The sequence below is a fragment of the Vicugna pacos genome, chromosome 9 (genome assembly GCF_048564905.1).
Source record: "Vicugna pacos chromosome 9, VicPac4, whole genome shotgun sequence".
In the NCBI taxonomy this organism is placed as follows: Eukaryota; Metazoa; Chordata; class Mammalia; order Artiodactyla; family Camelidae; genus Vicugna; species Vicugna pacos.
The window spans coordinates 12,302,447-12,525,416 of NC_132995.1; the positions used below are offsets into that span (position 1 = coordinate 12,302,447).

General features: G+C 48.7%; 16 protein-coding genes, 3 long non-coding RNA genes and 1 other non-coding gene across 36 annotated transcripts; 16 read left to right on the forward strand and 4 right to left on the reverse strand.

Annotated features, from left to right (window-relative positions):
• The first annotated feature begins 1,500 nt into the window (after positions 1-1,500).
• LOC140697996 (F-box only protein 27-like) lies at positions 1,501-8,138 on the forward strand. Its single transcript, XM_072966404.1, has 7 exons — positions 1,501-1,563; positions 5,178-5,365; positions 5,441-5,817; positions 6,032-6,143; positions 6,224-6,319; positions 6,492-6,627; positions 7,299-8,138. The coding sequence occupies exons 1-7, from the start codon at positions 1,501-1,503 to the stop codon at positions 7,440-7,442; spliced, it is 1,116 nt and encodes a 371-aa protein (XP_072822505.1). The 3' UTR covers positions 7,443-8,138.
• Positions 8,139-17,469: 9,331 nt separating this feature from the next.
• LOC140697997 (F-box only protein 27-like) lies at positions 17,470-22,180 on the forward strand. The gene is made up of 6 exons (XM_072966405.1): positions 17,470-17,561; positions 17,786-18,151; positions 18,294-18,363; positions 18,483-18,578; positions 21,220-21,358; positions 22,037-22,180. The coding sequence occupies exons 1-6, from the start codon at positions 17,555-17,557 to the stop codon at positions 22,178-22,180; spliced, it is 822 nt and encodes a 273-aa protein (XP_072822506.1). The 5' UTR covers positions 17,470-17,554.
• Positions 22,181-29,336: 7,156 nt separating this feature from the next.
• On the forward strand, positions 29,337-32,941 carry LOC116282274 (F-box only protein 27-like). 2 transcript variants are annotated; one of them, XM_072968790.1, is made up of 6 exons: positions 29,337-29,402; positions 29,661-30,014; positions 30,175-30,286; positions 30,371-30,469; positions 31,324-31,459; positions 32,141-32,941. In XM_072968790.1, the coding sequence occupies exons 1-6, from the start codon at positions 29,396-29,398 to the stop codon at positions 32,282-32,284; spliced, it is 852 nt and encodes a 283-aa protein (XP_072824891.1). In that variant the 5' UTR covers positions 29,337-29,395; the 3' UTR covers positions 32,285-32,941. The 2 variants fall into 2 exon arrangements, with proteins under 2 accessions (XP_072824891.1, XP_072824890.1); XM_072968789.1 differs by having other exon boundaries at positions 29,661-30,026; positions 32,141-32,940.
• Positions 32,942-45,617: 12,676 nt separating this feature from the next.
• LOC140698080 (uncharacterized) lies at positions 45,618-58,211 on the forward strand. Its single transcript, XR_012075520.1, has 2 exons — positions 45,618-46,704; positions 57,578-58,211. It is a non-coding gene; the product is annotated as an uncharacterized lncRNA (long non-coding RNA).
• Positions 52,902-57,545, forward strand: LOC140698079 (F-box only protein 27-like). The gene is made up of 6 exons (XM_072967113.1): positions 52,902-52,974; positions 53,233-53,598; positions 53,742-53,853; positions 53,934-54,029; positions 55,692-55,827; positions 56,506-57,545. Exons 1-6 carry the CDS (start codon positions 52,968-52,970, stop codon positions 56,647-56,649), a joined length of 861 nt encoding a protein of 286 aa, XP_072823214.1. The 5' UTR covers positions 52,902-52,967; the 3' UTR covers positions 56,650-57,545.
• Positions 58,212-71,836: 13,625 nt separating the features above from the next.
• LOC102546010 (F-box only protein 17) lies at positions 71,837-93,615 on the forward strand. 3 transcript variants are annotated; one of them, XM_072967118.1, is made up of 7 exons: positions 71,837-72,065; positions 83,633-83,785; positions 87,504-87,869; positions 88,586-88,697; positions 90,662-90,757; positions 91,554-91,689; positions 93,095-93,615. In XM_072967118.1, exons 3-7 carry the CDS (start codon positions 87,521-87,523, stop codon positions 93,236-93,238), a joined length of 837 nt encoding a protein of 278 aa, XP_072823219.1. In that variant the 5' UTR covers positions 71,837-72,065; positions 83,633-83,785; positions 87,504-87,520; the 3' UTR covers positions 93,239-93,615. The 3 variants fall into 3 exon arrangements, with proteins under 3 accessions (XP_072823219.1, XP_072823218.1, XP_031537623.2); XM_072967117.1 differs by having other exon boundaries at positions 71,837-72,049; XM_031681763.2 differs by lacking the exon at positions 83,633-83,785 and having other exon boundaries at positions 71,837-72,049.
• LOC140698081 (uncharacterized) lies at positions 88,706-89,551 on the forward strand. Its single transcript, XR_012075522.1, has 2 exons — positions 88,706-88,843; positions 89,446-89,551. It is a non-coding gene; the product is annotated as an uncharacterized lncRNA (long non-coding RNA).
• Positions 93,616-94,417: 802 nt separating the features above from the next.
• On the reverse strand, positions 94,418-97,433 carry MRPS12 (mitochondrial ribosomal protein S12). 4 transcript variants are annotated; one of them, XM_015248543.3, is made up of 3 exons: positions 97,353-97,433; positions 96,990-97,057; positions 94,418-95,053 (listed from the first exon to the last, which is right to left on the reverse strand). In XM_015248543.3, exons 2-3 carry the CDS (start codon positions 97,036-97,038, stop codon positions 94,683-94,685), a joined length of 420 nt encoding a protein of 139 aa, XP_015104029.1. In that variant the 5' UTR covers positions 97,039-97,057; positions 97,353-97,433; the 3' UTR covers positions 94,418-94,682. The 4 variants fall into 4 exon arrangements, with proteins under 4 accessions (XP_015104029.1, XP_006215109.1, XP_015104030.1 ...); XM_006215047.4 differs by having other exon boundaries at positions 97,349-97,420; XM_015248544.3 differs by having other exon boundaries at positions 97,344-97,404.
• A 134-nt stretch (positions 97,434-97,567) lies between these two features.
• Positions 97,568-105,382, forward strand: SARS2 (seryl-tRNA synthetase 2, mitochondrial). Its single transcript, XM_006215046.4, has 16 exons — positions 97,568-97,933; positions 98,569-98,664; positions 100,131-100,160; positions 100,705-100,845; positions 100,933-100,987; positions 101,377-101,440; positions 101,683-101,788; positions 102,516-102,563; positions 102,811-102,919; positions 103,234-103,279; positions 103,363-103,450; positions 103,534-103,643; positions 104,410-104,503; positions 104,611-104,703; positions 104,823-104,888; positions 104,974-105,382. The coding sequence occupies exons 1-16, from the start codon at positions 97,667-97,669 to the stop codon at positions 105,115-105,117; spliced, it is 1,557 nt and encodes a 518-aa protein (XP_006215108.2). The 5' UTR covers positions 97,568-97,666; the 3' UTR covers positions 105,118-105,382.
• A 141-nt stretch (positions 105,383-105,523) lies between these two features.
• Positions 105,524-109,509, forward strand: CCER2 (coiled-coil glutamate rich protein 2). 3 transcript variants are annotated; one of them, XM_072967115.1, is made up of 6 exons: positions 105,524-106,336; positions 107,059-107,179; positions 107,431-107,471; positions 107,635-107,722; positions 108,063-108,568; positions 109,176-109,509. In XM_072967115.1, the coding sequence occupies exons 2-6, from the start codon at positions 107,113-107,115 to the stop codon at positions 109,263-109,265; spliced, it is 792 nt and encodes a 263-aa protein (XP_072823216.1). In that variant the 5' UTR covers positions 105,524-106,336; positions 107,059-107,112; the 3' UTR covers positions 109,266-109,509. The 3 variants fall into 3 exon arrangements, with proteins under 3 accessions (XP_072823216.1, XP_072823217.1, XP_072823215.1); XM_072967116.1 differs by having other exon boundaries at positions 107,074-107,179; XM_072967114.1 differs by having other exon boundaries at positions 106,238-106,336; positions 106,962-107,179.
• Positions 109,510-109,580: 71 nt separating this feature from the next.
• NFKBIB (NFKB inhibitor beta) lies at positions 109,581-117,064 on the reverse strand. Its single transcript, XM_006215048.4, has 6 exons — positions 116,800-117,064; positions 112,131-112,236; positions 111,715-112,048; positions 110,848-110,936; positions 110,492-110,755; positions 109,581-109,725 (listed from the first exon to the last, which is right to left on the reverse strand). Exons 1-6 carry the CDS (start codon positions 116,976-116,978, stop codon positions 109,630-109,632), a joined length of 1,068 nt encoding a protein of 355 aa, XP_006215110.3. The 5' UTR covers positions 116,979-117,064; the 3' UTR covers positions 109,581-109,629.
• Positions 117,065-117,281: 217 nt separating this feature from the next.
• On the forward strand, positions 117,282-134,186 carry SIRT2 (sirtuin 2). Of its 3 annotated transcripts, XM_006215050.4 has the most exons (16): positions 117,286-117,448; positions 118,263-118,309; positions 121,199-121,250; positions 121,509-121,622; positions 123,984-124,025; positions 124,182-124,288; positions 124,407-124,463; positions 125,021-125,089; positions 129,501-129,630; positions 131,579-131,638; positions 131,987-132,042; positions 132,185-132,261; positions 132,352-132,403; positions 133,044-133,114; positions 133,260-133,326; positions 133,447-134,186. In XM_006215050.4, exons 1-16 carry the CDS (start codon positions 117,322-117,324, stop codon positions 133,600-133,602), a joined length of 1,284 nt encoding a protein of 427 aa, XP_006215112.2. In that variant the 5' UTR covers positions 117,286-117,321; the 3' UTR covers positions 133,603-134,186. The 3 variants fall into 3 exon arrangements, with proteins under 3 accessions (XP_072823226.1, XP_072823225.1, XP_006215112.2); XM_072967124.1 differs by lacking the exon at positions 121,509-121,622 and having other exon boundaries at positions 117,284-117,448; XM_072967125.1 differs by lacking the exons at positions 118,263-118,309; positions 121,509-121,622 and having other exon boundaries at positions 117,282-117,448.
• TRNAA-GGC (transfer RNA alanine (anticodon GGC)) lies at positions 130,044-130,116 on the forward strand. Its single transcript has one exon. It is a non-coding gene; the product is annotated as a tRNA-Ala (tRNA).
• A 358-nt stretch (positions 134,187-134,544) lies between the features above and the next one.
• Positions 134,545-143,299, forward strand: RINL (Ras and Rab interactor like). Its single transcript, XM_072967123.1, has 12 exons — positions 134,545-134,683; positions 135,606-135,694; positions 135,899-136,058; positions 137,192-137,294; positions 138,259-138,331; positions 138,418-138,482; positions 138,761-138,910; positions 138,996-139,403; positions 139,788-140,105; positions 140,370-140,501; positions 140,672-140,835; positions 140,923-143,299. The coding sequence occupies exons 2-12, from the start codon at positions 135,645-135,647 to the stop codon at positions 140,983-140,985; spliced, it is 1,686 nt and encodes a 561-aa protein (XP_072823224.1). The 5' UTR covers positions 134,545-134,683; positions 135,606-135,644; the 3' UTR covers positions 140,986-143,299.
• LOC140698082 (uncharacterized) lies at positions 141,732-156,634 on the reverse strand. 2 transcript variants are annotated; one of them, XR_012075524.1, is made up of 3 exons: positions 156,459-156,634; positions 153,944-154,032; positions 141,732-141,797 (listed from the first exon to the last, which is right to left on the reverse strand). It is a non-coding gene; the product is annotated as an uncharacterized lncRNA (long non-coding RNA). The 2 variants fall into 2 exon arrangements; XR_012075523.1 differs by lacking the exon at positions 156,459-156,634 and adding an exon at positions 154,127-154,998.
• On the forward strand, positions 154,691-168,945 carry HNRNPL (heterogeneous nuclear ribonucleoprotein L). Of its 5 annotated transcripts, none has more exons than XM_006215052.4 (13): positions 154,691-154,744; positions 159,146-159,264; positions 159,851-160,088; positions 160,201-160,286; positions 161,309-161,405; positions 161,492-161,564; positions 164,919-164,990; positions 165,102-165,382; positions 166,446-166,567; positions 166,875-167,076; positions 167,757-167,814; positions 167,919-168,014; positions 168,574-168,945. In XM_006215052.4, the coding sequence occupies exons 3-13, from the start codon at positions 159,864-159,866 to the stop codon at positions 168,630-168,632; spliced, it is 1,371 nt and encodes a 456-aa protein (XP_006215114.1). In that variant the 5' UTR covers positions 154,691-154,744; positions 159,146-159,264; positions 159,851-159,863; the 3' UTR covers positions 168,633-168,945. The 5 variants fall into 5 exon arrangements, with proteins under 5 accessions (XP_006215114.1, XP_072823223.1, XP_072823221.1 ...); XM_072967120.1 differs by lacking the exon at positions 154,691-154,744 and adding an exon at positions 156,754-157,276; XM_072967122.1 differs by having other exon boundaries at positions 154,716-154,744; positions 164,919-165,382.
• Positions 168,946-170,998: 2,053 nt separating this feature from the next.
• ECH1 (enoyl-CoA hydratase 1) lies at positions 170,999-179,828 on the forward strand. Its single transcript, XM_006215103.4, has 10 exons — positions 170,999-171,134; positions 171,512-171,719; positions 171,848-171,936; positions 177,643-177,767; positions 177,853-177,901; positions 178,050-178,114; positions 178,717-178,787; positions 178,879-178,950; positions 179,211-179,361; positions 179,545-179,828. The coding sequence occupies exons 1-10, from the start codon at positions 171,083-171,085 to the stop codon at positions 179,647-179,649; spliced, it is 987 nt and encodes a 328-aa protein (XP_006215165.1). The 5' UTR covers positions 170,999-171,082; the 3' UTR covers positions 179,650-179,828.
• Positions 179,829-179,953: 125 nt separating this feature from the next.
• Positions 179,954-188,300, forward strand: LGALS4 (galectin 4). 2 transcript variants are annotated; one of them, XM_006215053.4, is made up of 10 exons: positions 179,954-181,061; positions 181,376-181,464; positions 182,825-183,029; positions 185,137-185,271; positions 186,882-186,908; positions 187,037-187,075; positions 187,232-187,261; positions 187,557-187,645; positions 187,832-187,997; positions 188,079-188,300. In XM_006215053.4, exons 1-10 carry the CDS (start codon positions 181,017-181,019, stop codon positions 188,223-188,225), a joined length of 972 nt encoding a protein of 323 aa, XP_006215115.1. In that variant the 5' UTR covers positions 179,954-181,016; the 3' UTR covers positions 188,226-188,300. The 2 variants fall into 2 exon arrangements, with proteins under 2 accessions (XP_006215115.1, XP_072823227.1); XM_072967126.1 differs by having other exon boundaries at positions 187,832-188,300.
• Positions 188,301-194,378: 6,078 nt separating this feature from the next.
• On the reverse strand, positions 194,379-196,882 carry LGALS7B (galectin 7B). The gene is made up of 4 exons (XM_072967127.1): positions 196,729-196,882; positions 196,236-196,324; positions 195,243-195,444; positions 194,379-194,562 (listed from the first exon to the last, which is right to left on the reverse strand). The coding sequence occupies exons 1-4, from the start codon at positions 196,741-196,743 to the stop codon at positions 194,449-194,451; spliced, it is 420 nt and encodes a 139-aa protein (XP_072823228.1). The 5' UTR covers positions 196,744-196,882; the 3' UTR covers positions 194,379-194,448.
• A 12,661-nt stretch (positions 196,883-209,543) lies between these two features.
• Positions 209,544-212,066, forward strand: LOC140698083 (galectin-7-like). The gene is made up of 4 exons (XM_072967130.1): positions 209,544-209,698; positions 210,103-210,191; positions 210,983-211,184; positions 211,886-212,066. Exons 1-4 carry the CDS (start codon positions 209,684-209,686, stop codon positions 211,997-211,999), a joined length of 420 nt encoding a protein of 139 aa, XP_072823231.1. The 5' UTR covers positions 209,544-209,683; the 3' UTR covers positions 212,000-212,066.
• The last annotated feature ends 10,904 nt before the right edge of the window (positions 212,067-222,970 follow it).

Sequence of the window (222,970 nt, forward strand, 5' to 3'; positions counted from 1 at the left end):
GTACCTGGACATCAAAGGATCTCACCTCCCAGGATTGAAAGATAAGCAAATACTGAAGTACCTCTTCTGAGCCATCATTCTAAATCTTCATTCTATAACTCACTTGTGTCCATGAATTTTGTAACACATTTTTCAATCAAATCATCTCCATAGACAGGGACTCCACAGGGAAAAAATTTGCCTGAGAGCCCACACATCCTCAGTGGGGCTCTGCAGCCCACACTCAATTCTCCACCGATCCTGTCAGCTCCACTTACCGATCTATCCAGAACCCGTCCACTTGTCCCTTCTCCAATGGCCCTGCCCTTGTCCAGACCCCTCCTCCCTGACACCCGTATCATCCAGCATTCTTCTTCCTCTGCTCCCTTCCTCCTCCTGCCCCCAGGTCTTCCCACAAGAAGCAGAGGGCACCTGTGAGCACCCTCCCCTGCTCTGAGTACTCTCCTGACTCCCTCTTTCCAAAGGGCAAAGGACAAAGCCTTTATATAAGGATTCAGTAAGGGGAAATATTAAGGCTCCCACAGGCTGTCCCCATCAGCTCTCTGAGTGCATTTCCTACCACTCTCCTGTTTGATCCCTATGCTTCGGCCACATTGGACTTCTTGCTCCTTTCTCCTGCCACAGGGCCTTTGCACTTGCTGTGCCCCCTTCCAAGAGTCTTTCTCCCCCAGATATTGATATGTCTTAATTCCTTATCCCCTTCAGATTCACCCAAATACCTACTTCTCAGTTGCCTGAAATTGCAACTTTGTTCCTAGACTTTCTATGCCCCTTCCCTGCTGCATTTTTCCCCCATAATACTTACCACCCTCCTATATTCTATTATTCACATCTTTACTTATTTAGTGTCTGTTTTCAGCTCCAGGAGTGTAAATGCATTACCTGCTGCATTCATTCTTGTGTCCCCAGTACCTAGCCCAGGGCCTATAAACAATAAATGCTCAGTAAATGCTTGTGGAACACATGAGTGAATGTAGCACTTTCTCACAGGGTTACATTTCCATTTTAACTAGATTCTTCTATAGGGGGAGGGGCTGATGAGTCATGACAGTTATGAACCACATCAGGAAATCGTTGTCCACCTCTGGGAACAAAGGTGATGGCTCGCATTTAATTCAGGAAAAAATTGAGCTTCTGATAGAAGACGTATGACTTGCCCAGTTCAGGAGGGGTGGAGCTGTTTGCCTCTGACTCTAGATCTGATGCTTTGAACCCCGGCACTGCGCCGCCTCCTGGAGAGGTTGCTGTTAGTGGGGATGTGATTGTCACTGCTCTGGAGAAGTGGGTTTCTGCTGGGAACTCTGTCTCTGGCATGAGATGGAAAGGTCGCTGGCTACTGAGATTCTCCTTGATGATGGCCAATGCTTCTTAAGCCCTTCCACCCAGGAAACATGATGATAATAATAATAACAGTGTCCCATCCTAGGCACTTTGCTGAATGTCTTAGGAGGACTGTTTCATCAGCTCCTCTCAACTCCCATTCCATTTTACAAAATGAACATGAAGTTTGGGAAGGGCAGCAGCCTGCTCAAAGTCACACAGCTGAACAGCGTCCACGGCAAGGTGACTGCTGATCCCTCCTCTTACCTGCCATGCGGGGCACCTGATCAGGGCAGTGACTTGACAGAGTTCAGTCTCAGATAGGAGCTGGTTCTCGGGGTGCAAGTGGAGGCAGGTGCCCTGAGCCCCTGGCCCTTCTCCACCTGCAGTCCATGAACTTGGCATTGAGCCTAGAGAAATCGTTAGCATCAATTCCAAGCCCAAGACTGCCAAGGTTTCAAATCAGAGCTGTGACAAACCAAACATTCCATATCTGCCCCCTCCCTCCAGTCCCATCCCTACCCCCACCCCTAGGTGGCTTTAGTGTTGTAGGTTAACGCCTGTCCTGGTATAGGCTTAGTAGGTGCTGTCAAACAATTCTGCAATGTGGTACTACCACCCTCGCTCCCACAAGCTGTAACAGAGCTCCAACCAATTGCTCCACACTCTCAATAACACTGGTTGTTTTTGTTTGTTTATTTTGGGTATGATGTTGGGGTTTTGTTTTTTTGGTGGATGTGTAGTGGTTTTAACTTGCATTTCCCTGTTGATTAAGGAGTTGAACACCTTTCACGTGGTCAATCTTTTTTTTAATTTTTATTTATTTAGAGGTGGAGGTAATTAGGTTTATTTATTTACTTATTTTCTTAATGGAGGTACAGGGGATTGAACCCAGGATCTAGTGCATGTTAGGCATGTGCTCTGCCGCTGAGCTATACCCTCCCCCTGTGGTTAACCTTTTTAAAATCTATACCTCCACCCATCCTCCGAAGGATTATTCTAATGCAATCTCAGACAGCCTATCATTTCCTCCAAAAATACTTCAGTGTATATCTCTAAAAGATAAGGTCTCCCCCTTATTAAAGGGAATTGAAAGATCTTTGTCACACTTAGGAATTATTAATGTCTTTTTGACTATATGGGATGAACTTTAATTACAAAATGGGCCATCAGCGGTATGCAGTAATGCTACTGGGCGTGGTACACCAGATGCCACAGCCCTGGCTGAAGCCCTTGGTAGGGATGCTCACCTGGTCTGCTGTTTTGGATATTCTGGCTAGACAGTCCTGAGGGCATTAGGTACGGTGGATTCCTCTGGAAGGAGGCAGCCCCTCAGTACCCTCCAGGGCCATCTCCCCCTCCAGGGAGGGCTCTCCTACCCCTCACCTTCCACTTTGTACAGATCTTCCCTACTCACTGCTGTCCCTCCAGGCCCTCCTTGGTCCTTCCAGCAACTTGTCCCTCTCAGCTCTTTCTTTTCAAAGCCTGCTAAGTGTGTGTTCCATTGGAACAGGCTGGTGTTTTGATCTTTAAAGCCTCTTCTGTTGCTGTTGTGTTTAACCTAGAAAATTACCTCTGGCCAGAACTTTTCTTAAGGTCTTGATTATTTCTAAGTGTAGCTTCAGTAGGAGGAATTCCTTTTTTAGGGCAAAGAAGTTTTGTGGGGGTTTGTGGCTCTTTCCTGTTCTTGACCCCCAAGAGGCTGGGTTGGGTGGGGAGCTGAGAGGGTTTTACCTGAAATTCCATCTCCCCACCAATATCCACACGCCACGCCCCCTCAAAGGAGAGAAGGGCCTGCCAGGGCTGAATTGCCTGGGGGAAGGAGCTAGATTACCAACACCCAGGACTGTCCAGACTAAATCCTACCTCTAGGAAGTTAGCCTTCTTTCAAATCTGTCCCACCCTTCTGAAAGAAGAGATGTGTTAACTAGTTACCTGCTCCCTCCAAACCTCCCTCTACACACAGGGCCCATTGCCAGTCCAGTTCCTTTCCTGGAATGAAAACACCGTGAAGCTTGCCTCCCCACTCCTGTTAACAGGATAGGAGAACCGAGGGCAGGGAAGCCAAGTTGGTGGAGCTTCTAATGTCCTCGGAATTATTTGTGTATCCTGCCTCCCAGTGCTCTGAGGCTCAGGAATTTTCTGCTCCTGCAAACCAGACAGGTTTTACCAAGAAACAGCAGTCTACATCCGAGGAGGAAATTCAAGAGTGGGACAAGACACTCACTTGTCAGTATCTGAACTTGTATCTTACTTGAGGTTTTTTAACTTTTTAAAAAACTACTTTTTAAACTCATAGTTGGATCATAATCAATTTTCATAATCTTATTATCAAAAAGATTCTTCCAGTATACACATTACATTAAAAAAAAAATAAGTACTGCTATGGACAGAATGGTATGATTTCTAAGATTTGCTTCAAATTGCCTGGAGGACCAAGTCAGGTAGGGGGAGTAGAGATGAAGGCAGATTGGTCTGGAGTGAACTGTTGGAGCCAGTGCTCTTACCTTGTTCCACTTTGGGATCCATTTGAAAACCTCAATAGTCAACATTTTCTTGAAAATTCATGCATTGAAAAAAAAATTAAGCCCATGTAATAGTCACTCCATCTCTCAGAATTCAGGGTCTCCCCACCCAGACTGCTTACCCCTCATTCCCTTCCCTGCTCTGCTTTCCGGCAGCGCTGATCCCCTTCCAACACACCACATAATTTACACTTCACGTCTACCGCTCACCGTGGCCCATGTGAATTAGATTAGTCAGACTGTAGTAGAGAATAACCTTTGTTTTGCTGGAGGTTTACAGGGACACCATGACCTAGCCCACGGGGAGGGCTGCAAGAACAAAGAATGCCTGCAGCAAGAAGATTACAACAATCAACCACACCCTCTCCCTTATTTTTTGTATAAAAAGAGGCTGTATTCTGACTAGAGCTGGATGGTTCTCCAAGACATTAGTCTGCCATCCTCTTGATCTGCCGGCTTTCCGCATAAAGTCGCTATTCCTTGCCCCAACCTCATCTCCTGATTTATTGGCCTGTCGTGTAGCGAGCAGAATGAGTTTGGATTCAGCAACAAGATTTAACACTTCTTCAATAATAAAACTGTTTCAATCTTTTCTACATTTGTGGAGAGGATTTCGGGGAAAGGGTGTTGGCATATTTTATGTTTAATGATTTCCCCAACAGTATGTAATTGGCTTACTCTGCCTCCTGTTCACTGTGTCTTTCCCCCTGTAAGGTAGGTTCCATGTGGGCCAGAATATACGTCTCATTTTACTTGCTGTTATTTAAAATTGTATGTGTAGCTTGCATTTTTAGGGAGTCAAATAGAAATGCACTTGAATCCTGCTGGGGCCCGTTTTCTCCTGTGAAGTAATCTCCCAGCCTTTAAAGGTGATGGGAATTTTTGCAGGAACTAACAAATATGAGGACTCCCGCCGAAGCCTGATCAAAATAACAGCAGCTGTTCAGCACCAAGCACCTTACAGGGACACTCCAAGGGGCCACTGGTATGGACCAAGAGTGACAGACTCTGGATCCCGGTGCCCCACCTCTCTCTTCTGAGGCTTCCGATTAGGTTGGGTAGTTACTCAGTGGTCTGAATACCGTCCCAAGGAGGGGCTGTCTGGAGAATGGGGGCGAGGGAATGGGTCCGGGAGGGGCTGATTGGTCAGTCTGGGCAAGGCGGAGGGAGGGGAGGGCAAAGACTGGGAGGTCGAGGGAGGATGGGATCAGGGGTTAGATAGTGCTGGGAATTAAGAGGGAGAGGCTGGCGAATACAAAGGGCAGAATTAGAGACTGGGGCGAGTGAAGCAATGTGAAAGCCCACTGGCGAGGACTGCTGGCTGACATGTAGGTTAGACCTCGCGGTTCCCTGAGGCCACGGAGAGGGTCGGCTGCTGGGGTCTGTGGTGAGCACAGTGGGAAGGAGTTGAGATGGGTGGCTGGCAAGGACCAGCTGCGAGACTGCGGACTTGAGGAGAGAATTCGAGGTGGTGAGGATACGGAGGTGGCTGATAGCGTTTGGGAGCTGACAGTCTTGGGGTACGGCTGGCAGGGGAGGGGTTGGGGGACGAGGCGCTGCAGGTCCCTGACGTCTTGACACTGGATCTCCAACAGGGACAGCCTACCCTGGCGAGGAGATCATGGGTGTTTTACCCTCCAGGGGCAGGCTGATCGGGGTTCCCCCGTGGTTTCCGAGCCCAAGGAAGCGCTGGGCCTGAGCCAGCTGCCCCCGGAGCTGCTCCTGGCGGTGCTGAGCCTCCTGCCCCCGCGCACGCTGCTCGGCCGCTGCCGCCAGGTGTGCCGGCGCTGGCGCGCCCTGGTGGACGCCCCGGGCCTGTGGCTGAAGATCCTGGCCCGGGACCACCGCGCCCTGTGGCCGGTCGTCCGCAGCTGCCTGCCGCGCGCCGACGCCGCCAGTGCCTGCCTCCTGGGCCGCTTCTGCGCGCGCGGACCCATCGGACGCAACCTGCTGTGCAAACGTGAGAGAGAAGGTGGGGAGCCCAGGAAAGGAGTCCCTCAAGCCAGCCCGCCGGAGGGGGCGAGGGGCGGGGCCGGAAGGATTTGGTGGGCGTGGCTGCGCCGGAGCCAGTCGGAGGGGTCGGAGGGGCCGGAGGGGCGGGGCCTCTGGGAACCTCCCCGAGACTTATCCCTGTGGCAGCAGTAGGCAGGCCTGGAACTTGGGCACAAACTTTTTGAACTTAACAGATGGCTTCCAGAAATGGATGAGGCTGAGCGATGGGGACGACTGGCCAGAGGAGGAAAACTGTCAGGTCATTCCTGGACTCCCTTATCTGACCTACCTCCTATCTGCCTACAGGTAAATGGGCCTATTCCCAGGGGCCAGGGCCATTGTGAGTCCTTATCCTGTTCTCATTGACCTTTCTTCCCCTTTCCTAGGTGTTGTTACAACAAGAAAGTATTGGACTTGGAGGAGGAGGGTTTCTGGCCAGAACTCCTGGATAGTGGCAAGATGGAGATTTACGTCTCCCACAGGTGAGTGGGGTGATAAAAACAGCCCTTTTGCTGAACCCTGACCTTTGCTTGAGTGACTTCACTTACGCCTCCTAACAACCCCTTAGGATGCAGCAGGTCAAGAAATGACTTAAGCACCATCGCAGCTGCACTGGCAGCAAGCCCAGCCCCCAGGGTCTCCCTTCTCCCACAGGTGGACAGACCAACAAGGCACGAACTGTGTCTATCAGCTAATTGCCCAGATTCTTGATGCCAACCACGTCATCTTGGACCATTTCTCTCCTAAACCTTATCCCATCCGGCAGTGTAGAAACAATGTCATCTTTGAGGTGAGTCTCTGACAAGGGTGAGGGGGAAGGTCAGTGGAGTCTATGATGAACTATTGCTGCATAACAAATTGCCCCCAAATTTAGTGGCTTAACATCAACAGCAGTGATTTTATCACCTCTCCTGGTTCCTGAGTGGGGCTCAGCTGGGAGCTTCTTGCTCTGGACTCTCACATAGCTGCATTTAGACACTAGCTGGAGCTGGGGGCAGGGTGGGTGCAGTGTGTACACAGCAGCTGGTGGTTGGCCAGTATCTCCTGGTTTAGTATCAGAGCTTGGCCGTGGGACCTGTCTGTGGTCTAGTTTGGACTTCCTCACAGCATGGCGGCTTCAGGCCAGTCAGACTACTTCCTAGGGGCTCAGGGCTCCCGCATGAGGGTTCTGGAGAAACCAGCAGAAGCTGCATTGCCTTTCTGACCCAGCCTTGGATGTCACTTGGTGAAAGTCACTCTACCACACTCTTGGTTACAAGCAAATCCACCCAGATTCAAGGAGGTGGGAGGTGATTAGATACCACGTCTGGATGAGGAGTGGTCTGATTCTAGAAGTACAGGGGGCACTGGAGGTGCTGTCGCAGCCATTTGTGAAAAATTCCTCCTGCCAGAAGGCCCCAGCCTCACCTTTTGAGGACAAAGCCATGGCACAATGGGACTTACCTCTTTCTCTGCCTACAGGTCAGCCATGTGTTCTCCAACCTCAAGACGGGCGTCCGCTTTGTGTCTCTTGAACACTGGATCTGGGATATGGAGCTCTACTCTGAACATTGTGGAATCTATTTGCCCGACTCCAGTGTGATCGTGCAGGTCCGTCCGTCCTAGTCAAAGGACTGTCCTTGCAAAACCACCTGACTGTGCCTTCCAGGAGCTGCGACCATTGGTTGGGACATCCTATTTGTTAATCAAGGGCTTGTAGCTCCCTGGCATGCTGGGATCTCCTGGGTCCAACTGAGGGTCCTACTGGGCCCTGGCTTCTGGTTCTGGAAGCCACTAGAAGGGAGTTCCTACATCAGTTTTACCTGCTGCTGCTGTTCTAAGGCAGCCCCTGTCCTTCTGAGTGGAGACCTCCAGGTGAGCACAGGGAAATGCTGGAACTGGATGGATCCTCACTCTCCCTCCGAGGCCTTCTGTTTCGGCCCCAGTCCCCTGCCCTTGTCTCCTCTGTTTCTGCTCAAGAAAATTTACCGATGCCTTCTGGGAAGCCCTCTCCTTTGGTCTGAACTAGAACCTCATCCTTATGGCTGAGAAAGTTCCTGCCCCCTTGGGTGGTGAACTTAACCTCCTGAGATTTCAAGACTGGGACCAGGACTCACAGCTGAAAGTCAACTACCTCAAAACAAGTTTGGAGTCAGATGTTTCTGCCTACCCTGTGAAAAATGAAGTGGTCCCCTGAGCCCAACCATACCCTAAATTATATGATGTATAAAATTGTTGTACTATTTTGAAATTCTTTTCAAACTTGGAGAGAATAATCAGCAGCAATCTATCTGCCAATCATGTGTAATAAATGTATTATTTTGCCAAAAATGCCTCAGATCTTTTTTCCCCATTATTCTTTCTCTTTACTAGTTTTCAGAAGATCCTCCTATTAGCTCATATATAAATGTGTAAATATACACACATGATTACTACACATAACCCACTTCAGAGCTGTCGTCTATAAATCCCTTTGCCTTCCACATTCATCTGCCAAGGTCCTGTCCATCCTTTTTCTAGTTTCTTAAGGTGAAATCTGAGTACCCCCTGCAGGACCCCTCAGGGAAGGGAAAAGGTGGAAGGAAGAGGCACATGGATTCTTATCTTTGTCTGTGTGTTTTTCTCTTAGGATTCAAACGTGCATCTTTCCTGCACCACTGTGGTGAGTCTCAGGAGTGAGGACAACTCTACACTGAGCCCCCCGAGTCCCTCTGGCAAATATCTGGGCGTGGGGGTTGTCTTGGTCATACAAACAAACAGTGGTGGCAGTAGTGGGACTACTAGGAGCATCCTGGCCTCCTAAAATATGGCTCCATTATTTGGGGAAAAGGAAAGGGGTGGGGAATGGTGAGATCCTACTGCAGCTGGCCATGGAGTTGCCCATGGTTTGGCATAGCATGAGCTGCTCTGTTTGTGACTGAGTCCCACTAAAGCCGAGTTCTCCAGCTGAGTCTATGATTAACCTCTCCATCCACAACTTCATTTCCTTTCTTGTTCCCCTCAAAATTGAGAAGCATTAAAGAAAGGGGGTGGGAATTGAAACTGAGCAGCGTCATGGGGGGCCCTCCAGGTTGTGGAAGCCTTTCCATGTCTCCCCTTCTTCATAGGAAAGGTTCCCTCTCCTAGACTTTCCTGGAAAGAAATTTTCACATCCTCAGGTATGGGGAAGTCATTCTGGATTATACGTGATTTAACTCAAGTTTTATGTAACTAAAACAGCCTGTGTGTGGCCTATCAAACATATGTTGTACGTCTGCTTTGATCATTAAAGAAAAGGGTGCAGTGATCACAGTTAAGGAATGTTCATGTGAAGAATAAAGATGAAATGCCTCCCTTCCTGGGATGCCAGTGCTGGTCCTCCCTGCATGAACTCCCTTCCCAGGAGCCAAGGCCACACTGACTTACTGGGTAAGTGTTTGTTTTTATAACCTTAAAGGAATGTTTCCCTGACTTGTTTGATGGTCTTTGTTCTGTCTTTTGGATTGTAATCCTCAGTTTCCCTCAGATAAAACTCTTTTCTATTCCTATAAGAGATTGTTTAATCATTATTTTCATTGACATTGCTATCGACATTGATCACACAAAATCCCACCTGAGGTCTACTTTGGACTGGCCCTCGGTACCAGGCATGGGCCCCTTGAGCAGCTCGGCTTCACAGCTCCATTCAGGTGTCTCAGTGAGTGTTTCCTTATATTCAGAGCTCCTTGTATTAGGTGGTGGTCCATGACTTTTATTTGAACGGTGATCTTAAGACTTCTAGACTTGAGAGAGTACTGATACATCTCCTAGGTGAAGAGGACTAATGGTTCCTCACTTGGTGTGGAGCCAATACTTGCAAGTACTTAATCTAACCCTCAAATGGTCAGGATGGAGTGCTTTTGACATTCCCAAACTGATTTTTGCATGCACAGTTAAAAGAAGCCAGCTTGATAAAACATCTTTTCAAAAGAGAAATAGGACTCCTGGGAGACAACTTGAAGTTATAACCCTTTCCACGTCCTTGAAAGGCAGACACAGCCCATGTTGCCTGAGAGGCTGCAGCCTTGGCTCAATTAGAAGAACTTGATACCAAAAAAGAATTAAAAATAAAGGGCAGGGGTTAGAGGGAGGAGGAAGGCCTTTTAAAACTCAAGCAGGAAAACTATGAGGTCTCTGTCTGTGTCTACCTGGATGTCTGTCTGTCTGCGTGTACATTATAAATATGATATATTTGTACATCCAGATAATATTATCAAAATTTCATTTGTAAAAGAGCTCTAATTGACTTCAAAGTAACCACTTAAAAATCAAATATTTCTGAACATTACCCAAAACTAACTCAGAGTTTTAAAGGATCACGTGCTCTAGGATTCATCTTCAGTAAGTGAAACAACTTTGAGTTATTGGTTTGATTAGTGTGGAGTTGTCTTTAGAGTCATCAGCATTAAACATAATACATTTACTTGGCGCCTAGGTTTACTATAAGTCAGTAAATTCATGTCATCTCTGCTACGAAATTTGTCAGTAAGAAAATCAAGTTGGTATGATGATATTTTCAAAAATAATGAGACAGAGATACATGGAATAAAAGTCTATAAGTGAACTCTTTAAGAGTGATTGTTTTATGGAAGAGGAGTTCTTCCTCCTGCAACATACGCACAAAATTCCTGTGCATAAAGTTATTCATTGTAGCCTATTTGTAATTGCAAAATATCGGAAACCATCAAAATATCTATACATATGAGGTGGCTCTTGATCCTGCCTCTTACCTGCTGTGTGGGACATCTGATCAGGGCAGCAACAGGACGGAGTCAGTCTCAGGAAGGAGCTGGCTCTTGGGGTGCAGATGGAGGCAGGTGCCCTGAGCCCCTGGCCCTTCTCCACCTGCAGTCCATGAAGTTGGCATTGAACCTAGAGAAATCGGTAGCACCAGTTCCAAGCCAAGACTGTGAAGGCTTCAAATTCGAGCTGTGACAAACCAAACACTCCATATCTGCCCCCTTGCTCGGCTTCACAGCTCCCTTCAGGTGTTTCAGTGAGTGTTTCCTTATATTCAGAGCTCCTTGTATTACTTTCTCCTTTTTCTACGTATGTTTGTCCAACAATTATTGTAGAGCATTGTTTTATGTCAAGTGGTATGTAAATGTGATATCATACTCACCAACCCACAGCTTCACATTTGCCTTGAGGACATGCTTTTGGATTCGTCCATGTTGCTCCTCCTGGAGATCCTGCCCTCTTGCGTGCCAATATCTAACTTTTCTTTAATGGTCTTCATTCAAGTTTTATAAATTTCTTCCTAAAATATTGCATATCTTTCATTGGATTTATTCTGAGCCTCCTTACGATTTTGTAAACAGGGTTTTAAAAAATTATTAATAGAAATTCTTAATTGGCAAAATGTCAAATTTACCATCTTAACGACTTTTGAGTTCTGTAATGGTAAGTATATTCACATTGTTGTGGAACCAATCTTCAGAACAGTTTTCATCTTGTATAACCAAAACTCTGTACCCATTAATCAGTATCTCCCTGTTTCACCCACCCCAGCCCCCAGCAACCACCATTCTATTTGGCCTCTATGAATTTGCCTCCTCTAGAACCTCATAGAAGTGGAATCATACTGTTTTTTTCTTTTTGTGTCTGGCTTATTTCACTTAGCACACTCTCCTCAAGGTCCATATTGCAGCATGTATCAGAATTTCTTTCCTTTTTAAGACTGAATACTATTCCATCGTGTGTAAACAGCACATTCTGCTTATGCAGTCATCTGCCAATGGACACGTGGGTTACTTCCACATTTTGGCTGTTGTGAATAATTCTATGAACATGGGTGTACAAAGATCTCTTGAAGGGGTCCTGCTTTCAATTCTTGTGGGTAGATACCCAGAAGTAGGATTGCTGGATCATATATGAAATTTAAATTTTTTCAACTTAAGTATTCTTGACAAGGACTGATCGTCTTTTCTGAGTTGTCCAATATGACTTATGCCAATCTCCAACCAATATGACTTATGCCAGCCTCCTTATGTATGTACATTGTGCATGCCCATTATTTTACATAGAACTATAGATATGATCAACAATTTCAAGTCATTTAGACATCATTATTTTAATTGGAATTTTGAATAAACATCGAGAGGCACAAGAAATTGTTACTCTATAAATAGAACACAATCAATACAGCCAATAATTATAACAAAGTCAGAAGCAAAGATTTAAGCCATAAAGCCTCAGAACTGAACTATATACCTAAGATTTTATTGAGACTAGAAAGGAAATCCTTCAATGCAGAAATTTTTATTTTCTATGTGAGTCATTTGATGGTTATATCAAGGGATTCATCCAATATGAAAGCACAACATTCTGTCTGGATTATTGCACAAGTTTCCCCCTGCAAAGCAGTTTTTAAAAAGCAAGAACCATTTGGTTTTGCAACATCACTTTCTCATCATAGAAATTTCGGAATTAAGTAAATTAATTGAAGGTAGTAAACAAACATATGCTAAGGGGGACATTTTTTGTAGATCATGGGAACATCTGAAAAGTCAGTGACAGGAATTATGAAGCGCTACTATTGGCCTTATATTGATCAAGGAATTTGATGACAGATCCAACAACCAGTTAAATTGCCCCCGGTAGCTATACTTTCTGGTAGTGTTACCACAGAGTTTTCTTTTCATCCTAAACACTGGGGCAAAAACATAGCTAGAAATAAAACAGTAACTTTTCATTTTGATAGTGAGACAGACATTTGGTAAACAGTGCAATTGAACCAGTAACATGGGTCTTATAGACCTGGTCCAGCCTCTCTTCTCAGTTGTCTGTTACTGTCTTATCCTAGCTTGGTGATTCTTGCCTTAGTTGAAGCCAGGTGCTAGAGACAGCGGTCAAAGTCCATTATACCTGAATGAAAAATCAGCTGATAACCTTATGGGAGTTCCTTTGTATGTTATTTGTTGTTTTTCTCTTGCTGATTTTAATATTTTCTCCTTAGCCTTAATTTTTGTCAATTTGATTACAATATGTGTTCCTCTTTGGGTTGATCCTATGTGGTACTCTCTGTGCTTCCTGGACTTGGGTGACTGTTTCCTTTCCCAAGTTGGGGGAGTTTTCAGTTATTATCTCTTCAAATAATTTCTCAGGTCCTTTCTCCCTTCTCTTTCTGGTACCCCTAATGTGAATATTAATGTGCTTCACATTGTCCCAGAGTTCTCATAAACTATCCTGATCTCTTTTCATTCTTTATTCTGTTCTGCAGTAGTGATTTTCACTAATCTGTCTTCTAGCTACTGATCCATTCTTCTGCCTCATTTGGTCTATTCTTGCTTCCTTCTAGCATATTATTCATTTCAGTAATTGTATTCTTCAACTCTGTTTGGGTATTCTTTATATTTTCCAACTCTTTGCTAAAAACTTCACTCTGTGCATTTATACTCCTCTTGAGTTGTCTGACAATCTTTGCCATCATTACTCTAAACTCTTTCTCAGATAGATTGCCTATCTCCTCATCACTTATTTCTTCTTCTGGGATTCTGTCTTCTGCCATGGCCTGGAAGATATTCCTATGTCATATCATATTGTCTATCTTTCTGTTTGTATTTTTAGGTAGCTTAGTTACATTTCTTGACCTTGGAGAAGTAGATGTCTGTGGGAGACGTCCTATGCATCATTCCAGCAGTGCACTCCTCTCTTATCACCCAAGAGCCAGAGTCCAGCTGGTCCACAGGCTTTGGGATTGTTGTTTTCTTATTTCTGGTATCTGCCCCCTGGTGGTTGAGGCTGGACTAGAGGCTTATGCGGGTTTCCTGGCAGGAGGAGTTGGTGCCTGCTCACTGCTGGGTGAAGCTTGGTCCTGGACCTCTGGTGGGTAGGGCCCTGTCTAGAGGCCTTTGGGTTCAGGAAGGAGTCTGCTGATGGGTGGGGCTGAATTCCCACCCAGTATGTTTTTTGGCCTGAGGTGTCCCAGCCCTTAAGCTTACAGGCTGTTAAGTGGGGCTAGGTCTTGGTGCTAATGACCCAAGCAAGATGTCAGACTCCAGGAAAGCTCATGTAGAAAAACACTCTCGGAGTGTCTGCCACCAGCTTTTATGTCCCCTGAGTGAGCCACAGCTGTCCCCTAACTCCCCAGGAGATCCTCCAAAACCAGCAGACAGGTTCTGGCCCAGGTTCCTATGAAATCACTGCCTCTACCTTTGGACCTGGCATACACAAGATTCTGTGTACCCTTCCCAAGACAGTGAAGTCTGTTTTCCCCAGTCCCGTGGGGCTTCTGGAATTAAGCCCCACTGGCCTTCAAAACCAGATGTCTTGGGATCTCTTCCTCCTCCCAATGCTGGAACCCCAGGCTGGGGAGCCTGTTGTGGGGCTTAGAACTCTCACTCCTGTGGGAGGGCCTCTGTGACTTGTGGGTGGCCTACCCCCAGGGCCTAATTATATCATAAGCACATGCCTCCTACCATCCTGCTGTGGGTCCCTCTCTATGCTTCCAGTTGAAGACTTTTTTGCTAGGTCCTGCTCTTTTTTTTTTTTTTGGTGGTTGTTTAGCAGTCAGTTATAGTTTTGTTGTAGTCATGAGAGGCAAGCTTGTGGTCCTACTACTCTGCCATCTTGACTGGAAAATCTAGATTGTATTCCACAGCAGCACTACTGACAACAGCCAAGACAAGGAAGCAACCTAAATGTCTATTGACAGATGACCAGATAAAGAAGTTGTGGTATATATACACAATGGAATACTACTCAGCCATTAAAAAGAATGCCATTTGCAGCAACGTGGATGGACCTGGAGATCGTCATACTAAGTGAAGTAAACCAGAAGGAGAAAGAAAAGAAAACATCATATGATATCACTTATATATGGAATCAAAAAAAAAAGGCACAGAATGAACTTATTTACAAAACAGACATAGACTCACAGACATAAAAAACAAACTTATGGTTATGCGGGTGGGGAGAGATAAACTGGGAATTTGGGATTTGTAGATGTGAACTAATATATATAAGATAGATAAACAAGGACCTACTGTATAGAACATGGAACTATATTCAATATCTTGTAGTAACCTCTAATGAGAAAGAATATGAAATGGAATACATATATATATAATATATATATATGAATCACTCTGCTGTACACTAGAAACTAACACAACATTGTAAATTGACTATACTTCAATTAAATAAATGGGGTGGAAAAAAGAATAAGAGAACTGAGGGCAGGGAAGCCAAGCTGGTGGAGCTTCTAAATGTCTTTGGAATTATTTGTGCAGTCCGCTTCCCTGTGCTCCAAGGTTCAGGCATTTTCTACTTCTGCAAACCATCAGACTGGCAGGCTTTCCCCGCAACTTCCCAACCACATCTCCAGCAGAGATGCACCTGCATCCCAACATTCCGTGGCCACCCTGGTTACTTCTCTCTGTCAGAGCCAGCCACCACACTCCAATTTGCAGCCTCTACTATCTCGAAATGAAATGCTTAGATCATGAAACCTCCACTGAGAATTCTTTAAGTGTTAATAAAATGCCCGCAATACACATATAGTGTAAAGGTGAAATAAAAGGAAGAAATTTACTATTAAAAGACTATCTATTTCAATATGCAAATGATGCTTGGGCTTGGTCCCAATAAGACTCAGCTACTCAAAGTGTGAAGCTCCCTAAGTCCCATGGCTGGCATTGCTTTGATGAAGAGATTCTGTGGTTTTCAGAATTGGAGCACAACTAATAAAGTGCCAAAAAAGCCAAGGACAATCTTCCAATTGACCCAGTAGTCATATTCCTGGAGCATCAGCGTCTATTAATACACTTTACATTTATATGCAAACTGGAATTGGGTTCTAGGCTCAGATTCATAGGCTTTCCTCCTGAAAACACACAGAACTTTGACTAGGAGAAGGTATCCAGGAACATTCTCCCCCGGGTGGCCCTGTCCTAGGCACAGCTTCCAAATAGCATCCCATTACTGTGACACCAAAATGCACGTACAACTTTTCCCAAAGGCCCCTGGGGTGCTTTGTACACCCTCCTCTACTGGGAACCATTATCCTCTAATTGTTATCTTCTAGATGGTAAGCCCTTTTGAAATCCAATTATATTTGTTTTTCTTTTTAATCAGAGTACAGCTTTGGTTGTAATCCCAAGAATTAACGGAGATTGTCTCTGAGAAGGAAATTGAAGAATGGAAAAGGAAAATCACTTGTCAGTATCTGCCCTTTTATCCTACTTAAGGTTTTTTTTAACTTTTTTAAAACTACTTTTTGAACTCATAGTTGGGTCATAGTCAATTTCCATAATCTCATTATCAAAAAGATTCCCACAGCTTACACATTACATTAAAAAATAATGTATTGCTATGGACGGAAGGGTGTGATTTCTGAGATTTGCTCACATTACCTGGGGGAGCAAGTCCATGGGAGTAGAGATGAACTGTTGGAACTGGTGCTCTTACCCTGCTTCCCTTTGGGATCTGTTTGAAAACCTCGATAGTAACCATTTCTTTTTAATTATTTTTAATTTTTTTTCCTTAACAGAGGAACTGGGGATTTATCCCAGGACCTTGTGCATGCCAAGCACCTATCTACCACTGAGCTGTATCTCCCCACTCAGATGGCTTACCCACCATTCCCTTCCCTGCTCTACTTCCCCACAGAGTTGATCACACCACATAATTTACACATCACGTCTACTGTCACCATGGCCCATGTGCTTTATAGTCTGATTTAATGCTTCTTCAATAATAAAAGTGTTTCATTCTTTTCTGCATTTATGGAAAGGATATTCAGGGTTCACAGGAGATTTTTCTTTTAATGGTTTCCCCAACAGTACATAATTTGCTTACTCTGCCTCCTGTTTACTGTGTCTCTCCCCCTAGAAGGTAGGTTCCATTTGGGTCAGAATCCATGTCTGGTTTTACTTGTTGATACTCAAAATTATATGAGTAGGTTGCATTTCATTTTTATTGGATAGAGTTAGTATAGAGGTTAAAAGCAGGATTCTAGAGACAGCCAGGCTAGGTTAAAATCCCAGTGCTGTCACCTTGGACAGGTCACTTGGCCTCAGTTTTCTCACATGTGAAATGATGACATAGCAATTCCTACCTCAGGGACTTGCTACCCTGACTAGTAATAAAACTCTCCATGAGGCCGGCTGGGGTCATTACTGGTTGGAGCACTCATTTAGGAAGTCAGATGAAATACATTTGTTTCCTACTGAAGCATGTTTTCTCCTATGCAATGATCTCAGGGACAGTGATGCCCGGTTCTTAAAGGTGGCGGGAACTTTTACAGAAGGGAACAGATATGAGGCTTATGCAGGAAGCCTGACCAAAATAACTGCAGTTGTTCAGCACCAAATGCCTTACAGCAGGTTAGGGACACTCCAAGGGGCCACTGGTCCCAAAGACTAGTGACAGATTCTGGATCTCAGAGCCTCTGCCCCCTCCCTCCTCTGCCGCATCTGATTCCTACCGTAGTTACCCAGGGGTCAGAACATACCCTGAAAAGGGGGTGACTAGAGAGTATGGGAGAGCAGGACGGGGAGGGGCTGGCTTGTAAGATTGGGCAAGGCAGAGGGCGGAGGCAGCAGGGTAGTAAGAAGGGAGGGGCAGGCAGAGACTGACTGGTAATAGGGAGTATTGGGAGGGAGGGTGGGGGCTGGTGCTGGGTATTAAGAAGGGAGGGCCTGGCCAATTAAAAGGGCAGTGGAGATGGGGGCCCCTGAGTCAAAGTGAGAGCCCCCTGGCGAGGAGCACTGGAGGAGATGCAGGGTAAGACTGGCGGTTGGTGAGGCCACGGAGGAGGTTGGCTGCTGGGTTTGGTGGTGCACATGGCGGAAGCGGGGCTCACATGGACTGCTGGCAAGGTCCGGCTGGTAGTGGTGAAGTTGGGAAGCCAGCTGACGGAACTTAAGGGTTGACAGTGTTGAGATGCGGGTGGTAGGGGTGGGGCTGGCGGAGGCTGCAGGTCCCTGATGTTGATACTGGCTCTCCAGCAGTCAGAGTCAGGCCTGGAGAGGAGACCATGGACGCCTCGGCCTCCAGGGTACCCCCGCTGGAGACGGAATCTGAGAACGTGCTGGATTTGAGCCAGCTGCCCCCGGAGCTGCTCCTGGCGGTGCTGAGCCTCCTGCCCCCGCGCACGCTGCTCGGCCGCTGCCGCCAGGTGTGCCGGCGCTGGCGCGCCCTGGTGGACGCCCCGGGCCTGTGGCTGAAGATCCTGGCCCGGGACCACCGCGCCCTGTGGCCGGTCGTCCGCAGCTGCCTGCCGCGCGCCGACGCCGCCAGTGCCTGCCTCCTGGGCCGCTTCTGCGCGCGCGGACCCATCGGACGCAATCTCCTCCGAAATCCCAAGAGCAAAAGTGGGGAGCCAGGGGAAGGGGTCCCTCACGGGAGCCGGCGGGAGAGGCTGGAGGGGCGGGGCTGCACGGGACACCCATGAGACTTATTCCTGCTCTGGCAGGATTGCGGGGAGCTCGGACATAAACCTTTTTTATTTAACAGAAGGCTTCCGGAAATGGACCGTACCGGGCGTTCAGGATGGCTGGTCTCTGCAGGATAAAGCCGGGCTCACGTATGTGTTCCCTTTTTTGAGCACCTTTGTGCCCTCCTACAGGGAATGCCCCTACTCCCCAAGAGCCAGGGCGTTGTGAATCCTTGCCTGTTCTCATTCCACCTCTCCATCTTTCTTAGGTGTTGTTACCGGAAGAAAGTGTTGGACCTGGAGGAGGAGGGTCTGTGGCCTGAACTCCTGGATAGTGGCAAGGTTGAGATTTGTGTCTCTGACTGGTGAGTGTGATGACAAAAACAGCCCTTGTGCTGAGCCCTGCCCTTTCACAGGTGACTCCTTTCAGGCCTCCTAACAACCCCTTAGGATAAAGCAGGTCAGGAAATGACTTAACCACCATCAGAGCTTTAGGAATTAGCAGAGTGCACTCCCTGAACCCCTCTCCTAGCCCCCAGAGGGAACTGCATTGGAAGATGTCAGAGGGGGTCCAATGCAGAGCACTTGGGCCTAACTTAGACTTGTCTGTGGATGCTCCCTGCTTTAGGAGGAGGCAATACCGGATCATGGGGTAAGCATTCAGATTCTGGAGCCAGAACTCCCAGGTTCACACCCCAGCTTTGCAGCTTTGTGGTCCTGGGCAAGTCAGTGTGCCTCAGTTTCCCTGTCTTCGTAAGACAGATTTACATGACAAGCACACAGCCAGTGCTTTGAAGTGTGACTGTTTTAGGAAACCCTCATGATCCATGATCCTGTGGGAAAGTGTCTTTGAAGACCTCGAATTGTCAAGCTCAGGAAGGCGAGGCGACTTTCCCTGGTGGCACAGCTAGGGCTTGGCAGGACCTGGCATTAGGCTCATAGCTGTCTGACTCCAGGGCTTGTGGTCTGAAGGGATGGTCTTGAAACTGGGGCCCTTTGATGACCCTCCAAGGGATACATGACCCAGATGATTTTAAGGGAGGCAAATTCCAATTTTTCCACAGTTTTATGTTCCCTGTTATAAACTGATCATCTACCGATGCAGTCTTTGTTGGAAGAATGATATGGTTATGCTTTCCCAATTCCTATGTCACAGTCCTCCTCCAGTTTTATAGAAATAAAGCCCCTCGCTATTGCATACAGGCTGTAAAGAGTACTGGTGACACAGGCCAATTGACCATGTGAAATTTTGGTCTTACCAGATTCACTTTCAATCAAGACTTCATAAACCTCCTCTCTCTGAAAGCCCATCTCATTAGCAGATGTATTTACAATTAACTTCTGTTTTTAACTCAATCCTTTTAGCAAAGAATTATAGCATGTTTGTGTTGCTTTGAGCAATGGTGTGTCTTTTGTAATAGTGATTCCCAAATTTTACCATATATCACCCAGGGCCATTTAAAACTCCCAATGCCTGGGTCACATTCCACACCCATTAAATCTGGGGTGAGAGAGCCAGCCACCAACATCTTTCAGAATTTTGCAGCCAACTACAAAGTCGGAGGGCACAATCCCAAGACCACCTTCCAATGGCCAACGTGGGGGGCTCCTGCAACCACCCTCAGGCGCAGTAATTGACTAGAAAGACATAGAACTCACGGAAAACTAGTATACATGTAGTTTATTACAGGGAAAAGGTAGATGAAAATTATCCAAGGGGAAGGTCACTGGGAAGCAAGTCATACTGGTCTTCCTGGAGTAGCTAGCCCCTATTGTAAGATCATCTGTGTCAGTGTAGCCAGCCGCCACCAAATCACATTGGCATGCTCCTCAGTATGACCCAAAGTCCCCAGGCAAAGATACTCCTGTCAGCAAAACATTCCAAGGGTCCAGAGATTACCTTCAAGAAGCGAGGAGGACAAAGACCATACCTTTGGACAAGGCTAAATCCTTTCCTAAATATTTTCAAGATTCCTGATTATTCCAATCTGCAGCAATCTCTGGGAACCACTAGTAGGTTATAATTCAATCCAAAAGTTTTAACATTTGAGTTTTATGGTCTTGGGAAAATTTTTTTATGTGTTTGGTGTTGTTGGCAGAGAAAACTGAAGTCAAGGCAGAATATGAGTAAACTATTACATTAGGACAAAGTCCTGTGTGAGAAGTAGAGTGGACGTCCAATACTAAGAAGTGGAGTGATATGAAGTCTCTGTAAAAGAAGATATTTGTGTATTTGCAGCCCATTACGTATGTTACATCCAGAACAGTATGTGTCCACAAAGCCCGCCCTCAGCATCCATCATGTCCTTTCCCCATCACTACGGACCCAAGGCTAGGACTATCTGAATTCTGTTACCATAGATGAGTTTTGTCCATTTTCCTTAATATATACGGAGCCGTACAGTAGATAGTTTGTATCTGGCTTGTTTTACCCAATAACATGTTTGTAAATTTATCCATAATTGTTGCTGTAGTTAATTTACTTTCATGGCTGTATAATATTTCATTGTGTGAATATTCTATAATTTATCCATTTACCATTGATGAATGTTGACTGGGTGTTTCTTTGAATGTTCTTGAATGAATATTCTTTGAATGTTGCTGGGTATCCCATCACCAATTTAGATTCCCCTGGATGCTTTTAAAGGACTGATAAGAAAAATGTATCTTGAAACATCAACATTGGACTTGTTGGAAGTGACATCGTTTGCCACCACTGAAACATAGAAAGAGAAGTAATATGGGAGGAGGTCCCGTGAAGAGCACTGCTCTAGGTCATCACTTTTGAAGAGACTGTACCTGCAGACCAGCAGGGAAGCTTGTTTAATGCAGATTCATTTTGTATGCAGTGGAGCCAAGCTCCCAAATGACACTGATGTCGCTAGTCTGGGGACCACAGTATCATTTTGGATTTGTATACATGGGGAGGCCAATCAGGTGGAGGAGGCAAACATCCAAAGAGATGGGGCAGCAGGTCCAGCCTTCAAGGTCTCCCTTCTCCCGCAGGCTGATAGGTCGACGATGGGGCAATAGCTGTACCTATGATCTAAGTGTCCAACTTCTAGATGCCAACCAGGCCATTCTGGATCAATTTTCTACTATGCTTTTTCCCATCTGGAATGGGAGACACACTTCCTTCTTTGAGGTGAGTCTCTGACAGGGGAGTGGAGAAAGGATGCTGGAGCTTGTCATGAACTATTGCTGCATAACATTGCCTCCAAGTTTAGTGGCTTAATACCAACAGCAGTGATTCTATCACCTCTCCTGGTTTCTGAGTGGGGCTCTGCTGGGAGCTTCTGGCTCCAACTCTCACACAGTTGCATTTAGACACTGGCTGGAGCTGGGGGCAGGGTGGGTGCAGTGTGCACACAGCAGCTGGTGGGTGGCCAGCATCTCCTGGTTTAGTCTCAGAGCTTGGCTGTGGGACCTCTGTCCGTGGCCTAGTTTGGGCTTCCTCACAGCATGGCAGCTTCAGGCCAGTCAGACTGCTTCCTGGGGGCTCAGGGCTCCCCCATGAGGGTTCCGGAGAAACCAGCAGAAGCTGCGTTGCCTTTCTGACCCAGCCTTGGAGGCCACTAGGTGAAAGTTACTCAGCATCATGTCTACCACACTCTTGGTTACAAGCAAACCCGCCCAGATTCAAGGGGAGTGGGGATTAGACGCCACCTCTGGATGAGGAGTGGTCTGATTGTAGAAGTACAGGGGGCACTGGAGGTGCTGTTGCAGCCATCTGTGGAAAATTCCACCTGCCAGAAGGCCCCAACCTCAGCTTTTGAGGACAAGGCTGTGGCACAATGGGACTTACCTCTTTCTCTGCCTACAGGTCAGCCATGTGTTCTCCAACCTCAAGAAGGGCGTCCGCTTTGTGTCTTTTGAACACTGGATGTGGGACTTGGAGTTCTGCTCTGAGCAATGCGGAGTCTATCTGACCAACTCCAGTGTGATTGTGAGCATCCGACTGTTCTAGCTGAGGATTGTTCTTGTGAAACAACCTGACTGTCCTTCCAGGAGCTGCGACCATTGGCTGGGACATCTCATTCGTTAGTCAAGAGCTTATAGCTCCCTGGCATCCTAGGATCTCCTGGGTCCAGTTGAGGGTGCTTTTGGGTGAACCTGTCTGCAGGTTCTGGAAGCTACTAGAAGAGTTCCTCCATCAGATTTAACTGCTGCTGTTTCTCTAAGGCAGCCCCTGTTCCACTGAGTGGGGACCCCCGGGTGAGCACAGGGAAATGCTGGAACTGGAGACGACTCCTCCCCCTCCCCCCAAGGCCCTTCTGTTTCAGCCCCAGTCCCCTCTGCCCTTGTCTCCTCTGTTTCTGCTCAAGAGGCTTTATCGCTGCCTTCTGGGAAGCCTTCTCCTCCTCTCTGACTGGAGCCTCGTCCCTATGGCTGAGAGAATTCCCGCCCCCTTAGATGATGAACTTAACCTCCTGAGGTTTCAAGACCGGGACCAGGACTCACAGCTGAAAGTCACCTACCTCAAAATATTTTTAGAGACAGATGTTTCTGCCCACTCTGTGAAAAGTGAAGTGGTCCCTGAGCCCAGCTGTACCCTGAATTGTATGGTGTATAAAATTCTTTTGTTATTTTGAAATTCTTTTGAAATATGGAGAGAATAAGTCAGCACTATATCTGCCAACCATAGGCAATAAATGTATTGTTATTTTGCTTAAAGATTCAGATCTTTTTAATAGACACACAATGTTACTGCCTTGATGAATACTTGGTTCAGAGTAAGGAGTGTCCCAGTTGAAGAGGGGAAACTCTACAAAAGAAAACACCAATAGAAGATGTTCTCCAGTGGAAAGAGTGGAAGAGTTAGACCCCTATTTCCCAACCCCTAAGGAAAGCATCTCAGCAAAGGTTATCAATCAGGGTTAAAAGCATTAGGCAGGTGGCAGGTGTGGGTACAGTGTCACAGCGACACCACATTGTGAGTTTCTAGTCCTGAAGGTGAGAGAGAATCAGGCACTAACAGGCTGTCCCCACCCCAGCCCAGGGGCCATGACCTCACTGCTGCTGGATCCCTAAGAAGCTCCAGGTCTCCTAATATGATGCAAATGAGGTGTGCTGTGAGGTCCCCACCCTGAACTGCACCCCTTACCTTGCAGACGCACCCTGAGGGGGAGATTCTCTGCCAGGATCATCCAAAAGGGACTGTGACAGTTGAAACAGATTTAAAAGTCTTGACCACATCTGTGTGGTCCTGGAGTAGATACTGGTTTGGACAATTCAACTCTGAAGGATTATTTTTGGGCCAACTGGAGGAATTTGGATATGAGGAGTATGTGATGAAAGACATTTACAGGAAACAAAATGTGGGGACCATTGCCTGAGAGAAAAGCCACCACATAAGTTAATTTTGACACATATGTATTCCTGTGTGTTATATTGTTATATTGTGCATATATGTAGGTGGTTGTATATATATATATGACCAATCAATATATATTTTTATATATATCCTTCATATTCTCAATTACCTTCTTGATATATGTATTCAGAAAAATAAGAATATGAACTAAAGGGTTACAGGGTTATTGCAAAACTGATCGGTGGATAGTGGTGATTTTTGTACTTCCTGATTTTGCTTATCTGAGTTTCTCATTTTTTACATGTATGTTTGTAGAAATACAATGCTATAGACAAATATGAAGCATATGCCAATGCAATCTCCCTTCCTTTCCAGAAATAACCACATTTAGAAGGCATCTTGCCTGACAGGGTATTTTATTTTGTTATGGAAAATTCTAGACATACACAAATGCAGAGTATTGTAACCTCCATGTATCTATTACCAAGAAGCAGCTATCAACTTGTAGCTAGGCTTTTACCCATATTCCCATAAGTCCTCTTCTATTCCATATATTATTTTTATTTTGACATAATCTGAAACTTAAAGAAAAGTTGTAGGTATAACATATAGAGCTCCCCTCACCCCTGCTGAAACATTTAGTACATTTCCGTTTTGCCACTTCACAGATATCTTATTGACGCCTCACAGGTCTCACTAATATGACCCTTTTGACCAGATGAGGAGGCTGAGGCCAGAGAGGTTTAGTCATTTGCCCAAGGTCACACAGCAGGTAAGCTGCAAACTTGGAATTAAAACCCAGGAAGTCTGGGTGCAGGGGGTCCAGAGTCCAAGGTCTTACTACCTCCATGCACCAGCAACCCAAGATTGAGGACCAGGAGGCAACTTTGTGGGAACACAAGGAGCAATCACAGAACAAGTGAGGACAACAGCAGCCCCCTCAGGAGAGCGCTAACTATAGGCTGGGTACCAGAGTCATTTCCCACACAGCCACATTCACCACTGCTGATAATCCCCGTTTAACAGAGGCGGACACCTGAGGCTCAGGAAGAACAAGCCACTATTAGGGTCCCACAGCCATTCGTGTGGGGTTCCTGAGCCCCCAGGTGACTGAACTGAATTGCTGGGGAAAGCCCAGGGAGGGTGGAAGATATGTACCTGGGTAGGACAGGCCGTCTTGCTTGGGGGCTTCACTGGGAAACTTTGAGTTCCCCTGGACTCCCAGGGAGGAAAAGAGGAGTGGGCGGCAGCAGGACCAGCAGAGAGGAAGGGAGAGCGTGGTCCGGCAATGGTGGAGAGCAGAGAGGGGAAGGGGAAGGTTCCAGAGTGGATCATTTTCCTTGAGGGACAGCAGGTGGGGCTGGGAGGATGGGGGTTGGAGGGGGATCCAGCAGCCTGACAGGGAGGGAGGCAGGATGGCAGGGAGGCCTTCACACGGATGGTTTTCCAGATGCTGCAGAGAAAACAAAAAACATCATCAGTACCAACAGGCAGGTGCCCTCTGAGCCTCACTGGGTGCTAAGTACTTTGCATAGATTAACTCATGGGAGCCTGATGACATTCCTACATGTGGTGGCCACTGTGATCACCGGCCCCATAGCACAGATGAGGAAGCTGAGCGATGGAGTGCTCAGTGCAGGAGGTTTGGGAATGGGGTCGGGGGAGCTCACTGTGGGAAGTTGGCTTTGACGATGGCATTCCCAGTATTCCACCCTGCCCTCAGAGACCTCAGCATCTCCATCCTCCATCATTCCATTTCCGTCTTGGTGACCCCAATCCCCCAGCTCCATCCCATTACCCCAAGAATTCCATCCTACCTGGAGAGCCCTCTGCTCCCTCCTCAGCAATCCATCCTGCCTTAGTGACCCCAATACCTACCATCACTACCTGTCTCGCTCACTCTACATCTTCTGTGTATCCACCCTCTTCCTCCCCAGCCCTTCCCGTCCCACTCCCATTTGATCTCCAGCTTCCTGAGGACCTCCTGCCTGAGCAGAGCCAGGCTGAGACACTCATTCCAGGAGCCAGGACCTGGGGCTGGGACCCCTTCCTGGTCCCTGGCTCACTCTGGGAGCACCAACTGCCCATAGACACATCTCCTGCCACCAATGCAACCCCACTACTTGTGAGTTTGTAAGCTCCAAAGCATTCTGCCACCAACAGTTGTCCCAGCCCTGGGAAAGCCTGCCTTCTCCAGGTGATAGCCTCCCCAGACAGCTAGGGCCCCAGTTCCCACGTCTGGTGGAACCTAGGCACTGCACACCCACCCGCCCCACCCCCAGGGCTCAGCGACATCAGGAGGACCCAGGACAGTTTGGTAACCCAGCCACCTCCACTGACACCTCCGCGTTGGCCGTCAGGTGAGCTCTGGGGCAGCTGGGTCTGAGCAATGCAAACAAATTAAGCAAGAATTAGCCCTGGGGCTCCCGGGCTAACTTCCAGGCTAGCATAACTGATGCAGTTATGGGCCATGTCAGGAAATGTCCACCTCTGGGAACAAAGGTGATGATCCAGATTTAATTCAAGAAGAAATTGAGCTTCTGATAGAAGACATATGACTTGCCCAGCTCAGGAAGGGCAGTGCTGGGCGGGTCTGACTCCAGATCAGATGAACACCGGCACTGTGCCGCCTCTGGAGGGGCTGGGGTCAGTGGGGATGCGATTGTCATTGCCCTAGGGAAGTCAGTTTCTGCTGGGGACTCTGTCTCTGGCATGAGATGCAGAGGATGAAGGCTACGGAGATTCCTGGTGGATGATGGACAACCTTTCCTGAGCCCTTCCACCCAGGAAACATGATGATAATGGCAGTAACAGTAATAACAGTGCCGTGTCCCAGTTCAGGCACTTTGCTGATTCTTTTAGGAGCACTATTTCATCAGCTCCTCTCAACTCCCTCTTGACTTGGGCCTTGCTCCCATCCCATTTTACAAAATGAGAAAATGAAGTTTGAGGAGGGCAGCAGTCTCCCCACACAGTGGAATCCGATCCACAAGGAGGAGGCTCCAGCTACATCCCTGCAATTATTTGTGCCGGATGCCTTCCAGTGCTCCAAGGTTCATGAATTTTCTTTCTGCCAACTGGACTAGGATCTCCCCCCAATTTCCCAACTACATCTCTGGCAGAGAGATGCACCTGCATCCACACAACACATCTGTGGCCATCCTTGTTGCCTCACTCTGTCAGAGCCAACCCCCTCAAAAATATATATAGTAATTAATTCTCATGGAGCCTTTACCATTTTGAAATGAAATATTAGATCATGAAACCTACCACCAATGAGAATTATTTAAATGTTAATAAAATGCCCCCAACACATATGTATAGTATAGAGGTGAAATAAAAGACAGAAATTTATAATTAAAAGAATATGCATTTGAAAATGCAAGTGATGCTCGGGCTTGATCTTAATAAGATTCAGCTACTCAAAGTGCAGTCCACGGAGGGCAGAGATCAGCATCCCTTGCGAATTTGCTACAAAATGCAGACCTGATTCAGAGTTTGGATTTTTAAATCTTCCCTGGGAATTTGATAGACCCCCCTCCAAGATGTTTGGACCTCTCTGTGGATCCCTAAAGCTTCATAAGACCCACAGTGGGCACCGAGTGATGAAGAGATTCTGTAGGTTTTCTCACTTGCAGCACAAGCAGCAAAGAGCCAACAAAGTCAAGGACAATCTTCCGATTGACCCAGTAGCTGCATTCCTGGAGCATCCGTGTCTATTAACACACTTTACATTTACATGCAAGCTGGAATTGGGTTCTAGACTCAGATATACAGCCTTCCCTGCTACATGGAAACACACGGAACTTTGACTAGGAGGAGGAATCCTCCTAGTTCTTGTTCTCCCTGGGGTGGCCCTGCCCTGGGCACAGCTTCCAAATAGCATCCCATTACTGTGACACCAAAATGCACCCACAACTTTCCCCAAATGCCCCTGGGGTGCTTTGTACATCCTCCTTTTCTGGGAACCATTACTCTCTAACCATTATCTTCTAGGTGGTATGGACTTTTGAAACCCAAATGTATTTGTTTGTTTGTTTGTTTTTTGGAGGGGGAGGTAATTAGGTTTACTTACTTGTTTCTAGAGGAGGTACTGGGAATTGAACCCAACCTCTGGCACGCTAAGCATGCGTTCTACCACTTGAGCTATACCCTCCCCCTCCACCTGCATTTCTTTTTCTTTTTAATCAGAGTACAGCTTGGGATGTAATTCTGAGAATTAACAGAGATTGTCTCTGAGGAAATTGAAGAATAGAACAGAAAACTGGCTAGTCTGTATCTGCCCCTTTATCCTACTTAAAGTCTTTAACTTTTTTTTAAAATCGCTTTTTGAACTCATGATTGGATCGTAATCAATTTTCATGATCTCATTATCAAAAAGATTCCCACAGCTTACACATTACATTAAAAATAAAGTATTGCTAATGGACAGAACGGTGTGATTTCTAAGATTTGTTTCAAATTCCCTGGGCGAGCAAGTAGTGGGGAGTAGACATGAAGGCAGACTGGTCCAGAGTGAACTGTTGGAGCCAGTGCTCTTACTCTGTTCCACTTTGGGATCTGTTTGAAAACCTCAATAGTCAACATTTTCTTGAAAATCTATGTATTAAAAAGAAATTAGGCCCATGTAATAGTCAATACATCTCTCAGCATTCAGGGTCTCCCCACTCAGACTGCTTATCCCCCATTCCCTTCTCTGCTCTACTTCCCGCAGCACTGATCATGCTCCAACACACCACGTAATTTACACGTCACGTCTATTGCTCATTATGGTCCGTGTGAATTACAATCAGATTTAACACTTTTTCAGTAATAAAACTGTTTCAATCTTTTCTACATTTGTGGAGAGGATTTCAAGGAGAGGGTGTTGGCAGATTTTATTTTTAATGATTTCCGCAACAGCATGTAATTGGCTAACTCTGCCTCCTGTTCATCATGTCTCTCCCCCTAGAAGGAAGGTAAGTTCCATGTGGGCAGGAATCCATGTCTGGTTTTACATCCTGATACTCAAGATTACGTAGGTAGGTTGCTATTTTATTTTTATTGGATAGAGGTGATACAGAGGTTCAAAGCAGGATTCTAGACCCAGCCTGGCTAGGTTGAAACCCAGCTCTATCACCTACTAGCCTTGTGACCTTGGGTAGGTCACTTGGTCTGAGTTTTCTCACCTGTGAAGTGGGCACATACCATTATCTACTACAGGATGTTGCTACCCTCACTGGTAGAATAAATGCTCGCTGAAGGCTGGCTGGGGTTATCACTGGTCAGAGCACTCAATCAGAGAATCAAATAGAAATGCATTTGGTTCCTGCTGGAGCCTGTTTTCTCCTGTGAAATGATCTCAGGGATAGTGATGTCTGTCCCTTAAAGGTGACGGGAATTTTTGCAGGAGCTAATGGGTATGAGGCCTCCCGCTGTAAGCCTGACCAAAATAACAGCAGTTGTTCAGCACCAAGTTAGGTGCTTACAGCAGGGTTAGGGACACTTCAAGGGGCCACTGATGTGGACTTAGAAAGGACAAACTCTAGATCCCAGTGGCCACCGCTCCTTTCCTCTTCTGCCGTGTCCTATTCTGTTGGGTAGTTACCCCACAGTCCGAATACACCCCAAATGAGGGGATGTCTAGAGAATTAGGAGGGCGGGTCAGGGAGGGGCTGATTGGATTGTGAGTCTGGGCAAGGCCGAGGGAGGAGGGGTCAGGACCGTGAGAAGGGAGGGGCCCGCAAGACTTGGGGTCACAGGGAGGTTGGGGGCGGGGCCTGGCAGTGCTGGGTATTAAAAGAGGAGGGGCGGGTGAATAAAAAGAGCAGAAGAAATTTGGACACATAAGGCCACGTGGAGGCCCACCAGCGAGGAGCACTGGCTGAGATGCAGGGTAGGACTCGGGGGTCCACGAGGCCGCAGAGGGGGTTAGCTACAGGGAGCGGTGGTGCTAGTGGTGAAAAGAGCTTTAGTCGGCCAGCAAGGACTGGTTGGGAATCTGGGGACTTGAGGACCGGGCGGGGGTCGGGGGGCGGTGAGGATGGGGAGGCAGCTGACGGGGTTGAGGCTGACAGTCGTGGGGTGCGGGTGGCAGGGACCGGGCTGGCTGAGGCTGCAGGTCCCTGACGTCTTGACACTGACTCTCCCGCAGGGGCACCCGGGCCAGGCGAGGAGCCCATACGTGCCTCTGCCTCCAGGGGCAGGCCGGCGCCGCAGCCCGAACCCGAGGAGGAGCTGGGCCTGAGCCAGCTGCCCCCGGAGCTGCTCCTGGCGGTGCTGAGCCTCCTGCCCCCGCGCACGCTGCTCGGCCGCTGCCGCCAGGTGTGCCGGCGCTGGCGCGCCCTGGTGGACGCCCCGGGCCTGTGGCTGAAGATCCTGGCCCGGGACCACCGCGCCCTGTGGCCGGTCGTCCGCAGCTGCCTGCCGCGCGCCGACGCCGCCAGTGCCTGCCTCCTGGGCCGCTTCTGCGCGCGCGGACCCATCGGACGCAACCTGCTGTGCAAACGTGAGAGAGAAGGTGGGGAGCCCAGGAAAGGGGATCGTCCTCAAGGGAGCCGGTGGGAGGGGCTGGAGGGGCGGGACCACACGGGAAACCACTGGACTTCTCCCTGGGACCGCGGGCAGCTGGAGGACGAGTAACCGAGACAAATATTTTTCTTTAACAGGAAGCCTCCAGAAATCAATGATGGTGCAGGATTTGGGCGACCTGGCTATGGAGGAAAGCTGGGAGGTTATGCCTAGGGCCCCTTTGCGGGTCTGCTTCCGGTCTCCCTACAGGTTAATACCTTTTATCCCCCAAGGGCCAGCGGGTTGTTTGTGAGTCTTTGCCTAGTCTCATTCACCTTTCTCCCTCTTTTGTAGGTGGTATCATAAGAAGAAGCAAGTGTTGGACCTGGAGGAGGAGGGTTTCTGGCCTGAACTCCTGGATAGTGGCAAGATTGAGATTTGTTTCTCTGACTGGTGAGTGTGATGATAAAAACAGCCCTGGGCTGAGCCCTGCTCTTTTACAGGTGACTCCTCCATCCAGGCCTCCTAACACAATCCCTTAGGATAAAGCAGGTCGGGAGATGACTTAATCACCATCAGAGTTTTAGGAATTATCAGAGTGCCCTCCCTGAACCCCTATCCTATCCCCCAGAGGGAACTGGATTGGAAGATATCAGGCAGGGTCCAATACAGAGGACTTGGGCTCAACTCAGACTTGTCTGTGAATGAGACGATTCTTACTTCAGGACGAGGCAAGATAGGATCGTTGGGTAAGAGTTCAGATTCTGGAGCCAGACCCTCAGGTTTGCACCCTGGCTTTGCAGCTTTGTGGGGCAAGTCAATGTGCCTCAGTTACCCTATCTTCATAAGACAAGGTTATATGTCAAGCACACAGCCAGTGCTTTGAAGTGTGAGCTGCTTAGGAACTCCTATGTTCCGTGGGTGGCTGTTCCCTATTGTAAGACCATCTATGTGGGTGTGGCCAGCAGCCACCAAATCACATTGGCAGGCCATCCAATATGACCCAAGGACCCCAGGCAAACAAAGATACTCCTGTCAGCATAATATTCAAAGGGTCCAGAGATTACCTCCCCAAAGCAGAGGGCAAAGACCATACCTTTGGACAAGCCTATGGGGGAAGTAACTTGAAGAGCACTGCTAGTTCATCAGTGCAGGTGAGCCAAGCCCCCAAGTGACAGAGATGGTGCTAGTCCCTGGGACCACATTGTGGATTTGCACACATGGGAAGTCCAGCCAGGTGGAGGAGGCAGGCCCAGCCAAAGAGATGGGTGGTAAGTCCAGCCTTCAAGTTCTCCCTTTTCCCACAGGTGGACAGCCCAACAAGACATTAACTCTATATATCGGCTAACCATCCAACTTCTAGATGCCAACCAGGCCATTCTGGATCAATTTTCTACTACTCTTTTCCCCATCCGGAACAGGAGACACACTTCCTTCCTTGAGGTGAGTCTCTGGGGTGAGGGGAAAGGAATGTGGGGCTTACGATGATCAATTTATTTCTCCATAAAAAATTTGCCCTAAAGTTTAGTGGCTTAATACAAACGGCAGTGATTCTATCACCTCTCCTGGTTTCTGAGTGGGGCTCTGCTGGGAGCTTCTGGCTCCAACTCTCACACAGTTGCATTTAGACACTGGCTGGAGCTGGGGGCAGGGTGGGTGCAGTGTGCACACAGCAGCTGGTGGTTGGCCAGCATCTCCTGGTTTAGTCTCAGAGCTTGGCTGTGGGACCTCTGTCCGTGGCCTAGTTTGGGCTTCCTCACAGCATGGCAGCTTCAGGCCAGTCAGACTGCTTCCTGGGGGCTCAGGGCTCCCCCATGAGGGTTCCGGAGAAACCAGCAGAAGCTGCGTTGCCTTTCTGACCCAGCCTTGGCGGTCACTAGGTGAAAGTTACTCAGCATCATGTCTACCACACTCTTGGTTACAAGCAAACCCGCCCAGATTCAAGGGGAGTGGGGATTAGACGCCACCTCTGGATGAGGAGTGGTCTGATTCTAGAAGTACAGGGGGCACTGGAGGTGCTATTGCAGCCATCTGTGGAAAATTCCACCTGCCAGAAGGCCCCAACCTCGGGTTTTGAGGACAAGGCTGTGGCACAATGGGACTTACCTCTTTCTCTGCCTACAGGTCAGCCATGTGTTCTCCAACCTCAAGAAGGGCGTCCGCTTTGTGTCTCTTGAACACTGGGTCCGTGAAATGGAGTTCTGTTCCAAACATTATGGAATCTATCTGCCCAACTCCAGTGTGATCGTGCAGGTCGTTCTGTCCTAGTCAAAGGACTGTCCTTGCAAAACCACCTGACTGTGCCTTCCAGGAGCTGCGACCATTGGCTGGGATATCTTGTTCGTTAATCAAGGGCTTGTAGCTCCCTGGCATCTTGATCTCCTGAGTCCATTCAAGGGTCTTATTGGGCCCTGTCTTCAGTTTCTGGAAGCTACTAGAAGAGTTCCTCCATCAGATTTAACTGCTGCTGTTTCTCTAAGGCGGCCCCTGTTCCACTGAGTGGGGACCCCCTGGTGAGCACAGGGAAATGCTGGAACTGGAGACGACTCCTCACCCGCCCCTCAAGGCCCTTCTGTTTCAGCCCCAGTCCCCTCTGCCCTTGTCTCCTCTGTTTCTGCTCAAGAGGCTTTATCGCTGCCTTCTGGGAAGCCTTCTCCTCCTCTCTGACTGCAGCCTCGTCCCTATGGCTGAGAGAATTCCCTCCTCCTCGGGTGGTGGACTTAACCTCCTGAGGTTTCAAGACTGGGACCAGGACTCACAGCTGAAAGTCAACTACCTCAAAACAAGTTTGGAGTTTGACGTTTCTGCCTACTCTGTGAAAAATGAAGTGGTCCCCTGAGCCCAACTCTACCCCAAATTATATGGTGTATAAAGTTCTTTTGTTATTTTTAAATCCTTTTGAAATACTGGCAGCACTATATCTGCCAATCATAGATAATAAATGTATTATTTTGACAAGTGTCACAGATCTTTTTAATAGAAATACAATGTTGCTGTCTTTCTCTGACTATGGGTTCAGAGTGAAGAGTTATCCCAAATGAGGAGGGAAAACTCTACAGAAGAAAACACCAAGATGGTCTCCAGTGGAAAGAGTGGAAGAGGTAGAACCCTATTTCCTAAACCCTAAGGGAAGCATCCCAGCGAAGGTTATCAATCAGGGTTAAAAGCATTAGGCAGGTGGCAGGTGTGGGTACAGTGTCACAGCGACACCACATTGTGAGTTTCTAGTCCTGAAGGTGAGAGAGAACCAGGCACTGACAGGAGCAGGCTGTCCCCACCCCAGCCCAGGGGCCATGATCTCACTGCTGCTGGATCCCTAAGAAGTTCCAGGTCTCCTGATGTGATGCAAAGGATGTGAGGTCCCCACCCTGAACTGCACCCCTTACCATGCAGACGCACCCCAAGGGGGAGATTCTCTGCCAGGATCATCCAAAGGGGACTGTGACAATTGAAACAGACCTAAGAACCAGGACCACAAGTGGTGTGAGTCTTCTAGGAGTAAATACTGGTTTGGTTTGGACAATTCAGCTCTGGATGACATTTTTAAAAATAGTTTATTTTCTTTTTTATTGACATATAGTCCGCTTACAATGTTGTGTCAATTCTGGAGGATATTTTGGGATCAACTGGAGGAATCTAAAAGATAGGAGAGGCATTTCCAGGAAGAGAAAGGTGGAGACCACGCCTGAAAGAAAAGCCACCACATAATTTTGAGATAACCCTTCTGTGTCCTATTGTACATAATATGCATATATGTAGGTATGTGTGTATTACATATAGCAAATTAAATTGAACGGACATACTTATATATATTTGTATGTATCCTTGTATTTGTATTCTGGATTACTTTCTGGAGATACATATTCAGTAGAAAAAGAATATGAGTTAAACAGTTACAAAGTTATCCCAATGGTAATTGGTGGATAGCGGTAATTTTGTACCTACTGATTTTGCGTGGGTACTTAACAGATTAACATCAGGGGAAGGGGGATGAAAGGTGCACAGAAACTCCGTACTACCTTTGCAAGTCTTCTGTAAGTCTAATTTTATTTCAAAATAAAAAGCTAAAATAGTGTTAAATTTTAATTTTTTAATTGAAATATAGTTGATTTACCATGTTGTATTAGTTTCTCATGTACAGCACAGTGATTCAGTTATACATGTATATATTCTTTTTCATATTCTTTTTCATTTCAGGTTACTACAAGCTATTGAATATAGTTCCCTGTGCTATATAGCAGGACCAGGTTGTTTATCTATTCTGTACATAGCAGTTTGAATCTTTCAATGCCAAACTTCCAATTTATCCTTACCCTACTTTGTCTCTTGGTAACCATAAGTTTGTTTTCTATGTCTGTGAGTCTCTGTTCTGTAAATCAGTTCATTTCTATCTTTTTGTTTTGTTTTGTTTTAGATTCCACATAAAAGTGACATCATATAGTATTTGACTTTCTCTGACTTACATTACTTAGTACGATAATCTCTAGTCCATCCATGTTGCTGCAAATGGCATTATTTCATTTATTTTTATGGCTGAGTAGTATATATATATATATACATGCCACAACTTCTTTATCCAGTCATCTGTCGATGGACATCTAGGTTGTTTCCACGTCTTGGCTATTGTCAATAGCGCTGCTATTAACATTGGGGTGCATGTATCTTTTTGAATTAGAGTTTTCTCCAAATATATGTCAACAATGGGATTGCTGGATCATGTGGTAAGTCTATTTTTCATTTCTTAAGGAGCCTCCATACTGTTCTCCATAGTGGATACACTAATTTACATTCCCACCAAGAGTGTAAGAGGGTTCTCTTTTCTCCACACCCTCTTCAGCATTTATTATTTGTGGACTTTTTGATGATGGCCACTCGGCCTGGTTTGAGGTGATACCTCATTGTAGTTACGACTTGCATTTTTCCAATAATTAGTGCTGTTGAGCATCTCTTCCTGTGCCTGTTGTCCATCTGTATGTCTTCTTTGGAGAATGATCTCTTTAGATCTTCTGCCCATTTTTGGATTAGGTCGTTTGTTTTTGTTTTTTATTTATATTGAGTCGTATGAGCTACTTGTATATTTTGGAAATCACTCCCTTTGGTCTCATCATTTGCAAATATTTTCCCCCATTCCATAGGTTGTCTTTTTGTTTTCCTTATTGTTTCCTTTGTAAGAGCAAAGAGCAAAGCTAAAACAATTTTAAAGAGAGAAAGAAACTACTGTGTGCTGAATTTTGGAGCTGTAGCAAAAAAAGGAATAGCCACAATTACCTGAAACTCCTATTAAAATCCTCCTCCCTGTTTCAACTGTGTCTATGTGAGGTGAAATTTTCTACATGAACATCAACCAAAGTGACATATGGAGACAGACTGGAGCAGAACCAGATGTAAAGGAGAATGCCTGTCAGCAAAGAGACTTAAAAAGATGTAAAACGATGCCACTCTTCTCACTCCATTTCCTTTCTGTGTAGATTGTAGTTATTTACCGCAAAAAATGTCATTTAGCTTATTATTGAATGGGTTTATAAACACTCATTTTTAAATTATTTAATCAATAGTTTCAAATGCCCCCTTTTTAGTTTCTGACATAGTGACTATTACAAATGAAACTCACATAAACTAAGCTCTCTGAGGTTATAATCTTTAGCTGTGCAAAAGCTTCCTGAACAAAAACCTGTGAAAACCATGCCACACACCATGATCTGCTTTGCTGCCTCACAGGTAGTATCTCATTGACTCCTCACAGTTAGGTCTCACTAATATGACTCCTTTGATGAGAAGCTGAGACCAGAGAGGTTAAGTCATTTGCCCAAGTTTACACAGCAGGTAAGCAGTGAAGCTGGGATTAAAACCCAGGAAGTCTGGGTGCAGAGGGTCCAAGTCCAGGGTCTTACTACCCCTGTGCACCAGCACCTCAAGATCAAGGACCAGGAGGCAGGTTTGTGGGAACACAAGGAGCAATCACACAGTGAGTAAGGACAACAGCAGCCCCCTTAGGAGAGCGCTAACTATAGTCTGGGCACCAGAATCATTTCCCACACAGGTGGATGCACCCATTTAACAGAGGCAGATAATTGAGGCTCAGGAAAACCACCAACCTAGGCTCCCACAGCAACCAGTGTGGGGTTCCTGAGCCCCCAAGTGACTGGACCTTGCTGGGAAATGCCCGGGAAGGAGTGGAAGACACTTACTTGGAAAGGGCAGGTGGATTTGCACCAGGGCACCTTGCTGAGAGCCTCTGGGGACCCCAGGACTCCCAGGGAGAATGAGAGGAGCAGACAGAAGCAGGGCCAGAGGGATGAAGAAAGCACCTGGTCAGGGGGGTTGATGGGGAGGAGGGAGGGGAAGGGGAAGATTCCAGAGTGAATCAGATTTCTTCAGGGACAGCAGGAGGGGCTGGGAGGATGGGGAAGGGAGGGGAATCATGCAGCCTCACAGGGAAGGAGGCAGGATGGCAGGAATCACAATTCCAGGAGAATTTCTTCTGCAAGAGAAAAGGAAACCACACTAATATGGAATCAGAAGGCCAGAAAGGGGAGCTCTTATGCAGGCACCCCGCCATGTCAATACAAGGAAGAGACCTACCTTGCATCTCTGGAAGTGATGCTACTACAGCCAACAGGAGGACAGATTTTCTTCTTGCCTGGCAACAGCTCAGCCAATAAGAGACTGTCCCACCTCGGCCAATGAAAAACTTCTACACTCAGAGCATCTCCTTTTTTGCAATGAATTTTTGTTTATAACAGTCCCTTCAAACTTTCCCTCTCTTCATAAAAAAGTTCTCTCCCTTGCTTTAGGGGGCTTGTATGTGGTTCACCATTGTTGCACATCCCAAATTGCAATTTCTTGCTGTTTCTGAATAAGCCCTGTTTTGCTGATAAAATAACTGGTGATTTTATAGTTTTAGGTTAACACATGTCATGTTGTAGGCATACATTCATCTCTATCAGGTGAAGCCAAACAATTCTCTAATGTAGTACGTTCACCCTCACACCCACAAGCCATGTAAGAGAGTGCCAATCAATTGCTCCACACTCTCGCTAGCATTAGTTTACTTGTGTTTGATTTGTTCTTGTTTTTTTCGCTTTTTGGTTTCAACCATGCTGGTGGATATGTAGTAGTTGTAATTTGCATTTCCCTCTTGATTAAGGAGGCTGAGCACCTCTTCACGTGTTTATTTTAATTTGTGGTCAATCTTTTTTTGTATATATATATATATATATTTATTGAAGTACAGTCAGTTTACAATGTTGTGTCAATTTCTGGTGTATAGCATAATGCTTCAGTCATACATGAACATACATATATTCCTTTTCATATTTGTAGTCAATCTTCTTTTAATCTATATCTCTACCCATCCTCCCAGGGGATTATTCTAATGTAATCCCAGACAGCCTATCATTTCCTCCAAAAATACTTTAATATTATCTTTAAAAGATAGAGTCTATCCCTTTTTAAAGGGAACTGCAACAACTTTGTCCACTTGGGAATTATTAATGTCTTCTTAACTATATGGGATGACCTTTAATTACAAAATGGGCCATCAGCGGTATGCAGTAATGTTACTGGGCGTGGTACACCAGATGCCACAGCCCTGGCTGAAGCCCTTGGTAGGGATGCTCACCTGGTCTGCTGTTTTGGATATTCTGGCTAGACAGTCCTGAGGGCATTAGGTACGGTGGATTCCTCTGGAAGGAGGCAGCCCCTCAGTACCCTCCAGGGCCATCTCCCCCTCCAGGGAGGGCCCTCCTACCCCTCACCCTCCACTTTGTGCAGACCTTCCCTACTCACTGCTGTCTCTCCAGGCCCTCCTTGGTCCTTCCAGCAACTTGCCCCTCTCAGCTCTTTCTTTTCAAAGCCTTCTAGGTGTGTGTCCCATTGGAACAGGCTGGTGTTTTGATCTTTAAAGCCTCTTCTGTTGTTGTTATGTTTAACCTAGAAAATTACCTCTGGCCAGAACTTTTCTTAAGGTCTTGATTATTTCCAAGTGTGGTTTCAGTAGGAAGAATTTTTTTCTTTGGGGCGAAGAAGTTTTGTGGGGGTTTGTGGCCCTTTTCCAAGAGGCTGGGTTGGGTGGGGAGCTGAGAGGGTTTTACCTGAAATTCCATCTCCCCACCAATATCCACACGCCACGCCCCCTCAAAGGAGAGAAGGGCCTGCCAGGGCTGAATTGCCTGGGGGAAGGAGCTAGATTACTGAAACCATCTAATAAATCCTACCTCTAGGGAGTTAGCCTCCTTTCAAATCTGTCCCACCCTTCTGAAAGAAGAGATGTGTTAACTAGTTACCTGCTCCCCTCAACACCCCCTCCCCCGCCTTTCCACATACGAGGCCCATTCCCAGTCCAGTTCCTTTCCTGGAATGATTACACCGTGAAGCTTGCCTCCGCACTCCTGTTAACAGGATAGGAGAACGAGAGGCAGGAAAGCCAAGGTCGTGGAGCTTCTAATGTCATTGAAACTATTGATGCAGCCTGCCTCCCAGTGCCCTGAGATTCAGGAATTTTCCACTTCTGCGAACCAGACTGGCAGGGTTTTTCCCCCAACTTCCCAACCACACCTCCAGCAGTGAGATGCACCTGCGTCCCCACTCACCTGGCCATACTGGTTGCTTCTCTGTCAGAGCCAACCAACCCCTACCACCGTAGGTAGTAAATAATGTCTCGTGCAGCTTTTACTATCTTGAAATGAAATACTTAGATAGTGAAACTGCCTCAACTGAGATTCTTTAAATGTTAATAAAATGCCCCTCATACATATATAGTGTAAACGTGAGGGAAAAGGAGAGAAATTTATAATTAAAAGAAAACATATTTCAATATGGAAATGATGCTTGGGCTTGATTCCAATAAGATTCAGCTACCCAAAGTGTGGTCCACAGAGTGTAGCCATCAGCATCTCTTGTGAATTTGTTACAAATGCAGACCTGATTCAGAGTTTGGATTTTTAAATCTCCCCTGGGAATATGATAGAGCCCCAGGATGTTCGGACCTCTCTGTGGATCCCTAAAGCTTCATAAGACCCGCAGTGGGCACCACTGTGATGAAGAGATCCTGTGGTTTTTCTCACCTACGGCACAAGCAGCAAAGTGCCGACAAAGTCAAAGACAATCTTCCGATTGATCCAGTAGCTGCATTCCTGGAGCATCCGTGTCTATTAACACACTTTACATTTACATGCAAGCTGGAATTGGGTTCTAGACTCAGATTCACAGGCTTTCCTCCTTCATGGAAACATACGGAACTTTGACTAGGAGGAGGAATCCAGGAACATTCTCCGTCCAGTGGCCCTGTCCTGGGCATGGCTTCCAAATAGCATCCCATTACTGTGACACCAAAATGCACTCACAACTTTCCCCAAAGGTTCCTGGGGTGCTTTGTACACCCTCCTCTCCTGGGAACTATTATCCTCTAATTGTTATCTGCTAGGTGGTAAGCCCTTTTGAAATCCAATTATATTTGTTTTTCTTTTTAATCAGAGTACAGCTTTGGATATAATCCCAAGAATTAACAGAGATTGTCTCTGAGAAGGAAATTGAAGAATGGAAAGGAAAATCAACTTGTCAGTATCTGCCCTTTTATCCTACTTGAGGTTTTTTAAACTATTTTTGAACTCATAGTTGGGTCATAGTCAATTTCCATAGTCTCATTATCAAACAGATTCCCACAGCTTACACATTACGTTAAAAATAAAGTATTGCTATGGACAGAATGGTGTGATTTCTGAGATTTGTTTCAAATTCCCTGGGGGAGCAAATACAGGGGAGTAGACATGAAGGTAGATTGGTCTGGAGTGAACTGTTGGAGCCAGTGCTCTTACCCTGTTCTACTTTGGGATCTGGTTGAGAACCTCAATAGAAAACATTTTCTTGAGAATCCATGTATTGAAAAAAAATTAGGCCCATATAATTGTCAATTCATCTCTCAGAATTCAGGGTCTCCCGACCCAGACTGCTTACCCCCCATTCCCTTCCCTGCTCCACTTTTCCACAGCACTGATTCCCTTTCAACACAGGACATAATTTACATGTGACGTCTACACTCACCATGACCGTGTGCATTACAGTCAGATTCAACACTTCAATAATAAAACTGTTTCATCTTTTCTATGTTTGTGGAGAGGATTCTGGGGAGAGGGTGTTGGCAGGAGATTTTACTTTTAATGATTTCTCCAACAGCATATGATTGGTTTTCTCTGCCTCCTATTTACCATGTCTCTCCCCTAGAAGGTAAGTTACATGTGGGCAGGAATCCATGTCTGGTTTTACTTCCTGATACTTAAAATTGTATGTATAGCTCACATTTTACTTTTATTGGGTAGAGTTGGTATAGAGGTTAAAAGCAAGGATTTTAGAGGCAGCCTGGCTAGGTCTGAATCCCAGCTCTGTCAGCTACTAGCTGTGTGATCTTGGGTAGGTCACTTGGCTTCAGTTTTCTCACCTGTGAAGTGGGCACATACCATTATCTACTACAGGATGTTGCTACCCTCACTGGTAGAATAAATGCTCGCTGAAGGCTGGCTGGGGTTATCACTGGTCAGAGCACTCAATCAGAGAATCAAATAGAAATGCATTTGGTTCCTGCTGGAGCCTGTTTTCTCCTGTGAAGTGATCTCAGGGAGTGATGCCCGTCCCTTAAAGGTGAAGGCAATTTTTACAGGCATTGACGGATATGAGGCCTCCTGCCCGGATACCTGACCAAGGTAACAGTAGTTGTTCAGCACCAAGAGCCTTACAGCTGAGTTAGGGACACTCCAAGGCACTACTGGTGGGGAGTAAGAAGGGTCAACTCTGGAAACTGGCCATCCCTGGAATCTGGCCATCCTCACCTCCACCTTAGTCTATGCGGTTAGATTTACCCTGTAGGCCAAATACAGCCTGAAGGAAGGGGTGTCTGGGGAATAGGAGGATGGGTCTGGGAGGGGCTGGCTTGGCAGTCTGGGCAGGGTGGGGGAGTGGATGGCAGGACAGTAAGAAGGGAGGGGCAGGCAAATAAAAAGGGCTGCGGAGGTCATGGGAGCAAGTGAGGCAAAGTGAAGGCCCACCAATGAGGAGATCTGGCTGAGATGCAGGGTTAGGACTCGGGGGTCCGCGAGGCCACAGAGGGGGTTGGCTGCTGCCTGCGGTGGTGCGCGTGGCGGAGAGGGGCTGAGATAGTCCGCCGACAAGGATGGGTTGGGAATCTGGGGACTTTAGGGACTTGAGGACCGGGCTGGGAGTGGTGAGGATGGGGAGGCAGCTGGCGGCGTTAAGGCTGACAGTCTTGGGGAGTGAACGGCAAGGGCGGGACTGGCTGTGGCTGCAGGTCCCTGACGCCTGGACTCTGAATCTCTCCCACTGGCAGCAGGGGCTGGTGAAGAGAACATGGACGCCTCGGCCTTCACGGGCCATCCCGTCGGGGTCCCCGCGCCAGAGCCGGAACCGGAGGAGGCGCTGGGCCTGAGCCAGCTGCCCCCGGAGCTGCTCCTGGCGGTGCTGAGCCTCCTGCCCCCGCGCACGCTGCTCGGCCGCTGCCGCCAGGTGTGCCGGCGCTGGCGCGCCCTGGTGGACGCCCCGGGCCTGTGGCTGAAGATCCTGGCCCGGGACCACCGCGCCCTGTGGCCGGTCGTCCGCAGCTGCCTGCCGCGCGCCGACGCCGCCAGTGCCTGCCTCCTGGGCCGCTTCTGCGCGCGCGGACCCATCGGACGCAATCTCCTCCGAAATCCCAAGAGCAAAAGTGGGGAGCCAGGGGAAGGGGTCCCTCACGGGAGCCGGCGGGAGAGGCTGGAGGGGCGGGGCTGCACGGGACACCCATGAGACTTATTCCTGCTCTGGCAGGATTGCGGGGAGCTCGGACATAAACCTTTTTTATTTAACAGAAGGCTTCCGGAAATGGACCGTACCGGGCGTTCAGGATGGCTGGTCTCTGCAGGATAAAGCCGGGCTCACGTATGTGTTCCCTTTTTTGAGCACCTTTGTGCCCTCCTACAGGGAATGCCCCTACTCCCCAAGAGCCAGGGCGTTGTGAATCCTTGCCTGTTCTCATTCCACCTCTCCATCTTTCTTAGGTGTTGTTACCGGAAGAAAGTGTTGGACCTGGAGGAGGAGGGTCTGTGGCCTGAACTCCTGGATAGTGGCAAGGTTGAGATTTGTGTCTCTGACTGGTGAGTGTGATGACAAAAACAGCCCTTGTGCTGAGCCCTGCCCTTTCACAGGTGACTCCTTTCAGGCCTCCTAACAACCCCTTAGGATAAAGCAGGTCAGGAAATGACTTAACCACCATCAGAGCTTTAGGAATTAGCAGAGTGCACTCCCTGAACCCCTCTCCTAGCCCCCAGAGGGAACTGCATTGGAAGATGTCAGAGGGGGTCCAATGCAGAGCACTTGGGCCTAACTTAGACTTGTCTGTGGATGCTCCCTGCTTTAGGAGGAGGCAATACCGGATCATGGGGTAAGCATTCAGATTCTGGAGCCAGAACTCCCAGGTTCACACCCCAGCTTTGCAGCTTTGTGGTCCTGGGCAAGTCAGTGTGCCTCAGTTTCCCTGTCTTCGTAAGACAGATTTACATGACAAGCACACAGCCAGTGCTTTGAAGTGTGACTGTTTTAGGAAACCCTCATGATCCATGATCCTGTGGGAAAGTGTCTTTGAAGACCTCGAATTGTCAAGCTCAGGAAGGCGAGGCGACTTTCCCTGGTGGCACAGCTAGGGCTTGGCAGGACCTGGCATTAGGCTCATAGCTGTCTGACTCCAGGGCTTGTGGTCTGAAGGGATGGTCTTGAAACTGGGGCCCTTTGATGACCCTCCAAGGGATACATGACCCAGATGATTTTAAGGGAGGCAAATTCCAATTTTTCCACAGTTTTATGTTCCCTGTTATAAACTGATCATCTACCGATGCAGTCTTTGTTGGAAGAATGATATGGTTATGCTTTCCCAATTCCTATGTCACAGTCCTCCTCCAGTTTTATAGAAATAAAGCCCCTCGCTATTGCATACAGGCTGTAAAGAGTACTGGTGACACAGGCCAATTGACCATGTGAAATTTTGGTCTTACCAGATTCACTTTCAATCAAGACTTCATAAACCTCCTCTCTCTGAAAGCCCATCTCATTAGCAGATGTATTTACAATTAACTTCTGTTTTTAACTCAATCCTTTTAGCAAAGAATTATAGCATGTTTGTGTTGCTTTGAGCAATGGTGTGTCTTTTGTAATAGTGATTCCCAAATTTTACCATATATCACCCAGGGCCATTTAAAACTCCCAATGCCTGGGTCACATTCCACACCCATTAAATCTGGGGTGAGAGAGCCAGCCACCAACATCTTTCAGAATTTTGCAGCCAACTACAAAGTCGGAGGGCACAATCCCAAGACCACCTTCCAATGGCCAACGTGGGGGGCTCCTGCAACCACCCTCAGGCGCAGTAATTGACTAGAAAGACATAGAACTCACGGAAAACTAGTATACATGTAGTTTATTACAGGGAAAAGGTAGATGAAAATTATCCAAGGGGAAGGTCACTGGGAAGCAAGTCATACTGGTCTTCCTGGAGTAGCTAGCCCCTATTGTAAGATCATCTGTGTCAGTGTAGCCAGCCGCCACCAAATCACATTGGCATGCTCCTCAGTATGACCCAAAGTCCCCAGGCAAAGATACTCCTGTCAGCAAAACATTCCAAGGGTCCAGAGATTACCTTCAAGAAGCGAGGAGGACAAAGACCATACCTTTGGACAAGGCTAAATCCTTTCCTAAATATTTTCAAGATTCCTGATTATTCCAATCTGCAGCAATCTCTGGGAACCACTAGTAGGTTATAATTCAATCCAAAAGTTTTAACATTTGAGTTTTATGGTCTCGGGAAAATTTTTTTGTGTGTGTGGTGTTGTTGGCAGAGAAAACTGAAGTCAAGGCAGAATATGAGTAAACTATTACATTAGGACAAAGTCCTGTGTGAGAAGTAGAGTGGACGTCCAATACTAAGAAGTGGAGTGATATGAAGTCTCTGTAAAAGAAGATATTTGTTTGTGTATTTGCAGCCCATTACGTATGTTACATCCAGAACAGTATGTGTCCACAAAGCCCGCCCTCAGCATCCATCATGTCCTTTCCCCATCACTACGGACCCAAGGCTAGGACTATCTGAATTCTGTTACCATAGATGAGTTTTGTCCATTTTCCTTAATATATACGGAGCCGTACAGTAGATAGTTTGTATCTGGCTTGTTTTACCCAATAACATGTTTGTAAATTTATCCATAATTGTTGCTGTAGTTAATTTACTTTCATGGCTGTATAATATTTCATTATGTGAATATTCTATAATTTATCCATTTACCATTGATGAATGTTGACTGGGTGTTTCTTTGAATGTTCTTGAATGAATATTCTTTGAATGTTGCTGGGTATCCCATCACCAATTTAGATTCCCCTGGATGCTTTTAGAGGACTGATAAGAAAAATGTATCTTGAAACATCAACATTGGACTTGTTGGAAGTGACATCATTTGCCACCACTGAAACATAGAAAGAGAAGTAATATGGGAGGAGGTCCCATGAAGAGCACTGCTCTAGGTCATCACTTTTGAAGAGACTGTACCTGCAGACCAGCAGGGAAGCTTGTTTAATGCAGATTCATTTTGTATGCAGTGGAGCCAAGCTCCCAAATGACACTGATGTCGCTAGTCTGGGGACCACAGTATCATTTTGGATTTGTATACATGGGGAGGCCAATCAGGTGGAGGAGGCAAACATCCAAAGAGATGGGGCAGCAGGTCCAGCCTTCAAGGTCTCCCTTCTCCCGCAGGCTGATAGGTCGACGATGGGGCAATAGCTGTACCTATGATCTAAGTATCCAACTTCTAGATGCCAACCAGGCCATTCTGGATCAATTTTCTACTATGCTTTTTCCCATCTGGAATGGGAGACACACTTCCTTCTTTGAGGTGAGTCTCTGACAGGGGAGTGGAGAAAGGATGCTGGAGCTTGTCATGAACTATTGCTGCATAACATTGCCTCCAAGTTTAGTGGCTTAATACCAACAGCAGTGATTCTATCACCTCTCCTGGTTTCTGAGTGGGGCTCTGCTGGGAGCTTCTGGCTCCAACTCTCACACAGTTGCATTTAGACACTGGCTGGAGCTGGGGTCAGGGTGGGTGCAGTGTGCACACAGCAGCTGGTGGGTGGCCAGCATCTCCTGGTTTAGTCTCAGAGCTTGGCTGTGGGACCTCTGTCCGTGGCCTAGTTTGGGCTTCCTCACAGCATGGCAGCTTCAGGCCAGTCAGACTGCTTCCTGGGGGCTCAGGGCTCCCCCATGAGGGTTCCGGAGAAACCAGCAGAAGCTGCGTTGCCTTTCTGACCCAGCCTTGGAGGCCACTAGGTGAAAGTTACTCAGCATCATGTCTACCACACTCTTGGTTACAAGCAAACCCGCCCAGATTCAAGGGGAGTGGGGATTAGACGCCACCTCTGGATGAGGAGTGGTCTGATTGTAGAAGTACAGGGGGCACTGGAGGTGCTATTGCAGCCATCTGTGGAAAATTCCACCTGCCAGAAGGCCCCAACCTCAGCTTTTGAGGACAAGGCTGTGGCACAATGGGACTTACCTCTTTCTCTGCCTACAGGTCAGCCATGTGTTCTCCAACCTCAAGAAGGGCGTCCGCTTTGTGTCTTTTGAACACTGGATGTGGGACTTGGAGTTCTGCTCTGAGCAATGCGGAGTCTATCTGACCAACTCCAGTGTGATTGTGAGCATCCGACTGTTCTAGCTGAGGATTGTTCTTGTGAAACAACCTGACTGTCCTTCCAGGAGCTGCGACCATTGGCTGGGACATCTCATTCGTTAGTCAAGAGCTTATAGCTCCCTGGCATCCTAGGATCTCCTGGGTCCAGTTGAGGGTGCTTTTGGGTGAACCTGTCTGCAGGTTCTGGAAGCTACTAGAAGAGTTCCTCCATCAGATTTAACTGCTGCTGTTTCTCTAAGGCAGCCCCTGTTCCACTGAGTGGGGACCCCCGGGTGAGCACAGGGAAATGCTGGAACTGGAGACGACTCCTCCCCCTCCCCCCAAGGCCCTTCTGTTTCAGCCCCAGTCCCCTCTGCCCTTGTCTCCTCTGTTTCTGCTCAACAGGCTTTATCATTGCCTTCTGGGAAGCCTTCTCCTCCTCTCTGACTGGAGCCTCGTCCCTATGGCTGAGAGAATTCCCGCCCCCTTAGATGATGAACTTAACCTCCTGAGGTTTCAAGACCGGGACCAGGACTCACAGCTGAAAGTCACCTACCTCAAAATATTTTTAGAGACAGATGTTTCTGCCCACTCTGTGAAAAGTGAAGTGGTCCCTGAGCCCAGCTGTACCCTGAATTGTATGGTGTATAAAATTCTTTTGTTATTTTGAAATTCTTTTGAAATATGGAGAGAATAAGTCAGCACTATATCTGCCAACCATAGGCAATAAATGTATTGTTATTTTGCTTAAAGATTCAGATCTTTTTAATAGACACACAATGTTACTGCCTTGATGAATACTTGGTTCAGAGTAAGGAGTGTCCCAGTTGAAGAGGGGAAACTCTACAAAAGAAAACACCAATAGAAGATGTTCTCCAGTGGAAAGAGTGGAAGAGTTAGACCCCTATTTCCCAACCCCTAAGGAAAGCATCTCAGCAAAGGTTATCAATCAGGGTTAAAAGCATTAGGTAGGTGGCAGGTGTGGGTACAGTGTCACAGCGACACCACATTGTGAGTTTCTAGTCCTGAAGGTGAGAGAGAATCAGGCACTAACAGGCTGTCCCCACCCCAGCCCAGGGGCCATGACCTCACTGCTGCTGGATCCCTAAGAAGCTCCAGGTCTCCTAATATGATGCAAATGAGGTGTGCTGTGAGGTCCCCACCCTGAACTGCACCCCTTACCTTGCAGACGCACCCTGAGGGGGAGATTCTCTGCCAGGATCATCCAAAAGGGACTGTGACAGTTGAAACAGATTTAAAAGTCTTGACCACATCTGTGTGGTCCTGGAGTAGATACTGGTTTGGACAATTCAACTCTGAAGGATTATTTTTGGGCCAACTGGAGGAATTTGGATATGAGGAGTATGTGATGAAAGACATTTACAGGAAACAAAATGTGGGGACCATTGCCTGAGAGAAAAGCCACCACATAAGTTAATTTTGACACATATGTATTCCTGTGTGTTATATTGTTATATTGTGCATATATGTAGGTGGTTGTATATATATATATGACCAATCAATATATATTTTTATATATATCCTTCATATTCTCAATTACCTTCTTGATATATGTATTCAGAAAAATAAGAATATGAACTAAAGGGTTACAGGGTTATTGCAAAACTGATCGGTGGATAGTGGTGATTTTTGTACTTCCTGATTTTGCTTATCTGAGTTTCTCATTTTTTACATGTATGTTTGTAGAAATACAATGCTATAGACAAATATGAAGCATATGCCAATGCAATCTCCCTTCCTTTCCAGAAATAACCACATTTAGAAGGCATCTTGCCTGACAGGGTATTTTATTTTGTTATGGAAAATTCTAGACATACACAAATGCAGAGTATTGTAACCTCCATGTATCTATTACCAAGAAGCAGCTATCAACTTGTAGCTAGGCTTTTACCCATATTCCCATAAGTCCTCTTCTATTCCATATATTATTTTTATTTTGACATAATCTGAAACTTAAAGAAAAGTTGTAGGTATAACATATAGAGCTCCCCTCACCCCTGCTGAAACATTTAGTACATTTCCGTTTTGCCACTTCACAGATATCTTATTGACGCCTCACAGGTCTCACTAATATGACCCTTTTGACCAGATGAGGAGGCTGAGGCCAGAGAGGTTTAGTCATTTGCCCAAGGTCACACAGCAGGTAAGCTGCAAACTTGGAATTAAAACCCAGGAAGTCTGGGTGCAGGGGGTCCAGAGTCCAAGGTCTTACTACCTCCATGCACCAGCACCCCAAGATTGAGGACCAGGAGGCAACTTTGTGGGAACACAAGGAGCAATCACAGAACAAGTGAGGACAACAGCAGCCCCCTCAGGAGAGCGCTAACTATAGGCTGGGTACCAGAGTCATTTCCCACACAGCCACATTCACCACTGCTAATAATCCCCGTTTAACAGAGGCGGACACCTGAGGCTCAGGAAGAACAAGCCACTATTAGGGTCCCACAGCCATTCGTGTGGGGTTCCTGAGCCCCCAGGTGACTGAACTGAATTGCTGGGAAAAGCCCAGGGAGGGTGGAAGATACATACCTGGGTAGGACAGGCCGTCTTGCTTGGGGGCTTCACTGGGAAACTCTGAGTTCCCCTGGACTCCCAGGGAGGAAAAGAGGAGTGGGCGGCAGCAGGACCAGCAGAGAGGAAGGGAGAGCGTGGTCCGGCAATGGTGGAGAGCAGAGAGGGGAAGGGGAAGGTTCCAGAGTGGATCATTTTCCTTGAGGGACAGCAGGTGGGGCTGGGAGGATGGGGGTTGGAGGGGGATCCAGCAGCCTGACAGGGAGGGAGGCAGGATGGCAGGGAGGCCTTCACACGGATGGTTTTCCAGATGCTGCAGAGAAAACAAAAAACATCATCAGTACCAACAGGCAGGTGCCCTCTGAGCCTCACTGGGTGCTAAGTACTTTGCATAGATTAACTCATGGGAGCCTGATGACATTCCTACATGTGGTGGCCACTGTGATCACCGGCCCCATAGCACAGATGAGGAAGCTGAGCGATGGAGTGCTCAGTGCAGGAGGTTTGGGAATGGGGTCGGGGGAGCTCACTGTGGGAAGTTGCCTTTGACGATGGCATTCCCAGTATTCCACCCTGCCCTCAGAGACCTCAGCATCTCCATCCTCCATCATTCCATTTCCGTCTTGGTGACCCCAATCCCCCAGCTCCATCCCATTACCCCAAGAATTCCATCCTACCTGGAGAGCCCTCTGCCCCCTCCTCAGCAATCCATCCTGCCTTAGTGACCCCAATACCTACCATCACTACCTGTCTCGCTCACTCTACATCTTCTGTGTATCCACCCTCTTCCTCCCCAGCCCTTCCCGTCCCACTCCCATTTGATCTCCAGCTTCCTGAGGACCTCCTGCCTGAGCAGAGCCAGGCTGAGACACTCATTCCAGGAGCCAGGACCTGGGGCTGGGACCCCTTCCTGGTCCCTGGCTCACTCTGGGAGCACCAACTGCCCATAGACACATCTCCTGCCACCAATGCAACCCCACTACTTGTGAGTTTGTAAGCTCCAAAGCATTCTGCCACCAACAGTTGTCCCAGCCCTGGGAAAGCCTGCCTTCTCCAGGTGATAGCCTCCCCAGACAGCTAGGGCCCCAGTTCCCACGTCTGGTGGAACCTAGGCACTGCACACCCACCCGCCCCACCCCCAGGGCTCAGCGACATCAGGAGGACCCAGGACAGTTTGGTAACCCAGCCACCTCCACTGACACCTCCGCGTTGGCCGTCAGGTGAGCTCTGGGGCAGCTGGGTCTGAGCAATGCAAACAAATTAAGCAAGAATTAGCCCTGGGGCTCCCGGGCTAACTTCCAGGCTAGCATAACTGATGCAGTTATGGGCCATGTCAGGAAATGTCCACCTCTGGGAACAAAGGTGATGATCCACATTTAATTCAGGAAGAAATTGAGCTTCTGATAGAAGACATATGACTTGCCCAGCTCAGGAAGGGCAGTGCTGGGCGGGTCTGACTCCAGATCAGATGAACGCCGGCACTGTGCCGCCTCTGGAGGGGCTGGGGTCAGTGGGGATGCGATTGTCATTGCCCTAGGGAAGTCAGTTTCTGCTGGGGACTCTGTCTCTGGCATGAGATGCAGAGGATGAAGGCTACGGAGATTCCTGGTGGATGATGGACAACCTTTCCTGAGCCCTTCCACCCAGGAAACATGATGATAATGGCAGTAACAGTAATAACAGTGCCGTGTCCCAGTTCAGGCACTTTGCTGATTCTTTTAGGAGCACTATTTCATCAGCTCCTCTCAACTCCCTCTTGACTTGGGCCTTGCTCCCATCCCATTTTACAAAATGAGAAAATGAAGTTTGAGGAGGGCAGCAGTCTCCCCACACAGTGGAATCCGATCCACAAGGAGGAGGCTCCAGCTACATCCCTGCAATTATTTGTGCCGGATGCCTTCCAGTGCTCCAAGGTTCATGAATTTTCTTTCTGCCAACTGGACTAGGATCTCCCCCCAATTTCCCAACTACATCTCTGGCAGAGAGATGCACCTGCATCCACACAACACATCTGTGGCCATCCTTGTTGCCTCACTCTGTCAGAGCCAACCCCCTCAAAAATATATATAGTAATTAATTCTCATGGAGCCTTTACCATTTTGAAATGAAATATTAGATCATGAAACCTACCACCAATGAGAATTATTTAAATGTTAATAAAATGCCCCCAACACATATGTATAGTATAGAGGTGAAATAAAAGAGAGAAATTTATAATTAAAAGAATATGCATTTGAAAATGCAAATGATGCTCGGGCTTGATCTTAATAAGATTCAGCTACTCAAAGTGCAGTCCACAGAGGGCAGAGATCAGCATCCCTTGCGAATTTGCTACAAAATGCAGACCTGATTCAGAGTTTGGATTTTTAAATCTTCCCTGGGAATTTGATAGACCCCCCTCCAAGATGTTTGGACCTCTCTGTGGATCCCTAAAGCTTCATAAGACCCACAGTGGGCACCGAGTGATGAAGAGATTCTGTGGGTTTTCTCACTTGCAGCACAAGCAGCAAAGAGCCAACAAAGTCAAGGACAATCTTCCGATTGACCCAGTAGCTGCATTCCTGGAGCATCCGTGTCTATTAACACACTTTACATTTACATGCAAGCTGGAATTGGGTTCTAGACTCAGATATACAGCCTTCCCTGCTACATGGAAACACACGGAACTTTGACTAGGAGGAGGAATCCAGGCTTGTTCTCCCTGGGGTGGCCCTGCCCTGGGCACAGCTTCCAAATAGCATCCCATTACTGTGACACCAAAATGCACCCACAACTTTCCCCAAATGCCCCTGGGGTGCTTTGTACATCCTCCTTTTCTGGGAACCATTACTCTCTAACCATTATCTTCTAGGTGGTATGGACTTTTGAAACCCAAATGTATTTGTTTGTTTGTTTGTTTTTTGGAGGGGGAGGTAATTAGGTTTACTTACTTGTTTCTAGAGGAGGTACTGGGGATTGAACCCAACCTCTGGCACGCTAAGCATGCGTTCTACCACTTGAGCTATACCCTCCCCCTCCACCTGTATTTCTTTTTCTTTTTAATCAGAGTACAGCTTGGGATGTAATTCTGAGAATTAACAGAGATTGTCTCTGAGGAAATTGAAGAATAGAACAGAAAACTGGCTAGTCTGTATCTGCCCCTTTATCCTACTTAAAGTCTTTAACTTTTTTTTAAAATCGCTTTTTGAACTCATGATTGGATCGTAATCAATTTTCATGATCTCATTATCAAAAAGATTCCCACAGCTTACACATTACATTAAAAATAAAGTATTGCTAATGGACAGAACGGTGTGATTTCTAAGATATGTTTCAAATTCCCTGGGCGAGCAAGTAGTGGGGAGTAGACATGAAGGCAGACTGGTCCAGAGTGAACTGTTGGAGCCAGTGCTCTTACTCTGTTCCACTTTGGGATCTGTTTGAAAACCTCAATAGTCAACATTTTCTTGAAAATCTATGTATTAAAAAGAAATTAGGCCCATGTAATAGTCAATCCATCTCTCAGAATTCAGGGTCTCCCCACTCAGACTGCTTATCCCCCATTCCCTTCTCTGCTCTACTTCCCGCAGCACTGATCATGCTCCAACACACCACGTAATTTACACGTCACGTCTATTGCTCATCATGGTCCGTGTGAATTACAATCAGATTTAACACTTTTTCAGTAATAAAACTGTTTCAATCTTTTCTACATTTGTGGAGAGGATTTCAAGGAGAGGGTGTTGGCAGATTTTATTTTTAATGATTTCCGCAACAGCATGTAATTGGCTAACTCTGCCTCCTGTTCATCATGTCTCTCCCCCTAGAAGGAAGGTAAGTTCCATGTGGGCAGGAATCCATGTCTGGTTTTACATCCTGATACTCAAAATTACGTAGGTAGGTTGCTATTTTATTTTTATTGGATAGAGGTGATATAGAGGTTCAAAGCAGGATTCTAGACCCAGCCTGGCTAGGTTGAAACCCAGCTCTGTCACCTACTAGCCTTGTGACCTTGGGTAGGTCACTTGGTCTGAGTTTTCTCACCTGTGAAGTGGGCACATACCATTATCTACTACAGGATGTTGCTACCCTCACTGGTAGAATAAATGCTCGCTGAAGGCTGGCTGGGGTTATCACTGGTCAGAGCACTCAATCAGAGAATCAAATAGAAACGCATTTGGTTCCTGCTGGAGCCTGTTTTCTCCTGTGAAATGATCTCAGGGATAGTGATGTCTGTCCCTTAAAGGTGACGGGAATTTTTGCAGGAGCTAATGGGTATGAGGCCTCCCGCTGTAAGCCTGACCAAAATAACAGCAGTTGTTCAGCACCAAGTTAGGTGCTTACAGCAGGGTTAGGGACACTTCAAGGGGCCACTGATGTGGACTTAGAAAGGACAAACTCTAGATCCCAGTGGCCACCGCTCCTTTCCTCTTCTGCCGTGTCCTATTCTGTTGGGTAGTTACCCCACAGTCCGAATACCCCAAATGAGGGGATGTCTAGAGAATTAGGAGGGCGGGTCAGGGAGGGGCTGATTGGATTGTGAGTCTGGGCAAGGCCGAGGGAGGAGGGGTCAGGACCGTGAGAAGGGAGGGGCCCGCAAGACTTGGGGTCACAGGGAGGTTGGGGGCGGGGCCTGGCAGTGCTGGGTATTAAAAGAGGAGGGGCGGGTGAATAAAAAGAGCAGAAGAAATTTGGACACATAAGGCCACGTGGAGGCCCACCAGCGAGGAGCACTGGCTGAGATGCAGGGTAGGACTCGGGGGTCCACGAGGCCGCAGAGGGGGTTAGCTACAGGGAGCGGTGGTGCTCGTGGTGAAAAGAGCTTTAGTCGGCCAGCAAGGACTGGTTGGGAATCTGGGGACTTGAGGACCGGGCGGGGGTGGGGGGGCGGTGAGGATGGGGAGGCAGCTGACGGGGTTGAGGCTGACAGTCGTGGGGTGCGGGTGGCAGGGACCGGGCTGGCTGAGGCTGCAGGTCCCTGACGTCTTGACACTGACTCTCCCGCAGGGGCACCCGGGCCAGGCGAGGAGCCCATACGTGCCTCTGCCTCCAGGGGCAGGCCGGCGCCGCAGCCCGAACCCGAGGAGGCGCTGGGCCTGAGCCAGCTGCCCCCGGAGCTGCTCCTGGCGGTGCTGAGCCTCCTGCCCCCGCGCACGCTGCTCGGCCGCTGCCGCCAGGTGTGCCGGCGCTGGCGCGCCCTGGTGGACGCCCCGGGCCTGTGGCTGAAGATCCTGGCCCGGGACCACCGCGCCCTGTGGCCGGTCGTCCGCAGCTGCCTGCCGCGCGCCGACGCCGCCAGTGCCTGCCTCCTGGGCCGCTTCTGCGCGCGCGGACCCATCGGACGCAATCTCCTCCGAAATCCCAAGAGCAAAAGTGAGGAGATTTAGAAAGGAGCCCCTCAAACCAGCCACCGGGAGGGTGCGGAGGGGCGGGGCGGCCCGGGAAACCCATGAGACTTATCCCAGGGCTGGTGTTCCAGCCAGGAACTTGGGCACAAACTTTTTTTTATTTAACAGAAGGCTTCTGGAAATGGAAGATGCTGAGCGATGGGGACGACTGGCCAGAGGAGGAAAACAGTGAGGTCCGGCCTGGGGCCCCTTTCCACACGAGCTTCCTGCCCGGCTACAGGTACATGACCCTACTCCCCAGGGGCCAGGCTGGTCCTGAGTCCTTGCCTGTTCTCACTCACCTTTCTCCCTCTTTCCTAGGTGTTGTCACAACAAGAAAGTGTTGGACCTAGAGGAGGAGGGTCTGTGGCCTGAACTCCTGGATAGTGGCAAGGTTGAGATTTGTGTCTCTGACTGGTGAGTGTGATGACAAAAAGCCCTTGTGCTGAGCCCTGCCCTTTCACAGGTGACTCCTTTCAGGCCTCCTAACAACTCCTTAGGATAAAGCAGGTCAGGAAATGACTTAACCACCATCAGAGCTTTAGGAGTTAGCAGAGTGCACTCCCTGAACCCCTCTCCTAGCCCCTAAAGGGAACTGCATTGGAAGATGTCAGATGGGGTCCAATACAGAGCACTTGGGCCCAACTTAGACTTGTCTGTGGATGCTCCTGGCTTTAGGAGGGGGCAATACCGGATCATGGGGTAAGCGTTCAGATTCTGGAGCCAGAACTCCCAGGTCCACACCCTGGCTTTGTGGCCCTGGGCAAGTCAGCGTGCCTCAGTTTCCCTGTCTTCGTAAGACAGGGTTACATGACAAACACACAGCCAGTGCTTTGAAGTGTGACTGTTTTAGGAAACCCTCATGATCCATGATCCTGTGGGAAAGTGTCTTTGAAGACCTCGAATTGACAAGCTCAGGAAGGGGAGGCGACTTCCCTGGTGGCACAGCTAGGGCTTGGCAGGACCTGGCATTAGGCTCATAGCTGTCTGACTCCAGGGCTTGTGGTCTGAAGGGATGGTCTTGAAACTGGGGCCCTTTGATGACCCTCCAAGGGATACATGACCCAGATGATTTTAAGGGAGGCAAATTCCAATTTTTCCAGTTTTATGTTCCCTGTTATAAACTGATCATCTACTGATGCAGTCTTTGTTGGAAGAATGATATGGTTATGCTTTCCCAATTCCTATGTCACAGTCCTCCTCCAGTTTTATAGAAATAAAGCCCCTCGCTATGCATACAGGCTGTAAAGAGTACTGGTGACACAGGCCAATTGACCATGTGAAATTTTGGTCTTACCAGATTCACTTTCAATCAAGAAAGACATCATAAACCTCCTCTCTCTGAAAGCCCATCTCATTAGCAGATGTATTTACAATTAACTTCTGTTTTTAACTCAATCCTTTTAGCAAAGAATTATAGCATGTTTGTGTTGCTTTGAGCAATGGTGTGTCTTTTGTAATAGTGATTCCCAAATTTTGCCATATATAATCCGGGAACATTTCAAAGCCTGGGTCACATTCCACACCCATTAAATCTGGGGTGAGAGAGCCAGCCACCAACATCTTTCAGAATTTTGCAGCCAACTACAAAGTCGGAGGGCACAATCCCAAGACCACCTTCCAATGGCCAACGTGGGGGGCTCCTGCAACCACCCTCAGGTGCAGTAACTGACTAGAAAGACATAGAATTCACGGAAAACTAGTATACATTTAGTTTATTACAGGGAAAAGGTAGAGATGAAAATTAGACAAGGGGAAGGGTCACCAGGCAGCATCCAGGGAAGAATCCAGTTCCAGACTTCCGTTGCCCTCTTGGGTAAGCCTATGGGAAGAGCAGTGCTCGGACCTACATCACTTCTGAAATGACTGCATGCAGACCACCTGGGGAGCTTGTTTAGGGTAGACAGATTCATTGAGTAGGCACTGGGGCCACGCTCCCAAGTGACACTGATAGTGCAAGTTGCAAGGACCACAGCACCATTCTGGATTTGCATGCATGGGAGGGCCATTAGGGTGTAGGAGGCAGACACTCAGAGATGGGGCGGTAGTCTAGTCTTCAAGGTCTCCCTTCTCCCACAGGCGGACAGACCGACAAGGCACTGACTGTATATATCAGCTAATTGTTAGACTTCTAGATGCCAACCAGGCTGTCCTGGATCACTTCTCTCCTAAACCTTTCCCCATCCGGAAGTGGAGAAACAGTGTCTCCCATCAGGTGAGTCTCTGACAGGGGAGTGGAGAAAGGATGCTGGAGCTTGTCATGAACTATTGCTGCATAACATTGCCTCCAAGTTTAGTGGCTTAATACCAACAGCAGTGATTCTATCACCTCTCCTGGTTTCTGAGTGGGGCTCTGCTGGGAGCTTCTGGCTCCAACTCTCACACAGTTGCATTTAGACACTGGCTGGAGCTGGGGTCAGGGTGGGTGCAGTGTGCACACAGCAGCTGGTGGGTGGCCAGCATCTCCTGGTTTAGTCTCAGAGCTTGGCTGTGGGACCTCTGTCCGTGGCCTAGTTTGGGCTTCCTCACAGCATGGCAGCTTCAGGCCAGTCAGACTGCTTCCTGGGGGCTCAGGGCTCCCCCATGAGGGTTCCGGAGAAACCAGCAGAAGCTGCGTTGCCTTTCTGACCCAGCCTTGGCGGTCACTAGGTGAAAGTTACTCAGCATCATGTCTACCACACTCTTGGTTACAAGCAAACCTGCCCAGATTCAAGGGGAGTGGGGATTAGACGCCACCTCTGGATGAGGAGTGGTCTGATTGTAGAAGTACAGGGGGCACTGGAGGTGCTGTCACAGCCATCTGTGGGAAATTCCTCCTGCCAGAAGGCCCCAACCTCGGGTTTTGAGGACAAGGCTGTGGCACAATGGGACTTACCTCTTTCTCTGCCTACAGGTCAGCCATGTGTTCTCCAACCTCAAGAAGGGCGTCCGCTTTGTGTCTTTTGAACACTGGATGTGGGACTTGGAGTTCTGCTCTGAGCAATGCGGAGTCTATCTGACCAACTCCAGTGTGATTGTGAGCATCCGACTGTTCTAGCTGAGGATTGTTCTTGTGAAACAACCTGACTGTCCTTCCAGGAGCTGCGACCATTGGCTGGGACATCTCATTCGTTAGTCAAGAGCTTATAGCTCCCTGGCATCCTAGGATCTCCTGGGTCCAGTTGAGGGTGCTTTTGGGTGAACCTGTCTGCAGGTTCTGGAAGCTACTAGAAGAGTTCCTCCATCAGATTTAACTGCTGCTGTTTCTCTAAGGCAGCCCCTGTTCCACTGAGTGGGGACCCCCGGGTGAGCACAGGGAAATGCTGGAACTGGAGACGACTCCTCACCCTCCCCCCAGGGCCCTTCTGTTTCAGCCCCAGTCCCCTCTGCCCTTGTCTCCTCTGTTTCTGCTCAACAGGCTTTATCATTGCCTTCTGGGAAGCCTTCTCCTCCTCTCTGACTGGAGCCTCGTCCCTATGGCTGAGAGAATTCCCGCCCCCTTAGGTGGTGGACTTCACCTCCTGAGGTTTCAAGACTGGGACCAGGACTCACAGCTGAAAGTCACCTACCTCAAAATATTTTTAGAGACAGATGTTTCTGCCCACTCTGTGAAAAGTGAAGTGGTCCCTGAGCCCAGCTGTACCCTGAATTGTATGGTGTATAAAATTCTTTTGTTATTTTGAAATTCTTTTGAAATATGGAGAGAATAAGTCAGCAATATATCTGCCAATCATAGATAATAAATGTATTATTTTGACAAGTGTCACAGATCTTTTTAATAGAAATACAATGTTGCTGTCTTTCTCTGACTGTGGGTTCAGAGTGAAGAGTTATCCCAAATGAGGAGGGAAAACTCTACAGAAGAAAACACCAAGATGGTCTCCAGTGGAAAGAGTGGAAGTGGTAGAACCCTATTTCCTAAACCCTAAGGGAAGCATCCCAGCGAAGGTTATCAATCAGGGTTAAAAGCATTAGGTAGGTGGCAGGTGTCACAGTGACACCACATTGTGAGTTTCTAGTCCTGAAGGTGAGAGAGAACCAGGCACTGGCAAGTTCAGCCTGTCCCCACCCTAGTCCAGGGTCATGACCTCATTACTGCTGGATCCCTAAGAAGCTCCAGGTCTCCTGATATGATGCAAATGAGGTGTGCTGTGCGGTCCCCACCCTGAACTGCCCTCCCACCTTGCAGACACACCCAGAGGGGGCGGTGTTCTGCCAGGACCATCCAAGGGGACTGTGACAGTTGAAACAGACCTAAGAGTCATGACCACACGTGATATGTGTTCCTGGAGTAGATACTGGTTTGGACAATTCAGCTCTGGAGGATGTTTTGGGGCCACCTGTAGGAATTTGAATATGAAGAATGAGATAGGTATTTATAGGAAGCGAAAGGTAGAGACCATTGCCAGGAAAAAAAGCCATCATATAATTTTTTTTGATATATATGTACTCTTGTGTGTTATATTGTACAGTATGCATATATGTAGGGGTGTGTATATATATGCCAAATTAAACTCTCCATATATTTATTTAAATATATTTATGTATTTCTTTGTTTCATATTCCGGATATATGTATTTAGAAGAATAAGAAATAAAGTGTTATGGGGTTACTGCAATGCTGATGGGTGGATAGTGGTGACTTTTGTCCTTCCTGATTTTGTTTATCTGAATTTCTCATTTTCTACCTGTGTGTTGCTCATAGCTGGATTGGCTGCAGGGTCTCTGAGGTTGTTAAGGACTTGAGCCCAGCTGCTCCCCTGACACCCAAGCTGGTCAATTCCAGACTGGTGGCACCCTCCACACATCCCACTGACATAATAGTGAGAGCTGATCCATCCCAGGGACAATCTACAGATCGCTGATCTCCCATCCCTGCAGGACCCTCCAAGACCTCCCTGTTCATCTCTGGGTCATAATTCTGACTTCAGCCGGGCCAGGAGCAGAGAGGCAAAGAGATGCTAAGCGAAGGCATTAACACACTGCATATCATTTAACTATCTCCAGAGGTTGTGGCCAAGCCCAACAGTGAGACTCAGGAAAGAACGCAGAATAGAGCTGGGCCATAGACAGATGAGCTGACGCCAATCCAGCTGTGAGAAACTCAGGTAGCCTCACAGACTTCCTCTGATTTCACTGGGGAAATGGTACACGTGTGAGGTGATGTTGCACCCTACCAGGGATGCAGGCCAGGGGACCAGAACTTGGTAGCCTGTGAAGCCACTTTGTTTTGGTAACTATTTTAAAGAGGCCCAGTGGATCTTTTCATAACCAGCAAGTCAGAGCTCCTGTTCCAGACCCAAATCTCTGGCCAAGAATTAACCTCCCCTCACTAGTAACATTTTCCTTAGGAGCGTTTTTTAAATATTCAATGGTAAGAAGGCTTACACTAGAGAAAGTTAATTGAGCCCACAGAATTAATACATTTGTGTTATGTTTAAGAATCCTCTGGGATAATTGGCAATTAAACATTTGAAATGTTTAAGAGAATTTGGCATGGGGGAAATGTGACAAATTTGTCCTACAAATGTAAGCCTTCCAACATAAAGTGCATAATTGAGTAATTCATTATTTTAGACTTGTAATTTTTCACTTAGATGTGAAAGAGAATTTTTTGAAGTGAGTAAACGGTACTAGAATATTTAAAAGATCTTGATAGTCTTGTAATTTATTAGGACAGTGAAGTATGTGAGATTTGCTTTTTAGAAACTTCTGTTAAGCATCTGAAGAAAATTGAACAGTTGAAATTTTTGAAAGCAGAACATTTAAGGAAATTTAATTAACAGATTTTTTTTTCTTTTACTGTTCTCCTTTTTATAATATAAAGGGTTTTTTTTCGGTTTTGTTTTTGTGTTTTAGTGGAGGTACTGGAGATTGAATCCAGGATCTCATGCATGCTAGGCATACATTCTACCTCTGAGCTATACCCTCCCCCTTAATTAACTGAGATTCTAAATGGGATGTGAGGCTGTTAAAACTGGAGTTGGTTGAACATTAATCAAAGATCTCCCTGAAAGTGACTGTTAAATTTTACTGGATTTATAAATAGATTAATATTTGGAAGTGGAGATTTGAAGCTTAAAGAAGACAATATTTTTAATTGGTAGCTTTAATACATTGAAGAATAATTTATTTTGTTTTGTTTGTTTGTTTTTATCATTTTTCTATTGAAGAATAGTTTAAAACATGAAGTAATCAGTCTTTTCCATGCACAAATGTCTCCCCAAAGACACCAGAACACACGCATGAACACTCTGTCCTTCTTTGGTGCCTAGAAGCCATTCCCCTCACTGGTATAAGTTACTGCCTTTCCCTTTGAGAAACAGTGCTAGACACAGCTAATTGTCCCCCAAATTCACCACCTCTTGGTCCATAGTTGTAGGACAGTCCCCAAAGATCCCTGCCTCCTCGTGTTTATCCTCTGCGCAATCTCCTCTGGAGGATGGGCTGGACCTAGTGACTGGCTTTGAACAAACAGAAAATGGCAAAAGTGCTGGGATGTCATTTCTGAGATTAGGCTACAAAAGGACTGTAATTTCTCACTTGTGTGCCGTCTCTCACCCTCTTTCTTGTTTTCTTGCTCAGAGGGAAGCCAAGCTATGAGCTGCCTGGTGGAGGCCCACATGGCAAGGAACTGGTGTCACTGGCCAGCAGCCAGTGAGTACCAGGGGCTTGACAGCAACCATGCCAGGAAGCTTGGAAAAGGATCCGCCCTCTGTTGCTCTGAGATGACTGCAGCTCTGGCCAACACCTTACCTGTAGTTTGGGGAGAGACTCTGAGCCAGAGGCACCAGGTTCCTGACCCTAGAAAATGTAAGTGTTATTGTTTAAGTCACTATGTTTTTTTTGGAGGGGATGATTTGTTACACAGCAGTAGCTAACAAATACAATAGTAATTGACTCTTATTGGGCATAAGACCCTCCAGAAAGAAAACCTATATTTCCCACACTCCCTTGCAGCCAGGCATGGTTATGTAGGGTGTGGTAGTGGTGACAAGCCACCTGACCATACAGATAAGACCAACACCTGGCAGGAAACAATATCCCTGTCCCTGACTGACTTCATGGGGCAGAGCTGTTTTATCAGCCTGGAGATAAATAGGGAGAGCAAAATAAACTTCTTTTTTGGGGGGTGGGGTTGCGGGAGGTAACTAGGTTTATTTTTATTTGGTTATCATTATTATTTCTTTAATGGAGGTACTGAGGATTGAACCCAGGAGCTCATGCATACTAAGCATGAGCTCTACCATTTGAGCTATACCCTCACCCCAAAACAAACTTCTGACTTGGATCTCTGTTAGAACAGCTAACTCTCAGCTTTTCCCAGCCTCTCACATTATCTTTTTTTTTTCCACAAGTTTTTTTTTAACTGACGTATAGTTGATTTGCAAAATTGTGTTAGTTTCAGGTGTACAGCAGAGTGATTCAGTTATACATCTTTTAATCAATCTTTCATTTTTTTTAAAAATTTTATTTAATTCATTTATTTTTAATGGAGGTACTGGGGATGGAACCCAGGACCTTGTGCATGCTAAGCACTCGCTGTACCACTGAAATATACCCACCAGCCCCCAAATCAACCTTTTAATCAACACACTCTGTTTCTTTCTCTCCCTTTTATATTAGCCTTTTTTTTTGGAGGGGGGAGGAGAGAGATAATTAGGTATATTTATTTATTTATTAATGGGAGCACTGGGGATGGAACGCAAGACCTTGTGCATGCTAGGCACATGGCTCTACCACTGAGTTAGACCTTCCCCCTTTCTCTCTCTCTTTTCAAATTAGCCTCACTCTCATCAATGATAACTAAGACCTTATAGTTCAATGTGCTTGATATCTGTTTTTAGTTTTTTCTCCCCAAAACTTTACGGCTGTTAATAAATACATATTCTCTCCCATGAGTCATTGGGCAATTCATCACTAGCACACATGTCATTAGTCACATAAATGCTGCTTGTCTCTTTGCCCCAGGGAGGTATTGCTTATGAAGGCGAGATTCATTTGTTTCTTTTCAAATTCTGTTCTCATGGGTCAGCAACTCTCTGGTAACCCCAGGGCTCCTGGTGCCTCAGCTGGCCAGCATGACAAAAGCTACTGGCTGCCTTTCTTCCTAAGCCTGGATCTTCAAAAGTGATCCAGGTTACAGACAGTTGATATCTGGCAAACACTGCCTTAGAGAAAACCATGCCCAGCGATCCCCGAGAAGTACGACTTGTGTCGGTGTGACCTGAGCCCAGGGCTTTCAGAGATTCCCCATGGTATGCCTGGCACCAACAGGTAAACCCACTGTCCTTAGTTCTCAGATTCAGCAGGGCCTCTCCTGCTAGGGGCCAGGGGTAGAGGTGGGGGGACAACTTCACATAATTATGGCAGGAAGTGTTTGTGGAGAGGCCACCACAATGAATCAGTTTGCAAGACTCAGTGTACACAAGGCCTTAGGAAACCTCTGCCCAGGGAAGGAGGCATCTGGGGGTAACTGTGGTTCTCATGCTCGGAGATGGGTCAGCCCAGAATGGTGATGAGAATGATGGGCTCCTGGGTCAGATCCCGGCTCCCCCAGCTCTGTGTTGTCTTCACCTGTATCTTAAGGACAGCAATGGTACCTGCCTCCGGGGGTTGCTGGGAGGATTAGATGAGATGACATACCTAAAGCCCTTAGCCCAGCACCTGACATGAAAGAGTCATAATTACAGAACATTATGATGTAATATCGATTGAAATGATGACTACAATTACAATAAAAGAGCCGTGGGTAAGGCAGAGCCGTGATGTTCCGAAATGAGGTCCTTGCCGCAGAAGCTGGACCCCAAGGAGATGAAACCGAAGATGTGAGAGGATGAGGTCTCCTCCATAGGGAACTTCCCCATCTATGTGGTCCTGCTGCGAGTCACTCCTTTTATCTTAGAGAAATTGGACCACCTATGAAGAGTGGGCATCACGTGTGAATGCTTATGATATGAAAGCACCTGGTTACAGTTTCCACTCCCCGTGTGCAAATAAATAGGCCCAGAAAGATGTAAGAAGACTCTGATTGAATGGGACATAAAAATTCTACTTATTAAGAACAAGTTTGGCTCTGGTAACTGACATTTGTAGCTAAAAGGCAAAACTACTTGGAAAGTGTGAAAAGACATTTTTTGGAATTAATAGACCCTCATGCCTGTAATAGCCAGCCTCTGTGAATGCTGATGTCACTGTAAATGATGCCAAACTCCATTGTCTAGCAAGTAGTAATTATAAGGGAATGATGTCTCCCCAAAATTAAATTAATTAGTGAATTAATAAAAGAACTGTGGCTTGTGGTAGTCTGAATAAACGGCTCCCAAATTATTTAGGTCCTCATGCCTGGAATTTGTAAATGTTATTTCCTATGCAAAAGGGGCTTTACGGGGTCTTGAGATGGGGAGATTATCCTCAGTTATCCAAGAGGGCCCTCAAAGTGTCCTTATAAGGAGGGAGGCAGAGGGAGATTAGACTGCAGAAAAGTAGAAGGCAGTACGATGAAGGAAACTGAGGTTGGAGTGATGCAACCACAAGCCAAAGGGTGCTGGCAGCTGCTAGAAGCTGGAAGAGGCAAAAAACCCCAGATTCTCCCCTAGAGCCTCCAGAAGGAAGGCAGCCCCGCCAATGTCTTGACTCTAGCCCAATGAAGATGACATTGGACTTCTGACCTCCAGAACTCTAGAAGAAGAAATACGTGTTGTTTTATTTTATTTTTTTTATCATTGTTATGCAATTTTATTTTATTTTATTCCCTTTAATCAGTATGTACATATGTATGTATATATGTATTTATTTTATTTTTTAAACTTTTTTCATTGAGTAATGGTCATTTTACAATGTTGTGTCAAATTCCAGTGTAGAGCACAATTTTTCAGTTATATATGAACATACATATATTCATTGTCACTTTTTTTCCCTGTGAGCTACCACAAGATCTTGTATATATTTCCCTGTGCTATGCAGTATAATCTTGTTTATCTATTCTACATTTTGAAATCCCAGTCTGTCCCTTCCCACCCCCCACCCCCTTGGCAACCACAAGTTTGTTTTCTATGTCTATGAGTCTGTTGCTGTTTTGTATTTATGTTCTCTATTTTTTCTTTTTTAGATTCCACATATGAGAGATCTCATATGGTATTTTTCTTTATCTTTCTGGCTTACTTCACTTAGAATATCATTCTCCAGGAACATCCATGTTGCTACAAATGGTGTTATGTTGTTGGTGTTTATGGCTGAATAGTATTCCATTGTATAAATATACCACATCTTCTTTATCCAGTCATCTGTTGATGGACATTTAGGCTGTTTCCATGTCTTGGCTATTGTAAATAGTGCTGCTATGAATTTGGGGTGCAGGTGTCTTTTTGAATTAGGGTTCCTTCTGAATATATGCCCAGGAGTGGGATTCCTGGGTCATGTGGTAAGTCTATTCCTAGTCTTTTGAGGAATCTCCATACTGTTTTCCACTGTGGCTGCACCAAACTGCATTCCCACCAGCAGTGTAGGAGGGTTCCCTTCTCTCCACAGCCTCTCCAGCATTTGTCATTTGTGGACTTTTGAATGATGGCCATAATATGTGTTGTTTTAAACCACTAAATTTGTGGCAGTTTGTTCCAGCGGCCATAGATGATCCTCCAGGGAGATGACGTTAGGGGATTTGTGTGGGGCAGAGGGAGGGAGAGGATGGACACGTGATACTTTGGCGGCCTTACAAACTCCAGCGCCAACTACCCACAGCAATGACATGGGCACCCACACTTCTACCAGTAAAGAAGCCAACCCGGCCCAGGCTGTGCAGACACGTTCTCTCCGGGTGGTGTGTGCACTGAGATTACTTTCTCGGTGTTTACTCCATGTGTGTACTTACAGATCTGTGTGTGTGTTTCTGTCTGTATCTGAACCTGAGCACGTGTGCCTATACTTACACCTACATCTTTACCTACCCCTAGACCTATCCTTTTACCTCTGTCTATATTTTTTGTGCCCCACGTTCCCCAAAATGGGTTTCTTGTGTCGGGGAGGAAAAAATTTTCCTTGACCCTAAGAGGGTCCCCAGTCTGAAAATTAAACTGACAAGGACAGGTCAACAGGAGAAAAGCCCACAGTTGATTTAAGTTTTCTGTGACCCAGCCGCCATCATAAGGAAATGATGCCCCAGAGAGGCAGACGGGTGGATTCTTATGCTCAGTGTGACAAAGAGAGGGTGGGCATGGAGGAACAGGACGGGTTCAGGAGTGTGAGGTGATTGGAGTAAACTGGGGAGACTTAGCAAGTTCTGCTTGTTAGAATTCTTCGTGTTCTCCCTTTGTCCTCAGACATAAGGATGCTCCTTTTCTAAGGCGTGGGGAGGGCACCTCTCACAGAAGGGCTTTATGGCGTGTTTTGGGGAAGAAGGGCAAAGAGGGGAGGAGGTCAGAGTGATCACTCGGCTTCTGTTTTCTCAGACTCCTTCAGCTTAAACTATTCAGTCTACCAAGGGGTCGTATTTGGGGGTAGTGTGTCCTGATCCCCATCACCTGCAACTTTCCTTTCCTGCTCCTATTTTCTTATCGGAAATGTGCTTTCATTTTAACTCTTTGCCATCCAAATTGGCACATCATCCCCATGCAGATGTGTTTCTAATTTATTAACTGGTCTCTTAGCCGGCATCACTAAGACGAAGCTGGCCAGGCTTGTTTTTGAGATTTCGTTCCTCCTCCAACAGTTGTCTGCAGGGCCAGGCTCTAGGCTGCGTGCTTGGAAAGGATGATCTCAGGAGCTGTCATCGCACATGCCCACGGGGCCATGCAGGTCATGTGACAGGTGATGGTTCCAGGCAGAGCAGAATGCAGGTGGGGGACCGTGTAGCCCTCAGAGCAGCCTCTCTGACAGCCCCTCCCTGCATCTGAGAGTGCAGGCCGGGAAATGGAAGCCTTTCCATTTCCAAGAGAAGCTGGGAAATTAGGTTCTTCTGTGACATCACCCCTGCGGTTTTCCAGTGTTTGCAACAAACGCACCATTTTTAAAACACACCACATGACCAGTAACCACAGGAAAGTAGGCAAAGGTTGATGAACAGACAAATCATGGGAGAAAAGAAATGTAAGCGACTCTTAAACAGAAGAAATGATGATCGACTTTCTCATCAGAAGAGAAATGCAAAGTAAGACTGGATGAGTTACCATTTTTCACGTCTTAGGCAAAGATTTAAAGAATTAATCTTATTTTATTTTATTTTGGCAGAGGGGGGCAGGTAATCAGGTTTACTCATTTATTTACTTACTTTTAAAATGGCGGTACTGGGGATTGAACCCTCATGCATGCTAAGCATGTGGTTTAGCTCCACCCCAGATTTAAAACATTTGATAACACACTGAATTGGCAAACACGTAGGGGTTTAACATCTCACATCTTGATGGTTGAGAACAAAAGCTGGGGCTGTATACCACTTCACACCTACTAGGGTGGCCGTAATAATAGTAAAAAATGGAAAAGAAGTGTTGGCGAGGATGTAGAGAAATTGGAACCATCATACATTGCTGGTGGGAATGTAAAATGGTGCAGCCACTGTAGGAAACTGATTGGTTGGTTCTCAAAAAATTAAATGTAGAATTACTATAACTGTATGACCCAGCAATTCCATTCCTAGGTTCATACCCCAAAGAACTGGAAACAGGGACTCAAGCAGATACTTGTGGGTGAATGTTCATAGCAACTTTATCTACAATAGCCAAAAAGCAGATACCAACCAAACATCCATTAACTGATGAAGGGATAACCAAAAGGAATTATATCCAGCCAGTGGAATACTATTCAGCCATGAAAAGAATGCAGTATGGATGCACTCTCTTCAAGACGAACCTTGAAAACAGTATGCAGAGTGAAATAAGCCAGACACAAAAGAACAAATACTGTATGATTCTACTAATATGAAATACATAGAATAGGCAAATTCATAGAGACAGAAAGGAGTTTAGAGGTCCCCAGTGACTCGGGGTAGGAGGGAGGAAGAATTACTACTTAATGGGTACAGAGTTTCTGTTTGAAGTGATGAAAAATTGGGGAAATAGAGAACAGTGATGGTTGCAAAGCATTAGGACTGCAACTAATGCCACTTAAAGGGGGCTAAATTGGCAGATTTTGTGTTATATATTTTTTAACACGATAAAAAAATTGGCACAACATTGTAAAATGACTATAACTCAATAAAAAAAATGTTTAAAAAAAAAGCTGGGGTTTTATTAAGCCACACTGACAAAAGGCTTCAAATTTAACTGGATGGAAACAGGTCCTGCTCAGAACAAAGAGTGGCAGCCTGCACTATCTAAGAAGATGTCAAAACTCGTGACTCTGCAGGGGTGGGAGCGTGACCAGAGCCATCAATGAAACCTGTCTGCTTGTTCAGAACCTATCCCGTGGACAGTTCTGAGGAACAACCACGTCGGTGGGCTGCCGTGTTGGGTGCTCCCCCATCTCCTCACTGGTCCTGAATCATTGGCCATCCTGAAACTGACTCCACCTACACCCCAAACCTCAGTAGCTTTGAGGCAGTAACCCTGACTCTTTACACTGGGTGAGTAAAATCTTACTCCCAGCGGGAAGGAAAACAAATTGCAACAGCCATCATAAACAAATTCAAACCCATGGTGTCAGCACATTTGTGACGTGTGTCATCACAAGTAATTAGTTTTATAATCATTATCATATCACACGACTGCCTTGTCTATTTGTCACAGTATTTACAACATTTGCAGTCATCTGATATCAGACTTGTGGTGGGCTTAAGTGACTGCATTTGGAAGGAATGTTTGAATATAAATGGTTAGGGAAATCTGATATAGGAGAATAACTGTTTAACGATTTTATCAAAGAACAAGTTATAACATAGTTAGTATTCTTGTCCATACAGAAGTCCCACAGATGTTGGCAAATCCAGCAGCATGGAAAAATGTCTGCTCGAATATATTACTGGTGAGTCATGGGTAATTCTGCAGTCACTGATGAAATCTTATGCTCATACCTTTTTTTAAGTAGCGTGTTTTTTATTGAGATATAATTAACATAACAAAACAATGAATCATTTTAAAGGGTGTGAGTCTGGGATTTCTAGGATATTGACAATGTTGTGTAATCACCACCACTATCTAATTCCAGAATATTATCATCACCCCATTGTCTGCAGTTCCCCCAGCCCCTGGCAACCACTAGTCTACTGTCCGCCTCTGTAAATTTGCTTATTCTGGTCATTCCCAAATAAATGGAATCAGTACATCATGTGGCCTTAAGTGTGTGGCTCCTTTGACTTATAATGATTTCAAGGCCCATCCATGTGGTAGAATATATCAGTACTTCATTCCTTTTTCTGGCAAAATAATCCCATTCCAATAATTCCATTGTACAGATACATCACATTCTGTTTATCTGTTCATTCGTTTATGGACATTGAGCTTGTTTCCATCTTTTGGATGCTATGAATAATCCTGCTATAAACACTTGTGTACAAGTGTTTGCATCGACATACATTTTCATTTCCCTACAGTATCTACCTAGGAGTGGAACTGCAGGTCTTACGGGAACTCTACGTTCTGCTTTTTGAGAAACAGTCAGGCTGTTGTCCAAAGCAGCTGCACCATTTTACATTTTCCCCAGCAGCAGTGTAGGAGGGTTTCAATTTCCCCCACACCCTCAGCCACATTTGTTATCATTCCTTTTTAAAATTATAGCCGTGCACATATCTTGTGACCCGGCCAAGCCGCTTTTAGAAATGTCTACTATGATGACACACGTGGTGCACGGCAGTGCTGTTTGAAATAACAAAATATTAGAAATACCCTATAGTTCCATCAGGAAAGGACAAGAGAAAAACATCAGGTATAACCATACAAAAAATAAATAAATAAGGAAGCTCTCTGTAATAATATGGAAAAATCCTCAAAAATATATTAAATGAAAAAAACCATATTTTAAATGATAAAAGCAAAGTGTCAGGGGGAGGGTGTAGCTCAGTGGTAGAGCACATGCTTAGCATGCATGAGTCCTGGGTTCAGTCCCCAATACTTCCATTAAACAAACAAACAAACAAACCTTAAAAAAATCTGTTTCACTGGGCTAAAGTCTAGGTGTTGGCAGGACTGATTCCTTCTGGAGGTGCTGAGTGGAGAATCTGTGTCCTTGCCTTTTGCAGCTACTAGTAGGCTTATGGTCCCGTTATTCTGGGCTTGTGGCCCCTTCCTCCATCTTCAGAGCTCCTCACTCCCATCTCTGTTTCTGCCATCACACTGCCCTCCCTCTGACTGACTCCTCCGATCTCCCTTTTATAAGGACCATGGGGACCGTTGTTCACAACCCATCCAGATAATGCTGGCTAGTTTCTCCAGCTCAAGGTCCTTAACTCAATCACATCTGCAAAATATTTTTTGGCCACCTTAGATAACATTCACATGTTCCAAGGATAAAGGGCATGGGCATCTTTCAGGGGTCATTATTCAGCCTACCACAGAGACATCCACACCTGAGAGATTCCAACACGCTTCTGGCAGACAAACCGGGTAGAAGCCTGGGGGCATGAAGCGGGGTGAAGAGGTCACTGCATTCAGGAGAGGGCGGCAGGGAAGAGGGAGCCCAGCACCACGCGGATTGTAGGGAGCAGGCAGGAGTGGGAAAAGATAGCCAAGGCTCCCATAACAGTCTGTCCTTGCTTCCTGTACCTTCGCCTCCCCTGTCCCCTAGGGCACAGGCCATCCAAACTTCATGGGCAATAAAACAAGAATCAAAGGGTGGTTCCCTAAAGAGATCCAGCTCTCTGCCAGCTTGCGGTGCTAACTAGGCTAGGTGCCGGCTTCTGGAAAAAGCCAGCAGTATTCTGGCACTTGTGGAAGAGGGAGGGGGAGGGGCAGCCGGAAGTGGGGCTCCTGGCCCCGCCCCCACTCACACGTGAGGCCCGCGGGGCGGCAAGCCGCGCACCCCGACACAGAGCTCCCATTCAGGCCGCGGCCGGCGGGGAGAGCAGGCCAATATTTATAACAGGAAGCACGCTCCCCTCACCTCCAGACACCAGCCTCGTCTCTCAGTTGAGAATGGCGAGCAACAAGCAAGCTCACCAGCCGGGAAAAGAAAATCGGCCCCGAGCAAGACAGCGCCCAAAAGAAATGGCCAGATCGGGCCCCAGTCAAGGTGGACGCCCTGTGTCTGGTTGTTAGGCCTCTTTGGTCTCTTTTTTGGTTTTTCATGTTGGCTTTTTTGAAGAGTCCCGGTCAGTTATCTTAGGTATAGCCCCAATGTTCACTACTGATTATTTTCTCATTAATAAATAGGTTTAACTCTTTTTTTTTTTTAATAAGAATTCTGCACAGGCAGTTTTGCGGACTTCCTGTAGTGTCACATTAAGAGACTCTTGAAGACACTCTGCCCCACTACTGGGGATATTGTTTGATCACTTGGTTAAGAGAGTGTCTGCCAAAACCCACCTCCCCCCTCTAGGTAGGTACATTCTTCCCCTCTGTAATGAGTAAGTCATCTGTTGGGTAACAATTCTGAACTGTTCTCCAGCAACCTTTTACCAATGGTTTTAACATCCTTTGATCATCCAAGTATTTTATTGGGGACGCCCTGTGTTCTTTCTTGATTCTTTTTTCTTTTAACTTTTCTTTCTCTCTCTCTCTCTTTTTTTTTTTTTTGGTGTTCTTTCTAATTTATCTGTAATAAACTGGTATTATGCGTTGAAATAAATTGTTTAGTGCCTGTAGACCTACATAATCTATGCAGTCTGCATCTGGTTCACTGTATCTATTTTGATAATGGTATCATAAAAAAAAAAGCATTGCTACAGTTTCCTATCCAGAAACTTTCTTCACAATTTAGGCCCCAAACTCTTTAAGCAGTAAGATCTGCCTGAATCGACATCAAGTATTTATAACCATTCCACTAAGTGTGTTTTTCTCTCTACACATGCTGTGAAGCAGAAATACCGTGATCATGGAGTGCTGCCCTGACCCTGGCTGGGAGTACTGCGGAACACTATAGTGTTACGCATTCTACTGCCTTCTAAAATTAAAAAAAAAAAAATAAAAATCCGGAATCCAAGACATCTAGTCCCAAGCCTTTCAGATAAGAGACTTTGTGAGGATCTATACTAAAATTGCTACCAATAATACGATAATTTTACAACGCCCAACAGAAAATGCTTCGAAAGGTGGATGGTACCAAAAATGAGAGGTAACATTTGCTGGGCGCTATATGCGCAGGATCTCATGCCGTCCTCACGATGGCGCTGTGGTGCCTTTCTGAGGTTTCCAGCGGAGGGGGACCTGGGGAAGCCATGCTGAAACCCTTTCTTGTCTGACCCCTAAGCAAGAACTTGAACCTCGTGCATTGACTCCGTATCTCTGGGCCTCAGTTTCTCAGGAGAGGCATCCATGGAGTATCGCATATAAAGCATTTAGCACAGTGCCTGCGATAAGTGAGCGCTGGGGTAACTGGGACTGGCAACTATTTCCTAGGGTGTGGGAGGCCTGGAGTGCAGAAGATTGGCTCTGGGATGTCTAAGGTCTCAGTCCTTGAGGTCCCTTGGGCAGTCTAGGGCAATCAGAAAAACAAAAACCAAAAAAACAAAAAATAACTGTGAAGGCCTAAGGGCGGGGGTCAAGGGAGAAATGGATCGTGGCCCCATCGTTACTATGAATCTCGGATTAATTTCCTGTCTGTAATTTAGGGGAGGGGCGGATTTCTAATGCAGGAGCGCCCAGCGCCGCAAGGGATTACAGGTGTCAGAGAAAGTCGATTTAAGAACAGGCCTGGACCTCTAAGACACTACTCTGGGGACACAATGTAAATTCGAGAGAATCCCTGCAGACCGAAACTTCTAGTGTTTCACACCAGGCCCGGGGTCAGAGTCACTGCTCAGTCGTTTACTAGTGGTGGACAGATGGTGGGAGATGTTTTGAACGGCCGAGGCGACTGTAGGCAGGTGGCTGCAATAAGAAAGAATGACGGGATTTGGGGGGAGGGGGCAGCTAGGACCGGTCCCAGCGCAGGAGGTGGAACTCGCCCTTTGGAGGAGCCTGCGGTGAGCACTGGGGAACGTGGGTCTCCTGACCCAGGCGGGGCGCCTGAGCAGCAAGTAACCACGTGGAGAAAGCGTAGACTCTCCGAGGAGCGGGCCCCAGATCCAAGAGCTCGGGGGCTGGGTCCCCTCCGCGTCAGCCCTGGGCAGCTGGGCCCTCCCCCCGGCGCCTGCAGCCTCCCAGACCCCGCCCCTCCCTGCCTCTGGCCCAGCGCTGCCGCCCGCCCGCCGGATCTCCCAGCCGCCCGCCCCCGGCGCCAGACTTCAGCCACCACCCCCGGGAGAGGACAGCCTACCCAGAGCGCCTGTCCCGGGGCTCCCTGGGCCGGGCGGATCCCGGGGAGCCCCCCGACTGCCTCCCAGAGCAGGGTGGGAAGAGGATCCTAGCCCGCTGCCGCCTCCAAGCAGGCCTCCAGGTGAGCGCCGGGACAGGTAGGGACCCAGGTCCGGACCCGCGTCCTGTTCCCACTCGCAGCTGGGGCGCCCCGGGAACGATTTCCGCCCCAGGCCCTGCCGGGAGGGGCATGTCCCGGGAGTCCTGTGCCCAGCGCCCCTTCGCCAGCCCTCCTCCAGTCGTAGGCTGCTCCAGCCAACTTCTGCCCCTTTAAGTCCATAGTTAAACAAATGAACATTTGAAAGCCTCAGATCGTACGGAGTGGCTTTGGTAAAACTGATCCTTTAAAGCCCACCCACGCCTCTCCGCCCGGCTGCTGGTCTGTGGAGGCCACCATTAAATAAATCCCCCTCCAATACGTACCCGATCAACACGTGTTCACAGCAGCGGGTGAAAGGCCAGATTCCTTTTTACCAGTTCTGGATTTTGTTTCCTCTGGCTGGCAGGAAAAAAAAAATGTGAATCAGAAGATCTTAGGGCACCGTTTCTTGATTTAGCAACTTGGGCACAGTATGTTTTTAGCGGCGGCCGCTCCACCCAATTTCAGTTTTGTTCTAAGTTAACTTTTGCAATGTTATGTAAAATTTGTTACCGCTCCGTATCCTGTTCCTTCAACATTAAACAGCAGCTCTTTACCCCCTATTTTGAAAACTGCAGTATTACCAATCTACTTTTAAAAGAAATAATACTTTTTTTAATGTCCCAGTAACAAGAATAAGACACAAATAGGACAAAGCTTTGCATGAAATATAACAGTTCTTTAAACAGCGCCTCCCCTAACGCAGCCAGTTAAAAATTCTGTAATTAAATTACTCTTCAAAAATGGCAAAAGTAACTTGTGATCCGTGGTGCATCATTTTAATCCTTTTTCTGCTTTTTATTCCACTGGTAGATGCAAATCTTTAAAGCAAACTCTTCCATTGTTACGTCTTAGTTTATCAACTTTTAGATCATGTCTGTTAATCCTTTGCTAAAAATAGTTGGAGACAGCTTTCATCATCTCCACAATTTCCATCCTTCCTATATGATCACAACATTCCTTTTCGTTTCTGTAGGCACTTTTGTAACATAAAATAATTTTTGTATACTTGTTTCTTGTTCCATTAAATACATATATATGTATATATATATGTATTATAATCTGCTGATCCCCTTTTTGTAAGGCTTGGCTGAGGAATCTGCTTAAAAATAGTCTCAATAAAGGGGGAGGGTATAGCTCAAGTGGTAGAGTGCATGCTTAGCATGCAGGAGGTCCTGGGTTCAATCCCTGGTACCTCCTCTAAAAATAAATAGACATAATTCCCCCCACCAAAAAACTTCTTAATAAAGGTTTTATATTTTTTAAATGCTAATTTTTCAATCCAATCAAGTTATACATATAGTTCACAAATCAAATAGAAATGAGTCTATCTAATTTTTTTCCTGTGATAAAAGTAATATAATTGCAGGGGGGAGGATCTAGCTCAGTGGTAGAGCATCTGCTTATGAGATCCTGGGTTCAATCCCCAGCACCTCCGTTAAAAATTAAAAGATAAATAAATATAGAAATCGAACTACCTCCCCCCACCAAAAAAAGATTTGAAAAAAGCAATATAATCTCTTTAAGAAAAATGGAAAAGGCAGGGGTGGTGTTTTAGATTAAAAGTGTTTAAAGAGACATGAGCACCCCTAGAAGTGTGTAAGCCCCAACTTTGTTAGGAAGAAACAGCTCCAGAAGACCTTGGGATGATGGGGAAAAGTGTCCATGGACTGAATACTAGAGAGCAGAGTGGATTTCTCTTGGTGGGTTAAGCGGTAGTGTAGACCTATAGAGGTGTCATATGGAACATACACTCATTTAAACTATTTTCTCAACTTTTCTATATGGTGACATTTTTATGGTAAAATCTGAGGAAAATAAACTAAGACAATTTAGAAACTAGGGTTGAAGACTTGCACAGTGGCACAAACCCTGGAGTCCAACACACCAAGGTTCAAATCCCCCGTCTGCCACTTGCTTGCTGGGTAACCTTGGGTCCGTTGCTTCCCTTTTCCAAGCCTCAGTTTCCCCAGCTGAAAAACAGAGCCTACCCCATGGGGTTGCTGGTGAGACTTGTGTGAGATCTTGTACAACACTTCTCACGGGCCGAGAGCAGTTAGTGCGTGTTAACAGTAGCTGTTAGTATTTTGTGAAGGATTTTTCTTAACTACATAGTCTGCTCACCAGGAATAACTGTTCTTAACATCATAACTGCTACTGGGCCCTTCCTTCTACCTCTTTTTGTCTAGAGATAGATTTTGAAGTTGGCCTTTTCTTTTCCTTTTTTGAATTCACCCAGTGGCTCTGATCTGGCCAGTGGTGAAATTTTGTGTCCTACTGTGTTTCATCCCATTACTTCCGCAGCACGTCTGCCCTGGGCACACATTCCTGCAGTCGTGGTTTCAGTGGCTGTTTAATTCTGACCGAAGGAGGTGTGGGCACAGACTCCCTGTAGCTGGATGTTAACTGCTAATCATTGTCACAAAGTTCACAGTGACAGCTAACACTTGTTGAGGACCAAGCCTTGATCGCGTTTCATTTCCCCATCACCACGAAAGGTGGGAGTTACAAGTCTGCAGCATCTTAGCTAAAACTTTTGGCGTCTGATGCGTTTGGGAATCCAGACTTTTTAAATATGAGGCAAGCCCTAGGGAACCCATCCTGTACATTACATGAGACCCCCTAGTGGGCTAGGGAGCATCGTGTAATCAGACACACGGATATCTCTTCAGTGAAATGCATGTTCATACCCAGTGGGATAAACAAAACGTTACATCAGCTCCAGTCAGCTCCACCACCAAACAGGTCTGGGAAAGACTTGGTTTTCAGAGCTTTTGGATTCGGGGATTGTGGAGAGGAAATGTGGACCTGCGCACTTCTCATTTTCTGGAGGGGAAATCTATGCTCAGAGATGGAAAGCCATTTGCCCAAGTTCATGAAGAAGTTGGAGTTAGGGGGGCTGGGGCTATCCCAGGCTGACTGATGTAGAACTGGCAATGTGTCACCTCTCCCCAGTGCCACCTCCTCCACAGGCTGTCGCCAGCAGTTCCCCAAACCAATGTCCCTTGCCAGCCTTGTGATGCCCTAGAAATGTCAACACTGCCTCCAGGGAATGAGATGATGCACACAGAGGATCTTCCAGGGCGCCTTACACAAAGAAAGCATTGATAAGTTTGAATTATTAGTTGCATTAAGATGCCGTCAGACTATTTCCTTCTTGGACTTAAATAATCGTGGTGTTCGTTGATAGCATTAAGAATTTTTAAATTGTGAGATATAACAATCATACAGAAAAGTACATGAAAAATATATGTACAGTTTAACAAATAATTATAAAGCATGTCACGAGCACACAGGTCAGCAAGGAAAACATTGCCAGCCCCCAGATCTTTCTCTGATTAATAGCCCTCTCCCTCCCCACAGCAGGAACCAGCATTCTGACTTTTTTGATGCTCATGTCCCTGCTTTGCTTTTTTTTTTTTAAATATGGTGTTAGTATCCTGTGTACATTTGTAGATAATATTATTTTAGCCTGTTTGTGAACTTTCTAAGAGTAGAACCACTGGTATGAGTATATAATTTATCATCCAAACCAGGAAATTTTGGAAGGAATAGGGGTCACTATTAATAATTACCTTAATTATGCTGGAACACAAAATGTAGACAAGGACTGCCCCCCGGCAACCCAGGATGTCAGGTTGTCCTGGGACTCACAGTCTAGGTGACTTGTTATAACTGGCATCTTTCACCCAAAACTCCGGTTCAGTTTCCTCGGGGCTGTTGTGTTTACTTGTAGTTAAATCCTTCTTATTGCTACGTGGCATTCCATTCTGTGACTGCTTTAATTTATTTATACAACCTACAGTGGGTGGGCACCTGGATTCTTTCCAGGCTGGAGCTTTTAGGAGAAAAGCTGTCGTGAACATTCTAGTCTGTGTGTCCTGGCTCTGGGGTCTGAGATATTGGGTTATAAGAAAAGCACATTTCTGTTTTTCTTTTTTAATTACTTTATTTTGGCAGGGGGGGAGGGGAGGTAATTAGGTTTATTTATTTTTAGAGGAGGTACTGGGGATTGAACCCAGGACCTTGTGCATGCATGCACTCTACCACTTGAGCTATACCCCTACCCCCTGCCAAAGGCACAGTTCTAACTTGAGTTAAAAAAAAGCCCAACTAGTTTCCAAAGTGGTGAGACTAATTTATACTTCCCTTAGGAGCGTGTGGGAGCTCTCACTGATGGCATTTTAAGTAAATTATGGTGATATTGCACTGGCTGGTTGATTTTTTTAAAGTATGTTCTTTAATATACATGATGTTCATGATGTTTAAACTAGAATATCCCCCAAATCGAAGTAACTTTGCCTCCTACTTCACCCATGATGTGGCCCAGAAGGCCGCTGAGTGACTGTGAGGGTGATGACAGTGAAATAATAGAGAAATAAGGAGATTCAGTATCATCTGTTACTGTCTGCCATGAAAGATGGTCTTTAATCTACTGTGTGTGTGCGCCATCGATTTTTTAATAATTGTACTTTTTAAAGATCATTTCTTACTTGCCTTGGTAACTTCAAATTTTATGCTTCGCTTGTATTTTTTTATTCTGGCAACTTCAGATTCCCATGATACTAAGTAAGTGAGAGAAGTCTCAGCTCCCCCTCCCCCCCACGTTTCATTTTCCATCTTTTGTCAGCTGTACATTTGCTTTCACACTGTCAAGGTTGATTACATCCACAGTCTGTTCTGTTACCATATTTAAGTCTTCCATGCTTTAACTGTAACGTTTGCAGGGTTTTTGGAGGGTTTTTTTTTTTTTGACAGCTTTATTGTGGTGTAATTTACATACCGTAAAATTCAGCTCTTTTAAGGGTACAATTCAGTGATTTTGTGAGTTTACAGAGTTGTCCAGCCATCACCCCAATTTTAGAGCATTTCTATCACCTCCAAAATATCCCTTCTGCCTATTTGTAGTCATTCCTGTTAACATCCATCCCCAGTCCCAGGGAACTACTAATCTCTCTGTATCTTGAGATATGCCTTTTCTGGATATTGCCTATGAATACATCATACAGTATGTGGTCCTTTGTGTCTGGCGATTTCACTTAGCATACAGTTTTGGGGGGGGTCATTCATATTGTAGCATATACAGTACTTCATTCCTTTTATTGTTGAACCGTATTCCATCGTATGGATGTACCACATTGTGTTTATCCACTCAGCCGCTGATGGACATTTGGATTGTTTCCAAGTATATCACACTGCTGTGCACTTTTGCAGTCAAGTCTTTGTGTGGAAGGATGCTTTCTTTTCTCTTGGGTAGGTAGCCTAGTAATAGAATTGCTGGATTTCATGGAAAGTTTCTGTTTAACTTTTTTTTTTTTAATGTTCAACTTGTAAAGAAATAGCCTGTTTTCCAAAGTGGCTGTACCATTTTACATTCCCACCAGCAACGCGTGAGGATTCCAGTTCCTCCGTGTCCTCTCCAAGCTTTTGAATAATAGCCATTCTAGTGGCCATGAAATGGTGTCTTGTTGTGATTTTAATTTGCATGTCCTTAATGACTAATGATGTTGAGCATCTTTTTGTGTACTTAACAGTTATTTGTATATCTTCTCTGGTGAAATGTCTAGTCAAAGCTTTTGTCCATTTTTTAACTGGTTTGTTAGCCTTGTTATTGAATTTTAAGTGTTTCTTTTTTAATATTCTGGATAGAAGTCCTTTATCAGATATATGATCTGCAAATACTTGCTGCCAATCTAAGCTTGTCTTTCCATTTTATTAATGGTGTCTTTTGAAGTGCAAAAGTTTTAAATTTTGATGATGTTTAATTAATCCATTTTTTTCTTTTATGAATCATACTTTTGGTGCTATAGCTAAGAAATCTTTGCCTAACCCAAGATCATGAGATGTTCTCCCATTTTCTTCTAAAATGTTATAGTTCTAATGCTTAGATTTAGGTCTGTGATTCATTTTGAGTTGATGTCTGTGTATGGTGTGACGTAAAGGCCTAAATTCATCTTTTTGCATGTAAATTTCCCAGCACCATTTGTTGAAAAGACAGTCTTTATGCTAAGAGATCAGATCCTAAATGTTCTCATCACGAAAATAAATGAAAAGATACAAATGCACTTATTTACAAAATAGAAACAGGCTCACAGACATAGAAAACAAACTTACGGCTACTAGCAGGGAAAGGGGGTAAGAAGAAATAAACTGGGAGTTCGAGATTTGCAGATACTAACTATATAAAATAGATAAACAGCAAGTTTCTACTGTATAACACAGGGAAGTATATTCAATATCTCATAGCAAACTATAATGAAAAAGAATATGAAAAGGAACATATGTAGATATATATATATATATATGTATGACTGAAACATTATCCTATACACCAGAAATTGACACAATATTGTAAACTAACTATACTTCAATAAAAAAGGAAAAAAAAAGAGAAATGGAGGGGAGGAAGGTACCATTAAATTAAGAAGCATTAGTTCTTGAAAAAAAAGAAATGATAATTATGTGACATGATAAAAGTGTTAGCTAATGCTAGGGTGGTAATCATATTACAATATATAGATGTATCAAATCAACACATTGTATACTTTAAACTTACATGATGTTCTATGCCAATTATATCTCAAAAAGTCTTTTTCTCATGAAAACCAATAAACAGGACTAATGTAAGAAAAATACCTCTAGCCTCCAGGTCAAACAGATTCCTTATACTTTGTCAAATAGACATAATATGGATACAGTTTAGTGCATATCATGTTTGGACCATGACTTTCTTAAACAGTTTTTTGTTTCTTTATTTCTCATAGCTTTATTTTTTCCCTTTTAAAAGAAGGATTTTCCTGTTTCTAACCCATCCAATATATTTCTTGGAATTTTTTTTTTCGTCTTGAAGACATTCCTCCTTTTATAATCTCTTGTTTTGTTTTTTTGTTTTGTTTTGGTTTGGTTTTGGTGGGAGGAGGTAATTGGGTTTTTATTTATTTATTTTTAATGGAGGTACTAGGGATTGAACCCAGGACCTTATACATGCTGGGCATGCACTCTACCACTGAACTATTCCTCCCCACCTCCTGTTCTTGTTTTGTTTTCAATTTCTTCTCAAATCTAAGCGTACCCAGGACCAGCTGTATAATTTTCAGGGCTTAGTGCAAAATGAAAATATAGGCCCCTTGCCTAAAAACACTTAAGAATTTCAAGATGGTGACAGCAGAGCATTAAAACAGGCTTGGAGCACTTCTAAGTGTGGGACCATGTGTGCCTGCCCAGGTCACAGGTCCATGAAGCCTGAAGCCAGCCCTGAGTGTACTAATTAGGGTTTTTCTTTTCCTTTGTGTTCTTTTGGCCATCTGAGTTGTCTCTGTTTCCTCTGGGGTAAGTTCACTCTTGCTCTGCCCATTTACCTTAATGCTTCTCTTTCAGGCTGCTAGTTTCCTTCAAGCGTCTAATGATCCTTGCTTGTCCAATCACATTTTCCAACCAACAAGGGTCTGGGTGACTTTTTTAAAGCAACTGGTATGAGATTTGGGGCTGCCATTAATATAGTGCTGCTTTCCCTCTGGCCTCTTTGTCCTGTTGAAGGGGTAACTGAGAACCTTGTGTTTTGGGGAGGCAGCACTTGTTCGTGATGACACGGAGGAAGCCAGTCTTTGCTGGGAGCTCACTCCCAGGTGCCAGAGCGGGGAGGGCTATACTCAGGACCACTCGCAGCCTGCACACCTCCCAGACACTCCATGCCTTTTTTCATAGAACAATTATCCAGTATAGTTTTGTTTTTCCTGTGTGTGTTGGGCAACCAGAGATCTGTGTGGCAAAGCATCGGGGAGGAAGGTGAGGGAGCAGGGTGCAAATAGGCATTGATTTTTCAAAGATGGACTGACCTCTGTCCTCACTCTGCCCTCTCAACTCCTAACCTGTACTTCTACCCTTGACTCTGGGCACAGAGCCTCTGGGGGTCCTTGAGGCTCCGTTGTCCCCACCTTGGGTTCTATCCTAGCCCCTCCACTTCAGTCTGCTTTCTCTTTCAGAAATTTATCGACGTTTCTTTTTTTGGTGGTGGTGTCCCTCCTGTTGACTTTGCTTTTTACTTTCTTTGCTGTACATCGAGAGGATGCCCTTGGAGAGGGAGATCAGATTGCCCAGATCCCCACTGCCACTCCACTTCTGACTGCTGTGTGACCTCGTGTGAGTGGTTTTGCCTCTCTGGGCCTCAGTTTCCTCATGGTGTGAAGGTCACCTGGGATAAGACAGAAGCCACAAAAGGCCACCCTCCGTCAGTTCCCGGGGCTGCAGATCTGTCTCATCTAACCCACACTGTGCTTTAATTTTTTTTTCTTTAAATGCATTGCTAACATTTAAAAATTGGGTGATTTCATATGAAAAATGCAGATTTCCAGTCTCTTGACAAACCGGAAAATGAGGCCAAACTGGGCCCACCTTCCTCCTTGGCAGTTAATCAGCCCAAGTGAGCACGGGTGCAGCCTTGGCCGGGGCAGTTCTCTCCGGTTTGCTCGAGGCTCCACCACTCCCTGTTTCCTTCCACCCAATCGGCCTCATTTAGGATATGGCCCGTCTCTTGCAGCCGTTTGAACTTGAAATTCCTGGGATTCTGTTTTGAGAGCATCTAGCACAGAACCAGCTGTTATTATTACAAGGCCAGCCAGGGTGTGGTATGGGTGGTCGCTCACATCCAGCCCTTTCTCTAATCACCAGGCTTGCATTCACCCAGAAAGAGTCCCTTTAAAAAAAAAAAATCTACTTAAAGGCTCTTACAGTCTAGTACAGGCCCTGGTTATCAATAGCTCAGTCTGCCTTCTTGAAGGGGAAGGCACATCGAATCTTTGAACACGCAAATAATTCTAAAGAGCAAAGAATGTAAAAGCTTTGTCTTATCAATGATTTTTCTGTAACCATTTGTTGCAGGTTAGAAACAACACTGGCACCATAGCTCAAGAATAAAGAGTTAAAATTAGTAAGGGAGAATGTCAGGTAGAGGGAACTCTCCCAAAGGCATGAAAAGGAAGCCACTCTGTCTAAAATTTTAAAAGACGAACAGTACAAGGTGCTGGCAACTGCAACTCTCCTATGTTATTGATGGGAACGCACATGGCACAATCATGCAGAGAAAACGATTGGCTGTTTGCTTGTAAAGTGAAACACACACTTACCATGTGATCCAAGACTTCCACTCCTAAGTATTTCCTCATGAGAAATGAAAACATACATCCACGCAAACACTTGTACATGAATGTTCACTGATGCTTTATTCATAATAGCCTCAAACTGGAAACAACCCAAATGTCCATCACAGTGACTGGGTAAACAGATTGTGGTTTATCTGTTCAACAGAATACCACTCAGCAATAAAAACGAGTGAACTCTTGATGATCCAGGCGACAATGTGGATGAATCACACAGTGTAGATGCTGAAGGAAAGAAGACACAGGGAGCATATACCATATGTATCGGTCAGGGTCCAGTCAGGAGATTGAAACTACCAGTAATTTGAAGGGAGGATGTTAAAGATACAGAATTATTAATCATATATTTTTTACTGTGATAAAGAAGGAGTAAGGTTGATCCGAATTTTGTAACCTTGTTAATTTTCAGGGGAATATTTTTGCAGGGCCAAAAAAAAAAAAAAAGAATTAGTAACCATAGCAGGGAATTAGAGTTAGATGGATTAGCTAGTAAGAAATAAAGAGAAAGCTAATGAATATATAAATAGCAAATATAAGGAGCAGCCACTACCCCTAAGATCTAACAGAGAGAACTTGAGAAAGATGAGAGTCCTAGGCTGTCCTTGACAGTCCCAGAAATCCTGATGTGTTTGGAGAACACTTGGACGTGGCTCACTAAAGGGTAAAGGAGTCCCTTTGGTGCCACACCTGTGGAACTTCCTGGAAATCCATCCTCTGGAACCTGCCAGAAATTGGTCCTTTAGAACGCGGAGGGAAAGCCGTTCACAAGGGAGTACCTCACTAGAGGCACTCAGCTAGGAAACCCCCTGCGACGGGTGCCAGGGGAAGGTGCTGGCTGAGGGATGCCAGCCACTGGAGAGGCAGGCACACCCCGGGAGCGTGGGGAGAAGCTGCCTGCCAGGAGGGAAGACTGGAAGCTGGAAGCGAACCCCCTTCCTTCTGCCACGCCTCTCTGGCTCCCTCTACTGGAAAAATTTAACCTGTCAGCAGGCAAAAGAAAGACTTAAAGGATCAAACTTCAATTTAACAACTTAGAGCTGTGAGGCAGTAAATTGATAACTATATGATTCCATTTATATGAAACTCTGAAATTGAAAACTCAAATTTATAGTGACAGGAAGCATATTAATGGTTGGGGTTCAGGTGAAGGTTGACTGAAAAGGGGTAAACCTTTTAGAGTGACAGAAATGCCCCCTGTCTTGGTTGTGGTGATGGTTGCACAGATGTATACAGTTGTTAAAATTCAAATTGTAAGGGGGGAGGGTATAGCTCAGTGGTAGAGCATGTGCTTAGCATGCATGAGGTCCTGGGTTCAATCCCCAGAACCTCCATTAAAATTAATAAATACATAAAACCTAATTACTCCTCCCCTCCAAAAAAATGAAATTATGTTATTTTTTATTTATCAAGAATGACTACTCTGGGGAAAGTGTACTCTAGCTGGAGAGACCACGTGGAGATGGAGAAATGGGGGAGCCCCCAGGAGTTAGACAGAGAGCCGCTGAGAACTGCTCAGCTGAGCCATCAGGGGATGCGGTGCAGGTGCCCACGGGCAGTGGTTGGGGCGGGCTCATTCGCTCCTCCGCCTAACACCTGAGATGGGGAGACACATAGCTGGGGGTCCCCAAGCATTTCTACCTTCATGTGGTCTCTCCACCGTTATGACTTCAGGGCAGCCAGTCTTACATGGTGACTCGGGCGGTGGTGTCCTGGAGTGGGCTCGCAACCAGCTGCTGAGAGCAGATGGTGGACTGCTCTTTCCAGCTCCAAGGTTCAGGGTCGTCCTTTTGGTAGCTTGCTCTCAGCCGTGGTAGGTGTATTTACACCACAGAAATCAGCAAATGCTGCAAACTCAGATTCTTTTCCTTTTTTCCCCTGGAGAGCCAGTTGTCAAACATTTAGAAGCACAGCACTGAAGTGGGGGCTTCTGCATCCCCATAGAGTCAGGCAGAGGCTGTATTCTTTTTGATGACCCAGCCTCCGAAGTCCCTTACTGATGTCACTTCTGCGGTGCTCTGAGAGGTGAAGCAGTCCCAAAGGCCTGCCTATGTCAAAGAGAGAGGTATGGTCTCCACTTAATGGAGAACGGTCAAGTCCCAGAAGAGCATGTCAGTTGGATATGTTGTTCTAGCCATTTTGGGAAGATACAGTCTGCCATGCATCATGGGTCCCTGGAATTGAATACCAGTAGCATCTCCCAGTCATTGTGACAACCAGTAAATACAATAGCCTCCCCACTAAACACACACACCCTGGCAGCAGGCAGTGCCATGCCGTCTGTGTCCCAGTCTGACCCAGCCAGTAGTTGGCATTCAGCCATGCGGACATGGCCCTCGGCAGAGCATTGCAAATAAGTGCTTTGTATACCCAGGGCTCATCGGTACATCACTTGAAGTTCCTTGCTCCTCAGTGAAGTCTGGCTGCCCTCATTGTGTGAGGGGACCAACCCCCAGCTCTGGAGATCTCCTGTTCACCAGTGACCCCCACATTCCCAAGGAGAGCCAACCCAGGGGACTACGCTCTGGTGAGTGTCACATCCCTGCCTGGCAAGCTGGCGAGCTTGCTTGTAAATCACAGCTAATTATTAATGCAACTAACAACCTCCTGGGGCAAAGCACACCTGGTCTCTAAAGCCTGTCTCTACAACTTCAGTCCTCTGTAGTAGGGTCAACGGGGAGTCAAGCTTTTTATCATATCCATAGATCACTTGCCTGATTCGTGCTTAATTCTTAGCAAGACCTTAATCAATTTGTTTAAAAATAGTAACAGCTGGCATGAACCGAGCACTTACTGGCATTAGATAGCATAGCAAGCATTAGATCATTGAAGCCTCTTAACCCAGGGCAGCCTTGGAGGATGTTTGCTCCATTAAAACATGTTGATGGGAATCAGTGCAATGATCAGCTTAAATGCTCAGCACAGCGGTTTAGTAAGGACTCAATAAATGTCACCAGATAAAATATCATAGCTAAATGGTTGCTCGTGATCTTTTTATGATGTATAATAATAATAGCAACTAACATGATTTAGTGTCTAATGTTATATTAATACCACTTTTATTTATGAGACACCAGTGGTTTTTCTTAAGTGCTTTACGAATATTAACTTGTTTCATCTCCCTGTGAAGTAGGTATGGTTAACATCTTCATTTTCAGAAGAGGAAACTGAGGCAGAGAGAGATCAAATGACTTGCCCTTGGTCATATGACTAGCAAGAGACACAGCGGGGACCTGAACCCAGGCTGGCTGGCTCCAGGCATGAAAACTTCCCCTACTTAGGCTGTTGCTGCTGGATGGGGAAATGAAACAATTTTCTCACTAGGTCTTGAACTAATCCCTGAGTTCTTGTTAAGTAAAGGTGTTTCACCTTCCCATGCCTCAGTTTCTTCATCTGTGCAGCAAGTTTCTGTCGTGATGATGCATTCGAGTTTGTTCACTTAGCATCTCTTTATTGAACACTTACTATGTGTCAGGCACTGGTGTGGACACTGTAGTGCGCCATATGCAGAAGCAACAACAGTTCTTCCCTCGTGGTGATTACAATGTGGTTGGGGGACAGACAATAAGGAAGATTTACTTAGGTAATTTAGATACTTCTGTGGGGGGAAGTATGTAAGAAGGTAATAGGAACTTTAGAGAAGAATATAGTAAGGAAAGAGGGAAGGAGGAGTAGGGGATGATCGTGAGGCCCTGAAATTGTAAATAAGGTGACCAGGGAAAGTCTCAGGGAGAAGCTGACACTTTGAGCAAAAATTTGAAGGGAAGTATGGAGGTGAGCAAAGAAATCCTCTGGATCCTGGTAGAGGAAATAGCCTGTGCAAAGGCCCTGAGGTATGGAGACTGGTGTTGCTGGGGCAGAGTGAGTGAGGGAGAGAAGAGGGCAAGGAGGTGACGAGCACAGACCGTATGGGGCTTGTTGGCTGCAGTGAGGACCCTGCCCTGACCCTGAGTGAGGTGGAGCCACAGGAGAGCTCAGCACAGCAGGGACAGCACCTGACTCAGGTGTGGGAAATAGACAATTGGGGAATGGAGCAGGGAGAAAATGAGGGTCCAGATGAGAGGTGATAAGAGTGGACGAGATCCCCAAGGGAGGGAGTATGGATGGAGAATAGAGGAGGTTCGAAGACTGATCCCTGACACTGTGACATCAGAGGGAGGTAAAAGGAACAGCTGAGGAGCCTGACTAGGAGCCATGAGGCAGATGGGAGTGCTCCAGAGGAGTGTGGTGGCCCAGAGCCAAGTGAAGAGGGGGTCACCCCGCTGTGTCAGGTGCTACTGACAGAGGACTGAACAGTGACTGTTGGCTCAGCACCGAGCAGAGGTGGAGGAGGTGGTTGTAGGGGGAGGGTGGGGATCATTGGTGACCTTGACATTTCAGGATGGGGAAGAGAAGCAAAGCCTGATTAGAGAAGATTTAAGGGAGAACAGGAGTAGAAAATATGGAGGCAGTGAGTGTAGACAACTTTTTTGAGAAGTTTCACTATAAAGAAGAGCGAAGAGATGGGGCCATAGCTGGAGGTGGGGAGCGGAGTCAAGAAAATTTTCTTTTGTTTTCAGATGAGAGATGGCTCTGTGAGGCTGACGAGGATGATCAGGGGACACTGATGGTGCCGCGGAGGGAGGGGAGAACTGTGAGACCATGGCCAAGGGTGGGCAGGACGGGTGGGAGCAGTCACGATGGGAGAGAAAGCATGGGACACGGAGGTGGTAGATGGGGCAGTGGGGAGAAGTTCACCTCTCATCAGTTTTATTTTTTCTGCAAAATAAGAAGCAAGAGGGAGAGCAAAGAGGTGGAAAGAGGTGTGATGTATTAGAGGACAGGGAAGAAGGGTGAAGTTGTTATCTACAGAGAGGAAGAGCGAGTGGTTAAGAGAAATGTAATCTGATTGACAGGCAGCGTTAGCGGCACGTTTGAGGGTGAAGTTCAGAAACTTGAAGTGAGACCAGCCAGTGGAGTTGTGTTGTTTTCAGCTGCTTTAAACTGTGTGTACAAAGCGGAGGGTATAGCTCAGTGGTAGAGCACATGCTTAACATGCACGAGATCCTGGGTTCAACCCCCAGTACCGCCTATAAAAATCAATAAATAAAGCGAATCCACCCCCCCACAAAGCCCCCAAAATTGTGTGGGAACAGGCCCAGGTAGGTGGAGGGCTAGCTTTAACCAGAGTCATGTGTAGGAGGAAGCCAGAGGAGGCCAAGGTGTATGCAAAGAATGTTTTTAATGATTAACCAAGGAATTTAGGCTGGATAGGAAAGAAATGAGGACTCCAGGGGGTGTGGGGCAGTGAAAAAGAGGTAGGGACAAAGGGGAGGTCATAGTGGGTTGGAAGGGTTGGTGGGGGGAGGTCTAGGGCACTGGAGGGAGAGAGCTGGAAAGAAGACATGTTGGGAGAAGAATGAGAAGCCTGAGACTGAGGCTCTAAAGGAGGCAGTGGTTGTTGAGACAGGTGTAGCTGTGACTATGGGAGGAAAGGGCTAAGAGGACACACAGCAGGTCAGGGAACAGAGAAGTGGGGTGGCAGAAGGAAGGATCACCCATCTGGATATGGAAATCACCAAGAATGAGTGGTAGTGAGCCTGGAGCTGAAATCATGGCGAAGTGAGGAGTATCGATCTGGGTCAGCAGATGATGCACAAGGTGGCAAATGATCTACTCTGATAACGAGATTGATAGCTGGGAATTTGGGGGAGGAGGAGGGAAGAATGGTCTGAAAGCAGCACCATGGAGCAAGGAGATTTAGCCACTTGGAAGGGCCACAGGAGAGCTAGATTCTGGTTAAAAGCAAGCAGGTGACAAGAATGTTTAGTGAAGAGGTTGAGGAAACAGATTTTGCTGAAGACACGTCATGGATTCCAAAGGCCTGAGAGTTGGGACAGGTTGGGGGATGCGGTGGAAATGGTTTCCTCCTGGGTGGGTTTTTTTTTTTTTTTCAAGTCTTCAGTGTGCCTGTGGTCATATATAAAGTGCTTACCCTGACACAAGCGCACCGGCCAGGGATGGAGGCCCTGGTTAGCAGTCCTGGTATGGTCGTGATCAGGCCAGCGGGAAAGGTGCGGAGAAGCCGGTCGCCTCCGGAGCCAAGTGGCAGGAAGTAGATGCCAGATTTTCGTGGCGGTGGCAGTTCCCTTGGATGCTCGTGTGCCTGGTGACGTCACGGTCAAGCCGCAGGGAACTTGCGTCCTGGGAGGAGAGGAGGAGGGAGGCCAGACTGCCCTGACCCGCCGAACCCTCTCGACCTGCAGGACTCCGGCGGCGGGAGATGGGCGCCCGGCCTTCGCGACGGCGGCTGCCCGCGGACCCGCCCATAGCCTTGGACGCGCTGCCCCCGGAGCTGCTCGTACAGGTGCTGAGCCACGTGCCACCGCGCGCGTTAGTGACGCGCTGCCGCCCAGTGTGCCGCGCCTGGCGCGACGTGGTGGACGGGCCCACCGTGTGGCTGCTGCAGCTGGCCCGCGACCGCAGCGCGGAGGGCCGCGCACTCTATGCGGTGGCCCAGCGCTGCCCGCCCAACAGCGAGGACGAGGAGGAGTTCCCGCTCTGCGCACTGGCGCGCTACTGCCTCCGTGCGCCCCTCGGCCGCAACCTCATCTTCAATTCGTGTGGAGAGCGTGGGTGCTGGGGCGGGGCCTAACCGCAGGGGGCGGGGCCGGGGCGGGGCCCAGAGCCAAAGGATGGGCAGCGAGGGGGCCAGGAGAGGCAGAGTGAGTGGGGGTGTCCAGGACGGAGGAGACAGGGGCGGGGCCGGGGGCCAGGGTACTTGGAGGAAAGGGGCCGTGGGCAGTGGAGGGAGTCGAAATGGATGCGTGGAACAGAACAGAAGGAGCCAGGTGGCGGAGCCGTGGCAGGAATGACTTTCGCAGCAGCTGTAGACTCCGTGGGCGTGGCTAAGGGGAGGAGCGAGGGGAGGGCTGGGGAGAAGCCGACTGGGTGATGGCGGGGGCGGGGCTTGCCTAGAAATACGAGGCTGCCTTGAGAGGCTGTGAGGAGGGGAATTGAGCGAATGGGCGGGACTAGGGAGGGAGGAGCCCCGAGGCTTTGGTAGGAGGGAGTATGGCCTTGGCGAAGGAGCCCGGGGAGGGGCCAGAATCTGAAGCCCAGTAGTTTCGGAGAACTAAGGGAAGAGAACCGGCAACGGGGCTGAGTGAGGCTGAGGAGAAGCTGGATACATAGGCAGGGCTGAGTGACACGGTCGTTGGGTGGGACCAAAAATGCAGGCTGCTAAATGGGAGGAACTGGGGGGCAGGACAGATTAGGTGGCGGCGGGGTCTCTGCTGGGCGAGCTGGCAGGTGAATCCCTTGTGTTCAACTCTGTTATATTCCACAGAGGGCTTCAGAGGCTGGGAGGTGGAGCACGGCGGAAATGGCTGGGCGGTGGAAAAGAACCTAACACTGGTGCCCGGCGCTCCTTCCCAGACCTGCTTCGTGACTTCTTTCGAGTGAGTGGCTCTTGATCGCTGGGGCAAGGGCCACGAGTAAGAAAGGGGAGCCTACGCCACCGTCTTCACCCTCACCCACCTTCCCCCTCTTCTATCCTCATTCATTTACTCAGTCAATCAACTAATATTTGCTGAGGACCTGCCAGGTACCTGTCACTGTTTTATATGCCAGAGATACAAGAAAAATTTAGGAAGCTCAGGAACCTGCTCTTTTTTATTTCCCTTTTAGATGTAGGGTTAACAGTAAAATAAAAACAACAACATAGCAAACATTTAGAGGGCTTACTGTATGCCAGATGCTTTACATATAATTCCTTTAATCCTGGCAACAACCCTATAATACAAATACTATTATTATCTACATCTTTTAATAGGAAATTGAGGCACAGAGTGTAACTAACATCTAGTAAGTGGTGGAACTGGGATTTGAGCCCAGGTGATCTGACTTTAGAGCTGGTGGTGATAAATGCTATGAAGATAGCAAAATAGTCTGAATGATTGGTTGATTCTTTAATCCTCATACCCCATGCCCATTTTCCTTGTCCTCTCCTCCTACAGTCAATTATTCTCATGTGACATTATCCAGCTTTCTAGTAGTTACCAATGTGTTTGGCGTGAGGTGATAGATATCTTGTTGCTATTTTAATTTGCATGTTTCGGTTTACTAATAATTAAGCATCTCTTCATGTGTTTGTTAGCTTTTTCATTTCCCTCTTTTGTAAATTAACTGTTCATATTTTCTATTAAGGTTGAGCTCTTACTCTCATCGATACACAAGAATTCCTTGTATATTCTAGATGTCAGTGCCCTGCCCATCCTGGACATTGCCAAAATCTCCCCGTCTACTATCTGAATTGACTGTGTCCCTGGTGTTATGTTATTTTCCATGTGATCAAATTCAACTTTTTGCTTTAGAATTCATTTTTGAAATGCTGTTTAAAAAATCCTTCCCTACCCTTAGATCCTAACAGTATTCTCCTATATACTCTCTTCTAGTCAACTCATAGTTTAATCTTTCACATTTAGAGCTTTGATCCACCTTTGAATGTGATGTTCAGTAAGGATCCAGTTCCCCTCCTCCCCCAATATATTGAGCCAATTTTCCCAACACTATCTACTAAAGAATCCATCCCTTCCTTACGGAATGGCAGTGCCACATTTATTAATTTATGATGTTCCCAGATATACCTTGGTCTGTCTGTCCTTGTGCACTGTGTTCTGTTCTGGTCAGTTTATCAGTTCTTCTGAAAAAACACTATTTCTGTTATAATGGCACATTGAGATTAGAGGAGATGGACTCTTTACAAAGGTGTAGGCAGAACACAAGATACTGCAGGACCAGGCTAGTAACAGTATGGGGAAGGGACATTACCATCCTAGGCTTGGCAGGGGTAAGAGGAGGAAACAGTTACTGAAACGTGAAGACAGAGAAAGCTGTGAGGAGAGGGCACTATGGGGTTATGCCTTTTTGTTGAGAGACACAACAGTTCCCTGATGGTTCCCTTGGGAGGGAGCCAGCAGAATAAATGTCCTGATCTCACATTCTTCTTCTTCCATCTCCTGCTGGAGCTTCCCATTGGCTGACCCAACAGGAAGCAGAGGGTGAGGGAGGCCTGCCCACACAGGCAACACAAACTTGTTGTCAGAGACCCCAGAATTCCCTGCTCAGATGTCTAGTGTGTGGCCCTCCGTTTGTACTCATGTCCCGGTCCCCACATATTAGGGGCAGGCCTGCATACGGTCAGCTTCCTGGAGCCCAGAGCAGGGTGGAGAATGGTGGAGAGGATCTGAGAGGCCAGTGGGGATGCCCAGCTCATCATACATCTTGTCTGGTAGAGCAACCCTGAGGAGCTGCTTTAGACAAGGTGATCAGGGGAGGCTTCTGGGAGGAGGTGATTTCTGGGCTGTGACTTGAAATATGGGACTCTGCCGCCCCGCCTCCTCCCACCATCCGTCCTTCCCAGATGGTGCTTCAAGAGGCAGCTTGTGGACTTGGTGATGGAGGGGATGTGGCAGGAACTGCTGGACAGCGCCCAGATCGAGATCTGTGTGGCCGACTGGTAAGTGGAGAATGGCGACCTGCCCCCAAGCATCAACGGTGATGGCAGCAGTTCAGCAGAAGGGGTTCATTTCATGTCCCCACCAACCCCACAGGCTGGCTGGCATTGCTACTGTGCCCCCTTCATAGTGAGGCTGAGAGCGGGGAAAGCGATGCTTTCACAGTAGCAGAGCCAGGGAGGGGCGGCCCCTTGGTGAGCCCAGAGTCCCCACTCTGCTCTCTTCCCCACCCTCTTTGCAGCAGGGGTTGTCGGCATAGGGGCCACTGACTGGCTTGACTCAATCTGAAACAAGCATCCCCCTCTCCCAGGACAACTCAGCCCTGACCCTAGACCCAAGGCCTGAGAAGGGTTGGGAGCTTTGTGCCCTGAGAGTTGGGATGAGGCACTGGCTAGTTTCAGAGCCTGTGGGCTCACAATGAGCACCCTCCATTCCAGAGCACCCAGGTTGTTTCCCAAAGTGTTTGGGTGCTTCCCTCAAGATCTTGTTCCTCCACAGAAAATCCAGTTTCTTCCGTGGGGCTCTGGCTTCTCCCCAGAACTGTGGCCACCCCAGAGCATCCAGCTTCCCACACCCACAGGCTCCTCCCCCAGGTTGTGGTTCCTCCTCAGATGCTGTATTCCCACAACACACACCTGACCCAAAGCCTACAGAATCTGACCCAGGAGCACCCAGGCTCCTTCCCCTAGGTTCCCAGGCCTGATCTCATCCTTTTGGGGAAGCCCAGCCCTCAGCCTCCCTCCCCCTGAGAGACCTGAGTAGGTGGCGGGGGCATCAAGGCTCACCACCACCTGGCAGGTGGGGCGCCCGGGAGAACTGTGGCTGCATCTACCGACTCCGGGTCCGCCTCCTGGATGTGTACGAAAACGAAGTGGTCAAGTTTTCGGCCTCGCCCAACCCAGTCCTTCAGTGGACTGAGAGAGGCTGCCGCCAGGTGGGTCCAGACCCTCTTCCACACCACCCCTGACCTGCCCCAAGGCACACCCACCTCCCACCCTGCTCAGATTCTGTTCAATCACTGAGCCCTTATTACAGACCTGTCCCAAGAGTTTCACCCATTAATTCATTTCATTAGCCCAACAGCCTAGTTCTTCAACATACATTTATTGAGCACCTACTGTGTGCTGGGCCCTGCTCTGGTTGCCGGGAATGTAAGTCCCTGTTCCATCCCCCTACTTGAGTTGAAGAAACTAAAGCAGGGAGGTTTGGTGACTCACCCAAAGTCACACTGAAGCGTGCAGGGCCCGAAGCAAGCCCAGGCTGGGTCTTGAGCATAAGTTGTCCCCATAATCATACCTCATTTATCAAAGTAACCTTTTTTGGGGGAGGTCTTCCAGTTTCCACTTCTGATCTCCTCCCACCCACCCCCAGCCCAACACACAGACTCAGCATCTAGAAAGATCCCATTAAAAAGTGAGTCAGATCACACACACACCCCTGCTTGTAGCCCTCCCGTGGCTACATCTCAGAGCAAAAGCCAATGTCCCGTCCTGCCACTGTCAAAAGGATGGAAGTACAGATTCATGCTGCAACACCAGTGAGGCTTGGAAACACTGTGCTAAGTGGAAAGAGGCCATACACAAAAGCCACATATTGTATGGTTCCACCTATATGAAACGTCCAGAATAAGTAAAGCCATAAAGACAGAAAGCAGACAGATTAGTGGTTGCCAGGGGGGAGGGGAAGGAGGAATTGGAAGTGACAGCTAATGGATTCAAGGTTTTCTTCTGGGGTGATGACAATGTTCCAGAATTAGACAGTGGTGATGGTTGCATAACATTTCAAAAATACCAAAAAACCACTGAATTGTAGTTTTAAGTGGTACATTTTACAGTGAGGTGAATTCTCTCTCTCTCAATTAAAAATTATTGCAAAAGATAAAAAGCCCGGAAGTCAAAGCCCTTCTGTGGCCCAAAGGGCCCCACATGATCTGCCCCTTACCTCCCAGACCCCATCTCCTACTTCTCCCCTCACCCTGCTCTAGGCACACTGTCACCACAGGGCCTTTGCACTGTTTATCTCCCTGAACACTTTTCCTCCAGATCCCCAAAAGCCTCCCCCACTCCATGTCTCTGCTCAGATGTTATCTCAGTGCAGCTCTTACTCACTGTACAACCCCACCCTCCTGCAGACTTCCCTCTGCCCTTCCCCCATCTGTTTTCAGGGTCCGAGTCTCCTACTAGATGGTCAGCTTCACCAAAGCAGGATCTTTTTGCTGCTTTCTTCACTGCTGTATCCCCCACACTCAGAGTAGAGCTGGGTACCACCTACTCGGTGCTGGGGAGTATCTGTCGAGGAGCCCTCAGGACCTCAGCCTCTTGCTCTCCTTCCCGACCCAGGTCTCCCACGTCTTCACCAACTTCGGCAAGGGAATCCGCTATGTGTCTTTTGAGCAGTATGGGAGAGACACGCGATCCTGGGTGGGACACTACGGCGCCCTCGTGACCCACTCCAGCGTGAAGGTCAGGATCCGCCTGTCCTAGCTAACCAGCCTGATCTGGCCTCTGGGGACATGCTGCCACCTGCCAGTCACTGATGTCAATCAAGTGCAGCTTTGCAGCCAGGATCCAGAGGATGCCAGGGGACAGTGGCGGTCCCACGTGGACTGTTGCTGGCACACCTCCAGGGAAGCCCACTCTCTGCTGCTTCAGCATAGTGACCCACATGCTGTTCAGGAAACCAAGGATCAAACCCAGCTGGCCACTGCTTCCCCAGCTTCCAGGGGTGGGGCTGCAGGGGGCATCAAAGAATAGAGACCTGTACTTTACCTGCACGTTTTTTCTCATGTGTGGATATCAGTTGATAGACTGAGTCAAAAACAAAGGCCAGACCAGGATTTCTAATAGAGGGGGAAAGCTGCCGACAGTCCGGGCCAGTCACTCGTCAGCATGTTTTGGGGGTAAGGCGATTGCTGGCAGGGTGCAGAGGTCAATCAGGACAATCTGTCCTTGAGGGGACCAACAGGGGCATCAAAGGGAACTCTCTTGCTTTGGGGAGTCTTTGGGGTTCAGCTGCAGGGCCGCACAACCTCCCCCAGAACTGCCCATCAGCCCCCGGGTCCCATGGCCAGTAAGTAGGGGAGGCCAGACTTGTACCAATTGGGTTCCAGGGCCTGGTGATAATAGCACAGCTCCCAAACCTTAAAAATCTAACATGGCCAAGCAGGGGATGGCGTGAGGTCAGCATTACCCTCAGTCCCATTTTCCAAGGTAGGAAACTGCAGCCTGAACGGGGAACAAATATACCCAGAGTCATAGAACAACGAAGAGGTGGAGTCAGGATTTGAAGCCAAGTGTGTGTGTCTGAGAATAACGGAGAAGAGTCACACACCCCATCCAATCCTTTCAACACCCTTTCCTTGCTGGCATTACAATTACTGCCACTTTTCTGATGAGGAAGCCTGACAGCGGGGCCTTCTTGCCCAGGCCCTCCCTCCACCTGCAGAAAGGGGAACTGGGCCTCGGTGCTGCCCACCTGAACGGAGTAGCCATCGCACGTGTTAATGCACATAAAGCGTCTAGTTTACTCCTTATCAAATTCAACAAAGGGGATACTGCAGGTGGGACTATTTTTCCTGGAGGAGGAAACTGAGGCCAGAGGGGATGTCAGTTGCCAAGACCACACGGAGAACGAATACCATGCAAGGAGGGTCCAGCCGCAACCATGGGGGTGGTCTGTTTATTAGAACCCCTCGCCAGCAGATGGCAATAAAGCGTCTTGTCCAAGGGTGTTGGGAGAGGGGCGCCTTTTTCTGATTCATACCCAAGACCACTATGGGTTAAGGGTGGCTCTGACGGAAGAGGTGGCCGGGGTTTGAGCCAGGACCGGCTACTTCTAGAGCTGGGCCAGCTCCCCGAGGATGCTGCCGGAGCCCCGAGGGGAAGGGTCCCGTTCTGCGTGAACACCCACCCTCCGTGTCCCTCGCAGTCACTTCTTCTTCTGCACGTGGCCGCAGTCGTACTTGCCGCGCACGATGGTGAGCTTGACGCCGGGCAGGTCCTGCGTGCGGCCGCCCTGCACCAGCACGACGTGGTGCTCCTGCAGGTTGTGGCCCTCTCCCGGGATGAAGCAGACGGCCTCACGGCCCGTGCTGAGCCGCACGCGGCAGCACTTGCGGTTGGCCGAGTTGGGCTTCTTGGGCTTGCGGATGAACGTGCGCAGGACCACGCCCTTCAGCTGCGGACGGCCCTCCGTGGGGCCCAATTTCCGAGGCGGAAACTTCGGAGGCCCCTTGCGGTGTATCTGGTTCAGGGTGGCCATGGGGCGCGTGGCCCAGGTCTGGGGGACCAGGGCTAGTCCTGGAGAGACACAACCGGAGAGCAGAGTGGGGTCCGTTATACCAGTGAACAGATAATAGCATCAGCCACTCCGTTCTGGTGTTCTGCGGACCGGTGTAGGCACATCGCGGGGATGCATGTGTGTACATCCAGCGGTAGTCACGGGTAAGAGTAATAACAGATCCCTCACGTGTCAGGTTCTATTTTAAGCATTTTACATGGATTAACTCATTTTATTCTGCAGAGAACATTTATTTATTTTAATGTTGTTTAAACATAATAAACACAAACAGGCTCACACTGCGCGCTGCACTGTTCTATGCACCATACCTGCATTAACTCATGCCGCCCCACAGTGCCCCTATGGGGTATCCCTGGGTCTCCTACTATCGCACCTCGCCCCACTCCCATCCCCGTGAGCAGATCCTGTCAACGGAACCTTCAAAACTGATCGGAATCCCTCTTTTCTTGCCCCACCCCCCCCACTAGATCCACCCTGGTCCTGTCCACCCTCGTCTCCCAAGCCTTCCTCCTCCTACTGTGTGCTCCCCACATGCAGCCAGAGGGGCCCTGTAGACACCTGGATCAGATCACACCCCTCCCCTGCTCAGAGACCTCCTGTGGCTCCATCTCAGTCAGGGCAAGAGCCAAATCCCCACACCCACCCCCTGCCCCAGCCAGGGGCCCATGAGGCCCCACAGGGTCCGCCCCTTAATTCTCTGACCTCATCTCCCCACTCGCCTCCTTGCTCTCCTGGCTCCAGCCTGTGTCCACAAACACACCAACAGAAAAGGAGAGCAGTGTGGCTGCTGGTTGGGGAAAGGGGAGGGAATAGGTTTCTACGGCAGACGACAGCACTTGCTCGTGGACAGTAAGTAGGATGTAAGAAAGCTCAGAGATAACTGACTTCTTTTCCAGACATTCATGGAGCACTTACTGAGTCCTGGCCCCAGAAACGGAGACACGGTGGTGATTGAGACAGCCCTGGGCTGTACCCTCTTGGAGCTCCCAGACCAGGGCCTTGATTTCTTTCTTTTTTAAATGGAGGTACTGGGAATTAAACCCAGAACTTTGTGCATGCTAAGCATGTGCTCTACCACTGAGCTATACCCTCAACCCAGAGAGCAGGGCTTTGAGGTGCATCCTCTCTCTCTGTCACTAGCACGGATGCCCTCTCCCACCCAAACTTCACACTCCCCTCCATATCCAGGGCAGGTCCTGGCTTTGCTCTCCATTTCCATGTGTCTTTATGCCTCAAGTTACAGCAGAATCCTCAAAGGGGAGGAGATGTTCCTAGAAGTGTCTTCCTAATGGTGTGCCCTCGAGCAAGACTGTTCATGTCTCAGTGCCTCAGTGTCCTCATCTGTCTGGTGGGCACCATAATCACATCTCCGTCCTGTGTGAGGCTCCCATGAGATATGCAAGTCAAGCTAGCCCAGATCCCCCAAGCAGGGCGCAGGTCTGTCTTGTCCAGCCCTGTGACCCTAGGTGAGTGTCAAAAAGAAGATGTTTAATAAAGGTTTCCAGAGTGACTAAGAGAGTGGAATATTTCACAAAGGTCATGGCCCATGAAAAGTATTTGATGTTTGTGGGGGAAAAATAGGTTCATAAAGTGTCCCACACAATGCCTGGCATGTACTAGGCTCTTGAAAAATATCAGTTGAATGAACGACTCCAACGTCTTGCCTGGTTGTCTCACCCACAGGAAGTATTTAACATTATTTGCTGAAGATATAAGCTACCCAAACTCATGATACCCACCTGACGCACAGTAGCCCTCAATACAACCACTTCCCACCTCTTGCACTTGCAACCCCAGCTCCGCCAAAACCCACTGTGTATCCATTCCCGATTTAAAACCCTGATTCCCTCGGGGCCATGGCAGAAGGACACATGTCCGGGGGAGGGGGTTAACCCTCACCCAGCCTCGTCTCTGCCGTCCAAGCCCTCCACTTACCATAATTTAGGGACGTGCTGAGGCCACGGAGAAGGCCGGACCAGGACATTACGCCGTCTGCAGCGTCCCTGCGTTATGGGTAAGAGACTCAGAAAGGAGCAGGAGGGGAAAGCGGCTGTCGTAGGGGAAGGGTCCAAATTCTCCCCATCCCACTCTCGGAGCCTTCTGGTTAAATCTAAGGAGTTTCCTGACCGCGTTACCACAACCCCTAACGCTGCCTACAGAGTCCCTCTGTAAGTTTAGCCTCGCTAAGTAGGCTCTCGGGAACCCAACCGCCCCCGCCCACGTACAGGAGGTACAAGGAAACTGAGGGGAGGCCGGGGAAAGTTTAGAGAAGGCAAGAGCACTGTCGACCTCACCGACCCCAGCAAGGTCCGTAGACACGCGGAATCGGGCCTCTAGCCGGGTGTGGGGATTATCCCGGCAGGGATTGGCTGGTTCTGCCTCTCGCGTAAACTAAAGGGGCGGGGAACAGGCGACGATTGGGCAAGGATAGTGTCAATCTCGAACAACTGTTCTCACTGAACTGGCTTTTTTCTTTTTTTTAATGCATAGAAGGGGATCACCCCCTTCCAGGGTCTGATTGGCTCTTTCCGAGCACAATAGCGGCTTTGCAACTGGTCTAAACGCATAGTGGGCGGGACGAAGGGTGCGTAACTCTTTGTCCACCTTCCAAGATGGCTGCATCCGTAGTGCGGCGCTTGTGTCTTCTGGTGGCTGGTCGAGGCCTGCAGCTCCGGGGAGGCTGCACCTGCAACCAGAGCCCAAAGAGGAGTTTCGCTACGGAGAGAAGAGACCGGAACCTCCTGTACGAGCACGCGCGCGAAGGCTACAGCGCGCTTCCTCAGCTAGACATGGAGCCGTTGTGCGCATACCCGGAAGAGGCCGCGCGCGCCCTGGAGCACCGCAAAGGGGAGCTACGGGCAGAAGATCTGCCCGCTATCGTGAGTGCGCTTGCGCCGGCCCGGGGTCGCGGAGCCGGGTAGCTTTGCCTATTGGCTGGTTGCTTCACCGACAGAGTAGGCTTGTAAGATACTCTTCAGCAGGGGGCAGTCTTACCGCAGGAATTTTTGCTCCTTCCCAGGTTTACCAATGTGTTGTCCTTGACAGCCATGTACGTGCCTGTTATCCACGGAGTGCTAAGGCCGTAGTGTCTAGAAACCCATAATGCTCCTGTTCCATAAAGTTTGCTGGGTACCCATTCTGCGCTAGGATCTGCCAATGTCCTACGTCCTTCAACCTCATGCCAGGCGTACCCTAAGGCCACAAAGGAAAACGGGGAACAGGCATGTGAATCAGAGGTGAGGGGGGCCTCTTGCCTTTGGAGAGTGAGAGGTGGAGTTCTGCACCTACCCCACAGGTAGCAGGCAGGTAAATGGTGTTATTTAATGAATGAATGTTCTACTGAACAGATATTTAGGGAGCGTCTATATTATGTTCCAGATGGCCTCTGGTGGCTGGTTGAAAATAAGGCAGTGAATAGTAATAATAGTAGTAGGGGGCAGTAGGGTGAGGCTCCAGCCAGAAGATGTAGGGGACAGTGGCCACCTCATACCTTTCCTCTGTTGTCTACCCCCAGATCTCTACGTGGCAGGAGCTGAGGCAGCTGCGGGAGCAGATCCGGAGCCTGGAGGAGGAGAAGGGGGCTGTGACTGAGGCAGTGCGGGCCTTGCTGGTGAACAGGGATCCTGGGGTGGGAGGGGTTGGCGGTGGGATGCCCCTGGCTGCAGGTAACAGGAAACCCAATTTCAGGAATTTGAAGGATGGGGACACTTATTATCTCACAAAACAAGCCATTCAGGGTCCCCTCCAGCATCCCGAGCCCTGGTTCTTTCCCTCTGTCTCCACCTGGAACTTCACTGTGCTGACCTGTTTCCCCTCTTGCAGTTCTAAGGTGGCTGCTGTGGTTCGCCATCTTTTGGCATGACTGCTGGAGACAGAAAAGGAAACTTCTTCAGCTTGAGTGCCTTTTCCAAGAGCAGGGAGACCTTTCCTGAGGCATCCAGCACAGTCCCCTCATGTCTCATGGGCTCAGATGCCCCACACCCACACCAGTCAAGGGCAGGAGGCAGGGCCTGTGTTCCCTGAAATACAGGAGGGTGAACTGAGTCAGAGGTCTTAGGTTAGAAGGAGGAAAGAGGGCAGACGGTCTAGGGTTGGACAGCCAACTGCTTTTGCTACAGAGGGCTGACAGACAATCGTCCTCATCCCAGCAGACATTTATACAGCCGTCGCTGTGTGCCAGGCACTGTTCCAGGTGCCCTCCTTACTCTCAGGTTCACAGCTCTGTGAGGAACAGTACTGACCCAGATCTACAGCCAAGGAAACTGAGGCCTCAGGAAGTTAAAACATGCCTAAGTCTCACAGCTGGGAAGTAGGAGAGGTGGGGTTTGCACCCAGACATTTGGGCTACTTTTCACCACTCTGCCCGAAGGCCTCCCCCCACCCCCTAATTACACCTCCCAGTGACCTACTGTGTCTTGCCAGGCCCAAGGCTACATGCATCACAGGCGGGCAGGTGGCAAAAACAACAGAACTGATCACAGTGAATGTTCAGTGAGCACTGGTTCATCTTCTCGGGGAAGCCGTGCAGCAGCCCTGCTGGGGAGCTCCTATTATCAGCGCATTTCACAGGCTGGGATACCGAGGCTCAGAGAAAGGAAGAGGTTTGCCTAAGGGCACACAGCCGGTAGACACCCAACATTCAAACCCAGATCTGTCTGATTCCCTCTGGTACTCAGGACCGTAGAAGGTTCCAAGTATCAGAGGTCCTTGGTCTCAGGCGTCCAAATACTTGCTCAGACTTTACCTTTCCCAGCCTCAAGTTTTCTCATCTACAAAACGGGGATCACAGTGATGCCAGCCTCATGGAGTGATGAAGAAATAGGATGAGTAAGAGCCTTCTGCACGGGGCCAGGCAGGATATTTGGAGCTGCAGGCATGATTAGTATTATGTTATCTTATCTCCTGTTAGCTTTGCTGACAGAGAAACTGAGGCACAGAGTGGAGGAGGGTCTAGCCAGGTGCTGGCAGAGCAAGGAATTCAGATCCCCTGGCCGTGACCTTTCATCCTTCCTTTTTCTCCCCCATCTCACCCTCAACTTCATCAACCTAATCACCCCTCATTCTCTTTTCCACCAGGTAAATCAGGACAACAGTCAAGTGGAGCAGGTACTACAGGGAGTTTATATCCTGTCCCAGTAGGGGGTGGGCAGTGAGGATACCATATCAGTCATGAATTCTCCATTGTATGTGGTAGAAAACATAGCTCAAATAGGATTAAGGAAAAAAACAACAGGCTCTATTGATTCATGAAACTAAAAATACTGGCTTCGGGTACAGCTGGATCTAGGTGCTAGCTTCATATTTGGTTCTTCTTATTCCCAGACCAGCTTTCTCCCATTGGGAGAAGGGCAGGCAGGGTTTGGTACAGAGAGAACCATTCACATAAGTTCGGCTTGGGTCTTCTGCCTGTCTTTGAGCCAATCACGATGGCCAAGGCAAGGGAATGTTCTAAGAGGCCAGGCCAGAGTCATATCCCCATGGACATGCCACATGGTGATAAGGGGAGGTTCCCAAAAGGAAATTCAGTATGTTGAGCCAAAAGAAGAAGCAGTGAACATCCACCCCAAAGGCTATGGTAGCCAGGATCAAGATCAAACTGGCTGAGGGACCCCACTCTCTCCTGAGCTGAGCCCACTTGCCCCACTCCCAGGACCCGCAATATCAGAGTCTGCGGGCACACGGCCGGGAGATCCGGAAGCAGCTCACGCTCCTGTACCCCAAGGAGGCCCAGCTTGAGGAGCAGTTCTACCTGCAGGCGCTGAGGCTGCCCAACCAAACCCACCCAGATGTGGTGAGTGCCATGCTGGGCGGCCGGGGAGGCCAGGAGCCCGCCTAGTGCCACCTTCCTGGTGATGCCCAGCCCACTGTCTCCCTGCAGCCCGTCGGGGATGAGAGCCAGGCCCGAGTGCTCCATGTAGTCGGAGACAAGCCAGGTGGGCCATAGCCCAGGTGCCAGGGGGGTGGAGGGGAGGGGAAGGGTGCAGGCTGGGGTCTGGACAGAAGCTGGAGCCCAGAGAGCTCCTAGTGCTGCGGGAGGCGGCCTGGCTGGGCTTTAGCTGTCTCTGCAGGCAGTTCTCAGTTTTCATTCTCTCTCCCCTCACCTCACCCCCTCATCAGGCTTTCTTACTTGTCTTTGTATATGTGTGTGTGTGTGTTTCATGGGCATGTGCCACCACACACTTTTAAGTATCTCTCTTCCTCTCCCCTCTCTCCCTCCCTGCATCTACTCTCTCTCCTTTCTTTGTCTCTCTAATCCTCTTTCTCTCTGTCCCTGTTCCCTGTCTGTCTCTCCCTCTTACTGTTGCTTTCCATCCACATACAGCTTTCTCTTTCCAACCCCGGGGCCACCTGGAAATAGCCGAGAAACTCGACATCATCCGTCAGAAGTGAGCCCCCCTCCTGGCCCCCACTGCCCAGCCCCCCACCCCCACCCCAACAGCTGGCTGCCGGCTCTGGCTCACCGGGCTCTGCATGGGATATGGAACCGCCAAGGCCTCGCCCGGCATGAATGTTTGATGCCCGGCCCCTCGCCTGGCAGCTGGGCCTCTGCCCTGGGGTGCTTGGGTCTCCCCTCCCCCCACCAGTCCTGGCCCACGTGCCCTACCCTGTCTTCCCATCTATCTCTCAGGCGTCTGTCCCATGTGTCTGGCCACCGCTCCTATTACCTGCGAGGGGCTGGGGCCCTCCTGCAGCACGGCCTGGTCAACTTCACACTCAACAAGCTCATCCGCCGGGTATGGGCCAGGATTGGAGGGCTGCCTGGTGGGGGTGGCATGGAAGCTGCGCTCTGAAGGCTCAAGGTGGAGAGGAAGGGGTGACCTCCACTCCAGTCACTGTTTTCAGAGCTTTACATGTATTATTGGTGTATTGAATTCTTAGGGCGATTTTCTGAGCTGAGTGCTGTTATTACCTCTTTTAGGGATGGAGGAATTGAGGCCTGGAGAAGGGAGTATCTAGCCAGGGTCTCCCAGCTAGTATGTGGAGCTGGCCCTGGAGCCTGAGTTTGTAACCACCGTCTCTCACTACCTGCCTGTGGTGTAAAGGGAGTGTTGGGGAAATACAGCGTCTGTTGAAACTGGAAGGGTGGACAAGGGCCAGATGCACGTGACATTGTCCATGGTGAGGGACACAGACATTTCCTGAGGGCACTGGGGAGCTACAGGTGGCTTTCAGCAGGGGAGGGACATGTTCAGATCTATACTTTGGATCTGCACCTCTGACTGCCTGTGGTATGTGTGAGTGAGGAAACCATGAAGCACCCGCAGAGAGGGCCCCAGTGACAGGGACACCAGGACTCCGGGGCCAGCTCCAAGCCCACTACTCGGGCCTGCCTCAATTTCCTGGGAAGTGAAATGGACTTTGGAGTGACAAGAGGGAGCCAGCATCCTTTCTTCAGGCCTGAGCTTGGGATCCAGTGGGGGTCCTGGCTGTTTTCTTTACCCCTTCCCTCCTTCTTCACAGGGCTTCACCCCCATGACAGTGCCAGACCTTCTGCGAGGAGCCGTGTTTGTGAGTGAGGATTCTGTTCCCCGCGTCCCGCTGTGTGTCAGGCCCCAGTCTGGGGGCCTCACACTGGGACACCAGGCTGTCTTCCCTTAGGAAACTGCCCTGGGGGTGGGTTGAGGGGGTCAGGCCATAATAGGGAGCCTAGGGTGATTCCAGAGGCTTCCAGGGGAGGAGCAGGGGTTGTGACTACAAAATGGGGGCCACCAAGGTTACCTGCCCTCTGACCTCTGTGGCCTGGCCTCTTCCCCAGGAAGGCTGTGGGATGACACCAAATGCCAACCCATCCCAAATTTATAACATCGACCCTTCCCGCTTTGAGGACCTCAACCTGGCCGGGACAGCAGAAGTAGGGCTTGCAGGTGAGTACCTACCTGGGGGCAAGACCCGGGTGAGGATACCTCCAGTGTCTGCAGAGCAGGAGGGATTGGAAGGGGACAGTCAGAGCATCCTGGGAGATGACAGCTCCCTGCCCAGGATAGCTCAGTGACCCCAGGGCCAACATGTACAGTTGTGTAGGTTGTTTACTGCACAACAGTACAGTGAGGAACCAGCCATATATCCTGACATGAGGTGTGTCCACCAGAGGGATAGCTTTTCTAATTCTCATAAAGGTTTCCTGTGGATGGATGATGGCCCTGGCTGACCCATCTTGTCCCCCTCTGCTTGTCCCCAGGCTACTTCATGGACCACTCTGTGGCCTTCAGGGACCTGCCAATCAGGTGATGCCCAGTTCCTTTAGACCTTGTCCCCACTTGTGACATTCCCTCTCCCCTCACTGACCCCACCTACCCTATCCCTGCAGGATGGTTTGTTCTAGTACCTGCTACCGGGCGGAAACAGACACAGGGAAGGAGCCGTGGGGGCTGTATCGAGTGCACCACTTCACCAAGGTCAGTGTAGCTAGGACTACGGAGGGGGTGGTCACCCCAACAGCCTAGGGCCTTCTGACTCCTGTGCCCTCGTCCTGCCCCAGGTGGAGATGTTTGGGGTGACAGGCCCTGGGCTGGAGCAGAGCTCACAGCTGCTGGAGGAGTTCCTGTCCCTTCAGATGGAGATATTGACAGAGCTGGGCTTGCACTTCCGGTGTGGAGAGGGGTTGGGGTGGAGGCTGAGGTGGGTGGTGATGGGGAGGGAGGGGGGGAGGAGTGAAGGTTGGCTAAGTGCTCTCCCATCTTGCAGATCCTCACCACCTCCTCTCCCTCTGCCATCTTTTGCCTGTGTTGGGTAGACAGACATTCTACATATAACCCTGTCAAAATGCTGTGTGAGGTTATAATGGCAGTGTATGCGGCACAGCGTACTGCAGCGTCAAGACCAGGCCCCTTCCCTCCTGTTGCTCCCCGTCCCTAGCGTGCTGCCTCAGCTGCCTGGTCCAAGATGGCTTTTCACCATCCAGTGGGAAGGGGTGGTGGGGGGAGCACACCCCTTCCCTTTAAGGGATGACTGGACGTCGCAAGTCCCTCCTCTCTCACCATCAGTCACATGTAGCTTTAAAGACAGGCTGAGAAATGAGGATTTTTTTCTGGGTGACCCAATACAAAATTCTGGGGGCACACTTGTTATAGAAGGAAGAAAGGCAGTGGTGAACAGCCCGGAGACTCCGCCACGTGCCCTTCCTCCCCACCTCCATCAACCTCTTCTCTGCCTTCCCTTCCTCATACCCGCCTCTCCATCACCACCTCCTGCCTCACCTCTCCCTTTGCCACTATCATCTCTATATCTCCCATTTTCCTCTTTTTGGCCACCTCCTTCTCCATCGCCTCCATTTCCTCCTCTTCCTCCCCCTCACTCCTCCTCCTCCAACACCTCTCACCTGCTGCCCTTCACCATGTCTTCCTCCTGGGCGCAGGGTCCTGGACATGCCCACTCAGGAACTGGGCCTGCCTGCCTACCGCAAGTTCGACATTGAGGCCTGGATGCCAGGCCGCGGCCGCTTTGGCGAGGTGAGCCCCCACTGTCCAGCCCACCCCAGTGGGGCCGCGGGGTGGGAAAGAGGATGACCCTGCCCCCCACAGCCCATCCTCTCAGCCCACCCCGCCCCCACGCCCAGGTCACCAGTGCTTCCAACTGCACAGACTTCCAGAGCCGCCGTCTCCACATCATGTTCCAGACGGAGGCCGGGGAGCTGCAGTTCGCCCACACGGTCAGCCCGCACACCTTCGCCCACCCTCCCCAGTGCCCCCCCTCCCTGAGACCCACCACCTCAGCCCCTCCCCAGGCTGGACCGACTGGTGCCTGGGTCTGAGCAGGTCCCTCTCCCAGGTGAATGCCACGGCCTGTGCTGTCCCCCGCGTCCTCATCGCGCTCCTGGAGAGCAATCAGCAAAAGGTGCGGGGGTGGGAGGATGGCCCCCAGAGAGGTGGAGGCTGGAGGGCTGGGCAGGGCAGCAGCCTGAGGCCTGCTCTCTCCCCAGGACGGCTCGGTGCTTGTGCCCCCTGCCCTCCAGCCCTACCTCGGCACCGATCGGATCACGACCCCCACCCACGTGCCTCTCCAGTATATCGGCCCCAACCAGCCCCAGAAGCCCAGGCTCCTGGGCCAGCCTGCCTCCCGCTGAGGACTCATCCTCATTGACCACTAGGGTTGTCACTGCTTCCTGGAGCTTGGGGGCCCCTGGACCCCAGGGTCCACCTCTCCTACTTCCCTTCTTCCCCAGGATCAGTCAGACTCTTGTCGTTGGGGGTCCCAGCCTGCACTAGGATACAGGATGTCTGGGAACTCAGAAGTCCTAGGGATGGGGGAAAAAGAGGGAGAGGAGTCCTCCATTCCTCCTTCCTTCTTCTCTCCCTCAGAGAAAGGCCCCAATAAACGGTCAGAACAAAGGCCTTTGTGGATCTGTGAGCAAGGGAGATGGTGTGGCCAGCTTGCGGGGATGCTGGGCATTTGCTCAGAGTGCTGAGTCATCCAGGGGTATGTGGCTGCAGGGATCATGCTGGAAGTGTCCCGCACCCCCCAGAGCATGTAGAGGGGAGCTTGGGGGCCACCGAGGGAACTGAGAGGATGCCAAGGCCTCTCCCCTTACTCTGGGACAAGTGGCATCTCGTGCTGACCCGTGTCAACCTCACATCTCGGTCCCCAGCTCCAAGCAAGGGTCTGGTAGGCAGCCCAAACTTGGTGACACCAGAAGTCACTCTTCCCCAGGTGTGCCCATCTCAGTCCATGGAACTGCTTTCCCAGCTCCTCGGGCCACAGCCCTGCCAGTCATCCTCAGCTCTTCTTACATCCACATCCAGTCCTTCAGCAAACCCTGGCAGCTCCTCCTTCAGAATATTTCCAGAACCTGCCTTTGCTCTCTCGTCCCCGGCCCGTCCCCAGTCCTGTCCATCATTATCTCCCATTTGGAGTTGTGGCAAACTCTCCCTACTCCCTGTCCCCCCACAAAGTGAGAGGGACCCTGTGGACACCTGTCCCCCCTCCCCCGCTCAGAGCCATCCTGTGGCTCCACCTCACTCAGGGGAAGAGACATAGTTGTCACCATGGGCCACAGGGCCCTACGTGACCTGCCTCCTGCCTTCATCTTCAGCCCACCTCTCTCTCTTGCTCTGACCACCCAGCAACCTGCCTTGCTGTCCTAGCACTCAAACTCAGATCTTTGCACTTGCTAGTCCCCTCCCTGGCTACTCTTCCCCCAGATCTTGTGTGACTGTCTCCATCTTATCACTCAGGCCTTAGCCCAAATGTCACCTCCTCAGAGAGGACTTCCCTGACCACCCTGGCCAAAGTAAAAACCCCAGCACTCAGTATCTCCACTGCTGCGCTCACGCGATGCACCACAGGTGATTCCTCCTTCCGCACGTAACGGGTCTTTACTTGAGTATTGTCTGCCTCCCCCTTCTCAGATGTCCACTCCGAGAGGCCAGGGAAGTCTGCCTGTAGCCCAGGGTGAGGAAGAGGACTGGGCATACAGTGGGTGCTCAGTAAAAATGACTGGAATGAAGGTGCTCAGATCTGCGGCTCCCAGTGCCGGGGTGCTGCCTAAGTTAACTGAGACACAAATTTATTTAATCCTCACTATCAAGCTGTGGAGTAGGTTGTCACCAGCTCTTTTTCACAAATAAAGAACAGGTCTTAAGATTAAGCAGTTGTCCCAGGGCTGCACAGCTGGTAGTGGTGGAGCTGGGACTCAGGTGGAGCCCAGCTACAACCCTGAGGAAGTAGATTTAGGAAACCCATTTTCCAGATGAGAAAACTGGGGCCAAGGAAGGGAAGGAGTTGCCTGAGGTTAGTCTGTAAGTGGCTGCCTCTGAATTCTAACCCAGGTCCGCCTCCCAGTGGGGCGTTAAGCTCATCAAACCCTGGTTTCTCTGGGAAGAGAAGCCCCCACCCAACATGCTGGAGCCCAGGGTCTGGAAGCTGGAGGACTGGGGGAGGGGGGCATGAATAATTAAGGGTCTCTGGCAGATCGCCGTCCCGCAGCTGTTGTGCCACGGGCAGGGATAGGGTGGCAGTGACATCACTTCCTCTCCCCTGTGGGGCCACTGGGGCGATGGGTTATAAGGAGCTGCCACCCCAGCCCGCACAGCGCCAAGGACCCTGGTCTGGACACCTCACCATGCAGCGCCACGGGCCCACCTCCATGCTGCTGCTGCCTTCCCTGCTAGTGCTGCTGCTCAGGGCAGGTGAGCGCCAGAAACCAGGGCGACTTAAGCAGCCAGCCTGGGGAGCAGGGAATTGGGTGACCAGGGTCAGGGATGGTGCACCCAGCGCGGTCAGACTAGAGACTTCATGGGCCAAGTGTCCAGGTAGAGACGATGCAAGTGGGCTGGGGTAGGGGATGTACCCACAGGTCCCTGGACGACCTCGGAGCTGGAGTCAGCACCAGGGACAGCCCCTGGGGTCTGAGCCCAGCACCCATGTCCTTCTTCCACAGCCACTGCAGTTCCCCTGGCACCAAGACCCTCCAAGGAGGAGGTGAGGAATGTGGCCCCCTTGCCCAGCCTCATCTCCCTGGGGCCCTGCCCCTGGCCCTCCCTGCCCAGCCCCCTCCATGATCCTTGTCTCTCCTCCAAACCAGCTGCTCTCATTCTCCCCATCTGCCCTGCCCTCAACCTCCCCTCTGACCCTTCACCCCCAGCTGACCCGCTGTCTGGCAGAGGTGGTCACAGAAGTGCTGATGTTGGGCCAGGCCAACCGAGGCCCCTGCATGGCTCTCCTACACAAAGGTAAGGAGGGCCCAGGCCCCCTCCTAGGAGCAGCCACCCCACCAGGGTTTGGCCCAGGGCTTCCTGGAGGAAGGGGTGTCCTCTTATCCTGGAGCCCCATCATCTGGGCTGGCACGGCACTGCCCAGTGCGTCCAGAGAGAAGGAGCCTGCACCCCCCAGCCCCACCCTTGGAGCTCCCTGCAGAGGTACAGGATGGGGACGGAGACTGTCTCCTGGCACCTGGCCCTCCTCTCCCAGTTCTGGGCAGTCCCCCTGTAGGACCTCGGGCAGGCCCCAGAACTCGCCAGGTCTGCTTCCTGATTGACTGCAAAAACAGAGAACATCCTTTCTTTCCACTAGAAATGTGTGAGACAGAGCCCTACGGCTGTGGGCCCGCCGAGGAGAAAGGCCTGCTGGTTGGGGATTTTAAAAAGCGAGAGGCTGCAAAGACAAGGTCCAGCCAGGAGGTGAGGGACGAGGAAGAGGACGAGGCAGGAGAAAGGACCCACAAGTCCGAGGTGCACGAACAGGCCATCCACGAGCAGCTCCACAGCCGGCTCCACCAGGAGGAGGAGGAGGAGAAGAGGAGGGGGCCTGTGGAGACCTTTGAGGGCCTGTGGAAGCAGCATCGAGGAGGTGGCGGGGGCCCCGGGAAGCAAGTGGCAGAGCAGACCAGTGATGAGGAGACGGCTCAGTTCGAGGCAGAGGAGAAGGGGTTGCAGGTGATGGGCGGGGGCCGCAGCCTGTGGCAGGGGGCTGAGGCGGGTGGAGGAGAGAGGCACGAGGACTCTCCGCACCACCACCATCTCCACCAGCCAGCAGCTGAGCCCAAGCAGGAGGAGAAGGAAGAGGCTTGGGACAGGGAGGTGAGTGGAGGAGGCAGTGGGGGAGTGGGGCGGACCAGATGCCAGTGGACTTAGTACCAAACAGCTACCAGTGTTGGGCCATAAGCAGCAAGGCCCACCCCGAATGGGTCATTGTGACCAGGACTGACACCAGGACTAGGCAGCAACATCTAAGCAGGGTCTCTACTTGACCAGGGTGGCCCCCGTTACTGCACAGAAGCGTCCGAGTTAGTCTGTAACCAGCAAGTTGGCCACTGTGAAGAGAGGCTACTGTGAAGAGAGGCTGGTGTGCCTGGTTCATTGGGATACAGGTGGACACCATTGCTGGGCTATGGAAAGTAAAGATGTCACCGTGATCAGTGGCAGTTACTAAAGTGGCCATCACCTCATGAACGGGTGGAGGCATCCAAGTTGAGCACCTTGGCTAGTCCTCCGTCTGCTGCTGTTGGCCGGGGCAGACACCATGGGTCATGTTAGCTGACCTCTTTCAGGCTTGTGGCAACCAGTATGGTCACCATCGCAGCCCATGATGGCTAGGATGACCACAGTTGGCTGCCACTGTGGGCGACCACTGAGGTGGCCCACTTTTGAGGGTGGGTGCTGAGCACACCATTTCTGACCCCACCAGGAGCATGATGTGGAGCGGCTGGAGCATGTGAGAGATGAGCTGAAGAAGGCGACGGAGATGCTGGGCGAGGAGCTCAGGAGAGAGGGCTGACCCCGGACCTCAGGTCCTCCTTCCCGACACACCCTACGGCTCAGGCCTGTTGACCCCCAACACAACACCCCCCCACAACCTGGCGCCCGACTCTGCTCCCCAATTTGCCTGAGTGGGGAGAAGGGTGTGCCTTGGAACCAGGCCTTGAGGGGCCAAGTCTGAGCTCAGACTGACTCAGGAAATAGCCCTGACACCGTCTAACCCACTCCAACCCTCCCGAGTGAATAAAGCACGAAGAAAACCATTGGGGCTTACTGCGCCGCACTTGAGTTTGGAGGGACAGGAGCTCAGGAGTAATCTCGATCTACACACTGGTTGTCAGAACTGGGATTTTATTAAACTGGAAACTCTATTAACAATTAAGTCAGATGGGGTCGTCAGGGAGCAGTTTTGAGGCTGGGGTGGGAGGTAGCTGGTTTGGCCTCCGGCCACTGTGGACCACGATGTCGTCGTATTCATCCTAGGGGCAGAGGGGGCCAGGCAGAGGGGCTCAGGCGGCTGCCACCTTGCCCACTGCCCAAGTTCTTCCACCTACCCTGAGAATCGGCTGTTGCCTTGAAGCCCGAGTTCCTCGCTCCTGCTTCAACCTCACTACTCCTAGTTCTCAAACCACCACTTTCAAGGTCGCCTGCGTTCTCCCAGCACTACTGCCGGGGCCCCAGCCCTGCTGCCTCTCCAGTCCTTCAGCCACCGAGGTCTCCCCCTCCCCCCCTCCCCCCAGCCTTTCCCACTTTCCTCAACCCCCACCGCTGAACGTCAGCCCCTGCCCACAGCAGTGTCTCTGCTGCCCGGGTCTCCAGGGAAACCTCACCGCAGGCTCAGGTCTTTCCCCACTGCTGCCAGTGTTCAAATCACTGCTGCCCAAGGTCATATTCCCGCAGCCTGAGTTCTCCAACTCTTGTTCTCCAAAACAACTCCCCTTGCTGCCGCCTGCTGTCGCCCATGCTTCCCAACCACTACAACCAAGGTGTTTTCTCTACCTCTGCCTGAGTTCTCCCTCTGCCGTTGTCTTAATTTCTCAACCACCACTGCCTGGGTTCTCCCCGCCACCCCTGTCTAGGTCTCCCTTGGCCGCTGCCTGATACCACTTGCACTGCTGCCTGAGTTCTCTAATCACAGCAGCCCAATATAAGTATCATTTCCTTAATTTCTCTTTTCCCCCTTCCCACCTGCCCATTTACCCTGACCCCCCCAGCTGGGCCTCCCCGTCTGTCCTCCTGACTCACGCCCTCGTCCCCGCTGTCACTGTCGCTGTCGCTACTGCTGCTGCAGGGGCCGGGCTTATCCTCATCCTCGGGTTCAGGGGCTCCGTGTGCCCGGAGGAGGCGGGCAAGGATGGGGTTGGGCCGAAGCGTGGCGCTGCCGAGTGGGGTGCGGCCACCATACATGCGGGCAGCAGGGTCGGCACCGGCCTTCAGGAGAAGCTCTAGCACATCAGCTGCTTGGGCCTCCACTGCCAAGTGCAAGGGGCTTCGGCCACACGTGGGCTCCTGAGGAGTGCAGCAGAGAGGTCAGAGGAGACCCTGCCCCAATCTGCGGGACACCGCCCACCCTGCCACACCTTCTCCCTGGAGTGCCTCACCGGTTTGTTGAGGTCAGCTCCGGCCTCTCGGAGCAGTCGGACCATCTCTGCATCTTTGTGGATGACGGCCACATGGAGTGGGGTGTGGCCTGAGGACAGAGTGACTGATGTCAGATGACAGGGGTGAGGAGCCTGGGCCCCCAGTGCCACGATCCTGGGGATGGGCCTTCTGGCCTCAGGGTGATGGAGTTTGGGGTCTGGCTCCTGAATTCCTAGGTATATCCAGGAGGCCCCCGAATCCCAAATGCCTAAGTCTCAGGCAGTGCCAGGGCTGGGTTGTGGGATGTTTGGAGCCTATGAGTGAAGAGCCGGAGGGCTGTGGACAAGAGGCCTGGATCTTGGGCCAGGAGACCTGAGTCTCTGGTCTCACTTTACATAGAACCAGAACCCCAAATTCCTGGGTCCTGAGTAGCTGAAGGGCCTGTACCTTAGGGGGTGGGGTGGGCCCTGAACACTGGGCCCTGGATGACGTCAGTTCCTTTGTGGTGTGGCCTGGTCCCAAGTAGTTGGGCTTAGAGATGAGGGAGCTGAGACTCATATGCCAGGGTCCTGGGTAGACAGGGTCTTTTTCCCCAGGAGGCCTGGCTGAGGAGGGCTGTCCCTGAACCCCAATGTCAATCTCTGGGAACCCAGGCTGCCAGAGTCTCATAGAGGTCCTGGGCCTTGAATTCCCTCATCCTGGGTGAGCTGGGACCTGTGGTTCTCAGTAATCTGGGGCCTGAGCAGGAGTCCTTGGTCCTGCTGCCTGCGTTCCTGGGGCCTTGGTGTTATTTCCTAAGGGCTTTGAGTCAGGAGAGCTGAGCCCAGAGCCAGGTGCTTTCGCCCTGCCTGGGAGCCCGGCCCTTCCCCATGACTGAGGACCCTCACCCTCATAGTTTTCAGCCTCCAGCTGCAACTTCCAGTCCTCTTCACTCTCATCCTCTTCCTTCTCCAAGTCAGGTTCAGAGTACAAGGCAACAGGGCTATGGTTGGCATCAGGAGTATGGTCAGAGCCCTGGGTGAGGTAGGTGTTGGGGACTCCCCTGGGGCGCTGGGGGCGAGGCTGGAGCAGCACGCGAGCACAGGCATGTGACCCGACGCGGCAGGCCAGGTGCAGTGCCGTGTGTCCCCCACGCTCTGCCACCAGTAACCCGGCACCTGCCATGTACAACTTCTCCACTGCGGATGCCTCCCCCAGGATGGCTGCCAGATGCAGGGCTGTCTGTAGGAGCAGAAGGCAGGGGTTAGGGGGTCACACTGAGAATCCTGGCTCCCAAGCCCAACACCGTCCACAGGTGGCTCACCTGGCCCAGGTCATTCTGCAGATCCAAGTACTCAGTGCCAGCCGCGAAGCCTAGGAGGAAATCCAGGAAGGGCTCATGCTGATGAATTACCGCCAAGTGCAATGCCCTGAGGACAAGGACAGCAGTCAGAAGGCAGCAGTCAAGTACTCTTACATGTATTCATTCAACAAACGTGGAGCACCTACTGTGTACTAGGCATTATGAGCACAGTTCTAGAACCCATTGTCAGGAGTCTGGAGGGTCTGGTCAGAGTTAATTCAGCAAATTTGTTTAATTAATGCTTATTAAGTAGGACTTCTACTTCCTCCCAAGATGAAGTAACATGGACCAGATTTCACTCCCATCTGAATCCACCAAAAACTCAGACAAAATACAGTATGTGAAACAACAGTTCTCAAGTTACTAGATGTCATGCAATGAATGACAGTGACCCTGAAGGACAGGCAGCAAGCTCACTGGGCCCTTCATTGACTGCCACAGCTTACTGTCTGGAGAGTTTCCAAGCCATGATGCAGAGAGGCAGAACCCAGGCAGATTGCCTGAGGTGAGGAGACAGAGTTGAGTCTTGGGAGAGCAGAGCAGCTGGAGTCACAGGACAGGGAACCAGAGAGGAGAGAGCTGCACAGGAAGAGACCCTGGAGATTAACAGAGGGGCCTCCGGAGTATTTAGGAGAATGCTGGTCAGTGCATGAGTGTAAGGAAACCACCCTAGCCTGGGGGAATACCATACAAAAGGATTAGAGAGAGAAGCCCCAGTGCTCTTACAGCACGAGGACTAGAAAAACCCCTACTTCACAGGATAATGGGTAGAATACTCAGAAAGGACTTGCCTCAGCAGTGGGAATAATAAACTCTAGATCAGATGGGTGCTCAGGACCCACCTAACAAATGATAAAAGCAAAACCCAAAAGGATCAAACTACTTACGAGTAACTTAACTGCACCCCAGAACAACACTCAAGCATATTTATAGGAATACCAAACTAGCCAGCCTAACAAGGTAAAAATCCACAATGTCTGGCATCTAATCAAAGACTATCAGGCATGCAGAGAAACAGGAAAACATGATCCATAATGAGAATAATCAATCAAATGACAATGACCTAGATGGTAGAATTATCAATCAAGGACATTAAAACAGTTCATTATAACTGTATCTCATACCTTCAACAAGTAGAGACATAGATGATAAAAGGAAAAGACTCAAACTGAACTCCTAGAAATAAAAACTACAACACGTGAAATGAAAAATACACTGGATGGGATTAACAACAGATGAGACACTGCAGAAGAAAAGATTAATGAACCTGAAGACTTCACCACAGCAACTATCCAGAACAAAACACAAAGAGAATATTTTAAAATGAAAAGGACACCAGTAGGCAATTGGACAACTTCGAGCAGCCTAATATCTTTGTAACTAAAGTTCCTAAAGGAGGAGAGGGATAGAAAAAATATTTGAAGAAATCATGTCTGGAAATTTTTCCAAATTTGATGAAAACTATAAACCCACGGCTCCAAGAAGCTCAATGACTCTCAAGAATGAGAAATATGAAAAAAAAACTACACTGAGGCCCATCATAAAAAATCTGTTCAAAGGCAACAATGAAGATGAATTTATTGTCTTTAATAAATTAAATTATTGTCTGTTCAAAGCAGCCAGAGGAAAAGACACCTTAAGTACAGTGAAATAAAAATAAGGAGGACAGCAGACTTCACACAGGAAATAATCCAAGAGAACACAATGGAGCAACAACTTAAAAGTACTCAAAGATGGACCATCAATTTAAGAGTTCTTTAACCCAGCAAAAATATCCTTCAAAAACAAAGACAAAATAAAGATGCTTTCAACTATACAATAGCCGAAGGAACTCATCACCAGGAGACCCACATCACAAGAAATGTTCAAGGAAACCTGTGAGCAAAAGGAAAATGATATCAAATGGAACTATGGATTCATACAAAAGAATAAAGAACAGTGAGAATAATAACTATATGGGTAAGTACATAAGATTTTCTTTCCTGGGGGGTAGGAGATAACTCAGTGGTAGAGCACATGTTTGGCATGCACAAGGTCCTGGGTTCAATCCCCAGTGCCTCCATTAAGGGGGAAAAAATAAAATTAAATTAAAAAGGTTTTGTTTCTTACTATGTAAATCTCTTTAGAAGACAATTTTTAAAAAAAGAATTGACTGCTTAAGCAAAAAAGTAAGAACAATGTCTGGTGGAGTTTGTAACACATGTCAGTAAAATCTATGACCACAATAGCGTAAAGGCCAGGAAGAAACAAAAGAAAATATACTAAAGTTCTTTTACACTATAAGAAGTGGCATAGTATCACTTGAAGATAGACCATAATAAGTTAAAGTGGTGCCCTATAAGCCCTAAAGCAGGAGTCAGAAAATTTTTTTCTGTAAAAGGCCAGATAAATATTTCAGGCTTTATGGATGATGTGGTCTCTCTTTTATCTACTCAGCTCTGCTGTCAGGATGCAAGAGCAGCCATTGGAGATATGTAAATGAGTGGGCATGGCTGGATTCCAAAAGAACTTACTTTATCGAGTCTGAAATTTGAGTTTCATATAATTTTCACTTGCCACAAAATATTATTCTTCTTTTAATTTTTTCCAACCATTTACAGATGTAACAACCATTCTTAGCTCCCAGCCAGACAAAAGCAGGTAGTTGGCCAGATTTTGCCTGGAGGCCATCGTTTGCCAACCTCTGTCTTTCAGAGCAACCACTAAAATAAAAAACAAGGGGGAGGGTATAGCTCAGTGGTAAAGTCTATGTCTAGCATGCAGGAGGTCCTGGGTTCAATCCCCAGTACCTCCATTAAAAAAAAGAAGTAAATCAATAAATAAACCTAATCACCTCACCCTTTCAAAAAAAATTTAAAAGGATTCAAGTTATACAATGTTCTCTGTCCATAACGGAATTAAATTTAAAAACCAGTGAAAGGAAGATATCTGGAAAATCTGGAAACTAAATAACATACTTCTGAATAATCCACCAGCCAAAGAAGAAATCAAAAGACAAGTTATTTTTATTGTTGTGGGGGAGGCAATTAGGTTTATTTTTTATTTATTTAATTATTTATTTATTTATTTATTTAATGGAGATACTGGGGAATGAACCCAGGACCTTGTGCATGCTAAGCATGTGTTCGACCACGGAGCTATACCCTCCCCCTTCTCTTTTCTTTTGGCTGCTTTTTTTTTGGGGGGGGGTCCAGTTTATTTATTTACTTATTTAAATGGCAGTACTGGGGATTGAGGTACCCAGGACCTCATGCATGCTAAGCATACACTCTACCACCCCCTCAAAAGAGAAATTAAGAGGTACATTGGATTAAGTGAAAATAAAAACACAGCACTTCAGCACATCATACTGCTAAGGCACTACTCCAGGAAATCTATAGCTTGAAACACCTAAACTAGAAAAAAAGAAAAGGTCTCAAATCAAATGACCTCTGCTTCCACCTGAAGAAACTAGAAAAAGAAGAAAAAATCAAACCCAAAGTAAGCAGAAGGAAATAATGAAAGAACAGAGACCAACAAAACAGAAGGCAAAAACAAATTTCTAAATTAAAGATAAAAAACAAAAAAACAAAAAACAAAAAACAAAATCACCAATAGAGAAAATAAATGAAACCACAGCTGACTCTTTGAGACCAGTGTTTCTTGAGCGCCTCCTATGGGTCAGGGACTGTTTGGTCACTGGGGATACGGCAGTAAACACCACACAAAAACCCCAGGTACATTCCCTCACTTGGGTCTTTACAACGTTGTTCCTTCTACCTGGAATGCTCTCCCCAGATCATCTACTTGTCTCACTTTTCTGCTTTATTTTTCTCAAAAGAACTTACTCTCTTCTGACATACCATTTTTCTGTCTTTCTTCTTAATTTTTTTTTTCATTTTCTGTCTTTGTTTCTTCCTGTCTTTTCTTCTCTCTCTTACTTTGTGTCTATGTATCTTTCTGTTTCTTTCTTTCCTTCTCTCTCTTTTTACCTCCTGCCCTTCCTCCATTTCTTTCTGTCTGTCTTTCTGTCTATAAAACCCCACTAGAATGTATGCTCCACAGGGCCTAAGTTTTTGTGTTTTCTCCACTGCCTTATCACCAGCATCTAAAACAGGGCCTGGAACATTGTAGATGTTGGGTAAATATTTATTTAACAGATGACTCCCTGCTGTCACGAAGTTTATATTTTCTCTTTGAATGTAAGATTTGAAGATTAGTGTTCAGAAAGTGGGATCTTAGAGTCAATAGCCAAGTATTAATTTCGGAAATCAACATCTAAAGAGCTAAGGATCAAAGATCATATTTGGAAGTTAAAGATCAGGAAGAGCCTGTCTGAACCACTGTCCTAACAGAGGTCTCAGGATTGGGGTCAGGAAGTTCAGATCGAGTTTTGGATGTGGCATCCATCAATGGATGTGGAACAATGAGAACCAGAGTTCCACAAAAGAAGGTCAGAAATTACTGGGTTAGGATCAAAACTAGATAGGAAATTGGTTTTATCAAAGGTTAGACTTGGGGTTAGAGGTCAGGAAGTCAAGCATTGGAAGACAGATTTAGAAGTGAGAGGTTGGGAAGTCAGGATCCGAGATTAACAGGGAATCAGATGTGGGATCCTAGGGCCCGGCTTGGCCGACTAAGGTTCACTCACGTGTCGCCATCCTCAGTGACGAAGCCGAAGACGAGGGGCGCCCACGACAGCCCCGGGCCCAGCTCTGCGCCTAGTCCCGGTCCTCCGGGGGCCGCCGCATCCGGACCCAGAGAGCCCAGGCCGCTGTCGCACCATTCGTCGGCGTCCGCAGCTTTCCCCAAGCACGCGACCCCGGCCATGGCCCCCGAAGCCTCAGGGGCCCCCAGCGGCTGCCCGCCTGTCTGGGCTCTGCCTGGAATTCCGGCACTTCCGCCCTGCGGGGAATTCCCCAACACTCCCCCCTGACTCATCCAATCAGAGTGGGCTAAATTGTACACGCCCCGCCCCCATATCACACCGTGACCAATCAGAGTGTTCAGATGGGCAGCGGCTCTCTACCCTTTCCCACATTTTCCGGGCGCCCTTTACCAACATGGCTGTGGGCGCGGGGCACTCTGGGAATCGTAGTACGGCCTTTGCGTGTCTTCCTTACCTCAGAGGGGCGCGCTCTAGTCGCCGTGGGAAATCTTGTATGCAGCCGCGATGGCTGCTGGAAGTTGTAGTTCTCTGCCCTATCTCGGCCCCCTCCTGTTTCCGGTGCCGTCACGGGACAGAGCAGTCGGTGACAGTCCCGAGGGCCCCCGCCCCGCGCCCATGGCCGAGCCGGATCGTGAGTCAGGGGCCCCAATGGGAGGGTCGGGCCGCGCTGGGGCCTGACTGAGGGCTGCAGGCCCCGGGGCCCGAGGGCGGGCGTGGTGGGGTAGGAGATAGGGGGTATTTGGGGGGAATGGGATTCGGGGGGCTGTCGCCAAGTGATCCAGATTGCTAGATTGGTGGGTTTCTGGGTCGCGAGGTTTTAAGGGTCCGTTTGCCACGTCCCACAAGTTTCTAATGATCGCGTGTTTCTCGCACCTTAGTTGCTAAAGACCCTCGTTGCTAGGGACTTAGGATGCCGCAGTCCCAGTTGCTAAGGGTACCTGGTGGTTAGTGGCAACTGTAGGATGCTAGGGGACCCTTCGTGTCCCCTATCTCTTTCTTCCTCTCCTAAACCTACCATCCCCCGCACCACCTCTTCTCCCAAACCCGCCTCCAGGCGGAGTATCTCTTATCTTCTCCTTTTCTGCACTTCGCTCTGCTTGTAAACCTAATCCTCCCAGCACACACTCACACACTACCATGTCCTTCCTGACTCCTCCTAAGTCTCTTATGCCCTGTATGCTTTACTTTCTCCTCCCTCTCCTAACTTTTCCTGGCCCAGCCTCTTGTCCCTCACTAACTCACTCTACTCTCGGCACTCGCCATTCTAAGATCTGCTTTTCCCCCATCCCTTCCCTCCCTCTACTTGATTTTTACCCCCACTCCAGTATAACTAACTTGGTGGGTCTTTTGCCCGCCTCTGCCCTGCTGCTTTGAAGCCCTTCATTCCCTCTTAACCACTCCCTTCACCGTAACCTTAACGACGTCTGCTCCCCCTCCTCCCCCAGCCTCTGACCCTGTGGAGACCCAGGCAGGGAAGGTGCAGGAGGCTCAGGTGAGATGGGGGAGAGGGCGGAGGGAAGGAGAGAAATGGACTTCTCACACCCCACACCCCACAGCCCACACAGGGGGGAGGTGGCAGAGGGGAGACAGATTCCCCCAGGGTCCTCAGCTCACTGCCCTAGTCCCTCACCCCACCTCTGGGTTCAGCCTCCCTGGGAATGGTGGATTCTGGGTACTGCCAGGGAAGGGTGTGCAGCCTCAACCCCAGGCCAACCCTCCCAAACTTTCCTCTCTCCTTGCCCTCCCTCTATCCCTTCTGAACCTCATTTGAGCTAGGCATGGGAGAGATTTGGTCCCTGAACTCACAGATCTCATGGAGAAGTGACCCTACAGGGTGATAATGAAAAATAGCTCAGGGCACTTTGGGAGCCCAGAGTAAACTTTGTAGGGTCACAGAGATTTCAGCCAGGCCCCTCCCTGGAGGACTCCACAGGCTGATCTAGGAGTCAGGTTGAGATACAGACCCATGGTAGTAAGTGTAGGAAAACTTAGAATTTTCTTCGGCAAGGTGAGAAATGGTGTCCCACGCAGAAAGTACAGCTTGTGCAAACCCTGGGGGGCATGAAAGAGTGTGCCGGGTTCAGTAGTGGTCAGCTAATTATATTCATGATTAGCATTTTTTGAGCACTTAACTGCAGCTGGGTACCCTGGTTAATGCTCCACAAGCGTCATTTCATTTCATTTCATCTTCCTGGTATCCCTGTTAGGAGTGAGGCCTATTTTGGCCGTTTTAGAGATGTGAAATTTGAAGCAGAGTTAAGTGACTTGCCCTCTCTCCCTTGGCTAGAAGAGCAGGGGTGGGTTTGCAACCCACCCTGCACCCAGCACATTGCCTTGCGGACACTTCATTTCAGTCTCGCAGAGGCCTGACCGGCACCTCCAGCTCCCCCTCAGGCCTAGTTGTTCCCACGTGCTGGGCAGGGCCCTCAAATCCTTCTACAGAGCCTCACTGTCCGCAACCTGAAAGCGTGCCAGCGCACCCACGGACACAGGATCGCGGTTCAGATGGAGGGCAAGGCAGGGGCTGTGATACCAGCATCCTGTAGATGCTCGGCAGAGCCACACAGAGGGTGGAAGAGCTTCCCGTCAGGCCGGGCTTCTCCTTCGCCTGGCTCCCAAAGCACGACCACTGTCAGAGAAAAAGGTCTCATGGGAAAAAGGGATCCTCAGTCCCAAAGAGAGAGATTCAGGGATGTAAACTACAGCATTGTCTGTGATAGGGCAAAACTGGAAACTGCCCAAACGGCTGACAGTTACTGACAGTTGACAGGTTAAATGAACTCTGGTGCCTCCTTACAATGCAACACTATGTAGCTGTTTAGAAGAACGAGGTGGGTCTGTTGGATATTGTTCTGTGCAAAATGCAAAGTGCAGCATCAGACTGTGGTATGACCCATTTCTGGTGAAACAGAAGAGGTCTGGAGTAATTACTGTTGTACTGTTAATAGTGGTTCTCTTGAAGTGGGGGGTTGGGGGGCAAGGGAATTATGAGGCAAGTGCCCGCAAGTTATACACTGTCTAATGGTCAAGCTTTTTGTTCAGCTCATACAATCTTAAAGTAACAAAAGGCTTTACATATGTTTGTAAGGGAGGTTCCTATTCAGAGACGTTTGGAACCAGAGTAGTGAGTGATGGCGGAAAGGGGTGTTGGAGGGGTTTGAAGCAGGAGAGTGAGTTGGTGAGGACTGTGTTTTTCTGAGGGCCATTGCAGGGCCCAGGCCTGGTCCAGGACACAGTAGATGTTCATTTGTTCCATTCTGCATGGTTCTGGAACCCCTACCCAGTGCCAGACCCTAGTCTTGGTGCTGGGGATCCAAAGGGGACTAGGAAAAATCCCCGCCTTTTTGGAGCTGCCACCAAGGTGGACTCTGGATGTTTGGGATCAGATTAGACCGGAGAAGCCAAAGACTTTTGAAGGCAGGGAAGCGGGCCAACCCGGACAGGCCATTGTGCAGAGGGCAGTAGAGTAGATCAGAGGTGGAGACTGAGCCTAGGGAGGAGGCCAGGACAGGGCCCCTGGGGGGAGCACCTGGACCAGGTGGAGCCCTGGAGAGGGACTACATCAGGGCAGGAGAGCAGGGGAAGGAGGCGGAAGCCACATTGAGATGGGGCTGGGAAGAAGGAGCATGTCTGGGGGAGATGCTAAGGCCAGTTTAGGACACTGTTTGGGAGTGAGGGGCTGGAAGTCATTTAGGGGGAGGCATCCAGGAGGCTGCAGAAACCCTGGATCTGGGGACAGAGGGGTGGCATCATCAGTGACTAGGCCGAGACCTCTGCGTGGATGAGGCAGCCAACCCAGGGAAGGTGGATGGAGAAGGTTGGGAGGGCCCAGGACAGAGTCCCAGACCTGCAATCTGGCTGAGGGGAGGAGTCAATAAAGGAGATGGAGGGGTTGGAAAGGTGGAGTTGGGAGACTGAGGCAGGAGGGTGAGGACCAAGGGTTTCTACCAGCATTATTCACGGTAGTGACTTAGATGAGGAGGGCTGCTTGGGTGGCAGGCCCACACTACAGGGGACAAGAGGACGTGGACACAAGGGGGTGACGATAGCCATAGCCAGCCCCCTGGGCTGTTCTGAGCACCTCACAGAGGTGAAGTCACTTCATGGCACAGTAGCCCTCAGAGGTGGGGTGATAAAGAATGCCAAGTCACTCCCAGGAGACAGTGCTCCTCGCAAGTAGCAGGGCTGGGTTTCTACCACAGGTAGCCTGTCCCAGAGCCCACATCCTGGCCCCCAGTGCCCGCTGTCCCCTACCACCCCTCCCTTCCTGGGGCCCACCTCCCAGCCTTCTCCCTAAACCCAAGTGTCACCCTTCCTCCGACTTCTTTCCGTCCCTAACCCCGCTGCTGGGGCCTGGTCACCCCACCCCCACCCCTTCCAGGACTCGGATTCAGACACTGAGGGAGGAGCGGCCGGTGGCGAGGAAGCAGAGAGTGAGTATCTTCCTTGGGCACACAGTTCTGGGGGCCAGTTTAGGGCCGGGATCTGGTTGCTCACCTCCACCTGGGGTGATCTTCAAAGTATGTAGTAATGGATGCAGTGCCAGCACCTGGAGGCCCCTGACCAGGCCAGGCAATGAGCCTTGAGTCATGAGCAGGTGGGGGATCCCGGAGCTGGGGCAGGGATACTCGGGGCCTCTGTGCACCCCAACCAAATGCCCGCCCAGCTGCTGTCTCTTGTTTTTTGGCCAGTGGACTTCCTGCGGAATTTCTTCTCCCAGACACTGGGCCTAGGCACCCAGAAGGAGCGTCTGCTGGATGAACTAACCCTGGAAGGGGTGGCCCGCTACATGCAGAGCGAGCGCTGTAAGTCCCCTACCTGCATGTGGCCCCCTGCCCCAGCCTGGTCCCCAGTGACTCCTCAGCCCCAACCAGTCACAGCTTTCATCTGCAAGTGACAAGAAACCCAACTCCAGCTGGCTTGTGCCCCAAAAGGAGTATGTTGACTCTGTAACTAAAACCCCCGGTTTAAGCAGGGCCAGATTCAAGGGCTTCTGTGTTGTTGTCAAAAATCTTAACCCTCTCCAGTGCTGCTCTTCTCTGTGTTGGGGTGAAGGTGGCATCTGGCAGCTAAAAGCAAGTTCCACCAGCCTAGCAGCTCCCACTGAAGAGAACATCTTTCTCCCAGTGGTTCCAGCCAAAGAGCCGAGGTTGGCTCCGATTGGCCAGGTTGGGTCACATTCCTGCCCTTGAACCAATCACCACATCTCTGACTGAGCAAGCCTGTGTGAAGAATTAAGATGCTACTAATAGTAACTACCTCATCGGGTTATGAGGGGGTCAATAAATGAATAGATGTAAATGCCTGGAACGGGGCCTGGAGCATAGCAAGAGCTATGTAAGTGTTCTCCGTGAAGATTCTTAAAAGAGGCTTGTCTCGGGGTTGGTGGGCAGGTGCCCCTTTACTGGGTCACTATGTAATTTATATTTCTTGCTGGGAGTTGAGGTCACCAGAGTCTGAGAAACGGAGCCCTCGGCAGTCCTCAACTAGAACAATCGACCCTTTGAGGGTCCTGAACAGCCTTTTGTTGAGGACGTCTTCTCCGGTTTCCCTGGCCTCCAGCTGCTGCCGTCTCCCTCCTCTGGCAGCCAGGCCCGCCGCCCCAAGCCCCCCTCTCCCGGGACAGGCTGGCGGCTGTCTGCAGCCATCTTCTGGCCTGAGTGGGCCCCAAAGAGAACACAGCGGCTACAAAGCTTTCGTTCCTTCCGTCCTCCTGCCCTGGGTTTTAGGATAATTGGCTCATGAGAGTGCCTAGGAGGGGATCGTAGTAAGTGATAACAGTTCATCGAGCTCTCACTATCTGCCAGGCACTAGGTGAAGCACTTGACAGGCGTCCTCTCATTTGATCTTCATATGATACTCGTGAGGTCATCACAGGAGTCATCTGGACAGAGAAGGAAACTGAGGCACAGAGAGGCTGTGACTTGATGCGGGGTCACACAGCTGGCGAGAGACAGAGTCACGGCTCAACCCCAGGCTGCCTGAATCCAGAGCACACACTCCCTTCCACATGGCCCCTGTGAAGTGTCATCCTAAGATGAAGCCAAGGGCTGAGGCAGTGGCAGGCCACAGCCCTTGTCACCCTTGCTGTCTGCCTTTGCACAGAACACCCCAGAGGCGCCCAGTTCATGAGGACTCACACTTGTGTCTGTCCATCAGTGGACGGACAGTTGCCAGGGTACCATGTGGCAGGGCGGCCAGCCATCCAGCCCCTGAAGAGGCAATTGGGCTATTTCTGCACAGCCCCATGTGCTTGTAAAATGAGTCCACCTCCTATCTCATCTTTCCTTCTTCTTTTCTGAAAGCTGGTGACAATGGGGCAACAAAGATCATCTAGGTATATGAATCGTGGGTCTAAAGAAGTTGAGTACAATTGACATAAAGAATAATTAGTGTCGGGCTCTGACCTAAGCTTCATATGAATGAATTCATTCTCTCAATAGCCTTGCGAGGCCAGTGCTGTAATTATGCCCATTTTACAAAGCAGGAAACTGAAGCCTGGAGTGGGGATCTGAACTAAGACATCCCCTGCCCCCACGCAGATGTGCGGGAGAGCCCGGAACGTAAGCCCTCATCCGCTCTGCTGCTCACCAGGTGTGGGCAGGCTGAGAGCAGTGAATCTTTGGCCTCCACCTGAAAATTACCAGACTTTGGTGGCTGATATGCATTTGATTATGGGGGGAAGGATGTTTAGAATATGCTAGAAATAGATGGCCATCCAAGATTGTGTCCACAAGATGAGAGGTGGCCAGGGATTTTTTTCACAATAACCTGCAGCTCTTCCAGGGAAACCCCTGTCCCTGCCCGCTCACTGAGATCTCATGCGTTTTTGTCCAGTTCTAGCTAGGAGAAATTTCTCTCCATGCGGCCTTCTCTTGAGTCTTTCCACATTGGTATAATTTCAAACCCTTGGATTCTTTGACCCCATACTGGCTCTTCCACCAGTGGACTGTGTGGCCTCCTCCCCCTATCTGAGCCTCAGGTTCCTCTTCTGTAAAATGGGGTGTTAACAGTACCGGCCTTGAGATGGGTGGGAGGACTATTCATGGATCTGAAGTGCTTGCCCCAGGGCCTGGCATGGAGTAACTGGCTTCAGGGGCTGGGATGGGTGGTGTTACCTGGGGGCTAAGCAAACCATGTCATGTGATACATAAACTCTCCTCCAGGTCGAAGGGTCATCTGTTTGGTGGGAGCTGGAATCTCCACATGTAAGTGCCCCCCTCCCCGTATAGCTGCCCCCTGACTGCGGTGCTGCTTTGAGGGGCTGGGGAGGAGCTGTGAGTGGGTCCTCACCTGGGAGGGTTGGTGTGGTAGAGACGGGGCCGAGATCCCTGATCAGTTGCCCCCTGCCCCTCCTCCGCTAGCCGCGGGCATCCCTGACTTCCGCTCCCCAACCACGGGCCTCTACGCCAACCTGGAGAAGTACCATCTTCCCTACCCAGAGGCCATCTTTGAGATCAGCTACTTCAAGGTGCGTGTCCTGCAGGGAGGAACGTCTGTAATGATGGGAATGGGGCCACATGGCCCCAGCTCTCATCTCACCAGGAGCATCTGGGCGCCTACCTGCCCTCTGGCTCTCTCTCCCACAGAAACATCCAGAGCCATTCTTTACCCTCGCCAAGGAACTCTATCCAGGGCAGTTCAAGGTGAGCTCTTTTTCACAGGGGTGATGGGCAGGGGCAGAGGAGGAGGAGGGAGGGACAGGAAGGAGGGAGGTTGGGAGACAGCAGGCATGGGAAGGCCCCTTCTGCGGCCCTTCAGAGAAATATCATATAACCATTAAGTACATGGGCTCCGGGCCCAGTCTGCCTATGTCCAAGTCCTGGTCCTTCATTTCCTGCTCTTGTGTCCTCAAGCCTCAGTTTTTCCATCTGTAAAATGAAGCTGGTAATAGTGCATGAAAAGGGTTGTCGTGAGGCTTAAATGAGTTAACCACCCGGGTAAGAGCCCAGACTCGAGCCTGGCTGCTCTTGTGCTCATCCCAACTCCACATCTTACCAGCTGTGTGACTGGCAAGACAGTTGACCTCCCTGTGCCTCAGTTCCCTCATCTGTGAAATGAGGATAACGATGGTCTGCGCCCACGAGGTCCACGGGGATGATTCCGTGAGGGAAAACAGGCACAGTGCCTTGAACGGTTCTGGCACGTGGCGCGCGTGGTGTCCTCCGCTGTCCTCAGCCTTGCTGTGATTGCTCCCCTCCAGCCAACCATCTGTCACTACTTCATCCGCCTGCTGAAGGAGAAAGGGCTGCTTCTGCGCTGCTACACGCAGGTAGGCAGGGCCATGGGCATCCGGGGAGGAAGAGGGCGAGCTGGATGTGGCCGGCACCCTGGTGCCTAAGAGTTCAGGGCACCAGAGAATGAGACTGCTTCTCTGTCACATGACTGGCAGTGAGTCACTTTCCCTCTCTCAGCCTCAGTTTCCCCTTTCTATAAAGCAGAGGCCAGAACAGCCTCGCCCCCTCGGGTCTGTGGCTGTGAACTCCCCTCAGGGCCATACCACGTGGGCTGAGAGAGGACCCCTTCTCTGAGAAGACACGATTTTGCAGATTTCATATTTGTTAGGGTTTTCCAGCAGATGACACCAAAGTGACTTGGCCTAACGCAATCAGGGCACCCTGGCAATTTTCCAGCTGGTGGTTATAAAGTCTTAAGGAAGGGATACCTTTTTATCATTTGCACAAAGGCCTCAGATGTACCAGGGGGCTCATCCATGTCAAGTGCTCAACCAGGGGCCTCACCCCAGGGTTCTCAGGCAAGGACGGCTCCCATTGTGGGTTTCTGAATTAGTCAAAAACGTTTGCCCTTCTACCTTTCTTTTAGGAACATGTATTGAAATTACATGCTGTAGCATGGCGGTGATATCATTCATGCTCTAATTCCCAAAATTATAAAATAGAGAACACATGAAATAAAGTGAAATAAAGCGATGTTGGAATAGCTTGTGCACCTGGCAGTTGGGAGCCTGCAGCCCCAGACACTGCCACCAGGGGGAGGATGAATTCTTTTTAGGTTCTTAAATGGGGACCCGCGCTCTCACCTAAGGTGGGTGGTGGCAGCCAGGGAAGGGATGGCCTCCTCCTTCCAGGAGGAGCCCCAGCTCAGGATAAACCTGGCCTTTCTTCCCAGAGAGTCAGAGAGCCACAGGACGTGGCTCAGGCTTGATGCAAATGGCTCACCTGAAGCCAAGCGCCTTCTGCGTGTGCGGTCATAAAATCCTCACTACGGCCCTGCTGGCAAACCTGTTTGTCAGTTTCTGTGACAGTGTTTACTGAGTGCCAACCCTGTGCCAGGCCCTGCAGGCAGCGAATGGAGCAGACATCCCTGCCCTCCTGGAGCTGACGCTCTAGTGTGGGGAGAGACGGGGGACAAGCTGGATGAGTGGCATCTCCAGTCTGTCAGGTGGTGAGAGGCCTAGGGAGCATGATTAAGCAGGAAAGGGGAATCAGAAGCTGTGTGTATGTGGGTGTGTCTCTGTGTGTGGGTGCAAGGAGTGCTGTGTTGTTGTAAACAAGGTGTCAGGGAAGGCCTCACTGAGAAGGGGGACTTTTTTTTTATTCATATTTTTTATTGAAGCGTAGTTGATTTACAGTGTTAGTTTCAGGTGTACGAGAAAGTGATTCAGTCATACATAAATATACATAATTTTTTTCCAGATTCTTTTAGACGGGGAACATTTAAACAAAGACCTGTAGGAGGGGAAGGAGGGAGCCATGGGATTATCTGGGGTGGTTGGGAAGTGCATCCAGGCAAAGGTCCTGGGGTTAGACTATATTTGGCGTGATCAAGAAGTTGGATCTGAGTGAGCGAGGAGGACAGTGGTAGGAGAAGATGGAGGAGACAAGGTCAGGGAGGTGACAGATCAGGGAATACAAGGGTGGACTGTATGGGGCCTTGGGGGACACAGAGAGTGCTCTGTCCTTTACCCTGAGTGAGATGGAGCACTGCAAGGCTCTGAGCAGGGCAGGGACATGATCTGACCCAAGTGTTCACAAGGTCCCTCTGGCTGAGCGTGGGGGCCAGACTGTGGGGGCGGGCTGGGAAGGTTGGTACAGAGACCTGGGAAGAGGTTGCTGTGATGGTCTAAGCAGGAAAGGATGGAGGTCAGACCAAGGAGGGAGCTGTCGATGGGGAGACGTGGGCAGGTTATGATCCCATTGTGAAGATGGAGTTAACAGGACTTGCCAATGATTCGTGAGAGAGAGGCGTAAAGGAAAAGGACGACCGGACAGCTCTCAGCCTGAGCACTTGCTGCTTTTTACTGAGATGGTGGGACGTGTCAGTGTGGGGGGCAGAGGAAGAGTTCAGTTTAAGGCCCGTTGAGGGTGAGATGCCCTGTGGACAACCACGTGGAGATGTGGGCAGACAGCTGGACCCTGGAGTCTGGACTGAGCTGGAGAACAGCATGTAAACGATGTTTACACTCTCCAGACAAGATGAGATGAGATCACGGGGGTCTCGGCATGAGAAACCCAGGCCCAGGACGCAGTGGCCCATCAGGGCTGCTCAGAATGCTGCTTCCCAGCTCTGCTGGGGACGAAACCCCCACCCCTAACCACGAAAGCCTACCAGCTGCATGCTATTTTTAAACAAACGCCAACACGAATCTGCTCTGGGGTCTGTATAAAATGCTGCAGCATTTCCACACTCCTTGCAATACTTACTGCATGGATTTAACTACCCATACGTAGTCAAGATGGCATATTAAATGAAATAGACAGAGGTGGAAAAAATTTTTCCACCCTCACGTTTCATGAAACTATTTATTTTTTTTTCCCCTAAACTTGTCACCCTCTTCTTCAACCTCAACTACTTTAAGTCACTGACCCAGTTTTCTGGAACACACTGTCTTCACTTGTTTCTGAATTGTGACGATGCAGCACTTTTGAAGCTTTGCAGATGCTATTTTTATCTCAAGACACAAGTATCCATTCAAACCGGAGAACAGTTGTCTCCTTCATTCAAGTCACTGTGAGCTCCGCAGCAAAACGGTTTACAGTTCTTTTCAATCGATATCTATGGCATTGACATTACCCACGGGGTTTGGACTTGGCTATCTTTCACTTCAGCCTGTATCCACATCCCCGTAGCCACCTCACACTTCTTAAAATCATGTCCATCTGAGACGCAATGTTTTGAAAACATAAGTGAACCAAGGTTTAAAAATCAATAGGTTGCACTGAAAATCCACAGACTTCAGGCTCCTCTTAAAAGTTGGGAAAAGCTGGCTGCACCCTGGGTGGCTTTCCCAGAGGAGAGTGGTTGGCCGAGGCTGAGTGGCTGCTGCCCACCTTACGTAGTGACCACCTCCTCGGGGTCCTATTTCCTGCCCGATGCCAGGGTCAGCCATCAGTCGCTGTGCATCGCCCTGAGTTCATCGCTGCTTATCCTTCGTGGAGAGTTTCTTGGGCCACGTTCCCCAGTCCCAGCTTTCCTCCCCGGGGGCTACTGCTGTTGCCTGCTTCTTAGGCCTCCTTTGAAGATACTCTGTACTTAAGCAAGCAGGTACACAAATTCACATACTTCTTTTGCCACATCCTGGATACACTGCCTCTTCATGCTCTGGCCTTCTGATATCTTGAAGAGATTACTTCATATCAGTATTTACAGGTCAGCCATGTTTATCTTTGTGGTTTCTCCATCAAAAGTGGCTTCAAAGGGTAACACGGAGGCATTTAGGTAGACCTTTGATGCGCCATTTAGTTATCAGCACACACACTGCTTACCCATGTGTGAGGGAGTCGGTAGACTGAGTCAAATTACAAAGGCAAAACTGGCGTTTCTAGTGGGCACGGGGAGCTGCAGGGAGTCTGGGAAAAGTGACTCTTGTCCGCATGTTCTGGGGATAAACTGATTGCTGGCAGGGAGCAGAGAGGGCAGTCGGGGCTGTCTACCCTTGAAAGGGGTCCCTTTCTTTTGTTGATGGTGTCTCCGGGAAACCTTGTCTGGTCAGCTGTGGGCTGCACGTGACCGGCCACCCCTGGAATGTCTGTGTCCTCCATCACTGATCTCAGCAGCATTTCCCATGGGCAAACGATAGGATTGAGAAAGCACAAATGTCTTTGTTGAAGAGAAGAATATTCTCTCCTATTTAATAAGGAAAGTCTCTCCGTCTTAAAAGAATACAAGTTAGCATACTGTCTATGCCACAGATCAGAGCAAGATCCCTGACTGTTAAATGGGAAAACAGTGTGATTACAACCAAAGAAACCCTCCTGGTTCATTTATTTTATGTTAATACCTGGCTGGGGCTGCCACGTACAGCTGTGCAGGTTGGAGCCTGCAGAAGGATGCTGTATCTGCGTTGGCAGTGGAGACATTGGAGATGTGTCCATTTATTTCAACACATTTCTGGCAGGTGCCACGAGAGTGGTTGGTTCTAACAAAACAAATTTTCAGCAAAGCGACCCAGATTTACAGAAAAATGCCAGGGCTGGTTGGTGGCGGTTGGTCTGGGCCCATAGACATCTGAGTTTGGGCCCCTGCCTTTAAGCATCCATGACTTTTAGCTTTTCAGTGGCACCATCAGAATGGACAGAAGAGTTTTAGACACACCCTCCCTTTGCCTTCCCTCCCTCCTTTCTTGCCCCTTCTCACTTGCTTCTCTTGGCTCCAGGCTCTGCTTTCTGCCCCTGAGGGGCGTGGCTCACTCCTGACCCTCTTCCCTCCATCTCTCCCTGCAGAACATAGACACACTGGAGCGAGTGGCGGGACTGGAGCCCGAGGACCTGGTGGAGGCCCACGGCACCTTCTACACGTCGCACTGCATCAGCCCCGTCTGCCGGCAGGAGTACATGCTAAGCTGGATGAAAGGTGAGGGGCTGGAGGTCATCCACGACAGCGGGCCTCCCGGTCTCCAGGCACAGACACCAGTCCTGTCCTGCACAGCTCTGTGGCTCTTTTTAATAGATAATGGCAAAGATTTGAGGTGGTGGTGGGGGTTCATTTCCCCCAACCCCGCCTCACAGCCCGGTTATAACAGATGCAAACGCTAGACACAGAGATGTGCATTAGCCCACAGGCCCGCATGGTTATGCAGCCACGAAACTGTGTGGTTATGAAACCCTTGCTCTTTGTCCCTTGAGTGCTCTGACCCTGTCTGACATGAGGGGCTCATCAAAGGCAATGCGACTACATTCTAAGAAGAACAGAGTGTCTGATAGAACTTTCTGAGGTGAGGAAAGTGTTCCGTGTCTGCACTGTCCAAAATGGCCGCCACTTGTGGGGGAGGGTGTAGCTCAGTGGTAGAGCACTTGCCTGGCATGCAGGAGGTCTGGGGTTCGATCCCCAGTACCTCCACTAAAATAAATAAATAAACCTAATCACCTCCCCCACCCCCCAGAAAAGAAAAAAAGAGCAAAATGCAGTCACTTGTTACACGGGGCCATTGAGCGCTTAAAATGTGGCTAATGTGACTGAGGAATTGAATTGTTAATTTTCCTTCATGTTTATTAATTAAAATTTAAAAGCCACATGTGGCTCTAAGTACCAAATTGGACAGCCCTGTGCTCGAGGCACAGGATTCAACTGGCCCCCCAGCCAGATTCAGGCGAGCAGTCCCTGGAGTATGAAGCTGAACACTGCCCCAGCTAGGAATGAAGGCTGGGGCTGTCCCTAAGGGTGCAGCCTCCAGGGCTGGCTGAGGTCAGCATCTCTGTTCATGTGAAGGCAAAGTGTCCAAAAATGAAAAAGAGAGAGAGAGAAAAAAATTGCAGCCAATCTACATTTCTTGAACGCCAGGGAGAGCCTGTTTCTGACATCTTTTGTGCTGATTAAGAAGCCACTTATTTCACTCGTGGAAGCCCATTTCTGACATTCTTTATGCTGGTTTCACAAAGCCTCTGGTGTCCGTGTGAGATAAGGACAGCTGCAGCACTTAGAGCAGGGCCTCTGGGGTGTGGCCCTTCTGAGAAAATCCCAGCTGAGCGCCCCTGGGGCGAGGATGGCTGAATAGCCCAATGGCAGGCAGCTGGGGGCCATGTACAATTGACATTACCTCATTCTGTTTTACCAGCATAAGTCTCACCCACAAAATATCATGCTGTCAATGCAGAAATAGTCTAAAGTAAACTACAGACCTTAAAACAGTGCTCTGTAAATATTCGTTGAAGGAATGAGTGAATAGTTGAATGAGCCAGCTAGGATTCTGTGGGTTGCAAGTGACAGAATGCTTTCAGGCTTCCTTAATCAATAAGCAGTGAGGACGAGGATTATCATAAGCACGTGTGTACGTGGCGGGGGTGGGGGATCTGCCACAGAGCCCAAGGGTGGGAAGCAGCTGGGCCTAAGGCTTTGTCCCCATCTCAGGATCATCTGCATAATTCTTCCTTCTTTCTCCACCACCAGGCCTGGGACCTACCAGGCCTCTCTGAGCCACGGTGAAGTAGGGCTGCCCTCAAAAACCCACTGGAAGAGAGCTTCACTCTCGAGTCCAGATTCCACAGGTTGGAGGGTGTTTGGGGGAACCCAGTTGCCCCTATTGGGGGCAAGTTTTTACCTATTTGTGGTTTCATTTAACAGCTATAGCCTGGTGCTGGGAGCCACCCCAGGAATCCTGGGGGTCAGGGGGGAGGGGCAGCTCTCTAAGAAAGGAGGTCCTTCCTGAGCAGGGCCAGCAGCCCAGTGGGCTCCCCGCCTCCCTCTGTGACTGAGACATGTTTGTGTTGACAGTGAAGGAAGGGGCTGGGGGTGGGGGGCAGTTCAACTACAGTCCGGGCACAAAGCCCCTCACCTCCTTCTCTCCCTCCTTCCCCACGCCCAGAGAAGATCTTCTCGGAGGTGACCCCCAAGTGTGAGAAATGTCAGAGCGTGGTGAAGCCTGGTGAGCCTTGGGGCCAGGGACCAACCGTAGATCTTAGAATCGTAGATCAGGGCTGGGACCTCCGCCCCCACTCGCCCCTTCCTGAGAAGGCTGTGCTCCCCATCCACCCCCATCCCGCCACCCTCTCTCCCCACCACCAGTGCCCGGAAGCTGCCCCAGGGAGAGTGGGTTCCAAAGCTCCAAGCCTTTCCCCACTGCCCCGCCCTCCCACCCCAGCCCTCCCACCCCAGCCCTCAGGTCTGCCTTCTGCCCCTACCTGTTCTCTCTCTCCCTCCCTGCCTCTGTCTCGCTGTTTTTCACCCCCTCTTTCTGTCTCTGTGTCTGTCTATCCGTCTGTCTCCACCTCAGACATCGTGTTCTTCGGCGAGAACCTCCCAGCGCGTTTCTTCTCCTGCATGCAGTCAGTAAGTGTCCCCACCCGGTCCCGCCCTGGGGAAGGTCGCTTCCTCAACTAGCTGAGGGTGGGCTTGCGGTGGGGGACAGGGGACAGCAGCCCAGCCAGGCTGTGCGGCCCCTGAGCCCTCACTGGTCACTCCCTCTTTGCAGGACTTCCTGAAGGTCGACCTCCTCATCATCATGGGCACCTCCCTGCAGGTGCAGCCCTTTGCCTCCCTCATCGGCAAGTAGGTCGGGGGTCAGGGCTGTGGGGAGCTGCTGGGGATGAGGGTGGGGAGCCAGGACAGGCCCTCACCACTCAGCTCACCATCCCCCAGGGCACCCCTCTCCACCCCACGCCTGCTTATCAACAAGGAGAAGACTGGCCAGGTGAGTCCTTTCACCTGTACCCTTTGCCCTCACTCGGGCCCCGTGCGGCCTCTCCCGGCTTCCTCGCAAACCAGGACACAGGTGGCTGGGGAATCCCAGTACTTTGGACCCCTCAGCTCAGACCTAGGGATTCTGGAATCCACAGGGGTCAGATTCCAGGCTGCCCCGACTCTAGGATGCCACAGGCCCCTGGGTCATTCACTGTTTTGAGGGAGCGACAGGACCCCAGCTCAAAGCGGCATAAGCCAAAACAGGAGTGTTGGGCTTCCCAGGACTGAAGAGGCCCGCAGCAGTGCCCTGGGGAGTCACCTGCTCTCTCTCTTGGCTCCCTTTTCCTGAGGTGGCCTCACTCCCAGGGAGGGGCTCCCTCCTGCGGATGGATGTTTCCTCTAACAGGCAAGAACTACCCTGTGTCAGACACTGTTGTTCTAAGCATTTTCACTGTATTATTAACCCACCGACAGTACAGCCCTCGGAGTGGCTTAGCTGATTACCCCCACTCCACAGAGAAGGAGACTGAGGCTCAGAGAGGTCAGGCCACTTGAACAAAGTCACAGAGCTGGGATACAAACCCAGGCCACCTGGCTCCAGGGTCTCTGCTCTTAGCTCCCCACACCCCTCCCCCACCCCTCCCCCGCAGACTGACCCCTTCCTGGGGATGATGATGGGCCTCGGAGGAGGCATGGACTTCGACTCCAAGAAGGCCTACAGGTGAGGCCCGGCTGTGGTGGGGGGTGGAGCCTGCAAGGGGCAGGGCCAAGGTGGGAGGGAGGGAGGGCATGAAGGCACGGGGACAGGGCAGAGCCAGTGGGGTTCTGGGACAAGTCTGGGAGCTCTGACTCTCCCCCACCCGCAGGGACGTGGCCTGGCTGGGTGACTGCGATCAGGGCTGCCTGGCCCTTGCCGACCTCCTCGGATGGAAAGTGAGGCGCCCGAGCCACCCCAGCCCACCCCAAGCCCAGTCCCTGAACCCCCGCCCCACAGGTCCTATGGCCCTCTGACACATGGTGACCTCTGACGTCTGTGAACTTTGCCCCCTGCAGAAGGAGCTGGAGGACCTTGTACGGAAGGAGCATGCCAGCATAGATGCCCAGTCGGGGTCGGGGACCCCCAACCCCACCACCTCAGCTTCCCCCAAGAAGTCTCCGCCTCCCGCCAAGGATGAGGCCAGGACCACGGAGGGAGAGAAACCTCAGTGACAGCTGTGTCTCCCAGGCAGGATGCCCAGCTTTAGAACAGCTGAGCCCCAACCAGCCCTGGCCCCCTCTAACTTACAGCTCTTTTCTGGGGAGCTCAGAACATTTCCTCAATCTCTTAACTACTCTCTCCCAAAACTGGGGTCCCAGCACCCCTGACCCCAGCAAATCTCTAACATTTTAGGGGCTGAGGCTTGGGCAGCCTGCCTCTAACAGCCCACAGCCTCTAACCACCCCCAGGGCTTAGGATCAGCCGCCCCTAATCTCTAACTGCTCAGAGGCCAGGGGTGCCTTCAAACGTCTAACTGTCCCAGGACAAGGGCCCCAGGACCCCCCCACACTCTCTACTGCTCCCAGGGACCCAGGGCAAGTAGATGAAATCTAACCTACCCTGGGTGGTGGTGTGTGCCCTCCAAACAGAACTCCCACCCAGTGGTGGGGAATCTGAGCCTCGAGGCCTCCCAAGACTCTGCCTCCAGCTCCCAAAGTGGGTGCTGGGTCTCCTCACTCAGGACCCACTTCCCATGCGGGGGTGGGCAGATGGTGTTGCTTATTAGAGACAAATTAAAAACAAAAACAACTAACAATCAGCTGTCTGGCCTCACTGTTATTTTCTGCGGGTGCACAGGGAAATGGTTCGAGGAAGGGCGTTAGATCTTGGGCTACTAAGGAAACCAGAACATTGACAGGCTCTTAAGAGAAACAGAGTAAAGGGTGCCAAGGGAGGATTCCTGGGGCCGTGGGCATCTCCCAGCTCTTACCCCTGGACTCCCAGACTGCCAGGTTCCCTTCTTCCAAAGCCGGGTCACCTAAGGCCTAAGCCCCCGGAAAGAAGAAGGAGGGTTGACTTCAGATACACCCCAGCCCCGCCTCTTCCCCCCACCGCCACCAGCTCAGCTTCCTCTCTCTGCGAGGAACACTTTCACTTCCTGCTACTCCAGGCCTCCCCTATGAGAACAGGTAGGGGCCCCCAGGGACCAAGCAGCTGGCATCGTCACCCTCCACTGCCTCCCTTTGGTAGCCGGCAGCTACCCCCATCCCGCCCTACCCAGCACCATCCTTGTCCCCCTCTCCTGAGACCCAGGTAAGCATCTGCCTCTCTCCCCGCACCCCTCTGCCCTGCTCTGCCCTGGACACCTGCTCTCTGTTCCCCTCTTCCTAACACCCTGGGCTTCCGGTCAGTGGCCTGATTGATTTGCTTAGTTATTTATTACCCATCCCCTACAGGGAAGCCCCTGGGAGCAGAGGCCTGTTCTATCCATCACCCTTTCCCCAGGTACCTTATTCTGGGCCTGCACTCAATATTTGTTGGGTGGATGGATGGATGGATGGATGGATGGGCAGGCTTGGGACTGCTGCTGGGAAAATATTTTAAAATGCCCGCCTCAGTGGGTAACCCACTGTAGGACTCTCTACCAGGTTAAAAGCGGGGGTCCAATGGATAGATGGATAGAGAGCTGGATGTGTGAAAAAGGAAAAAGTAAAATGTCAATAGTAGAATCTAGGTAGTGGGTACATGGATGGTCCCTGTAAAATCATTGCCGTTTTCTCAATGTTTGAAAGTTTTCATATTTTTCATAATAAAATGTTAGGAGAAGATACCCAAGGGCCCATCTGTGGTCTGGGAAGGGAGGAGGGGCTGCTATATAACATTGGTCACATTTACAGGGTACCTCCTATGGGCAGAGCCCTTTTCCAGACACTGGGTTTTGGCAAGGGTTGCTGTTTAGCTGGTCCACATTCATACAGCTGCCCTGGATATTAAAATCTGAAATACTACCCTACCACTTGGTAAATAGCTGTCATTTTGAGTTCTCTCCCTCCCTTCTCCACTCCAAGACACCCTGGCCTCCCCACCATGCAGCAACTCAAGAATTAACACCTAGCATAGCCAGGGGTCTCAAGCCCATTCTGATTGGTCAGGGTCTCGGCCATATGGGTTGTAAATACTTTGAATATTACCGCTGGACTGGAGCAGCCTTGAGCCTTACCTTCCTCCCTGCCAGAGGCCAGACTATGGCTCACTGGCCGCCTGCATCCTGAGGATGGCCCAGCCGGAGGACAAAGCCTCAACAGGCCCTACAGACTGGGAAAGGTGAGGGCTGCTGGAGCTGAATCCATCTCCTGCCCTAGATTCAGAAGCCCCTTCCATCCAGTTCTCCTCCCCCCCACACACACACAGGACCCAGAACCCATCTCTGGCCCTTTGCCCCTGGGCTGCCCCTTCCTGTACCTCTGACTCCACCTCAGTGTCCAACTGCCTGCCTCTGACCCCTGGTCTCCCGGTCCCATGTCCCAGACTGGTCCCATCACAGGCAAATGGAGCAGGTGAGACACCCCTAGGGATCCTCAGGACCCCAGAGACACTCCTTCGCCTGCAGAGGACATGGGGGGTGTGGCAGATCCCAGAGCTGGATGCCCAGGATGCAAAAGCCTTTCTGAAGCTGTGGCCACCAGGGGTAAGTAGTCACGGCCAGGGACTCTCTCCGATCCTCCCCATGACACCCTGAATCAGTCAGGACCCTGCTTCTCACTAGTGACAAACACAACACAAAGCAGGCAAACCGAAGGCTACTTCTTGATTCAAATGACTGAAAAGCCCAGAAGTAGAAGTGATTTCAGGAATGTCTGGATCCTGAGCAGCAGATAACTTACACATTTCTCTCCATCCCGTTTCTTGGCTTTGCTTTAAACTGCAGGGAATTCTGAAAGTTTGGGGCTGCAAGTAAACACTTGTTCTACAGCAGCTTAGCTAAATAGGCATTTATCTTTCTAACATAACCAGAAAGGCAGCTGCAGGCTCTAGCTGTGTGACAGTAAGGTCAGCTTCTCTGCAATTCTCCTGCACTTTCCTCAGGGTCACCCAGGGGCTGCCCTAGGCCCAAGTACACATGTGCGTTCCAGGCAGGAGGAAGGAAGATGGGAGGCACCAGTCCTATCTGTTTCTTTTACCAGGCAAAACAAAAACCTTCACAACTGACTCAGAATATATGGATGCGGCCCAGGTAGCGATATTTATAAAAGCTCACCTGGGAGTTATATAGTCAGAGGTGAGAACCACTGCCTACATCAATCATGATCTACATTCTATGGCTGGGTTATTAATGCCCTTAATAAAGCTGGAGTTCTGCAAGAAATAGGGAGTAAATTTGGATATGGCAACTAGCATGTCTACCACAGTTTCATCCTCAGGGGAGCTCTCTCCATGTGGTGACAGAGATGGCTGGCCCCATCTCAGGGCTACATCTCACCAGCTTAGCAACCCCAGTGTAAAAAAAGGCCTCTTCCCAAAGAGCTCCAGAAAACATCCTGTGGAAGACTTCCATTGGCTGAGCTTGGTTCACACGCCCATCTTAGAACCAATCAGTCATCAGAGAACACTGCCATCCTATTGGCTAGGTCAGGTCATGGACCCATCCCTAGGACTTGGGGGGAGTTAGTCCCACCCACAGGACTGAGAATAGAGAGTGGGTTTCTCTAAAAGAAATTTGGGGTGTGGAACCCAAAACAAAGGAAATGGATGCTAGACAGGTAAAAGTAACAGACTTCCGCACAAATCGTCTTCAAGCTGACCTTTGCCTCCATCCCTCAGAGTTTCCTGGTCATAGGACATGACCCCAGCCAGGTCCTGGTGTTGAGGACAGGATCTTCACCAGGGGAAGTCAACACCTACCAGATCCGGAAACTTCCTGGAGGTGAGGTGTCTACTCCCCCAACCCCAAGTTTCTAATCCATAGCAAATTTATCACCAAGATTGGTCAGTTTTAATTCTAAAATATCTCCTGAATCTTCCTAATCCTCTCCACCTCCATCTCCCTAGTCCTAAGCACCATCACCTCTTGCCCAGACAATTGTAGTAGCCTCCTCTCTGGTCTCCTGCTCCCACTCTTTCCTTGCTGAACAATCCATTCTGAACACTGCACCAGAGTGGTATCCTCAGACATCAATCAGATGTCATACATTCCTGCCCCAAACCCTGCCCCAAACATACAACGTCTTTAGATAAACTTTAAACATCGCATCATGGCCTATAAGGTGTGTATGATCGGCCCCTGCTCACCTCTCCATCTACTGCCTTTCATTCACTCTGCATCAGTCACACTGTTCTCTTCTCTGTTCCTTGAGCAAGCTAAGTATGTCCCAAATTCAGGGCCTTGGTATTTGTTCTCCCTGCATGAATGCTCTTCCTTGATTGGTTGATTTAGTCTCCATCCTTTAAGCCTTTCTGGAAATGTAACCTTCCTTGACCACCACAGCTAATGATCACCCTAGGCGCTTTCAGTTACTCCATTTGCATTCATAGCACTCAATGCATCATACACTCATCTTTATTTGTTTACTCATTTATTTTTGTCTCCCTCCACTAAAAGGTAAGCTACAGGAAGGCAGTGAATGTATTTGCCTTTTGACAATTGTATCCCCAGTGCCTTAAAATGAATAGGTGCGCAATAAATGTTTTAATGGATGAATCCTATTTGGTGACATAAGTGGGATGCAAGCATAAAGACACAGGAAATGATGGGGACAGCAAGGGGTAGAAATTTCTCTGTTCTGAAGATCCTTGGGGACTGCAGGACTTGGGAAGAGAGAGTCTCAGAGAAAAAGAGGCTGCTACTCCTCGAGTTTTCTAACTTATTCCTCCTTGCCCTCTCCTCCAAGGTGTGTCTCTGGAATCCTCTAACCTCTGCATGCCAGACCTACCCCATCTCCTGGCCTTCCTATCAGCCAGCAGGTACAGCTCACCCATCAGAAGGACTAAGGGGGAATCCTGCCCTACGATATCTCACCCACATTGTGGCTCCTCCTTATATTTTCTAGGGATGTTTTGCCCAGAACACTGCTCTTGCCCCCTCTCACTCTAGAGCCTGTGGACCAGCACACAGGTAAGGCATGATTCTCTAATGGGGAAAGAGGCCAACTCTTCACCTCTTTGATCCAAAAGGATGGTACTTGGGGACCAGATTACAGGGTTTGAGGGAAGAGAAAGAGTGGGGGTGGGGGAAGGGTGCAGCACTCAGCTCCTGGGCCAACTGAGGAGGTGCCAGGGACCAAGCCTCAATTCCTTCAGTGATGAGGCTGTAAACTAAGTCTCCTGGTGACCTTCAGGAACTAAGGCTGGCCCCTTGGACACCTGGGCCACCTCAGTTCTGCTGGCCCACAGACACTCCGCAGACTGGCAGCAGCCAACTCAGCATCTCAGGGAGGGTGCTCTTTGTGGTGAACAAGCTCTACCTGGAGACCCACAGAACGTGGGGGATGGAGCAGATGCCCCCAGAGACACCTGCAGAGACTGCTGAGAGACCTGGTCCAGGTTAGATGAGCAGGGCCCTGGGCTCCTGAGGGATGAAGGAGCTACTGCCACTGTTCTGTGGGACCCAACCTTCTCCTCACCTCAGCCCCCAGGAACCCAGCCCCTCACCGGGTCTCCTGGGTGGAAGGCCCACTCAGCCCAGAAGTACATCATCCGGGGACACCTCTGGCCAGCCTGGTGGAGGAGAAAGAAGAGGAGGAGGAGGAGGACTACAAAGATGAAGAGGAAGGACCTGAGGATGTGCTCACCCATCACATCCGGGCTCTAGCCAGGACCCGAAGCAGCTACGTGGCCAGGCAGTTCCGAGACCTTCGGGCACGCCTCATCTCAGGTGCTGGGGGTCCCCACAGGCCTGGAGATCCGGTCACAGAGCTGCTTCAGGATGTGCGGCACCTCCTTACTGACCTTCAGGATCACTTAGCAAAGGATCCTGATGTCAGGGCTGTCTTTGGGAGCAGGGGACCTGCAGCGCCCCAGAAGGACGAGGACCTTGGTAATGAGGAAGACTAGGAGGGAATGGGGCCAGGTTCACGTTTGCCACCTCTTGGCGCTGCATAGGTGTTCACATCCAACTTCTTTCTCGCCATCCATGTGCAAACCTATTTTCTTTTCTACTCACACACCCTTTCCGACCTGTAGTAACATCCATTCTATTCACCACTGTCCATCTCACATGTGGGTGACAGTCATACTTCTTCTCCCACGGGCGTGTTCACACCCAGACTCCCTCTTCCACATGTGTTCACAACCATGTCGACACATGAGGGTGGACAGGAGCTAGGAAGGGATGGTGGTCAGCCAGGGTGGGTCTGTAAAGAGAGAGGGTGGGCGTGGGTCAGCCTGGCGGCTCTCCCTTCACCCACCTCAACTCCGGCAGGCACCGCAGTGGAGGCGGCCTTGTGCCGGGCAGTACTGGCACCGCTGAAGCCTGCCCTGTGGACTCGACTCCGCACGCTCCGCGCCCCAGAGCTTCGGCAACTGAGGCGGCGACAAATAGCCCTGCGGGCAGGGGCGGGGCCTCCAGGAGCTCAAGGGGCGGGGCGTGAGGGGCGGAGCCCCGCCCCAGCCCTACGGAGCCGCATCCATGCGCGCCTAGCGCACCTCCACGCAGCCTGCGCCCCACGCCGCAAGGTGTCGCTCCTGCTGGCGGTGTGCAGTGACGTCTACGCGGGCCTGGCTCGGGGTGAGAACCAAGGTAAAGGCGGAGTCTTGAGTCTACCTGGATGTGGAGTGACTTGAGGGTTGCGGGGAGCTAGGTAGCAGGCGCCCATGCACACGTCGAAGGGAGAAAATGGCATGCTCTAGCGGGAGGCGTCTGCGCGGGCCGGGGGGATCTAGTAAGCGACGCTTGCATGCCAGGCAAAGTGGAAGGGCAGCCAGCACTCGCGGTCCTGGGGATTGGATGGAAGGTGTCTGCACGCCCCCACCCACTCCATAGCGTGTCCTCCATCTTTCCTAGAGCCCTTGGGGGCCGACGCCTTCCTGCCAGCACTGACAGAGGAACTGATCTGGAGTCCAGACATTGGGGAGACGCAGCTGGACGTGGAGTTTCTCATGGAGCTCTTGGATCCGGACCAGCTACGGGGAGAAGGTGAGCCCTGAGCCCCAGAACGCTGGGACCCGACAGGGGGCGCCGTAGAGCCGCCCGCGCCCCGAACAGCTCGCCCTGAAGCAGGAGGGAAGGCTGGCGACCTGCAGGGGGGCTTCGGGCGGCCAGGGAAGTTGAGAGGGCTGCGCTGACCTCCCCTTCTTGCCCCCTAGCGGGGTACTACCTGACCACGTGGTTTGGAGCGCTGTACCACATTGCCCACTACCAGCCCGATGCGGGCCGCGCGCCCCAGGGGCTCAGCTCTGAGGCCCGGGCCTCCCTACGCCAGTGGCACCGCAGGCGAACGCTGCACAGACAGAGCCACGCCGGACCCCAGGTGATCACTACGGGCTCTCTGAACTGCGGGTAGAGAGGAGGGCTGGACCTGTTGCCTTTCTGATTCAGGCTCTGCTTCTCCCCACAGGCCGAGCTGCCCTTTGAGGAACCGTGGGCAGCGATGACTTTGCAAGAGACCAGTGATGATTAGGGATCTCAAACCTTTCTGCTCCCCAAGCAAGATTCGCGAGGCACCTGGGAAGGTACCAATTTCTGACAGCTGTGGTTTAGAGGCAGCAAGGAGGAAGAGGGACCACTGAGCCTTTGCATTTGGCTAGTCTTGCTTCCTGGAATGCCCTTCCCGAATACCCATACTGCTCCTTCCCTCCCTTCTCAGGTCCTTAGGCAGATGTCACCTTCTCAGTGAGGCTCTCTCCCAGACACCCCTGCCTAAAACTGCAGGTTCTCTGGCTTGACTTTCCCTGTGGTAGACAGAATGATGCCCCCCACCAAAATGTTCACTTCTTAAGCCTCAGAATCTGTGAATATGTTACCTTACTGGTAAAAGGGATTTATACATGTGATTAAATTAAGGATCTTAAAATGGGGAGATTATCCTGGTTTCAGGTGGGTTCGATATAATCCTCAGGCTCCTTATAAGAGGGAGGCAGGAAAGTCAGAGGAAGAGGGAGAGAGATGATTTTGCACGCAGAGGTCAGAGAGATGTGACCAGGAATCAAAGCATGAAGACACCCTCTAGAAACTGAAAAAGACAAGGAATTAATTTTCCCCTGGAATCTCCAGAAGAAACTCAGACCCTTAAGGCATATTTTGGACATCTGACCTTTAGAACCACAAGATAGTAATATTTTTTAAGCCACTAAGCAGCGCTAGGAATGTAATATATTCCCTTACCCTGACCTTTTTTTTTCCCATAGAAACTCTCACTTCCTAAAATACCATGTAATATACTTATTTATTGTGTTCATTGTTCATAATCTTCTCCTTCCCCTTAGAACAGCACTGTAAAATAGAAATAGATATAATTCTAAACATTCTCATAGCCTCATTTAAAAGTAACTAAAAAGAAACAAAGGGAAATTAACTTTAATAGCATATCTGATTTACCCCAATATATCACTTCAACATCTAATCAGTATTTTAAAATTAGTGAGAAACTGAACATTCTTTGTGTGTGTGTGCTAAATCTTCAAAATCCAGTGTGTATTTTATCCTTCAGTGTATATTAATTTGGATTAGCCCTATCACAAGTGTTCAATAGCCACCGAGGGTGTGTAGCTATTATTTGAGACAGTGCGGTCTTAGAATGTCAGCTCCAGAAGGCTAGATATTTCTGTTTTGTTCATAGCTGTATCCTCAGTGCCTAGACAAATACCCAGCACACAGTAGGCTTTCAGTAAATACTTGCTGACTGATTCAGTGAACAAAGCTTCTGTGGTAGGCTGCAAATGGCTCCCCCACAGATATTCTTGTCCTAATCTCTGGAATCCATGAATATTACCTTATTTGGAAAAGAGTCTTTGCAGATGTTATCAAATTAGGGATCTTAAAATGGAGAGATTATTGGGCTGGTAGGGGGAGGATTCTAAATGCAATCACATGTGTCCTTATAAAAGAAAGACAGAGGAAAATTTAGCACAAACAGGAGAAGGTGATGTGAAGACAGGAGAGATTTGAAGACCTTGGCCTAGCAGATTGGAGGGATGTGGCCATAAGCCAAGGAATGTCAGCAGCCACCAGACACTGGAAGAGGCAAGGAACAGAGTCTCAATGAAGGCATGAACCTTGATTTCAGCCCAGTGATACCAATTTCTGACTTCTGGCCTCCAGGACTGTAGGAGAATAAACTTCCGTTGTCTTAAGCCACCGAGATAGTGAATCCTTTGTTATAGCAGCCATAGGAAACCTAACAGTTTCTCAGCACTTAATGTTAAAAAGAAAAATAAGAGTAGAGTTAATACTCAACTCATCTCATTCTAGCAACAAGGACATTCTACTAGAAAAATAGGAAAATGGAGAGATGCATTGCCATTAAAATTTTCCATTTTCCATTTTATAATGACTGAAATGCTATCATTTTAGATGTCAACTGAAACATGGGCCAGGGACTAGAGTGTTTTTTGTGATTGCTTTTGAAAGCCAAAAAGCTTGAGGATGGCTGTGTTGGGCAGTGAAGCAGGAAACAGGGACTAGGGGGGAGCTGCAGGATACAACCTCTGCACTTCTGTTCCAGAACTGAGGAAGGTGGAGAAGGGTTGATAGCTCAGTGGCAGAGCGCATGCTTAGCAGGCACAAGGTGCTGGGTTCAATCCCTAGTACCTCGAGTTGAAAAAAGAAAAGAACTGAGAGAGGTGGCCAGACCCAGGAGATGTGAAGAGGTCTTCTCAAAGAGGTGATCTCCAGGGTCAGCAGGGCATCAAGAATCTCACTGATTTATTATATGTTTCTGTATGTACGGATTTTTTGTTTATTTTTAAAGTGTAGTAAAAGCCATCTAAAATGTTTCATGTGTTTTTAAAGTGTAGTAAAAACCCTCTGAACTATTTTTAAGTGTGCAGTTCAGTAGTGTTAATTATATTCACACAGCGGTGTAATAGGTCTTTGGAATTTTTTTCATCTTGTAAATCTGAAACTATACCCATCAAACACAGTCCCATTTCCCCTTTCCCCCAGCACCAGGCAACCACCATTCTACTTTCTGTTTCCATGATTTTGGCAACTCTAGATATCTCCTGTGAGTGAAATCAAACAGCATTTGTGTCTTGGGGAACTAGCTTATTTCACTAAATGGAAAGTCCTCAAGTTTCATTCATGTTGTAGCACGGGACAGAACTTCTATATTTTAAGGGAGGAAGGTATATAGCTTAGTGGTAGAGTGCCTAGCATACACAAGGTCCTGGGTTCAATCCCCACTACCACAGTTCATACATACATACATACATACACCTAATTACCTCCTCCCAACAAAAAAAATTAAAGAAAGGTAAAATTTAAAATTTCCCATCTTTTAAAAGACTAAATAATATTCTGTTGTATGTATATACCACATTGTGTTCATCCAGTCATCCTTCTGTGGACAATTGGGTTGCTTCCACCTCTTGGCTATTGTGCATAATGCTGCAGTAAACAAGGAGGTGCGAATATCTTTTTGAGATCTCACTTATCTTTCTTTTGGACGTATACCCAGAAGCAGAATGGCCAGACCATATGGTAATTCTATGTTTAATTTTTTACAACAGTTTTTAATTTAATTTAATTATTTAACAGCTTACCTCTAAGCTGTTTTCCTTAGCACCTGCACCATTTTACATTCCCACCAACAGTGCCCAAAGGTTCTAGTTTCTCCACATCCTTTTCAACACCTGTTCTCTGGTTTTTTGGTAGTAGCCATCCTAACACGTGTGAAGTGATAACTCTTGTAGTTTTGATTTGCACTTTCCTAATGATTAGTAATGTTGAGCATCTTTTCATATGCTTGTTGGCCATTTGTGTATCTTCTTTGGAGAGACTTCTATTCAAGTCCTTTGCCCATTTTTAAACTGGGTCATTCTTTTTTTGTTGTTGAGTTGTAGAATTTCTTTATAGTCTGCGTAAGTATGTCTTGTGGACAGTCCCACTTCCTGAATTTGTCTGGTGATTCCCCATGATTAGACTCCAGTCCTGCAGTTAAATGTAGAAAACTCTTTAGGGGATGCTGTGTCCTTCTCCGTACATCGCATCAGGGGCCCCATGATCAGTGATGCTAAGTTTGCTTGTTGAGTTAAGGAGTATATTACTTTGACCAGGCTGCCATAACAGAATAGCACAGACTGGTTGGTTAAAGAACAGAAATTTGTTTTCTCACAGTTCTGGAGGCTGGAAGTCTGTTCAGATGTGGGCAGGGTGGATTTCATCCTGAGGCCTCTCTCCTGGGCTTGTAGACAGCCATCTTCTCTCTTTGCTTCATGTCATCTTTCTTTTGTGTGTGTCCACGTCCTCATCTCCTCTTCATATAAGGATGTTGCTCATGTTGCATTAGGACCCACCCATCCGACTTCATTTTCACTTGATCACCTCTTAAAGACCCTTCCTCCATATACAGTCACTCTCTGGGGTACAGGGGGTTAGGACTTCAACATATGAATTTGGGGAGACACAGTTTAGCCCGTAATAGGAAGTGACTGCCAGATCTTTTCCCCTCTGAATTATGATGTTATCTGCAGGTGGTACCTTGAGACCCTGTGAGTAACCTGTCCCCCAGCAATATCTAACCCAAGGCTTTCAGCACCTATTCCTGATCCTTGGTGAATCACTGGATTTAATTGTACTATTATATATTTGTACTATTTATTTATTTGTACTATTATATATTATTATATAGTACAAATAAATTTATATTATGTTCTAGTACTAATTATATTCTATTATATTCTTTTTTAAATTTTGTTGGTTATTATTTAATATTTTAAAAACTTTTTAATTTTTGTAATTTATTTTGTTTGTTTTGCGGGGTGGGTAATTAGGTTTATTTATTTATTTTTAATTTTTAACAGAGGCACTAGGGATTAAACCTAGGACCTTGCACATGCTAGGCACGCACTCTACCACTGAGCTATACCCTCCCCACTAGATTCTATATTCTAATTCTGTATCTAAATAGAATTATTATATTCTAATACTAAACTAAATATATTCCAGTCTCTTTATGGCAATTGATACTGGTTTTCCACTTCCTGGAGTGAAATGACATTTCCTGTATAAATAAATGTGTTGAATTGGAAAAAAAAAGACAGTGAGGTGATTTTTAAAAAATTAGTATGTAGCCAAGTGTACAGGTGATGCATGGATATGTGGCGAAGTTTGGGTCAGTGAAAACAAATGGCTGATGTCTGGGGTATCCCTGGTTGAGGACATTGGGGTCACTCGAGGCCTCTTGTTCACTCTGGAGCTCTGGGCTTTGTCCTGGATGCCTCCTCTTGGGCTCCCACTCCCATGATGCCCCACACAGGCCACAGCATCTCCCTGAAACCCACTCCTCCTTCTAGTCCCATCTCAAGGAGCCCTCATGATCCCCAGAGCCCCAAGCCCCATCCTGGGCCCTCCCTCTCCCCGCTCCCACCCACCCTCCTGATCCTGAGTTCCCTTCTTAACCCACAGTTCTACCATTTCCCCAGGTTACACGGGCCATCTCACTCTGGGCGAAAGCCTGATTCTTTCCCCAGGACCTCGAGGCCCACAAGGCCGCACACGACCTTCCAGACACTCATCTCCTCCCACTTACCCCCTCACTCCATCCTCACGGTCCTCCTCAGTATTCCCCATGCCTACCACAGGACTTTTGCCCGGCTTTCCTCCGCCTAGAACATCTTTCCCAAATGTATGAATGTTTGACTCCCTCGCCTCTTGTAGGGTTTTGCTAAGTGTCACCTTCTCTGTGAAAAGCATCACCTTCCTGCCTGTTTTATTTTTACTCTGATACTACATCTCAATGGTTCTCAACAGCAACTTGTTAAATATGCAAATTCTGGAAATAAACCCTCGCAGGTATGGTCAAATGACTTTCAACAAGGGTCTCCGTATCATTCAATGGGGAAAGGACAATCTTTTCAATGAATGGTGTTGGGAAAATTGGATGGATATTCATGTGCAAAAGAATGAAGCTGGACCCTTATCTAAAACTCACCTAAAATGGACCAAAGTCCTAACTGTGGGAACTATAATTATAAAACTCTTAGAAGAAAATATAGGAGGAACGCTTCATGATGTTGGATTTGGCAATGTTTTCTTGGACATGACACCAAAAGAACAGGCAACAAAAGAAAAAAATAAATTGGACTGCATCAAAATTAAAAACTGTACATCAAAGGAAACAATCAACAGAGTGAAAAGTCAACCCACAGGATGGGAGAAAATATTTGCAAATCATAAAGGGTTAATATCCAGAAGACATACAGAATTCCTAAAGCTCTGCAACAACAACCCCCCCCAAACAATCAAATTTTTAAGTGGGCAGAGGACTGAAATAGATATTTCTCCAAAAAAAGATATGTGGGGGGAGGACATAGCTCAGTGGTAAAACACCTGCTTAGCATGCATGAGGTCCTGGGTTCAGTCCCCAGTACCTCTTAAAAAAAAAAAGATATGCAAACGGAGAATAGGCACATGAAAAGATAATAAACGTCACTAATCATTGGGGAAATGCAAATCAAAGCCACAAGAAGCCACCATTTCATGCCCATCAAGAAACACTGTATGTTTTGCCTATTTTTATTCTCTGGGTTCCCCCCGCCCGCCCCGCCCAGCATAGATTAACAGCTAATGCTTAGTGGCTTGTGCGCCTGTTGGAGGAGGTCATTAAGAGGCAGTGACTGCCAGCTGACCCGAGAGCTGGACCCTGGCATTCAGAGGCTCCTCATCCCCTCTCTGTCCTTGGAATGTACACTGCCCACCGATGCTACATGTGAGCTGTCCCAAGCCTTAGGAGACTGAGGTGTTATTGAGACCATCTGGATAGAATATGCGACTGAGCCCACTTAAAGCTTCTGTATAAACTTTGAAGAATCTGGTGGGGGGTGTGGAGATCTACTGAACTTGTAACTGCCCAAGACAAGCCTTGTACATAAGTCCCCTTGCTTATTAAACCTGCCACCCACCAGTCTGGAGTGGTCTGCCTCTTTTCTGGGTCTCTCCTTGCCCTCTGTGTACTGGGCCAGTTTGTGAAACAACAATGCCACAACCTTAGCAGGTAAAGAATACGTCATCAGCATCCCCCTTTTTACAGAGTAAGGCTCAGAGATAAGGGGTCTCGCCCAGGCCACACAGCTGGGAAATGGCAGAGCCAGGAATTGGACCAGGCCATCTGCCTCTGGAGCACAAGTGCACTCTGAACCTCGACACCAAATCACCTGGACTAAGAGAGGATCTAGGTCAAACCTCAGCTCCCGAGGGTGGGAATTTCGTGTGCCTTCTTCACTGCTGAATCCCCAGTGCCTAGAACAGAGCCTGGCCCAGGGCAATACCCAATAAATATTTGTTGCATGAAGAAATAAAAGAATCAAAGTAAATACTACATTTTTAACCACTGTATCATCATCATCATCATTACTAGTTAGAGTAGTGGGATGCCTTGGTACAACGACTGTGGCAAGTAGCTTGGCAGTTTCTTAAAAAGGTAATTAAGTACTGTATGATCCAGACACTCCACTCCTAGGTATATACTCTAGAAAAAATGAAAACGTATGTCCACACAAAGACTTACACATCAACGTTCATAGCACCTTTACTGGTAATTGCCCCAAACTGGAAACAGCCCAGATGCCCATCAGTGGGTGACTCAATAAACAAATTATGGTGACTTGATAAATGACCTATTCCATGCAATGGAATAGTACTAAGAAATAAAAAGAATGAATTCTTGTTAAATAGGTATGAATCTCAAAATAATTATATTGAATGAAAAAAGCCAGACAAGAGAGTACATACTACATCACTTAATTCTAGAAAATGGAAACCAACCAGTAATGATAGAAAGCAGACCAGTGGTTGTCTGGGGATGTATGTGTGGAGGGATGAGGGGTGGGGGGTTTCTCAAGAGTCATGAGGAAATTTGGAGATGATGGAGATGTTCATTACTTTATGGTCATTGTCTTGATTGTGGTGGTGGTTTCACAGGTTTATTAAGTTAAAGCTCATCAACTATATACTATGTGTAGTGTCTTTTTTTTTAATTGAAGGTACTGGGGATTGAACCCATGCCTCATGCATGCTAAGCAGGCACTCTACCACTGAGCTATACTCTCCTTCCTGTTTTTCTTTTATTTTAAATGTTTAAAAAATGGATATATGGTTTCTTAAATGTCAGATATACCTCAATAAAGCTGGCGGTGGGGGAAAGTCACAACTGTGTAATGCAACTGAGAATTTTTTCTCTACCATTAGTCCCTGAAGGCATCTGAGTTTTCAATCTGAGGCCCAATTGACCATGAAACTATTTCCACTTGGATCCCTGAAGAGGCTGGGAAAAAAAAAAAAGAAAGGAAGGAAGGAAAGAAAGCTGGCCTAGTCCTGCTTTTGGGGCTTGTCCCATTTCTCTCCTGAGCCCAGAGGGGACCAATTTCTTGAATAAGGGAAGAGAAAAATGACAATATGCACAGGGCGAAAAAAAGAAGCCTAGCAGGTGGGTAGATGGCTGGCTGCCCCAGTCACAGGTGGGAAGGCGGAATGGACAGTGAAGATGCAGAAGGAGGGTGGATGTGGTGGGAGGGTGGCTGTGGGTCTCTCAGGAAGCAAGAAGAAAGTCACTGCTAAGAGTGAGGATGAGGAAGGAGCTGTTGGAGGTTTGAGGAGGAGAGCTGATCGATCATCTGGGAGAGTCAAGGGACCAGAGACATAGGCAAATTTGTTAGGCAGCATTGCGCCTCCATTCCAAGTCAGTGGGAATGAATTTAAGGTGAGACTAGTTAGCGTGGTTGGGTATTTTTCTCCATTCACACTCATCTGCACAGGTGCAGGCATGTGATCAATGGAGCCTTAGATTTAACAAGGATTGAGGTTTTGCTAGATGAACAGGGTGGAGATGGAGGAAGTGGGCTAAGAATATGCATAAGGAGTGATTATAGTGGTTGGTCAAGGAATTTAATCCATGTGAAGGCATGAGGGGGCTGAGGGGACATGGAAACATCATAGAGCTAAGGGATACTGGAGTTGACCTTCTGAAGGGAATGAACTAGAAAGACAGGTAACAGGTAGAGAGTTGAGATGCGTGAAACAGGTTCTAAAGAGGCTGTGGTTATTGAGACAAGGTCTAGGTGTGACCATGGTGAGGGAGGGGCTGGAGAAGGACAAGGTCACTGGAGGGGAGGATGTCTAGGAACCAAGAGGCCAGGATGGTCGAGGATCATCTCCCTATATATGGAAACCACTAAGAACAATCATATATAAATATATATATATATATATATAATATATATATAATGGTAGTCTCACTTTTAATAAGACAAATACAAAATAAATGTTAAAATGTAAATTAAAACCAGTTTTATCAGGGGGAAGGTTTTGGTCTGTGGTAGAGTGCAGGCCTAGTATGCACAAGGTCCTGGATTCAATCCTCAGTACCTCCAATAAACAAATAAATAAACAAACCTAATTACCCCCCTCAAAAAAAACAAACAAACAGTTTTATCCCTTAGACTGACAGGTGTAAAAAATTTTTGCAGTGTTTTTAAAATAGAGGGGAAACAGATATTTTTATATTTTAAATAGTGGGGAAACAGTAATGCTGGGAACTCAAATTGTTACAGTGTTTAAGGGAGGGTAATTTGATGAACTCGAACATCATGCAAAATGCACCAACTGGCAGTTCTTTTAGCAATCAACTACAAAACGATAACTAAAACCCTATCTGTTTGAGAGAAATCAGAATAGAAAGTACAAAACATTCAGAGCTGTAGGATGCAGCTAAATCAGCGTGGAGAGGGAAATTCACAGCCTCAAATGCCCATATTGGAGAAGAAAAACTGAGTTAATGAGCTCATCCGGTTAAAGAAGTTTTGAAAAAGAATGCAGAAGAAACCCAAAGAAGGAAGGAAATAATAACCAATAATAACCATAACAATAAAAAGCCATTAATTCAATAAAATGTACATAGTCTTTGAGAAAGCACTTCTAGGCATTTATGCCACAGATGTATTTGCATATGTGGAAAATACCGTGTGTACTAGGTTGGTCACTGCAGCATGATTTGTGGTAGCAGAAGCCTGGGAGCAACCTCAATGGCCATCCGAAAAACAGATTATGGGATATCAATCCAAGGAAAATTACTCAGACATTAACATGAATGACACTCTCTCATATACTTCTGGTAGGGAACGTACAGTAGAGATACTTTGGAAAACAATTTGGCTTTAACCAGTAATGTTGAAGGAAGATGTATCCAGCCATCCTACTCCTGAAAACTCCCCCACGTGCACAAGAAGACGACACCAGCAGAGTCAAAGCAGCATTTTTTTTTCCTTTTTTTCCCACAGTCACCTCCAGCACTTTCTTACAAAATAAACAGCACCAGTAATAGGAATATAATTATTATGCTTACAGTGCGAATACAGAGGGGGGAAAAGGCTCGCTTTAAAGTATTTGAAAATCACTGTGTGAAACTCACTGTGTGCAGTTGTTGTTTCTAGGCCATGGCTGAGGCACTGACATTAATGAGTCAGGAAGTTCTCAACTTCCTAACTGTCTCACTGTGTTTTCTAATTTCACCTTTCTGTACTTTTAAAATCACACAGCTCTAATTCACTGCTGTTTATCAGGGAGGTAGGTTAGGGAGACCAGCCAGTAAGTCAGAAAGGACTTGGGTCTTTCAGACTGTGTCCAGTGGGAGCTAGGACACTAGAGAAATGTGTCACATTCAGGAAACTTTTTTCTGTTCTTTTGCTGTTTCTTTTGTAGTAGAAGAAATAGACAACCAGCACAAGAAGGAGTGATGGTTACTGTATTCCCTCCTAGCATTTGTTTAAAAATATCAAAGTGGGAGAAGTCTACAAGGGATCAATGCAGCAATAGAGTCTAAAAAAAGGCTCTTCCAGAAGTCCCACTCCTGAGCATATATCTGGAGGGAACTCTAATTCGAAAAGATACATAAATCCCAGTGTTCTTAGGAGCACTGTTTACAGTAGCCAAGACATGGAAGCAACCTAAATGTCCATCAACAGATGACTAGATAAAGAAGATGTGGTATATTTATACAATGGAATACTACTCAGTGATAAAAAAAATAATAAAATAATGCCATTTGCAGCAACATGGATGGACCTGGATATTGCCATTCTAAGTGAAGTAAGCCAGAAAGAGAAAGAAAGATATCATGATATTACTCATATGTGGAATCTAAAAAAAAAAAAAAAGAAGAAAAGAAAAGAAAGAACAGAACACTAATGAACTCATCTACAAAACAAACAGATTCACAGACTTGGTAAACAATCTTATGGTTACCAAGCAAAGTGGGGTTGGAAGGGATAAATTTGGGAGTTTGAGATTTGCAAATGATAACCTCTCTACATAAAAATAGATTTAAAAAATTTCTTCTGTATAGCACATGGACGTATATTCAATATCTTATAATAAGCTTTAATGAAAAAGAACATGAAAACGAATATATGTATATATATGCAAGACTGGGACATTATGCTGTACACCAGAAACTGACACATTGTAACTTCAATTCAAAAAAATAATAAAATAAAAGAAGGCCCTTCCTGGGGAATCACAGTATCTCTAAATTATCATGGAGGAATGAAGTGGCTTCTGTGGAAGGAAAGCTGTGGGCTGACAGCACGGGCCCTTCTCAGCTTTGGTTGTGGCTGACCTCTGTCCCAAATCCCACTCAGCCTTTACCCTGGAGTCTAGAGAAGAGACTAAGCCTTTTTTTTTTTAATAACAAAATATTCAGGAACCACTCAAATGCCCACCATTGGTAGAATCAATAAATCATGGTATGTCTGTACTGTGAAAAGAGCATACAGCAATGAGTTAACTAATGAATTCTTACTATCACAGATGAGTTTCAGAAATATCATACAAACAATATGATTCCATTTTTATTAGGGCCTCAGACTGGGAAAAGTAAACAAGATTGTTTTGAAATACATAAAACCATAACAAAAAGCAAGGGCATTATAAAGACAAAATTCAGGAGAATGGTTAAGTCTGAGGGCAGAGACGGCATTGCAATTCAAGAGGGACCGTTCATGTTTTCTTTGTTAAGCTAAGTGGTGGGATCTCAGGGTATTTTATTACAATTTTAAAGCAATGCTTTGGTTTAGATATATTATCCGATAAAATGTTTAGGAACAAAAACACAAAATGAGGCAGCTCTTTATATATGAATATAAAATGATCTTCAAAACAAGGGCAAAAAGCAGAAATATTTGTGTGAAATGTGAAAAAAAGTGTATTTAAGTCTTTGCTGGTATGGATCTAAGTTAGCTCTGGATGGACACTCAGGGAATTGGTAGCAGTAGTTGGCTCAGGGAGGGCAAAGGGGGTGAGGAGGCAGGGAGAGTGTTCATGTATGTTGCTTTATGCTGTCTGATGTTTGCACCATGTCCATGTGTTATCTTATTAATATATTTCAGTTTAAAAAATTGGTAGTGTTTTTCAAATTTGTGGTTACCCAAGAGAAGAGGGGAGACAAATTAGGGGTATGGGATTAGCAGATACAAATTATTATACATAAAATAGATACTGGAGCCAGATCAGGGTCCTCCCCTGCTCAGGAACCCTCTTGTGACCTCGCCTTAGAATGAAAGTCAAAGTCCTCCCCATGACCCATGAGGACCCTCACAGACTGCCCTCTCCCCCTTTTTTGATGGCATTACTTACCATTTACCCCCTCCCTCACTCTACTCCAGCCACAAAGGCCTCCAGCAATTTCTGGGACACACCGAGCACATTTCACCTCAGGGCCTTTGCACTGGCTGTTCCCTCTGCTTAGAATGCTCTTCCCCCAGTATCCACATGTCCTCCACTCTCCCTGCTTCTGAGCTTTGCTAAAATGTCACCTTCTCAGTGAAGCTTCCCCTGAATACCCTTTAGAGCAGAGCAAACTGCCCTCGTGTACTCCTCATCCTCTTTCCCTGTTGATGACTTTTTACTTAGGTACTGTGCCTCTCTTTCACTGGAATGTAACTCCCCAGAGGGAGGGAGGGAACTTTTCCATATCTTGGTCACCGTTTTATCCCAGGTGCCCCAAATAAACATCTGTTGAATGAATGAATGATCCCAGGGTAGGGCTTTAGAGGGGTTAAAACATTCCCACTTCTGGCCCCCAAAGAGCCCAGATTCTAGTGAGAAGACAGAAATTAAACAACTAGATATTTTCACATGGCAATAAGGCAAAGAGGGGGATATATGGTAAGCTGTGATTATGACTGTATATGGGGGTTAATTAGACTGGGCTGCTCAGGTGACATTTGTGCCAAAGTCTGTGTGATGAGGACCAAAGATCTGGGAGAAGAATATTCTAGGCAGACCAAACAGCCAGTGCAATGTCAGAAATGAGCTTTGAGTATTTGATGAGCAGAAGGAAAACCAGTGTTTTTGCCAGGTAGAGAACAAGTAGAAAGGGTTAGGGATGGATTTAGTTGGGCCCACAATGGTCAGATTATGCTTACGGAGGGAAGGACTTGCTTTTTCAGAGGCTGCCCAGCTCTGGTGAATTTCAGCCGGTCTTTCCCGTCTTTGGTCCTCAGCTGTACCCCATCTGTGAAACAGAGATAGACCTGGGGTTCCCCTCCGCTTCTGGACATTCTCAGTACCTCTCGAGACCAGCCAGCGAGGAATGTGCTATTACCAACCTCCTACTGGATGAGGAAACAGGCTCCAGGATGGCAACTCACTTTCCAAGGCCACAGAACTAGTAGGTGAAGCCTCCATATTTGAACGCTGGCAGTCTGACCCCACGGCCCATGCTCACTTCCAAGGGATATTGCAGCTGCCATAACCATAACAGGCACAGCAGTGCATTGGTTATGAGTCTTTGGTGGCAGAGGAATCCTGCTATTCCACTTACAAGCTGTGGGATCCTGGGTTGGTCGCTTGCGTCCCCTGAGCCCATTTCTCCATCTAAGCAATGTGCAGCCCAACATTTACCTCAACCGACAGAACACTTGGCAGACCAGGAGTAATGAGGTATGATTCCCAAACAACTGCGCGACTTTCTGAGAAGGATGGGGGCGGGTGTGGAGGGGGTTTAGGGAAAAGGGACGCGGAGTCTTCTCATTCCTTTTTCGCGTGGTCTCCTCCATTCAAACGCGGAGCAACTCTCGGTCTACCCCCAACAACCCCCTACATTTTTTTTCCGGGCTGGAAAGAGGTCGTGGTCCCTTTAAGGCCCGCCCCTCCCTCCCCCAAAACTTCCCAGTGTCTGCTCTCTTTTCGATCTCGGACGGCCGGTCAGGCTCGCCGCCGAACTGGTAGGGGCTGGGGGCGAGAGGCTGGGGAGGGGTGCGGGGTTGGGGGCGATCCTCAGGAGGCGCCGCCCCGCCGCCGCCGCCGCCGCCGCCGCGGCCGGAGCGCAAGGAGTGGGGGGAGGGGCTGAGGCCGGGCGCACTGAGGTGCAGATAACGGGGCCGCCCGGTCGCCCGTCTTGGGCATGCTTGGGCAGGTAAGCGGCCCGGAACGTGCAGCGCGGGAGACGGTTCCGCCGCGTCCTGTCGGCTCGCGCCGGCGCGAGGGGCGTCGGGGCCGGGCGCGGGGGCGGGGCGGGGAGGGGCCCCTCTCTCCCCCTCCCCCCACCGCATTTCTCTGACGTCCGGACCTCGCGACCCCGCCCTTCAGTGGGACCCGCCCCGCCTTGCTACTGTCGCACCGATCACGTGTTGGAGGCGCTGCGCCGACCCCCAGTCTCCGCTCTGCTGCCCTCTTTGGACCTTCTCCGGCTAATGGAGAGCTGATTTAGATCTCTATCAGCCCACCCTTAACTTTCTCATCTCCCCAAACCCGCGGACCTACCAGGCCAGTCCCATTCTCTTAGTGCCACTGACCCCACTTCAAACTTAGTTTCCACGAGGACTTCTATCTCAGGAATCCCTTTTCACCCGAGTGGAAAGGTTCCCAGAGCATCTCGGGGGCATCCCCCGCATTTCCCACGACTCTCTTCACTTTTTAAACGCAGCGTGCCCCCAGCAGGCTGCCCCGTAACGTTAGAGCCCTTAGGGCGGGATCCTACGTCAGCCCCCGGCCCCGCCCCCAGGTTCTGGCTATTGGGTGTCGTTGGACCCTAGAGACTGAGGATATTCTGGGTGGAGTGGGCGTACCCGCCTTGACGGGAACAAGGGCCCGCCGGAAACTTAGAACACCATAACTACTCTCCTTTACATACAGAGTGCTAGCACTGTGCCGGGAGCTTGTCAATCTCACTAAGGCCTAGACAGGGACTACCGCTCCCTTGCCCACCCAGGACTTCCACGCTACGGGAAGAGACAGTTACCAAACTGTGACAACTCAGGGTAGTAAGGGCTGTCGCGTGAAAACCATTGGTTGAGTGATCAGGGGTTATCATGGGGGAAGCCGGAGTGTCAGGGCTGGTAGGGGCCAGGAATGCTTTTCAGTGAACTGAGCACGGACGAAATTTATTCCTTAGTTCCGGCAGGAGGGGTAGTGAAAAAAGTATTCTGGGTGGAAGGGCCTGCCTGGGCAAAGATTGAGAGGTGCGCGAAAGATCCTTCCCTTTCTGCAAACTCAAAGGAGTTATTGTGGCTGAATTTAGAGATGGAGTGGTGAAAGGACGCTCGTGAACTGGAAAGGGTCAGAAGATAGTCGGCAGCAGCGAATGGTTTTGTAGTGAGGGAAAGGGTCCGCCTGGGTTAAAAGAAAAATTCCTCTGGTATTGTGAAGGTTAGAGATGGAGAGGAATAGGATATAATGGTGGGGACAGAGCTGCACTGGTAGTTGTCCCTCTAACTTGGTCTACCCTTCGGGCGCTGCTCACTGCAGTTACTCAACAAATCTCAAGGTACTGCAGACCTTCGCTCCTTCGGAGGATCTCCCCGCCTCCGTAGGCGCCTTAAAGCATATTCGCGCGTGCGTTTTAGCCTCCGATCCTTTGCTAGGCTGCGCTAAAGAGCGCCAACGGGCCTGGGAGGGGCTCCCCTTTTTCAGCCAATCAAGGACAACCAGTGGTCTTACCGTCTGGAGAGAGGACTCTTTCCACTCTCCTTTGACTAATCGGGTGGAGATGCAGAGGATGGACATCTGCAGTAACCAGTGTAGAAAGCCAAAGGGGAGGTGCTTCCTTGTCTTCTTGCGGAGGAGCGCCGGAAGGTAGTCGCTATGACTGGAAGACTAAGGGTTTTCGGTTTGATGGATTAGCGAGAAAACCAATGAAAGTGGGAAGGAGGCAGGGTTTTCAGGACAGTGGGGAGAGCCGCTCCAATCAGGTACTCCTAAGAGGGCCAGGCAGTGCCAGAAATCCGACCTATCAAGTTGAAGTTTATTTTAAAGCGGCGGGATCGGCGAAATGACTGGCAGAAAGCGCTCGCCTATAAGAAGTGTCCCAGACAAACGAGGGCGGGCACTCCCGCAGAACGGCATGGACTTTACCCAATAGGCGTGCAAGGCGTGCGGAGGCTTCCCCTCCCCCCGCGGCGGGACCAGTGGCTCCCCCTATCGGGTGGGGGCGGCGGGTGACGGGCGTGTCCCTCCCCCAATGAGAGGCGGGGGGAGGCGGGTTCTGCGCCGCCATGTCGCGGAGGCTGCTGCCCCGGGCGGAGAAGCGGCGTCGGCGGCTGGAGCAGAGGCAGCAGCCGGACGAGCAGCGGCGGCGGTCCGGAGCGATGGTGAAGATGGCGGCGGCGGGCGGCGGAGGCGGCGGTGGCCGCTACTACGGCGGCGGCAGCGAGGGCGGCCGGGCCCCTAAGCGGCTCAAGACTGACAACGCCGGCGACCAGCATGGAGGCGGTGGCGGCGGCGGTGGAGGAGCCGGGGCGGCGGGCGGCGGCGGCGGGGTGAGGCCAGGGCCCTAGGCGCTGGAGACAGCCGGGAAGGGAGGGGAAATTTTCCACCTTGAGGGTATTTATTTTGGGTATAGGGGCCTGTGCGCACGCGCCCAGGCCCTTGCGTCTTGGACGGGGTGGAGGAGGGGCAGGCGTTGGGCAAATGGCGGGGTTTGCGCGAGGACAGGCGCTTGCGCGTGCGCGCTACTCAGAGCCGGGTGTTGGGGGGGGCGAAGGAAACTGCTCGCGCTGCGGGTGGCGCACTGCGCAGGCGCCGCGGGCTGCAAGTAGGGGCCGGGCCCGCGGCCGGGCTTTTTTCCTTTCTCGTTTTCTTCTCTGGCCCCATGCGCAGGCGCACTTGTCCTGCCCGGGCCTCGTGGGCGGTTGGCCTTGGGGGGGGCCACCGCGTGAGCGGGAACGGGTGGGTGGTGGCCTTTTCCGCCCCTGAGTGGGGAATTTTGTTCGATCGCTGTTAAATCTTCGTAGCGTCATGGTTTGTTTCAATACAGAAATTGTTTTACTTGAAGATACTTCGCCAGACTAGTCCCCCATTTTCGTGGGCATTGAAAACCGGAAGAAAGTCTTGTGAAAGGGTTTTTTATCTGTTTGGAGATTGAGCCAAGCTTGGGAGTCATCACGAGTTTGCTTACCATTTCCGGGGGTTAACTGGGTGCAGTCGGTTTGATGAACCAAAATGTTCCCAGGGGGTGGGTATCTTGGAAGGGATTCAGCCTCTTTAGTCTCCTACACCGAAAAGACTACCAGTTGTTACTTCTGGCTTGGAGCCCATTCCCTCCTCTCTAAAGGTTCCCGAAGTCCTTTACTGTTAAGCCGTTTGCAGAGTTTTTCAGGGTTTAGCCGCGCTCTGTAACTGATTTATTGCCATTTTAATCCATGCCAGGCCTTGTTGCACGCATCTTAAAAGTATTTTAATTGAATTAATACTCCTGTATGAGATGGGGAATGATGTTATTCCCTACTTACAGAGGTGAGGTAGAATCGTCTAGGTCATATAACTAGTGCCAGAAGGGGCTGGGGTTACAACTCACGGCTGTGGAACTCCAGATCACTGAGCTGGTAATCATCAGGCAGATGTGCCCCGTGTGGTTTGTGTGGTTCATTCCTGAAATAGAATCCAACTCTGCCCCCCACCATGGTCTTCTGCGTGGTGGTTCTCAGTCTGTAGGCTGGGCTCAGAGCCCATGAGAGGTTGAGAAAGTTTACTTTCCTTTTGATTCCCAGAGGCTGCTGTCTGTGGGTGGAAAGATAGTCCCCTGAGAAGAGAACTATCTTGGTTTTTAGTGATACGGGTTGGAGTTTCTGTTTTTTTCTGAAAGATTTTCCTTGCTTAGTTTTTCTTTAAGTCTGACCTAAGTAGTGTTTTTCCAACACAGATTTTGGTGGGAAGGTAATTGAAGACTGGAGGCAGTCAAGACTATCCTGGCTGCCACAGCTTCTGAGGCACCTGCTAGACCTGGGGTATGAGTGGTGGGAGCAGCAGTGCTTGGTTGGGCGGTGATGGTAGCTTCCTCCACTAGGGAAAGGGCAAAGAAGCTGGGGTGTTTGCAAAGGAAATGTTCTGGTTCGGACTGCAGCAGAGAATTGTTTGAGCCCTCACTGCCAGTGGTATCCCCTCCAAGCCACTCTTTTCCCACATTTTCTTGACCAGTGGGAAGAGAAACGTAAGATGGGACTTGCCTGGTCCTCTGGTCTGCTAGCCCAGAGTCTTTTGGGGGTGAATGATTGAATTGCTGCCCTGTATGTCCTTCCTGGGTGACACTCAGGTATTATATCTGACTGGGTTCCCAACAGCACAGAGGCCAGTGGGCCACTATCTTCTACAGCAGACGATGAGATCTTGCTTTTGCTTCCTTTTCTTAGGAGAACTACGATGACCCGCACAAAACCCCTGCCTCCCCAGTTGTCCACATCAGGGGCCTGATTGACGGTGTGGTGGAAGCTGACCTTGTGGAGGCCTTGCAGGAATTTGGACCCATCAGGTATTCAGCTTAGAGGTCAGGGGTTGGGTGTTCAACTTCTTGGTGTCCTATGTGTCACTGGATTTCTTGTTGGAAGTGATTTGGCCATTTCGGTCTGGGATCCTTTAGCTAGGTCCTGGGGCTCCTCTACTCCTAGGGTTAGCCATCGTACTTTGGGTCGGTTACAGGAAGTTCTGTGGTTTTTTTTCCTCCTTCCTTTCTTTCTCTGCCCTGTAGTTTTGAGTATTTGACATACACTGGGTAAAGAGAATACAGTAGTGGACACAACTACCCTGACTCCTCTCAGACAGTTGCCTGCTCAGAGTGGTCAGCACTGTGATAGGGGAACCCAGGAGTCTTGGGGAGGCTATGACTCAGGTGAGGGCTTGGAGAGGAAGGCTTCCCAAAGAAGGTGAGGTCAAAGCTGCACACACCTCTTTTGCCTGTTGTGCTACTTACGGCAAGGGGTGTTCAGGTCAGGAAACCATGCTAGGGCACAGAGAAGTCCAGAGGCCAGAGAAGGGTCAGCTCACAGAAGACTGAGGCTGCCCTCTGACTCTTGTTTTCATCACCCTGAGAAGACTGCAATCTTTGTTCTCTCTGCCAGCTATGTGGTGGTAATGCCTAAAAAGAGACAAGCATTGGTGGAGTTTGAAGATGTGTTGGGGGCTTGCAACGCTGTGAACTACGCAGCTGACAACCAGATCTACATTGCCGGCCACCCAGCTTTTGTCAATTACTCTACCAGCCAGAAGATCTCCCGCCCCGGGGACTCTGATGACTCCCGGAGCGTCAACAGTGTACTTCTCTTTACCATCCTGAACCCCATCTATTCCATTACAACGGTGCGTGCCAATGGGTATTTGGGTTCTTCTATGAAATCCCCTCCTTCCTTTTTTCCCTGAGCCAGTCTGACCTGCAAGTGCTCCTTCATCTTGTCCGTCTTTGCTTTCACAGGATGTTCTTTACACTATCTGTAATCCTTGTGGCCCTGTTCAGAGAATTGTCATTTTCCGGAAGAATGGAGTCCAGGCCATGGTGGAATATCCTTTGCTGGGAAGTGAGTTTTATTTGGGGTGGGGTGTCACAGGGTTCAGCCGGGTCCATACTTTGAACCAGCATGTGTCTGTTGAATGCCTGCCACATGCCGGGTGTCTTCATAGAGCCCATGGCATGATGGGAAGGATGGTTAATAAACAGCTAATCAAACGTAAACAGTTGACTCTTGAACAAGGTGGATTTGAATTTCATGGGTCCATTTAACACGTGGATTTCACTTTCTAAATGTGTAGTATAGTGCTATACCATCTGTGGTTGTTTGAATACTTGGATTTTTCAACTGCACAGAGGGTTGGCACCCCTAATAAACATGCGCACATGTAGCACCTTGTGTTCAAGGGTCAACTGTGGTGTGAAAGTGCAGAGTTTAAAGTGAAGGGAAAGAACGGCACTTGGAGATACGGGGGGGTAGTTTACAGGGGATCTGGGACCATCTCTGAGGAGGTGATACTCTGTTTCCATGAGAAAGTAGGGACATATTCAGGCTGAGGAACCCGCCTCTGCAAAGGTAAGGTCCTTAGATGAGCAGGATCTTAGTGTTGGAGAAGGCAGACATCCTGACAACTGAAGAGTAGTTGACTAGGGGAGAGGTTTAAGATGTTGGGAGGGATTGGTAGAGCGTCCTGGATGTGGGGTGAAGCTTGGGTCAGAGTGCAGTGGGAAGCCACTGGTGGATTATTGGGGCAGGAGTATAATCTTGTTGACATCTCAGTTCAGGCTTACACAGCATGAGAGAGAGAGGATCGGGCTAAAGGAGAAGGTGCCTGCCACCCCTGTGCTGGTGGCAGTGGGAGTACAGGTCAGGGGGGATCTCTGGCCAGTGCCTGCTCACCCAGGGCAGCACTCCAGCTGTCTCCATAGGAGTGGCTGTGGTCAGTGAACTAATCCTGGAGCCCACCTGAAACAGTTTTTGGGTGCTACCTTTCCACCCTCATTCCTCTCTGGGACAACTTGGAAGCTCTTTGCAGAGAGCTTTTGGAATAAGACTTTCCTTAACTTTACTCACATTTGACTCTGTGCAGAGTGCTCAGCGGGCCAAGGCCTCGCTCAATGGGGCTGACATCTACTCGGGCTGTTGCACTCTGAAGATCGAATATGCGAAGGTGGGTCTGGGAAATGGCTGCCTCTTGTCAGCTTCCCAGGGGAGCCTAGGGCCTGGCTGATCTCAAGCTTTGTCTTGTCCCTGCAGCCTACACGCTTGAACGTGTTCAAGAACGATCAGGATACTTGGGACTATACAAACCCCAACCTCAGTGGACAAGGTAATCCTGACGGCCACTTTGTTCTAAACACACCCACCCGCCTTGCCTTCACTTGACTAGTGCACTTCATAGACCTGGGATCAGGGTTATGTAATGCCATTGGGCTCCCTGTGGACATGGGAGGGCCTTGGGGTCAGCTCTTGGAAAAGACACTCCAGTGGGAGAGGGTGAATGAGGGGCCTCAGTAGGTCCCAGCTGCTGCTTGTGGCCCCCTTTGCGGCCGAGGGTGCACCATCAAGGCAGAGGTCTGGGCAGGGTGGGGAGCCGGGCCTCACTGAGCACAGGGCGTGGCGATGGCTTCTAAACCAGTAGCAGCTCCCAGAAGGGTTTTGCTGCTTCCCTTCTAGGAGCCTGCTTAGGGTCACTGACTCTCCGTTCTCACTGGGCCAGGTGTGGTCCGTTTGCTCTCCACTATTGAGAGGGGCTGCTTGTTTGCGGGGACAGGTTGGGGAGGTGATGAGGGCTCCCGGGCCCTTGCAGCAGAGCCTTTGAGCAAGCTGACCTTGTGGAGGTGAGACACCCTGGATTGCGACAGGGCGGACAAGCCTCACCTCACTTGTAGAGGGGATGCATCATCTCTGCAGGGGGCCCAAACGGACAGCCCTCTTCCTAGAACCTGTCAAGAATGGTTTGCCTTGGATAGGAGGGAGAGGTGGAGGATTGCCTTTGAAAAACAGCGGCACCCCCTCAGCAAGACCGTCCATCTCTGTTTCTGTCTTGGTCTGATACGTCGGACTAGGCCATGGGCTGAGGGAGGAGGCTGGTTGATGACATCTCACAGGCCCTGGGAAGCCAGAGGCCTCTCGTTCCTAGGCAGGCCTGTCTTGCTCACCCTTGCAGCTGGGAAGCAGTGGGCAGGGTGGGCTAGACTCTTACCCAGGACCCTCAAAATGGGCGCTGTGGGGCTGGCTGCCCCCTCCAGAGGTCAGAGGCAAATTGGTGACCAGTGAATGTACCAGAGCGGGCAATGGCATTACATGACTGCTAACAGAAACATGGCAACCAACCATTTCTTCTCCAAGGAACATAAATAGAAGATGTGCAGACCGGCAGGGGCTAGTGCAGGGGCTGGCTATGCATTGGTTTTGATGCCTCTCAGCTTTGGCCGCCCCCGGGCTGGGGGTCAAAAAACGAGAGCTGATGAGGTGACCTGGAGTGAGGGCGGTGCTTCGCCACCCCCTTGGGAACCAGACTTCAGCGGCTCTGCCTCTGCACATTGGTCACCAACACACAGGGTAGAAACCACTAGCTCTTCCTGGAGAGAACAGAACATGCAGCCTCCACCACGTCCCCAGAAACAGCCGCAGACTTGAGCTCACTACATCAAGAACACCACACCGCGCTCCAAGGAACAACTACAAGCACAGAGACAGAGACAGACAGAGACAAAGAGAGAAAGAGACGCAACATGGCAGCAGACACTGCTTTCTTATTAAACATTAAAAAAAAAAGTCAAAATCCAAGCAAACTTGAACCCGAAAATGTACACAGAAGTAGGAAACACAGAGAACAGAGCTCTCCCAGCCAGCCAGCGGCGCTCTTTTCGGAGAACGTTTCATAGACTGAAGTAGATTCCATGGGCCTCCAAGACAATAGGATCCTCTCCATTCCTCGCCATGTGGGTTTGGTTTTTTTGTTCTTTGTTTTTAAGTCCTTTGCTTTGGGGAGGGCCTTTTTTTTTTCTGTTTTGATATTTTTATTTTTTCTGCAGTCACCGGCTGCCAACATAATCTGCACCAACTGGAGATCAGAAACCAAAAAAAAAAAAACCAAAACAAAACCACAGCAACAACAACAACAAAATCAAAAAACCAAAACAGACCTAAAACCAGACAGCCAAACAGCTCAGAGGTACACAGTTACCGGCTGGCGGGTAACTGGGCGCGCTCCCAAGGCCAAAAGCGCGGGCATAGTGGGGCCACTGGCACACCTCATAACCAGGAGACACGCACACGGAGCGCTACACAGCCAGAAGCACCGCACTGCAGCACACAATGTGAGGAGGTGACAACACGGAGGGACACTACCCACTGCATACATGTTTATTTTCCACTTTTCTGATATCTTCTGAGGACAGAACATCTGTGAGCCATTTTGATTTAATCAAAGCATTGACTTTTAAAGCAATTAAAAAAAAAAGTTGTAGCGGATGTGTACCGTGACTTGTATTTATGACTGTAAAACCATGTGATGCAGGGTCGCAGTGTATGTTTGATGGGACGCCATCTTTCAGAACTGTGCTAACTCACTGTTGAAGCGTCCAATGGTAAGAGAAAATACAGATTTGTTTTTTGTGACAAATGGACATTGTACTCTGTACTTCTGCTGTAAGTAGCCCTTTTCCATCTTTGTAATGACTGTTGAAAAACAAAACCCAGGCCGGGTGGCAGGAAAGGGCATTGTTCCTGAGCCCTGAGTTTTGGAGTCAGCCAGGCCTGGGTTCAAATCTCGGCTCAGCCGCTAACTTGCTCTGTGACCTTGGGCCAAAGTGTCTTTTAACGGCTCAGTTAAAAGTTAACTGTTCAGTTTTCTTATCTGTAAAACGGGGTGAAATAGTACCTACCTCATAGGGTTGTTGTGAGGAATTTTAAGAACCGGTGATGTCTGTCTGTAAAGTGCTTAGCACAGTGTCTGCCACTCAAGTGCTAAGTTAATGGTAGTGATTTCTGCACTGCAGCTGGGGTCGGGGCGGGGGTGGATCTGCGCCATTGTCCGGGTCTGAGAATGTTGATGCCTTGTACATGACTGCTCATTTGAACGGATTCTGATGTTGCCCTGTTTGTCCTCTCCTACAGTCCCTCTCCTCGGGTTGGACGTCTGGGTGGAGGGTGATTGGGACCGGGACTGAGAAAGAAGAGACCTAGAGAGTAGGGCCTAGACTTCCTAGAACCTTGGGGCTTCGTGGACCCAGTTTTATCTTTCTGCCCTTCCCGAGGTCACTTTCTGCCTGTTAAATCCTCTCCTTTCATTGGGAGTTATTTTAGAAAGCTGTCCCTGGTCCCCATATCATCTTCCATAGTAGTTGCAAGTTGCCCAAAGCGCCCAAGAGCTGGGATTCCTGCCAGAGCCTAGGCAAGGTGAGAGGCCCAGAATCAGGCCTCATCCTTCAGAGAACAGAAAGCAGCCTGTTTGGAATGGGTGGGGGGAGACCAGGAAATTCCAGCCTTGAAGCTTGGGCTTCATGCCCACCCTGGGTCTGGCCACAGGAAGGAGGCCCCAGCAGCCCTCGTGAGGAAGGAAGGGCCAGTTCCTGGGCTTGCAGGAGTTGAGGGACATTGAGGTTAGCTTCTAGTCAGGAGGGAGAGAGATGTCCCTTTTTCCAGGCTAGGCTCTAACTATATTCTCTGTCTACAGGTGACCCTGGCAGCAACCCTAACAAACGCCAGAGGCAGCCCCCTCTCCTGGGAGATCACCCCGCAGAATATGGTGAGGGCAGGGGGTTCCCCTCCGTGGACTCCCGTGGCTCATGTGCCCCTGCCCGCCGTCCGACGCGCAAATTCTCACCCGTCCTCCCTCTCTTTCCTTCCCACCCCCCAGGAGGGCCCCACGGTGGGTACCACAGCCATTACCATGATGAGGGCTACGGGCCCCCCCCACCTCACTACGAAGGGAGAAGGATGGGCCCACCAGTGGGGGGTCACCGCCGGGGCCCAAGTCGCTACGGCCCCCAGTATGGGCACCCCCCACCCCCTCCCCCACCACCCGAGTATGGCCCCCACGCCGACAGCCCTGTGCTCATGGTCTATGGCTTGGATCAATCTAAGATGAACTGTGACCGGGTCTTCAATGTCTTCTGCTTATATGGCAATGTGGAGAAGGTGAGCTGCCGCTAGGTCCACTGCTTTCCTTGTAGACCTGGCAGGCCCAGGGGACGCCTTGACCTTCTGGCCCCCAGTGAGCCAGGATGGGAAAGGAGCCTCTTTAGGAGCAGGCTGGTCAAGAGAGGGTAACTTGCTTAATTAGATGACTGGCTGCAGACAGATTTTGTTTGGTCTTCACTGTATGTGTGGTTGTTTGATTTGTTTTTTAAATTTTCCGTGTTTAAGAGCCAAGACTATCACATAGGTACTGATACTGAACATAAGCATTATGACTTATAAAATTTACCCATCTTAGTAAAATATGTGTAAGGGTTTTTTCTGGAACACTTGCATTGATTTGGCAACACTGGGCCTTCCTGCCTTGCTTGGGGATGGGGCTGCCTGGTGATTGTCCACCTCAGACTGGGTGATTCTTGCTTCTGTCATACCCATCTGGATCCTGGAAGCCTTTGAGTTTGCAGCCCCTGGCTTGGCTCAATAATAGTAGCAGCTTGTACATGTCAGGGGTTCTTCCTCTGCCAGACACTGTTAAAAGCACTTTACATGTTGTAAATTGTTTAATTATTGGAAGAATCCTTGAGATAAGCAGGGGAAATGAAAGCATGGTGGGGAGCAGGTAACTCTGCCAGGCTCGCATGCCTTTATGTGGAAGCAGGACTCAGAGTTACATCAGAGCCGACACTCCTTTTTAATATTTTTATAACAACCCATGTGATCGTGACTCAGAATCTGTACATATGTCTGTAACAGACATTGATAGAAATAGCTGCTTTTATCCCCCACTATACCTGCTTTTCTGTTGTGCTTCATTAAATGACCCTCTCGTAGATAATGTCTTAGTTAGGAAAGCAGTACCTCATCTCTGCTGCCCGACGTGGGCTGAGCACTTGCTGTGAGCCATGCAAGCTTCTCTTTTCTCCTGATTCCCTGTTCAGAAGTGAGGACATGGAAACCTAGATGCAGAGCAGGAGTTCACTTGCTTTTAACTCACTTAGAAGGGGCAGGAGGAGAGGTCTCTGGCAGCTGGGCAGTGATACTGACCACGGCTGCTCTCCTCAAGGTGAAATTCATGAAAAGCAAGCCAGGGGCCGCCATGGTGGAGATGGCTGACGGCTATGCTGTGGACCGGGCCATCACCCACCTCAACAACAACTTCATGTTTGGGCAGAGGCTGAATGTCTGGTAGGTGCCCGGTCTCTGTGGGCTCGGGTGGGTTGGAGAGGGACTGAGGAGAGAAGGCGAGGGGAAGGGGGCCCACTTAGGACAGGTTTCAGCAGAGGAGCACAGTGCAGCCAGGTGCTTGTCCAGGCTGGTGTTGGGTGTGGTGGGTGTGCTCCCTGGTGCTTTTCTGAAGCAGTGGGAGAAAGTGTCAGTCTGTCCTCAGCTGTGGAGCAGATGCTCCCCTCCCCGAGGCCTATCAAGAGAGGAAGCCACCATGGTGTGGGGGACAGCTGGAGGTCTGATGGAGGGCTCCCCTTCCCTCCTACAGTGTCTCCAAGCAACCAGCCATCATGCCCGGTCAGTCATACGGGCTAGAAGACGGGTCCTCCAGTTACAAAGACTTCAGTGAATCGAGGAACAACCGGTTCTCCACTCCAGAGCAGGCAGCCAAGAACCGCATCCAGCACCCTAGCAACGTGCTGCACTTCTTCAACGCCCCTCTGGAGGTGACTGAAGAGAATTTCTTCGAGGTAAGTGCCATGGAGTCCCTCCCTCAGCACAGCCATCTGAGGAAGCCATTCAGTTTAGTTTGTAAGAAATAGTTATTGAGTGTCTGCTCTGCTGGCCCTGAGCTGGGTGCTAGGGACACAGCAGGGATCGAGACAGGCTCAGAATGGCCCCGCGCTTCTAGCAGCAGTGGCATTTGCCATGCAGCCTGCATTTTTGACAAGCTAGGATGGCTGCTCATTTGTTGTGGAAGATTTCCTCCTCTCTGTCTTGGTGATAGAATGGTAATTGGAGTCCAGTCTCAAAGCATCAGTGCTGTCAAGCCCTCTTGTGCCTAGATAACATCAGAAGGGAGGGTCCTGTTAAGGTGCTATTGGAGGGAACCAGGGCAGCCTGGGGGTAGGGAGGAAGTCTGACTGCAGAGTTGGACTTTGGGCCTTAGTCTGACCTGAGATGTTGCTCCTGGGTTCAGTAAACATTTACCCAGGGCCAACACAGCTCCCAAATAACAGCTGAAGAAATGTAAAAAGCAGTTTCCTGGGTTTTGACAATATAATAGTTACAAGTGATGCTTCTCAACCTTCTGGGGGGTCACAGGGACACCTTAGAGTGTGTGATAAAAGTTTACAAACTGTCCAGAAAAACCCACTCAGTTGTAGTCTGCATTCCGCCATGCGGCACTCATTCATTGTCTGTGTTGCAGATCTGCGATGAGCTGGGAGTGAAGCGGCCATCTTCTGTGAAAGTGTTCACAGGCAAAAGTGAGCAGTCAGCTTCCCTGCCCTCCTCCCCTATTCCTGAATTATAGATGGGCGGCTCCCTGATTCCTGCCCAGATCAATCTAAAACCTTTGTTTTCCCATCAGGTGAGCGCAGCTCTTCTGGGCTGCTGGAGTGGGAGTCCAAGAGCGATGCCCTGGAGACTCTGGGCTTCCTGAACCATTACCAGATGAAAAACCCAAGTGAGTATCTGTGTGTCCTGCGGTCACCCCCGTTGTGGCCTGATAGGTTGGCTTGCTTTAAGCTAGAGCCATCCTTCCTGCCATCAAGATAGGGCCCCAGAGGTTTTCTCATTGTAGCTGACACAGGCAGGTGGGACCTGGTCGCCAGGAGAGCAGCCTGATGTTTGTTCCCCATGGGAGGGCCAGGCTGGCTGCTTGTACCACCCACTCTGCCAGCTTGGGAGTTGCTCAGGCTTGTTCTCCCGGGAGCTGACATTCTCTGTGCGTCAGAGGCCGGCTCACATAGTACCCAGGAAGGGGGCTGTACTAGCCAGCAGGTAACACTTGCCCACCCAGTTCCTGGGCAGGCCTAAATGGGATCCTCCGGGGGGACCAGAGGAAGAGAAGGAGAAAAGCCTTGTGTATTTGCCTTGGTTTTGAATCTCGAAACAAAACTGGCAGTGACCAGTTACCCCCTTGCAATTGAACTGCGGAAAAACGGAGCTGGGCAAAACCAGAGGAACTGGGTGGGGGGAACCTCCAGTGAGGGGCCCAATCACACCTCTCTCCTCTTTTGCAGATGGGCCATACCCTTACACCCTGAAGTTGTGTTTCTCCACCGCTCAGCACGCCTCCTAATTAGGTGCCTATGAAGAGTCCCATCTGAGCAGGAAAACATTTTATTTCCTTTATGCTGTTTTTTTCCCTTTTTTTTTTTTTTTTTGCAAATGTTCCTGTATTCCTTTTTTTAATGCTAGGTTAGTAGAAGCTTAACCATAATGGAAATCCTGGAAGTCTGAAGGGGGAGGGGAAGGGGAACTGGCATCTCCCAAGATTAACCTTCACTTTTTAAAAATTACTGTACATGTGATTTTTTTTTCCTGTTCATATATTTGTGCTGCCCATGTACTCTTGGCACATTTCAATAAAATTGTTTGGAAAATAAATAGCACTTTCTGGGATTCCAGGGTGTGTCTGCTTCCCTCCCACTCAGTCTTCTGAAGAGAGGCAGGCAGGCCAGGACACCATGGCAGACCTAGCCCTGAGAGGAGCAGGGTGGGCCAGGGGCTGCCTACTAGGAATGATGCTAGGAATTAAGCAGTCCTAAGGAAAATCTGTGGAGAGTCACTTTTTGAAAGTAAATAATGTTTAAACAGTGTTGAAAAATAAAAAAATTCAAGAGATCAAAGAAAAAAGAGTGCCTTAATCTTCCAAAGTAAATAACCTGCCTTTCTAAGGTTGGAAAAATCTCAGGTAAAAATGAATGAGTGTGTATATGTCCATGAATGACTGAAAAATTGTGCTGAACACTGGAATTTGACACAACATTGTAAAATGATTATAAATCAATAAAAAAAAGTTTAAATAAAATAAAACCAAAAAAAAAAAAATCTCCCCAGTACCTTCAAAACAAATTCTGGTGACTCCCCCCACCCCTATAAGGGAAGTTCTATCTGGATTGTGTGTTTTTTAACAAAATGCTTTGTACTGTATGAGGTCTATCATATCATACAGGGCAACCTCTTTATCTTTACTTCGAATATCTCCTGTGGATGTGTCATAATTTACTTGGTTCTGAAGGTAATTTCCAATTATTTGCCTGCTGCAAACAGTACTACTGGTGCATATCTTGATAGAAATGTGTTAGCCAGCTTCCCTGATTACTGATGTGGGGGTAAATTACTAGCAGTGGAATTGCTGGATTAAAGGATATAGTTAATTACAGCATGATAGCTATTCCCCAGCCTTGGAAGATGGGAACTTCTGTGGTTGGAGCTGGGTGTGGGCAGAACAACATCCTGGTAGGGAACCTGCCTTAAGGATCTTGACTCACTGGAGGGAAGAGAGCCTGCAGAGAGAAGTTAAAAAGTCTGGTGCCTTGTGTATGTGTGCTTTGAAAAAACAAAAAAAAACACCTTGAGAATTCCCTATGAAGTTTCCAAACATTAACCACTCTACTAAAGTCAAAGGCATTTATCAGATGAAACTGCTTAAGGGGACGCTGCAGACAACCTCTGGACAAGAAGAAACTAGTCACCTTACAGCCATAAACTTAAATCTACTAGGATTTGTTTTAAAGTTAAGGGGTGAAAAGTTAATTACTCTCCTCGGTCTCCCAGCATCCAGTTTTCATCCTTTGAGTTATGAGTCTCCTTCCAGAAACTATGCATATCCAGTACTCTGTACATAGAGCAATCTACAGCCCTTTTGCACCAACCAAATTTAATGTTTTACGTCTTTAATTTTTTTTTCATATCTTGGTACCTACACAGTGGTTTCAAGAGTTTCCCATTGTGTAGATAACCGGTTCTCTGTTGAGTCACTGATTCTGTTTTCCAAAAGAGCCTACCCATCTGACACATTAAGAAGGCAAGGTATTCATTCCCTACAATCCCAGTGCTTGAACATTTCCCTAAAGAGCATACTTAAGCAGTTCTACAGCACTATTTACACCCTTGGGCTAACTGGCTTTTTCTAAAGTGATTTTGTTTTTGAAAAATTATTTTAAGAACGTGCAAGGGACACAAATACTCCTGAAGCTCACACACCTTGAACTAGGCTTATGCTCCCCAGTAGTTTCCTTCTTCGTACAAGGGAAAATAGTGTGACCCCGCGGTGGTGTGAGGATTCAGATTATACCGTGAGTGCTTAGTTTTATTTAGCCAGTCTATATTTTCACTCCCTTACATGGATAAACTTCGTAACTAGTTTTCTTTTTAGTTAATACGGTGCAAGTGCTTGATTACAAACTTGCAGGGCTGCAGTTATTCTGCCAATATGCCCTTGGATACTCGGCTAGATCCAACTTCTCCACCATTTTAAAACGGCTATGGTGAACGCTGTACAGGAATGTTCAACAGTGGATTAGGCCATGTTCCCACTCGGCGAAAGGGCCCTTGTGCACTGAAGTTACTGCCACGCCCTGCGAAACAGGAAGGCTATTTCCGGTTGCCCTTAGTAAAGATGGTGGGAATCGGGATGTCACCGCTGTCGGGCTAAAGCTACAATGCCCTCATCTAACATGGCGGTCTTTGGTGCCCGCCCCCTTAGCTTCTTCTGTTCCGGTTACTGGTAACGAACGACTCGCGATGGAGGCAGCGATGGTGGCACCTCGGAGATTCCGCGACCTGCTGACCCGGCGTGAGTCACCTCTTGACCTCCGGGGGGTTGCTGGAGCTGTCGTGCTGTCAAAGCGACCGCAGGACGGGGCAGGGTTCGATCCCTACTTAACTCGGGGTTCTATGTGCTCCCATCCAAAGTGTCTTACAGTCAGGTCGCTGATGGCTCAGTGTCCCCAATCCGCGGTCAGGCCCACGATCACAGGTCTGAAGTGGTCCTCATACTGAGGCCACTGATAAGCACACACTAATCTTAAAGTCTGTATCTCCCTAAACCGAGCCCTGTAACAGGCCTTTTACCCAGTGTAGTGTAACTGACGTGAGATGTGTACTCTCTGCTTTTGAAGGTGTTGTGCCCCCAATCTGGGGTCATCAAAGCGTCTTCCTTTGTCTCCCCAGGATTGACAGGCCTTAACCGCCTGGGTCTCAGCCCTAGCCTTCGTCTCATGGGCTCCTCTGCACAAGATGAGGCCTCCAGAGCAGCTCTCAATGAAGCCCTAGACCACAGCTATGAGTCCCTTCGGGTGACTGCTCCCCAGAAACACATTCTGCATGTGCAATTAAACCGGCCAGAGAAGAGAAATGCCATGAACAAGGCTTTCTGGAGGTCTGGCCTGCAGATCCTGGAGGCCTGAGTGCCAGAGGAGGCAGGGGTTGAGGGATTGGGCAGGGTTGGACCTGAGGGCAGAAGATTCCTACCCCAGACACAGCCCTTCCCCCCTTTTCCCTCCATAGGGAGATGGTGGTTTGTTTCAACAAGATTGTGGACGACGATGACTGTCGGGCCGTGGTGATCTCTGGCGCAGGAAAAATGTTCACTGCAGGTACCAGATGCTGTCCACACCTGTTACCGGATGGAGGGACCCCTAAATTAGGAAGCCCACCAAAGTGTGGGTTCTTGCCGCTGGCTGTGGAAGAATTTGCACAGCAGAGGCAGAGGGACGAAGTGAACAGCTGCTTTATTGATCAGAAGGGGAAATGGAAGGAAGGTGCTCTAGCAGGGAGAAGGTAAAAAAAAGCACTTGAGCAAAGAAGGAGCGCTCGAGTGAGGAGCAAGGAGCAGGGAGCTGTCAGCCAAGATGTGCAGTAGACATACCTCCAGCCTGGGTGGTGGTCACGTGGATTTTTATGGGAGGCTTCTGCCATCATGTCCTTCTTTCAGGTGTGATGGAGCCAATCAGTCCTTGTATGGGCTTTTTCAGTTGTTGTCATGGCAATCGTCAACTGTTATGGCACTGGTGGGTGTGTCATTTAGCATTCTAATATATTACAATAAATGTATTTAATGAGGCTCCAGGTCCACTGGAAGTCAGATCCTCCACCATCTTGGACTGGGTGGGTTCTAACCAGTTCTTGTTTCTTCTCTGTAGCTGCCTCCTGAGACTTAGATAAGAGTAATTGGTTTCTATTCTAGGGAGGGGCAGGGGTATGATCCTGGGGGGCTATAGCCTTGGTAACAAAAGGAAAGTTGCTTTTAATCAGAATGCATGCAATCTAGTGTACCCAGTCTTCCCCTCTCCAAAAACCATCTCCAAAAGTTCTGTTCAGCCATGAAACTTTTAAAGGGAAATGAAGGAATAATCTTAGTTAATCGTTGAGATAGGTGGTCAGAATCATTGACAGCCCCCATTGCCTGCAGGCTTGTCCTAATCAACTGCTTCAGCCTGCTCTTCTGACTCAGGGAGGCCTGAGAGACTTCAGCTTTTCTATAAACAAGAGTGAGGGCGGGCACAGGGTCCTACTCCCCTTCACAGGCACCTCTGCCAGTCTCCCCTGCTCCTGGGATTAGAGCGATGCTTCGTACTTAGGATTTTAAGCAGCTTCTAACTTCCACTTTAATCATTTTCAAATACAGAAATTAATCCAGCAGAACATGACAGGATGATGGGCTCTGAATTCTAGGTTTTCATCCTGAATGTATGTCCTTGTCCAAGGCCCTTAACCGCTCAGAGTCTGTTTTTTGTTTTTGGGGGTTTTTTGGTGTGTTAGTCAGGTGTGTCATAATAATCATGCTTTCATACAGTTCATTCAACACATGTGAACTGATTTCCAGTTACATCTCTGTTAGATCTTTTCATTGTCCCACAGTTCTGTTCTTCAGACTGGATACTTTCCATTGACTAGACTCATTGTCATCTTTATCCTGCTGTTAAGCCCATACAGTGATATTTTAAAATTTCAGATACCGGCACACCTTGAAGATATTGTGGGTTCAGTTCCAGAACACCGCAGTAAAGCAATTATCACAATAAAGCAAGTCCCATGAATTTTTTTTTGTTTCCCATTGCATATAAAAGTTACGTTTACACTATGCTGTAGTCTATTAAGTGTGAAATAGCATTATGTCAAAGAAAGTACATACCTTAATTTAAAAATACTTTATTGCTAAAAAAATGTTAACCATCTGACAATACAGAATGGCCACAAACCTTCCATTTGTAAAACAACAAAACAAAAACCTGCAGTGTCTGCGAAGCACAATAAAATGAGGTGTGCCTGTATTGTAGTTTTCAGTTCTCAAATTTCTGTTTGGCTCTTTTTTATATTTTCCATTTCTCTGCTGAAGTTTTATATCTTTTAATCATTTTTCTTTGTGTCATTAGAGTAGGGTTTTTTTTAAATTATTTTATTTTATTTATTTGGGGGGGGTAATTAGGTTTACTTATTTATTTTTAGAGGAGGTACTGGGGATTGAACCCAGGACCTTGTGCATGTTAAGCTTGTGTTGTACCACTTGAGCTACACCTTCCCCCCACTAGTATAGTTATAATGGCTGCTTTAAAATCTTTGTCTCAATTCCAGCATCTGGGTCACTTTGGGGTCAATCTCTGTTTATCATCTTTTCTCTTGAGATAAAAATGGGTCTCATTTTCCTGTTTCCTTGTTTTTGGAGCAACTTTGGACTGTATCCTGGATATTGGGATATGAGAGGAAGATGTGGAAACTCTGGATCCCATTATGTAATTCCAGAGTGTTGCATTTCTGTTTTAGCAGTTGGAATCAGTTTTGAAATCTTTTGCTGGGCTGCTTGGATGGTTAATGGGTCAGTGAGAGATTTGGGCAGACAGAGTTTATACACAGAATTTGGACTCCCATCTCTGGCTCTCTGCTTTCTGGAATTTTCCACTCTTACTTTCCAGCAGCTGAAATCCCCCTAGGGAGTCTGTCCTCTGATTTTTCAAGCACTTCTTCAGCCTGCCCTTGGGCTAACAGGTAACTCAAGTGGTGCTGGTCCCTTCCAGAATCTGCCAGGTGCCTTCAGCTCATTGGATCTTGTCCAATCAGAGCACATAGTTGTCATCCATAGCAGAGTCCCTACAGAAGTAAAAGGTCACATACACTGATTTCTGCATAGGGCCCAGCCAATGCTGGGGACCCAGTGGTGACTGAGAAAGCCCCCCCACTCAGTGGGGAAGACAGTAAACAATATGCTTCTTTCTGTTAACATCTTCCCATGTCTCTTGTGTTCTTTCTATGACTCTCTCTCTCCTTCATTCCTTTCTTCATTCCTTCCACACTCAGTGAGGTCACTCCAGTGCCAGCCCCCTCCCGGGGTGCCACGGACCCAGAAACAGGAAGCAGCCCCTGTTTCTGACCCCTCGCCCTCAGGAAGTGCAAATGAGGGTTCCTGGGTAGCTGTGCCAAGCCTGGGACCCTCTTTCAGCTTCCAGCTGATTGTGACTGTCTCATCCCATTTTTGACCGGAAGGCCAGAAAGAAGAGTCTCAATTTAATTAGTAGTGTCAATGATAGAATGAAACTACTAATTAAAAAAAAAAAGAACTAGCCCACATTTACCAACATATGCCGAGGGTCTGAGCACCTCACACATACTAATTAATTCTCACCACAACCCTGGGAGACAGGTTCAGTCATCATCCCTATTGGCTACGTGAGGAAACAGACCTAAAGAGAGGAAGAAACTTACCCAGTCCTCACAGCTGGGATGTTTGAACTCGGGCTGCCCGGCTGCAGAATCCTTGCTCTTCACTGCTGAGTGACTCTGACCCAGGTGTCTGGCAGCTGGTGCAAGGGATGCCTGGCCCGAGTAGCCAGCCATCTCCCACCTCTTCCACCTGCGCATGCCTTCACCTTTTTGTGGGTTCCTCATCTGAAGAAAATGGGGGTGCTGTCAGCACCCACCTCATCAGGTAGCCATGAGGATTAAACGAGTTAATACGCACAGAACATTAGTTCGGGTGAAACTTTTATTAATGGAGCTGTTATTTTTTATGATTATGAAGAACTTAATTGCGATTATGAATGACATCTAAAACCTTCAGAGGTTCATAGGGTACTAAGGGGACTTCTCTGGAATGAGTTCTGACTCTGGAAGGGGACACCCTGTACCATGGGCTGGGGCTTTCCATTCAAAGGGGTTGCAGACACCAATGTCTGCGGATCCAGGTAGGGCGGATAAACCAGAAAAGCCAGTGGGAGGAAGTGTCGCAAGTTGCCAAGCTGGGCTTGTTCTGGGAGTAAGCAGGGCTCCCAATGAGTCATCCAAGCTGCTCAGACCTGTTGTGGAAGCCAGCAGATGCCCGCAGGCTGATACAGGAGGTTCTAGTCTATGCTAAGATGGAGTATATCATAATAGTAGCTGTTGTGATGCCGTCACCTGCCAGGCACTGCTCACAGCACCTCTGGGCTCCGTGTCCTTGAGTCTTTGCAGCCCCATCAGCTCTCGGGAGGGTTTTTCAGAGCAGAAGCCCAAGATCCAGAGGATGGAGTGACCTGGCCAAGGTCACACAAGGAAGTTCCATCTTATACATATTTAACTTGCACAAATTCGGCTGTACCCTGAGTCAACACTCCTCTGGTCTCATTCATTTAAACAAACTGTGGAGGAAACAAAGCCTCAGAGAGTCAGGGGTGTGGCCAAACAGAGGAATCATTTTTCAGGTTTGATTTTTCAGCGTTGAAATGAGAATGATTAACCTCAGGAGGAAGAAAATTCTGCTCAGAACCATTCCGTAGCTCCATCTCACTCAAAGTAGAGCCAAAATCCTCCTCTTGGCCCACAAGGCCCCACAAGGGTCTGCCTCTGTCACCTCTCTAAACTTGGCTCTTCCTCCTTCCCTCCCCATCCCCCTGCTCACTCCCCTCTGGCGCCTCCTCCTTGGTCCTCACACAGACCTGGGGCGTTCCTACAGCAGGGCCTTTGAGCTGGCTGTTCCTGACATTTAGAACCCTCATCCCAGATACTCCCTACAGCTCCCTCCCTCTCATCCTTCTTTACTCAAATGTCACTTTTTCAGTGAGAGGGTCCCTGACCCCTCAGTTAATATGGCAACAGCCTTCTACTGTGTACACGCGTGCACACACACACACACACACACACGCACTCCATTCCACCTCCCTCTCTTTCAGTACTTATCACCACCTGACAGAATATAATTTCTTATTCGTTTCCCCCACAGAAGGGCAGCTCCATGGGGACAGGGATTGTCGTCTGTATTGTTCGCTTATTGAGCACCTACTGTGTACTAGGCCCTGTTAGGCACTGGGGATACAGTGATGGGCAAAAAAGGTAAAAACTGCTCCCCCCCCATGGAGCTCATATCCCAGAAAGGCACTAAATGAGATAAGTTCACAATTATGTGATAACAAGAGGGCTGTGGAGGAGATAAGGCAGAGGAAGGAGCTGGAGGGTGATGGGCTGCTATTTAGCCGGGGCGGCCAGAGCTGGCGGCGACCATTGGACTGGCCTGAACAGTGTGATGGAGTCCATCACTGGGAAGGACTGTTCTAGGCAGAGGGAGCAGTAGGCACTAAAGGCCCTGGGAAGGGAATGTGTTGTGTTGTTGGAACAGCTGTTGGAGGCCTGTGTGCCTGATGGAAATTGTGCTCCTGCAGGGCTGGTAAGGTCTTGGCAAAAGAAAACCTTGTACTTTTTTCTAAGTAAGAGGGATGGGAGGGAAGAGGAGAGGGCCCTGAGGCTGCGTGTGGGGAACAGACTGAGGGCAGAGGATGGAGCGGGGAGACTGGAAGAGGTGGTGGTAGCCAGACTAGGGGTCATGGAGAATGATTAGTGGAGGAAAGGTCAGATTTGGGATTGTCTTGAAGCAGGAGCTGCGAAAATGGCTCAATTTCTGGTCTTCCTGCCTCTGGAAACATGACCACCTTTGACACAGTTGCTCATACCAAAACCTTGACCTGCAGGCCATCTGGTACCATCTGGAAAAGCATGGCCCCAGGAGCCAGCTATGGGATTCTGGGTTTGAAATCACAGTTCCATTACTCACAAACCAGTGTGACCTTGAGCAAGTGACTTAAGCTCTGTGGGCCTCGATTTCTCCTGGGGTAAAAGGAGATAGTAACAGGACCTACCTCAGAGTCATCGTGAGGCTACAGTGAGGGATGACTCAACACCTGTCAGCTTGTTTTGACTTCACACCCCATAAGCGATCCCTCCAGAAGTCTTGTGTGAGTTGCTTTCTCCACTGGTGGTTTGCCTGGGCTCTGACCTCTAGTTGCGGCAATAGGTGGGACCTGGGAGACTAGGTGACCCTCCTCATGTCGCCCCACCAGGGATCGATCTCATGGACTTGGCTTCAGAATTCTTTAAACCGCAAAGAACTGATGTGGCCCGCACCAGCTGGCAGCTCCGTAGCCTCATCACCAGATACCAAGAGACTTTCAGTGTCATTGAGAAGGTGACTCTAGGGGGGTTGCAGGGCATCCCTCCTGCCCGCCGCTCCTGAACCAGCCTTGACCCTGCTCCTCCTGTCCCCCCTCCAGTGCCCTAAGCCAGTGATTGCTGCCATCCACGGGGGCTGCATTGGTGGAGGTGAGTCTGCTGCCACCCATCACCCATCCAGCCAATGGCTCCCAGCCTCAGATCTGTTGCTAGTTAGACTTTGCCCCAAGGTGCACCCCCATGGCCTGGGAGGAGGAGTTGGTCCTTGTGGTTAGTGTCCCTGACCTCTACCTCCCAGGCGTGGATCTCATCACTGCCTGTGACATCCGGTACTGTGCCCAGGATGCCTTCTTCCAGGTGAAGGTGAGTCACCCTCCCAAACTCCTGCTTCCTGGGGTCCTGCTTAGAGCTGGGAAATGAGTGGCAGAGCCAGGTGGGAGCAGGGGTAGAGCAGGGAAAGAGCAAGCTAAGGCAGTTGGAGGGACCCTGGAGGGCTTCATGGAAGAGTTGGTCAGAATTGAACCTTAAATAGTAACACGTGGCTATACAGGAAGTCAAGGGTGGGCCATGCAGTCCAGGTGAAGTGAGGAGTGAGTAAAGGTCTGGGGGCAGGGATGAGGCTGAGGGTGCTGCTGGGGTCAGTGCTGGAGTACAGGCGGGAGGTAGGATGGAGCTCATGGAGGGAGGCGCGTTGGGGCAGGCTTCCATCTGGAGGTAGACGTGGCTGACTTCAAATAATTGGGAGGGCAGAGGAATTGGAGGGTGGGCTCTATTCTAGACCAAAGAAACCTACATGGGCAAAAGTATGTGGATAGGAATGAAACAGGGTGTTTGGCGTGGGAAGGAGTCTCTGAGGTGGGTGTGGAGTGGGACCTCTGTAGTAAGTGTAGACTCTCTCTGGCATTAGGTTTGCATGGGGGCAATATTGGGCAGAAACCAAGCACTGACAAGATTGCTCTCCCCAGGAGGTGGACACTGGTTTGGCAGCGGATGTAGGAACCCTGCAGCGACTGCCCAGAGTCATCGGGAACCAGAGGTAGACGAGGGGATCCTGGGTGAGGGGACCGCAGAGCATCTCCAGGGCCTGGGATGACTGCAGTCCCCTGACACGCCCTGCCCTCTTGCAGCCTGGTCAACGAGCTGGCCTTCACTGCCCGCATGATGATGGCTGACGAGGCCCTGGACAGTGGGTTGGTCAGGTAAGGGCTGAGTTCTGCTCTGGATAAGAGTTCAGGGGCAGCCAGACCTGAGTGAGGCTCTCTAAATCCCCATATACGTCACTCAAGATTTCAAGTGGGCTCCTCTCTCTGGGTGGGCTACAGTCTAATGCCCTGCTCTGATTGGGCCATTTCACTGGAGTGTCTTCCGCTTGCTACTGTGATTGGCCACTTCTTCATCCATGGGAGGAAGGAGAGGGCCCTTCTCAGATGGCCCGATTCCTAATTCCTTTCATTTCCAGTCGGGTCTTCTCGGACAAGGAGGTCATGCTTGATGCAGCCTTCGCCCTGGCATCTGAGATTTCCAGCAGGAGCCCCGTGGCGGTGCAGGGCACCAAAATCAACCTGATCTACTCCCGCGACCATTCCGTGACAGACGGCCTCAACTTCATGGTGAGGCTCTTCATCCGACCAATCACAGCCCTTCTCTGATCCCAGAGCGACCAATCAGGGCACAGTGGCTCTCTGTGGCCCTTGTCTTCTGACTGGTGTGCTGCTATTTCCCTCCCATTTTCCCATTGGCCTAATTAAAATCTTCCTGCATCCATTCTATTACCCGCTGCTCTCTTTATCCAGAAATCCTGGAACATGAGCATGCTGCAAACAGAGGACATCATTAAGTCTGTTCAGGCCGCATTGCAGAAGAAGGACCTGAAGACCGTCACCTTCACCAATCTCTGAGAGGCCTCTCGTCCCAGGTCTTCACCCAGGGTCTGACCTCGTGCCGCTGTTTCCTCATTCACGGAGAGGATTAGTGAACATGGTCACCTCGCTGTTTTCTCCTCCCAGTTTATAACTTAATGATATTGATTTCCTCCCACCTTGTCTTCGCCGCACTAGCAATAAATCAATGTTAAGAACCTGGTGTCCTTATTGGAGAGGGAGGAGAGGCAGAAAGGGGGTAACATGATGCACCTGGGGGCTCCAAGGACCACAGTTGTGCTGAAGATTGGGGATAGAGATTTGACTGATAGGAATAGGAGCCATGCAGGTGATGACCCTTCAGAATGGCAGTGGGTAGGTCAGGGTCAATAGAAAGTCACATGGCTCCCTCTGGGCTGTAAGGCTACAGATGGTCTCCCTGCCTTCTCTAGGCTTGAGGGCGGTGTTCACTCTCCCCCACCTGGCACCTGGGATCCAGTGCTGGAGTCTGGCTACAGTTCCATTGCTACCCAGTCTGGGCTAACTGCCTCATTTCTTTAAGCTTTGGGTTTTCTTACCCATGTGTAATCCCAACCTCCTGGATTTATGTTTGGAAGAAGGGCAAGAGACCAAACATTACCTTTGTGTCTTCTATATGCCAGTCCTGTTCTGGGTATTTCTTGACTGGATGATTCCTTTCAAGGACCCTGTGGGGTTGATAACTATTAATATCTTCATTTTACAGATGGGCAAATGGGTAAACTGAGGTTTAGGCACTGATTCAGTATCAAACAGCGGAGGAGTGGCAGAGGAAGGAACCCAAAACCTCTGGCCTCAGAGATCAGTGATTTAAACCACTATATATACAATATAATGCACGTGGTAGAGGCATGTAGTAGGCATGCAATAAATTTAGGTCCTTTCAGTTTCTGGGAGTATCAAGAGCTCCCAGTTCCTCCCTGATTTCAGTTTCTTCCATTGCCCATCTGTCTGAACCACTCCTTTTAGCCTTGCCCTGCCCAACCCTCCTGGCTTCACCCTCCCTCTGCTAACAAAGGTCAAGCAGGCATTTATAGGCTCTGATAAGGCCCTGGAAGGTCCAAAGTTTGCCAGCACTTCCTCTTTGCAGAAGGGCTTAGAGGAGGGGGCTCTGAGTTGAGTCCCCCAGGCCTGGCCCAGATCATCTGGGTTCTGGCTGGTTACCAGTAAGGCTGAGAAGAGAAGGGAGACGAGATGCCCTAGAAGATGTGAGCCGGGGATGCCCAGAAGAGGGACCCCATAAATCCTGCCCTGCCAGCCACTCCCTTATCCTCAGGTATAAAAGCCACCTACCACTTGCCATCAGCCATCATTCTCCACTCCTGCAGCTGTTCTCACAGGAGGAGCCACCAGCCCAGCCTCTCGAGATGGCCTTTGTCCCTGCACCGGGCTACCAGCCCACCTACAACCCGGTGAGATACCCTAGGACCTGACTTAGCTCCACCCTGATCCCTAGGCACAATTTACCCTCACCCTGATTCTCAGAGGCGCCCACCCAACCCTTGGCGTGATTTACCCAGTACTGGCCCTGGGGCTTGACTTACTCCCATCCTGATGCTCAGGCTACTTAATGTCTGTCTCTAACTACCCCCTCTTCATCTGCATGCTGATCCCTCACCCCTTGGCTTCCTCTCCCTTGCTTAAGGGAGTTGGGGCGGAGGGGCTTCTGGATGAGGAGTGAAGGCTGCAATGGCCTTCGAGGCCCCTCACCTGGCCCCTTCTGCAGACGCTGCCGTACCACAACCCCATCCCAGGTGGTCTCAGGGTCGGAATGTCTGTTTACATCCAAGGAATGGCTAGCCAGCACATGAAGAGGTAAGACTCTCCCCCACACCAGGCTAGGCTGGGAGGGGGCTACAAACAGGGGGCTTCCAACCCTTGTGTAGGAAGCCTTCTTCCCTCCCTCCACCCTAGTTTGTCAGAGACCTGGTCTGGGCAGTCCGGGGCCTGGTGACTAGATTAGGAGTGGAGGCCCTGGGAGCTGGGAGGTGTCAGGGAGATGCACCATGATATATGACCCCAGAGGTGAGACACTGGATTGGACTGATAGGTGTGATAGCATGAATGAAGATCACAGGCTCAGAGCTAGTCTGCCTGAGTTCACAACCTAGCTCTGTCACTTACCCACTGTGTGATGGAAAGCTCACCGTGCTTTAGTTTGTAATCTGTAAAATGGGATTGTTTTGAGGATTCAGTGTGTAAAACATGTAGAGCCCTCAAGTAAGTGGTATAATAACGCTTAGCTTTTTATGATCTTAAAATGGTGATAATAATTGAACTGACTGCATAGGACTCTTGTTTCTTTGTCCATTGCTTCTTTGCCCACTGAGCTCCAACTCTGTGCCTAGACACGGGGGACAGAGCAGTCAACAGGACAAAGATCCCTGCCCTTGTGGAGCTGACATCCTAGTAGAGGAGACAGATAAAAAAATAAATACGTCAAATATATAATATGTCAGATGATGCTAAATACTCTGGAGATTAATAAGGAGGGAAGGGAAATAGGGAGTCGATGGGGGTCGAGGAAATGTGGCATTGTCCCTTTAAATAAGGTGGCCAGGTAAAGGTTCCCGGGAAGGGAAGGGAAATTTTCGCAAAGACCTGAAGGAGGTGAGGGAGGAAGCCTGGGGTGTATTTGAGGGAAGGGGATTCTAGGCCAAAAGAACAGACAGTGCAAAGGCCCTGAGGCAGGTGTGTGCCTGCCCCAAGGATTTGGGGGATGTTGGTGTGAGGACAGTGGTCTGATTTGGGTTTTCACAAGGTCCCTCTGGCTGCATATGGGGAATGGCCTGCAGGAGCCTGGGGGGCGGGCAGAGAGACCTGAACTGATAAATGTCTAGTTGGGATAAACACAGGAGTCCAATAGTAGTCCTGTCTGAAGTTGGGTGTGGGGAGGGGGTCCCTTATTGGAAAGAGAGTGAGAGAAGGGGTGGTGCTGGGAATCTGCTGCCTGGTCTAAGGGGCACAATTTACTCCTCCACTCTCGGGTCAATAGTGCCAAGGTCACAGCCCCCCACCTACCACCCCCTCGCCTTCCCTCCCCACTCCCCCCAACCCCCCACCCACCACCCCGGCAGGGACTTTGGAACAGGTTGGGACACAGAGGGCTTCCCAGAGGAAGCTGGCGCTTGCGGGGGAGTGGGAGGCAGGAGAACAGCCCTTCGTGTCCCGCCAGGTTCTTCGTGAACTTCGTGGTGGGCCAGGGCCCTGGGGCGGACGTGGCCTTCCACTTCAACCCCCGCTTTGATGGCTGGGACAAGGTGGTCTTCAACACGCAGCAGGACGGCAAGTGGGGCAAGGAGGAGAGAAAAATGAGCATGCCCTTCAGCAAGGGCGCCGCCTTCGAGCTGGTGTTCATGATCCTGCCGGAGCACTACAAGGTCGGAGCCGCGAGGGCGGGGCCTCCCTCCTCCCTCTCCCCTCCCCCGCCCCATCCCTCCCGCTGCCTCCTCCTTACCCTGCCCTCCTCCCTCCCTGCCTCACTTTTTTCTTTTCTTTTCCTCCTCTCCTGCCTAGTGAAAAAATTCTCCCATGCCTTTTTCTCATTCCCATTCCTCCACCGGGGAGAGCCTACTAATACATTTCACATATATCATCTCATTACTCCGTGTTCTTGCGAAATGCGTATTTTTGCTCTTTCTTGCCAAAAACTCTAAACACACAGGGAAGTACAGAGTCCTGAGAAGCCCTCAGCTCCTCGGCCTGTCCACCTCCCACTGCCCCTCCCGTGTTAGTTAAAAGCAAATCCCAGATATCAAATCATTTCATTCACAAAATATTTCCATTTTTAAGAACACAGTCACGATGCCAGGCTCAGACCTAAACAATGAACAGGTCTTAGCACCTTCACACACCCAGTCAGCGATCCAGGCATATCACAAATGCCATAATCTTAGTTGTTTTCACAATTTGTGTGTTTGAATCAGGGTCCAGAAAAGACCCACACAGTGTAATTGATTACTATTATGGGAGGATTTGGGATGTGTTATTATTTTTTTTTAATGTCCATCTTTTTTGGGGTGGTGGATGGGAGGTAGTTAGGTTTATTTATTAATTTTTATTTTTAAAAATTGTTTTCGCTATTTTAGGTCATTTACATTTCCATATACTTTTTTATTTTTGTTTTTTGGAGGGAAAGGTAATTAGATTTATTATTTTTTTTATTTTAATAAAGGTACTGGGAGTTGAACCCAAGGCCTTGTGCATGCTAAGCCCGCGCTCTACCGCTGAGCTATACCTTCCCCCAGATGTGTTACTGGAGTGTGACCCAAGTACAGAAAAGTGCCCGCCATGCATCCACAACTTCCGTTTTTTTCACAGTGAGAACGCACTGGGTAGCCAGCTCCTAGATCCAGAAACAGAACCCCTCTAGCCCCAGAAGCCCCCTCATGGCCCTCCCAGTCCCTCCAGCCCCAGGGGTGGCCTTTATCCTTATCTGTTGTTCTGGCTCTGTTTCTGTGCCTGTGTTTTTTTAGGTATGTGTGTTCTTCATGCTGTACCTTCTGTTTTTCCCATGCACATTGTCTATGTTAGAGCCCCCGTGTTGTGCTGTCACATTTGGTCTGGCCCTTCTGATGCCTATGGGGGACTCCCTGTGTCCGTGCTCCAAGATCTCTCCATCCCCCACTTCCGGCTCCGCACAAATGACACTGCAGCGGAAACCCTGTGCACATTCATCTCCCCACCCCGCCCCACCCCGCCCACCAGCCCAGGCGAGAGGAATCCCCTGGAGGGAAATTGCAGGGTGGGAGAACCTACCTGGACATTACCTGCCCTCATATGGGTACGCGGTTTCTGACCTCATCACCAGAGGTTAACATCATGGCTTGAGCTGGGCACAGTCAGGTTCAAGTCTGGGCTTTGCCACTCCCCCTGTGTGACCTTGAACTTGTCACTCTAGGGCCTGGAACCTGCTTTTTTGAACAATAGAGACAGTGCCTTGTCTTGCCTCACGGAGCTGTTGTAGGAAGCTTGTGATCCAGTGGAGCTGGCTTTCAGCCCCATGCCCACTGCTTAGCATTATAAATAGAACCGTGCTGGCTTAAAGTAGGCTGAGATGTGATAACAAGGCAAGGCTCTACCCAGGATTTTGACACACCTTCTCCACAATCCCAGAGCAAGCCCCCATTTTACAGATGCAGAAACAAAGGCTCAGAGAAGTGAATAACTTACCTGAGGTCACACAGCCAAGATACGTCAGAACAAGACCTCAAACCCAACTCATTTGGTGCTAAAACCAGGACTCTGACTCGATTCTCTCTCAGTCTCCATCTCCAGACTAAATTCTCTCTTCTCTCCCAGTCACCAGTCTGTGAGCTGACTTTTTACCCTCAGCTTGACCACTGACCAGGGGATTCCAGATTCCTGACTCTGAGGTTATCCCAGCTCACCCTCAAGACTTTTGACCCCAAGTCCCTGTTTCCCATTTCCTCTTTCTACCTTCCCAAGGTCATGGTTGCTGACTCTGACCTTACCTCTGCCCTCCAGGTGGTGGTGAATGGGAACCCCTTCTATGAGTTTGGGCACCGGCTCCCAGTGCAGACGGTCACCCACCTGCAAGTGGATGGGGACCTGGAACTCCAATCAATCAACTTCATCGGGGGCCACCCTGCCCCATTCCAGGTGTGTGGCATTTCCCTCTCTTATTTGTTTGCTTTCTTCCTTAATTCATCCCCACAGTCATTTATTTCCTGAGCACCTGCTCTGTGCCCATCCCTTTGCTGGGTGATGCCATGAACCCAGCGGTGACCAAGACAGTCCACTGGGAAGATGGATGTGTTGCCAGATGGTATTGGCCACAGGTCGTCAGTGCAGGCATGGGGGACCACACAGGAGGTCTTAAGGAAGGGCTTTCTGGAGGAGAAGTGGGTGTCTAAGCTGAGTCAGGAAATGAAGATACACAGGAACAAAAACCACAGGAGTAGCAAACATGTTCCTGAGAAGTTGCCTGACATCATTAGTCAGCTGGAAACTCACTGAAAATCACAGGGAGCCACCACTACACACCCGCCAGAAGGGCTGTAATGAGAAAGGCACATGGTACCAGTTGTTGATGAGGCTGTGGACTGGCCAACACTCCCATAACTTGCAAGATGACAGGGCAGTGTCTATGGTTGCTGAACAGACATACACCCGATGACCATGAAACTCCACTCCCAGGTCCACAGTGAACCGCTGGCCACCAAAACACATACACTGGAATACTCACAGCAGTACTGCTTAGAGAAACCCAAACTCCAGACCCCTATGCCCTTCAGCTGAGGACTCTCCCCTTCCCAGCCTGTAGGTTCCCCAGCACCTCCCCGAGGAAAGTACTCTGATGACCATCAGCCTCATTTTTTTTTCTTTTTTAATGGAGGTACTGGGGATTGAACCCAGGACCTCATAGCCCCATTTTACAGATATGGGAACTGAGGCACGGAGAGCTTAAGTAACTTGCTGTGGATCATGGCATTTGTAAGCAGCAGAGGCACAGATCAAACCACCCCTCTACCTCTCTGATAAGGAAATGTCTTATCGTAAGGCAGCCACAGGCCCACGGCAGTTCATCTTAACTTCGTGCTTCATCAGTGCATTAAAAAAAAATGACAATAAAGCTATTTTTTCCAGGGCCTTCAGACTAGCTGGCTTAAAACAGAAGTCAAAGCAGAAAGGAGTTCGTTAGAGGAGGAAACAGAGGGTAAGGGTGAATAAAAGTTGTCTGGGAGCGGTAAGGTGTTTCAGGAAGAAGGAATCACTTGTGAGAAACATTGAGGCTGCGAGAGAGGAACAGAGACTGAGAAACAGAGACAAAGAGAGACACATTTGGACTGAGAGAGCCTCAGACAGGAACTTAGCTGCTTCCAAGTACCCCGGCTCGCCCCAGGGGTGAGCTCATAGAGTGAGGGGCCAATCCTGGTTGGAGGTGAGGTGAGCAGGGTATCAGGTGGACCTGGGAGGATGTTCTGAGCGTGCATACTTTATCATACGGTTCCTGGGTGGAGGGGGCAGGAGAGGGGTGGAGGAAGGTCCTGGGACAGCAAGATGCAAAAAGAGAATTTACCCGGCTTGTTCTAGAGGGGTGGGTTGAGATTCACGATGCCCTGCAGATGGCTAAACACGGCGAGCTCCTCTCCATGAATGAGTTATCTGGGTGCCACCCTTTGACCCCGGAGTCAAGGGACAGGCATCGTTTACACCTCCAGGCCCTAGTTTGGAGTCCCCCTCATTGCCTCTTTCTTCTGTGCCCACAGCCACCCATGCCTAATCCAGCGTACCCAGTAAGTACCTGCTGGTGTGTGATGGTCATCCCCTTGAAATGGGGGGTCAGTGGCTGAGGAGGTCCTGGGTCAGCCAGAGGACCCCCCCAACCTCCTCCACCATTCATGCCTTCTGTCCGTCCATGTAGGGTCCTGGCCAGTACCACCAACAATCAAGAAGCCTGCCTGTAAGTGGGAGGGTTGGGTGGTCATTTGGTGGGAAGGGGGATGGTCAGAGAGGTCGGATCCCCAGTTGTACTAATCCAACACCTAGAGATATGCCTTAGATGTGCCCCCAAGGTTTGTCAAAAGTTATAGAATAATATCTCTTCCTTATTTCACAGACCATGGAAGGACCCCCAACCTTCAACCCGGTATGGTATCCTTCAGGAGTTCAGGGTTCTGCGGTGGGCTATTTGTGGGAAAACAGAACTGGTGGTGGGTAGGGGGGTCCTGAACCACAGGGAGCCGTGAGAAGGTAGGAAATAGAGGGCAGAGGGTGTTTGGGGTGGGATGTGGGTGGGGAGAGGGTGGAATTGGGGGGTGGGGGAGGAGATGGGGTCGGGGATGTTTCCCAGGACAAGTGAGCTCCTCGCTCTGAAAATTTGTCCCTGCATCTTGCTTCTGGTGACCTGAGAGATGATGGGACACCATGTTCTCTTCCCACAGCCCGTGCCATTTATGGGGAGACTGCAAGGCGGGCTTACACCCCGAAGAACCATCATAGTCAAGGGCTATGTACCCCCCACAGGCAAGAGGTACAGAATCTAGATAGAGGTGTGACTCCTCAGTCCCCCTTATCCCTCAGACCTGGGGGTCTGAGCCTTCCAGCCCTCTCCTCCATTGGAGACCCCGGAGTCCAGGCACCCTTCCTTGGGGAGGGAGCTCCCCACTCCACCTCCCCCAGCTCCCAACTCTTACTCCTAACTCCCTCTCTGCCCCAGCTTTGTCATCAACTTCAAGGTGGGATCTTCGGGGGACCTGGCTCTGCACATTAACCCCCGCCTGACGGAGGGCGTCGTGGTTCGGAACAGCCGCCTGAAAGGCTCGTGGGGACCAGAGGAGAGGAAACTTTCCTACAACCCATTCGGTCCTGGACAGTTCTTTGATGTAAGTCTCAGGTCTCTTTCCCTGCTTCCCTCCAAAGCCTCTGTCCTAGCTCTGGCCTCATGCCCGCCCCTCTCTCTGCAGCTGTCTATTCGCTGTGGCATGGATCGCTTCAAGGTTTACGCCAATGGTCAGCACCTCTTCGACTTTTCCCATCGCCTTTCCACCTTCCAGACAGTGGACATGGTGGAGATCCAGGGTGATGTCACTTTGTCCTACGTCCAGATCTGATCTATTCCTGGGGCCATAACCATTGGGAACACAGAGGAAGATCCTTTAAAGACCCTAATAAAATGTCTAACAGTGTCTTGTGGGTATGCATGACCCCATTCACCTCCCTCACTGTTCCTTCCTTCCAGTTCAGTGATGCACTGTCCATCCATCCTCTCATCATAATAAATCCAGGGCTTTATGTGTATCAACTCATTCACTCTTCACAATGCCAGGAGGTAGGAACTATTATTATTCTGTGTAAATGATGAGGAAGCAGGCAAAGAAAAATAAAATATATTGCCCGAGGTCGCAGAGCCCATAAATGGCAGAACCAGGATTCAAATCGAGGTGGTCTGGCTCCCAGGGCTACACACTCAGCCACTATATTGCCTGTTGTTCCATCCATCCATGCATCCATCCAACTAAAAGTCCATACATCTATTCATCAAACATCAAACCATCTAGTCACTCACCAATCCATCTATCCAATCATCTTTTCATCCAAATGCTTGTTCATCCACCCATCCCATCCATTCATCTCTCCACCCATTTATCTCTTCATCCACCAGTCTCTCCAAACATTCATTCAAGCATATGTTCATCCATCTGTCTAAATATCCTAATATCCATCCACTCAGCAGTCCATCTAGTTCTTCATTTATCCAGCTGTTTGTCCATCTATTCATCATACAACCTTTCACCCATTCGTCTGACCATCCATCCATTCAAATACCTAACCGTTTATTTATTACTAGTCCATATTTCTATCCATTCAGCCATCCTTACATCCAACTTTTATTAATCCATTCATTACTTCATTCCTCCATTTTTCCATGCAATTCTCTGTCTTCCAGCACATCTATCCCTCCATTTTGTCCTTGATATGTCCATTCAGAGTGACTATTTAAAAACCAGCTTTCAAAATATACAGTTCTGAAAAATCAACAGAGGAATTTACATGGTACACAAAAACTGTCTAATACAAAAGCAGGTAGCGAAGGAGTAACAGGAAAAACAAATAGCAAAATGGCAGCCATAAAACCAGCTCTATCCATAACTACATCAAATGTGAATGCAATAAACATTCTGATCAAAAGTCAGAGATTGTAATCAGTCCTCAAAGTGGCCTCCCATGGTATTCACACCCTCATGTGAACCCCTCCCAAATTGTACCACGATTGATCAGTGTGACTAAGAGAATATGGCAAAGTGATGGTATGTCACTTCTCAGACTGGGTTTATTAGAGACAGCTTCTGTCTCGGCTTCCTCTCTTGGTTTCTCACTATTGGATCACTCCGCTGGGAGGAGTCAGTAACTTTTTTTCCTTTTTTTTTCTCAGTTTTCTTTTTGTTCTTTTTGTTTTGTTTTTATTGAAGTGTAGTTAGTTTACAATGTTGTGTCAATTTCTGGTGTACGGCATAATATTTCAGTCATACATATACATACATACATTCCTTTTCATATTCTTTTTCATTATAGGTTACTGCAAGATACTGAATATAGTTCCCTGTGCTGTACATTGGAAACTTGTTGTTTAGCTATTTCATATATAGTAGTATATGCAAATCTTGAACTCCCAATTTATTCCTCTCCCTACTCCTTTCCCTACCTGGTAACCATGAGTTTGTTTTCCATATCTGTGAGTCTGTTTCTGTTTTGTAGATAAGTTCATTTGTGTCTTTTTTTTAGATTCCACATATAAATTATATCATATGGTATTCTTCTTTCTCTTTCTTGCTTACTTCACTTAGAATGACAATCTCCAGGTCCATCTATGTTGCTGCAAATGGCATTTTCTTTTTTATGGCCGAGTAGTATTCCATTGTGTGTGTGTATATGTGTATAACATATTATATATTATATATATATATAACATATATATAACAACTTAGTAAGTTCTTTAACAGTCCTATGTAAGTGTCCATGTGACAAGAAACTGAAAAGTCCTGCCAACAACCATGGATGAGAGTCTTCTTTTTTTTTTTTTTTTGCTTCTTGGTCTTTTTTGGGTGGGGGAGGTAATTAGGTTTATTTATTTAGTTAGTTATTTTAATGGAGGTACTGGGGATTGAACCCAGGACCTCATGCATGCTAAGCATGTACTCTAACCATTGAGCTATACACTCCCCCTACTTGGAAGAAGCTCCTCCAATCCCAGTCAAGCTTTTAGAACAGGGGTTGCAAACTTTTTCTATAATGGCCACAGAGCAAATATGTTAGGCATCATGGGTGATCCAGTCTCTGCCACAACTACTGCATGACACTGACAATGCACAAAAGTAGCCATGGGGTGACTCAGAAATGAAAAAGCATGGCTGTGTCCCAAGAAAACTTTATTTATGGACACTGACATTTGAATTCCATATAATTTTCAGTGTTATGAAATTATTCTTCTTTTCATTTTTTTTCAGCTATTTTAAAATGCAAAAATCATTCTTAGATTGTGAGCCTTACTAAAACAGGCAGTGGGTGGGTTTGGGCCAGAGCCATCGTTTGCCAAAACTTCTTTGAGATAACTGCACCTCCACTGATGGTTTGACTGTAACTTCATGAAAACTCAGAGCCACAACCACCTAGTTAAGCCACTCCTGGATTCCTAACTTCAGAAACTGTAAAAGATAATGAATATATGTTATTTTATGATGTAATGGGATAATTTGTTATAATACAATAGATAATAATACATTGTCAGACTGCTTAAGAAAACAAGATCTAAGTATATGCTGTCTCCAAAAGATATACTTTAGATCTAAGACTCAATTAAGTTGAAAGTACATAGTAGAGACTCAGGGAATGTTAGCTATTTATATGGAAATGTACATGATATATATTCCAGTTTTCTAATATTTGGAAAATATTACCAGTATATTTCCAAATATTTATATTCCAATTCCTCCCAAAATGTATAGTGTATCTACTGAGTTAATGTGACACGTGTGGCCGTGGTCAGTCACTCTTTTGTTCATATGTGCGTCTGTTCTGTTCACTTTGTTGGGAGCCTGTTGTGTCCCAGACACTGTACCGGGCACAGGGGTTAGGAGGGACAGAAGCCCCTCAGCTCGGTTAAAGTAGCCCAGCTTTTGGCACCAAAGATCAGGTTAGCAAAGAATCTTTAACACTTTGACTCAAATAAAGGCTTTGCAAACAGAGGGAAAAAAGAAAAAGAAAAAAGTATAGTGCATATAAACTATTATAGAAAAAAGTCTAGACGGAAAAACATTAATATGCTTATAGTGATTATATCTGGATCATGAAATTGTGGGTGGTTTTAAATTTGTTATTCAAAATTTGGGAATAAGCATGCATACATTTTATAATCAGAATGGAGATCATTATAAAGGTTAAAGGTACTGGCTGACCCAGGTTCAAGGACACATACTAAGGCGTTGTACTGGGGAACAAGCCACTGGAAAACAAGTTGCTGGAAAATGAACAGCTGGAAAACAAGCCGCACCTAAATTTCCATGAGCTTAAAATATTAGATTCACATTTGCTTGCTTAAAACGCACGTGCTTGCTTTGTTTTAATGTTTTACGCAGTAGATGACCTACAGCACGTATTATGCTAAAGAAAATTTGTGGTGAGTGATCCTGAGACTGACCATAAGGGCACGAAGGAGGGTAGATATTTCCTTAGGGTGAAACAATGGACGGTCTTGGAAGACAGATCATCCATTAACAGAACTTTGTTCTGGCCTGGAAGCACACGGTTAAGCCCAGGGGAAATACTTGCTATCTTGAGATGTCCCAGAGGCAATAACAGGATAAATTTAGAAATTTTGCATACCCCGAGGAGGGTGACTGTTCCTGGAAGGGATAGGCCTGGAATTAATCAGTTAACCAGCAAGCAGAATTTAGTGCTTATCACATGGAATATCTAAAGCCTCACCTCTTTGATCGCATTTTTTTCTGAGGTGTATACTCCTAATAAATATGATGTTGACCAGGCTTTTGGCACTCTGGATCCATGAGATCTTGAGTCCCCTGGTCCCATCTTCACTCTTTGTTTCTTAAGTCTTGCGTCACCTGTCCTCAGACACGGTCATGAGCTGTACTGGACGCAGCAGCGTTGTTTGGCTGTAGTGGATGATGTGACAGCAGTACACATCCAGGAGGGCTCGTGACTGTCACTGTGTTCCCCCTTGCAAGAGAGCCCTGGACAGCCAGCAAAGTGAGTGAAGTTGAACACATATGTATATTCTAAGTGACGAAAACAAGGTGAGTAGATGAAGGATGCTCATTTCAATGCAAAGAGGGAAAAAACTGCCTATGCATGTGTTTAGAAGTGCATAGAGTTTTGGAAAGATACACAAGAAATCAAGACATGGTTTAACAGCTGTTTACTCTCATAATGGAGGACTTTCATATATATTTTTATATACTTCTAAATTTTTAAATTTTGAAATGATGAACACAGAAAGTTGTAAGAACAGTACATTTTCCCCCTGCCCTCACTTGAGAATAAGTTGCCAACATGTGTCCTGATCACCTTCAAATGCTTTATTGTGTATTTTCTACAAACACAACGCTCTCTTGCAGATCTGCTGTAAGGCAACAGTGAAAATCAGGAAATTTACACGGATAGATAACTGCCATCTAATCTGAGGACCCCAACCACGTTTACCAGTTCTGTCAATAGCCAATAAATATACTTTCCACTGCAAACTGTGAAATTTGTACTGTAGGTATATCTTTAAATTAAAAAAAAAATAGGGGGAAGGGTCTATCTCAAGTGGTAGAGCATATGCTTAGCATGCAGGAGGTCCCAGTTCAATCCCCAGTATCTCCACCAAAGATAGATAAATGAATAAACCTAACTACTTCCCCCTCATAAGATATATAATGTATGTATATATACACACACACTTGAACAAGCAAATAAAATTAAAAACAATGAGCTCTGGGGGACCAGAAGAATTCAGAGGTCCTTCCCTAGGACGGGGAACTCTTAATTCAAATGCCCAGCCAGAGAGAAACTGTTAAGAGTTAGGCGTGGGGTGGGTTGGCTTCAGCTAAAGAGTCTCACGGGGCAGCAAAGTGGGTAGGAAAAGCTCAAGCCTTGGGGCAAGGCGTGATCTTCCTAACCCGCTGTTTCAGGTCCAGCACTAGCTTGCTGAGCCTCTGTTTCTAAACCGCAACGACTGCAGCGGCCCAAGGAAAGAAGGGTGTCTGCCCGAGGTTTGGGCTGGAACCGTGCGGTACATCCGTCCAGGTGTGCGGCTCCGGACTTTTCGATACCTGGGACCCAAATCAATATGCGCCGCTGGCACGTAGCCACCCGCCTGGCTCCATCTACAGCCCAGAACCACGGCTGCTGCAGGGGTCCTTGCTGAGGGTGGCCAGGAGAGGGCGCCCGCGTGCTCCCGCGCCCCCTATACACCCACTTTCAAGAGCGACCCAGCGACCCCTCTGTACCAGAAAATCCCCCCTGACGGTCAGGGGTGACTGGGCGTCTGCTTGTATCCTCGCGCCCCCTTCCCCCTGGGGCCCTTCCCGTAGGGCCGGGGTCTCTGGGCCACTGAGTAAACCCAGGAGGAAGTAAGGCCGAACCACGCTCTTAACAGAGCGGGGACCCAGGAGCTCTGCCCTTCGCGTCCCCTCTGCCGGGCGACTGCCACTGCAGTACGAGTCTGCCCCTAGGCGCGAACTGGCGAGACCTGTCCCGACTTGGAGATTGATGGGAGGCAGACGACTCTCGGATCGGCTTCCCAGGCCCTCCCCGCGCGAGCAGTGGACAGATGTCGGACGCCCCGGGAGCAGGAGAGAGGCGACAAGAGGGCACAGGTGGCGCAGGGTGCCTGAGATTCAAACACCATCTCCGCGAGGCTGGGGTCTCCAAGGGACCTGTTTAGATCGATTGGAAGGCCCTTTACACTTGCGGAGGGGGCGCCAAGGGAGGACTTGGGCCCCTCCAAACTGCCTCAGGTCACCGCACCCCGTTTCAACCTAGCTGCTTTGCCGAATGCTGCAGGAAGGCGAGCCAAAGCCCCACCCCTACTAGATCGCGACCCTCCTGTGGCCTCCCGAGACAGAAATGGCCCAGAGAGATCCACGCCCGGATCCCGCCCCGCTGCGGAATCGCTGTGTGACTCTTAGTCAGTGTCTTAACTGCTTTGAACCTACTTTCCTCATCCATATGAAGGAGCCACAGACACACACGAGGCGCACAGATAAGCGGCTAAGACTTTATTTGCCACCCAAGACCCCTGCGCCCCACCCCCACCCGCGCTCCTGGAAGGGCTCAGAAGATCTTCACCAGCTCCAGCTGCAGGTCCCCGCCCACCTCCAACGCGCGCACGCGCGCCGGCGGGATGCGGTAGCGGAAGTGGTGGTATTCCGAGTCCCCGACCACAGCCTGCACAGGAGAGGGGACATGGCTTATGGGTCCCGAGGCCACTGCCAGGTTATTCCCAGCTTGGACTCACGCTGCGTGACCTGGGCACCCACGGGCCCCTTCGGTCCCCAGGCCCCATTGGGCAAATACTGTTCATCCTAACCCCTTGCCGTGAGGATTAAATGAGCTCATTGTTGACACGTGAGTGCTTTTTAAGCATTGGAGGTGGATGTTGTGACCACGATCCCTGCATTCACCACCTGACTCCTGATGCGCAGATTGAAAGTGAAGAATAGCCTGTGTGATGAAGGGTCTGCAGCGACCATTCCCTGCTGAACCTTGTTTCTGGGTCCTGTCTCCCAACCCATCCATGCTCCTGCCCCTGAGCCTCCACCACAGACTCAAGCAGACAGGCAATAGGGTCGGGGATGAAAGTCTGGGCCACGTCTCACTCCCCTCCTCCCTGACGCCCTCCCCTGACACCTACCCTTTGGTCACTTGGCTCTTGCTCTCTCGCCTTGCCACGGCCACACACCTGCCCTCAGGCACTAGTGCGCTTGCACCAGGGGAGGTGAGGGCCTGGGGATGCCCTGCCCAGCCTGGGCCGCACCTTTGCTCTCCACCTCGCCCCAAGGGCCTTCCTGGCCTTCCCAAGGGAAGAGACCTGGGTGCTGGCACCCACCCCTGTGGCAGAGACGCACCTTGAAGCCCTCTTCGGTGGCGATGAGGAGCACGTCGAAGGGCTGCCCACGCTGGAAGGGAATGCCCGAGCCCCGCTCCTCTTGGCCCCAGGCGCCGCGCTCCAGGGTGTTGAAGACCACGGTGGACTCATCCAGCCGAGGATTGAAATGCAGGGCGGCCTCACCGCCCGGCTCCTCACTGCACAGCAGGTTTACATAGAACCTGGTAGGTGATGGGGGAAGAGGACGCCTTGGAAAGAGGTTCTGGACCAACACACCAGGACTTACCTTTTTCCAGAGCACGAACAAATTTACAGGGACCTGGACTGTCCCACACACCAGTGAAGGACGGGTTGTAGACTGGAAGCCAGGGAGCCCAGATTCCAGGCCATCCAAAAACCGATTGGGGGCCTGCACACACATCTGCTAGGCGAGGGTGACTAAGCTGTGGCCTGGGTCCCCCTCATTTCCAGAGTCTGGAGTTGCCAAGGAATCAAGCTCCTGAAGACCAGGGTGCTCCCGATTCCCAAGGCATCCTCAGTTCCCAGAGGGCTAGGACGCATACCAGGGACCCCAGTATGCCCAGGCAGCCTAGACTCCCAGAAATCCTGAAGATCCCGACCCAGGAAGTCATATGATTGATTGGCTAGGCTGCCATTTACCCAGCCTCTGGCCTGCCCAGCATGTGCAAGAGGCCAGGGATCTCAGGGCACCTCCAATTCACAGGACAATTCCAGAATTCCTGAGAACTCAGACTGAAACTCACAGGACTCTAGGTAGGAACCGTGGATTCCTCTGGGACCTGCAATTTCTTAGAATAATGTCGACTCCAGGCACACAGTCGTGGGACAGGTAAGTGAGGACATCAAATTCCAGGTCAGAAGTAACTCAGGGATTCCAAGACCCACGTGGGCAAAGTTAGCCTGGGGCCCTGGGCTCTGGGCTGGAAGAAGTGGGATCAGCTGAGCCTGGAGACCTCCCCCCACCCTCCCACACCGAGGCCGGGGCTCTCACCTGCCAGCCTTGTCCGGGACAACGCCACGAATTCTCAACACGGTACCGACTCGGATGCCCTCGGGCAGAGAGGTCTTGTGGGGCACGTTCTGCAGCAACAGGGGTGTGGGGGCCAAGGTGAATCAGGGAGGCGGAGGAGAGACACAGATGGGTCAGCTCCAGGGGGAGAGTGACCGGGACCCAGACCAGCAGAATCCGAGAGAAGAAAGGGCACAGAGACAAAGGAATGAGAGCCAAGGAAGGGAAAGAGTTGGAGAGAGGAACACAAAGTCAACAGAAAAATGTCCTAAGAGCTAGAAGGCAAAAGGAAACCAGCCAAGGGGGAGATGGGAGCATGGGGACGGGTTGGGTCAACCCAGAAACCACAGCCCAGAACTCCATAGCACAGCCTAGCACCCACTTTCTCCGCTGAAACAGCCTGGTCCCCCCTCCCCGGGTCTGGGCAGCCTTGGGTCCACCCCCCACAAACATCCAGGGCCCCTGAAGCACTCACGAAGCTCCCTGCCATGGCTGGGACAGCGGGACGGGCCGGGTGGCGGCGCTGCCAGGGATGGCTGCTGGGGCCTTAAGCAAAAGCAGGGCGCGGCTGGCCCTGTTGACTCACCCTCACCCCTTTCCACACCCACCGCCCACACCTGGCACCGACCCTGGCCCTGGGGCCATGCTGGCCCCCCGCACCCTCTGTCTAAGGCCTCTGACACTCCGGCAGTCCCTGAGGATTCCCAGGTGTGCTGCCCTCCTCTTTTGAGCTAATAATGGTAGGAACAGTTCATAATAATAAAAATGTCAACAACGTAGGAGGCTCATGGAGCCCCCATCCTACCAGCCCTTCCTTCCTGCTGCCCGGTGGCGAGAAGACTCTCAGGCCCATCTCATCATGGAAAACTTGAGTCCCGCGAGGCTAAGCTGTGGGCTGGAACTCGGGACCCCTCTCTCTCCCAGGTTAGGACCTGCTGCCCAGGGCTAAGGATGTGTCTCCACCAAAATTCCAGTTTATGCTTCTGAAATATAATAACCATGGCAACAATGGTAATAATAGAAAAGGGAGCGCAGAGGGGCAGGCTAGTTTGCTGATGGTCAAGGCTGTGTGCCTGGTGCCTGGTGCAGTGCCCGGCCCACAGCAAGTGCTCAGTAAATATGGGTGAAGGAGGGAATCCAAAATGACAATAGCTGCCTTTTACCAGCCTCTGGCCTGCCCGGCGTGTGCAAGAGAGCAGTGATCTCATACAGCCATTGAGGGAGAGGCATCGATCACCCTTATTTGACAGGTAGGAAACTGAGGCTCAGAAAGGAGAAGCAATTTGCCCCCAAAACACATCTGTGCAATACCATGGGGACCGTGGCTCTGGCTTCTTCATCTCTGGAAGTTCCTGTCTGCTTTTTTCTGTTTCTGTAAATGCCCTAGTCTGTCTCTCTGTCTCCTCCATCTCTGACTCTCTGTCCCATGAGTTCCTGCCTGTTTCTCTCCTTTATGTCTCCGTCTCTCCTTCCACCTCCCAGAACCTCCTTCCTCTGTCCCACCTGGTGTTCAGGACAAGGGGGTAGAGTGGAGGGGTGTCCTAGGACCCAACACCACCCAGACCAAGGAAGAGGGAAAAGTGGGACCCCCGCCAGGCCCATTTGCAGTCCCCATAGCCCAAGACTCCAGAAGAGGCATCCAGGTGTGAAGGGTGGGGCCCGACGGGGAACGCTGACAGGGGGTTCTGGAAGGCAGGGAACAGGGGAGGTGGGGGAGCTGGGCAGAGACCCAGCCTACAGCCCACCTCTCCCTCTCCTCCTCCCCACCCCATTGGGGCCGCACCCGCAGAGGGAGAAGAGGCCGGGGGCAGAGCCAGGAATGGAAACTTTGGGTGGAGACAACCAGACTCAGACCTGATCCACCTCCCACAGCCTCTCAGGCTTCCCAGACTCCCTCCAGCCCCCTCGCCACACAGTTGGTGCAGTTGGGGGAGGAAGCGCCTCAGAGAGGGAGGCTGGGCAGCTGCATTTGGGTGGGGGGCCGCGGGCGCCCCCATTTTGCAGAGAAGAAAACAGGCTGAGAGAGGGCCAGTCTCTCAGCCAAGGCCTCCCAGCAAGGAAGGGACCAGGGCCCGGGCTGGAGCCCCCTCTGTGTGCCAAGGGCACCTCCTGGGGATTTTAAGTAGAGGGGACGGCGGGGTTTGAGGTCCTAACTCCAACAACTCGGGTGGAGAGTTTCCCGGAGCAGGGGGCTCTGGTACTCTGATCAGGAAGGGTGCCTTCGCCAGCCTCATTCCGCGTGTCCCTGCTGCGCCCGGGAGCCCATCTCTTCCCTGATCTCCTCATTGTGCCTGGATAGTTCTTCACATGCTGCCAACCTGCAAGTCCAGACTTGACTTTCGGGTCTGGTGAAATGATTGCATCAATCTGTTATCAGTTTGATTGCGGGTTCATTTCTCATAACTCCGGTGTGAGCATCCTGGATGGATTCTTATTCGGTTGAGTTGATTATCTTCTATCAGTTCTTGAGTAATGTCTTCAGGACCTTTTTTTTTTTTTTTCATTTCCAAGTAAGTGGTGTTTGTACTTGTTTCCCACTATGTTTTGGCTTTCTCCAGCTGTCTGTCCTATTCGTGACTCGTCCAGATTTTAACAGAATACTTCTCCAAGTCTTGACAATAGACAGGCCAGGGCAACCACCACCCCCATCAAGTTCCTCCCAGGCCCCTGAAACAGCCAGCCCCCCTCCACCTGCCCCAGGACACACGGTCACTCCTCAGCGTTTAAGAGCCACCACGTTCATTTGCCATGCAAACAAGGGAGAGGGGTGGGCAGCGGGCTACGTTTGCTGCCCTTCCCCCTCGTTCAGAAGCAGTGAGGGCGAGAAGTACTGAGCTCCCCCGCGGTGGGTGTGGGAGTGGAAAATCGCAGGCTCTGTCAGTGTCAGCTTCGTGGTGACCTTGGGCTGGTTTTCATATGCAGTGAGACAATTCAGGGGCTGCTTTGGTTTTGCAAATTAAGTTACAAATGAGGAAAATGACACGTCTGAAAATCTGACTTTTTCTTAAGTTTTGAAGTCCATGGAAAACCCTCAGTTCTAGTTATAAATACAGTAAATTGTACCAATCCAGTCACTTGCTAAGGGGAGCATTTTCTGTCATAGTTGGTTCCCAACGGAGTTCATTAAGCTCCCTTAAATATTGTCACCTGAAGGTGGGATTTGGGCATGTGTGAAGTTTTGTCTAGTAGACTGTCCAGGCCCTAAGTCATCTTGTACGTTTCCATCTTGGATTGTGGACACACTGACTTGCTCTTTCTCTTCTTCCTTCCTGCCTTTCCTTCCTGTGCTGAGCAGTTGGGTCCTGCAGCCAGTAGGCAGGTGATTAAGTGCTGCCCGTGGGGGTGGGGAGGTCACGGGGTGGGGGAGGGGCTGAGCGGGCAGAGGAGGCTCTGCTCCCCCAGGGCTGGGTCAGCTGGGGTGTCAGAGGGAGCCAGTGAGGAGGATGCTCAGCGGAGACTGGCCTTCAGGCCTCGGGGTAAGGAGAACAGGGGGACAGTGGGGAGCCCAGCCCCCACATGGGAGGAGGCGTCTGTGGAGGGGTGAGGGTCACCGAGAGGTGCTGGAGCGTATTGGGGCGAGGACAGTATCCCCTGGGGGAGGAAACTGGGTGTGGGTGTCAGGGATGGAAGGGAGACCAGTGCCCCTCTCCCACTCTCAGTGGAGGGAGGTATAGATGTGGAAAAAAAACATGGACTGTGAGCCTGTGATGTTGCCCGGGAATTGGAGGTGTCACATGAACAAATGATTTCACGATCAAATTTATGTTAATGGTTTAGGTGTTTTGTATTGTGGTTATAAAGGAGAATGAAGCCTCAAAAATGCACACTGATGTATGTAGGGTGAAGTGGCTTGCCTTCCAATGGTTCCCGGAGAGAAACAGCAGATGTTGCAACATGTGAACACACCTGAGAGCCTGGGTGAAGCCTTGCAGGGCTTCGGTACTATTGTGCTAACTTTTCTAGAGGTGTGAAAATTTTCAACATTTTCAAATAGTTGGCAGAAGAAATCAAACATGAGGTCTGATTTTACACATTCAGGACTTCTGCCGTCCCCAAGGGAGCACCCTCTTCAATATCCCCACCCCCCGGGGCAGGGTATAGCTCAGTGGTAGAGTCCGTGCTTAGCATGCATAATGTCCTGTACAAGGTCCCCAGTACCTCCGTTAAAAAAAATTAAAATAAATAAATACGTAAATAAATCTAATTACCCCTGAAAAGCAATCAAACAAGAAAACCATTCCCACCCCCATATGGGCAGTGGAGACAAGAATGAACCTCCCTGGCTATTTTCACATGGTTGGAGGGTACAGAGTGGATCTTGGAGGAGGGGTGGCTGCTGGGCCTCCAAGGGAACCAACCAGGTGTAACCATCCACAGCCTCCAGTCTCCTGATCTCGGGGTTTTCATCTCTGGTTAACTGTTGGCAGAAAGCAGAATTTGAATGGACCAGGAAGAATACAGGATTGGTAAAAAATTGGTCTGGAGCCCTGTGTGCCCCAGGGCAGTGAGCAGGTTGATTGCAGCCTGATCTTCTTGCCCTCAGCTTGGTTCTGTCTGTCTTGTAACAGGAGTTTTTCAGTCTGTGGAGTGGGAATGCAAGGCCTCTTGAAGAAGACTCTGTGCTTTCCTGGGAAAGCATGACAGTTCTGGTGAATCAGCCCCACAAGGTTGTGTAACACGTGTGTCCAGAGCTGAAAAGCTGGTGGCTGTTTTGAAGAATCAAGAATTATTATATTATTAAACTTTGGTATAATTTTCTAACTTAAAGCCTTCCTATCTGGACAAAGACAATAAAATGCTAGAAAGAAAGAAAGAAAGAAAGGATGGATGGAAGGAGAGAGGGAAGGAAGGATGAAAGGAAGAAAGAAGGGAAAGAAAGGAAAGAAGAAAGGAAAGGAAGGAAGGAAAGGAAGGAAGGAAGGACGGACGGACCTCCCTGGAGGCAGAATCAGAACCAGATTTTCATGTCCCGTGCACTTGATCTTTGCTATGGGCCAGTGTCTGCTGAGTGTTTCCATGTTTCCCCTTTTCTGAATAAGTTTATTGGGTGTCCTGGGCCAGCCATGGCTGGGCCCCAGTGAAGAGGACTGTGTCTTCCTCCAAAATCCTGGACTCTGGGCTGTACACAGTAAGCAGATGGTGTTGAGTCCAAACTTGTTCTGCTCACTGCACGACAGGCCAAATAATTCGGAGATGAGGTGTTGGGGCAAGGAATAGCTATTTTATTCAGAATGCCGGCAGACTGAAAAGACGGCGGACTAATTTCCTGGAGAACCATGGATTCCCCAAGTCAGAATTCAGGTTCCTATTATACTAAAAGGGGTATGCTTGGTTGTTGTAAGCTTCTTGGTGTTGGAATCCTTTGTTCTTGCAGCTGTCCACAGAAGGTCAGATCATGATGTCCCTGTAAACCTCCAACAAAACAAACATTATTTTCTATTATTCACTGTTATGTTTATATGAATGGAAAAGTGTTAATATCCTTAACAGTCAGAGCCTTGAGAATGGGCTGTCCTCTATATTTCAGGCAACATTCTTTTACAAAAGGTGCAGAACCAGCAAGACTAAGCCTAGGAAGCAGAGCACAGGGTTAAAGTCAGCAAAACGGATCTAATATGGAGTCAGATTTGTTCTTTCCTTTTACAATGGGAGCTTAAGGCTGTCTCCATTGGAAGACAAGGTGAGTGCAGTCCAGGCGGGGAAGAAGAGTATATTTAAATATTATTGTAGCCAAAGGGATGGAGTAACAGGGAGCACTGGCTGACCATCCAATACACACTTACCTCTTTCTTTCTTAATCAAAGGCTCCTGACTCAGTCCCAGATGGCACTGTGGCTATTGCATTTCCCAGGATTCGAATTGCTTTTGTGGTGAAACAAATTACCCCAAAGCTTTGCAGGTGAAGACGGCCTTTGTGTGTATGTGGGTGTGCGTGTGTGTGCGCGCGCACTCATGGCTTCTGTGGTCAAGAATTTGGATGGAGCACAGTGGGAACATCTGGTCTTTGTTCCATGATGTCTGGGAAAGCTCTGGCCTAGGGACTGGGCTCATCTGGGGGTCCTGCACGTGGCTTCCCTAGGAAGCCTGGGTGTCCTCAGAGTAGCTGGACTTCTTCCAGGGCAGCTCAGGGCTCCGAAAGCAAAGGCCCCTTCAGCTCACTAGGTGAAAGCTGCCTCATCCTTTCCCTTCTAGTCTGGGGAGTCGTGCCGAATTCCTTGACGCCACATTCTATTTGTTATGAAGGACTGAGGGCTCCACCTCGCCCTCCTCATGGTAGTAGGAGTGCCAAAGAATTGGTGGCTGTATTTTATTTATTTTATTTTTATTATTGGTGGATGTATTTATTGACTTTTCTTTTTTTAATTTTTAATTTTTTAATTTTTATTTTTAGGTGAGGGGGAGGTAATTAGGTTTACTTATTTATTTTAATGGAGGTACTAGGGATTGAACCCAGGACCTCATGCATGCTAAGCAGGCACTCTACCACTGAGCTATACCTTCCCCCACTTACTGACTTTTCTTTTTTTTAATTTTTTTATATTTTATTTTAATTTTTTTCCCCTGGGGCACTGAGGCTTGAACCCAGGACCTCATGCATGCCAAGCACGCAGCCTACCACTGAGCTGTATCTCTACCCCCACTGGATGTATTTTAAAACGTCCACATCCACCCTTCTTTGCAACCGCAGGCAGCCAGGGGCGTGGAAGTGGATATTCTATGTGGGGCTTCTGGAAAGTTCTTTGCAGAGGAAGTGCCATTTGACCCTCCACCGTACTCATCCTTCCTGTCTGGAACATCCCATGATCAGAAATTTTGGTCAGGAAGTAAAACCTGAACCTGTACCTGCAGTCATCAGAACAGTGTCCCTCATGACCCAGAGGTTGTGCTGAGCCAAACTTTTTCGCTCCAGTTTTAATATGGCCCAAAATATACATGCATAACGTTTTTTAAACACACCATTTTACAAAGCTTATGGTGAAAAACAGTCGCTTTCTCCCCACCCCACCTCCTCCTGCGCCTTCCCTTTGCAGCTGTAAATCATCTACTTATTGCTACTTCTGGGTTTTTCTGTTTGGGTCATTACCTGTTGTTGACTCCCAGGAAAGAGGAAGAGGATGTAGCTTTCTTTCATTTCTTCACCTCCTCCCTCCCGCTTACTGTTTAACTGACAGAGTTATAAAGTCATTTTGGTTACATCAATGTTCAGTGTTTCCACCCCTGTGACTACGTTCACATCTTTCTCCACCCAGCCACAGGGTCTATCTGTGAAGGGTTCTCCTTTCTCACACAACTTTATCTTTTCCCTGGAGTGAATCATCATCCTGTTTTGTGTTTGTTTAGTTTTCTTGATGAGTCTTATGAATTGGAATCCTGAGTTATCTATCCCTTGATGAAATCTCCCAATACATTCAGATGCATCCAGCCTACTGTCAGTTTCATTTTCTTGGAGATTTGGCCTCCTAGCTGTTCTTTATGCACACCCTCCCTTTCCTGCCCAATGGTTGAAGCCCCCGGGTAGCTGCCACCATGCACCACCGTCACCTCTCAGCCTCCCTTTAGCACCTGGTGCCATGGATTCCTGAGTGTGTTTGGGGATCTGAATTCAGTGAGTTTCCTCTATACTCTGAGATCATTTTTTGGTTCTGCATTTCCTGACTACATGATCTGAAGACTCTTTTCTCTTTATGTCAGTAAAACAGGAACGACAGTAGTCTATTAGGTTAGATTAGATTAGAATGAGTAACTAAAGGGTGAATGTTGATAAAGTGCCTAGAGCATTTTCATGGGAGTGGCTACTGTTAGTGGGTTTTAGGGAAGGGAATGACATTACACGCTACTGCTTCTTAACACATTACTCCCAACCTAGAAGCTGAAAATAAACATTTTATTTTGCTCCGAGATCCTATAGATTAGGAATTCAAATAGGGTGTGGTTGTGGCGGGGGGTGGGGGGGTTTGTTTCTGCTTCTCAGTGTCTGGGAAGACCTCAGCTGGGAAGACTCAATGGTTGGGGGTGATGTAAACGCCTGAGTCTAGATCATCTGGAGGCTTATCCCCTCAGGAGTCCATCTGCAAGTCAGTGCTGGCAGCTGGCTGGGATCTCAGCCGTGTGGACCTGTGGACAGGAGCACTCTCCACATGGCTTCGGCTTCTTCACAATATTGCCGCTTCAGGGTACCCAGACTGCTCCCGTGGCGGCTCAGGGCTCACAGGGCAGCAGCCTCTTCTGACACAGTATCACTTCTGCTGCAGTGGTGAAATAAAATTCACATTGTATGTCAAGACAAGAAAAATTTAAGCATAAAAAAATTTCTCTCCTCTTTGGCCTCCCCTCTCCCCAGACCATGCATTGTGTATCTGCATTACACATTGACCAAGTAACCTCCATCAGCGGAAATACCTACTCAGCCACAAAGAGGAACATTCTTCTAGCACCAATAAGACAACTGCTTAAAGATGACATTCCTTTTTTTTTAACCAATGGATTTTATTTATTTTATTTTATTTAAAAATTTTTAACACATTTATTATGGTATGATTCCTGTACAGTAAGCTACACATATTTCAGATGAACAATTTGATGAATTTTGATAGATGTATTTATACCAGTGAAACCACCACCACAGGATAGCTAATGATTCCATCATCCCCCGAGAGGTGCAATTTTTAAATTCCCAATTTATCCCTTCCCACATGCTTTGGCCCCTGGTAACCATAAGTTTGTTCTCTATGTCTATGAGTCTGTTTCTATTTTGTAGATAAGTTCATTTGTGTCCTTTTTTTTTTTCAGATTCCACATCTAAGTGATATCATATGGTATTTTTCTTTCTCTTTCTGACTTACTTCACTTAGAATGACAATCTCCAGATCCATCCATGTTGCTGCAAATGGCATTATTTTATTATTTTTATGGCTAAGTAGTATTCCATTGTATAAATATACCACAGCTTCTTTATTGAGATGACATTCCTTTTTGATCTTGTAAGGGGCCATGCACGATGATGCTTGCATCTGGATTGTGTAGACTGTCAATAACGTCATTATTAACAGCCCTCTGTCTCAAAAAAACTTATATAACTGTGCCAGCTTTCTGAGATGCTGGTCCCAGGTTATAATCCTCAATTTGACTCGAATAAAATTTTCCGTTTCTTTCTTAGACCACTTGATTAATTTTTCATGGAAGCATTCTATTGGTTATCAATGTGTCAGAAGCCCACCCTGATTCAAACAAAGGTGCCATAGGATACCACCCCCACCCCTGCCAACCATAGGAAAAGGGGCAAAGTCGCATCATAGAAGAGCCGTGGGACAGGAGATACTAGTGTGGGCATCTTTGGAAATTACAATTGGCCACATTTGTTAAAACCTTCTGGATGAAGCCCAGAGTCTTCAAGTCTATCTCTAGCCCACATCCCTTGGATTCAGATGACACCTTCTCATGTTGGGTATGTCTGCTACATCCATTCAGATGACTTCTTTGCCTGACCAATATACCAACTTGATCAAGTGTTTTGTCTAGCTGAATTTCTTTCCTATTACCTGGCAGGACCACGATACCTGTGGATATTCAAATCATAGCTGATTAGGGTCTGCACATCTCTTGTCCTTCCTGGCTTTGTGGTCAGACTTGTGCCACAAACTTTGTTCTAATTGGGAACATTTTTCCTCAGTTAATTGTTCCTATCTGTACATTTTTTTTTCTTATGAAGAATATCCAACATGTACAAAAGTAGACAGAACCTAGAAAAGTGAATCCCTCTGCACTTCTTACCCATCACAACACCTGGCAAAATCTGACCCAATCTGCATACCCACCCATCTTCAACCTATGAAAGGTAATATTCTTTTTTTTTTAATTCACTATTTCTTATTTGTTTGGGGGTTTTTTTTGAGGGGAGCCAGGTCTATAAGAGTTCCTTTAGTAGGGAAAGATACGGTCTGTAGGAACCAAAATCTGCGTGCAGGTGTGCTCACTGCAATTCAGGTGTCTCTGCTCCCAGGCCTTCTGGGGGACGGGGTAGGGGATATAATAAGACAGATGTATGTCTACACATGGTAGGGGAGGGAAATTTTTACCTCTGCCCTCCTAGGATTTTTCATCAGGACCTGAGGAGTAAATTGACATATCAAACAAACAGATTAACAGGAGAAATGCATACATACTTATATGTCTTCCGGGGTCCTGGCACCATATAAGGAAATAAACTCAAAGAAATGGCTAAACCTACAAGCTAAGAACAATATAGGCAGTTGTGGAAAAGTAAACTAATACATGGGCGGCTAAAGGAAGATAAGAATGATTTTAACAGGGCCTGTTTTTATAGAACGCTCTAGGTCTCAACTTGCTGATAAAAATGTTACATCTCTTTGGTACAAGTAGGACATCTTTCACGTGGCAGTTTATATCTCTTGTTTTCAGGAGAAAAGAGATTACAATGTCCTTACCCCTGGGCCTGAGGGCCAGTCTCCGCTGAGCATCCTCCTCACCGGCTCCCTCTGACACCCCAGCTGACCCAGCCCTGGGGGAGCAGAGCCTCCTCTGCCCGCTCAGCCCCTCCCCCACCCCGTGACCTCCCCACCCCCACGGGCAGCACTTAATCACCTGCCTACTGGCTGCAGGACCCAACTGCTCAGCACAGGAAGGAAAGGCAGGAAGGAAGAAGAGAAAGAGCAAGTCAGTGTGTCCACAATCCAAGATGGAAACGTACAAGATGACTTAGGGCCTGGACAGTCTACTAGACAAAACTTCACACATGCCCAAATCCCACCTTCAGGTGACAATATTTAAGGGAGCTTAATGAACTCCGTTGGGAACCAACTATGACAGAAAATGCTCCCCTTAGCAAGTGACTGGATTGGTACAATTTACTGTATTTATAACTAGAACTGAGGGTTTTCCATGGACTTCAAAACTTAAGAAAAAGTCAGATTTTCAGACGTGTCATTTTCCTCATTTGTAACTTAATTTGCAAAACCAAAGCAGCCCCTGAATTGTCTCACTGCATATGAAAACCAGCCCAAGGTCACCACGAAGCTGACACTGACAGAGCCTGCGATTTTCCACTCCCACACCCACCGCGGGGGAGCTCAGTACTTCTCGCCCTCACTGCTTCTGAACGAGGGGGAAGGGCAGCAAACGTAGCCCGCTGCCCACCCCTCTCCCTTGTTTGCATGGCAAATGAACGTGGTGGCTCTTAAACGCTGAGGAGTGACCGTGTGTCCTGGGGCAGGTGGAGGGGGGCTGGCTGTTTCAGGGGCCTGGGAGGAACTTGATGGGGGTGGTGGTTGCCCTGGCCTGTCTATTGTCAAGACTTGGAGAAGTATTCTGTTAAAATCTGGACGAGTCACGAATAGGACAGACAGCTGGAGAAAGCCAAAACATAGTGGGAAACAAGTACAAACACCACTTACTTGGAAATGAAAAAAAAAAAAAAACAAGGTCCTGAAGACATTACTCAAGAACTGATAGAAGATAATCAACTCAACCGAATAAGAATCCATCCAGGATGCTCACACCGGAGTTATGAGAAATGAACCCGCAATCAAACTGATAACAGATTGATGCAATCATTTCACCAGACCCGAAAGTCAAGTCTGGACTTGCAGGTTGGCAGCATGTGAAGAACTATCCGGGCACAATGAGGAGATCAGGGAAGAGATGGGCTCCCGGGCGCAGCAGGGACACGCGGAATGAGGCTGGCGAAGGCACCCTTCCTGATCAGAGTACCAGAGCCCCCTGCTCCGGGAAACTCTCCACCCGAGTTGTTGGAGTTAGGACCTCAAACCCCGCTGTCCCCTCTACTTAAAATCCCCAGGAGGTGCCCTTGGCACACAGAGGGGGCTCCAGCCCGGGCCCTGGTCCCTTCCTTGCTGGGAGGCCTTGGCTGAGAGACTGGCCCTCTCTCAGCCTGTTTTCTTCTCTGCAAAATGGGGGCGCCCGCGGCCCCCCACCCAAATGCAGCTGCCCAGCCTCCCTCTCTGAGGCGCTTCCTCCCCCAACTGCACCAACTGTGTGGCGAGGGGGCTGGAGGGAGTCTGGGAAGCCTGAGAGGCTGTGGGAGGTGGATCAGGTCTGAGTCTGGTTGTCTCCACCCAAAGTTTCCATTCCTGGCTCTGCCCCCGGCCTCTTCTCCCTCTGCGGGTGCGGCCCCAATGGGGTGGGGAGGAGGAGAGGGAGAGGTGGGCTGTAGGCTGGGTCTCTGCCCAGCTCCCCCACCTCCCCTGTTCCCTGCCTTCCAGAACCCCCTGTCAGCGTTCCCCGTCGGGCCCCACCCTTCACACCTGGATGCCTCTTCTGGAGTCTTGGGCTATGGGGACTGCAAATGGGCCTGGCGGGGGTCCCACTTTTCCCTCTTCCTTGGTCTGGGTGGTGTTGGGTCCTAGGACACCCCTCCACTCTACCCCCTTGTCCTGAACACCAGGTGGGACAGAGGAAGGAGGTTCTGGGAGGTGGAAGGAGAGACGGAGACATAAAGGAGAGAAACAGGCAGGAACTCATGGGACAGAGAGTCAGAGATGGAGGAGACAGACAGACTAGGGCATTTACAGAAACAGAAAAAAGCAGACAGGAACTTCCAGAGATGAAGAAGCCAGAGCCACGGTCCCCATGGTATTGCACAGATGTGTTTTGGGGGCAAATTGCTTCTCCTTTCTGAGCCTCAGTTTCCTACCTGTCAAATAAGGGTGATCGATGCCTCTCCCTCAATGGCTGTATGAGATCACTGCTCTCTTGCACACGCCGGGCAGGCCAGAGGCTGGTAAAAGGCAGCTATTGTCATTTTGGATTCCCTCCTTCACCCATATTTACTGAGCACTTGCTGTGGGCCGGGCACTGCACCAGGCACCAGGCACACAGCCTTGACCATCAGCAAACTAGCCTGCCCCTCTGCGCTCCCTTTTCTGTTATTACCATTGTTGCCATGGTTATTATATTTCAGAAGCATAAACTGGAATTTTGGTGGAGACACATCCTTAGCCCTGGGCAGCAGGTCCTAACCTGGGAGAGAGAGGGGTCCCGAGTTCCAGCCCACAGCTTAGCCTCGCGGGACTCAAGTTTTCCATGATGAGATGGGCCTGAGAGTCTTCTCGCCACCGGGCAGCAGGAAGGAAGGGCTGGTAGGATGGGGGCTCCATGAGCCTCCTACGTTGCTGACATTTTTATTATTATGAACTGTTCCTACCATTATTAGCTCAAAAGAGGAGGGCAGCACACCTGGGAATCCTCAGGGACTGCCGGAGTGTCAGAGGCCTTAGACAGAGGGTGCGGGGGGCCAGCATGGCCCCAGGGCCAGGGTCGGTGCCAGGTGTGGGCGGTGGGTGTGGAAAGGGGTGAGGGTGAGTCAACAGGGCCAGCCGCGCCCTGCTTTTGCTTAAGGCCCCAGCAGCCATCCCTGGCAGCGCCGCCACCCGGCCCGTCCCGCTGTCCCAGCCATGGCAGGGAGCTTCGTGAGTGCTTCAGGGGCCCTGGATGTTTGTGGGGGGTGGACCCAAGGCTGCCCAGACCCGGGGAGGGGGGACCAGGCTGTTTCAGCGGAGAAAGTGGGTGCTAGGCTGTGCTATGGAGTTCTGGGCTGTGGTTTCTGGGTTGACCCAACCCGTCCCCATGCTCCCATCTCCCCCTTGGCTGGTTTCCTTTTGCCTTCTAGCTCTTAGGACATTTTTCTGTTGACTTTGTGTTCCTCTCTCCAACTCTTTCCCTTCCTTGGCTCTCATTCCTTTGTCTCTGTGCCCTTTCTTCTCTCGGATTCTGCTGGTCTGGGTCCCGGTCACTCTCCCCCTGGAGCTGACCCATCTGTGTCTCTCCTCCGCCTCCCTGATTCACCTTGGCCCCCACACCCCTGTTGCTGCAGAACGTGCCCCACAAGACCTCTCTGCCCGAGGGCATCCGAGTCGGTACCGTGTTGAGAATTCGTGGCGTTGTCCCGGACAAGGCTGGCAGGTGAGAGCCCCGGCCTCGGTGTGGGAGGGTGGGGGGAGGTCTCCAGGCTCAGCTGATCCCACTTCTTCCAGCCCAGAGCCCAGGGCCCCAGGCTAACTTTGCCCACGTGGGTCTTGGAATCCCTGAGTTACTTCTGACCTGGAATTTGATGTCCTCACTTACCTGTCCCACGACTGTGTGCCTGGAGTCGACATTATTCTAAGAAATTGCAGGTCCCAGAGGAATCCACGGTTCCTACCTAGAGTCCTGTGAGTTTCAGTCTGAGTTCTCAGGAATTCTGGAATTGTCCTGTGAATTGGAGGTGCCCTGAGATCCCTGGCCTCTTGCACATGCTGGGCAGGCCAGAGGCTGGGTAAATGGCAGCCTAGCCAATCAATCATATGACTTCCTGGGTCGGGATCTTCAGGATTTCTGGGAGTCTAGGCTGCCTGGGCATACTGGGGTCCCTGGTATGCGTCCTAGCCCTCTGGGAACTGAGGATGCCTTGGGAATCGGGAGCACCCTGGTCTTCAGGAGCTTGATTCCTTGGCAACTCCAGACTCTGGAAATGAGGGGGACCCAGGCCACAGCTTAGTCACCCTCGCCTAGCAGATGTGTGTGCAGGCCCCCAATCGGTTTTTGGATGGCCTGGAATCTGGGCTCCCTGGCTTCCAGTCTACAACCCGTCCTTCACTGGTGTGTGGGACAGTCCAGGTCCCTGTAAATTTGTTCGTGCTCTGGAAAAAGGTAAGTCCTGGTGTGCTGGTCCAGAACCTCTTTCCAAGGCGTCCTCTTCCCCCATCACCTACCAGGTTCTATGTAAACCTGCTGTGCAGTGAGGAGCCGGGCGGTGAGGCCGCCCTGCATTTCAATCCGCGGCTGGATGAGTCCACCGTGGTCTTCAACACCCTGGAGCGCGGCGCCTGGGGCCAAGAGGAGCGGGGCTCGGGCATTCCCTTCCAGCGTGGGCAGCCCTTCGACGTGCTCCTCATCGCCACCGAAGAGGGCTTCAAGGTGCGTCTCTGCCACAGGGGTGGGTGCCAGCACCCAGGTCTCTTCCCTTGGGAAGGCCAGGAAGGCCCTTGGGGCGAGGTGGAGAGCAAAGGTGCGGCCCAGGCTGGGCAGGGCGTCCCCAGGCCCTCACCTCCCCTGGTGCAAGCGCACTAATCTCTGGCGCAAGCGCACTAGTGCCTGAGGGCAGGTGTGTGGCCGTGGCAAGGCGAGAGAGCAAGAGCCAAGTGACCAAAGGGTAGGTGTCAGGGGAGGGCGTCAGGGAGGAGGGGAGTGAGACGTGGCCCAGACTTTCATCCCTGACCCTATTGCCTGTCTGCTTGAGTCTGTGGTGGAGGCTCAGGGGCAGGAGCATGGATGGGTTGGGAGACAGGACCCAGAAACAAGGTTCAGCAGGGAATGGTCGCTGCAGACCCTTCATCACACAGGCTATTCTTCACTTTCAATCTGCGCATCAGGAGTCAGGTGGTGAATGCAGGGATCGTGGTCACAACATCCACCTCCAATGCTTAAAAAGCACTCACGTGTCAACAATGAGCTCATTTAATCCTCACGGCAAGGGGTTAGGATGAACAGTATTTGCCCAATGGGGCCTGGGGACCGAAGGGGCCCGTGGGTGCCCAGGTCACGCAGCGTGAGTCCAAGTTGGGAATAACCTGGCAGTGGCCTCGGGACCCATAAGCCATGTCCCCTCTCCTGTGCAGGCTGTGGTCGGGGACTCGGAATACCACCACTTCCGCTACCGCATCCCGCCGGCGCGCGTGCGCGCGTTGGAGGTGGGCGGGGACCTGCAGCTGGAGCTGGTGAAGATCTTCTGAGCCCTTCCAGGAGCGCGGGTGGGGGTGGGGCGCAGGGGTCTTGGATGGCAAATAAAGTCTTAGCCGCTTATCTGTGCGCCTCGTGTGTGTCTGTGGCTCCTTCATATGGATGAGGAAAGTAGGTTCAAAGCAGTTAAGACACTGACTAAGAGTCACACAGCGATTCCGCAGCGGGGCGGGATCCGGGCGTGGATCTCTCTGGGCCATTTCTGTCTCGGGAGGCCACAGGAGGGTCGCGGTCTGGTAGGGGTGGGGCTTTGGCTCGCCTTCCTGCAGCATTCGGCAAAGCAGCCAGGTTGTAACGGGGTCGGGTGACCTGAGGCAGTTTGGAAAAGCCCAAGCCGAGTCCTCCCTTGGCACCCGCTCCGCAGGGGGCGCCTCCCAATTGGTTGGTCTCCAAACAGGTCCCTTGGAGACCCCAGCTTCGCGGAGATGGTGCGTGAATCTCAGGGTTCCTGCACTGCCTTTACCTTCATCTCGCCTTCCCCCACTATCTGGGCCTCCCCAAGGCTGCAGACGGTTAGCTCTGGGAGTTTCTGGGAAGTGGGTCGGGGCGTCGCCTCCCTCCCACCTGTCCCCAAGTTGGGGCAGGCCCCGCCAGTTCGCGCCCCGGGGCAGACGCGCACTGCAGCGGCAGCTGCCCGGTGGAAGGAACCTCGACGCGAAGGCTCTAGCTCTTTGGGCCCAGCTGCTGTCAAGAAGGCCGTTCGGAGTTTCTTCCACCTGTGCTCACCCGATGGCCGGGAGACCCTGGCCCTGTCAGAGGGGTTCCAGGGGGGAAGGGCGAGCGGGGCTACAAACAGACGCCCAGGCACCCCCGAATGCCAGGGGCTGGGGATTTTCTTGTTTCAGGGGGGTCGCCCGGTCGCCCCTGAATGGCGCGTTAGGCGGGGAGAGGAGCCGAGGCTACGAGAGAGTTCCCCGGCTCCGCACCCTCGGCGAGGCGCTCGTAGCGGCGGTGGTTCCCAGCTGTAGACGGAGCCCGGCGAGTGGCTGGGTGCCAGCAGCTCACAGCGGATTGCGTCCTGAGTCCGGGAAAGTCCGGAGCTGTGTCCCTGGAGGGTTGTGTCCTGGGCTTCCTTCCGTCTGGGAACCTTGGGAAGCCAGTGACATGTCGCTCCCTCGTGGCCACTCCCAATATTACAATCCTAGCAATCGGTCCAGGATCTAGGGTCTGTTATCCTTTGTTTAGCCTGAAGAGGGGTGCAAAATCCTGTGGAACCACCCAGCCTGGATACCCAGGTCCCAGACTTTTCCGCCACTTTGTAAACCTCCACCTATAGTTACCCTTCCCCATGCCTGGCCCTTCTAGTGTTTAGTGAGAGGTCCTCCTCTGCCTGTCAGAGACCTGAGAAAATACAGCATTCATTGGAACTCCAGGGCTCACTGTTAAATGAAGTAATTTGTATTTTAGTTGTGTGTGCCATGTAGTTTTTGAACATTAAAAATAGTTGTAAAGGTAATATATCAAAGCGGTACAACTTTCAAAAAACAAGGTGAAAAGTAAGGCATTATTGGCACAACTGGTAAAGATGGTTGGGTTCTTCCGTTAGATGGCAGTGATTCATCCGTGTTGACTTCCTGGCTTTCACCTCTGTCTTACTGTACGTATAGTGAAGAATGTTCTTATTTGTATAAAATACAGAGTAAAGTATTCATAAATGGCTCAGGATAAAACGAAGTTTGTATTGTACTTAAAACTTTCTGTCATTTCAAAAAATATATACACATGATCTATATCATACATGTATGATATGCCCTTATATGTAGAATTCCCTAAAGATTCCCCTCCTCCAAATGTTAGAACAAAACCCAAAAACTAGTTAGCACATGAGTTCAGCAAAGTAACAGCACACACAGTCAACACACAAAAATCAGTTGCATTTCCGTACATTAACAAGAAACAATAAAAAGTGGACGTTAAGAAAAAATGTCTGGGGGGAGGGTATAGCTCAATTGGTAGAGTGCATGCTTAGCATGCCCGAGGTTCTGAGTTTAATCCCCAGTACCTCCTTTAAGTAAGTAAATAAATAAATGAACTTAATGACCTGCCCCCTAGATTAAAAAAAAAAAAAAAGAATACCCATATACAATAGCATCAAAAAAATAAACTACTTAGGAATAAACCAAGGAGGTGAAAGGCACATTCAAGGAAAGCTATAAAACATTGCTGAAAGAAATTAACTAATATATAAATAAATGGAAACATCCCATGTTCATGGATTGGAAGACTTAACATTTTTAAGATGTTGATAGCTTTTACATAGTATTTTTAAGATGTTGATAGATTTCTACCTTTTTTTTAAATAAACTCTGTTCTGATTATAAAACATATGCATACTTACTGTGTGGTTTTGAACAAGAATTTTTAAATCATGTACAATTTTATCACTCTGAAATTATCACTCTTGGTATATTAGTGTGATTTTTCCTAGTCATTTTTCTATAATAATTTATCTACAGTGTACTTGTTGAGGAAAATTGGAGTATTTATTTATATACCTATTTAGGTAACATTTCCTGAGTCTCTGCTGTATGTTAGTCATTGTGCTAATCATTCTTTCAATCTTTAAAACGATCCTCTGAGGTAGAGACTCTTATTGTTCTTATTTTGCAAATGAGGCATCTGATGTATGTTCAAGGTCACACATCATGTAGGTGGTAGAGCAGGGACCAGAGCCAGGTGAATATGATTCCACAGCTTGGGAATGTACAATAAAATTCACCCTTTCCAAGTGTGCAGCTCCATGAATTTTGACAAATCCATATGGTTTGGGGACCAGAACCACAGTCAAGGCACGGGATATTTCCATCACCTCTTTACAAGCACCCTTGGCAACTGGCAACTGCTGGTCTGCTCACTATCATCCTCAATTAGTCTTTCATGCTCTAAAACTTGGTGTTAACAGTGTAAAACATTTTTTTTTCTGTCTGGCTAAAATCTAGCTACTTTCATTCAGCATGATGGTTTTGCGGTTCATTCAGATATTTGCATAGAGTAGTAATTCATTCTTTTTGTCTGAGTGGTAATCCATCGCATGACCACACTACAGTTTGTTCATCCATTCACCTGTTGATGGACATTTGAGTTATTTCCACTGTTGGTGATTATGAATTAGGATGGTATGAACAAATCTTTGTGTGGACATATGTTAAATTCTCAGTAGTTAAGTTTCTGGGTCATATGATCCTTGTCCGCTTAACTTTAAGAGAAACTGTCAAATTGTTTTCCGATGTACTTCTACTCATCTACGTTTCTTCCTGCAATATGTAGAAGTTACAGTATGTCACATCTTCATCAATACGTGGTATTGTCAGGTTTTTGTTTGTTCGTTCTCATTTTAGCCATTCCAGTGGGCGTGTATTGGTATCTTACTGTGGTTTTAATTTGCATTTTCCTGTAACTACTGACGTTGAGCCTCCTTTCATGTGCTTAGTGGCCATTTGTATATTCTATTTTGAGAATTGTCTGTTCAAATCATTTGCCCATTTTAATTAGATTGTTTTCTTATTATTTAGTTATAAGAATTATTTATATTTTCTGGATAGAGACCTTTGCCAAATATATGTATTGTGAATATTTCCTCCTCTGAATTTTCTCTTTTCATTTTTTAATTGTCTTTCTTAGAGCAGAAGTGTTTAATTGAATTCTACACTATCATTGTTTTCTGTTATAGTTTGTGCCTTTGTGTCCTATTTAAGAAATATTTCCCTATCTACAGTCACAATTTTTAGAAATGTTTCCTTCTAGCTGTTTTATAGTGTTAGCATTTATGCTTAGGTATATGATCCATTATTTAGTTATTTTTGTATGGTATGATGTAAGGGTTGAGGTTCATTTCTTACCATGTGGACTTCCAGCTGTTTCAACACCATTTGTTGAAAAGACTGCCTTTTTTCCCATTGAGTTACCTTGGCAATTTTGTCCAAAATTAATTGACCATATCTGTGACCAGAGTTCATTTCTGGCCTTCAGCCTTCTGACTCATTGGTCTTTCTGTCTATCTTTAGGCCAATATGATACTCCTGATTACTGTAGCTTTACAGTAAGTCTTAAAATCACAGAGTGTAAGTCTTGCAATTTTGTTCCTCTTTTCAAAATTATTTTGGTTATTGTAGGTCTTTTTTGTTTTCATATACATTTAAAAATTTCATCAGCATTTTTACAAAAAAAGTCTCTTGGGATTTTGATTGCATAAATCAATTTGAGAAGAACTGACATCTTAACAATATTAATCTTCTCATCTATGAATATGGTTTATCAATCCCTTTACTTACATCTTTGAAATTCTTTCATCAGTGTTTCATAGGTTTCACTGTAGAGGTCTTGTAAGCATTTTATTAAATTATATCTAAGCTTATATGTTTTTGGATGCTTTTGTAAGTGGCATTGTTTTCAAATTTCAATTTCCAGTTTATTGCTGCCATGAAAATACTGCTGTTTTGTTTTTTATTTGTTTGTTTTGTTTTTTTGTTTATCAATGTTATAGCCTGCAACCTTGCTAGGTTCGTACAGCTTTTTCTGTAAATTCCTTAAAAAATCTCTAAGGTACATAATCATGACCTGTGTTAATAAAAACATATTTATCTCTTGCTTTCCAGTCTTTATGCCTTTCATTTCTTTCACTTGTCTGATTGCACTGGTTAGACCCTCCAGTACTATGCTGAATGAATGTGGTAGAAAGACATCTTTGCCTTATAACCAGTGTTAGTGGGAAAGCATTTAACTTTTCACCATGAAGTATGATAATTGGCTGTAGGTTTTCTGCAGATGCCCTTTATCTCATTGAAGACATTCCTTTCTATTGCTAGTGTGTTGATAGCTTTGCTTTTCTTTTCTTTTATCATAAATGGGTGTTGGATTTTGTTAAGTGCTTCTTCTGTGTCTGTTGAAATTTTCATGTCATTTTGTTTTTATGAAATGATTTGATTTTCTGCTGTTAAACCAACCTTGCATTCCTGGTATAAATCTCACTTCATATAATAATTTTTATGTATAGAATAGATTCAATTTCCTAGTATTTTAAGGATTTTTACATCTATGTTCATGAGAGATATTGATCTGTAGTTTTCTTTTCTTTTGATACATTTGTTTGGTTTTGGTATTAGGGTAATAGCCACCTCACAAAATGATTTGGGAAGTGTTCTGCCTGCCTCAGTATTTCTGAAATTCAGAAATTTCAGTATTTCTGAAAATTTGTATTATTTTTCCTTTAATATTTGATAGAATTTACCAGAGAAACCATCTGGGCCTTGGCTCTTCTTTGTGGAGATATTTTTAAATTACTTATTCAGTTTTCATATTTGCTATAGGTCTATTCATATTTCCAGTTTCTTTTTGAGTCAGTTTTGGTAATTTGTCCCTTTCTGGGAATATGTCCATTTCATCTAAGTTGCCTAATTTGTTGTCCTAAAGCTATTCATAATGTTCCCATATAATTTTTTTTTAAATTTCTATAGGGTTGTTAGTCGTGTTCTTTCCTTTGTTCTTGATTTTGGTTATTTTTTTCTTTTTTATTTCTTGTTCAGTCTAGCTAAAGTTTATTAATTTTGTTGATTTTTCTAAAGAGCCACCTTTTGGGTTCACTGATTTTATCTATTGCTTTTATGTTTTCTATTTCATTGATTTACTCTGATCTTTAGCATTTCTTTCTATTCACTTTGATTTTGATTTACTCTTCTTTTTCTAGTTTTTGAGGTTGAAGTTTGGATTTATTTTAGGTCTTTCTTCTGTTCTAATAAGTATTTAAAGTTATAAATTTCCCTCTGTGTACTACTGTAGCTACATGTTACATTTTGTTATGTTGTGATTTTGCTTTTATTCAGCTCAAGGTATTACCTAATTCTCTTTTGATTTTTTCTGTGACACATAGGTCATCTAGAAGGGTGCTGTTTAATTTCCACATATTTAGAGACTCCTAGAATTCTTTTTATGGATTGAGTCCTACCTTAATTCCATTATGGTTGGAGAACATACTTTGTATGATTTCAATTTGTGTAAAGTTATTGAGACTTATGTTATGGCCTTGCAAATGGTCTGTCTACTCTGCAAAATTTTCCAAGTGTGCTTGAAAGGAAAGTATATTCTGCTTTTGCTAAGGTGGAGTGTTAAGCATTAGGTTAAACTGATTAACAGTATTTATGTCTTCTACATCCTTAATCATTTATGTTGGTTGTTCTGTCAATTGCTGAAAGAGGGGTATTGACATCTACAACTAAAATTATTGTTTATCCTTTCATTCTGTCATGTATTTGGGGGCTCTATTATAGTACACTTTTATACTTTCTATATACATCTGATGTATTGACCATTTTAATGTTAAATGTCCCTCTTCGTCTCTAGTAAAATTTCTTTTAACATCTATTGTGTCTGATATAAATGTTGTCCTTCAAACTCTCTTATAGTTACTGTTTGCAATATGTATATTTTCCCAACATTTTACTTTCAACTTATTTGTCTCTTTAGATCTAGATTGTGTCTTTTGTAGACAGCATGTAGTTGGATCTTGCTTTTTTATCCAGTCTGACAATGTATTAGTTATGTATTGCTGCATAACAACTTACTCTCAAACTTAGCACCATGAAACAACAAGTATTTATTATCGTACCCAGTTTCTGAAGTTAGGAGTCTGGGGCTGGCTTACCTGGGTGGTTGTGGCTCAAGAGTTCTCATGAAGTTATAGTCAAACCGTCAGTGGAGTTGCAGTCATGTGAAAGAGGAGTTGGCAAACTATGTTGTGATAGTTAATTTTGTGTCAACTTAACTGGACTAAGGGATGCCCAGATAGCTGGTAAGACATAATTTCTGGGTGTGACTGTGAGGATGTTCTAAAAGAGATTAGCATTTGAATCGGCAGACAGTGTGAAAAAGACCCACCCTCACCAATGTGGACATCATCCAATCCTTTGAGGGCTTGAATAGAACAAATAGTCAAAGGAAGGGGGAAGTTCTCTTTCTCTCTCTTCTTGAGCTGGGACATCCATCTTCTCCTGCCCTTTGACATCTGAGTTTCTAGTTCTTGGGACTTACACCAGCACCATCCCCCTACCCTATGTTTCTAGGCCTTCAGTCTTAGACTGGGAGTTTCACTGTCTGCTGCCCTGCTTCTCAGGCCTTCAGACTCAGACTGAGTTATATCCTAGGTCCTGGGTCTCCAACTTGCAGATAGTAGATTGTAGGACTTGTCAATCTCTATAATAGTGTAGGCCAATTGCTATAATAAATCTCTCTATATAGATATAGGTAGAGATAGACATAGACATAGGGATAGGGATAGGAATAGAGAGAGATTCTGTTTCCCTGGGGAACCCTGATTAACACACTCATTAATTTTGAATATTGTAGCCAAAAATATGTCACTGTCATTTTATTTTGAGTTTTCTTATTATGTGTTTTTTTTCACATTTTGATCAATTCATTGCTTTTGTATATGTTCATTTTATTATTGTATAATTTTGAGTATTTATTTGTCAGAACTCTTTATTAATGAAGGACACTAAACTCTTTTCTGTCACATATATCACAAGTATGATGTACATATTTCCTCATTTCCTATTGTGTCTTGAGTTTAAACATTATTTCAATGCTTTTCTGATGTGTAGAAGCTTTTGATTTTTACATAATCAGATTTACTGATTTTCCCTTGCAATTCCATATGTTGCTTTTTTATTATTATTATTTGGGGGGGTAATTAGGTTTGCTTATTTATTTATTTTTGGAGGAGGTACTGGGGATCGAACCCAGGACCTTGTGTATCCTAAACATATGCTCTACCACTTGAACTATGCCCTCCCCACCTCCACATTGTTATTATGCTTATATAATTCTTTTAAACTTTGAGGTAAGACATTTTAGTTTCTTTGTAACTTTCAAATGTTATTCTTTAGTCCATCTAGAGTTGATATACTTTTGAGGGGGTGGGTATAGCTCAGTGGTACAGCACATGCCTAGCATGTACAAGATCCTGGGTTCAATCCCCAGAACCTCCATTAAGTGAAAAAAGAAAAAAGAAAACAAGCCCAGTAGAGTAGAGTTGCTATATCTTTTTTCTAAGTGTTAAATGACCAATTTGTTGGTTGCTTTGTCACCTTGAGATGTGAATTGACATCTCAATTATACATCAAATTTTAACATGTGATAGGTATATTTCTAGACTCTTTTTTTCCCATTGTTCTATTTTTGTGTTACTGTAACATTATTTATTTCAGTTTCATAAGACATGTTAACTATTTAGTAGGTAAGTCCTAAATAGTAAGTTTTCCTTCAGAGACACTTTAGAATGAATGTTTCAACTTTCCTTCTTTTCCCCAAACCCCAATGCCATTGGATTTTAAAAAATAACAGCTTTGTTGAGATATAGTTTGCATACCATACAATTCACCCATTTAAAGTGTACAGTTCAACGTTTTGTTGTATACTTACTGGGTTGTGCAAACATCACTACAGTTAGTTCTTTTTTTACTTACTCGCAAGTTTCACACATTTGCTAAATAGTGTTAAAACTATTGTGTTTGGCTTTACTTTGGTCATTTTCTCATACTTTCTGTTTTCATTTTTATGAGTCCCTGCATTTTCCCTTTGTTTTTTGGCCTTTGCCAAATGGATTAGCTTTTCTTCTTTTTTCTTTTTAAGCTGTCCTATTGATTTGTTCTTACTCTATTCATGATTAGAGATAGATTTGGGGGGGAGGGTAATTAGGTTCATTTATTTATTTATTTACTAGGTTTATTTATTTTTAACGGTGGGCTGGGGATTGAACCCAGGACCTGTGCATGCTAGCACATGCTCTACCACTGAGCCTTACTCGCCCCACTAATGATAGATTTTTTTTAAGCTCATACTTGAACCTAGGGTTACTTAATTATCAATGTCAAGAATTCAATGTTAGCTGTTAACTCTCCACAAGTAATATGAAGATAATATAGTTATTTTTTCTTCCCAGTAACTCATTTCACTTTCTGTTGATACAATTGAGAGTTTTATTTTTATTCTTTGATCCCACTGCCCCAGCATGTGGGGCCTCTATGAGGCCACCCAAGCAGCATGGAGACGACAAAGACCAGCTTTGCCTGCAGAATCATTTTTAATAACCATTTCAGTCATTTTTAGATAGCATTTGTTCTGCTTTTAAAATAACCACAAATTTGCAGAAAAGCTCCCCAGACAGCCTCTCTCAGTGGACAGACCTAGGATGTGCTAGGACTTTGGGCTCCTGGCATCTCACAGCTGTGTTCCTCACTGGGAAGTGCCCTCTGTCGCAGGGAACTGTCTCACCCATCATTAGGACCCTCCCAGGTGGTGGTCCATGCTAATGACTGGATGGTACTGGGATACAGACGCCTTGCCTCAGGTATCAACTCTTTTGGACAGGCAACAGTAGCTGCCAAGTATTGAAGGAAAGCCTTTCCCCAACACAACCTCACTACTAGGTGATCTGTTACAGTGAAAGCTCTCAAAAGGAATTCTGACCCATATACAGATATTTAATAAACTAGTGTTGCTCTGAAAAGTGGTAAATAAAGAGAAAGAATCAAGGAAGTACCTGGTCTTTCTTTTATGAACTGTGCCTCACGGCAACTAAGCAGCAAATAAGAGGAAGTGTCCCTTTATATCACATTCCAGGTATCATGTGGGGGAATCTTTTCTCTCTGCCCATGCCTAGCTCTGCTTCGCTCAGCAACGCCCTTCCTCAGGCAGGGTCTCCGGGAGACGCAGCCAAGGTAGAGCCCGGGGCCACTCGGGGCTTACATCCTGCCAGCCTAGTGGCCCCAGGGCGAGAGAATCCCCGCCCTTACTATCTGCACAGAGGTGAGGCTAGGGGCGTGGCCTGGGCTGCCCTGCTCTGATTGGCTGGTCTAGGTCACATGCCCTTCTCTGGAGCTGGTGGGAGGGGCCAGCCCTTAGAGAGACTTGTGACCTGAGAATAAGTCCCTTATTTGTGGGGTCCCCAAAACATAAGGGGGATACTGACTCCAGAGAGCAGTAGGGGGTGCTGGGCTCACAAAGCAACATACATCCACTATAGTGACATCCATGTGTTTTTCTTACCTTGGCTGGGGAAAGAGTATTTGGGACCCTGGATGCAAGGAGAAGGGGGAGATCTGGGGAATGATAATCCAGAGAACTCTTGACTGTGGGATGTGAGCAGAACCCTGCAGTGTGGCAGCCAGATGAGAGCCAGGAGGAGCAGCAGCCAGGAGGGGCCTGCAGGAGGGGCTGGGAAGGGGCAGGAAGGAGGCCGGCGGATGGGACAGGGTTTTCACATCATTGCAAGATGTCAGCCAGGTTTTACTAAAAGCTTTCTCCTACAGTTAGTGGTGCTTTGGGGGCCAATAAAGGGGAGAGGGCTGTGACCCTGCGGGTTGAGAATGTGGAGCACAGATAGTGGAAGTGACCGTGGAAATGGCAGAGACAGCAGCCAGAGCCAGAGGTGATAAGTGACGTGGATGGGGTTGCAGAAGGTAGTCAGAACATCTAGTCTTCACTGAGCACTTACTACATGTCAGGCACTGCTCTGCACATGTCCCATGTAGTATCTCATTTGCTTGTCACAACAACCCTCCAAGGTAGGTCTTATTATTACCCCCGTTGTAGAGATGAAGAACTGAGGCACAGAGAGGTTTAAGTGCCTTGCCCAGGACACACAGTTCTAAGTGGCAGAGCTGGGATTTGAACCCAGGCCCTCTGGCTCCTAACCCTGTCATCTGCCTCACATGGTACAGGGGTGGGGGAGTTGGTCTTAGCAATTCTATAGGAAGAAAACCTGTTTATAACCCCACTTTGGTAGCCACATAGCAGCGGACAGAGACAATATCCATTGGTCCATTTGGAGGGAAGGATCCCAAAGGGCTGAGGGTCATCAAGGTGCCACAGAGGAGACAGGGCTCTGCCAGGGCAGGAGATGGCCCTGCTGAGTGTGGAAGTTTGGCTGGGAAGAAAACTGGTGAGTTTCTGGCCTCCTGAAATCTATT

Bases quoted from the DNA above. Each gene is read 5' to 3' on its own strand.
- ECH1 (XM_006215103.4), top strand. From the start codon at position 171,083: ATGGAGGCAGCGATGGTGGCACCTCGGAGATTCCGCGACCTGCTGACC. The intron at 178,788-178,878 runs GTAGACGAGGGG...GCCCTCTTGCAG, and splicing joins AGAGTCATCGGGAACCAGAG to CCTGGTCAACGAGCTGGCCT. The intron at 179,362-179,544 runs GTGAGGCTCTTC...CTCTTTATCCAG, and splicing joins CAGACGGCCTCAACTTCATG to AAATCCTGGAACATGAGCAT.
- LOC102546010 (XM_072967118.1), top strand. From the start codon at position 87,521: ATGGGCGCCCGGCCTTCGCGACGGCGGCTGCCCGCGGACCCGCCCATA. The intron at 87,870-88,585 runs GTGGGTGCTGGG...TATATTCCACAG, and splicing joins CTTCAATTCGTGTGGAGAGC to AGGGCTTCAGAGGCTGGGAG. The intron at 91,690-93,094 runs GTGGGTCCAGAC...TTCCCGACCCAG, and splicing joins CTGAGAGAGGCTGCCGCCAG to GTCTCCCACGTCTTCACCAA.
- LOC140697997 (XM_072966405.1), top strand. The intron at 18,152-18,293 runs GTGGGGAGCCAG...TTTATTTAACAG, and splicing joins CCGAAATCCCAAGAGCAAAA to AAGGCTTCCGGAAATGGACC. The intron at 18,364-18,482 runs GTATGTGTTCCC...CATCTTTCTTAG, and splicing joins CAGGATAAAGCCGGGCTCAC to GTGTTGTTACCGGAAGAAAG.
- LOC140698079 (XM_072967113.1), top strand. The intron at 53,854-53,933 runs GTACATGACCCT...CCTCTTTCCTAG, and splicing joins AGCTTCCTGCCCGGCTACAG to GTGTTGTCACAACAAGAAAG. The intron at 55,828-56,505 runs GTGAGTCTCTGA...CTCTGCCTACAG, and splicing joins GAAACAGTGTCTCCCATCAG to GTCAGCCATGTGTTCTCCAA.
- LGALS4 (XM_072967126.1), top strand. From the start codon at position 181,017: ATGGCCTTTGTCCCTGCACCGGGCTACCAGCCCACCTACAACCCG. The intron at 183,030-185,136 runs GTCGGAGCCGCG...TCTGCCCTCCAG, and splicing joins TCCTGCCGGAGCACTACAAG to GTGGTGGTGAATGGGAACCC. The intron at 187,646-187,831 runs GTACAGAATCTA...TCTCTGCCCCAG, and splicing joins GTACCCCCCACAGGCAAGAG to CTTTGTCATCAACTTCAAGG.
- MRPS12 (XM_015248543.3), bottom strand. From the start codon at position 97,038: ATGTCCTGGTCCGGCCTTCTCCGTGGCCTCAGCACGTCCCTAAATTAT. The intron at 95,054-96,989 runs GTAAGTGGAGGG...GTGTCTCTCCAG, and splicing joins CAGCACGTCCCTAAATTATG to GACTAGCCCTGGTCCCCCAG.
- LOC140698083 (XM_072967130.1), top strand. The intron at 210,192-210,982 runs GTGAGAGCCCCG...ATCACCTACCAG, and splicing joins GTCCCGGACAAGGCTGGCAG to GTTCTATGTAAACCTGCTGT. The intron at 211,185-211,885 runs GTGCGTCTCTGC...TCTCCTGTGCAG, and splicing joins CCACCGAAGAGGGCTTCAAG to GCTGTGGTCGGGGACTCGGA.
- LGALS7B (XM_072967127.1), bottom strand. The intron at 195,445-196,235 runs GTGAGAGCCCCG...ATCACCTACCAG, and splicing joins GTCCCGGACAAGGCTGGCAG to GTTCTATGTAAACCTGCTGT. The intron at 194,563-195,242 runs GTGCGTCTCTGC...TCTCCTGTGCAG, and splicing joins CCACCGAAGAGGGCTTCAAG to GCTGTGGTCGGGGACTCGGA.
- RINL (XM_072967123.1), top strand. From the start codon at position 135,645: ATGGCCCAGCCGGAGGACAAAGCCTCAACAGGCCCTACAGACTGGGAA. The intron at 136,059-137,191 runs GTAAGTAGTCAC...TCCATCCCTCAG, and splicing joins TGAAGCTGTGGCCACCAGGG to AGTTTCCTGGTCATAGGACA. The intron at 138,483-138,760 runs GTAAGGCATGAT...GCTGGCCCACAG, and splicing joins GCCTGTGGACCAGCACACAG to ACACTCCGCAGACTGGCAGC.
- LOC116282274 (XM_072968789.1), top strand. The intron at 30,027-30,174 runs GTGGGGAGCCCA...TTTCTTTAACAG, and splicing joins GTGCAAACGTGAGAGAGAAG to GAAGCCTCCAGAAATCAATG. The intron at 30,470-31,323 runs GTGAGTGTGATG...CTTTTCCCACAG, and splicing joins GAGATTTGTTTCTCTGACTG to GTGGACAGCCCAACAAGACA.
- HNRNPL (XM_072967119.1), top strand. From the start codon at position 157,013: ATGTCGCGGAGGCTGCTGCCCCGGGCGGAGAAGCGGCGTCGGCGGCTG. The intron at 161,406-161,491 runs GTGGGTCTGGGA...TTGTCCCTGCAG, and splicing joins TGAAGATCGAATATGCGAAG to CCTACACGCTTGAACGTGTT. The intron at 161,565-164,918 runs GTAATCCTGACG...CTCTGTCTACAG, and splicing joins CCCCAACCTCAGTGGACAAG to GTGACCCTGGCAGCAACCCT.
- SARS2 (XM_006215046.4), top strand. From the start codon at position 97,667: ATGGCTGCATCCGTAGTGCGGCGCTTGTGTCTTCTGGTGGCTGGTCGA. The intron at 98,665-100,130 runs GTGAACAGGGAT...CTTTTCCACCAG, and splicing joins AGGCAGTGCGGGCCTTGCTG to GTAAATCAGGACAACAGTCA. The intron at 103,451-103,533 runs GTCAGTGTAGCT...GTCCTGCCCCAG, and splicing joins GAGTGCACCACTTCACCAAG to GTGGAGATGTTTGGGGTGAC.
- NFKBIB (XM_006215048.4), bottom strand. From the start codon at position 116,978: ATGGCCGGGGTCGCGTGCTTGGGGAAAGCTGCGGACGCCGACGAATGG. The intron at 112,049-112,130 runs GTGAGCCACCTG...CTGCTCCTACAG, and splicing joins TGCAGAATGACCTGGGCCAG to ACAGCCCTGCATCTGGCAGC. The intron at 110,937-111,714 runs GTGAGGGTCCTC...CTCTGTCCTCAG, and splicing joins GGAGGCTGAAAACTATGAGG to GCCACACCCCACTCCATGTG.
- SIRT2 (XM_006215050.4), top strand. From the start codon at position 117,322: ATGGCTGCTGGAAGTTGTAGTTCTCTGCCCTATCTCGGCCCCCTCCTG. The intron at 124,289-124,406 runs GTGCGTGTCCTG...TCTCTCCCACAG, and splicing joins TTGAGATCAGCTACTTCAAG to AAACATCCAGAGCCATTCTT. The intron at 129,631-131,578 runs GTGAGGGGCTGG...CCCCACGCCCAG, and splicing joins CATGCTAAGCTGGATGAAAG to AGAAGATCTTCTCGGAGGTG.
- LOC140697996 (XM_072966404.1), top strand. From the start codon at position 1,501: ATGAAGTTTGGGAAGGGCAGCAGCCTGCTCAAAGTCACACAGCTGAAC. The intron at 5,818-6,031 runs GTGGGGAGCCCA...TGAACTTAACAG, and splicing joins GTGCAAACGTGAGAGAGAAG to ATGGCTTCCAGAAATGGATG. The intron at 6,144-6,223 runs GTAAATGGGCCT...CCCCTTTCCTAG, and splicing joins TACCTCCTATCTGCCTACAG to GTGTTGTTACAACAAGAAAG.
- CCER2 (XM_072967114.1), top strand. The intron at 107,723-108,062 runs GTAAGGAGGGCC...TCTTTCCACTAG, and splicing joins CATGGCTCTCCTACACAAAG to AAATGTGTGAGACAGAGCCC. The intron at 108,569-109,175 runs GTGAGTGGAGGA...TGACCCCACCAG, and splicing joins AAGAGGCTTGGGACAGGGAG to GAGCATGATGTGGAGCGGCT.